Source organism: Notolabrus celidotus, chromosome 14, assembly GCF_009762535.1.
Source record: "Notolabrus celidotus isolate fNotCel1 chromosome 14, fNotCel1.pri, whole genome shotgun sequence".
Classification (NCBI taxonomy): domain Eukaryota; kingdom Metazoa; phylum Chordata; class Actinopteri; order Labriformes; family Labridae; genus Notolabrus; species Notolabrus celidotus.
This window is the reverse complement of record NC_048285.1, coordinates 30976036-31264393: the sequence shown is the minus strand read 5'-3', so window position 1 is coordinate 31264393 and position 288358 is coordinate 30976036. Positions and strand designations below refer to the sequence as shown.

The following is a 288358-nucleotide window of genomic DNA, read 5'->3' as shown; positions in this document are numbered from 1 at the left end:
CACAGCATCTGAAGAAACCTGAGCAGCTTCCTGAGTCTACGACCAGAAACACATCAACCCTCTGTTACTGCAGCCAGCAGCTGAACCTGCAACAACAGAGCCAACATCCCTTCAGCATTCAGGTCCAAGAAACTGCTCCCTCTAGTGGTTGATTCTGTGTCTCGTGTCTCACAGCCTGAGCTCTTTTACTTAAATACTAGTCATGAAACTTGCCAACAAAATAAGGGCTCATACATTCTTAATAAAATACCTCTAAGCCATTTACTAAAGCAGAACTATGACTCCTGATGATGTTACAAAACTATAAAAAGAGTGTGTGCATAGATAAATGTACACACATTCTCAAAAGTGACACACACACAAGCAAGCTGTAGAGTGAGCATGCATCTGTGAGTGTGTGTGTGTTATTCCTCCTGACCTCACAGACAAAGAGTTTCTCTTTATAAAACAATATGAATTCAGAGATGTGGAAAAGGCTGCAGCTCTGTTTCTTTGTTAAAATGACAAATCTTTACTCATCAGGTTGAGACAGATTTAGACTTGGACTTCCTTTGCAACCACACCTGTCCAGTGCTTACTTATAAACCAACAAATCTCTTAGCAATGAGAAAGATGTTGCAGGAAAGCTGCTCTGAAAGAAAGAGATATCACTTCACACACTGTCAGTTTGTATTTGTGTTCCTCTAAATGTGATCTAGTTTTTCTCATAACCTAAACATCTGCTCCATCTCAGTAACTATCTGAAAGCTAACTCCAGCCTCAGTCCCTCTCCTGCAGAATCAACCCATGGCCCTCTTTCTAAATGCAAAGATCTTTCCAATGCAACATGAAGGACAAAACTTCCTTCTTATGTTATCCTAAACTCTTTGGTTTCAGTCCTCAACTCTGTGTTCAAACACTCTCCAAAACTCTCTCCAATCTCTCTTTCAATCTTTCCCTCCTGGTGTCTTATCACGGCCTATTCATCAATCCATCTCACAGTTCTAGGTCTCAACTCCCAGCTCCATTTGCATCCAGAGTCCCTGAACCTCAGACGGGGTCCTCAGCTCTTGTTCCTGCCCTGGTTTGTAATCTCAGCCTCGCCCTTACAAAATTCACAGACTCTGCGCTGACGCAGCTGGACTCTTCCTCCGCCACCACCACCACAGGGACTATCTGTTAACAGGAAGTGGGCTGACTTTACGCTTCAGGGCTTATTTTATTATTTCCTCTTCAGGACCGACCAATCAGAGCAGGATTCACACCCGGGGACAGACCACCAGCTCAGCGGACGGTCGGGAAACATCTGCTTGGGTTAGCCAGGGTGTCGGACACTTTTTAAGTAAACCAAAGATAAGTGGAGCAGCTGGGACAAGAGTGCTAATAATCTGACCTGCCAACAGGAGAGGGACACAGGAGAGGGACACAGGAGAGGGACACTTATACTATACAACCCTTAAAGACAGAAAACACCAAACTAAGAACTTTTGAATACTCCAGAAAGTCTGTTAGTTTTTAATGTGTTTCTATAGATCACTATGCTGAATCAAAATCAGACAATCTTTGTCTCTGAGAGTCGATGCTTTATAGTGAATCAGAAGAGCCGGCTCACATCCAGAGAGAGCCGGCTCCCAGTTTTTTCCTTTCTCTGCTTAGCTCTCTCAGTGCTCAGCCCCAGCTCTGCTCACAGCAGAACTTTGTTTTGATTGGTCAGCATGGCGGCCATGCGGCCAATCACATGTGAGGATATAGGATACAGGTGATGGAGGGAAGGTGCGTATCGTGGCTTCATCTGTTCCTTCTGAGAGAATCTTCTCAAAGACAAATACTCACTGAGAGGAGAAATCAGATCAGCCCATCCAACCTGAGATATCTGATTTTTCTCAATGCCAACCTGAGGACATTAATAATGTTTGCTCCAGTTTGGTTCTGGTTCTGTTTGCTTGAGTTTGGTTCTGGTTCTGTTTGCTTGAGTTCGGTTCTGGTTCGGTTCTGGTTCGGTTCTGGTTCGTTCTAGTTCGGTTCTGGTTTAGTTCTGGTTCGGTTCTGGTTCGGTTCTAGTTCGGTTCCGGTTCGGTTCTAGTTCGGTTCTGGTTCGGTTCTGGTTTGGATCTGGTTCGGTTTGCTTGAGAAAAGTTCTGGTTCTGGTTCGGTTCTGGTTCGGTTCTGGTTCGGTTCTGGTTCGGTTTGCTTGAGAAAAGTTCTGGTTCTGGTTCGGTTCTGGTTCGGTTCTGGTTCGGTTCTGGTTCGGTTCTTATTCGGTTCTGGTTGGGTTTGCTTGAGTTCAGTTCTGGTTCTGGTTTGGTTCTGGTTCGGTTCTGGTTTGGTTCTAGTTCGGTTCTGGTTTGGTTCTGGTTCGGTTCTGGTTAAGTTCTAGTTGGTTCTGTTTGCATGAGTTTCGTTCTGGTTCTGTTTGCTTAAGTTTAGTTCTGGTTCTGACCCTAATCCTAATCCTAACCCTAATCCAAACCCTAACCCTAATCCTAATCCAAACCCAAACCCAAACCCAAACCCTAACCCTAACCCTAATCCAAACCCTAATCCAAACCCTAACCCTTATCCTAACCCTAATCCTAATCCAAACCCTAATCCAAACCCTAACCCTAATCCTAACCCTAATCCTAATCCAAACCCTAATCCAAACCCTAATCCAAACCCTAATCCAAACCTAACCCTAATCCTAACCCAAACCCAAACCCTAATCCAAACCCTAATCCAAACCCTAACCCTAATCCTAACCCTAATCCTAACCCTAACCCTAACCCTAATCCTAACCCTAACCCTGACCCTAACCCTAGTCCTAACCCTAACCCTAACCCTAACCCTAATCCTAGTCCTAACCCTAACCCTAACCCGACCCTAATCCTAACCCTAACCCTAACCCTAACCCTAATCCTAACCCTAACCCTAACCCTAGTCCTAACCCTAACCCTAATCCTAACCCTAACTCTAACCCTAACCCTAATCCTAGTCCTAACCCTAACCCTAACCCTAACCCTAACCCTAACCCTAACCCTAATCCTAGTCCTAACCCTAACCCTAACCCCGACCCTAATCCTAACCCTAACCCTAACCCTAACCCTAATCCTAACCCTAACCCTAACCCTAGTCCTAACCCTAACCCTAATCCTAACCCTAACTCTAACCCTAACCCTAATCCTAGTCCTAACCCTAACCCTAACCCTAACCCCGACCCTAATCCTAACCCTAATCCTAACCCTAACCCTAACCCTAATCCTAACCCTAACCCTAACCCTAGTCCTAACCCTAACCCTAACCCTAAACCTAGTCCTAACCCTAACCCTAACCCTAATCCTAATCCTAGTCCTAACCCTAACCCTAACCCTAATCCTAACCCTAACCCTAATCTTAACCATAACCCTAACCCTAGTCCTAACCCTAACCCTAACCCTAACCCTAATCCTAGTCCTAACCCTAACCCTAATCCTAACCCTAACCCTAACCCTAATCCTAACCCTAACCCTAATCCTAACCCTAACCCTAACCCTAATCCTAACCCTAACCCTAATCCTAATCCTAACCCTAACCGTAAACCTAACCCTAACCCTAATCCTAACCCTAACCCTAACCCTAATCCTAACCCTAACTCTAATCCTAACCCTAACCCTAATCCTAACCATAACCCTAATCCTGACCCTAACCCTAACCCTAATCCTAACCCTAACCCTAACCCTAATCCTAGTCCTAACCCTAACCCTAACCCTAACCCTAATCCTAACCCTAACCCTAATCCTAGTCCTAACCCTAACCCTAATCCTAACCCTAACCCTAATCCTAATCCTAACCCTAACCCTAACCCTAATCCAAACCTTAACCCTGATCCTAACCCTAACCCTAGTGTTAGGGTAAGAATGGTTTTGTAACAGAATAAGGCTTCTCATAAAAACACTGTTAAAGGGTTTCAGCACACAAACCATTATTTTTTTCAAAGTTAAGGTGAGCCGAGTTTAAAGAGCCGGCTCTTCTTTGGGAGCCGAGTTTAAAGAGCCGGCTCTCTGAGTAGAGCCGGACTTCCCATCCCTCAAGCACATGCTTACTACCCTTTGCTCTCTTAGTTGCCCTTGGAACTATTTGTATTGTAAAACATATCAATGTAAATCCTTCATACCTGTACCATAGTGATAAACAGAGAACACTTCAATTTGAATCAAGTAAATACCACTTGTCTACTGTAAAACAGAGGATCATTTCATTCCTTGTGGACTCAACATGACAGCCTTTAGACTTTTCAAGTAATTGATCTTAAACGCTTTCAGAAAATTAACAGTAGCAACACTCACATATCCCTTCAGCCACCAAATGGAATCCTAACAATGGTGTATATGCTGTTTTGAGAACAACTGGTTTAAATAAATCATGATAAAAGTTAATAACCAGTGAAGCAAGATGAGAAACCCCAGCACTAAACAACCAGCAAAAAAACACGAGGGAAAACAGATGCATATATTTTCCCTTTGCAAGTTTAAAACAAAAACTTAACTGAGCTTGCAAGGCAAGGCAAGGCAAGGAAGCTTTATTTGTATAGCGCATTTCATACACGAGGGCAACTCAATGTGCTTTACATTAACACATTAAAAGCATTGGAGACATTCAGACAAGCATAAAAGAACATAATTAAAATGACAAATATGATAAAACAGAAAAGAAAAGGAAAATTAGAAATATATTAAAAATTACAAACAACTAAAACCTGTCAGCACAAAACCCAGAATCTGAAGAACTGTCAGAGAAATAAGAAAGGAATCAGTTTAGCAAGTTGCTCAGTTTACAGAAGACAGCAGAGAGTAAAGCCTCTTCTCCTCAACAAACCAGCTTTGACTGATTCTGATTCTGACACACAGGTGGAACGAGGGCACCGATTCAGGACCACATTTCCGGTTGCGCAATTCTAGGCAGGCCCATTTTTAGTGCGTAGCCTAATGGACCCAAGTTAGTGCGTCATTATGACTTTTTGGTGTCTCACCATAACTCTGACCCTTCCCCTAACATTAACCCAACAACACAAGGGTCCCAGAGATGCAGTCCTGAACCTGCAGCCTTTGACTCTGCAGACACTTTATATTCAGCTTACCTGTTTGCTGTTCTTCACGAGTTTATCCGTGAGTTGGATTAATCCGAGACTTTGGGTGGCTTCTTTGTAAAATGTTGCTGGTAATGAAGGCCACTGAATGAATGACTTGAAGGATACATGCAAGCTAAAAGGACAAGGTTGCAGGATAGGTCAACTTCCACAGCCTGTCAGGACTTCCTCAGGTGAGCAGCACGTGCGAATGTGATTGACTAATTAGCGGTAACACGAAGTGGGCGGAGCTAAATCGTTTGCATGCTTCAATCAATCAATCAATCAATCAATCAATCAATCAATCAAGCTTTATTTATACAGCACATTTCATACAAATCAAATGCAAGAGAAGCAGATGTAAAACAATGGCAAGACATATTAAGGGAAAATAATGATTATAATAAAAATAGTAATAATAAAATACAAATAAAAATAGAATAAATAGAGACTAAAATAGAGACCAATGCACACCAACAATAAAATATGTGTTATTAAAATAAGTTAAAGCATCAAAAAATGCTTAAAGTGGTTTATTTTCTGTTTAATACATGTTTGAAATAAAGTTAGGATGCTTGTTTCAGTCATATCTAAACAACACCTACTTTTGTGCAATCAATTATACAATTTTATATATTTTATCATCAGCATTTTACATTTTTTAAAGATTCAAATAAAGAGGCTGCCTCACCTGAAGCCATTTGTAATAAAGAACATATGTTATGTAATTTGCATTTTAGCTTAATAAATAAGATTAAATAAAAAGTAGTAGGAATTCACCTCTTCTGGACCAACAGGCCCTTTTCCTCACAGTTATTGCATTCCTCTCTCTCCCACATTGAATAGTGGTTGTGGACTCCTCCATCATGTGATGTTAAATATGTTTTCAGGTCATGGTGTTTTCTGATAATGTTATAAAGGGTGTCACGAGAAACCCCTAACATTAAGAAACAATGTGTTCATTCATTTTCACATAAAGACAGGTTTGTTTTTCAGCCACACTCTTTCACCAGAAACATGGGGAATAATTTGAAACATGAAATACTTGGAAAGCTCAAAAATGTGAGCAGGTAGAGAAAGAAAACACTACACTGGGAGGCTTTCATTGAATGGTAAATTATTTGTATAACATGTTTTGCTGTCAGGATTTTAAAAACAAGGTCAACTCCCATTTCAGACTGCATAAAAACTGTAAATATATTAATAAACAGACAGAAAAATGTACCTTTTACTCAAACTGGGTAAGAAAAGGTACAGATGTCATCGAGAGATCAGAAGAATGTATTTCTAATTTTCTTGATTTTCTCTAATGAGGATGAAAGATATTTAAAATTTGAAGGTATAAAGGAATTGATACACCCTGGCTCTAGCAGAGTGCTTCCTTGTTTGTATTAGTTTCATTTAAATCATGTTTTGGCCTTATATAAGCTGAAAATATGTCCCTAATTAATCCTCAAAAACAGCTTTATGTATCACAGTGTGTACTGAATTTTCCAGGGTAGGACTCTGCAGCGGTTCATATCTTGATTTCAGTCTTTCTCTCTTTCAGGATCATTGTTTCAGAAGCAATGAGGCGACGCGGACGACGATGACTGAGGATTAACTCCAGACGTGAGTCAGACTTGAGAACATTATGACTTCATGAACCTAAAGCAGAAACAGCCATTGTTTCACTTTCCTTCACCTCTTATCTTATCAAATAACAACATGTTGCACACAAGAAGCTGCACACGTAAGCTTTATGTAAACCTGTCGGCTGGCTCTTAAAGAAATATGCACGTCAGGATGTGTATGCATACTTTATGAACTCACCTACAGTGCAGCACACTCAGAGTAAGGCTCAGTTACTCTTGTTTGCAAATTCGCATTACCCTAATCTCAAAAGTCTAACCTCAACTAAGTTTAAACAGCCCTGAGGAAGTGAAGTCTGGTCCAAATGTCCACACCAGGTCCTCACTAAGATCTGCACACAGACACACAAACAGGACATAACACCACCGCCTGTGAGTCTTGAAGATTGCAGCTTCTCGGTGACTCAGTGCTCAATACTGTGAAGGAAAACTGTTATTCACTGAAGCAATATGAACCAGACACAGACAGCAGTCTGCTTATAGCTGAGACCTATGGAGTGAAGTTTTGATTCTGTGATTTGATGGGCAGGGTTCATCAGGTTTGAAACTGAGACACAGGCGTTTATTTTGAAGTCCTCACTCTGCAAGACGTATTTAATGTAATTCATCTCTAATTTAATGTCTTTTCTCTGACTTTTAAAAGCAGCAGATTGTTGATGCACATGCATTTCAATAAGGAGAGACGAGATTTGAAGAATTAAATGTTCTTTATTACAACTTTATGAATAATCTAACTTGACAGAAGATCTTTGGCATAAGGACTCTTTGGGATATTTTGTGAGCGTAGGAAGTCTGATCTTGGCAGCAGAAGAAATCTCCCATGGAGTCCAGACACTGATGACTTTCTTGGACTAGATGAAAACTGAAGACTTTGCAGAGACCAGGTGGAGATGGGGAGGTGGAGGGGCACGCAGAAATCAACAGTGAGAAAGAACTAGCTGGAGAGAGAGAATCATGTTTAAAAAGACAGGACAAAAGTGATAGACTGACCATAAGGGCATGCTACTATGCTATTGCATGAGAAACTAAAGCCGGATTCATACTTCTGTTTCGAATCCGCTGACGCCGGAGGTCTGCGTAGCTGCTGTACCTACACAGAGGCCTACGCACATAGCTGACATGCACCTCCTCCAAAATGTAACTACCCATAGAATCGACGCGGACTGCTACCCCTGTGATTGGTCCTCTTGGCTGAATTGTATTTCCTGCATTTTCAGCACTTCCTGGATCCCTCACATCGGCCTCACCTTCTCTATTCTTCATGTAATCATGTCTGTATGATAAACAGCAACATGTATCAGCTGTAGATTAACATAACACGCTCTGAATCTGAATCTCTGAGTAAGTGCAAAGCGGGAGTATAAATCAGCCATCGCTGATTAACCAATGACAGCCCTGGAGCATGTATGGAAGAGGGTGAGCTAATGAACGAGGGAGAGGAGGGTTAAGCTTCTGCTGTGAATGCAGGTATAGTCTTCCTGTCTGAACTTTCACTAGAGAGAAAAATCTGCAATACTTTTTCTTCCATAAACAAATATGAACATCTGTTTACATTAAGTGGGGGGTCAGGCAGTCACATCCTCTATATCTTTAAGTATGCATGAACTCTGGGTCAGTCCCTCATGGACGTCTGCAGGAAGATGGACGCACGTAATGTGTGTATCTTGGTGTTGTAAAGTCCTGACTAATCCACTGCTGCTGCTGCTTCTCATGCACAGTCATGGTTGTTGTATGTCGAGTTACTACCAGATGGATGGGATGAAAAAGCATCCATCAACACTGAACAAAGTCTGACTTCATTAGACAATATTACTAGAAACATATCAGTTATTGAAGGCACTGATGTATCCATTTACAGCTGTTTAAAGAGCACATGTCCCCTTTTTTAGTCAACTGTTTGAATAACTGCATGAAAATATGAAACGTTTCTGTAACTCTCATTCTGTCACTTAACTGAGAGCTGAAATGCTCCAGTTCTCCCTCTCCTGACGCTCTGCCTTCAGGCCAGGAATAAATCACAATCTGAATATCTCATGAAAATAATCGCACCTCCTTACTTTATGTCCCGGAGGTCTCTCTGTATCCTTACCTGATGATAAATCAGTGTAATAATCAGGTGAGTCGTTGGTAATGACAGCCAAGGCCTCTGTTGAGCTGCTATATATAGACCTACAGCAGAGGTGACCAATGAAGCTTAGAGGGCGAGAGACAATGTTCCCTCAGAGAGAGAGAGTGAGAGAGAGTTATGTCCTTTCTTATCTCAAGAACATAAAAGCCTGTGTGTGCACCTTTCCCTCTTTCTTCACACGCAAGCAGCTAAACAGGAATAAAAGCACATGTGTGTGAACTGTGAAGTGCATGAGCTCATTCCTGTACGTTATTCTCTCCAGCTCCATCTCACGCCTCTCCCCTCACACGCCCACACACTGTCCTGTTTATGTATCTGTATGAGTGTGTCCACCCTCATGAGGACAGGTTGTAAATACAGGATTCCCTCTTAAGCACGGGGTAACAATGGAGAGGATGCACACACTTAGGGATAGCACACAAACACACACACGGCACCGTCATTACATTACACACACTCATCCTACAGCATGTCCTCCGTGTTGTTCATTAGCCGTACAGCTCTGGGAGTGTAGAACAGGACGGCGTGGAGAAGGTGACTTTGTGTTGGCAGCAGCCCAGATCTGCTCTCTCATCAGGTCTGAACAAGGCTGCACGGTTAATCCCAGTTTCATGGTTATCACGAAGTGACCTGTTGGTTGGAGGCCTGTGTGTAACGTTCATCCTAAACTCAAGCTGTCAGATACCCCCAGATTAATTGATGCCAGTTTGATGCTGGAAACACGTTGCTAACAGGTATCATGCTGAACACAAAGGCGGATAGACACCTTGTAAATTGTGTTTATTTATTACACCTTCTGCACAATATTGAACAATGCAGTCACATACTCATACTCTGCAGGACTAGACTGTACAATGATCTGTTTCAACACAAGATGGGCAGTGATGCAGTGAAAGTTGTGGATTTAATGACAGCAAATTGGAGCACTTAGAGCAGGGGTTCCCAAACTTCTCAGCCCGCAACCCCCAAAATATAGATCCCAAAGACTCTGGACCCCCACTGTCCCTCAAAGTGATTTAATGTGGCTTCATTCAGCTGGTCTGCAGAAAATTAGCCTACCTAGATGAGCATGTGTCTGTGTTTCCTGTGCCGTTATGAATTAACCTGCTGCTCCTGATGCTTTTGATAATTAACTGTTCACTAACCTTAAACTTAGGAGTCACCTGACAGAAAGAAAGGCAGAAAACTCATTAAACTTTCTATTTTCAAGGTTTTATTTCAACTTTAGCGTCTATTTTTGTCCATATTTCTTACTAAAATGGACAAAATTTACTATTTTTAGTTAAACTAAAAACAAAAACATTCTGGAAGACATCTCACGACCCCCCAGGGGGTCCCAACCCACACTTTGGGAACCCCTGACTTAGAGCATGCAAACCCGACCTGGATTTATAAACTCTTTGGTAGGATCTGTAGACTTATATAACTATATGTAAGGGTTTTCCTGATCCACCATCTCTCTGATATCTCAGTTTGATTCAAACCAACCAGGTTGAGCTCTGAAGAGAAGTTCAGACTCTTAAAATTACAAACACTATAAACAAGACTCATTTTCTGTAATTTAGCAAATACATATTAACTCTATTTGAAGCCAGAACTCAAAGTTAGCTCATCTACAACGGTTAGCTGTCTCTTTGTGAGCTGGACTAGATAAGTGCAGTGGCTCAAAGTTGGACCAGGACATTGGTAGAGTCTGTAACTGGACTGTTTGTCTTTTTACTCTCTTCTAAAGATTCCTGCGATTGTGCGATCATCTGATTACCCTCACCGTCTTTGTTAAGTTGCAGCATTCTCAGATCTTACTAATTGCAGCCTCAGCACAGTGTTGAAGGAAAAGATGCCAAGAACCCTACAAAACAAATTCAATAGATAAAGAATAACAAAGATGCTAAACAGTCCTCCCTCTGCAGCTCATTTCCATTTAAAAAGGTACCACCCATCCTGTTTCTGCATGCAGGTGCCAAACAAACAAACACAAGTGGAGGCAAAGTTCTGAATGCATAATTTATTTCTCACTGACATTTGAACAAACACACATTATGAAGCCTGGTACCTCCTCTCTCACACTGACGCACTGATGCACAACAGAAGCAAAGATACACAGAGCAGCGTGTCGAGGAGCGCTGAGGATCTGAAAGTCCAAAAACAACCTGCCGGACATTGTTTCACAGAACAGAGGAGTATTTACATGCAAAGATGTGACACCACCTGGACCTTCTTCTGCAGATTTCTCAGCGTGGACTCCAGCTGTTTGTCACCGTGAAGTCAGCGCACAGAATGAAGTCCCTTAAGCCTCCACACAAGGAATGTTTGCATGTTTTTACAGTAAGTCAGGACAAAAAACAGGAAGTCCTGCATGAAATGTTATCACCACTGATTCACAAAACAACAGGGACGCTTTCCCCAGGTTTGAATGCACATGACAACTGTGAGTAGGCGTCAAGGTCATGCTTAGAGCTGCAGACATGATGTAGAAGTTGAAGATGTCTCAGCGGAGTTCAGTCTGCATGAAGTGAACTTTATGTACAGTACTCAAACATCTGTTTTAGAGTTTTGGGACCCAAAGATTTTGTAAGAATTCTTATTTTTTAACCTCAGGCCTCACTTGATATCACGGCTGCAGAGAGAAGTGGACTTATGACCAGAGGAACTTTACCCCTGAACTATGTGCGTTTCGACCGGTGGACCCAGGGTCTAAATTGACTTCAGGGTAGTTAATCTCCCCCTAAAAAGCCCCTGCTAGGGGGGTAGTACTTTTCAAAGGTCCCGGAGCTTTCGGGGGGCAGGGCCTGCAATGCTGAACGTGTCTGATTGGTAGATTAACCTGCAGTGTTTTTATTCTGCCCGCCGTCCACAATAACATCACACACATCTGTGATTCACTTGATTTCTCTTTCTTTCATTAGTTTTTATTTGTTCTATCTTTTTTGTATGTGTGTGTACTTTTCAAAAGAAGAAGCTGTGATTCTCTTGATTTAGCAGCTTGTAACAGAAGTCTTCTCTCAGCCCACCGTGAATGGGTCTCTCCTCTCGGTGTTACGGTTTTAAAAGTGACCCTGTAAACTGGAGACGTTCAGCTGAACGTGTCAGTGTTTGTGGAGTTTACACAGCTGCTGAAACACAGAGGGAGTTCCTGGGAATGCAAACTAGTTTAGTTTTTATTAAGATTTCAAAATATCCTCATCAGATATTTAATGATCGTCTAAAGACGTTTATGAGGGATGCATCCGGCTGAGAGTCTCCAGTTAACAGGGTTGCGGTTTAAACCAGAACACCGGCCGATCTCTGCCACAGCTTTTTGAGTCAACGTTTTCAAAGCTGTGTTGAAACGTCTTTGCTACTCGCGCTTATCTCCTCTCACGTGTTGATTCAGTGAATCCATCTGTGATGAAATATAGCACCATCTAAAACAGCGCCAGCTGAGTCTCCATACGTCACTGGCTTGATTTGCACAATCTACCCGGGACTTCAGCCCACGGTCGAAACGCAGACAACAATAGGGGCACAGGAACCTTTTAGTTCAGGGTAAAGTAGTAGACCCCGGAACTCTTGGTCAAAACGCACCTTTTAGCCGCTTATCCCCTGAATCTCTGCTTCAGGTACCAAAGGGTGGACTTGTCTGCTGTCAGTTTAAACAGTGAGGTTGTATGTAAATCATTTAAACTGTCATTGCATGTTCGGACCTCTGGGTATGGCTTTCTATGGAAATCCAAGACAGCGTTTAGTCTGATCTGAAGTTTTGGCTTTGTGGAATTTCTTTAGGTGTTTAATTGGGTCCTGAATTTTATAGAAGATGTCAGCAGACAGCAGTTTCACCAGAATCAAGAGGGACGAAGGTTACATCTGACATCCGTACAGTGTTTAGGACTCTTCACCGCGTCACATCTAGAGCTGAGACTGTTAAAGCTGAAAGGCATCCGTCTGAATAGGAATGTAAACAGTATCAGGTCAGCTGTGCAGCATTTCTCAAAGCTCAAGCATGAAGTTAGGATTCAGTAAAGAGATGTTTTTTCTGCTCACAGAGTTCTGTTAAAGGCCGTCAGATTATAAAGCACTACAAGTCTAATCGTCCAGCATGTAAATATCCTCACAGCACTACTGCATGCACTCACATTTAAAGTGGCTTCACTGTTCTATCACACTACTGCTTCTGCTGCTGCACGGAGCTCACACTCTAATAACTGATACATCAGACCTTCAGAGCATGCAGTGCTGCAGTGCTGCAGTGAAAGGCTTTGGTTCTTTCAGTCAGCTCAGTTCAATCATCATTTTGCATCTGCTGTAAAAAATGAAAGCAAAAAATAACAAACACACGAGACTCTTCCTCCAGACCGTTCCATCGCAGTTAATGAGCTGAGGTACTTCATAAGGCTTCATCGTTTCCATCAAAAACAGAACAGTAAAGACATCTCTGAGCATCACAAGCAATAAAAAATGTGTTGACCTGTAATCTACAATCACATTTATTACACTTACACTGTTCTTCTACATCGTTTCAGCGTCACACTCCCGCCTCCTTCATCCTTCATCCTTCCTCGGTCCAGTTGAGTGTTCATGCAGTCTGAATGCAAAGGTGTCTCCTCTCAGACCACTCAGCCATGCAGAGCGGGTTCCACTTAAATATTCAAAAAACGACTAACTAGTAACGTGTGGCACTGTTGGAAATCATCCAGATATCAAAGTTGTCACGTTGTGTTTTAAAAGGTTAACCAGACGTTCAGGATGTGATCTCAACATCATCTGGACGGGTTGGCGTTAAATCTGGAACATGGACTCAGGGTGTGCTGATGCTACATCCTGAGGTTTCTGGTGATCCACTGATCCTTCATGTGTTGACAGTGATGGGAGCTAATGAGCAGATGATTGCACTATGAATTCAATGATAACACAGCGCAGCTTTGCAAACTACAGTTTGAAACATGGTCAACTTAAAACAGGACAACCCTTCTTCTTATACTCAGGACCTGTCTGCAGCTGCTCCCCTCAGGTGCAGCTTTTTATTCAGCTCATGTAGTGGTAAGCTTTCTCTCTACCCAACAATACTGTATGTCTTCTGTATTGGATCCACCTCATTCCCACTCTGGCTTCTTTATTGCCGTTATTACAGACCCCACGCAAATCATCTGACATGCCACATTACCCAGAAGCCACCAGGAGCCTCCACCGCCCGCCTCACTGAGCTGTTTGAACCTCTTAAACTGAAGAAGTCACTTCTTAACACTGAGGATGGTCATCTGGAGACACTCCTCTTTCAGAGCCACCAGTTCAGTCTTGTAGCTGCTCGTCTTTCCTCCCTCGGCGTACACGCAAGGCTGCTTTTTAGCCGACAGCGGCGTCTCCATCGTGACTGAGCCAGCGTTCAGTATGTCAGCATGTGACGGCGAGGCAGAGGAGCGTCTGTGACAGGCTGCAGACATTAAAGCAGAGAGAGCTCGGCCGACGTCGTGCCGAGCTCCCTCGTTGACAAAGCAGTACAAAATAGGGTCCGCGACGCAGTTGAGGCTGGTCAGCGCCAAAGAAACATGGTACGCTGCGAACAAGCTCTCCTCTGAGCCGCAGTCACACGGTTTCCTCAGAAACATGACGCTCCGCACCAGGAGGAGGATGTGGTACGGTCCAAAACAGAGCAAGACGATCAGGATCAGGCTCAAAGCCAGACGCTGAATTTTGGCCTTTTCCTGACGCTCTGTGGAGACGTTGCAGCGCACCGCTGCCAAGATCCCGCGGTACGCCACGAGCATGGCTGTCCATGGAGCCAGGAAGCCCAGAAAAGTCCTGTAGAGGTTCATCCCCGCCACCCAGTCCTGCATGGGGTACTTCTCGAAGCAGAAGGTGTGATTGAACCGATCCTGGAAGAGCTCGTCGTGGAAGAGGGGAGCGGAGTTGGCTACAATCTCGATGATCCACACCATGGCACTGACAAGGACGGCTGCAGGAGGGAGGGAGAGAAATATTGATTTATACTTTGATTTATTCCTTTTGATATAGAGTAGTTTTATAAACAGACAGAGAGCAGCTAATAGAGACTAATACTATTAATCTCCTCAGACGTACGCCTGAATGTTTTTTGTTTTGGGCAGGATGTCACCCATGAGGAGTGTTTTGATTTATTACACTGTGCCTGCTTCTACTTGTTTAATGACCCGGGTAGATTAAATGCATCATTATATTATAATAGAAGTGATGTTTTTCCTTGACATCCTCTTTTTATTAATGATTTATAAAAACTTCTGCAGTCACTGAAGAGAAGTATCTTTGCAGCTCAGTTTCCCGTGACGTGAGAACAGAAACTGACAGATGTGAAGACATTTGTTCCCTCAGGGGTAGAGACAAATCATCAAATGCAAAATGTTTAAAAAACAGAATTTGTAAACGAATGCCAGATGTCAGACTGAGAGGAACTGTCTTTTTATTTAGAGCATCACTGACTCTTCCTCACATTACAAGTCTTATTTGAGAATCATTCATCAGACGTGTTAAAGACACAGTAACATGTGTCTTAACAGGTTTATCTGATGTGTGTTGGCGTCTCTTTTAGAGAGACCTTCAAATGTTTGAAGCACAAATCTGAAGGATTCTTAAGTATGAATCCAAGAGTGATTTTAGGAAGGTTAGAGTGGTTAAAGAGTGCTTCCAAACTTTTGATTTGACGTTCACAGGTAGTAGGTTTACTCACTCAGAACTCCACAGTGTTTGTTTTGCACAACTCCTAAACAATACATCCATGATGCACATACAATAGTGTACATGCATGCAATGTTTATGTAACACGGGTCTAAAAAACATAAGGGCTGCACGGTGGTGCAGTGGGTAGCGCTGTTGCCTCACAGCTAGAAGGTTTCTGATTCGAATCCCCAGCCGGTCAGGTGCCTTTCTGTGTGGAGTTGGCATGTTCTCCCTGTGCATGCGTGGATCCTCTCCGGGTACTCCGGCTTCCTCCCACAGTCCAAAAACATGCTCACCAGGTGGATTAATCACTCTAAATTGCCAGTAGGTGTGCGTGTGTGCATGAATGGTTGTCTGTGTTAGCCCTGTGATTGGCTGGCGACCTGTCCAGAGTGTACCCTGCCTTCCGCCCGAAGCCAGCTGGGAGCCCCAGCTCCAGCCCCCCGTGACCCCTAACGGGATAAGCGGTCAAGATAATGGATGGATGGATAAAAAACACTAGTTCATTGGGCATCGAACATCAAATCAGATTTTAAGGATGCAGACATTTGACAATCGATGCATCTTAAAGTTATATTTTTGGGGGCTTTTTTGCCTTTATTGATAGGACAGCTGAAGAGAGACAGGAAATGTGGGGAGCAGAGATTGGGGAAGACCTGCAGTAAATGGTCATGGCTGGGATTCGAGCCGGCGACCTCTGCGACGAGGACCATAGCCTCTGTATGTGAGGCGCTTAGACTGCTGGGCCACCATTGCCCCAATCGATGCATCTTAAAGCATCTATAAATTAGATTCCTGATATTGCGATCATCAAGCTCTAAGTATTCCATCCATCCATCCATCTTCTTCCGCTTATCCGGGTCTGGGTCGTGGGGGCAGCAGCCTCAGCAGGGAAGCCCAGACACTCCTCTCCCCGGCCACTTCCACCAGCTCTTCTGGGAGGATACCGAGGCGCTCCCAGACCAGCTGAGAGATATAATCTCGCCAGCGTGTCCTGGGTCTTCCCCGTGGCCTCCTCCCAGACGGACACGCCCGAAACACCTCCCCAGGGAGACGTCCGGGAAGCATCCTGACCAGATGCCCGAACCACCTCATCTGGCTCCTCTCGATCCGGAGGAGCAGCGGCTCTACTTTGAGTCTGAGCTCCTGAACCCTCTCTCTAAGGCTGAGCCCAGACACCCTGCAGAGAAAGCTCATTTCGGCCGCTTGTATTCACGATCTCATTCTTCCGGTCACTACCCACAGCTTGTGAGCACAGGTGAGGGTAGGAACGTAGATTGACCGGTAAATTGAGAGCTTTGCCTTCTGGCTCTAAGTATTATAATGTTTATTTGTCACAGTGTGGATCCATTAATGCAAAAACCTAGCCCTTCTGTAACCCTGCATACCTGTCTTGATCCGTCGAACCTTGGCGAAGCGGAGAGGATAAGCCACAGCCAGGTATCGGTCCAGTGATATACAGCAGAGGAAGGCGATGCTGACGTAGATGTTAGTGTAGAAGATGAAGCCGAAGAGTTTGCAGCTCTCTTGACCGTGGATCCAGTCATCATGCTGCAGGAAGTAGTCGATCCACAGAGGAAGAGTGCTGATGTAGAGGAGGTCAGCCACTGACAGGTTGATCAGGTAGATGCCGAGCTCGTTGCGTTGGCGTACCTGCAGGGAGGGACGTGAGAGACGAGAGTTAGAGACTCTGGTGGCAATACATCAACCCGTTCTTCACTCAGCTTCTCTAATTTGATGAGTCAGCAGCTGCAGCCGCTCACACAGCTCTGTTTCCCATCATGCAGTATTGATATTATAATGTTTATATTTAGATCTGCCCTGTAAACAAACAGCACGCTAACTATGTTCATGTTTTGGATTCAGCTCAGTTGATGGCATTTATTAATGAAAGGAGCTCTCAGGGCTGCAGAGAACAACGGCGGGCGTGCACCAGGGCTAAAAGTGACTGCAGGAAGTTTGAGTTGTTGCCTCGATGGAAGACAACAACAACAACAACCTCATGTTGAACTGTCACTCACTTTCTAATGATGTCTTGTGGTTCAAAGAAGTTGTGATCTTACTTGAATGAAAAGTCAATAACAATTCCTTCTGCAGCTGCCAAAGCAAACGGAGAGTCTGTGGGAAACAGTGAAGATGTTTGACGCTGTCTGGGAACAGATCCTCTCTGCTCAGCTGACTGTGTGCAGGAGGAAGAGTCAGACACTTTACATGGGAAATCCTTTATTACACACTCTGAGGTCTCAGAGAGGAGGAGGTAAAGACAGACTCAGAGTTGGCAGTCGGTCTCGGTGTCCTTCTTAACATCTGTTTGCTGAAATCACCTGACAGGATTGTTGTGAAACCCTTAAACTGTAAAAACCATGAATGTAGTCACAGTGACGTTCCTGAAGAGGCACAGTAAAGACTGATTTATACAGCTGACATGCACCTCTTCCAAAATGTAACTATGTGAAGAATCGATGAGGACCGCAAGCCCTGCGATTGGACGCTCGGCAGCATTCACAGCACTTCTGGGATCGTCCGTGTATTTCATCTCCTCCTCTCTATTCTTCATGTAATCATGTCTGTATGATAAACAGCAACATGTATCAGCTGTAGATTAACAGAACACGCTCTGAATCGCTGTGGAAAAGTAAACAGAGATCGCAGCGGGGCCGGAAGAAGGCGAGACCAGACTGCCCTCAAGCGTTTCGGCAGAGAATTGCTGCGCGACACTGACACATCGACGCACAAGTACTGTATGTGGTGCTCGTGTCCGCGTCAACCACTGCTGCTGCGTAGGGGAGACTCAGAACTATTAATTGGCCTTAAAGCTCAAAGATAGTGGTTGCCAGATTGACATTGCTGCAACTAACTTTATGGTTAATCTAGAAACCAGCAAAGAGGCGTAGTTAAAGTTATCTTTTTCATCAATATATATTGGTCTAAGAGGTCCCCAAAACATGTCTTTAAAGTTTATTGCTCATAAAAACACTTTGAAATCAGATTTTGGTCTGCCTGTAAACCCCTCTTTTTCAGCCCTGCTCAGAACAGGCTGTTTTCTGTGTCTGTGCCTTTAAATGAGAATGAGCTCTCTGACCACGCCCCCTCCGGAAGTGGGTGTGGCCTCGGCTGTCCAGCACGCTGATCTAATGTTTACATGTTGGCTGAATATACACGGCTGCTCACAGACCCGCGTTACTTCAACCCTCTGAATCTGATCCAGAATCTGATCCTGATGGAGAGGCGCCTGCAGCAGGACCTTTCTGAAGGATTGGTCACAGATTTAGTGTTTCTTGTTGTTTTATTTATCAGTATGTCGACGTGTGTCTTGGTACACAGCGACGAACATGTAGCTATGTAGCTATGCTAACTAGCGCTAGCACTTTTCCATGAAAACTAAAAATCATCCACTAGATCTTCAAATCTGCAGACGTGGGGAGTAAAACCGACCTTTGTGTTTATTAAGACAGCCTACAACTAGCATGCCTCCCTCCTAAGCTCCTTGTTAGCACACGTGTGCAGGGAATGAAAAACGGAGGAGGGGTTGAGTTGTATTTTATACAGTCTATGGGCTGAACAAGCTCCGAGCTCTGACTTCCTGTTACAGACCGGATGGCGTTGTGACGTATGAAAAACACTGAAAACTGAAACGGCTGGTTTCAGCACACATTTACAGAAAGGTGGAGAAATCAGAACAGGGGCAGAATGGATTCTTTTCATTTTCAGGGGGTTTGTAGACAGGGACACATATTTCAGGTACAGAACCATTAAAAAGTCCATGTCACCTTTAAGTCCCAGCTGCCTGGTACCCGGCTACAACATGCCCACATGTCAGTTAAAATCAGCCACACCTCTAATTACTCATCACTTTCAGCATTGACATAATCAAAAAACATGTGTTATGAAAAGTTATCCTCTGTACAGCTATAAAATAAAGAGGTACAAGGAAGATTTTTTGTTCCAGGCTGCAAACATCTTTAATTCTGCTCTCATTCTGCTGGTGTGTTAATTCTGCACTCTAACAAAGTTTCCTTGACTCTTGGAGCTTTCCTCCAGGAGCTGCACTTCCTCTTTTTTGCAACACTTCATTCTTTGACACCTGAGGTTACGGCTTTGTTTAACCCAGAAAAGATCAAAAGCAGGAGTCTCTGCAGTGCTTCACTTTACTTCTCCAGTTCATCCGGCCAAATAACAGGATGTGTCAGGATGCCGGAGCTTTCCCTTCACAGATCATCCACTTCTTTTTGTTTGCAGCACTTTGAGGCTGCTTGTAAAACCTTCCCGCTGGGTTCTTCACCTTATTGGAGCATCTTTTAGTTTTTGATGAACATGGAAAGGGTTTTGAAGAAGAAGCATCTTTACATTAAAAAAGGTCAGCCATGATTAATTTCTAATATTCACCCTTCAATGTGCAGGACATCGTTGAGCCCAGTCTTTACTGGGTCATTAAATCAAAGGTGGTTCTTGCTGATATCATGGCGTCATGTGTCCTGATGACATTTACAAGAACTCTCTCCATGACCCCTTTTTATGATCCTGTGATTTATAAGCTTTATCAATCAGAGTATTCCTCCCAGAACAAAAATAGAAACAGGTAACCAGAAGCCACTCCAGCAAGGTGAGAGATCACTGTGTTAGAGTTACACATGAAAGGCTGGTGTGTGTGTGTGAGTGTGTTAGTGTGTTCCTCACCTGCATGTAGGCAGCCCACAGGGCCATGCAGTTAGTGGGCAGCCCCAGAACAATGACGATGATGTAGAGCGTGGGCTGGAAGAACTGGTCCACCTTACTGTCCACATCACAGAACGAGATGTTGCACATTGTCCTGCGTGAAGCGCTCTGAGTGTGTGCAGGTGTCTGATACGCGTCCAGCTACCCTCAGCTCTGAGTGTCCCTCAGCAGCTTCACTACGTCCCAGCTCCAGCAGTTTGACCGGGACATGCCGTCTCTGGCGTCCTGCTCGGCTACCTTGCAGCCGTCCAACACGGAGCAACGGGAGAACACGGGGTGGCTGTCATTTCCACGGCATTTCATGGCTCCTGTTCAAAACAGCGTCCTCCACACCCCTTGTTGTGTCATAATCCTCTCCCATGCTTTAAAGGCAGCCCCCGCATCCCTCAGCATGGAGGAAAAGAGGAGAAGAAAGGAGGAGAGGGGGATAAAATGTGGTGAAATGAAAGCTGCCTTATCGACACTGTGCCAGGCCTCCTGTGCCCGGACTGAACCTCATCAATCTTTTAGAGATTAGAGGTCTGCCAGGTTTACAGTGAGAAGGAGAGGCTGAGCATCAGTGTGTCTGTGTGTGTGTGTGTGCGTGGGTGTGTCTCAAGGTCCTGATGACACACAAAACTCCTCCGGGATGCACGCACTAAACACAGGAATGACTTTACAGAGCTTCAGCACTTTGGAGCCGACGGGCCGTCCATCTCCTCCAGACTCCAAAACATCTGTTCAAGAAAAGGAGACAGAGAGAGAGAGAGACTGATCAGGCTTATCACTCAGGGATAAAACATCCAAAATAACCAACGAAAGATATGTTGTTTGTCTCAGTGGCATTCTGCATTCATGTTTATAATCCACATGAACTAATGAAACAGATATTATCTCTTATTGCAGCACAGTGTTGAAATGCTTTAATAAACAAAAGGCTGAACATCTTTGAGAACTAGAATCTTAAATAAAATCCCCTCAGTGTTATTAATGTTTACACAGGATGAGTTTGTTAACAGTGCAGTAAAAACTTTAACTAATACAAGCAGCTTTCTCACAAACACTCGGCAGCGTTAAATACTTGATTCTGATTGGTCAGAAGCCGAACGGTTGGTAACTCTGAATAGCAAGAGTGACGCCAGGCACAACAAGATCACATCAAATCAAACTGTGGAAAGGAGCCAGGCACATTTATAGAGTTTATGAGTTCCCTTCTTCCTGTTGACAATGTGGTAAAAACGATAGCATCTCTGAACAACATTGAAGATATTCGTATTATCAATCTGTATATGTTGGGAGCACAAAACATAAGATTAGTAGTTTATGACTGAGAAAAGAAGAAGAGAGGAGGAAAAGAGTGCAGAAAAATATAGCATGAGATGTTAAAACACGAGCAGAGTGAAAGAGACGTCTACCAAACTGAAGAAAACATACAGAGCAAACAAAACACAACACTTTTTGTGCTTTGACAGAGTCACAGGACTAGTTGAGGGAGAGGACAGACTTTGAAAGTCACAAGAAAGAATATGTGATACAGGTGCTGCTGTTAGATTCAGCATGTGTTCACAATGCAAACTGAAAAAGCTAAGGTTTGACTTTAACGTGACTGAAAATGTTCAGTTTGATGTTAATTTGACCCCTAAGTAGGCTGATTATATGGAAGTGATGCCATCCGCAAACTCCTTCTGCTTCAAACTTCTACTGTTACTGTACCAAAGCATCATCCAACCCATTCTCCTCTACTGTTCCCCCTGCTACTACAACATGCTAACTGTCTCCAACAAAAACAAACTCATACGCACCACAAACACTGCCACCAAAATCATCCGCCTCCCCACACCCAACCTGTCTGACCTCAACAACAGAGCCATCATACGCAGAGCACGGACTATAACACTGGACTCCCAACACCCCCTCTACTCGGTCTTCACACTACTCCCCTCCGGTCGCAGGTACAGATCCCCTTACTGTAGGCGAGCCCGGTTTGGCAGAAGCTTCGTCCCATCGGCCATAGCACTGCTAAACAGAATGCCACTGTAATGTGTCCGGTGTGTTTATATGTGTCCGGTGTGCATATATGTGTCCGGTGTGCATATATGTGTCCGGTGTGCATATATGTGTCCGGTGTGTTATATGTGTCCGGTGTGCATATATGTGTCCGGTGTGCATATATGTGTCCGGTGTGTTTATATGTGTCCGGTGTGCTTATATGTGTCCGGTGTGCATATATGTGTCCGGTGTGCATATATGTGTCCGGTGTGTTTATATGTGTCCGGTGTGCATATATGTGTCCGGTGTGCATATATGTGCATATATGTGTCCGGTGTGCATATATGTGTCCGGTGTGCATATATGTGTCCGGTGTGTTTATATGTGTCCGGTGTGCATATATGTGTCCGGTGTGCATGTGCATATATGTGTCCGGTGTGCATATATGTGTCCGGTGTGTTTTATATGTGCCCAGTGTGTGCATATGTGTCTGGTGTGTATATTTGTGGGATGCGGGGCACCATTGCTGTGAGGCTGGGTGGATGTTTATGGTTATTGTGTTCATACATGTATTCCTGTACAGACGGTGGCAACAAATCTCCTTATTAAGGACAAATAAAGATCTATCTATCTATCTATCTATCTATCTATCTATCTATCTATCTATCTATCTATCTATCTATCTATCTATCTATCTATCTATCTATCTATCTATCTATCTATCTATCTATCTATCTATCTATCTATCTAACTGTTGAATCTGAGGGTTTATATTTTGAATAAGAAACCTTTAAATGAATGAAATCATCTTTATATGAATACTTACTGTCAGTTTGTTTTTATCTTTAGTTGGTGGCTGCGTATTAAAGGGATATTTCAGTTTTTTTTAAAGTGGGGTCATATGAGTTACATTACACTAGTGCTCCTGCAAGCCACAATGAGTGCTGGTGAGCTCTTCCCCTTTAATGAGAAAATTCCCAGAGGATCGGCAGACAAGCTAGGCTATTTCCTCTGTGGATGGGGTCACCTATTTTGCCTAATTTCGCCTAATTTCTCCAAAGTTAAGAAAATATGGTCCAGGCACTCATCATGATGCAAATGCATGAACCAGTAGAAAAAAATTGGAGCTATTCAGTTTGCTGTCAGAAACCCCCTTTCTTTCTTTTGGCACTATTTCCGGACGCACCTCGCAGACCTGTGTTCTTCTGCTGCATAAGCAGGGTAATGTATAGTGAGCAGGTGACGAGACGCCTCAACTTGTCTCACACTGTCTGGATTTTATTTCACATAATGCTCTTCATACATTCTTCATTACAAGTTGGACTTTAAGGATTCATTTCCATCCTTTGCCTGCTCTAGTCAGAGATATGTAAATGGACACTGAAATATGTCAGACTGCTGCTTGTCTTCGCTTCATTCTGCCTGCCTGCCTGTCTCATCAGACGTCAGGCTGTCCTTACGCTGCTCCTTAAACTCTGCCAGGCTCATTTCCTGAATCCTGAAGTGCTCTACATTTGTTTACATATGTTTGTAATGCACTGCGGTTCCAATCAGCAGCCTGGGATCTGCACTTTGAGAGCGTTTGGGTTCGGTTATGTGAAGTGAATGTAATCCACTCTGGACAATTTAAACAAACCACTCAGGACTGTCTGGAATGAACACTCCCTCAACACCTACAATCAAGCCCCGTTTCTCCTGATGTATTGAATTCTGCTGCTCCGGAGGACTTGGGTTAAGAGGAAAGGGAAGTGAGGGGCACAGATGGGAAGGGTTTCTTTCTGCAGGAGGTGCAGTGAAGCAGCAGAAGATTATCAGGGTGACATTCGAAGGCAGACTTTCAAACATCTGGTGATAACGCAGGAGATAAACGCAGCAGGCAGGAAGGGTCCTCAGAGTCGAGGTCAGGGTATATGATAAGCTTTATGTTAGACTTCATAGAAACCTGAGCTGAATATATATGCACAGAAGAGAGAGACAGAGTAGGATGGGTGCTCCATTTCTGTTCCACTCTCTGACTTCTCACCGTCTCCACCCTGAGCTCTGCTGTTTGTACATCTTGGACTGATTTGATATTTTTGCATATGGCTTATATGAATCCACATGTGCTTTCAATCCCTTCACTCAAATACCTTCTTAAGAACTGTGAGCCGCCTGCCTCCAGAGTTTGTGTGAGTTTCAGCTTCTTTTCATGCCTCTCAGATCGATAGATTTCACAAATGACTGCGAGGGGTTTTTCAGCCGGCAGCTTTTACACCATGAAGTGAAACACTGCTCACTTAAAAGCTTGAAATATAATCATAACTCAGCCGTGTAAACACACTCTGGAGGCTTTGTTTTTCATTATCTCAAGCAGTGCACAAAAGTTCAAGGAATGAGGATTCCTCTTATGGTTTTTCCTCTTTGGAGTTTATCCTCACTGAACTATGAGAATCCAGAGCAAATGTCAGGGCAGAGTGAAGACTTGTTTGTGTATAATTTGACCTGAGTGTGGCCTCAGCAGAAGGTCAAGTCGACACAAACTGGTCCTAAATCCTCAGGATGAATGAGTGTGCTCGGTAATTCATTGTCACACAGCCGCAGGAGGTTTTCTGAAGACCACGAATAGACACCATGAATATCTTCACAATCCAGCAACATGATGCCTTGAGCACAATCACAACATTTCATGTGAGACAGGGCATACGAATAGTTCATGCAGTGTCATGATAGGAAAAGGGTTCATCCTCTCAGGACAATGAACAGACAAAGCTTGTCCTAGAGTCAGCATCATAGACATTATAGTAAGACGAATGATGTGACAGTTCCCTAAAAGTGAAGCCAAAACATTCAGAGCTCCCCCTACTGGCTGGTTGCAGTATAGGTTATAAAGCCCGCCTCCTCCATGTAAACAGATGGAACATGGGTCAAACTGGAAAATTAAACAACAAGTCAAATTTATCTCTGCGTCATGCACATGCTTCATTTTCAGGAGAAGTTTAGTTTGATATGGTTATTGATACCATAAAATAGCTCTGTTGACAGATACGGCTCCTGCTGTGCTGTGTGCTCTGAATTAGCAGACCAGAGGAGGTGATGAACACTGACACAAGAGTCTTGAACTTTACGTGACCTCGATCTCTGCTGAACTAGGGAGTTTTATTAAGCAACGCCTGTGAGCTAGTTCAGGCAACTCGAGCTGCACATTTGCAATGCGTCACTCTCAGAATCACTTAAGAAACACACCCCAATTAGACAGTCTAACTTTCGCTCAAACCACCTCCCCAGCATCTATCTGCAGACCTACTATAGGGGATTTAAGATATGTCATCACTCCTTCATTTCTGCATGTAAGGTTAATCTGCGAGGAGTGATGAGGTTCGGATCCTAGACGCCAAACACAATGTTCTGCTGCTGAAGTAAACTAAATGAAGTGCATGTTTTGGTTAGCATAAGTGGCTGAACGTCAATACCACGACTCCAGCAGCCGATCCTCTCTGGCTCGTAGAAACATCACAAGTACTAGATGCCAGAACCCGTTCAGAGAGGTGTTGTTGTTTCTTTTTTGTCTTCAGGAGTCAACACACTATTACATGATATCAGTCCAATGATGGCTGGAATCAGCAGGGTTTAGGGGACAAAACAGAGCCTATATATCTACATCTTTCAGGACAGTTGGTGTCACACCCTGCCTTCTGTATCTCCTACCTGCTGTAAATTAATTCAGCCATGGCACATCCATACTCATCCGTATCCAGACCTAATCTTGTGTAAAATTTAACATCAGATTTCTCCACTTCTATGATTAAGGGTCTCACAGGCCTTTAAAGATGTCTGTCAGCACACACGGGAACAGCTTACAGGTGTGTGAAGGAAACAGCTTCAGCCTGTGATAATGAGACCGTCACTGGTGTGGAACAGTGACTGTGGACCGAGCTGACACGCTGCCACAGTCACTGTTCAGTGAGCACACACGTTAAGGGGGCGGTGAGGTCATTCCTACGGTGACCTTGTCAAATAAGTCTTTGTTGGGAAAACACACATGTAGTTCAGCTGAACTGGGTCACACCTCTGCTGTAATCTCGTATTACACAGATTACAAGCAGGACGTCTTAAAAGAAAGTTAAAGTGACTTCAATAATTTACACTGAAAGTCTTCCAGGGAACGATGAATATGATCTTTGCTGTTGGAATTGTTCTGATTTTGTTGTAGTCCAACTCCCATGACTTTGTTTGCACTGAAAAGCATGCAGTCCCTCTGCCATTTGCTGAAATCTGACAATGTTTTTGCAGCTAACGGCCTGCTCTTACAGGACCAAGTGACCAAGTCCAGCTGCCCACCTGCAGCGGTCACTGTTTGTCTTGATTTAAAGAGTCTTTTCACTTAAAGCAACACCCTATAAGGATTATTTTCTTAACATTATGTCACCGTCTTCTCTGTGGGGATGATTCTGACATAAGGAGGGACAATTAATGTTAAAAAGTGGTGTTTAAAGCTCGGTCTGCACCTCCAGCATGCTTTGCACAGTCGCTTCCTAAACAGTGTGCCTGTACCCTAAGATACTGACTCTTCACTCAATCATCACTCCTGCTTTTCAACTTGCTTGTCTGATGAGACCGAATGCAACACATAAAACTGAAGTCTTTGGCTGCAGGTCTTTTACTGACTGTTTACACCAGAAGCTACAAAAAGTAATCCTCTGGCATCAAAAGGCTGCATCTTTGTTCGATGGCCGATAGCCAACGGTTTATAAGATTTATAATACTCTAATGTAAAGAAAGTCTTTTATCTTCAATTTAATGAACAAAACACCTTCCCCCTGGCCGCCTCCACAGTTATATTTCTTCCCTCAGACAGAAGCAGCACAGAGCGACATCCCTTCCTCATAACATCTCAGCGTGGCGGCATGCCAGAGACAAAACACTGCCAGTCAATTTTATCACTGCCTCAGATCTGAGTGTGTGTGGAGGGCAGGGCGTGATGCTGTCTTTAGACTCTCATCAAACTATGATTAAATACAAACATTAAAATGATCAGGCTGCACTCTGTGTGTCAGCTTCAGAGGAGTGTGAGAGTCGTGTTTTGATAAAGGGCAGGTTGTAACTCTGCCCTGACCTTATCAAGGTGACAACCACAGAGTGACATGGGATTGTTTTTCCAGCGTGAAGCTAACATCTCTGCTGTTATCTTTTCTCCACCCTGTCACCAGAAATGTGGTTTGTTCTGTCAATTACAGATGTTTATCGTGCAGCGTTTGCATGCAACCACTCCACACGCAACTCTCTGTAGGTTCTGTGAGCATGTGTGTCAGCATAGGAGGACGTGTGTTTATGTCTGTGCTCTCGGGAGGTTCCTTCATGCTGTCGAATCACTTAGCAGAAACTCTCAGGCTCCTCGGCGGTCAGAAAAAGCTGATGTCATGATGCTCAGAGGACTGCCATGTTACATAACCTTTACTGACCTAACCCATAAACCTGCAGAGGGCGGAGCCTGCAGGGAGTCCCACTGCTCCGTCCTCTAGAGCTGAAATCTCTTTCTACATGAGAACTATTCACAGTCATTTTTCCTAATGTAGGTCTATAAATGAATCTGTCATATGTAATGTCAAACAACGACTGTAAAAGTCGCCCCTTCAGTTATGGAGAAGAAGAGCAAACTAGTGGACCGGCGCCTTTTGGCACATGAGAGTACAGGTGAGCTTAATTAAATCTAAGGACATCACAGCTCTGATGTCTAACCTCTCTGTAAAGTAAGGAAGGTTTTTACATGAGGGACCGTAAACCATTGACCCAAAAGTCTGGTTCATTTGATCAGTGTGAACATAGAGGTGGTCTCAAGCATGATTCATGCATACTCAAACACAGTCTGCAGGATGATGTGATCGCAACCGTGCTCAAACAAAGAAGCAGACGTCCTCACTGTGATCTCCAAGCAGCACGGTCTCATTTCATCCTCTGAGCTGCATGGTGGATGTTGAAGGAGGAAGGCTGGTGAGAGGAGTGTTGTAACAGAAACATCCACAGCAGCAGGATGGACCTTGTTGTCTGTACTGAACATGAACAAATGTCACACAGTTGCCTCTTCTTCTTTCTGCTTCTTGGTAGATTTGCAAACCAACTACATGCATATCGCCACCTACTGTCTCAGACTGTGCACATATGCTAATGTGCAAAAAATGCACTTCATCTGGTATTCCTGGATTTGCCTAAGATGCAGGTATAAGATGCAGAAATGAAGGCCGCCCTTTCTACCCCACATCATCTGACAGGCTGAGGGGTGCTTGCCAGAGAAAACCAAGTCCAGGACCGCATGTGGGGTCAATTAAATAGATCATTAAATAAATAAATGAAGAATCTTTAAAGAACAAATCTAGCAGAGCCAATGGAGAGAAGCCAGGAGCGCCCCCTCCCTCTCCATGGGACATCATCGCCTTCAGTGCCAACATACATTTCCTCTTTAGGTGCTTGATCATTAACAGTTTTTTATTTACTTGTTTATTTTCCCACAGTTGTGTTTGCACCTGTGTGTGGGCAGCAAAGTTCAAATCCTGCAAATGGTTTCACAATATTTCACAGATGGACAGTTGTGTAAACGCCTGTCCATCATCAGCTGCAGCAACACACAAACAAAAGCAGAATTACCAAGAGGCAAACATGAAGGGAAGAAGCTCTTAGAATTAACAGTAAAGAGAACTTAATGGTGCTGTACAGACAAACTCTAAAGCTGGCACACATGGTGTCATAACTGCTTCATCGTCTCTTTGAGTAATCGCCCGTCTCACCACCTCACAGTTTCAAACCACACTGAACGCACGGATCACCATCACACCTGTCACACTACCTGCATCAACTCCTCACAGCAGGACTGTTATCTCTGCAGCTCTTCATGCTTCAGTCAACTAAAACCTATCAGTGTCTTTCATACGGCTGCTTCTTCACTTCTTTAAAAGTCTGTATCTGTGCTCTGATATGTTTAGAAAACTCTGCAGTTCTATCTTGAGTTATTGGCTGCATACCAGAGTTCTAATGTTTTAAAGAACTTCTGAACCATAGCGTTATTTCAGAGGAATAACTGTGATTGTTTTCGTGTTACATAAGGAGCCGTCCCGCTGCGATGAACTGTAACTGAAGCTTTGAGGCCACAATTCACTGCTGGACAGGAGGTCAAAAGGCTAACAAGTAATAAAGAATTACGAGTGTGTGTGAGTATGTGTGTGTGAGTGTGTGTGTGTCCGGTGCTCCACAGCCACGTTTGATCTGCTGCCAGGGGAGATTAGGTCAAGGCAGCCGTGTAGATGTCATGCTGGCTGTCAACACACACCCAGATACACACAGTGCATACACACTTTCTCTCTTTCACATACCACACACATACTTGCAGCACAAACATGTACAAAGTATGCAGCAGGACACACGTCAACACACACGTCTCTGTCGTGTACTTTCTCTGGTGGCTCTTGTAACTTAACTCATACTGCATGAACTAACACTCCCAGATGAGCTGGTTTAGATAAATCAGGTGTGTTTGACATGCACAAAGTCAGAGCATTTCACTGCAGAATACAGGCCTGCAGAAGACCCAGACGCACCATGTCTCTCTAAACACTGATTATCAGTCTGCTCACAGAGAGCTTTATTAATGTGACATGCAAGCTGAACAGATAGTCAAACTCAAAACCAGTGTAGGGGAATTTATTGAAGTAGAAGTTTCAAGTAAGTTGTCATCAAGACCGAACCTTTCACAGACCTTGAAGAAGACAGATTTGTCTTTGTGACGGATGGTTTTCGCAGCAAGTGAAAACAGTTGTCACTTTAAAGTTATGCAACACTTTTATTCCAGTTTAATAATATGTTTAATCTAACTGTTCAGTTGTTTTTGGTAACAGTAAAGTCATGAAGCTGTGAAATCACCAGATCCTCTTCACATCACATTTACTGAACTGCTACCTGAGAGTCATTTCCTCTGAGGCCGTCCTTCAGAGAGCTCTTTTACCCAGAAGACCGCTGTCGGTGTTCTGGGTGAAACCAAAAGTTAGCATTAACAAATTGTTAACACCCAAACCATGATCTCTCTCCCTGAACTTGACCGAGTAGTTTGGGTTTACAAACCAAGCCGGATGGTTGAGCTCCTGGTTTGGGTCAAAATATTGAGTCAACGTTTGGTTGACTTTTGGTTTCACACAGGACACAAATCCAAGTCTCCTCCTGGGTCAACCTCTTGTAGGAGGACTTGACTGTCCTACATGGACTTTGTCTCTCTTTAACAATATCACCTGGCTTTCTTTTTTTTTCCTAAGTTATATTTTTGGCATTTTTGCATTTATTTTTATAGGACAGCTGAAGAGAGACAGGAAATGTGGGGAGTAGAGAGCGGGGGAAGACATGCAGGAAATGGTCGACCGGCCGGGAATCGAACCGGCGACCCCTGCGGCTAGGACTGTAGCCTCTGTATGTGGGGCGCTTAAACCGCAAGGCCACCAGCGCCCCTCACCTGGCTTTCTGTAGTCTTTTGAGGCACAGATAACAAGGACTCCAGGCCAAAGACAGTCACTGTGTTGGTCATATATGAAGCACAGTTTTAATGTTTTGATGCTCTGTTCAACCTGGTGTGATGTTGCCACTTAAAGAGGTGTCACTAGTGGAGTTGTAAGGTTAGGGTTGAGTTCAGGGTTAGCAGCGCAGGAATGTTTAAGTGTAATGAGGGTCTTGAGTGTGGATGTACCAACCTGTGTGTGTCCCTGTGTGTGTGTGTGTGTGTGTGTGTGTGTGTGTGTGTGTGTGTGTGTGTGTGTGTGTGTGTGTGTGTGTGTGTGTTTTTGTGTTTTGCAGTAACTTTCTGGCTGTTTGCCAAACATTCCTGTTGACAGTCAAACAGAGGAAGCAGGAAGACAGTAATGCTACACTATCAAACATGTCAACACACCTCTTACACTTCACAATTGGGTCATATCCAAGACGAACACACACACACACATGCACACACACACACACAAGCCAAGTGACCTCAGTGCCCTCAGTCAAATCTCCAATGTGGTGAAACCGATTGAAACCAAAACAATGATTATCTCCGGCTGCAGAAATCTGTTCGGCCTCAGACAGCGCAGTCACAGACTTTAAAGGAGCATTACACTCATTTTAACTCATCTGTTTTCCTATTTAAAGTGCAGCAATCAGTGACAACCCTGAGTTCAAGCGACCTTTGATATTTCAAAGCCGGTGGCCGAATGAGTTTTGTTTTTTGTTTTCGGCCTTCCGACCGAGCCTCAATTATGGCATCATTGACATCTAAAGAGCCGACCCCCTGGGTGTCATTACGCCTACTCTGAATTGTCTTTGGCACAAACCACAGTGGAAACATTTCCTTCACTGTGTATTTGTACTTGATTTGTTTAGATCTATGATGTGAGAATTTAAATAAATCACACTCGAGCCTCATGGGGTCAACACTCACTTTTTTATCTTGGGTGAACTGGTAGTTAGAGTTTTGGCAGCAAAGATTTCATTCCAGTGAGTGCAAAGTGACTAAACATCCTGGACATGCGTGCCGGTTTTTGACGTCTTTTTTTAGAGTCAGTCTGATGTGAACCCCTGTAACCAAACTCAAACTGACTAGTCTCTGTCGTCATTTCAAAGTCCCTCTCACACTGTGGTGAGAACTTAAACTGCAGCCAAGCAGTGAGTTGACAAAGAGACAGCTGGTATCACCAGGGTCCCTCTTAAAGGTTGAAGACCCGCAATGAACAGGTTAGCCCACTATCCTAACCCCAACTCCATGTTTGACACTTAAAGGTGACATATCATGTAAAATGGACTTTTTAATGGTTCTCTACCTGAAATATGTGTCCCTGTCTACAAACCCCCCGAGAATGAAAAAAATCCATTCTGCCCCTGTTCTGATTTCTCCACCTTTCTGTAAATGTGTGTGAAACGAGCCGTTTCAGACTTCCGTGTTTTTGTTACGTAACAACAATATCCGGTCTGTCACGGAGTCAGAGCTCGGAGCTTGTTCAGCCCATAGACTGTATAAAATACAACTCAACCCCTCCTCCGTTTTTCATTCCCTGCACACATGTGTGCTAACAAGGAGCTTAGGAGGGAGGCATGCTAGTTGTAGGCTGTCTTAATAAACACAAAGTTCGGTTTTACTCCCCACGTCTGCAGATTTGAAGATCTAGTGGATGATTTTTATTTATCATGGATAAGTGCTAGCGCTAGTTAGCATAGCTACATAGCTACATGTCGTAGCTGTGGCTGTGTACCAAGACACACGTCTACATACTGACAAATAAAACAACAAGAAACACAGAATCTGTGACCAATCCTTCAGAAAAGGTCCTGCTGCCTTTCTGGTAGAGGTCGGTTTTACTCCCCACGTCTGCAGATTTGAAGATCTAGTGGATGATTTTTATTTATCATGGATAAGTGCTAGCGCTAGTTAGCATAGCCACATAGCTACATGTTCGTAGCTGTGTCCCAAGACACACGTCGACATACTGATAAATAAAACAACAAGAAACACTAAATCTATGACCAATCCTTCAGAAAGGTCCTGCTACAGGCGCCTCTCGGTCAGGATCAGATTCTGGATCAGATTCAGAGGGTTGAAGTAACGCGATCTCTGAGCAGCCGTGTATATTCAGCCAACATGTAAACATTAGATCAACGTGCTGGAGAGCCGAGGCACATCCACTTCTGGAGGGGGCGTGGTCAGAGAGAAAACAGAGTGTTCTGAGGAGGACTGAAGAAGAGGGCTTTTCAGGCAGACCAAAATCTGATTTCAAAGTGTTTTTTTGAGCATAAACTTTAAAGACATGTTTTGGGGACCTCTTAGACCAATATATATTGATGAAAGAAGCGTGATATGTCACCTTGAAGATATTCTCACTATCTTCTTCAGGAGTCTTGTTTGTGCTGAACTTCTTGAAGAGCGTCATCATACTTTCATGCACATCTGAGGATTTCAGGGGAGTCATACACTGTCAGACTTTCTGTATGAACACAGTCTAAGCTGATCCCCAATCAGAGTTTGTGGAAAACCCAAAAAGCTGTACTCACCACATAATCCATCCTCAGTTTCAACACCACCAACCCAGAACTTGTTCGCCTTTGTTCAGCTCTGACCTCTTTGATCACTCCATGTTTCTCAGCAAAGTCTTCAAACCGGGTCTGACTCTGTGTTATATCTGTCTGATCGATCAAAGATCTTTCTAAGTCGTCTTTGCAACATTTGAGAAAGAGGAAAGCCTCCCGCTCACAGCGCTCCACTCTTTATCCGCTGGGTGACACATGCTGTAATTGCCCACTAATGACCAGATAATGATTTTGAGTGCTCTGTAATCGTGCGCTGATGAATGCATGATAATGCACAACCAAATGAAAACCGCCGCAAAGTGTTCTGGGGACAAATTAAATACCAATTTAAAGTGGTAGTTTTTATTAGTTTCTCAGTTAATCAGATTTTGAGGAAAATCCACTTCCTGATTTAAATGAATTTAAGGACGCTGACCCCGACCTCGGCACCAGCTAGTAAAACATATAGTGTACACCAGAGACCCAGACCCGGCTACATTCCCACCACTGATGGATGCAGTTTTTAGTCTGCTACATCAACAACTAAGCTCCTCCCCTCCAGCAGTTTACAGAGATATATGAATGCTGATGGTTCTGTTTGGTAGAAACACGTCCACACCGCTCAAAGTCTCACAGTGAGACCTGTTAACCTATGAGGCACCAAGACACCAAGTGGACCAGTTACCATTCCCCCTTGTCTTTAGTCATGTGATCCATTTGTCCTTAATCTTGAAATAGAGGAAAAAAAACAGATGGCCTTTTATTTTAGTGGTTCGATATGATTGATGTCATTGAATCTGCCAGTCTAGATACAAGCAAGATAAAAGCATGCAAACTTCTCAGTGGTAGGGACAAGTCTTCAGGGTGGTTTGTTCCAATGCAAACCGGCTTCATATTCTACTTTGGATTCAATAAATCAGTCAATCTTTATTTATAAAGCGCCAAATAACAACAGATGTTATCCTCAGACTCTTTCCAAACAGAGCAGGTCTAGACCGTACTCTATGTTCTATTACTAACAAAGACCCAACATCAAGACAGGATCAGATCCAGTCCCATCTTACAGACAGGACTCAGTCTGATCTCATCTTAATCCACCATGAGCAGAGCACTTTGCAGCATTTAGCAAGTTACAGTGGCAAGGACAAACTTCCTTTAACAGGCAGAAACCTCCAGCAGGACCAGATATTTTAATATAATGTCTCTTTGGCCTTAATTCTTAGACTTCACTTCACACTGGGATCCTAGCTCACCCCCTTCCCCCCAACCCCCTCATCACTTACTTTAACTCTGCCTGTCCCATTAAAGTTACTAACCATAGACCTTTCTGGAGTCCCTGAGCTCCCTTGTCTCGTAGATTCCTCTGAGCTGCCGTAGACGTCCTCCTGCTGCGGACGATCTGGACTCCAGCTGATACGGACTTGCTGGACTCCAGCGGCAACAGCTTCTACGACTCGTCTCATCACTATCACTTTTCTCTCTTACTCCCCTCTATCCCTCTTTCCAGACCCAACTTGGTCGAGGCATGATGGCTGTCTAACATGAGTCTGGTTCTGCTTGAGGTTTCTGCTTGTTAAAAGGAAGTTTTTCCTCGCCACTGTAACTAGCTAAATACTGCGATGTGCAATGCTCATGATGGATTAAGGTGGGGTCAGACTGAGTCTTACCCTGTCTTGAAGTTGGGTCTCTGTTCATAATTTGACATAGAGTGGTCTAGACCCCCTATGTTTGTAAAAGCGTCTTGAGATAACGTTTGTTGTGATTTGGCGCTATACAAATAAAGATTGATTAATTGATTGATTGATTGATTGACTTCAGGTGAACGTTAGCCCCCTTGGTAAAAAGCCTGTTTCCCATGAGACTCCTTTTTATTGAAAGCAGTATAAAAACACCTACAGAAATGATACTTGTGGAGGACTTTGACAGTCAGGATTCAGAAGACATTGAGATAAAGACCAAGAAACCTTAAGTCATGCAGGCAGTGTTAATACTGTGACATGAAAGAGCTTTAAAGCAAGCTTCTTCAGGTAGATCATCATCTCCTTCTGGCTCTGTGTCATTGATTATTACTTATTGGGCACCCCTGGGTGCATATTTTACATCAGGCTCACATCCTCCAGACACAGCAGACACAGCTCTCTGTAAAGTTGACATATTTAGTGGTGCACACTGACAGGAAGGATTAATACAGCCTGAACTGCTCTCAGCCTCATCAGTGATGTGTTCATGGGGTGATTGATTATAACATCTTAAAAGAAAGGAGCTTTTTTAAACATTCAAAATAAGTCATCCTAAGCTGCAGCTGTTGTATTTTCCTATCAGTGGATATGACATAGCATCTCTCATTTGCTTCCTGGTTGTACTGAGAGTTGTTCTCATGTCCAGATCAGTCACCAGTTGAAGGATCAGCTGTTCAGGTTTGCACGAAACTCCTGAAAACTTCCCCCAAATTACCGGGCTGGGCTTCATGTCTGAACACAAACATCCACCAACTTTCTCTGAAACTTTCCTCGACAGCTACCTCAAAGAATGTCTGCAAGAAGTGATATTCAAAGAATCTGCAATGCTCAGGTTTGATGGTCTTAAATCAAAGGAGACAACATGTTACCTGATAATCTGCTTACAAAACAAGAAATGATCAACCTGACGCAGTTTGACTATAAAAGCTTCTCAGAGAAGGAAACCAGAACCACGAGGACGGCACAGCACGGATATTAAATTACCGTTTTAGGAGATGATGTGTCGTCTACTCTTCATCATGAACAAGAGTTCGGGAAGCTGGATGATAATCACTTCCGTATCAGACGTATTATCAGTGCTGCAGACATCGAATGAAAGATATTGTTGTTTATTCTTACAAAGTTAAATCAGATTATGTGACCGACATGTCACCTGAGTGATGAAGTGCAGCCTCTGAGAAGTCTTACTTGCTGTCACAGTCAGGTCAGAGGATTTTAAATTAAGTAATTAACCCTCAGAATGAAGACATGATTCAGATATCTCTACCTTTCGTTACACCTGAAGCTCTCGTCTCTTTTTTCTCTGACACCTTTTTTTAAACGCGTCAGACTGAGAAGATATCAAATGTTCACAAAGATAGAAATAGAAAGTGAGAGTTTACTTTTGCTTTCAATCATCATAGAAAAGGAAGCATCAGTTTAAGAGCTTCACAGCAGATGATCCCAGGTGGCTACATCTAAGATAACAGATACAATGAGATTAGATATGTCAGCGATCCCTGTGGGACTACTGAGCTGATACAGCAACATATCCTGTTAGAGAAGCGGTTCTTCAACACGTCTGTTTCATTGAGGACTTCATGTTGGGCCTTTGTTTGTGTTGATTTACAGGAAATCAGAGACCTTGTGATGTAAGTTATGAAGCATCAGAGTCGATATCTCCGTCCCCACCGCCGCTCTGAATATGAGACAGGCGTCCCCGAAGGCCCCGACTGTCATAACGAGCTGTAAACAGGAGGGAGGACACAGCGGTGTCAGCTAAGTGTGATGGGAAAAGCCCGGCATCATCCTGTGGAAGCTTCGCATCAATAAATAAAGAAGGAGGGGAGACTGAGGGTAGGAAACAAGGAGACAGGAGGAGAGGAGAGGAGAGAGGAAATGAGAGGAGGTTTGTTGGGAGAAAGTTGACCTATCAGCTCCATGACAGAGAGTGCAGACAGAGTGACTGGGTCAGGCTGAACTGAGCATGTGCCCCATGTGTTTGTGTGTGCATTCTTATTTATCTGTCTTTGTGGGGACCACGCTTTGGACGTCAGAGAGGACATTTTGTCCCGCTGTAAGTTTGACATTTTGAAGAACTTGCTGAATTTCTTGTGTTGTCATTGCAGGGAGGAATCTCTTTTAATCCAGTCATTAAGGGTGTTTGGTTTTGGCTGCAACTGGGAATATTCCAATGGAGACCCTCTCCAGTCTCTAGTTTAAAAAAGAAAAAAAACCTGGATGCAAGGTGATACGAAACTTCACGTTTCTGCAATGTTTCCAAGAAAAGTGAACTGAGACTTCTGGACAAGCAGCTGCAGAGTCAGACACCTACAACTTTCCAGCATCAGTTCAGATTCCGATACGTACAACCACAAGAGAGGAAGAAATACTCTGCTCTGAAGTACGAACAAAAGGGTCCAAAACTTACTGGCTCACCCCCGTTAACAGCTCTATCATGACACAGCAACACTTCAGTTTCTCAGCCTTCAGATACTGTCCTGTTTCACAAGGAAAACTAGAAATCACAAAGCCTTAGGGCTGATTTATACTTCTGCGTCTCCCCTACGCAGCAGTGGCTGACGCGGACATGAGCTCCACATACTTGTGCGTCGACGTGCAGCAATTCTCCTCCTAAACGCTTGAGGGCAGTGTGGTCTCTCTGAGAGACGGTCACCTCCTTCAGGCCCCGCTACGATCTCTGTTTACTTTTCCTCAGAGATTCAGAGCGTGTTATGTTAATCTACAGCTGATACATGTTGCTGTTTATCATACAGACATGATTACATGAAGGATAGAGAGGAGGAGATGAAACACACGGACGATGTGCGGACGATGTCCAGGATCCCGGAAGTGATATAAAACAGGGATGCACCGATCCGATCCTGGTATCAGATATCGGTTAGATCGGACTCAAAAAGCTGGATCGGATATCGGTGACAAAGGGCTGATATATAGAACCGATCCATATGGCAGATCTATTCATCTTTTATTAGAGCTGGATCAGGCTTGGACCAGCTTTTGTCATGCTGCTATAGGCCTAGACTGCCGGGGGAACTGGCACACTGACACACTGGGATCCTAGCTCACCCCCTTCCCCCCAAACCCCTCATCACTTACTTTAACTCTGCCTGTCCCATTAAAGTTACTAACCATAGACCTTTCTGGAGTCCCTGAGCTCCATTGGCTCGTAGATTCCTCTGAACTGCCGTAGACGTCCACCTGCTGTGGACGATCTGGACTCCAGCTGATATGGACGTGCTGGACTCCAGCTGATCCGGACGTGCTGGACTCCAGCGGCAACAGCTTCTACGACTCGTCTCATCACTATCACTTCTCTCTTACTCCCCTCTATCTGTCTTTCCAGACCCAACTCAGTCGAGGCATGATGGCTGTCTAACATGAGTCTGGTTCTGCCTGAGGTTTCTGCCTGTTAAAAGGAAGTTTTTCCTCACCACTGTAACTAGCTAAATACTGCGATGTGCAATGCTCATGATGGATTAAGGTGGGGTCAGACTGAGTCTTACCCTGTCTTGGTGTTGGGTCTCTGTTCATAATTTGACATAGAGTGGTCTAGACCTGCTCTGTTTGTAAAAGCGTCTTGAGATAACGTTTGTTGTGATTTGGCGCTATACAAATAAAGATTGATTGATTGATTGATTGATCTCAGTTCTATGCTTTTCTGTGTTTACAGCCATGTGCGTCTCCTACGTCATCAGCGCCGGCCGGTCTGTGCATTTTAGCCCAGCAGAGCATGATGGAGGAGAACTACAGAGGCTCTGCAGTTTAGCTGCATTTCACGCTTCTTTTGCTAACAACTCTGCTGGAAACCTGCAACATGTGCAGCGGTAATGTTTCAATGGATGGCAGTCGCACTGAAAAATATAATGGAAGCCCAAAGGAGGAAGTTTACGTGAGCTGTAGCCGACTGCAAAGAAGCAAGAAACCTTCATTTAAGGGATTCCAGCCTCTGGTTTAGCACTTGGAACCCAGGTACAGTTCACCATCAAGTCAGAAAAGCCTGAAGTTACCAAAACATGATTCTATCCTCACATTAAGGAATGGAGATTGTTAAATCAATGCCGGGATTGGATCGGCTAACATCGGTATCGGCAGATACCAAAGCCCAGGTATCGATATCGGTATCAGGACCTAAAAAGTAGGATTGTTGCATCCCTTATATAAATGCGGGAAACACAATGCCGCCAAGTGGACCAATCACAGGGCTTGCAGTCCGTGGCGATTCTATGCGTAGTTACAAGGTCAAGGTCAAGGTCAAGGTTTCTTTATTATCCCGGGGGGCAATTTGTCTTTCAGTCAGCGGTGACACAATCAGAACAGTACAACACCAACATCAAAACATTCAAGACGGTAACAACAACAACAGTAACGACTGGAAACAACAGTTATGCGGCAGTATTAAGCAGACTAGCTGCTGTCGGTACAAAAGAGTTCCTCTTCCTATTCGTCCTGCTATTCGGCATCGCAAATCTTCGGCCTGAGGGAAGCCGGCGAAATTCAAGAAAAAGAGGATGGTATGGGTCAGCCACAATGGACCAGGCCTTGCTGAGGGTCCTGGCTCGGTGGAGGCTTGACATGTCAGACAGGGGTGTGCCCGCAACCCTGCTGCATATCTTGACTATGGCCTGCAGTCTATTTTTGTTTTTTAGACTTGTTGACCTGTACCAAGACACCATTGAAAAGGTTAAAAGCGATTCAATAAAACAGGAATAAAACATCTTCATAAAAGTCGTGTCGACATTAAAACCCCTGAGCTTCCGATAAAAGTACATTCTTTGGTGGGCTTTTTTACAGACAGCATCGACCTGATGCTCAAATGTGAGTTTGTCGTCAATAAAAGTGCCAAGATATTTGTGCTTGTTCACAATGTCCACTTCCACATCATCAATAAAAACAGGGGAAAAGGCAGTGGGGGTCTTCTTAAAATCAATGACGAGCTCCTTTGTTTTCCCAGAATTTATCCTCAGAAAAGAATTATTGCACCAATTTGTAAATTCTGCCACACCAGGGCCATGATCCGGGTTGCCATTGTTGAGCAGGGATACAATCACAGAATCATCGGCAAACTTGACAATGTGGTGTCCGGCATGTTTACTCTGACAATTGTTTGTGTATAAAACAAATAAAAGCGGAGGTAAAACACAACCCTGAGGTGAACCGGTGGTTACATTTTGGAGGAGGTGCACGTCAGCTACATGCGTAGGCCTCTGCGTAGGTACAGGAGCTACGCGGACCCCCGGCGTAGGCTACGCCGTCGATTCGGTGCAGAAGTATAAATCAGCCTTTAGGTTTAACAGAATAGCTTTCAGAATGAAGAATTCTGAATAAGACACACAAACTTGTAGAAAGAGGAAAATGAAATGGAAATGAGAAAAAAGTTGGTGTAGAGAGGAAGTGAAGTTTTCTCTGTTTGCGTCAGAAAGGTCATCTGATGTATGTTTACAATGCACAAGATACAAACAGAGCAGTAATATAAAGGAACCTGAAGAAGAACCAAACAGCAGAGATACCGGGTATATGTCATACTGATGTTTTCACATAAACTGCTTTGAAATGAAAGTTTACAGGCTGAGAAGTCAAAAGAAACTTGTCCCATCCTGCAGATTTGCATTGAGTCAAAGTTGTTCCCAAGTTTAATCTGACCAATCAGAGCAGAGAGTCATGAAATGCCTCAGAAGTCTGAGTTTCTTTCACATTCTGGCGATGATGAAATGAACATTTTGTATCGTGGTCATATTTCTCCCTGGTGTCCATGAAGCAGACTTTTATGGAGTGTTAACACTTGTAATTAAAACAACATTCCCTCGATATCCCTCTTTGGCTGAGTGACTCTTCAGTAGTGTGTGTCCGTGTGTGCAGCAGCTTCCAGATGGCTGCTGCTTGTTGTTTGTTTTTTATTTTCCTCCTGAGGGGCTCGTGGGAGTCTGCACCGCTTTAACAGTTCTGACTGTAATTCTCCTGAGCGATGCTGCTGCTGCTGCAAACTAAACACACCACTGAGCACTCACAGCTGAGCTCTGAGCGACGCTCCCCCACTGCAACTTATAATGAAACCACTGAAATGTGAAACTTTAACTTTATGTTGTGGTTAAACTCAATTTGTAAGTAAAAAGAGACGCAGTAAAGGAAATGCAATCTGTCTGTATTTCAGTGATGCTTCTGCAGACCGGCTGCAAGTTCCGGCTCTCTTTAGAAATGTTATTTCAGTGAAGAATCCAGCCAAACCAGTTACATTACACTGACATGCATCCCTTTGAGAAGTCAGTTTAAGAAGAGATGGTAATCAGTTTAAATGAGGTATTAAATCACTCAAGCAAACTGATCCGCCTGATAGTGAGAGTTCAAAACAAAACCATGCTTTCACCAAACAGAGCTCTAAAAGTAACGCTGAAGTCAGCCTCCGGTGGCTGAAATAAACCACATTAATGTGCTTCTTGAATAGGTGTTGGATAATAAAGCTTAATGCATGATATATTTCCACTGAAAAACATCATCAGCACCAGGCTGCATCCTCTCTCTGTTCAAACAAGATTTCCTGCATCATAGTTTCACAAACAGATCCGCCGTGAGCGTCTGTCGGCTCTGTTTGTTGCCAGCAGTTTGCCCGAGGCGTTATACTCCAGTGACGGTCCCTCTGTTAGCCTGTTTAGCAGGTGTGAACACAACATCTGTGGTGAGCTCAGGCATATCTGCTGTTTTACATGGCAGCGCGCCAACACCTGTAACACCAGCTCTCATGTTACACACAGACAGAGCAGGAGTTTTAAAGGGACTGCAGATAACAGAGGGGGGGAGAAAGATGACACTGACTGCAGTCAAAAACCACGCAGCTGCAAAACATTCACAAATCTGATGAAGATGTCAGACCTCTGAGGAAGTTCATCTTATCTCAGTGCTTGTGGTTTGCATTGAACGCCTTCTATTCGGACTGATGCGGTCATTATTTATTATTTATATCCATTATGCAAGGTGACGATCGGAGCAGTTGCTTCATTATGTCATGTCCATGCTGCCTACCCGTGCTTGTGCTCATGCAGGAGCAACCATACCATGCCAAAGCCAACTGTGCCAAGGCCAAGGAAGTGTGCCTTACCTGAGCACAGAAACAAACTGGACTTGGCATCCTGCTCCAGCCTCACAGAACAGGAAAACCACACACAGTGATCTCCCCTGGCTCGGTTCAATCTCTAGCTGGTGCCTGATTTAAAGTCAAGAGATCATGGCGGTCACAAAAATTCATCATTCTGGGACCACACAGGGCTCCAATGATTCTATATCACCTCCATCCTTGTGTGGCTGTGAACTTGACTGAGTTCATTTATCACGATGTTGTGCTGCTTTGCAGACATAATATTTCTGAGGTTTCAGCTTTGTGCTCTGCTGACAAAGTGCACGTTTAAAAATAACCAAGTGTATGTAAGCTCTTCGTTCACACGGTCATGTCTTGACTTGCATGTCATTTCACAGTCAGTGAAAGTTCCACACGGTCATCAGCTCCAGTTTTCATCTGTCACTGTGAGTGTTGTTCCTCTGGAGGTTCCTGATTACAGCAGCAGTGAATACATCAGAATTTAAAATGTGGTTATCAGTTAGAGAGGATTGAGACTCTCTGTTGTGTCAAATTATTTCACAGTTTGCGCCTCAGACGGCGTGCTGATGATATAATTTGCTGGAGTTTCCAGCGCCGGGTTTAAAGTCTCTGCTGCAGGAAGTGCTGACAGACAGTTGTCACCAGCAGTGCAGCAGCCGCCCAGGGTCACAGTTATTGCTACGATCCATCAAAGGCCTGATCCTGTTACAGGTGAGTCACAACAGACGGTGACTTCAGATTAGATTACAGAGAAGATGATTGGGTATATCTGGACCAAACAACCAGACCGTATCATTAGAACGGCTCAGTCTCCAGCAGCGTAATCACTTTTTGTAATATCTTTGGAGTAAAGTGCACTACTATGGCATCTGACTGCAATGTCCCAGCAGAGTGTGAGTCAGCACGCTGCAGCAGTCGCTGTAAGTCGTCAGCTCAGACCAGAACATGTTTGTCACGCGGTCTCACCTGTGTCACATTTTTTAAGGCTCAGCAGGGAAAGGTTGCTCACTTTGTGTTGACTGTACTGTTCTCTGCAAGGTGACTGGAACATGCTACAAGCCCTGCTTTGTGTCTCTGTTGTTGATCACTGTGTGGATGTGTCTCTCTTAAATTTATCATGTTAGTCCTCAACACTTTAATTTATAACATAAACTGAAACGAAATGCATTCAGCACTTGTGTTTTTATGAATTTAGGAGATTAGACTCTGGTTTCCAGAAGTGCACGTTCTACTCATGCATAATTTTCTTGAGTTCTTTGACATGCAAGTGTCTAACCCTGCAAATGTTTGAATCAATTGCATGAATTCCCAACATGCTTTGCAAAGTTGGGATGCACACACTTTGTTTCATTGGATTGGTGCAGCGTCGGCAGTTAGGCGTCGTTGTACCGGACCGTTGGACCAGTCGGTCTACGTCCCAACCCTCACCTATGGTCATGAGCTGTGCGTCTTGACCGAAAGAATAAGATTGCGGATACAAGCAGCTGAATTGAGTTTCCTCTGAAGGGTGTCTGGGCTCAGTCTTAGAGAGAGGGTCAGGAGCTCAGGCATCCGGAAGGAGCTCGGAGTAGAGCCGCTGCTCCTTCGCGTCGAAAGGAGTCAGCTGAGGTGGTTCGGGCATCTGATAAGGATGCCTCCAGGACGCAGACGGTTCTGGGCACGTCCAACTGGGAGAAGGACCCGGGGAAGACCCAGAACTCGGTGGAGGGATTATATCTCCCGCCTGGTCTTGGATCTCCACAGGATTCCCCAGGAGGGGCTTGAAAGTGTTGCTGGGGAGAGGGATGTCTGGGTGCATTTGCTTGGACTGCTACCTCCGCGACCCGACCCCGGATAAGCGGACGAAAATGGATGGATGGATGGACTCTGTTTGTTTGTGGAGTCTTACTTTATAGTTTGTCAGTCGAGTCGAAAAAAATTTGAACTCCAACTAACTAACTAGCCTAAAGGTAAAACAACAGTCACAATTGTGCATGATTTATTTAATCAACTAAGCACTGGATCACAGAGTCTGCAAGGAACATCAAATTGGTTTGCAGAGTGTGGCTAACCTTTGCAGAGCTAGCACCACCAGCCTTTGGTCTACTGGGTAAACTGCAGGTAAACGTCAACATTTATCTCCATTTCCTCTTTGAAGATACTGCCAAACCCCACCAAACTGTGCATGTTTACATCTGGATAGTATAGCATTTAAAAAGTAGCCATTAACTGGAGCCAGCTAGTGGCAGGAGGCTGCAATACATCCACATGACACACAACATGTGACCAGCATTTCAGGTTGAGTGTAAAGATCAGGTTTGTGGAATAAACAGAAAATAAATGAACGGCTAAGTCTTACTTAACTGCTCCTATTTGCACAATGCTTCACAAATACGCTCATCTACACTTGACAGCATGTACACAGCATAACCAAACCCAAAGTCCTGGTTTGCATCTCTGACCTAGAACAAGTAAAACTGCAGACCATGTTTGAGAGCATCTACCGGTGCACCTGAGATTTTAACCACAGCTAAAATCTCTGCAGGCTTTCATCGTCAGTGAAGTGCAGCACAGTGAATCTAATATTCCTGACAAGCTGCATGTTAATGTAAAGGAGGCTTCACACCCAGAGCCAGGCATCAGCTTGATAACTCTGATGTCAGATACGCCAACTGCTTCCCATCTGTCATCCCGTCCTCCAGTCCAGTAAAACACTAATTAGGACAGTAAATGTTTGGTCTGCTGACCCGACAGACGAGCTGAGAGGAGGCAGTCTCTGCACACACTCAGGCAGTTTCTTCCTGGATGCAGAGATTGACATGGACACAGAATCAATTACTGCTTTCTAATGTCTCTCTGTGGTTTCTTAATCGTATCATAAAAACTCATATCTGAAGGAATAGAAACAGGAGTAAGAACTGTAAACAAGAGAGGATTAAAGCTTCATTAGAGGACTTATCTCAGCTAGAGGGGAAAACACAACGCAGCAGAAAAAGAGGGTGAGTTGTGAGAAACTACAGGTTACAATCAGGAAAATGTTCCAATGAATTCAAGGATTTTCCCACAATGAAACTCAGAGAACTGACTGGATAATATCGCTGATGAAAACACGTCTGCCCCAAGCCAAAGATGGAGAATGAAAACTAAGAACTCCTGTGGAAGAGTGAAAAAGAAAAGAGACTTTCTCAGCGTGTCTTTTTTTCTCTGCCACAGGTCACCAGCGACACACTAATGACTACATGTGAGCTCCACCAGTGACAATAATAATCAGGACAGGATGTGTTGCTGTTACGGTGCAGCCTGAACACGACGTCCGTCACCACAGAACATGTTAGGAAGACGACGCTGCTGCCGAGAGCTGCGAGGAACAACAGGAGAGAGAAAGCTCATGATAACAGCTTCCAGCCGGTCATCAGCTGCTGAGCTGAGTCATGAGACTGAAGCCTGAGGACCCACGCTGTCATCATGTGGCTGTCTCACCTGAGTGTGTGTGCAGTGTGCGTGTGTGTGGAAAGAGAGAGAGGAAAGAAGCCAAGGTTTTTTTGCACTGATTACTTTCACCATCCACTTTAGACTTAATCTGTCAAACCTGATGAAACTGAAACTACAAACACATGCAGTCAAATCTTCACACCCGTTAGAAGAAAGGAGCAGAGATTAACAGATTAACTACAAGAGAGGAAAACCAAAACAATAAGAAGCAGCTGGACAGGAGGAATGGTTTCCAAACACTGCAAACAAAGCTCAGTTTGTGTCTCACTGATTTTTAACAAGTTGTGAAAGCTGAGAAGAAACATTTCAAAACAGGAGAGTTTGTGAGACATGCACCGAGCAAGCAGAAACCTCCAACCACGAGAATTGAAGCCAATGTGGAAACTGCAGTTCATTGAGGATCCGCTTGAGGCTTGCTCCAGAATTACTGGAAACCACATACACACAAAGCTGATCTTTACAGCAGAAATAAACATGTTTACAGCCTGGTTCAAAAAACAAGTGTAGTCTGGATAGCTTATTTCTCGATCGGCACACACTGTACGGGGGGCAAATTTTTTCATAACACTGCAATTTTGAAGATATTGAAATTACGAGTCTTCCAATTAGAGGCACAGCTGACTTGATTGGCAGGTGGGAACACTGTAGCTGTTGGCTAGGAGGCTCAAAGCCCGCCTCTTTATGTCACACTCGCTCAACAGCAGTTATCTTCAGTTCAGCATTTCCAATATGGCTGCCGCCGCCAACTGGCCACAAGATAGTGCTTCAGAAACAGATGGGTGACGTCACGGATACTATGTTCATTATTTATACAGTCTATGGCACCAAGTCATGTTGGGACTGTGAACCGATCGTACATCCAGTGTGAGGAGGATTGTAGCTGCTGTACATGAGGCACCTGCACCTTAATTCTGCAACACATGATGCTTCCTACCTCTTCTTGTCTCTTAAAGCTCCTCTGAGGAGTTTTTAAGAGGATATAAAACAGACTGAAATTCACACAGATGACTGTATATGACTTATCAAAGCAAATAAGACTATCAGTGAAAAGTCTTTTAAGAAGTTATTTTCTATTTCCTGAAACTTCTGGTGCAGCGAAGGTGTCAGAGAAACTAAAGCTGCACAAACAGCCTCTTTTAAAAAAAAAATTGACATGCCATCAATTCTTGAGGAGATGCATTTGACTGTCAAATAAAGCAGAATGTCTTTGTACACATGGACAGGACAAATCCAGCAAAGAATAAGAGATGACACTTCTCCCACAGGGGAACACCAACTAGACGTCCCTCACAGGAGCTTTAATTATCACATATTTCAAACACAACGCTGCTTCTTTCTCTAAATCTCACAGACCGGATTTTGTTCAAACATTTTATTTATGTTTCCTAAAACAAACTTCCATCCCTCCATTTCATACAGATGCATTGTAGTCTATTAATTTAAAATGTCTTTGTGAAGTTCCTCAGGGACTTGAAGTCAACACCGGGACCGGAGGACCAGTTTGGAGGTTTACTTTAAGAGGAAAGCACCAGCACTGTTATGTAATGTTATGTTATGTCTCTCATCCCTCTCTGCTATGAACTGAAAAGGTAGATCTGACTGTAAAGTGGAGGGCAGAGAGAAAGGATGGACACAGACTCTCTTTGTATTCATTCTAAAGCGACCTGACTTCATCGTTCTGTAAGAAGTCGAGGACAGAAACCAGCGGCTGAGTTTGAACAAAGTCGTGGTTGCAGCTGAAATGAATGCAGAGCAGCTGACTTTGAACTCTCCTCTTGCACAACATGTAGCCGAGAAGAAAGACAGGAATGAAAACAGAACTTCAGGTTCCTTCCTCCACTTTCTCTGTCCTGAGCTGAATTCATAAACTGTCCCATGACTTTGCAGATTTTACCTGCCCTCTGTTCACAAGCTAAAAATATTCTCCGGACTTCTTTCTTCGTCACGTGAACCCCTCCAAGAAATATGTCAGGAATTTTAGGTGCAGTGCCAGACTGGTACTGCAGAGTTCACGTCTCCCTACATCTCTCACATGAAGCCCCCTCTTTCATGTGTCTCCCTTCCTCTTTCTATATCAGGCTGCAGGAAGTCTAAACTCAATCAACCATTTACTGTACACCCACAGCCCTGCGCTGACCGGCAGCCTGTTTACAGCCACACAAAGACATGAAGTGAAACAAAGAGATGCTGATAAGAAATCACATATTCATAGAAAGGTTGCTGCACATTTTCAGAGGAGCTTTGATCCTTTGTGAGACTGTTTTGTTAATGAATCAGCAAACGGGAAACATAAGAAAAGGTTTCCTCTCCATGTTTGCTCTTATTGGTGTCCCCTTTTTTTTTTTTCCAACGGTGTGACCTTTAAAGAAAAACTTCATCTGAACTCACGGGTCCAAATCTGCTCCTGTGGTGTTCTGTCTTTAAGCGCTCAGTGAGGACTCATGCAGGAGCTTTCATCCTTCTCATAAGCCAGCCAACAAACCCGGCCCTCAGAGTCCACCACAACCCCAAACAGCACCGCCTCCTTCAGCAGACCCAGGCTCAGTATATGTGAGCTCCAGGTGCTGACAGACCTGACACTACTTACCATACCACATGGCCACTAATGCCCCCACACACGCACACACACACACACCAGACCTTATATAAGTGGGCAGTGAGACCAAGTGGGATCCGTCCTTCATCAGTGTTTAGTCAAGATGGGCCCACAACACCTCGGGGAGGATAACAGTAAGCCCCTCCCCTCCATGTTTGCTCTCATCGCCCATCAAACCCACATGTGAAGAAAAGAGAGAAAGAGAGAGATGAGTCTGTTGAGAGATACTAGAAAGAGGACGGGGGAGGCTGAGCCTGTTCGGGCTAAAGGCCCACCTACGCAGCGTTGGGCTGTTCTCTCTACCTCCCCCCACTCCCCCACTTTCATAAGAGAAGTAGAGACCGTCTGCTATAAATACAGACTTCTGACGACTGATCCTCTGCAGTTTGATGTCAGACCACAGCAGGGCTCCCCCTCACTCTCTACCTTTGTTGTGGGAAACATAGCTTGGATGTTCCAGCGTTGGTTGATCGATGAGCTTCTGAAAAGCTGTTTGATTTAGTAGAGAATCAGCTACCTCCAAGCGACTGAGCCATGTAAAGTACTGCTGCAGCTGCAGCCCTGTTACTGCCCAGCGATGCTTCTATAACCACTGCAGCACTTAAACAGAGAGCTGAAGAGCTGAGGAGTAAAGTGCTTGAAGTTTTCGATCCACTGTTGTTCCTCCTTCACAAACTTTTACCTCGTCTGCTGCATTAAAACCACAAATGCTGCACAAGTATCTGCACAAACCGCTCTGTTCCTTAAACAACAAATAAATAAATGAACAATCAAAACAGCTCATCTGGCTTCAGCACACGTTTGTATTTTCATCCTAAGCTCTCACAGTTAAGTAAAGATAGATATTCATCAGCATGAAGGAGAAGAAGAAAGGACAACGAGCCTGAAGAGGAGGGAAAGTACCGAGTCAAAGACAAATGCAGCCTCAGGCCTGAGCCAGAGAGCCGGGCAGAGTGGAAGCTGCAGGTAGTTAATCCTGACTGTTCATTTCATGCTCGGGTGGCGGTGCAGCCGTCCATGTTTCAAAGCCCTCGTAGGCTCGACCTGACACCCTGCAGGGAAAATTAATGACTTCAATAAAAGAGCCACATTTTCCTGTGACGTTTCCCGCATGGAGCTTTATTGAACAAATCTTAATTTGGCTCTGATCAGATCAGCAGAGCTTGTTACTGTACGTCCGGAAAGAAATGAATGAGCCACTTTGTGTGTGTGTGTGTGCGTGTGTGTGAATGCAACATTTGGATGACTAAGTTCTTTCTTTATGCAGCAGCCAATACACAGGACGAAGTGATGTATTATAGTTGGCCTTTTTAGCTGAGCACCTGTGTTGTTGAAGTCCACCTGAGAGGCTGGAGGATGACAGAGCAAGTTTTGTTGTTGTTTATTTATTTATTTCCAGAGGGTACGTTTTGTCTGCATGTTCAGATTTTAAGTGTCAGTGTTTTCACCCTGACCTACTGCTTGAAAAAAGGACTTTCATTGCACATTGGTGAATGCAAACCCAGTTCAAACCCTGAAGTCTGACCATGATGTTCAGAGTGTGCTGTGTGCAAAGTTTACATTCTCTTTACTTCTTTTTAATCTTGATCACTCATTAAACTTTTAAAGTTATGACTGGATACAACAGAAAGTAGGGTTTGTTAAATCCTGTCGAAGAAGCCGATCCATCCCAGACTTCTTCTGCCTCTACCTCCTCTAGAATATAACTTTCCATCTGCCTTCCATCTTACTCATGCAGTGTGTCTGAACTGCCGTGCACCAAATCAGCAGAACATGGCAGCTCGTTCTCTGAGTCCGGGGCAGCTCACTGCACCTCAGACGAATGATATTCCAGCCGAGGTTTGGATGTGAAGGTGTCAGCAGTTTTAATAACCGGCTGCAGAAAACCTCCACTCATTTCTGAAGCACTGCCTGCCAGACTAATCCCACCAGAGCTCTGTGTGTGTGAGTGTGTGAGAGTGTGTGTGTGTGTGAGAGGCACAGAGAGGTGTGTATGACTGTGTGAAGTTCTGTTGAGTTGGGGGTAGGTGTGGGTGTGTGACTCTGTGTGCTGACAGATGGGAGTTATCTTGAACATCCACCCAGTGCACACACTTAGCCTACAAACACACCCACACATACACACACACACACACACACACACACACACACACACACACACACACACACACACACACACACATACGACCTGAACAGCAGAGACCAAACTTCCTCTAAAAGAATACATGTCTGACTGATGATTATCTGCAGCAAGTGTCGGAGAGATTATGTGCAGTAAATGATATCTGATCATTTCTCTGGTCGTCACATCTTCCCCTCTGAGTGAGGGTCACTCCAGTGTTCAGAGGTGAAGGTTAGTTTGAGGCGATGATAATGTTTAAAAGCAGTTATTGTCGTCATTAGTGACAACGATGCGGGCTTTCCATCACCGGTCTGCTGCCAGGATGTGGCTGCTTCCTGTTCCACTTCCTGTTTTGTCTCTTCTCGTCTGATTGGTCCGTTCTATTCTTGTGTGTTGTGGTGAGTGACACCAGGGCACCGGGGGTCAGAGTCTTATCAAATCTCTTTCCGGGCTTCACCTCCAGCTGAAAAAGATCCAACACAAATCAAAAACCCAACCGGCTGACATTGACACCTGACACATGGGTAAGAAAAACACATGTTGGGTGTGTGTTGACACTGATGAGTCACACGTTTCTAAAGTGCACTATCAATCAAAAGTGTCTATAAATACATTATAGAAAAATGTATTACAGCTCTACAAACTGGATCAATCTGACAAGAGGACATACTGTATGTGTTGGCCATAGACACCAAACTGGCTACGTTTGCAGTGGTGTTTTTGCTATGTTTGTTCCTGTGTGTGTCCGGAGATCCTGCATGTAACTATGGTAACATTGTTTACATACGAGATCAGCTGTTATCAGCCTGTAGCATGCTGATGCTAAACAATGCTAGGTCTGATGTTCCCTGCGAGCTGAGGAGAAGGAGGCGAGGACGACGTGCCTGTATTGAGGTGCAAGCTAAGAAAAGACGACATGGACCTGTCCTTCCACCCACTGTTATGGGGAATGTAAGATCTACCTACGATAAGGTGGACGAGCTAACCCAGCACCACAGTAGCATCATGCTAACAGAGCTAACACCGGACAGGAACGCCACATTGGAAGGATTTCACTTGCTGTGGGCGGACAGGATACAGGAGAGCAAGACTGAACTAGCTGGGGAAGAAGGCTAGCTCAGTCCTGGACCCTGTGGAGGTGGTGGCTGACAGGAGAATTATGGCCAAGCTGTCGTCTCTGATGGACATTTCTTTTCTATATATATTCTTGTTCTGTACACCTTCTTGTTTGCTGCTGTAACTCCATGAATTTCCACATTGTGGGACGAATAAAGGAGTATCTTATCTTATCTTATCTTATGTCATATATGACTCTGGCAATGGAAGCCAACTTTTTAGTAATTGCAGCGTAGCTTAAGGTTGGCGTTTAATGATTTCCAGCCAGGACCTCCCTGTCCCTGTGGTGTTTACATCTGCAAAGTAAACACCGTCATTCCTCAGTTCATTATATCCCCACGAGGAGCGCCCGCTCGTCTGTCACAAGTAGGTCTTGGTTCATCTCGAGGCAGTAAGCTACACAGAGGCTTCACTAGAAACATATTACCTGATGAGTTACTTACAACTAACAGGTCAAGTGCAAACTTTGTCAGGTCTTTCCTCAAGAGGGGAAGAATACAACTCTTGAAATGTTTATCTGAGGTGTGATCACAGTCCAGGAAGTTGGGAAATCTAACAGCTGTTGGGATTTTTCAAAATCACTTCGAGCAGGTTTGATGCTCATGTTCAAAAGGTTTATTGTAAGTTGCACTTGCATGCAGAAATCTGCTTATAAAGAAAATGATTTGCTGATGCAACTCGGGATGTCAGTGCAGCGTTGTGTTCTGCCTGAGTTCACCAAAGCCTGCTGATAACTGATTGGTCAATTCTACTCCAAACAGAAACATGAAGCCATCCAATGCTCCAGAGTACAGATTCTACGTTTGCAGAGTCTGTAAATAGAGATTATTACAGGAGACCTAAGAAAAGATTGTTAAATTATATTTATAATAACTTGTTTATTTAAAGTTTTATCATAATATTCCTAGTATTTACCCCTCAAATGTTTGTGTGATTTAAATCAGCAGACTAAGAGCGGTTAATTGTTTATTTGAGAGAAATACAGTCGTATCGTCAGCATATAAAGAAAATAAAACAGATGAAGATACGCTGAATGAGTCAGTGACGGAGATAAGAGGCATGAGAGCGAGGTCCAAGCAAGTCAAGATGTGCACCAGAGAGAGGAAAAACTGAACTGTGTTCTGTTCAGTGCAGAAAAAGTTTCTGTAAACCAAAATGTTTCTCAGAACGATGAAGTATATTTTGAATTTCATTAAAAACAAACAGAGCTCTCTGTCAGCCTCGGTGAGGCAACGGTTGGCGGTCAGGCAAGTTCAGAGCAGAGAAGTGAAATCATGAACACTCACAAGTCTGCCAGCTGTCCTCATGGAGAATAAAAGTTACAGCAAAGGAGAGAGACGTGAAGAATTAAACAACGTGGATTGTGTTTCAGACGGCACGTTAAGAGAGGACGGGCGCGCCAGCTTTCATACTGTTCAGGGAGAAGCATCACCAAGACTAACCTCAACACTTAAACCCTGAAGACTTCAGTGATGCTGGATCTATCCCAGCCTGTGGTTAGGTAAGGTTAATGACAAATGTAGTCACAACATATTGACAATCACATCGAACTTTCTGTGGATACTTCAAAATAAAAGCCTTCCCTTGTTTCTGACATTGACTGCTTTTAATTTAAAGAAGTAGTACTCTGTGTTTTTCATGGTCAGTCATAAGCGGGGCTTTTATTTCAGACACACATGAAAGTAGCTGTCAGTGAACAAGCTCAACAAATTGAGAACCTAGAATTAAATAAATCGATGTATCACTGTGGTTATGTTTTATGTAGCTTAACACGGGACTTCCATCAGATCCGTGGCCGGTCCATCTCCAGTCTGGCTCTGTAATCTCACGTCTGTCAACACCCACCGGTTGCGTTTTCGGAGCGCAGCACGGAGCAGGACCACCAGACAGCTAGAGTCATGTGACCGAGGTTTTCTCACTGTAATCACTGAATCAAGGATTCTCCTCCTCCTCTCCTCATCCATGTTGTCTTTATATCATCCTCTGAAAACCTCTGACCTGTTGACTCCAGGCCTGGCTCCGCTCATCATGACTTTGGTTTGTTGTTGTAGTGAAGTGAAATACGATCTGGTGATAACACAGAGTGTTTTATTTTGAAAATCAACCAGATGTTTTCATTTTGTTTTGGTGAAACCTGACTTCCTGTCCCGCTCCATCTGCTCTGTTGAGATTGATGCGTCGTGCTCCGGCATCTGGCAAAAATAGAAGTCTTGTGTATCTGATCCGGAGGACTCCGACCTGCCGGATCAGAGACGCGGCCTGAACGCAATGGAGCGGATCCAGTGGAAGTTAACACATTGACTAGAATAGAAACCTATGAGAGATCCGGTGCCATGACAGATCGGAGACGGATCTGGTGGAATTTGGCCGTTAGAGTAAAACACAGATGTTTGTGGAGAGGAAATAAAAAACAGAACTAACATTTTGTCTCTCGTGTGAAGGGAAACAAGCCTTTGCCTACATCTAGAATAAACCCTGTTGAGAGCAATAACACTTCTCTTATTTGGACCACAGACTGTTTACAACATGGGCGTAGTTGTATTCCTAAATAAGAGTTGCTGAAACAATTAACTTGCAATCAAACCAGAAACACTCCCACCTGTCAACCCTTAAATATGCAAAACTATTTATAACTCTCAGCCTGATAAATTCACTCTGAATACAGTGTGAACGAGTAAAAAATGAGCTTTGCAAAACGTTTTTAGAACCACTCTGTAAACAAAGCATTGATGTTTATGGGGATTCGAGGAACTGCAGTTTTTAGCACTTCCACATTGGCTTCATTTCTGCTGCATGATGCAATCAATACCTCTGCACACCATCCATCTATACTCTGATCTATATATCTGACACTCCAACAAATGCATACACCTCGACTTGTATTTTTTGCATCATTGGCACTCACATTTTCTCCATCATGGATCATTAAAGCTTCATCTCATCATCTCCAATGCACATTACTGAACAGTCAATATCTGCAGACCAGAGAGAGAGAGAGAGAGAGGAATCTGTCCTCTCCTTCCACCTACAAACCAGCTGACAGTCCATCTCAAATGTCATGTAGATTCATTGGCAGCATCTTCACCCTCCTCCTCCCCCTCATTCTGTTTTAAGTCATAAACAGCAACAGCAGCGCGGATGAATAAACTTCATCTTTCTTCTTTAAGTGTTTTCTGTTCTTTCACATCAGCAACCCGGAGAGAGAGAAGCATCAAAGACCAAAGTCATGACTTTCAAAGGAAGTCCTTCTGACACTGAGCCAGCTCCATCAGCTCAGCCTACATGAAGTCTGGACCGGTCTACAGCCAAAGAGAGACAAGTAAACATCAAGTCATCACGACCTCTTCTGCAAAGACGGGAAGTAAACTTTTCAATGATTTAACTTTCTGAAAAACAAGCTCTTAGTGTCAGATAATTACTGCACAATGAAGAGTGAAAGATAGAAGAGAGGAATGAGACGGAGCTAAAGGAGAAACATATCGATCAAGGAGCTTAAAGGGAGGAAGGGTGAAAGAGATGGAAAATGAAAAACAAGGAGGTGGGCCAAATGGCAAGAGAGGAATAGTTATTTTGGGTGTGAGAGAGAGAGAGAGAAAAAGAGAGAGGGGAAGAAAAAAGGGGAAACTGAAAAAGAAGAAGAGCAGGTTAAAAAAAGACCGAGTGTGAGAAGAGCAGACGGCAAAAGAAGACACTGGAGGAAATTGATCCTCATAAAAACAAAGAAAGGGGAAAGAAATGGATGGAAAATGAAAGAGGAGGAGAGGAAAGTGGATGGAGGGATGGAGGTTAATGGGAAAGAAAGAAAGAAGACAAACAAAGGGAGAGTGAGATGGTTATCGACCACCTGAAACGGCTCTAATGCTGGCCACAGGTGCTGCTGTCTCCACACTGCAGACATCTGTGTGTGTGTGCATGTGTGAGAGAGAGAGTGTGTGTGTGCATGTGTGAGAGAGAGAGAGAGAGTGTGTGTGTGTGTGTGTGTGTGTGTGTGTGTGTGTGTGTGTGTGTGTGTGTGTGTGTGTGAGAGAGAGAAAGTGAAACAGAGAGAGTGAGAGAGTGTAACAAGGCTAACAGTGTTTACAGACTGACGGCAGTGTCATCATCCAAACCTTTTTAGCGGGACATTTAGACGCAGTGTCAGATTGTCAGCAGTTACACACACACACACACACACCACACACACCGCACACACACACACACACTTTCTTTTCATCACTTCGGTCTGAACTCCTCTCAGTCTGAGATTTCATTTCATCATGGAGATGAAAACCTGCTTCAAGTTTGAATCTGAGAAGACGTCTGCGTGAAGCTCACCTTCCTTTAATTCCACGTCTGAACCTGAAAATCTGGATAATGATGCTAATGAAATACTTACGAGTACCTGAGCCTTTAACTGTGATGAATTAGAAGCAGCTGATTATTTTCATTTCATGGGTCAATTAATAAAAGGATGGATCTGTAAAATGTCAGCTCACTAACATCAGGCCAGGTAACAACTCTTTTAAAGAACAGAGAGGAGAGAGAAACGACAGACTTTGAACGTGAAGCTAAAAAAGAGTTTCCAGCGTTTCTGCTGCACCGTAAATAAACTGGGAAACAAACTATTGCCTTCTCGCTGAGCTGAAACAAAGCAGAGTTTGGCAGGAGACGTTGTTACTGATGCAAATGAGCTCTCACTCTGTCAAAACAAACGCAGAGTCGCCCACGAAGAAAACACAGCAGCACAAAAACACCTCTCTGCCTCCAATTAAACACAGAGCTACACTCACCACCAGACTCCTCTGGAAGTGTGTGAATAAGTGTGTGTGTGAATGTGTTTGTGTGTGTGTGTGTGGTCAGGTGGTTGGATGAGCATGTGTGACTGAAACCACTGTCACCTTCTCCAGCTCATGACTCATCCCTCTCATTAGAAGACCAGAATCGTGACACCTCTCTCAGAGTCTTCTGGGACAATTATCCAATTAGGTGAGGCGTGAGCCGGCAGGCTGACATTTCTCACTCCGGACTGGACAAAAACAATCTACTCTCCATCCATCGGACCAACGTGTGTGTGTGTGTGTGTGTGTGTGTGTGCATTGAGTTTAGGGAGAAGGACCTGTTGGTCAACTTGCCTGCTAAGCATAAATCATGCAAACTCTTTCACATGTTCAAACCATAGACTGTAGAAGTAGTATCTGTGACGTCACCCATCTGTTTCTGTAACGCTGTTTTGAGGCCAGTCGGCGGCGGCGGCCATATTGGAAATGCTGAACTCAAGATAACTGCTGTTGAGCGAGTGTGATGTAAAGAGGCGGGCTTTGAGCCTCCTAGCCAACAGCTACAGTGTTCCCGCCTGTCAATCAAGTCAGCTGGGCCTCTCATCGGAAGACTCGTAATCTCAATATCTTAGAAATTGCAGTGTTATGAAAAAATTCGCCCCCCGTACAGTGTGTGCCGATCCAGAAATGAGCTATCCAGACTACACTTGTCTTTTGTACCAGGCTGTAAACATGTTTATTTCTGCTGTAAAGATCAGCTTCTTTGAATGGGTGTGTATGTGGTTTCCTGTACTTCCGGAGCCAGCCTCAAGCTGATCTGCGATGAACTGCAGTTTCACATTGGCCTCAATTCTCGCAGCTGGAGGTTGCTGCTTGGTTCAAACGTATGGTGAAAGTAGACATTGTGTTTACTAAGACTTGTTTTGAGTGTTTTCACACCTGGGTCACTTGGAGAGCCCTCCTTGGCTCTGCTCATTTGGACACATGAACAAAGCAGCCGTCTTTTGAAGAACAAACCAACCAAGATCAACTCCAAGAGCCTAGCTTCTAATCTAACCCTGGTTTGTTTGCAGTGAGAAGAAAATCAACCCTTGAACAAACAGCTGTTTGACTCATCAAACTCCAGTGGTGGTTAGCATGAAAGTAGTGATCCAACATCCCATCCAACATCATGAGGAGAGCTGGTGCTAGGCGCAGCAACATCACAGGACTCCACCACACCTACAGGATCAACAGCTGGTTTAGTCCAGTTTGTTGAACCAGGGCAATTTATCAATGAGGCATTTGACCTCCTTGCTGCTAGCATTCTGGGGCCTGATTCCCACAATGCAGTGTGACCAGATCACACATGACATATGTTTACCTGTGCAGTGGGAAAAGGAGGATGTACTGACATACCTGTGATGGTCTGTGCTTTGCATCATTACAGCGTGAACACAAAAAGACCAGAGGGATAAATGCAACAATCTTTCTTCTATCTTTTCATCACCTGAATCTGAGCAGAGAAACAAACTGCAGGTATAATATCACCCTGAGTGTCTGATTCAGTCTTCTAGCAACAACAAACACTGACACTGTCTCCTGCTCACGCTGCAGATGTCTCGGTTAAGAAGCTGTGCTTGACCAAACAACAAACAGACAACAGAAAATCGCTCATATTCAGCTTCTGCATGAGTTGGAATAACTCTCACTCCCAGCAGGGGGCAGGTATACAACCTTTTCACTAACAGGAAAACAGGAAGACCTCTGACTGCAGATACTCAAACTGTTTTTGTGATTGAGGAGAATCTTCCTGTAGCTGTCACCTCAGCGGAGCTCAACTCTCAGAGGCTTTGTAGTGGAAACATTTCCAGTTGGCAATGTTTCTGAAAAATGGATGCAAACAGCACAGGCGCTGTTGAGTTGTTGGCTTTCACTCCTCAGTTTCATTTCTTATTTGGATGACCAACCAATCAGAGGGATTGTCTCAATAACACTCTCTCAGCAAACTCAGATGAGGGCCAAGGAGATGGACAATGCATCGCCAATGCTTGCACACCATGTGGAGGAGATCCACTGGTAGAGCCACATCCCTCCACTTCAGCTCCCCAACACACTCATGTAACTTATATGAATAAAACAGCAAACATCTCTGAGGTCAGTACGGTCTAACGGCCAAATTTCACCAGATCCGTCTCTGATCCATTATGGCACCGGATCTGATAGGTTTCTATACTAGTCAATGTGTTAACTTCCACTGGATCCGCTCCGTTGCGTTCCGGCTGATACGCAAGACTTCTATTTTTGCCGGATGCCGGTGCATCAATCTCAACAGAGCAGATGGAGCGGGACAGGAAGTCAGGTTTCACCAAAACAAATGAAAATGAAAACATCCGGTTAATTTTCAGAATAAAACACTCTGTGTTATCACCAGATCGTATTTCACTTAACTACAACAACAAACCGTCATGATGAGTGGAGCCAGACCTGGAGTCAACAGGTCAGAGGTTTTCAGAGGACCAGAAAGACAACATGGATGAGGAAGAGGAGGAGGAGGAGAATCCTTGATTCAGTGATTACCGCGGGTAAACCTCGGTCACACTTCAGCTGCCCGGCGGTCCTGCTGGAGCTGGACCGCAGCGGATTGGAGACGGACTGGACACAGATCTGGTGGAAGTCCCGTGTAAGAGTGGGGTACAGTCCACAGCAGAACAGATTCTTGTGTTGGATTGTAGCCTAAAGGAGGCAGAGTTTATGAGTCGTTCTGCTTCCTGTCAGCAGGGGGAGCTCTAAATCTTTTGGCTTCACAGTCAGTGAACACACACAGCGACAGTCGATCTGTCTCACTCCTAACTTCTCCTCTGTTAAGTTATGTTTTGACATGTTATGCTATCTCACAGTGTAATTAGATAAAGCAGGGCAGTGGGTGTTGATGCTCCAGTCAGGCTAGCTGTTAGCATCCCTCTCTAACACTGTGGCCATTCTGGGCCTTAATCACAGTGATTACTTAACCGCACAGGCTCTTAAGTGCTGCTTATCAGAACTCCTCTGGAGAGCAATTACACCATCACTGCTCTCTCTTTCACATTCCCCCGCCTCTCAAGCTCCTTTTTTTATCCTCTTGTCCTCTCCCATCCACCCATTATCCCGCTTTCATGTCCAGCCTGTCTGCTATCGCCCTCCTCTTCATCTCTCCTCCTCCTCCTTCTCTCCTTTCTTGCTCTATCCTCTGCTTTCTTTTTTGCTTCTGTATTTGAAAACTATCGTCTCCTCTTTTCTGTCAGACGTTCTTTTTCCTCCATCTTCTGGTCTCATCTCCCCATCCGTCAATTTCCTCCCTTAATCCAATTTTTCTAAAGCATCTATTAGATTTTGAGATATTCCCCAGGATAACTGACATCTCTGACCTGCTGGAAGCGCCTGATGAAAAGTGTTGTGATGTGATTTACCCTCGGAGCTCTGTGGATATTTGTGCTTTACTTAGTTTCACTCCGTCTTATTCTGGGTGAAATATTTCAGTATGAGACGTACTCGCAGCTTGTTTTTCTGAAATGTCTTGCTGCATCTTTCCTCATATTGCATGAATACCATCCTCTTCTGTTCTAATGCACGGATCAGAAACTGACACTTCAGTGTGCAGAGTGAGAAGTGAGCTGAACATCGTCAAAGGATGGACACATTCTTTTCAAGTTCACACCACGGACTGATCTCTGAAGGAGACGGCTAACGGAGGAGAGATCTACATATATGGGTCAGGGGTGGAGAAGTGTGTGTGTGTGTTTAAGTGTGTGTGTGATTGGTTGGGGAGTGGTAAAAGGGAGCATTAGATAAGTACAGCTGGGGCTCTTTGCTAACCGCAGTCATCCTCCTGCCTCCAAGGTTGGAGCTCAAACGGCTCAGATTATCTTACCTCAGAGGTCAGAAATAGTTCAACACACAAGGTGGAGGAGGAGGAGGAGGAGGTGGAGGGGCGAGGAAGAGGAAGAGGAAAGAATGGTTTACTTTGGATGCTGTTATACATTGTAATAAAGGATGAAACAGACAGAAAGTGTGTGTTGTATATTCTCCTTATAGATGTTGGAATGTTGGGCCATACGTAAGATAATCTCAGAGCTCCTGTGAGGAGTTTTTATCTGGTTATGAAACACTCAAGTTACCGTAAAGTCTGGAATAGAAGCGACACCAGTCTGTTTTTTGGAGGCTCACAGATGCTGAGAGTTTAAACTGTGTTCCTGCGTGATGTCTTGTAATGTGCAGTTTCTATGCAGCTGTGCAGCTCTCTGTGGTATCATCTGTTTTCACCACCCTGCCACCCTGACAGACTCCCAGCCTGCAACCAGCTCCTAAATTATTCATTGTGCTTCACCAACTCGCATCTGCCTCCCTTTTCTGGCACAATCTATGAGCCGGGTTGTGACACTACAGACTCGTGCCACACCCCTTCACTGGTCTCTTAATAGTGTTCATTTACTGTTTTCTTTAAAGGCCCTGGGAACCCAAATCAACAAAACATTCAACCTCTGATATTTCAGACTATATGTAAATACTAAGAACTATGTCAAAATATTAGAACTCAACTTCAATCCATTTTCATTTACGTTTTTTAACAAATATTCACACTGGGTTTTAAGGGGGTTGGTTTAACCTGACATTTAATGACATAATAAATATCCAACCAATCAGCAATGAAACACTGAGTCACGTGTACACATGTTCAACAAAACGACTCCACTCCTGCTCAGACCGTCTCCTGATGTCTCAGCCAGCTCCCCTCAGTGCTGCCTTAGCTGTTAGCTTGTTTGCTAATCACGTACTGTCTGTAATCTGTCTGTATAGCTGTCTCTCCACTCTTTGCACCGCTGTGGTGCATTTGGGGAAATCTTGCAGGCCGAGCAGTCCTGCATATGCTCCGCTCATTTCCCCAGGATCGGTCCACTAACTGTTCCACTAACCCGTCTGACACCCAGAGCCGAGCTCCTCTGCGTGCACATACTACACTTCGGCCTCTGCTCTTCCGGGCGTCCCATGGTCCTGATCCCCCTGAGACTACGAAGTGATAAAACTAATAAATGATATAAGTTTCTGAAGTATTCTGAAGCTGTTTATCCAACATGCTTTGTGCATGTCGCAGTCGCTCACAACTTTGAGCCACAACTTCTGGATTTAGTACTGGTGCATTGGTTGCACCTGCGTGTCGGATGCACCTTGCTTCTTAGACGACATAAAGGTATCAAAATCGTATCTTTGATGGTAACACTGATGCCTCTTTATGACCTACAAAAGCAAACAAGACCGATCATTTCTACTCTTTATTTTTACTGCTGGCAGGGAGGCGTCAGACAGAGGGAGTGATACATTGAACTATTAAAAGACAGCATGAGATTTGTATAAGAAAACAGTACTTGTGTGGGTGCAGTACAAGATCAGAAGAGAGATCAGAGACGCTGTTTTGTCCACAGGGGTCGCCAAAGTTGATCCAAACCACAAGTTCCTCACAGGAGCTTTAAAGTTCAACATGTACGTCACACAGTCCGAAAACAAACAAACAGGAAAATACAGAAAGAGAAGGAGGAATGGTGGAATAAAAGACGTTTTCCCACAGAGCTGAATGAAGGCAGAAATAAAGAAGAAGAATGAGATTCCACTGATTTTAATATTACATGAGTAGGAGTTGAAAGCAGGAATCCTGTAGGAGGAACAGAGGAGTCATTGTGCAGACTGTTTACTAAGAAGAGCATTAAGGTCTGCTGAAACATTTCCCTGCAGCTCAATGAAGCACGATCCTTCCCGGAGATCTCAACCTCTAAGACTCTCTTCCTGCCCGAGGACGCTCATCTGCTCCACCTTTCAAGGACCAGATTTCATACGGACCCAGTTCAGGAGTACGTTCACCGATAATAAAACCATCAAGGCTTCTCTTTAACCGGGGAACTAATATTTAATTAAAAGACGATGATGTTATCTCACAAACTGCTTCATGTCTTTGATTCGTCCATGACAGTAAACATGACTCCTCATTACACCGTGCTGCACTTTGTTTCTCTCTGTGTCTTCCTGACATCCGCATTAAGAACCAGAAGACTCCGCCAAGAACTGATCCTTCAAAGTCATGTCTCTTTATCTACATTGTTCACATCAGTGTCCTTCAAATCAGAGTTTCAGATGAGTCCTCTACTGCTTACTCTTCTTACGTGAAGACCTTATTGATGCTGTCATTGCGTCCTTTTAGGATACACCTGCAGAACATGCCATTAATCATAAGAAACACAGGTTTATGTGCAGAAACTTCATGGTTAGCTTTAGAAATGTGTCAGGTGTTATCTTCTAATCTAGTCAGTGTTATTCTGGTTAGTTAAAATACATACGTGGATCTTGTGACGTTTGTGACATTGCGCTCCTATCACATATGTAAAGCAGTCAGATTTCCAGTGAAGACCGTCCCTGATTAAACCTTTATCAGCTTGCAAACCTTGAGCCTGTTTATCGTCTGAACACGGCACAGCAAGTGAACTAAACACGCCTGATACAGCTAAATACACCCTGAACATACGGCAACATTCGGATTACTTTGAGCTATGTTCATAGTCTTTTTCAGAATGATAGATTGACAACATTTGGACTGTATGTGGGCAGCACATCCAAAGAAGAACCCTGCAGCTTGTCTCAGAACACAATGAGCTATTTCTGAAGGGTTCTTCTTCGCAGCACCACAGAGGGTTCTGCTCCACAGCTGATCTAACAGAACAATGTTCTGCTCCCTGCACAGAGCCACAGAAAGAGAAAGAGAGGTTCAGTGTCACGAGCAGCTGATTTATTTGTCCACTCTCATGATTTATTAATTGTCTGCAGTCAAAACCCCCCCTTCAGCTGTGCAGAGGCACAAGTGCCTTCTGTCCTGTAACATTTCCCTGTACTAATGCAATTTCACTTTATTTTACAACGAGCTAATGGGAGCAGAGAGCAGCCGGCTGTGTGTGGAGTGGAAGTGATGTCAGACGTGGAGTAAAGAGAGAGTTCAGAGTCAGAGGAGATGCATAAAGACAGCAGGTTGTGTCTTCATCTTATCGCTGTCTTTAAAAAGAACACTACAGTGTGTGACAGTTTGTTACACAACTAGAGCAACACTCTCACTCAGTGTGGAGGGTTTCCTACAGAGCATGGAGATAAAGCAAGGTGGGGATGTGAATGCAATTTGATATACTAACTTAAGAAGTACCAGGCATTATAATCCAAGATTGAAAGTTTTAGACAGCCTTACATTTGCATTTTGATATCTTATTATATAAGACCTGAGGTTTATAATGTATAACCCTTCATGCTATCAGTCACACAGTCCTGTGGTGTTCTCAGTGTTGTGTAACAGTAAAATGAAAGCATGAGCTTGATGCATAAATCAGCATAATTCAGTAGTTCCCCCAAAAAGCAGCTGAGGTGCTTCACTCACTCCCCTGTAGGTGTTTTTCTGCACGGTATAGGTACATTATAAGTACATGATGTGTCCTTGCAGTATAAATACATGTTATGTATGTTATAATGCCTGAGCTCAGTCATGCAGCTAAACGCAGCTGAATCATAGCTTTCTATAGCAGGTGACAGTTTCACAGTTTCACTTACTGAACACTTCTGCTTCTCTGAGTGAAGAGAGGGAAAACACAGAGGAGTCAGAGAACAGAACGGTACTCACATTCAGGGTCCTGATGTCCTGATGTCCTCCTGTCATGTCCCAAAAAAACAACAAGAGAGCACACAATGAAACAACACAACGAGTATCCTCCAGAGGAAAAGTTCAATTCATTCAACCTCCGCGTAAAGCGTTCAGGAACACTGCTGCGGGTCTGCGCGCAGAGCTGCAGAGAGTCAGAGACAGACTGAGAGCAGAGAGCGACAACAACCGGCAGACTGAGAGAGAGAGAGAGATAGAGAGAGAGAGAGAGAGAGAGAGAGAGAGAGAGTGTGCGCGTAATAGTATCATGCGTAATGCTTACCCTCTTTTTCTCTCGTTCCACAGAAAGTTAAAAGTCAGTATGGAGATTATTTAGAATACACAATCAGCCTGTGATTGTTTCTGAAAGTTTCTGCAATAACAGTGAAAGTTACATAAAATATTTCTGATTATTCATGATCAATGTAATAAATTCACATTTAACAACTCTCATCTTTATTAAAAAACAGATTCCTTTCTTCCTTTAGGATCAGAAAAACAGCAAAAAGAGGTGCAAACAAAAAGAAGTAACAACCCTAATGAAAAGTGAAAATGAACTGATGAACATTTGCATACCTCTGTTTCACTCCAGGCTTTTTATTTACTTCTCTTTTCTGTCTGATAAGTGCCAGTGACAGCAGAAAGTGATCAGTGTTTGTGTGTGTGTGTGTGTGTTTGTGTTTGTGTCAGTGTGTAAAGGTCAGCAGGAGCTCGGTGACAGAAACATCAGTCCTCCAGCAGCAGGGTGGTTTCAGAGCGGGCACTGCACAGTGTTGTTCATTAGATGTTATTAAAGTCAATCTTGAATTTAATTTAACAAAAAGTCCTTTTAAAGTCATTTAGATATCACCCCTTGTTAAATATCCAACCCTTCTTAATTCATCAAGTGTTTAAAGTATCAAGACATTGAAATATTTACATTTATCTTTTATAAAAAATAAAGATTTGTTTGCTGCTAGTTTATCTTTAAGTGATGCTTTAAAGTAAAGTTTCAGGAGCAGAGCCACACCTCAACAACGTCTCTTCTATCACTCTATCAGCCTATCCCTCTCCTCCCTGTTTGTTTTCACATTCCTTATCCCTTCCTCCCTCTCAACCTTTTTTTCCTCTCAGGTCCTAAATGGGAGTTCATCGTGCCTTGGAGCTGCAGATAAGCCCCAATAAATTTCCCCAAATCAACTACAGCAAGAAGTTCAATGAGTTAAAGTTCAGAATCACTGTTTCAATTAAATCCAATTAAATAAACAATTGTCATCCTGTTGATGTTGTGGTCCTTGCAGGTGAAACACTACGGTGGCCCTGAAGTTCAAAACACAACGACAACAAAGAAAACGCAACAAGAGAGAGACACATTCATTTACCCCAAAACCACCCCAACCACTTGGCCAAAGCGCCCCAGGGCGGACTCATTAATGATCATTTGAGCTTGCATGTAAAGCAGTGGTGTGCCAGCTGAGCTAAAACTATAGGGTCCTTATCATATGTTCATGCTCTGATGTGTGGGTGTATTAAATGGTTTATATATCTGAAGCAGTGTATCTGTTCTCACTGCTCCAGGAAAGTTTGATCAGAGCAGCCTCTGGTGACAGACGTCCTCCTGCTCGTCTGGAATCCGGAGGTGGGAGATGAAGATGTTGTTGCTATGGAGAATCAGAAACTGTCGCCCATGTGTCTCAGAGTTTCTCAGACTGGTCTCATGTTCTTTGTGTTTGATGATCACCTTTAGAGACACCTGGAGGAGGCTGCCTGTGAGCGGCTTCACTCTCTCAGGTGGGTGGTAAAGCGGTTTCACACTTTCAGCCTGTTAAACTTTAAATAAGAGACATTTGCTTCATCTGTCCTCCACTCAGGAGTGTTTTCTGAGTGTTTATGAGCTGCAGTGTGTAATATGTATGTGCCGTCCTGTGGGAGCACACTGTTGATCTGATATCTGACTGCGTCCCTGCAGAAGTTTCCGTGTTAGTGAGCGTTGTTTACAGGGCGAGCAGCTGATTTTAGGTTTTTAAGGAAGCCAGGCGTGTTGGTGTAAAACGCCTCCCAGCAGTGAACTCATTATGTCCCATTAAAACACATTAAGACACCTTCCAGCTCATTTACTCTGTGGTTTTAAGGAGATTGAGCAGCTTAGAGCCGCTGAGTGATTCTGACTTGCAGCAGAGACTCCTGCTCCGAAGCCTTTCTTTAAATTCTGTTTATTTAGCTGAGCCTACTGTTTCTCCTACGCTTGATCTCTCCCCATGCTGTAAATGTTTCAAGATGCTCTGGAAACCTTCATGGCAGAGCGACTGAGTGGGTATTTCCCACCAGGGCATAATTACACTCTGAGTTCTCCACAAAAATCTGAGACATCAGAGGAGTGTTGTCGGGACTGAACGAAAGGGATTGAGGATTTTACGGTAATGTTTCAAAGAACAACAGACACAAATATGTAGAAGGGTTTCTTTAAATACAACTCACAATGCAGTCCACAAGTAAATAACAAAAAAAACACATTCTGCAACTTTAAGTGAAAGAATAAAGAAAATACATCAGCTTAAAATGAAGAAATACTTTATGGTAAGATCAACGGAGATCAACCGGCAACCTCCGGTCTAAAAATATGAGTCCAATTCAGAAGTGCTAAAAACTGCAGTTCATAGAGTGTCCACTAGAGGCTGGCTCCGGAAGTACAGGAAACCACATACACACTAATTCAAAGAAGCCGATCTTTACAGCAGAAATAAACATGTTTACAGCCTGGTTCAAAAGACGAGTGGAGTCTGGATAGCTCATTTCTCGATCGGCACACACTGGTCGGGGGGTGAATTTTTTTTTTAACGCCGCAATTTCTAAGATATTAAGAAAGATTTCTCCAGTGCTAGCTTCTCTTCACTGGCTCCCAATAAAATGTAGAATAGAATTTAAAATCCTTCTTTTAACCTACAAAGCCCTTAAAAATCAGGCACCCTCGTATCTTAAAGAGCTCATAGTGCCCTATTACCCCTCTAGAACTCTACGCTCCCAACATGCAGGCTTGCTAGTTGTACCTAAAATCTCTAAAAGTAGTATGGGAGGTAGAACCTTCAGTTATCAGGCCCCTCTCCTTTGGAATCATCTACCAGTCAGGGTTCGGGAGGCAGACACCCTCTCTACTTTTAAGAGTAGGCTTCAAACTTTCCTTTTTGATAAAGCTTATAGTTAGAGCTGGATCAGGCTTGGACCAGCTTTTGTTATGCTGCTATAGGCCTAGACTGCCGGGGGAACTGGCACACTGACACACTGGGATCCTAGCTCACCCCCTTCCCCCCAACCCCCTCATCACTTACTTTAACTCTGCCTGTCCCATTAAAGTTGCTAACCATAGACCTTTCTGGGGTCCCTGAGCTCCATTGTCTCGTAGATTCCTCTGAGCTGCCGTAGACGTCCTCCTGCTGCGGACGATCTGGACTCCAGCTGATACGGACGTGCTGGACTCCAGCGGCAACAGCTTCTACGACTCGTCTCATCACTATCACTTCTCTCTCTTACTCCCCTCTATCTGTCTTTCCAGACCCAACTCGGTCGAGGCATGATGGCTGTCTAACATGAGTCTGGTCCTGCTGGAGGTTTCTGCCTGTTAAAAGGAAGTTTTTCCTCACCACTGTAACTAGCTAAATACTGCGATGTGCAATGCTCATGATGGATTAAGGTGGGGTCAGACTGAGTCTTACCCTGTCTTGAAGTTGGGTCTCTGTTCATAATTTGACATAGAGTGGTCTAGACCTGCTCTGTTTGTAAAAGCGTCTTGAAATAACGTTTGTTGTGATTTGGCGCTATACAAATAAAGATTGATTGATTGAAAGAAAGAAGAAAGGTACTTTATTCAATTTTTTCACTCATGCTATTTTTGGACATGCTACACATACAGTTTTTGTTTTGTGTATACATACAATGCACACACATGCAGTGCACATGCTTAGGGAGAGATGTCAGAGTGAGGATGCTGCCGTCAACCAGCGCACCCAGGGGTTCGGTGCCTTGTTCAGGCAAGTGAACCAGCACCTCTCCACCACCAGTCCACTTGCCAAACTTCATCCATACTGAGACTCGAACCGGCGACCCTTCGGTTCCCAAGCCAAGTCCCTATGGACTGAGCTACTGCCGCCCTAGATTATGAGTCTTCCAATGAGAGGCACAGCTGACTTGATTGACAAATGTAGCTCTACTGAAAGTTCAGACAGGAAGACTATAAAGCAATCACAGCAGTTGTTTAACTCTCCTCTCCCTCGTTCAATAGCTTACCCGCTTCCAGCTGCACGCTCCGGAGCTGTCATTGGTTAATCAGCAGCTGCGTCATCCAATAGCTCAGTGGCATGCCCTTATCGTCAGCCTATCAACTCTCTGCTGTCTTTTTAAATGTGTCTCTCTCTCCTGCTAGTTCCTTCTTGCATTGATGGTGCGCACCCCTCCACCTCCCCATCTCCACCTGGTCTCTGCAAGTCTTCAATTCCTTGGATCATCAACCACCACCACCAGAGTCTGGACTCTAGGGGGATTTCTTCAGCTGCCAAATTCATGCATCCTACGCTCACAACATTATCCCCATAGAGTCCTTACGCCAAAGATTTCTGTCAAGTTACATCATTCATTCAGTTGTAATAAATAACCTTTAATATTCAAAATGTGTCTCTCCTGATTGAAATGTAAACACTGTAGCTGTTGGCTAGGAGGCTCAAAGCCCGCCTCTTTACGTCACAATCGCTCCACAGCGGCAATATGGCTGCCGCCGCCGATTGGCCTCAAAACAGCGCTTCAGAAACAGATGGGTGACGTCACGGATACTACGTCCATATTTATACAGTCTACTGTGGAGACATATATATTGATATGGACAAATTAATATAAGTATGGTCTCCTGTGTTTACACTTACACAGACTGTTTATCCACCAGGTCATTAAAGACGTCACACAGTCATCGTGCTCCTTCTGATTCTGCCTCCTGCACTTTGGTTCTGTGTGCAGCCATGTTGGTTTTCTTACTGCACCTTACCAGCATCATGGAACTGCTCTCATCAAATGCTCTGTTAGTGGACTAAAGACATGTTTGCAGGTTGCTTTTGGTAGTCCTGTGGTTAAAGGGATGCATGTATAGTGAATGGGTGATAATGTGAATCACAATCCATGCAGGTGCTGCACACAGCTCACTCCTACAGGCCAAAGGAAGGATAGTTGGGTTGATTGTTGACTCTAAATTGCCTGGAGATGTGAGTGTGAGCCCAAACGGGATAAGTGATGTGATAATGGATGGATGGAGAATCCCAGCAGGGAGAGCAAGACCCTGACATCCATCTGTTGATTGATGCAACGTGTGTGTGATCAGGTTGTCTCTGTTGCTTTTGTTGTTGAGGATGAATCACTGTTGTCATGGGTTTGGAAGAACTAGAGTCAAGTATTTAACAGGCTGGTAATAAGTGAGTCAGCTGGCCTGCATAATAAAAAGAGATAAAACATCATCACTGAGATTTTGCATCGGCTCGACTTGGAGACAAATCTTCAAACCAAGAGAAGAACAACACACGACACGTTGAAACAGGAAGTTTGATCAGCAGAAACATGGCAACCAGAAAAGCTGCAACTTTGTCCACAATCACAAACAAGAACCTTGATGCAACTCATATTTCTGTGCACTGTTCTCTCTGAGAAGTGAAAGAGACATTGTATTAAACAGTGTGCAGACTTCACTATGTTTCTATCCACATGTATCCACCCCCACCCCCTGCAGCAGCTCTGTTGAGACAGGTGGAGTCTGCAGAACATTCAGATCCCACAGACAGAGTCAGCACCACACAGAGATGAAAGGAGGGAAAGCTTCTCTGCTGCGCCACACACAGCACTTCTTTTAATTACAGCACATATCCCAACATCGCCTCAAAGAATCCCACTCCTCTCCAGCTCCACCCTCTCCCTCCAAAAGACACAACTGCCTCCGTAAAAACAGAGAGGCTGATGAACTCGAGGCTTTAAAACATCAGGCCAACACGAATAGGAGACGTCACAGTGGCTTCATTCTAACGCTCTGAACTGAGAGGGTGAAAATGAAGCACTAGCATTGAAGTTCAGCAAGGTCTGACCTCCTGGGAATCATTAGAGACAAACTGCTGACATCACATCATTTTAAAACTCGTCCTGCAGCTGATATCCTTACAATAAAGAAGGCCCTTGTGGTTAGCTGTTTGATTTTGTGCGTACCATAAGTTAATTCTAACGTCCTGAATGTTTATTTGCTGTAAATGTGATCTGTACCTGCAGTTAGGAAGACAAGTTCTCTGTGCCTCTGCTGAGCTTTTGTAACAGCAGCTGATGGAAACATACATCTATGAAATGATTCTTCTTCTGCTCTGCAGGACGACCAGCAGACAAACCGCCCTTCTCCAGTAACGCCCCATACATCAACACGCCGCTCAACAGGCCGTCTGCAGCAGCTCGGACACCCTGCAGGTACGGAGAATAGACCGTTAGACACAATCTGCATTCCTGACCTTCTCCCTGAGCTCTTCCTCTCCTCCTCCTCCTCCTTCTCCTCCTCTCCCTCTCTCTGGCTCTCTTTTCTTTTCTCAGTCTGTTTAATTGTCTGATTAGTTCTCACCAGTCATACTTAACACTCACAATGCAGAGTCTACAGTATCATAAAGGCCTTTATACTCAAAGACAGGAGGATAGGAAGAGGCTTACAACCTCTTTAATCCACTGAGCTGTCACAACTGTTGGAGCTGGTTCATTTATTGTGTCATTATAATGAGGGGAAGCTGCTGTAAATGCTGCAGAGAGGAGTGTGAAGTGTTTTCTCTGCAGTTTTTATTCATTATCTTATTCCACATGATGCATAAGAAGTCTTATAGTGGCAAATCCGCCTTTTAAAGCCAGAAGAACGTTAAAAACATGGGATTAAATATCAGGAGGCGTCTGATTTACCTGTTGAAAATGAAATAAGATTTTAGATGAAGAGGAAAATCCTCAGAACAAACTGTGCATCATGTTACAGTGCAGAAACTCTCTCAGTCTGCTGCTGGTCTTGTTATTAAACTGTGTCTGGAATATTAATTGGTGTTTGAATAATTCCTAACAAAGCGTCCTGCAACTTGATAAACTGTGCGTGATTCAAAGGTTCAGTGTGAGAGCTGCTGATGAACCATCGACAGTGCAGAATGCAGGATTACTTTTTGCTGCTTCAGTAGAAAGATGAATCATAAGAGTGGAATGATTTACAAAATCACGTGGTTGTACAATTTACTTGATTCTCCTCCCTTAAATCAAACAGACGTCTTCCATCTTTGTTATTCTCATTGTTAGCTGGCCTTAGAGCTCATTTTGTTTGCGCTGTATGACATTTTAGACGTTCTCATATCTCTTGACTGTATATAGAACAGACAACGTCACTTCATTTGGCTTTGAAGCCAAAAGGCCGCCTCCCTGAGCGCTGACATTTTGTGCTGGTACACCAAAGCATGTGCAGAAGTGTCCTGGTAGCGTTGCAGGACTGTCACACCTGGGACTAGTGTTGTAGTCGAGACTACATTAACTGAGACCAAGACATGTCCGAGAACCAGAGTGCACCGAGACCAAGACAAGACCAAGACATTTAGGGGTCGAGACCGAGTCAAGACCAAGACCAAGGTGGGGCAAGACCGAGACAAGACCAAGACCATATACAGTCATGGAAAAAATTATAAGACAACACTTTTTTCTTCAGTTTCTTGTTCATTTTAATGCCTGGTACAACTAAAGGTACATTTGTTTGGACCAATATAATGATAACAACAAAAAAAAGCTCATAAGAGTTTAATTTAAGATCCCAGGCTGGGACGCTAACCATACATGCATTAAATGTAAGGCAAGGCAAGGCAAGGCAGCTTTATTTGTATAGCGCATTTCATACACGAGGGCAACTCAATGTGCTTTACACTGAAACATTAAAAGCATTGGAAACATTCAGACAGGCATAAAAGAACACAGTTAAAATGACAAATATGATAAAACAGAAAAGAAAAGGAAACTTAGAAATATATTAAAAATTACATTAAAATTTTAATTTAAAGTGAGTTAAAATGAGCTAAGATAGGAAGGCAGTGGCAAATAAAAAAGTCTTAGTCTTTGATTTAAAAGAGGTGAGAGTTGGAGCAGATATGTGGTGCATAATGACTAAACGCTGCTTCACCATGTTTCGTTCTGACTCTTGGGACTGAAAGCAGACCAGTACCTGATGACCTCAGAGGTACATCAGGACGTATCGATAAAACACAGAAGATCCCTCAGGGTTGGTAGAGTCCACAGCAGAACAGATTGGAAAGGTAAATTAATCTTGCAGCATTGTTTGTTACGTTTTGTCTCAATGTTCCTCCTCTACTCTGTGATTTATGGTTAAGTTTCTTGCACAAGGAGACTTTGGCATGTGACTGCAGGAGCTGGGATTGAATCACCAACCTTTAGATTGACAGGCAAGCAACTCCCAGAGAAATATGCCAAAGTAGGGGCACAGTTGGCCTAGCGGTCTAAGCATGCACCCCATGTACAGAGGCTATGTCTCTCTTTGCAGTGGTTGCAGGCTCGACTCCCGGCCTCTACCTTTGGGTGCATGTCTTCCCCCGCTCTCTACTCCCCATATTTCCTGTCTCTCTCCAGTTTTCCTATCCAATAACTTCAAAAAAAATATATAGATATATGCCAAGGTAATCTGTTTTTGTACATGCATTGAAAGGATGTTTCACTGACTCAAAGATGACATCATTTCCACAAAATCTCCCGGTAACATCAGTGAGAAGAGTTTTCTGCAGAAGTTACGTTCTCACAAAGTGGACAGTGTGTATCACGGCTGTTATCACTTACATAGATGTGTCGTACCGTTGACCTGCATGAAAAAAAAAAAACCCAACTTGATTGTTCAGCATCACAGGAATGAAACAAAAGAGGCACTATTTTTAAAGTTGATCTTTGAAACAAAAACACTCATGTTGTGTTTGTACAAAAAGGAATTAATGGAATCAGTTTTGTTGATATAAGATCTGACTCCTCATTTTGGCATTTTAAAGAATACACACACTTCAGATGAACAGTGATTAGGCTGAGTCATGTATCATGTTAACAGGAGATGTTACAAATGTACAAAATGTTCATGTCAAGGAGTTTATCTAAAGAGAGGAGGAGGAGGAAGAGGAGGAGGAGGAGGAGGCTGGGAGATTATCAGAGGGAGTTAACGTGTGTTCGGATATGTTCTCTGCATTAAAGGTGATTTCATATCTTTGTGTCCTGAAGTACATCATTATCTGGTGTGTATCACGTCGTTATCTGGTGTGTATCACGTCGTTATCTGGTGTGTATCACGTCGTTATCTGGTGTGTATCACGTCATTATACAGAAGAAAGCCTCCTCACACAGTCCAAGGCAGAATCTCAGTTTTTAAAGACAGTGTCATCATCTTCATTCACATCTGAAACAACGATGAGTTTATCAAACAGACTCTTCTTCTCCTTTACTCGCTCGTTATGGTCTCCTTTCTCTCGTCCAATCAGTGTTGATTAAGTTAATTGATGTATAACACACACAGCTGCATTGATCTCATGTGGTTGCTGTCATTTCTTGGAAAATTTGTTGCTTCAAATTATTATCTTTTTACTCTGTGCTTTACTTTTGTTTTTCTTTTGGTGGACATTCGAGGAGAGAGGAGGGGAGTGGGGATGATATGCACCAAGAGGTGAAGGGTCAAATGGCCTTTACTGGAACTAGTGACTTAAATGTGCATCCTCTTCCTGTGCTTGTTGAAGGAAACTAGATACTGCCAGTAAAGGGATGTCATAAGTGATCAAAATGTCATGTTTTGACCTGTGGAAAAATCTCTCAAGAGCCTGTCGATGAGCATGTTTTTGGTCTGACTCTTTCTGGCACCTAAAGGGTTAACTTAGTAAAAGAGTAGCAGGTAAATGCGCAGGAGCATCATCTGCATACTTCACTGTTAGTAAGTGTGTGGACGTGGAATGGTGAAGAGCCAATCTTCATTTTCATTCGATTTAATCGTGAAAATGTTTTATTGTTTCAATCCCAGAATAATAAAGCGAGTGTGTGTGTGTGTGTGTGTGTGTGAGAGAGAGGGAGTGTGTGTGTGTCAGCCTCAGGGTTGTACATTTTGTGGTTGAGACCTCAGACAGTCAGAATATTCCATCCTGTGTTATTTGATTAAGTGTCTCTGAGAACATCTCTCACTGTTTTCTGTTCTCACGACTCGTCTCCCTGCAGAAAACAACAAATCTTATTCCAACGCTTCCATATTTCCTCGAGGCGAAATGAGAAAGAACATTTTAAAGGCTTTACCAGCTGATAAAACTCCTGAGAGGCTTTCTGTCAGGAGCATTCATCATTCTAAAGAAGCCGGTCTGACGTTCATGCGGCTCAAAGTTGTCTGGATCGATAGTTTGTAAATGATTGAACGATCTTTCGCTTTGCCTCTGCATCAGTCCACTCCTCCTCCTCCTCCTCCTCCTCCTCCTCCTCCTCCTCCTCCTCCTCCTCCTCCTCCTCCTCACTGAGCTGATTTATGTCAGATACACAGTTCCTCTGTTGTTCTGAGCAGAGAGAGTCTGCAGCCTGCATTCATCTTCTCTGATATGCAGCCTTCTCCATCATGCTGTCGTCTCCGTGAAGAAAACGCCAGGCAGAGCAGACTCTCTCTCTCTCTCTCTCTCTCTCTCTCTCTCTCTCTCAGTGGAATCAATAAATTACAGCCCACGTCTGACTCATTTGCATCGAATCCACTTCACTGTTGAAGCCCAGCTTAAGTTCCCTTCATCAGTGTTTGGTGTTACATACACTGAACCCACAACACAACACCACCACTGTGTTCAGTAGGACACCATACAGTACGATACAGAGTCACCTTAATGTGACCTCAGACTGTAACTGTCTGTAACGGCTGCTGAGTGAAAACTACAGCTCTGCTCATTAATTCAACTTAACAATACATCCCATAATAGTTTCTGCCTCTGTTTTTAAAACCAGCATGTTATCACTCATTAGGTAACTTAAAACTAAAGTCTGCAGTCTTGGTTTCAAACTGTGTGAGGGGGTCTTTCCTAGTTTTCCTGAACTGTCTTCTTGGAAAAACCAACCGTGTCCTCTGTCTCAGGACTTCTGATAAGCTTTCCTCCTCAGTGTTTTATTTACGTGTGTGAGAGATCATGATCACATCTTTTAGAAGATGTGTTTGTCTCCAGCTTTTTAGCACTTTGGCATTTGAGGAGACAATACATGAACATTTGTTTCCCATAAATCTTCCCTCTGATGATAAAGCGGGAGAAAGTGCGGCTGCCCTAACCGGTCGTTAACTCTTTAAAGAAAACAAAGATGACATTTGAAGACACAAACCAAACCAAAGTGACCTTCAGAGAGACCTGGAAGCTGGACCTGACATGCTGCAGCCAGGCTTCTGACTGGTTCCAGGAAGAGGGGTCACATCAGCCCCGTGTTGGCTTCCCTCCACTGGCTTCCACTGATTCACTTCAGACTTGATTTTAAGGTTTTGCTTTCTGAATGGTCTGGCCCCTCCCTATATAACTGACCTCCTGAGCCCCTTACGAAACCTCCAGGCCTCTGAGGTCTGGGTCTCCTGGCAGTTCCCTGGTCAATATATAAACTGAAGGGCGACCGTGCTTTTAGTGTAAAGGCCCCGCGTCTTTGGAACAGCCTCCCCTCCTCAATCAGGGCCGCCCCCCTCTGTTGACTCTAAACTTGACTTGACCTAAGACACAGAGAGACCAGGAGACAGCAGCTGCTTCCTCCTGACTGTAAATGACGACCTGGCTGTGTTAAATACTTGATCCTGATTTCTTGTTACTACTCTTTATTCTGATGCCTCATCCCTCGTGTTCGGCCTTCCCCACGTTGAGATTCTTGTTTGTGACACGACCCGCTGGTCAGCGTGTCTGAGTCAAAGTGTAAGGACGCCACTTTTCTCTGGAAGTGTCCTCCTCTTTACATTTGGCTGAACTTCCCTTTTCCTCTGAACAGAATGATATCAGAATATTACTTTTTTTTTTTAAGTTATATTTTTGGCCTTTTTTTTGCCAGGACAGCTGAAGAGAGACAAGAAATGTGGGGAGTAGAGAGCGGGGGAAGACATGCAAGAAATGGTCGACCAGCCAGGAATCGTGCCGGCGACCCCTGCGATGAGGACCGTAGCCTCTGTATGTGGGGTGCTTAGACCACTATGCCACCTGCGCCCCTACAGGAACATTTCTGTTGCAGATGAAAATCGAAAAACTGCAGCAAAGAGGAAACCACGTCTGAATGAGCTCCGGACATGTGGCAGTCCTCACTCACACAAACGTCATTCCCTGTTGGTTTGAGGAACTGTGAGTGAGCTTTAAATGAAGTTAACTTTCTCCCTGCTCTACTCGTCTGTCATATTTACGTCTAGAACGCACGGCTGCTCAGTTTGTCATCAACATGTCTACAAACACAGCAGTCGTGTTGTCATCATGCTAAATCTGGATGACTTACAAATAGCATACATCAGATTTAATTACTGCTGATGATAAAAGATCAGTTCAATAATTAACACGAAGTCAGTTTATTAAGAGGAAAGCATGTGGCCACTAAATGCTTCCATCAACTGTGCAGATCTTCAAATTCTCCATCTTTTGGGGGCGGCAGTAGCTCAGTCCATAGGGACTTGACTTGGGAACTGAAGGGTCGCCGGTTCAAGTCCCAGTATGGATGAAGTATTGGCAAGTGGACTGGTGGCTGGAGAGGTGCTGGTTCACTTGCCTTGGCACTGCTGAGGTGCGCTTGAGCAAGGCACCAAACCCCCAACTGCTCTGGGTGCGCTGGTTGACGGCAGTATCCTCACTCTGACATCTTTCCCTAAGCATGTTCACTGCATGTGTGTGCATGATTGTATGTATATACCAAAAACGGTGTGTAGCATGTCCAAAAATAGCATCAGTGAAAATATGTAATTTCAATGAAGTACCTTTCTTTCTTCTTTCTTTATTAAGAGGAAAGCATGTGGCCACTAAATGCTTCCATCAACTGTGCAGATCTTCAAATTCTCCATCTTTTGGGGGCGGCAGTAGCTCAGTCCATAGGGACTTGACTTGGGAACTGAAGGGTCGCCGGTTTGAGTCCCAGTATGGATGAAGTATTGGCGAAGTGTACTGGTGGCTGGAGAGGTGCTGGTTCACTTGCCTGGGCACTGCCAATGTGCCCTTGAGCAAGGCACCGAACCCCCAACTGCTCTGGGTGCACTGGTTAATGGCAGCATCCTCACTCTGACATCTCTCCCTAAGCATGTCCACTGCATTGTATGTATATACCAAAAACTGTGTGTGTAGCATGACTGAAAAATAACACGAGTGAAAAATTGAATTTCCCCCTGGGGATTAATGAAGTACGTTCTTACATTCTTAGTTGATTTCAGGTCAGTCTTTCAGATATTGAACTCTCACCCGGTTCTCCAGGTTAGCACAACAATGTCCTCCACCTCTGTTTGCCCTCACTCGCTCCAACTTGCTTCAGACTTTGTAAGAAACTGGATAAATTAAAGGATCAATGCACAGCTGAAGACACAAGATCCTGTCCCTGTCTTCTCTTTTAACATACAGTTCAGCCTAATGATTGCACATACAGGATAAGTACAGTGCAGATGAGATACCAGCTCCTGACCTCATCACTCTCCGTTAACTCTGTGCACCCTGAGTGACCTCGTCCATTAGGAGACATACACAAACTAAGATTATCCTCTGAATGCCGTAATTACCTCCCTGTGTTTTAAAGAAGTGTTTGTGTCTCTTAGCGACCCTCAGAGTGCCTCCTCTCTCTCTCCTCGTCCTCTGTGTCACCCTCGTTCCTAAAGGTCGATGTTTATTATGTTAAAGTTCATAGTATCGCATGTCTCGTGCTCTTCCTCTCACTGTATGGGAAGTCCTTTTGTCCTTGTGATGTTCATGTTTGACCAGTAAAGCTCTGAACTGTGACAAATTAGAGTTTGTTTTTTGCCACACAGTTTCAAGTGAAGAAAAAAGAAAGCAGAAAGAACAGAGAAGCTGTGAAACATGGACGTCTGAGTGAGACATTTATGAGGCGCTGAATTTTGTAACTCATACCTGGCTGCAGAAATCAGATTTGATCCATCTGATGTCTTTGTGAGATTTGTTTCTGCACACCTCTGTGGATCTACAGAAGCCTTATCATGCAGGGCGTTATTTATCAGCTTGCCATTTTGTTAATGCTCCAAAGCCTCTGAAGAGACGTGGGTTAAAAGAAGAATCTGGATGATCTTTGGAAACATCTGTGCAAAACTTTGTCAGGATAAACCTTCATTTTTCTCCTCTTTGCCTTGTACTGAAATATTTTGTCATCAGATTATAATTCTAACTCTTGAGATATCATCAAAATGTGTCACAAACACCTCAACCTGATGAATCTGGACTATCTCAGATGATCCGTCTCAAACCTCCTGATGACCTTTGACCTTCATGTTTGCATCTCGTGAGAAGCTTTATGGTTTCAAGCCCCTCATCCCGACCTGAGAGCTGTTGACAGAAAACAGGACGTCAACATGACCTGACCTTGCTGTTGGTTTTATAAACACTGGAATCCTCCTCCATCCCTCTGACCTCAGAGTCCCTAGCTCCTTCACCTTCTGGAGGAAAACACACCTTAGAAGGGTAATGAGAGCAGTGAACCTTGACTTTGAATAATGTTCAAGCATTCCTCCATCAGTGTGATTTCTGCTTCAGCTCAACATAGATTTCCTGCTTGGCTGCTGCATGATTCTGAAGTCTTTTCGATGGATGCAGAGTCACACCTGCACATGCACGATCCTCAATACCCACGGGTATTTGAACTAGAAACCTTCAGACAAAGATAGTCCTCTGATCGTCATGCATATTAACTGTCCATCGATCCTTGAACTGTCATCATTACATCCTTTACCTCAGCATCATACTCCGCCAATTCTTTAACTTTCAATTCACCATCAAAATATTTCATCAAGTTTATTTTAAGCTGGATTAGAAACTTGAGAAGCAAAAGAGCATTCAGGATGGTGCTATATTTCATCCCAGATGGATTCACTGAATCAACACGTGAGAGGAGATAAGCGCGAGTAGCAAAGACACTTCAACACGGCTTTAAAATCCTTTTGAACTCAAAAAGCCGTGGCAGAGATCGCCCGGTGTTCTGGTTTAAACAGCGACCCTGTTAACTGGAGACTCTCAGCCGGATGCATCCCTCATAAACGTCTTTAGACGATCATTAAATATCTGATGAGGATATTTTGAAATCTTAATAAAAACTAAACTAGTTTGCATTCCCAAGAACTCCCTCTGTGTTCCAACAGCTGTGTAAACTCCACAAACACTGACACGTTCAGCTGAAGGTCTCCAGTTTACAGGGTCACTTTTAAAACCGGAACACCGGGAGGAGAGACGCATTCACGGTGGTCTGAGAGAAGACTACTGTTACAAGCTGCTAAATCAAGAGAATCACAGATGGAAAAAAACAATGACTGTGAATGGTTTTTGGAAGAAATTGGAAAAAAAAGAAACATTTCGAAAAAAATTAATTTGAAAAAAAAAATTTGGGGGGGAAAAAATTGAAAACAAAATTTGATAAAAAAAAATTTGACAAAATTTTTTTTGTTTTTTTTTATTTGAAAAAAAAAAAAAGACAAAAAAAAATTGACAAAAACATTTTGACAAAAAAGGTGACCTGGAAGCCTGTGTTTCAACAGCTGTGTAAACTCCACAAACACTGACACGTTCAGCTGAAGGTCTCCAGTTTACAGGGTCACTTTTAAAACCGGAACACCGGGAGGAGAGACGAATTCACGGTGGGCTGAGAGAAGACTACTGTTACAAGCTGCTAAATCAAGAGAATCACAGCTTCTTCTTTTGAAAAGAACACACACATACAAAAAAGATAGAACAAATAAAAACTAATGAAAGAAAGAGAAATCAAGTGAATCACAGATGTGTGTGATGTTATTGTGGACGGAGGGAGGAATAAAAACACTGCAGTTAATCTACCAATCAGACAGGTTCAGCATTGCAGGCCCCGTCCCCCAAAAGTCCCGGAGCCTTTGGAAAGTACTACCTCCATAGCAGGGTCTTTTTACAGGGGAGATTAACTACCCCTGAACTGAATTTAGACCCTGGGTCCACCGGTCGAAATGCACGTAGTTCTGTGGTAAAGTTCCTCCGGTCGAAAAACGCCTATTGATGCTTTAAAACTTTAGAGATCTGCTTGTAGTGGATGCTTGTTCAACTCCTGGAGCATGACCCTTTGCTGCACGTCATCCTCCTCTCTCCCCACATTTTGTCTCTCTTCAGCTGTTCTGTCTAAAGGCCCAGAAAACAAATGAAAACAAGGAAGATAAAAGAGCCTGTAGTGAGTAGTACTTGGGTAAAAACTTTATTAACAAAACAGAAGAAGGCAAAGCTTAAGCTCACAGCACAGCAGCCTACAGTACTCTTCTGTCAATCACTAAAAGTGCCACAAGAATAATAACATCCATCGTTGTTACAGTTAAATATTAAAATAACACAGCCACTTGGATATACTGCATATCACATATATTAACTCTATAGACCTTTGCAACATTAACAGCATCTACAGAAGGAGGGCAGCCTCAGTCATGCTCATTCTCTTGAAATGCAGCGCCATCTAGTGCCGAGCCGGCGCCGTTACAGCAGTAGTACCACAGGGCGACAGTACCGTCACAATCTCCTACAGCATTCTGCAATACTCATAAACAATCTGCAAACATGTGGGGGTCATGTTAGGGGGGGAGGGAAAGGTTCAGATAACAAGGCAGTTAGGTTATGATAAGAACTTTTAAAGGGGGATTCCACCCATTTCAGGAATTCTAATACAATCTGTCTTTGCCTCAGGTCAGTTCCTCTAAACATGCACCTCACTTTCTTAAGAGACAACAATCAAAAAAACACTTATCAGAATAAAGCACCGTGATGAGATAATGTTGTGTCTCTACTGCTGCAGGAGAGGAGGGTGCATGTTCACTGAGAAACCTGGGGTGCAGACTTTACATGAATTCCTCAAAGAAAATGCGAGTTAACCCTGTTACTGCAAATTGAGTTCACTTTAAATCACAGCTCAACATTCTGCAGATTAAGCTGCTTTCTATTTATTAATTGAAGTTCATTAGAAAACATTTGTATTAATGACTATAGTGTCTTTACTTTCTGTCAGTCTTGGCTTCTTTTTTTTGTGCAGACGCAAAGGCTTTGGAATATTTCAGATTCATATAGAATATCAAAATTAAATGTGTAATCAAGCTTCAACAAAACATCCATAACTATGAAAAAAACTCTGTTCAAAAACAGCTTCTTTTCTAGTTTAGAGCATTTCTCAGGACTGTGAGGGTGTGGCTGCAAACTCTTTGATTGACTGGTCAAGAGAGAGTTCACAGCCTGCATGTTTGAGTCGTCTGACTCTGAATCTAAAGACATAAAAACTCCAGAATCTGAAAATTATTCATTTCAAATGGTCTCTGAGTGCTGAGTTACAAAATACTTCAGAACCAGAACTTATATAATTTATTAGTTTCATCACTCCCTAGTCTCCGGGGCTTTAGGACCATAGGATGCTCGGAGCAGCGGAGGCTGAAGTGTAGTATGTGCACGCAGAGGAGCTCGGCTCTGGGTGTCAGACTTGTTAGATATTTATGTCTTAATAAATATCCAAGTTAACCCTGCCTTCTTTATCCTAGCGTTAGAACGGGATCAAAAACTTCACTGATAATACTTCAAAAATGGATTAAAGTTCAGTTCTAATATTTTAAATATACATAATAGCATGTAAATGTGACATTTTTGTTGATTTGGGTAACAAGAGGCTTTAAACGTCTGCAAAATAGTTCTCATATTTATGGTAAACAGTGAAAAAATGACTGTTAAATTCATGTTAGGGGAACTACTTCATAAGTATACACACACTCCTTACACTGACTGTGTAAGCTGCATTTAAAAAGGTCAACTAAACCATAAAGATTTCACAATAAGAGCTGAAACGTCTTCAGAATGGGTGGGATTCCCGTTAAAGGGGGTTAAGATAAATATAGTTCAGGCACAGTTAGTACTAATGCTAAAGCCACAGGTTCACTGTGTGGTCTCCACCAGCTGGGCCGGTGTTACAGTAGTTATATTTTTGGGAACAGTTAAGATTCACTTCCTGCATTGCAACAAGTCATTTCTCTACATTCTATCACAAACAGCAGGACATCAAGGAGTATTTCTTTTGTTACAATGATCAGCTCATCCGGGGTGACGTCTGCGGGGCGGTCTGGTCGGGGTTGTTGTGTTGGTGTGTGTTATTCATATTTTCCTGTAGGCACAGAGGAGTGACTGCCCCCTGGTGGCAGGAGGATATAACAGTGAGAGGTGTCGTCGGAGAGAGAGGAGGCTGGTCCCGGTCTGTGAGGACTGAAGATGGAGATGGTGGGTGACGCCTAAGCGGCCACCCACTGCAGGATGCTGGTGTCTTTCCCACCGGTGGAGATCAGGTGACTGTCGTCGTGCAGGAAGGCAACGTTGGTCACGTGACTGCTGTGGCCACCGTACTCGTGGCTGGGAGCCTGAGAACGAGAGCGAGGTGGAGAGAGGAAGACAAAAACATAACGCTTTGTTTAGGTGTTTTCTTTCAATCAGAACAAATCAATATTAACATCTTGTCACACTTTGAATTAAACCTATGAATCGACAATCTCTGCTCCTGCGTCAGTTTTCCACAGAGCAGAACTTGAACCTGCTTTTGATTTAAGTCTTCAAATGTGTGTAAAAGGAGTCACATTTCATCAGACTTTAAAACATTAACAACTTGTAAGTTTTTTAAAAGCTGCTGAATTTCTCTGCTAATCGTCAGCAGCTTGTCTGAGCGGATAATTAAGTTCACAGCTCCGGGTTAACGTTTTAATGCTTCAACCTGAAACAACATCCTAACAGCCTGAATGTTTGTGAGCAGGGACCAAACACCTGGAAGACATTTGGGAGCATTAAAGGCACCACAGTGAAAGAACGCCTTGTGGGTGAGCTTTCAGAGCGGTACTGCAGCTTTAGCAGAGAAACACTGCTGCTGCCCTCTCTGGGTGCTTCAGGTCAGAGCAGAGCAAAATGCAAAAACAGTCAAGGGATGATCTGTTTGGCAGCTTCAGGCCATAGAGAACAAATAAAGAGAGAGACATGTTATGACTGACCCTTGGTAGAGAGCAGGGGAAGGAGAACAAGTGCACTTTGCCAAAGTCGTCGGCAGAGGCCATGAGGGATCCGTCATGTGACCTGCACACGGCATTGATGTCTGTGCCGTCTGCTCCGTCCGGCCAAATTCCTGAGAGAGACACACAAAAGACAAAGAGGCAGAGAGAGAGGGAGAGAGAGAGAGAGAGGAGAGAGGAGGAGGGATAGAGATTAAGATTCACATCATGTTTGAGCTGCAGCAGAATGCTGTGCAGGGATTTGAGACCGAAAGTGTTTCCAAACAGCCGCAGTGTGATGCTTTATCAGAGGCAGGAGGACTTTTGTGGATTTTTGAACATCAGAAAATATGAGATCAGCAGAAGTCCAGTGCTTGTGGACATTTAGAGGTGCAAGTGAGCATGTTTGGAGGGTTCAGCCTTTTGCTTTTTGTTCCTAACTTCTGTGAGCATCAACTTATCATGCAATAGACTGCATCAATAACTAAATGAGCTTTATAATATACTTGCTGACGCTAAAGTGATCTCACAGGCTGGAGGTGATGACATAAGAAAACATGAGGTGAGTTTGAAGGACCCACCGAAGGCGTTGAAGCCCAGAGTGCAGGTGGAGGTGGCCCACTCCAGGTTCCTCACTGTGTCCATGTTGGTCACATGTTTACCACTGGATGCCTCCCCTGAAGAACACAAACACAGGGAGCTCATTTCTGAGGAGACACATTTCAGGACAAGTTATTCTACTGATAATAAAATAAAGGCTTAGAGAGAAGAGAGAGGACTCACAGAAGAGGATCTCGTAGTCTCCTGAGTTGGTGACGAGGAACTGGCTGTTTGAAGACCAGTCCAGATGAGTGACGAAGCTGGAGTGACCCTAAAAGGAAGAGTTTTTGTTGTGTCATGAGATCACAAATTAATCATGTATTCTGGGATAAGAGTTATAAGAGTTGTAAACACAGGTGGCTGTTTCAGTCATGCACACTCACAGTGCATTTCCCCGCTCGGCTGTATTTCCGACCGCTCTCGGTCACAGCGTAGATGTAAACAAAGTTGTCGTGGGAAGCAACGGCCAGGAAGTTTCCGTCTGAGAGAAGAGAAGAAGTCCAGAGTTAACAAAGCTGATGTCAGACTCACATGACGGGACTGAACAGGTCTCTGTTCAGTGATGTGAACAGGTGCTGTCTTACCTGGAGAGTACTTGACATTGGAAATTATCTCATTTCCATCAGTGTGCATAGAAACAAGATCCCGAGTGTCAGTGTCCAGCACCAACCACCTGCAGCACACGCATCAGAGCATTAGAGTTGTGTTTCTCAAGAGTCTAATTTGTTGACATCTTCTCTAATACTTGTAGAAATTCTTTAAAATTATGAGATTCACCTTCCGGTCATGGTCCCCACAGCCAGAACGGCCCCGCTGGGATGGAAACCTGCAGACCTCCCTGGATCCTTGAGTCCAGAGGGTGAAGAGAAACAGATTAATGAGTGTGTTTAATCTGTTATTGATAATGAGGCGGTGCATCAGTCAGCACACAACCCCACACTCTGACGTTAAAGCCTTCATCACCTCGATGGTCTTGCTCCAGAGGGGCTGATGGGAGTTGGTGTCCCAGAGGTGGACCTGTCTGTCCTGGGAGCAGGTGACAAACTGCTCCATGGAGGGATGAATGTCCAGACCCCAGAGCTCATCAGTGTGACCCTGAAACAGAAAACACTATCATGTCACACATCTGAGAGCATCACATGCACAGAAATGAAATGTTTCTGTGTGCTCTTGGGAGACAGAAACGTGTGTGTGCGTACCTGTACAATAGGGGTCATGGTATCAGGGAAAGCAGCTCTGATGATGGCGTTCTTGGTGGTTCCTACAAAGAGTTCTCCAGCTTTACCTTCAGCCAGAGCTCGGACGGGACCGAACGACTCGCCCACCTGAGGAACAAGACGCAGAACAGACTCAGAGTGAGATGCAGGCCTTTGTTTAATCTACTTTACATGCATTGGATTTCCTGCGTCTGTATCTGTGCAGCTGAATCAGACTCTATTTACATGCTACAGAAGTAACACCTCCATCTAAAGATGGCCTCCATGAGATGAATAATGAAGCTCAAAGTGGTTTGCATTAAATAAATAATAATTTAAAGCCTTGACTTGGAGAGAAAACCTTCGATTACACACACTCCTTGTTTCTGTGGGGACACTTCATCTCTCTCACCTCCATCTCTGCCTGTTTTCTGTAGTCGTGGTTCCACAGCACCACCTTCCGGTCCTTTCCTCCTCCGGACACAAGGGTGCCGTCCTTCAGCACGCAAACAGAGAAGATCCCACCCTCGTGCGCCCCGGACACCTGATGAGTGATGCGATAACCACCTGTCGATCAAAACACAGGAAATCAGACCCCAAAGACAAGACCTGAACCTGTAGAGGATGCTAGCCAACCAGTCTTTTTATGTCTTTGATATCTAGATTAAAATGTGAGATCATCGGGAGTCACTGAGGGTCTACCTTTGGCCCAGACGTAGAGGTTTCCACTGGAGTCTCCTGTGATGGCGTCTCCGTTCTCAGCAAACGCCACGCACAACACATACTTTGGTTTCTCATGTTTCTGCAGAGAGAGAGAGAGAGAGAGAGAGAGAGAGAGAGAGAGAGAGAGAGAGAGAGAGAGAGAGAGAGGGTCAGGAGTCATTTGTCTCTATTGATAGGACAGAGAGAGACAGGAAATGTAGGGAGCAGGGAGTGATGGAAGACTTGCAGCAAAACGTCATGGCTGGGAGTTAAACCAGCGACCACTGCGACGAGGACTATAGCCTCTGTTTAAGGGGTCTACACTGAAACCGTCAACCAGCACCTCGAAGCTGCACAAACTCAAACAAAGTACCGTACCTCGAACAGGCCCTGTCTCTTGGTGAGCGTGTTTCCCTCCATGGTCCAGAAGTTGATGTGAGATTTCCCACAGGTGACGATCAGGTTGGCATCCATGGGATGAAACACAGCACCCAGCACAGAGTCGTTGGAGCACTGAGGAGACCAGAGGCAGGAGGAAGTCAGCGTGTTTCTCTACCATGTTCATTCATTTATTTATCAGAGAATGAGGAGATCAAGAGGTCAAGAGGTCGAGGGTACCTTGACGTCAGCCACTTGTTTTTCCTTCTGCCAGTTCCAGACTGACAGGATGTGATCGTTGGCATCGTCCACAGCGCAGAGGAAGGTGCCGCCGTTCTGTGAGAAAACAAGATGTTAGTTCTTCGTGAAGCAAACAGACGCTCACATTTATTTATCCAGACTGGTAACTGTTTGTAAACCATGACGTGATGATTGATTAAACCCTCTGTGAACCCTGCAGGAGGCGGATCCTGCTTACCGACTTGGAGAAAGCCACACAGGTGACGGCTCGGTCAAACACTCCCATCCCGAGCACGTGGAGCGTGTTGAGGCTGACAGAGTCCCAGACACGAACATGAGGAGCCAGCAGCTGATTGGACAAGGACACAGGATCAGGATTAGATTAACAGCCTTTTGTTTCATGCAACATTTAGTCTCCTTACTGCATGTGTTAAAAACATTTAACATATAAAGCTGTGACGGAGGATGCAAGCTTGTTTCTCTGGTTACCTTTCCATCTTTGGAGTTTCCAGCCACTTGCCCAGTTGCGATGGTAACCATGTCAGGATGCACACTCAGGCTGGGGAGAGAGAAAATAAACTCCTACTTCATTTGAATCCTTTCACTCCGCTTCCAGCCTTTGAGGAGGATGTGTTGAATCACGGATTCACATTCATACGTGATGAGTTTTAACATTTTGTGATGACTCAAATGGAGAAGTTTCCCATCACGTGCTCGTCTCCACAAGGAAGTTACACAACTCACGGTGTAGAAAAGAGAGAGCTGAATGTACTTTTAGAAACAAGATTTCCTTCAATAAATGATGTATGTGTATGCAGAAGAGGCTTGATCCTGTTATTCACTGTTATACCAGCCATGGTTTAAGACATAAAAACGACAGCTGTTCACACAAAGTCCTCTCCTCTGTAAACTAAGACAAGTCGTTCCACCGCTGTGGGAGAGAGGAGCGTTATGTTTCCCTGTAGGGATAAAGAGCTTTCCCAGCATGCCCCAGGGGACTCAGTTTATTTACATCCAAGAGCAGAATGAGAACCAGTGCTCATCATTAAAGTTAGCTCACATCAGCACTAAACTCAGTCAGCAGCATGAATCTGATGGCCCAATCTCAATGTCCTCCCTGAGCCCTGAGCCCTTCTAGACTTATTGACGTCACCTGGAAAGTGAGCGAGGGCAGGAGGCTGTAAGAGCTCAAACTGTAGAACTGGGACTGGGACAGCACTTTGAGACTTCTCATGTAACCTGCATGACTTCACCAGCTCACCTTAGAGATATTAGGAATTTTTATTGCACAATTTTTACTTTCCTCAAATTCAAGGCGCTTAAAGCTGGGGTTGGTAATCAGATTTAGATCCACTTTTTGTCATACTGGTTAAAATGATCTTTATGTCCTGATGGTAATCAATACATAATGTGTTCTTAAAAAATAGGGAAGAAAAGCTGCTATCTACAGCCGGAGTAAACCTGGGAAAACAACAACCAATCACCGTTATTGGGTGCCAAAATTTTAAACCAATCAAATCCCGTCCTGCCGTTCTGCCCGCCTCCTGCGCGTACATTTCCCCGGTGTGTACTCCTCGCCCCCGTCTCCTGCCTCTGCTTCCCCTGACTCTACTGACTGCCCCTCTCGCTCGTCCTCGGGCCTGTCCCCTTTGACCCGATGAGGTGCTTTGCTCAGGACTGTAGTCCGGATCAGAGTCTAAAAAGCTCTCACCACGGGGGCTCTGACAAGCAGAAGAATGAATGACATTTAGTAAGTCCTACAGAAATATATATGTACTGTAGCGTCTGTCCGGACGCTGTAGGGATGACGAGCCGATTGGTGAACACGTTGAGTTTTAATAACCGGTCACTGTCGGCCGTGATCACGCCAACCAACAAAACAACAATCAATGTTTGAATGAATGAAAAACTTCTCCTCTTGTCTCTCCTCTCTCCAGCTCACACACTCTACACCTCTCCTGATGCCTTCACTGACTGTCAACACTGTAGGAATTAAGAACATCTACACTGAACACGTTTAACAAACAGTAGAGTTGTTACAGTATTATATATGTGTTATAACTTTTCTCCTGATATCGTGTCACTGGTACAACTGGATAATGCTAGCATGACAGTTGTGAGTGCTAACAGCAGCCATGTTTGTTTGTGTTTTTAACTTTCACTATGAGAATGTTTTGGTGGGGACCGGTTTTGAATCAGTCACCATCATATGGTCGCAAGTCAGCGGCGCTCGTGCATGTGAGCGGGGGGGCGTCGTTTTGGAGGAGCTCTGAGGGAGGAGGGGAGGGGTTAGACGGAGTCATGAGGAAATGCTACATTCAAATTCATGCTAGTTTTCCGAGACTACCAACCCCAGCTTTAAAGGACTGGCTGCCATAGTCATGTGATCCAGGCTCTTACCGTACAGACTGCTTAACCACAACATTTAAAATATCTAAATAGGCTATATAACTATAAATATAAAGATTATACTGTATACACATTTGTGTGAAGATAAATAGATTAAGGCTGTTTTCTATATTTAAACTTACAGGCAGACTTTTTTGTCTGTAAATTTCATTTCAACTTTCATGCTTCTTTTTTACAGGCGCACTAACCCTTCCAAGCTTGCAGGCTTCCCCTGGGTATCCCGTGTTTCACATCACAATGCTGTGAACTCTGGGTAATTCCCTCACGCTAAGTCTGCAAAGATGCCCACTTACGGAAAGGGGGCATAAAGGGCTCAAAAAGTCTGAGAGGGATCCCTCACAGACTTAAAGATTTGACAGTGGGACAGCCCTAAGCCCTCAGGGACTTAGCAGGAACACGCCTCAAAGTCAGTGAGTGTGTGAGTGTGGACATTGACATTGAGATTGGGCCTACAGTATGTGTGACACAGAAACAAGATGAAGGAAGATTCTGATGAGGAGCTCAGGTGGGAAACACTGAGGTGTCAGGTGTCACCGGAGAACAGAGGAGTTGTTTCAGGAATCATTTCAGGTACAGAGGACGGCATTAAGAATTTACAGCTTTCAGCAGTGTTAAATATCACACTGAAAAGCTGTGTCACAAGAGATCTGAGTCCCTCCTCTGTTCAAACACGCTTCTTAATCCTGCTGTTGACCCGGCTCTAACAGACGGGTCTGTGGGAAATGTCACTCAGGACCGGGATGACAGCTTCTATCAAGCTGCACTTTTCTCACCATTTGACGTCGTCGTTGTGACCCAGGTAGTGCCTCTGCTGCTGCTCCTCGGTGTTGTACAGAACCACCACGGAGGCGTTGAAGTAGACGATCTCTCCTGTGGGCAGCAGGTAGAGGTTGGAGCGGCAGTCACGTCCACGGTAGCCGTACCTGATCCACGCTGAAGTTAAAGAACAATATGTGAAGCTGGACCGAGCCAGCGAGAGAGGACGTATATTTCTAACATTAGAACATGCCCTTTAACTCAAAGTTCAGAGCTCACAGGGGATTAAATTTGCAGCTTTTACAATATCTACACTGACAACTAAGAGTTAAGACTCAAGGTTCAGGGCTTCTTCTTCTCTGTGTTTCGAGATTATAAAGGGTGCACAGTTTTGCACAAGTGACAGCCGGAGCTTTGTGCAAAACAGGAGGATGCAGCATGCTATTGAAGCCAAATGTTAAGCTTTTATTTACTCACATTTTAACAAACTAGCATCATGAAAAGTATCCCAGATGGATGACTCTGAGACTTAAGTATTGAGTTACATGGTGAGTCATTTCTCTGAGATTCTGAGGTGTGAATCATGCTGATTGTGAAAGAAGATTAGCTTTTTCTTCCAGGACAGAAACAAACAATAAATCATTAATTTTAAGACTTATTATAAAGTAAATATCTGTCATTCCTCAGGTCCTCTGTCCCAGTCTGAAGGATACACCCACTGCAGCTTGAGCTTGCGGTCTGGCAGCGCCGCCTTCTGGTCAAGGCTGTAGCTCTCCCTCTGCTGGTCAGGGATGTGCATGGTGACAGGGCGACCTCTGAGAAACATCCTCACGTAGCCGTCCTCTGAAAGGGCAGAGAGAGAGAGGAAAAGAAAGAGAGTGGTGAGAAGGGGAATACAAGCATCTTTTCCAAATGTGAGAGTCATGATTTTTACTTTAAATAATCAACACAACAACAGGGATTAAGATGTTTAAACCTCATCATGACTTTGTTTAAACTTGTTCTGCTGAGTACAGTCAGAACTGCTGTGGCCTTAAACACTGGAGGGTTTGTTTCCTTCAATTTTTGACATCTGCTCTTAGTTTCAGTAAAATTGTTGGTTAGCAACCCGCTGCAACAAAACAAGCTGGAGGAGGAAATGCAGAGGGAGTCTTTTGTTCTCAGATATTCATTATGAGCTGAACATCCAAACACAGAAAGTCATCCCAGAGACCTTTTCTCAATGTGGACGCCTCTTTATTTGTGTCCTCTGTTTCTCCTTCAGAACTCTTTCCAGAAATAACAAAAAATGTCATTAACTTCCTCTTTAGGAGCTTCAGAGGTTGATGCTTTTGACTTTGAGACATTTCAAGGCTTTGATTGATGTTTAACTTCTCAAAATAACACTTACACAAAAATTAAACCTTCAGGAACAACTAAAGGCCAAATGAGCCTCACATATCAGCATTCACATATCCTCTTCACAGCTGATTACAGTGCTACAGTAATGGAAACATGAGAGAGACAACAACCAGTGCAGTCTTTAAGTACAGACAAACAACCACAAAAATCCAAAGCATGCTGCTCTTGTCAGAAGTGTTCAAATACCACTGCTTAGTCCTGACCCAGCTTTGTCGTCTTTAACACCTGAACACAGTCACTGCTGCAGGACGCTCTTTGCATTGTTCTCATTCTTTTTGTTTGCTTTGGATTCAACACAAACACTGCTTGTTTGAGTTTAAGAAGTGTGTCATTATAAGAGCACAGACTGTGACACAGCTTCTCTGTGTGAGAAGCAGAGGGGCCTGACTATGCGCTGGTATTTGACAGCTTGAAACCTCTTAGGGAAGTGAAAGAAACTTACCTGCATTGAGGGTGCATTCTTTGGATTTGCTGAAACAGAAGAAAAAACATGATTAAATCATTAACTCCTGTGAGGATTCTGACGCAACATGACATGACTGTCGTCCGTAATGGAACAGTGGACGGTGTAAGGTGTCGTTTTGCACCAGCAGGCCCATCAAACAATACAGATGGTGTATTTTCTGAGGCCCCCAAGACTTTGTTCCATGACATCAGGCTCTCTCCTATAAGACTCTGCATTATTTATCCTTCTCTTTACAAGCTCTGCACCCTCATCACTCAGCTCCAGAAGCATCGTCTGAGGGAGAGCTGCAGAGCTCGGTCAGCACAAACACACACATCATGCATCATATAATCAAGAAAGCTTTAAGCCTCCTGCAGCTCTTGTTGGAGAGTAAGGACTCTTGAGAGCGTTGAATGTCTCCGTTGCTTGGAAACATTGTTTTTATAGAAATCTTACAAATAAACTGGAAAGTATAGCGTGCACTTAACCCGTGAAATCAAAGAGAAAGAGCTTTTCATCAGTGGATTTTTTTTAAACTAGCTTACATGATCGACTTTCCAGTGAGGAAAACACGTCATCGAATGCTGCAGCACATCCTGCAGTCCCATGAGGCTCAGTGCTCTGATGGCTGCAGGGTCTCAGAGCAGTTTGTGGTCATTTAATTCATCATCATCAATACTGTTAATTAATTCTACCTTTGGGGAAATTAAAGCAGATTTACTGTGAGATTAGTTCACATCACTCACGCAGTCAAATGACTGCAGAATGAGTGTATCACTATGAAGTGGTTAAAATCTGAACCTGAGGTTTCTGAAATCTATTTGATGGAAAAGATGACATACTCTCTGAGACTGCAGAGGGATTTTCTCTTTCTTAATTTTTCTATTATTTCTATATATATTTTTTACTCTTACTTTTTTAACTCATTGATTTAAAGGGTATTTCTTTGTGTTTTGTTTATTGTTATATTATATTTTATGAAACCTTAAAGCAACAGATACAGTAAAGGTGTATAAGTGACTGTTTAAGTTGCCTAAACCAAAATAAAAACTAAGTTTAAAAAAAAAATGTCTGCAGAATTTTCCTCAGATTGTTCAAACATGGTGCTCATTTCTTAAAGTATGCATCCTTCAGGCAGAAACTTCAACTACAATGTGCAGCCTCACCCAGGGCTCACTCAATACGTTTACAAGGATATTGCAGCCATTTCTGCACTATATAGGAAGAACCCCTGCCAATCTTGTAATGTCACGCATTGACTACTGCAACTCTCTACTGGCAGGCCTCCCTGCATTCACAGTCAAACCTCTGCAAATGATCCAGAACGCAGCAGCACATCTGGTCTTCAACCAGCCTAAGACAGCTCATGTCACTCCCCTGCTCTTCTCACTACACTGGCTTCCAGTTGCAGCTCGCATCAGATACAAAACTCTAATCATGACTTACAAAGCAGGAACCAAAACCGCTCCAGTTTACCTGGAACCCCTCATCCAGGTCTACTGCCCTTCTCGCCCGCTACGCTCAGCCTCTGAAAAGCGCCTAGTGCTTCCAGCACACAAGGCCTCAAAATCACTAGCTGGACTCTTCTCTTCTGTTGCCCCTAAATGGTGGAATGAATTGGCCAACTCCATTCGATCTGCAGAGTCCCTCTCTACTTTCAAAAGACAGCTAAAGACCCAGCTCTTTAGGAAGCACTATGCACTTAGCTAGACTGTTTTCCACCGTTGTCCCCAGTGGCAGATCATGTCTTCCAGCCACGATTGACTCACACTGTCCTGCTCTACTCTGGGAATCTGTGTTCAGGTCTGGAGTGACCCAGCACTTGGTACTTTGGTCATTATTGTGGTGATGTTAATTGTTGATGATGATAATGGAAGGTCTTAAATTGTTTGGTTGCTTCATTGTAGATGTTCCTTATTTACTTTGTGCATTGCCTTTACACTGCTTGGCAGTACCTGCACCCAAATGGACTTGAAGCACTTTGATACTCTTACTGATCTTGTTTCCTCTTGTCTAGATCTTTGCTTGTGTTGTTCTTGTTCTCATATGTACGTCGCTTTGGATAAAAGCATCTGCTAAATGACATTGTAACATTGTAACATTGTAATTGACTTCCACTTATTTATTTCAAATTTGTGTATGATTTCAGTTTAACCCAAATATCACCCTCTCCATTATTACGATTTCTATTCTTTCTCTGCCCCCCTCTCAGTGATGTATTTCAAGCTACTCAGGTGTATGCAAGTGTGTAAGGCCATTATGTATTGTGTTCAGTATGTTTAATATTGTATGTCTTATGTGTTGAAAATTGTAATAAAAATATTCAAATATACAATGTGCAGCCTGCAGTGTGCAGTATAAGATTGTTAGCTTAGATATTAAACTACAGGGGCGCTGGTGGCCTAGCAGTCTAAGCGCCCCATGTATAGAGGCTATAGGTCGCCGGTTCGAGTCCCAGCTAGTCGGCCATTCGCTGCATATCTTCCCCCACTCTCTACTCCCCACATATCCCGTCTCTCTTCAGCTGTCCTATCAAATAAAGGCCAAAAAAGCCCAAAAATACACCTTAAAAATGTACATATATTAAATTACTGTCCTCTGCAAACATTCTTTCTCAGGAAATTTAGAATTAAAACTCTTTAATCTGTGCACACAGGCAGACAAAGAGGACAGGTGTTTGAGAGAGTCAGCAGCCACAAAGTAAACAGAGATGTGTTATTTTCTGTGTCCACATACAGTATGTAAAGTGACACTGACAGCTTGTTAAACAGTTCATGCTGAGCTCTAACTCATGACAAAGACGGGATGGAGGTGAAAGTCCGGATCTGTGTTCACATGAAAATGCTGGATAACCACTTTATATTTAAAACAACAAATAAAGAGTCAGCCCCTCTGCCGAAAAACATCCTCAGACCCGTCAATCAAACCTGCAGCTGCCTCATCAGCTGAGCTACAAACACAGCTGCTCCTGAATCAGCCGCCTGTCAACCGATCAGGACCGCCTGCCGAGCATTTCGCTGCATGCTGACCACCCGAGCTCTCCTGACAGGATGCTGTCAACCAATCAGATCGTCAAACCGCAAACGGCTGCCTCAGCTGACAGGTAGATATCACCATGGAAACAGAAAGTAGGGCTTGATAAAATAAGGGAAACTAATTGTGCTTCTGTTCTGCTCAGCAGCAGTCAGGGTTTGATTCTCCTGAGTGTCCGTGGAAGCACGAGCAGGAAACGCAGCAGTGGGAGGAAGATATGGGGCTTTAATGGATGGGCTCTTAGACCATGAGTACACAACAGCAAGGTGCATAACAAACATTCATTTACTGATGACATAGAGGGAAAGTAAATATTAAAAGAGGAAGCAAAATGTTACATGTTAAAACTGTAACAGGTCGACAACCTGCAGGCAGGTGACAAAACACTGCCTGAAAATATGAAACAGAGCATGTTTTCTGAGTTCATTTTGACCTCCACTAATGCTGCCCACCACTTCTTTTTTTAAAGATCCACTGAGTAATTTTTTTCATATTATTATATGAAGCACACGCCTCTGTGCAAGACACTGATTGGCATGATTTACACTCTTACTACCCAATTCATGTATTTCATTCATGCACAGTTGGAGCTCATGACAAAGAGAAAGAAGATTTCTAGCAAAGCTTCACATTATAGTTTGATGATCGCAACTGCAATGTGTGCAACTGTGCATGTGCAACAGACACATCTGTGCCAGTCATGTGATCAGAAACACATCATGCTTTCACCAGTTTCTAGCTTTGCATGATTAATCTATGCTCTCTTTAATGCAGCTCCTCACTCAAACACAGAGAACTGACGGCTGTGCATGCAGAGTCTATGTGTCACATGTCTTTACAATGTAATGCATGCAACACTGCTGCAGTCAGATACACTAAGAAATGCTTGACGGATTTGAAAGAGTCTTCCTGCTCATCCTGGAGCTCGCTGATGTTGAGAGCATGCACACAGTCTGCTAACGGCACCACAGAGTGAAGCAGAAATCCAAATAAAAGATCCAAATGGTTAAAAGTATGAATGTTATATTAAACATTTGCAATTGTTTATAAGTTCATTGAAACACACTGCATTGATCTGATATGAATTAATGTATTTTTTAATGTTGCAGAAAAGACATTTCCTAATATCATGCATCTTTAATTTCTAGCAGTAAAAAGGGGTGGAGTCATATCATATCTAAATATGTGTGATTTATGGTCCCGTGTGTTTGATGAGGAGGGTGCATACATTTATGACTTACATTAACCTCAACGCATGATCCGCTAGATGCTGAATGTAGACACACAGTTGTGTTTGTTTAGAAAAATCAACACCTTCAGGATGAAGCCTGAGTGTCCCTGACATTTGTTTAACAGGGAGTTACCTGAGAGAAGACTCACAGTGAGTGTTCTTTATCAGGAAGCAGCTCATGAATCAAACGAACCAACAGAAAGCTACAATCGATGGTAAAAGATCAGAGCTTTTTGTGTCTGAATGCAACACAAAGCAGAAAAAGAGGACAAAAAGACAGACGTCAGAGTAAACAGGGGTCTGATCTGAGGACCGGACTCTGTCTGCTGTGTGTCTGTGCAGCTGGAGGCGACCAGGCTGAGTGTCGGCTCTTTAAAACAGCCACATAAAGGCCCGTTTGTCTCTTGAACTGTGTGTCTGTGTGTAGTCTGCTAGGGGAGATGAAGGTGTGGTCGTTTTTTAGCCAATGAGCCAACAGGATTGTTTCAGGCTCAGTAATTACTGCACCAGGCCGCCAAACAGGCCACATAACTGTGCATCTAAGACCCACGCGGCAGCAGCCTGGGTCACCAGGGAGAGGAGCGCACAAACACACCGCTCATTAACGTCCAGCTCTCACTGTATTGTTGACATTTTGGCGGTCTAAACTCTGAAACACAACGGCCTCTCATAAGAACAGAAAGAGGACTAATGAGCAGAAAAGACGCTTCAGGGTTCCGCGGCTTCATGTGAGAGTTCTCTGGTTTCATCAAGATCCAAGAGTTTAATCTGAGTCTTCACAGAAGTTTCTGACCTTTTTAAGCTGAATAAAAAAAAGCTCCACCCTGTGTGGGTCTGTGAAGGCTCAACAGACTTTTCCTTAAGCCATGGTAATGGGCACGGAGATAGTTGGCAGCTGATTAGATGGAGCAGCTTTCAACCTGCAGACACTAATGTGCAGCTCAGCAGGGTGCAGGATCTGCTTCAGGTATTAGAAACAGCTGATCTGCAGATGTCAAGTTTTACCAAGATGGAATTAGTATTGATTTGGTGCATAAATCAAAATTTTCTTTTCACTGCTGGGATGGAAAAAGTGCTTTATTGGAAACTAACATGGCCTCTGAAAGATGTTTACAACTCTCCTTCTTCCAGTGTGGAAAACAGAAACACACAGATGTATGGACACCAGTGTGAGTAAGCTGTGAAGGTCTTATGTAATCTGGACTCCATGCTTTGAATAGCAAACATGTTGCAACATGCTTATTTGATTGTTTTACAGTTCCTCCTCCGTGCACTTCATCCTGGAAACATCTTCATTAAGCTCGCTGCTTTGAGATGTCTGACTTTACTCCAGGCTCAAATGCAATCAATGAAACTTTGTTAAAGTTGAGTGTTTGCACTTTTATTTTCCTGCAGCTGACAACTTGTTCCCAAACATTCACGCAGTTAGAGCGATGCAGGCGGAGGGAAGATGGATGGATTATGTGAACAGTGGGAATTATGGTGGGTCCATTTCCTGTCCATTATGACTGCAGCACTGCGGCGGTTCAGTTAATGGACACGAAACGTCTGATCGTCTTCACTTAACTCCCACAGAAAAAAACACAAGAGACTTCTTTCCACATGAAATCAGACTAATATGAGGTTACTGTGGCATCATGAAATACCAGGGAGAGGAGGGAGGAGAGGGGGATGCAAATCTTTTCATCTTTTCCTTTGTCGTCATTTGCATGGTTTCAATCTGACTTCAGTTAAGTAGGCGTTTTATTATTGTTACATTTATTAAGCTATTAAAGAACATGTTCAGGACACAGATATTTACACAGCAGGAACCTGATTCTTAAGACTTTCTTCAAACATCATCTCATTCCCATGAAACAGGGTCAAACAGAAGGAGACGGTTAGATTGATCATGATACAAATCGTTTCCTTATTCTCTTCATTTTCATAAATTTAGATCTGTCTGACCAAACTCACTTTAATCTTCTGCAATATCTCTACACTGGATGAAAAGAAAGGCAGGTTCTTGTTCTACATGTTTGCAGTGCAACCTGATGTTACAGGTACAAAATGTGCTTTCATGGCCATTATGTTCTATGCATGTAAAGCGGGAGCGATCAATGTTATCAGAGATTCTGCAAGCTGAGCAGAATCTGTAATCGTTACATGAGAACCCACGACTGCACCAGTCTCCTGTCTGTGGTCACAATGCTGCATGACGGTCTGCAGACTCCTTTTATAAGAAGCTCTCTCTCTGCAGGTTAAAGCAATTAATGGATTAATTAGGATCTTTAGAAAACTAGGTAAGGTAAAAGGCACTCGGGAACAGCTTGTTCATGTGAGCGTTTGTGTTGTACTCATTTTATTATTGATATGAAGTCAGATCAGATCAGATCAGATTCCTGACAGATCCACTGAGTGCAGTGACTCCTGTCCAGATGCTTTACTCATCTCAAACGTGTGTTTCATAACACGCAGAGAAGCAACATGTTTGTTTGCTTCCATCAGTAGAAAGAGGCACAAAAAAAGGCCCGTTAATTATTTATGTAACAGAATGAGAGACCTCCACTTCAGAAAATGCACCGCGCTCTAAAAACCCTTCATCACAGTTTCCATAAAAGTCAGTCTGAATAAAAAATAAACAAAAACAGCTTTTTGAATGGAAACCAGGTGTGATGCAATAAAGTACAACACGCTCTTTTCTCCCTCGGTCACACAAACTTTGATCAAAACTGCAGAAAGAAGACTTTCATTTGATCCTCTGACATGTCTCCGGTCTCTGATGTATTCATGTAACCATGCAGCAGCCCATCCTCACCACAGTCGACAGGGGAAACACACACACATACACACACATACACAAACACACACTTCAAAGAGGTAGCGTGACAACAGAGTTTCATAATACAGAAAGACTTCCTCAGGCTGTCTGCAGCAGGACTTCATTATGGATCCACTCTTTTTAAACTGAGATGAATTCATGACAGATGGTGAGGGTGGGAGAGACAGTGACGCCTGCATGCATTTAACACCAAACCACTGAGTTTCATTTTGCAACCTATAATCTATTCATATAAATGACTTATTACAAATGAAGAAGCTGGGTGTGACACATGAAAGTTTAAACTCTTCTAGTTGAATTTTAAAGCAGCAGAAATATATTTTAAAACAGCTTCAACAAACGAGTCAACAAAGACTGAGGCAAACTGTAAAGACAAAAACAAACAAGATTTTTGTTTTAATCCGTTCAAGCAGAAGACTTCTCTTCCTCAGAGTTGAATCAGCAGCTCTTCTCTATCATGTCTTTCCTGCTCTGTCAGTAATTACATGTTAATATAATGAAGCTGTTTACCTGGAGGATCTCTTCATGGCTGCAGGTTTCCGTTAGAGTAACAGTGAACAGAGGAGAGGAGTGTTTCTGACCCGTCTAACAGCAACAGCAACAAACCACTTCCTCCTTCACTCTGCAAACTTTTAGCTCAGCCTGAGGAGGCCATCGGCCAATCACAGCGCACTTCCTTGCTGTGCAGACCCGTCCCCTCTGCCTGGCAACCACACCCCCTTTGACCAAGTACCACAAGTGAGCCGTCAGCAGAAAGGTAGGGAAGAGGAGAGGAGGGAAGGAGGGAACACATGGAAGGAAAGGATAGGAAACAAAAAAAAATTGTGGATAGAAAAATTAATAAAATGAAAATTGAAGGAAGAAAAGAAAAGAAAGGAAGGGGAAAAAGAGGGAAGGGAAGGACAGGGGAGAAGAGCTAAGGAAAAGAAAGGATAGAAGAGGAAAGGAAAGGAAATGAATGGAGAGAGGGAGAAAGAAAAGGAAAGGGCAGAAAATGAAGGAAAGGAAAGGAGACAAGAGGAAAGGAGAGAGAGAGAAGGAGAAAGGAAAGGAGAGAAAAATAAAGGAAAGGAGAAAAGAGAAGAGGAAAGGAAAGGAGAGAAGAGGAAAGGAAAGGAGAAAAGAGAAGAGGAAAGGAAAGGAGAGAAGAGGAAAGGAATGGAGAGAAGAGGAAAGGAAAGGACAGGAGAAAAGAAAAGGAAAGAAAAGGAGAGGAGCGAAAAGGAAAGGAAAGGAGAAAGAAGAAAGGTTAGGATAGAAGGCGAAAGGAGAGAGAGAGAGAAGAAGAAAGGAAAGGAAAAGAAAAGAAAAGAAAGGAATGAAGAGGAAAGAAACGGAAAGGAAAAGAAAGAAGACAAAAGAAAAGGAATAAAAGAAAAATGGAGAGAAGTCAAGAACAAGAAACTAAAAGAAAGAAAGTAGAGGAAAGGGAGTAAGAGTAAAGGAAAGGAAATAAGAAAATAGGAAAAGAAAGGAAGGGGAAAAAGAGCAGAAAAAATGAATAAGATGAATTGAAGTGTGGATGTTGACAGAGGAGAGGAAAAATCAGAAGGATAAAGGAGAAAAGAGAAAGGTGGAAAGACGTCTAATTCTCCATGAAAGAGGAAAAGAAACAAAAACATGACATAAGAATAAAAGACAGAGAGAAGTGGAACTGAACTATGAAGGTTTCTGAGAATAAAACTTAAAGTTCCCTCTCCTCAGGGTCTGTTCACTGATGATTACTGACCGCCGTGCTGCGTTCACTTGTCTGTGACACGTGGATACTTCACTGACTGTCAGACTCACAGCCGACGCTCTGCACTGACCAGCAGCCTGTTAACTGTACGACATAATCCAGGCTGACGTCTGAGGCTCACTGCAGGAGAACAGGAAGTGCTGACTTTGTGAGGATGATGATGAGGATGATGTGCAGACTCCTTCTTTCACTCGTTAGAAAAAAAACATGTAAATAATTGAAGTCTCTCCTGAGTGCACGTCAAACTTTAGAAACTCTGAACCATCAGTTTGTAAAGTTAAAGAAAGAAAGAGACCAGTCGACACACACCTGGTGATTCTTGGAAATGCATCCTTAACAGATTTGAGGAAAGCAAATGTGTGTTCTCAGAGCGCTTGTGTTGACACTGAAAGCACATAAAGTGATTACAATTAACCGCCTTAAACGTCATCCGCCTCCCTCACAACAAAGGATCCAGAGACTTAAGGCTGTGACCTGTCTGATAGTATAAACCAGGGGTGTGCAAACTTCTTTCAAAGAGGGCCACATATGATGTTGTCAGAATACCTCAGGGCCAGTGGCTCCTACTGAGACTTAGGAATCCCAAAAGTTGTATATGAAATATTTATTTAATAACAATCATTTTAAATTTTGTCTCAATAAATCAGTAACTAGGTAGTCCTCAGTTCTCCACAAGCCATGTACACATGAGCAAACTTTATCTTCTTCTGGAGGAAAATGTTTCTCATTAGGGTCGGGCAATGTGGGAAAAGTATTGTATCATTATTTTCCTATGTCAGGATCATGATCTAGATTTCATCACACTTCTTTTTTATGTGGTTTTTAAGACTTTTCTGACAAGCAGGAAACATTTTAAGAACAAAATAATTATTGTCCTGAGTTCTGAACATTTTTGATGCACCAAATTTTGCCTTTTCTGCACAATTTCATAATTTTGATCTTGTCTTGTGTCCTCTTTTGTGTCCTCTGAACTTTTAGTGTTCATAAAGAACATTTTCACATCATGATAAAAACATTCATTTGAAAACTTTAAGAGTTCTTGTGTTTCTTCTTTATTGCCGTCTTGCAGAATTCACACTGCTTTGGCTTTAGACAGGAAGTCCATATGAAGCTTTTTGAGACGTTTCTGGATCCACTTTAGTTTTGTTTGTAGAAAGAAACTGTGATTAATTTCTTTGCTATAAATAACACACAATTTAAGATGGAAGCTTGGGGCCATAAATAAATGGACCTTGGGCCGCAATTGGCCCCCGGGCCGTACTTTGGACACCCCTGGTATAAACCCAAGACTGGCAGACTTTTATTTTGAAAGATGGTCACATGTGAACTGATTTTAAAAACTCAACTAGATCAATTAAGGTAAGTGTGAAAGTGTATAAAACATGCTGCATACTTTTGTATATTTGTGTGAGGCTTCATGTCAGGGAACTTGTTTTAATAAATGCTTCAAGAATAAAAGAGAAACAGGAGCTTTAAAGAAGACGTGTTCTATGTAGTGGCACCTAGAGGTGAAGCTGCAGATAGCAACTAACTGCTCACTTCATTCTGCAGTGGACACAAAACACAAGCGACCCCTCTACAGCCGGCGTCTGATTTATCCTCTATGTGCGACTGTATAAACACCCCATAGGAAAATAAATTTAGAGAGGAGATCTCAAAAGTGTTTCATTTATGTCTCCTAGACAACAATGAGATCTGTTTGAAAGCATAATGAGACTACAGCTTATGTCTCCTGTTTCTCATTCTTGCCTTCAGAAAAAAAGTTTCAAAAAGTCTCAGCTTAGTCTCCCTTTCAGTTCAAAATGAGATGTCGTCAAAATCTGAAATGATTCTCAGGTATTTCTCAAGTTTTGTGACTCCTTTTGAGCTCAGGTGGAGAAATCAGGGAGCTCTCTCAATTGTCTGGTGGCCTAGCAGTCTAAGCGCCCCACATACAGAGGCTACAGTCCTCGTCGTAGGGGTCACCAGTTTGATTCCCGAACGGTCGACCATTTCCTGCATGCCTTCCCCCCGCTCACTACTCCCCACATTTCCTGACTCTCTTCAGCTGTCCTGTCAAATAAAGGCAAAAAGGCCAAAAATATATTTTAAAAAAAGAGAAGAAAATGAGCCATTAATGAGATCTCTCATTTAAGTCTCAAATAAGACTCATGTTATGGTCTCAACTATTTCTCCTAGTGAATTTTAGGAGAAACAAATGAGAACAATTTGAAACTTGAATGAGGCTGAAGTGAGAATCTCAATTTTGTCTCCAGAGACTTAGAAGAGAAAGCCTTGAGCAGTAAAATTTTCCTCTGGGACAGCAGCACAACAAGCTCCTGTTCAAAGACCTGCTGTAGATTACAAACACATGATTACACATGAATCTTATGTGGAGTCTGTAAACTTTGAGCTCTGACTGTCACACAGATCATATTCAGACTGACAGAGTGTATTCAGACAGTGTGACTGTCTCATCTGTCACACAGAGAGACAGCAGAGAGCAGAGAGGTACGACTGCTCATTATAACCGTCTGCACTGACCCACTGAACTCGCCTCCACCCTGCTGACCTCCACACTCAAACATGCTCACTGAGCCAAAGTCAGAATGAGGAGTCTGTGTTTTGTTATGGAGACATCTTGTGCAGTGTTAATGAAACGTCACAGATACTCAGAGACGTTAATGAAACAAACAGCGTGTAATCAAGTTCATTTAAAGTTTACATGACATGACTGTTACCTTTTTCCTCCAGTGGAGCTGCTGGAGGAGGTCGTTCGGCTCCGACTCTCCGCTCCCATCTCTCTCCTCACCAGGGTGAGACGCTCCGTGGACATGCTCTTCCTGAGGAGGACGAGAGGACAGCTGAAGTTTTGTTCCAGATAAGTCAGAGTGTTCTGGTAGATTTCATCAGCTCTCCTCCCTGAGGCCTCAAATAAAGACACTCACCTACCTAATTTAAAATATGACTTTGCTTAAAAGACACAACAAAGTGAATCTAAAAGAAAGAGTATGATGATGCTTCAAATCCTGTGTGAGTAAAATCACTGACGTCAGAGATCAGATTTCACCTCTGCACCTCCTTTTTGAGGTTTAAAGGTAAGAGGAATACAAGCTCTAAGAATCTGTTGTCATGTGTACCTCTTGATGGACTGCAGCACCTCCTTCTTAGGAGAGGACGGGGAGGAGAGGAGGCGCTTCTGTTGGACGTAGCCGTTACTCAGAGGTCGGGAGGGCAGAGCCTGCAGGAGCTGACGCACTGAGAGGTAAAAAAAAAATCATCATTAGCTCCAGAACAAGAGATTACAGATGGTGACAACAGAGCTGTATGTGAGCTAATGATGTCCCTGTGCTCTTTAAAAGTGGGCGCAGTGAAGTCAAGATGTTAAACTTTATGTTGAAGTTTCCAGCATAACCTCACAGCTGATAACTCCTAAGGATCTTGATGCAGGATGGATGCAAACAGACCCCAGATAGAGTTGGGTGCAGGATTCTCCTCTTCCTGTTTCCTGACTTACCTTTAGTGGGAGGAGCTGAAGCCGTGGAGGCCAGAGATCTCCTCCCTGCAGCGTGAACGCCTCCTGGTTGCACCGCCAGGCTCTGCTCCTCACAGTATCCCAGTCTGCGCAGGGCGTCGGCCAGGGCGGCCTTCAGCAGCTGGATCTCGTCCTCCTGCAGCTGCAGCCTCTGCTCCAGGTGGGACACCCGGTCCTCCATGTCCATGTTGCTGCTGGCCGACACCGTGTCATCTGGACAGGAGAGACGGAGAGATGGGGAGAAGGAAACAGGTTGGATTTAGGTTACAGAGTGGCGTGGGGACACTAATGGTGCAATTAGCTGAATGAAAACATGCATAAAAGCTGGATAATGGCGACTCAATGATGACAAACAACATGACTACATGTGTGAGAGATAACATGATGAGTCTGTGGATGTCTAACAGAGGCTGTAAGAGCGTTTAAAGAGACAGGAGAGTAACAGTTGAATCGTTCGTGCTCATTTATTTGGAAGTAAACACAAACAGCTGCTTCAGGCGTGTGTTACTGACACCTCCGCCTCCTGCAGCTGCTCTGTGAGGAGCTGGTTTTGAGTTTCTCGGGGGGCCTTCAGGAAACTTAACTGAATTTAATAATTCAGACTCTGGGTGTGAGTTTGAGTCTGAGCACAAGAGAAGGAGAACAACACAAGCTACAATGCTTTCTGTAGAGTGGGCATCCAGAGACTCCTGAGCACGTGCAAAGAGTCTTAACCAGTAAGAGATGAATGCACTCTGACTTTTTGTTTCACACATTAACTTTTGGATCTCTTGTAAAACTCTTCCTCACATTCATCTGAAAAAGTAAATTCAGCTTCATATATTTTGATTCTAATGTGTTTAATCTCAGCCCCCTCACATCCCTCCATCGTCACCATCATCCCTCTCATCTTGAACTCTCTGCAACATAACCAACCACCGTCCTCCCACGCAAGCTCACTGCATCATTGTAGGCAAACTGCCCAGAGCGGATTATTAATCTGTGTCACATATTCAAGATTACGACCTGATTATATCAAACACAAGTCCATGGATCGACAGTTATCTCATGCCCTCTATTTCATGCGCTCTGCCTCAGTCTTCTGTCTTTAACACAGGTACAGATGAGACACCTTTACTTCCTGCAGCGCCTTCTCATCAATAACTCTCTCTTCTCCTCTGTCTAAATGAAGGAAAGAAAGCTCCCTCTTTCCATCACCCTTCGATCTCATCTTTAATTAGTTATCTTTTACATGCATGTAAACCAGGGGTGTCAAACATGTGGCCCGCGGGCCAAAACCGGCCCGCCAAAGGTTCAAATCCGGCCCGCGGAACCACTTTGCAAAGTGAAGAAATTACAGAGAACACATTAAATGGAATTTTTTCAATGAAAGTAACTACTATTTCAGATTTGTCCTCTGGGGGGTCACATCAAATCATAGGAGTAAACCAAAACCTGAACAATGCTTTTTTTCTTAAAGTGAGAAAACATTCCACTATTCGTCGACTATGGGCAAAATCTGATGAATCAGATTCGACTAAGCAAATCCTTAGTCGGGCTCACCCCTAATAAACAGTGAGCATTATATCTGGGTTGCCTGAACCTCTACCCCAAACCTCAGAGTGTCTGCAGCCCCCTTTTTTTCCTGTTAATTTTATCTTCACCTGCCTTATTTTGTTTTGCTTTCCCTAAAATACACATGTAATTGTACTCTGTATATCAAGGCTTGGATTACCTTGTTAAGTTGGCAAAACCTCACACACTAAAATAACTCAGCACCTGTCCTTATTTGTCGATACAAAGCTCAACCTCACGGTGTGATTATCAGTCCAAACTATCAGTTAAAGAGAACCGTGTTTCAAATGGGTCACTAACAGCTTCAGCAGGAGCCGATCCAGCTCTCCCAGCATGCATCTGTGCAGTCCTGTAAGCTGAGCCGGATACACAGGGGAGACTGTTACTGTTACTGTATCACATCTCTCAGTCAAATGAGACAGGAAGCTGCTGCAGGCAAAACCCGCTCCAGATTTACATAGAGAAATCCAGCTCAGGGAGATTTACATGAAAGATGTGTCAGAGAGAGCAGCAGGGTCACTTCAGATTACATCCAGCACATGTCACTCTCTCTCTATCCTCCTCATCAGTGTCTCCAACTGTCAGGTGATTAACTCTGATTTCTCTAAATGACAACCTTTCACTGAACATCACAAATAATAATAATAATAATAATAACTTTATTTATATAGCACCTTTAAAACACATGTTTACAAAGTGCTTGGACAAACAAAGCATGGTTTGAATGACAAAGTAAACCTTCTGACAGACAGGGAGGAGGAATTTTAACAATGCAACACAGAATACAGCGCAAGGTTAAAAAGAATAAATTAAAACAGAATGAAGTGGTGGGACAATAGACCAATAAATCATTGTTTTGAGGTTTTTCAAGGATAAATAATTAAACAGATAAATAAAAATAGATTAAAATAAAAGCATTAAAAGGACAATAAAAGAGGTTTTCAGAATAAGAGGATGACATCACATCAGGAAAATTAGAAAAAGTGAAAAGGATAAATTAGGAACATTAAAATAATAAATAAAAAAATAAAAAAAACTGAAATAATAAATAATAAAATAAAATAATAAAATAAAATGTAAAACAATTAATTAGTTGAATAAAAGCTAAAAAATAACAATAAAATAGAAGTGAAAGCGGTCAGAAGGATGAAGTCACATAAAAGCAAGTCTGTAAAAATGGGTTTTAAAAATCAACTTATTAAAGCTCCTGTGAGGAGTTTTTGAGTGGTCATGAAACGGACTGAAATGAACAGTGATGCCTCTTTATGAACTAGAAAAGCAAACAAGATTATTAGAAAAGGTATTGATCATTTCTGTTTTGTTATTTTAAAGCCTGAAATCGCTGTGAGAGGGTCGGTGTCAGACGGGGTGATTGACAGCACGTCAAGAAAACCCCTTTTTCTGAAGTAAATTATTCTTAATGAGTGAAATAGTTGACTGTTAGTTGAAAGCAGAAGGAGATAACATAATTTACACATGTACAGGATAAAATAAGCGAGATCACTTAGTCCACAGGGGGGCGCCAAAATCAACACAAACAGAAAGTTCCTCACAGGAGCTTTAAACAAAACATGGCCGTGTGTGCTTCAACCAGAGGGTTCAGTATGAGCAGCATTTATAATGTAACTGGTAAACATTCCTGTTCTCTACAGTCACTGATCATTCACTAAAACCTGAATCCAAGAGCTTCCTCCACATAAGGGTTGTGTCTTCTTCTCTGAAGCAGCTAAAGATTTCTTTAATCATATTTTAGTGTGAGTAATAAATCACCTCAAATTAAAACCCTGATCATGACATGTATGAGAGCTTATTTCCACTAAATGGACGTTTTCTTTGTGTTAAATAAAGATTATTTACTCATGTATCCAGTAAGAATCAGTCACAGTCTGCAGTAAGAATCAGGGGACATTTTAACTCACTGTGGATAAAAACCTCTTTATAATAAAAGCACACGGGCGAGGTCAAACAGCAGAGGTAATTAAAATAAAAGAATTAAGACTGGAGCTGAACGAGCCAGAGAAAGACCTGAGAAGGAAGGAGTGAGAGAGAGAGGAGGGAGAGGACAGATTGTAGGTGGGAGGAGATGGAGGGAGAGGGAAACAGAGAGAGAGAAGAGTGATTAATGTTTAACTAAATACAGCAATAATGTTGTTTATCTAAACTGCTGTGAGCAGGAGGAACACTGCAGCGATACACGGAGAGACGAGTAATAAGGAAGGGAGTGTTTTATTATCCAGAGACCGTGATGTCGGTTTATTCTACTCTACAAACACAGCGCTGTGTTTATACACTTTAAGGGTTCACAGGGAGGCAGTTTAGTCTACTACTAGAGCTTTTAATTGAAGTGTGAGATCATTTAAGTCTGAATACAGCAGAACAATGTCACCAGATACACAAGAAGCTACTCTGCAGTATGAGATACACATGGAGAGAACTGTGAGCCAGCTTCAGGTCTGCACAGGTCACAAAACGGCAAGTTCATCAGCTCAAAAAGAAGAGGAAGTCTTTGGTAATAAAGTCCTGAGGGAGCACCAAAGCGTGATCCACATCTTCAGAGGTGGACTGGCTGTCATCGGTCTAAACTAGATGGGTCCCTGTCCCTGTCCACTTCCCCAGACTGAGATGTGAGATGCAGGATTAAACCTGGGCTAAAGTCTGATCTGATCTTTGAACTCTACAGGGATGCTCTCATGAAGCAGTCAAACATCTGTATAGGTCAATAGAGGCCCTCCTGACAGACACAGACACATTGCCAAATGTTGTGCTGTGTTCATCTGTATCTTACAGCATCTTTATGCATCAATGTCATGTATTGATGGAAAGCTAGTGCACCTCACTGCTGATTCAGAGAGGAGGGTTTCTTTTGAGCAGAAGAAGTCACCTACTAGACAAACTCTGATTTGTTTTCATGGACGAATGTGAAGGAAAATGTCAGCAGTGTGGAAGTATCACATCGTCTCTGAGAGAGATCAGCAGCATGCAGTTTGTAGGACGTGTCACTGTGACATTTCAAGAGGACAGACTGCTCACATCAATTCAGATAAATCTCATGGCTCATTTTAAAAGCAGAGGAGAAGGATTACAAAGAAGTAATGCAAAAATCCTCAGCTAAATCCTAACCTCATATTAGTGGACTACAGTGCTATGCTGACGTGCATACACAGGTTCAGTTGAAATACACCAACTCTCAAAAGCTAGTTAATGAAACAAACATGTTTAAATGCATTAAAGCTACTATGAGGAGTTTTTTGATGGTTATGAAACAGACTTAAATGAATGCTGAGGCCTCTTTATCTCCTAAACAAGAAAACAAGATCTTTGGCAACAGGATAAGATTTTTCTAGATGACTATTTTGTATCACTGATGCATGTAACTGGTGCTGGGAGATAGGTGCAATCAACAGCAGCTGAAAGAAACAGCCTTTTTGCACTTTTGAGAGGACAATTTCACATTGAGTGAAAAGTTTGACTGTTGAAAGATGGAAGGAAGAGGAAGACATTACTTAGATATGTGCAGGACAAGATCAGTGAAGAAACATGATGTACCACTTTGTCCACGAGGGACACCAAAATCCCAAAGTGCCTCACATGAGCTGTAGCTTTTAAAGTCTAGACCCTCTGATGTTTCAGGTGTTCATCTATTGAGTGATAGGTTGAAGTGATAAACATTCTACTAATCTGTTCATCTGATCGTTGAGGTAATGTTACTGCTCTTACTTCCACAATACTGCGTGTTAAAGGCTGAAGTTTAAAGTCACTGAAGAGACATTTGCAGCCCAAGAATGACAAAAATCTCTGGTCCCTGTATTCAGAGAGATTCACAGGAACAGCCCGGGTCCATTCACAACCGTTAGCTGTGTTTAATCCGGTTTGATGAGATACAGAGGAGCACTTTCATAAACAACCAAGATGGCCGCTGCCAAATAGAAACAGCGTGACAGCGTGACACTTCACATGTTCTATTTCTTTGTTTTGGGTCCATCCATCCATTTGCATGCAGAGAAATTTAGGTCTGTGCCTGTTCATCATAAAGTTTGAACATTAACACAGGCCAGTCTAGACTCTATAGGATACTGGTCTGCAGGCCTGGTGTGACACAGAAGTCACACAGACTGCAACACGATGCATTAAACACAACAAAGGCACATTGAATATGTAATAATTAAAGCATGCATGTGAGAGTACTCTACATGTAAGCTAATTATTAATGTTGCTTGAAGACATGAGAGTAAGAAAGGAGAGAACAGAGAGAGATGAGATCAACAAGGTTCACCTTCATCTCCTCTGCTGACAGGTACACACCTGTTCAAAAACACTGCAGAGCCGGCTACTTTTCAATTTGCCCTTGAATTATCATACTCTCACACACACACATTCACACACACACTCCACCTCAGCAAGGTTTCATTACTGTCAAATAAAGCAGGGGCCACATCTGTTTGGTATTCAGCGGGCGACACACACAAACACACATTTTCTTTACAAGCTAACTTCCCTCTTCTTCCATCCCCTGCAGAGAAAGACGATACTGTGAGGTGAACCAGCTGACGTGAGGCTGAGACGAGCACATGGCTGATAGGACACAGAGAAAAGAACCACAGACAGGAAGAGGGTGAATGTAGAGGAGGAAGAAACAAAAGAGGAGAAGGGAAGATATGGATGATGAAATACAGGGGGAGGGGGAAGATGGAGAGATGGATGATGGGAGGTCGGTGCAGGGCAATTAGAAATTGAAGGCTGCTGAAATATTCATGGAGCAGTGAAGTGATGATGATGATGATGATGATGATGGTGGTGGAGCTTGTCTCGCCTACCTGCCATCATGGACCCTCAAGAGCCTGGTCCCTCCTCCTGTCAATCAACCTGTGAGTCAGTCCACAGACGGGTCGTCCACTCACTCTCACTCTTCCTCCCCACAACACTCTACAGACTCAGACTCCCTCCCCTCCCTGTCCAGCACCACTCTCTCTCTCGCTCATGGACACACACACACTTACACACTCACACACACACATCTCCCATCCTCTCCTGCTGAGCCACTCCCTCTCTATCCTCCTCTCTCCTCCTCTCGCCTCCTGGTCCACTCCCTCTTCCTCCAATCCTCCCCTCCCCCTTTTTACCACCCTTCTCCCTCTCCTCCCTCCCTCCCTCTCCTCCTCCTCCTGTCTTGTTAGCTGGAGGCAGAGAGGAAGAGGGTAGAAGGGGTGGAGCATGGCTCAGGTCCAAACACACACATGCACACACACTGCACCAACATCAGCATCTGAACAGCCAGGCACTACCAGGAAGAGATGCTGTAGAGCCTGACTCCAGGATCAATGACACACACACACACACACACTCACACACACACACACACACAGACACACACACACACACACACACACACACACACACACACACACACACACACACACACACACACACACACAGAAAAACACACACACACAGACAGACATGCGCACACATACACACAAAGGTGACACAGCCCACATGACCCTGTTGACCTCACTCTACATGAACAGACAGTAACAGTTTGGTTGATGGATTGCACCATAGACTAGATAAAACATGGCCCACATGACATGTCGTGAAACTAAAACATCTCAAGCTCCCCCTGGTGGCTGGTTGCAGTATGTCCACCTCCTCCATGTTAACAGAAGGAACAAGGGTCAAACTAGAACATCAAAACTATTCTTCATCCTGCCTCCTGTCGTCATCACAGTTAGGTTTTATTCTGATTTGTTCCTTTTTCTTAAGATTTAAGTTTCAATGATTTGATGTTAGAAAGTTGTGGGATCACCTGGTCTGGGATCGCCTCAGGATTACCAAGGAGGAGCTGGAAAGTGTTGCTGGGGAGAGGGATGTCTGGGTCAATTTGATTGGACTGCTACCTCCACAACCTGACCCCGGATAAGCAGAAGAAAATGGATGGATGGATGGAAGATGTTGGATGATGTGAGGTCATGATTGACGGCTCTGCTGACAAATGCGGCCTCCAGCAGTGTTCTTTAGCAGATTGTCAGATACCCCTTTTCGACCGAGCAGTTTCAGGGCCGGTTCGGAGCCGGCACTCAATTGAGAACCTCTTTGCTGGTCTAGAACCGCAAATCGCTTACGTCAGGGGCGAGGGGCGGGGTTGCCGTGATCAAAAACACAAACCAAACATGTTTCCGCCATTGTCCTGCAGCGAAAAAATAAAAGAGACCAATGGATTCTCAATCAACCTGATGAGGGTGGAAGGAAGCTGAAGGAACCCACGCAGGCATGGGGAGAACATGAATACTCCACACAGAGAGGCACCGGCCCGGCTGGGGAATTCAATCCAATAACCTTCTGCTGACTCCTGCAGCACGGTGCAGCCAAGAAAACATGTCAACAATAATACAAGAGTCATTAAATTTCCTGTTACCATGGGGCGCTGGATTAGCTTGGTGGTTAAATCCCGTGCCCCATGTTTGGAGGCTGTAGCGATGGAAGCCGACGGCCATGGGTTGGTTCCAGACTTAGAGCACCACTGTCTCTTCCAAGTCTCCAACTCTACCCAAAAACAAACCGACCTGAGGGGTCCTTGGCTTTTTAATGGTAAGTTGAATGTGTGTTTAAGTTAGTGGAAAGGGGTGTGGTGTAAATCCACGCCCCGTGTTTTTTTAACCAGGCTGTAAACATGTTTATTTCTGCTGCAAAGATCGTCTTCTTTGAATTGGTGTGCACGTGGTTTACGGTGTTTCTGCAGCCAGCCCCAAGTGGATGCTCGATGAACTGCAGTTTGTAACACTTGTGTGCACCAGGTGACATGTTCCATCATTACCACAAACCCCAGCTAGCTTATACTGACTTTATCTCACATGCACCATCATCCTGCTGCAGGAAGTCCTCACCACAAGACCAGTTTTTATCAAACCACCTAAAAAGTCCCCAACAGCATGCAGAGTTTCCTCTAGTCTGAGTGATGATTGATAGAAAATCATGCAGAAATGACTGAGTTTGATTTGAAACAGTGAAACTAAACATGTGAGCCTTCTCATCATTTTCAGAGGAAGTTAATCACTTCAGCGGACATGGTGCTAATAGACGGACTAACATTGATTAAAGGGAACAAATCCTGTGCAGTGTGCAGTGTGCAGTGACTCTGCAACAAGAGCTGCCATGACTGAGCCCTTCACTGCCTCGGTCATTTTAATCTCAATGCACAGCTAAAAGAACAAAGTGTACTTTGCTCTACCGACAGGCACCCAGAGCACATCTACCAAACCATTTACACCACCAATATTCCATTATGCCCAGAGTTAATGTGTTCTCAGAGCACACAGTGTTAGAATGCAGATCACAAACACAGTCATAAAACGTGGCTTTAACAGTGAGGAGTGGCCCATCCAGAGGACTCTCATCCTCTTCACCCAAATTTAATTCTGGGTGTGAGCACTAGTGGGAGAGCTCGTCCTCGCCCTGCTGCTGCAGATCACATTAAATCTGAGGGTGAAATATAAAACTGCAGAGAGAGAGAGAGAGAGGCAGAAACAACAGCTGAGACCTGCAGACACTGAAGACAGCAGGTCTGAGAGCTGCAGGCAGTTCCCCAAGTCTGCCGTTTGGGGCTGCTGGTGTTAAAGTATGCATGGAACAGATTTAAGTCATTTAAGTGATTACAGGAGCATTAGCTTAATCTGTGTTTCCGCTGCACAAACTTTCCCCGGGGACCAGGGGCTTTTAGAGGAGCTCAACGTGGTTTACAGAGGGGAACTTAGTTTTATCCCATTTACAGTCCCCTCCTGAGGTTCTGAAAGGTACAGGGACTTTAAGGGGGGGCAGAGCTGAACATGTAAAGGAGGAGACCAGGTGTCACTTTGATTAAAAAGCCTCCTTTCTTCAGTCAAACTTCTCCTCTTGTGCTGATAAAGAAATCATTCAAGGGAGGAGACTACTTCCTTGATGCTTGTTGATCACTCAGACAAAACAAGTCCTGAGCCGGTTCGTTGCTCCTCACAGTCACAGATGGTTGTGGTGTACCTCAGCAGGATCATTCAGATAAAGCCATTAAGGTTGTTGGCATCAGTGAGGCTGAACGGAGCGATTATCTAACTGTACACTACACAGACAATCTCCATCTACATCACGTCTGATAAAGCTGTTAACGCTATACGACGCAAGGTGTGTTTGGCTGGAGTCGAGAGCAGGTGTCCGAGGAGAACAGATCTGATGACCTCAGTGTGGAGGAGATCTGGTTACAGACCGAGGGCAGATGGTAGACGAGGGGAGAAGGAAAGGAAAGGAAGGAAAGGAATAGACAGAATGATACATCGACTCAAAATAGAAAAAAGATGTCTCACAGATAAGAGTCAAAGCTGGGTTATTCTCTTTCCTCTATTGTATTTAAGAAAGTCATTTTAAATCACTAGAAAGCATATCCTCAACTGAGAATCAGAAATATGGCACAATGTATGTCAATGGAGAGAATAACATATACCTTGAAGAACAAATTAACAGTTTATGAGGGAATCTGGAAACCATTTAATGATTATATTAAGAGTGGAGATATAGGAGGGCTTTTACAGGCTGAAAACTAAGACTGAGATACTTAGATGGACTTGTGGTAGATCCCAGAAAAAAAGACAAAGACACTGAGAACCGGTGTAACTTTCATTTTGGTATATGTGGATGTATTTTTGACTTTATTCAAGGTACCTTTAAGTGTAATAGAGATTCTGTCTTGTGTGTTTAACAGACTTTGAGAGAGAGATGAATGAATTTTTAAGATCGATGTGATCTTAAAAAATACAAAAATCCTCCCTCACTGAAACACTAGAGCAGGGGTGTGCAAACTTCTTTCAAAGAGGGCCACATATGATGTTGTCAGAATACCTCAGGGCCAGTGGCTCCTACTGAGACTTAGGAATCCCAAAAGTTGTATATGAAATATATATTTAATAACAATCATTTTAAATTTTGTCTCAATAAATCAGTAACTAGGTAGTCCTCAGTTCTCCACAAGCCATGTACACATGAGCAAACTTTATCTTCTTCTGGAGGAAAATGTTTTTCATTCAGGTCGGGCAATGTGGGAAAAGTATTGTATCATTATTTTCCTATGTCAGGATCATGATCTAGATTTCACCACTTCTTTTTTATGTGGTTTTTAAGACTTTTCTGACAAGCAGGAAACATTTTAAGAACTAAATAATTATTTTCCTGAGTTCTGAACATTTTTGATGCATCAAATTTTGCCTTTTCTGTACAATTTCATAATTTTGATCTTGTCTTGTGTCCTCTTTTGTGTCTTCTGAACTTTTAGTGTTCATAAAGAACATTTTCACATCATGATAAAAACATTCATTTGAAAACTTGTCAACTTTAAGAGTTCTTGTGTTTCTTCTTTATTGCCGTCTTGCAGAATTCCCAGAGCTTTGGCTTTAGACAGGTAGTCCATATGAAGCTTTTTGAGACGTTTCTGGATCCACTTTAGTTTTGTTTGTAGAAAGAACCTGTGATTAATTTCTTTGCTATAAATAACACAATTTAAGATGGAAGCTTGGGGCCATAAATAAATGGACCTGGGGCCGCAATTGGCCCCCGGGCCGTACTTTGGACACCCCTGCACTAGAGTAACAAACTATGATATGTTTTTAAAATTGGAAAATCATTAGCCTTTGAAAAAACAGAATATTTCATTTTGAAAACATACAGGGTAAAGTATTACACACACTTAGTTCATACGTTTCAATGAGAGTAGTGCAACATTTGGTTTGCGATCAAAGGTTCTATGTTATTTCAATTGTATTTTTTTTGCAGCTAACATTTATTTAAAGGCACTATGAGGAGTTTTTAATTGGTTGAGAAACAGACTGAAACTGATACCGATGCCTCTTCATGACCTTCAAAAGCAAACAAGAACATCCACAACAACACTGATACCTTCTCTGTTGTCATTTTTAATGCCTGACACAACACAACAGGATGAGGTTATTGTCTGAAGATACAAATTTTGCATGAACAGTACAAGAGATAAGAGGTATCATGTTGTCCACAAGGGGGCGCCAGAATCGATACAAACCAAAAGTTCCTCACAGCAGCTTTAAAGCAGGAAAAAAATGAAATGATAGAGGTGGAGCTTGTCGGTGCGAGGAGAGAGTTGATGTCTGTATAAGTCTTTTTTTTTGTTCTGTTTGCTGATCCTGTTTGTTGTTTTTGGTTACTGTTAATTAAATTGTCACCTGTGTTTTATTGTTTTATTGTTTGTTTGTTTTGGTGTTCATGTATATAATGTTAAATGTGAATTAAAAAGATTATACAAAAAATTCAGTGAAAAGAAAGAGAAAAAACATGATTTGGTTGAAGCTTGTTGGCAGACTCTGCAGCTCTGTGATCAACAGCTCGTTCAGACTCAAACTCAACATGGCCGACAGGATGTTTCCTCCCAAACACTCTGATGTGTTACACTGTCTGATTATTCCACAGTCTGCTCTCTTCATTGTGTATCCACTGCAAACTGGAACATCTCAGTGCTGCTTCCCTCTCATGACATCATGCTCTTCTCACACTTGTTTCACACTTTGCACAGGTGTGTTTTTTTTTTTCAGCACCTGCTTCAGAACCTGTTATTTTGCATGTGCTCAATATCAGAACATAATTCAGTCAGGTCTTCATGTGACCACCTTTACAGATCTCCATCGTCTTCCACAGTTATTAGCACTATTTGCAGCTTTGCAGGGTTTTCTCTCCTACAGGTCATGGCTCAAATGTGCTAAAAAGCATACATTGAATTGAGTCCCTGCATTACAATTGATGCAAAATGTTGAAACACAGTGTTTTAATTTAATTACATGAAACTCCTTTGAAGGTACAGAGAAAGGGCCGACAAGAGCGTCCATCACTTGACAAAAAGAAATGACACCCAGGTCCAGCAGCTGGTCCCTCCCTGCAGGACCATCTGTCACCCTGTGAGCACCTACTCTAACCTGCAGCTGATGTTTTCCTGTTTCTGACCTTATTTTGTATCATCACCTTCACTAATCTCAGACAGCAGAAGCTGTTTAATCCTCCGACACTTTGTCTCAAATCCTTGTGACTAAAGGCGCTGCAGGAGGTTTTTGGACCACAACACTCCCCAAATGGGCTTAAGAGGCACATGTTACATCTTGGAAAACAAACACCAACGCTCCGATCAGACTCCCATGACCCCTTGCTGTCTCTGCACCTGCTGCTCAATATGGCCGTCTGAAGTTCAGTCGACTGTATGTGGACAGTGAGCCAATCCGCACACAGTGACAGCATTCACTTTACATGTATTTAACTGGTTAAGATAACTGTGAGTGAGTCGTTTAAACATCAACACTGTATTCAGAGGTCAGAGACACATTTTACTAATCAGCCACAATCCTCCATTGTCACCACAGATATGATCTTATACCTGCATGCCTCATAGGCAGAGATATTTGCATTATATTTGTAAAGCAGGGTGTGAGAGGTACAGAAACATAAAGCTGCACAGAGAACACACCGTGTATTCAAATACAAGAAATATTAAAATTGCATGATGTGATCGTGTAACAAGAAGCGTCCTTCCAGCCAGACAGTGTTCTCCAGACTGTGGTTTACAGGTCTGGACTGAGAAGGACTTCAGTGATATGAGAGGAGAAGCACCAGGTCCAGTTGTATAGCACCTTATTTCTACAATATCATCCATGTGATCTTAAAAAATACAAAATAAGAACTATAATGCAATCTAAAATTCAATTAATACATGATTTAATCTATTTCTCTGTTAGACATCTGTCCTAGGAAAGAAAACAAGTCGTCTAAAACAGATGCATCATGTTCAGATCCATCTACAGCATCTGCATTTACAGTTATTCACTGAAAATTTGCCATAAATTGACTCAATAAATGAATTAATTGGAAGAAGGTAAAAAGGCAAAACAAGGAATATAAAATTAAACCAAGAAAAAACAGTTCTGGACTGAGAGGGACTAATGAGACATGGAGGAACATGAAGGAGAATCATCAGGTCCACTTGTATGGCACCTTATTTCTACATGTGATGATAAAAACTACAAAATATTAACTATGAGCATTCTGTAATTCAATTAATACATGATTTAATCTATTTCTCTGTTAGACATCTGTCCCAGGAAAGAAAACAAGTCGTCTAAAACAGATGCATCATGTTCAGATCCATCTACAGCATCTGCATTTACAGATACACTGAAAATTTGCCATAAATTGACTCAATAAATGAATTAATTGAAAGAAGGTAAAAAGGCAATTCCAGGGATATAAAATTAAATCAAGAAAAAACAGGTCTGGACTGAGAGGGACTTCAGTGGTATGAGTGGAGAAGCATCAGATCCACTTGTATGGCACCTTATTTCTACATGTGATGATAAAAACTACCAAATAATAAAAATAAAGCAATCTGTAATTCAATTAATACATGATATAATCTAGTTCTCTGTTAGACATCTGTCCCAGGAAAGAAAATAAGTCGCATCATGTTCAGATCCATCTACAGCATCTGCGTTTACAGTTATTCCCTGATAATTTGCCATAAATTGGTTCAAGAAATGCAGCTGCAATGAGGTGAAAAGGCAATTCCAGGAATATAAAATTAAATCAATTAAAACAAAAAAAAAAAGGAATCCCTGGAGAAATATCTAAGATGCTGAAATAAACATTTAACTGTCATTCATGCAAAACACGCACAATCAGGCTCCTGTGCGCAGTCACGAAACATGAGCAGCTGGGAATGTTCCTTTCTAATTAATAATTGAGATTGAAAATGCATCTCATTTTGTGCATATTTAATTTTGCACCCATCATTATGTAGTCCTATGTGTTTTTTGTCTAGAGTCAGATGAGGTGAATGAAGCTCCTCACCGTTGTTGCAGTACTGTAGCAGCAGGTTGGTGCTGTCATACAGGCTCCCACACGAAGCGATCCTCTCAGACATCATCCCCTCTCTTCTCTTCCCTTCTTTCCTTCCTCCTCTTCTTCCTCTCATTCGCGTCTTCGTCCTCCTTTCAGCCCTCTCCGTGTCTTCTTCACGCCGTCACCCTCCCTGTCTCCCCTCTCATTCATAAACAAACACACACCTTTACCTTCACCAGCTGCCCCTCAGCTCTCTCCCTCTACAGCTCCCTGCTGCCGGCTTCAAGTCTCACTCTGTGGATTACACTCACTTCCGCTTTCAAAATAAAATGCATGTATTAGGGTTTTTTATTTATTTGTTTGTTTGTTTGTCTGTTTGTATTTTCTTAATGTATAATCATTTATTTTTCTCTTTCTTCTCATGGTTATACATTAAGAAAATTATTTTATTTTTGTATGTGCAAAATATATATATATTTTTTATTTCCCCCTTGTTTCTGTTTTTTTAGTTTCTATCTATTTAGTTATTTTTTCTGTTTTTTCAGTTGTTACATTTACAAAACTATTTAAGTGTGCTCATCTATTTAGTACTCTATCATAATTGTAAAAAATCAATAAATACACTGTTAAAAAAAAATAATAATATAAGACAAATCCTGACCGGGCGTGCACCACTTTACCAGGATTTTGATGAGAATTCATCAACAGATTGCATGGACTTTAACATTTGACCTCTAATTATTTAAAGTTTCCTCATTGCATTTTTGTTTTGTATCTTCCTCTCATGTCTCAGTGGTAATTTGATCGTACTTAAATATTTCCATCTAGGGCACTCCCTAATTATTAACAATAGGCTATCTGACATAAAAATATTTTTAAAGAATTTTATTCCTTAAAGTTATTTTAAGGGAATTTTTTTTGTCTTTTTAAATGTTTTATTTCTTTATCTTGACTGGTGTGTTTTTTATTAACTGCCTGTTTTATTTTGCTGCCCATGTGAAGCACTTTGTAACTTGTTTTTGAAAAGTGCTCTACAAATAAAGTTATTATTATTATTATTATTATCATTATTATTATTATTATTATTATTATTATTATCATTATAAATGTAGCTGCATCTTCCATTTATCATAATAAAGGCAAATAATGTCATACATTTGAAGCCCCTTTGTGCTTTTCAAGTTTTGTGTTGCCTATTTAAACTAAATAAAAAGTCACCTTTAGCCTACCTTTGAAGAGAGGTAAAGTTTCTGTCCAACGTGGTAATTATTTCGAGTTTGTATGAATGTGTTTATCCAGTAAATATCCAGGATATGCTGCAAACATTGTGATTTTATTTTGAAAAGAGTCCAGTTTGATTTCCGGTATTACTCTGTTCCATTTCCGCTAACTTGACGAAAGATCCTCCACTGTGTCGTTCTACCGCTGTTTCTATAGCAACAGCCTCTCCGCCTGCTCCGGCTCGTGATCATTGGAGGCGGAATAAACACAGAACCAACAGAACTCTTCAGACTGAACTTTACATGAGAATTAAATCAGAAATACTACTGAGTGTAAAAACACGTCTAATGTTCCACAGAGGCTTCAGATCCTGAAGACAGAGAAATGTGATCCTGGTGTTGTGTTCCTGAATTATTGATCGGGGAACTGGACTGCACGTGTTCTTCACTCTTTCAAAGTCTGATCAGAAAGCTTTAAACCCTCTTAAGAGGAGATATACATCACATGGAGCAAACAGGAAAACCTTAGATATTAGTATGAAAACAACAGATAGACATCGAGACTTCCTTCAGATCCAGATATATGAATAAAAAAACACATTTTAAATCAGCTTTAAAAATAAAAGATATTTCACCGATACATAACTTTGTTTATTGGAGGCAGTTGTAACAAAGGAAAAGTACAATGTGGTACAGAGGACTTCCATTCTTCCCATTGTTTCACTCTTTTTTCCCTCCCACAAACCCATCCCACTTGTACTTCAAAAAATAATATGTCAACAATACAGAATACATACAACAATTACACAAATAAGGAAAATAATTAAATCCAACCCAAATGTAAAAATTAATAAATACAAATTAATAAATACAAATAAATAAATAAAATACACCGATACATTTTTGTATAATTATCATTGTTATTTTCTTTTATAACCTTTTGTGCTTGTTTATTTTTTGACTATTAACATATGTACTTTGTAGTATTTCCATATCCATTTTCTTCTTTATCTTATTTTATTAACTTTTTTATTTTAAATTATTATCATTTATTACTCTTATTCTTCTTATTCTTATTGTTTTTATTATTATAATTATTATTACTATTATCATTATCATTATTATAATAATAATGATGATAGTAATAATAATAATAATAATATTATTATTATTATTATTATTATTATTATTATTATTATTATTATCATTTATTTTAACATTTATTGTCTTATCTATTTATTTTGTTTTCTTAAACCAGAAAAACATCACGTACTCCTGAACAGTAGGTGGTGATGTTCACTCTTTACCGCCGGGGATGCAACCCACGAAGAAGAACTTCTATTATGATCACGTGACTGTTTTTCTCCACCAGCTGTTGCTGTGCAGGACCCTGTGGGCGGACCATGGACTGAGTTTGGGTAGGAAATGCATCTATACATAGGGAAATCACACATTAGGATAAAACACAAGTTATAACATTAAAATCCCGAGAGTTAAAGATCATTTGTTGAGTTAAAGAGGATCAGGAAGAAGTCTGTTGCTTGCTGAATCCCGGAAGTGGATACTGTAGAGTGGAAATAACGCGGGAGAGAAGTTTCTCGCAATTACTGGAAATGATGAAACACGAAGAAAGAACCTCTCCTGACCCTTTATACAGTCTATGCTCCTGACGTGTGCTTAAGAAGTATATAAGATCAGTCTGCAGGAGTAACTTCATTTATTATCACTGGGGAGGTTAAAGTACCAAACTTAAAGCAGCATATAGATCCATGCTCTCTGAGAATCCTAAGACAGTAAGTTTGAAGATGGTAACATGTGTGATGGGATGCATTTGTCTTTGAGGAGGATTTTACTGGTTATTGTTAAAATGTACACCTACTTAAGAAAAAATTAAGTCTACTATTTACTGTCATAGTTAACTTCCTGCTTTTTCAAGGATTCTGCACATTTCTGGAAACTTGAGCTTTTCTGCCTCTGGATGAAATATACACCTGAAAAAAATGTTGTTCTACAAGGAACAGCCTCATGAAATGTCACCTGGTGACATACATTTCACATGTTTTGGTACTCAGACTGGAGAACTGGAGATTTGATGTTCAGACTGACTGAAACATTCATCTCACTTAACCTCACTTCACTCATAGAGCTCTTAAAAACTGATTTTGCTAATATTTCTGCAAGAAAAAAAACAAGGAAGATGAAAATGATGCCTAATGTGTATACTTATCTGAAAAATGTCTCTAATATGTTTTCTTTTAGATCTAAGAAGTGTTGGTTTCAGACTGCAGGAGCAGCACCTCCACCTTCAGTCATCAGAACATCGATAACACTCTGTTTCTAAAAGTAAGTTTCCTAAGTTTAATAAGTTTCCAGAGAGAACAGCTTCAAATGAAAAACACTGCTAACTCTTGCCTGGCTGTTTTCAGCATGAGGAACCGCCAGAGGGGATCCCATCTGGGCCTGCTGCTCCTGGCCTCCCAGCTGTACCAGGTGGGTCTGGACAACATCCCTCCGGTCACCCTGGCTGTCCTGGGACTCAACGTGTACCTCTTCCTGTTCCCTGCAGCTCCTCTGATGAAGGTAATGCACCGATACAGCACTCATAACAGAGGTAGAGGCTGGATCTTTTTAAAGTGTTACTCAAATGTGTTACCTCCTACCTGTACCCCCATCTAGACCTGCGTGAGTGTCCAGCAGGCGTACTGGTATGGCGACTGGCGCCGTCTCCTGCTGTCCCCGCTGCACCACGCAGATGACTGGCACCTTTACTTCAACATGGCGTCCTTCCTCTGGAAAGGGAAGAAGCTGGAGCAGCGGCTGGGTGGACCCTGGTTCCTCTACATGCTGTCAGTCTTCTCTCTGCTCACAGGGTTGGTCTACCTGGGGTTGGAGGCGGCGCTTACAGAGCTGACTGACGATCAGTCCTACAGCATGACCTGTGCTGTCGGCTTTTCAGGTACGGATCAAATCTGACAAAGTCCTCTGAGAGGTTCAGAGTAGAGAAAACACTTTTTGTAACTTGTACAAGATAAAGTAACATTAATATTATATCTATCTATTTTATCTATTAGTAAATATGTTGGTTAAGAAATGTTCTGGGGGTTCAGGTTCGTAAAAGAGAACCCCTCCACTCTATCTTCCCTGTTCGTCCTGATAAAGACTAAAACATCCAAAAGAAATCATTTCTCAGAGCTGCCTTTCTGTGTCATCTTTGTTCATCCATTTTTTATAAGATTCACTTCCTTGTGATGGAGTTTTTATCCCCTCACACCACACAGCTCTCTGTCTGACTTCTGAAACTCTCAAACCACCAAAACAACATTTTCTATCCCCTCTCCTTCATTGTCATTTTTCAACACCACTGTGTCTGTAGGTGTCCTGTTTGCTCTGAAGGTGATCAATAACCATTACCACCCTGGAGGAGTGACCTATGCGATGGGAATCCCTGTATCCAATCGCTACGCCAGCTGGGTGGAGCTTGTGCTGATCCACATAACTTCACCCGGGTGAGTTTCATGTCTGAAATCTCTTTATCGATTCCTCTGAGATTCAGGATCCACCTGCGAGGTGTCGACACTCTGCAGGATGAATGCTGATGAATTCATGCTTTTGTTTCTTGGTAGAAAGCCCAGATAGTGTGGGAAGATTTTAGAGACTAGGGCGAAAGTTTTACTCTGAAACTGGATTTTTAAAACCCCTTGAACATTTTTTAACTTTCTAAGTATGAAACAACTAGAGTCATTTGAGAGCATCCAAGAGAAGCACAGAACCTCTATGGAACGAAATCTAAAGTTCAACATGGAACCAGAGAAGCTGAGCTCCAGGCAGCAGCACAAGTTCATCCAGAAGAAGCTGATCTGTCTTTAAGTCGTGACATCACGTCAGCTTTCGTCCCCGATCTTCATGTGAGGATCGTGTTTAATGTTTTCTGTGCATCTTCCAAGGTGATAGGACTCCCTCTGACTTCTCAGGCCTCCTCATACAACCAACAAATACTGTAGAGAGCTGGCTTAATCCTCCTTGACCCTGCCCACATCGCTGAGCCCACATCTGACTCATCTCTAAGAGCAGAACAAACGTCATACATGGCGCTGTTAATAAAGTGTCCACTAGATGGCAGTGTTTCCTGAGTTAAGGATCATTCGTTCTCTGCTTTTTCAGGACCTCTTTTGTGGGTCACCTGGCAGGTATCCTGGTGGGTCTGCTCTACACAGTTGGACCGTTAAAGACCATCATGAAGAAATGTGCAGGTCTGACTCTGGTGTAAACATTGAGTCCACGGTCAGATCTGTCTGCCTCAGGTTTGATTTAGATATGACTTTTTAAAAAAACATGAAGAATACTTTGTTTGTTTGCTTTTATTAAAACAGGGATTGTGACATCAAGCGGATTCACCTCTCAGCCCGGTGTGTACTACAACTCCTCAGGCTCCTCAGGTACTGAGCATCCACACAAAGTTACTTTTACACAGAGAGAGAGAGAGAGCTTACCTTTCTGTAGTTTGACAAACATTAAAGTGCAGCACAGGACTTTAATCATACATAACCAGAGTTTGATCACTGAGTTAATCAAATCTTTACAGCAGTGGAAGCTTCAAAGGGGTTTAGTGAACTAATGGTTGACTTCACAGTAGTTATGTACACTTCCTGTTTATTGTCATAGTCGACATTCAGAACACTAAATGTGTCTGAAAGCCTGGTAGCAGGTGCAGGAAGATGTCACACGTGACAGGTTTTTAAAGATTCACACCTTAAATCAAACATTATGAGAGCAGAGAATAAATACCTTCAAGTTTTCTCTTAAAAACTAACTTCTGATATGTTCTGTGTGTTCGTGTGTGTGTTTCCTGCCTCCCTGTCTTGTCCTGCAGGCTACAGTGGCACTAATGGAGGATACTCGGGACACCAGCGGTATGCACCAAATCCTGCACCATACCCTTCCTCATCCTACTCAGGTGGGCTGACGGAGGAGGAGCAGCTGGAAGCCGCCATCAGAAACAGTCTGAATGAAGGAGGTGAGGGCAGAGACGGGGTCAAAGTGACGCTGAACTCTTCACCAGTCAGCTCATATTTACAGCTTTGAATCTGATATCTTGTTTCAGGGCGAACCGACCAGAGGAGAGCTTCCCCTCCTCCTCCTGTTCCTTCTGCTCCTCCTGCGTATGGTTTCCACGTCCCTCAGGAGGGCAGCGCTGAGGACATCAGGATGAGGAGACTGAGGAGGTTTGACAGCTGATGTGGAGAGATGGTTCAGGTGACTAAACAGAAAAGGATGAAATCTCTCCTGAAGCTTCAAACTCTGCATCCCCACATGCTGAGGAAGAGCGGCCTGAGCGAGAAGGTCAATCCACACAGCCCGACACTCTGTACAGTGTTTTTACTGTAACCTCACTCTGAGTGCTACCAAAGAGCTCATGTTGCTGTAATGTATCATACAGTGACTATGAAGCTGAGAGGCTTAATGTGCAGGTTGATGGAGTTTCTTCTGATTTGAGAATGACTTAAAGTCTCATGGAGTACATTATTATTCAATATTAGTCTGTTGTAACGTCATGTACCTGGCATTACATTAAATGCCTTTAAGTTCTTCACAACTTTTTTTCATTTTTTACTCAATGCATTACTTTATAAAGCCTTTCTTTTTTTTTTAAGCAGAGTTTTATTGTTTTTTGTTTTTCCACAAACAGAGGAGAATGAAATCAAACATTTATCTTGCTTTGCATCACATTACACATTTAAAATAGTACAAAAAGAGTGGATTATATAAAGAAATTTACATTAGAAAGAGAAAAGAAGAAAGAAAAATAAATAAAATACATGAATCAATAAATAAGAAAAGTATTGCCACAGTGCCACAGCGTATATTCCAAACAAGGAAAACCCAGCCGCCAGACCACTCCCCCTCCACAGGTTGATGTCATGCATATTGCCATTATAATAAGTTCTCTCATACCAAGTACAAGCAAACATAATACCTGATAACAAAAGGAAGAGCTAGCAAAGCTGTACTGATAATAGAGACACAATACTAAAAAGAAGGAGGAGGATGCTCATTAAATGATTAGGTTTGTCCCCTCATCACAAGTTGAGTCAGTTCTTGAGGTGAATAACTGAGCACAGGAGACCACGTCAGTAAAGTACCTCTCATTACCCCTCAGAACCACACTGAACCTTTCTATGTAATCCAAACCACATCAGACCGGGTCAGTATCTAATTATTCTTTTTGTCAAACTGGGACTAAGTTACTGCCAAAAAGTGGTTTTCAACATTTGATGTTTTATCTTAATGGGACATATTATTATTTGAGTGATGCATTATAGCCTCAGTGAAGCTCTGACTCTCTTCATAGTGTTCTTCAAGTTCTGACTGAATCCTTCTTTACTATCAGGTCAGTTCTCCTCACATTACATGACACTGTATGTCATATATCATATATAAACACAAGCCTTCTGTTTAACTGCTCAGTGCTGTCTTTGTGTTTATCAAAGGGGACATTGCTAGTTTCATAGAGGTAGAGTTTCCTGATGCACGTGTGAATAAATGTTATTTCAACACAAAAGCTTTTGAGTTGGATCAACTATTATTTTTTTTTACTTCAAAGTTTGATTTTTGGGCTTTTTTGCCTTTATTGACCGGACAGCTGAAGAGAGACAGGAAATGTGGGGAGTAGAGAGAGGGGGAAGACATGCAGCAAAGCCGGTGACCTCTGCAACAAGGACTATAGCCTCTATACATGGGGGGCCTAGACTGCTAGGCCACCAGCGTTCCTGGATCAACTACTCTAACCCGTCCTAAACATCCACTCACAGATTCGGGCCTTAATGTCATCATGTGTTTTTCGATCATTCATTTAAAGTTACTCACAACTGTTAGGACAAACAGTTATGTGTTACCTCCTGCATTGTCATCCTTAACTTAAGACTCCAGACGTTCTATGCGAGAGACTCAAACGCAGCATTAACAAAGTACATCACTGGCTCTGATTTCACTAAAGCCCCGAGGCATCATGGGAAGTAGGGCATCTTAAATTAGAGCCAAGAAAGCCAGCGAGCGATCACTCCACCCGGTCTGAACTCATGCTGTATCAGACATGAGTCCACAGCCCAGTCCCTGTTTCAGCACCTCCAGCACCATGACAAAGACAGTGTTAATTATCTGGACTCAAAGTGACAGGATGGATGTGGAGCTGCTCTGACATCACATGGATGAGACAGTGTGCATGGTTTGATTTAGCATTACTACCAGGGGGAGCATGGGAGCTGAGTGGAGCACGGGACCCCTGCAGAACATGAATGAGGGAGTCTGAGGAGTGACAGCGGGTATGACAGGACGGGGACAGGGATGACACTCACCAGACAGCAGATACTGCTGCTGCAGAGTGTGTGTGTGTGTGTCGTTTGCACATTAATGGCTGTTCTTGGCATTCTGTTGTTTGTCATGTCCTTGTCGGGGAAGTTGTATCTGAGTTTGTCGTCTTACATTTAATCTCAGATCCTGCTGATCGACTTTGTAAAGAGCTCCTCCTGCTGTGACTGTCACTCCGTGTTAAAGACAGAAATGAAAGGTGCAGAGGAGGAATCCCTGCGTAAGCTCATGTCGACTGATTGGCTGAATAAACTGAACCAAAATCAGAAGCCAGAACAAAACACAAGTGTGACATGAGAAAATGTTTGCAAATTTTTAGATTCCTTGTTTGTTTTTATACATTTATTTTGATTAAATGATCCAAACCAAATATTAAAGGCTCCAGTGTTTTCTTTGAAGTTTTTCAGTGAAGTAGTTCATGAAATTAGGTTGAGCAGACTCTGCAGATGTTCAGTAGCTGCAGGAAACTGGGCTAACCCTCGAGGAAGGTTCTCAGTAAGTTTCAACCCAAATATAACAGAAATATGTTAAATTTAATTAACATTTATATGATTTAAAAATACTTTCTTATAATAAGATAATGTAAATGTGAATGCATGAAATTATTTCTTGTTCCTTTTTGTTTCTCTGGCAGAGAAGTGTGAGATGAGGTCATTTATTTCCACATAAAATAAGAAATAACCATCCATCCATTGTTAGGGGTCACAGGGAGCTGGAGCCTATCCCAGGTGACTTCAGGTGGAGGGCAGGGTACACCCCTAGGTCGCCAACCTATCACAGGGCGAACACTGAAAGACAGACAACCATTCACGCGCACACTCACACCTATGGGGAATGTAGTGTAACCAATTAACCTGCAGAGCATGTTTTTGGACTGTGGGAGGAAGCTGGAGAACCCATGCTTGCATGCAGTTTGCAAGAAATTACAAGAGGACAGACTACTAGACATCAAAACTATGAAATAATCTGGTTTGGCCGTAATCTGGATTACAACAGTAGTCAAACAGGACTATCCATTGTGTGCTAACCCTACCTCTGAACAACACAACTGATGGTCTCAAACACATTAAGAAGGCAAGTCATTCTACAAATGAACTCTTCACAAGGCTCATGTTCATTAGAAACCATTCCAGGAGACCACTTCATGAAGCAGACTGAGAGAATACCAAGAGTGTGCAAAGCTGTCATGAAGGAAAAAGGGGGCTACTTTACAGAATCTAAAATATAAAACAGATTCTGCTTTGTTTAACACTTTTTAAAAATTTAATAATTCCATATATGTTCTTTCATAGTTTTGATGTCTTCAGTATTAATCTACAGTGTTTACAATTATTAAAATAAATACAAACCCTTGAATGAGGAGGTGTGTCCAAACTTTTGACTGGTAGTGTAGGTGGGCTGATAACTTGGAAATACCCCCAAATGTGATAGCAGTCCCGTCCCTCCGCTCTGTGCTCCACACCCACTCTGACTCTCTGGAAAGAAAACACCCTTCCACCCGATCCACAGTGATGCTACATTGAGCTCACAATGACTCCTCAAGGACCGAGTGAACAAGCTTCTGGCAAAAGACCGAATCAGAGTTTGGATCACATTTCTGGGCTCCCTGCAGTGCAGTGATTAACTTCATTAAACCCTGCTCAGCAGCCCCTGAAGTCTGGAGGAGAATGGTATTAACTTGTGCTGCTGTGTAAGCCTGGGCTCATTTTTACCTCATTTTTATCACTGGTGTGACAGAGTTACCTCCGCTCATGACTCAAGAAACTTGACACACTATTTATAGGATAATCTCATGAAATCCCCACATCCCTCCCTAACCACCCTCACCCTCCCTCTTCTAATTATCCTGTTGACTTTGTTCTCTGCGCTCCGTGTTCTTCCCTGCCACACAGTGGAACTTAATGGAACTTCCTGCTTCACCATCAAAGGCCCTGTGCTCCCACCCAATGTCTTCATGTTGATTAGAGCTTTAATCAGCCTAAAGAACAGGACTCACTAAACAACAAACAGATATAGAAGAGGAAGCTGTTCTTTAAAGACAGAGCAGGGAGGGGATCTTTGATCGTATAGACGAGGTCTTTGTGTAAAGCCAAAGGTTTGTGAAAGGGTTCACATGGTTTGATCCAGAGACGGGGGATGTAGACTGAGATTTTTATTTATGTCCTGAGGTGATTGATCATGTAAATGCTAATTTAATATTCAGTTAAAAGTTGTCAAAAATATCTGGGTAGTTCAAGAGGAAACTTATGAGCTATATTTGGCGTGACTGGCTGAAGGAATCACTGTAGGAATGAATTAACAATCGTATCATGGTTCACAGGGAGTAATGTAATTAACATGTAATTATTAAAGGCTAGGTTTAATGGCTTTTTTTCCCTGTTTATTTGAATTTTAACACATTACATATAAAAGATCAATTAAAATATTTAAAGGAAGAGATGTTTTGTATAAGAGACAATAAATGAATGAATGAAAAAGCAACCAATGATAATAAATGATAATAATTTAGAATAAAAGATAAATAAATAAAAAAGGAAATAAATAACTGAAACTACAATTAGATAAATAGGTTAATATTTAAAATATAAATAAGTGGAAAGGGTAAAAAAAAAAAAAAAAAGCAATAAGAATAATCATAAATAAAATAAAATAAATATATATTAAAGCTGCTGTGAGGAACTTTTGTTTTGTATCGATTCCTGCGCCCCCTTGTGGACAAAGTGATACCTCTTATCTCTTGTCCTTTACATGCAAAAGTAGTGTTTTCAACAAAAACCTCATCCTGTTGTCTTTTAACAGTCAACTTTATCAGGCAATGTGATTATTTTCCATGAAAACAGTCAAATAAAGACTGTTTCTGAAGCAAGATGTCCATCATCTGGTCTGACACCTAACCCCTCAGGGCGGTTTCAGGCATTAAAAATGACAACAGAGAAGGTGTCAGTGTTGTCACTGATGGTCTCGTTTGCTATTGAAGGTCATAAAGAGGCATCAGTATCATTTTCAGTCTGTTTCTCAGCTGGTTCAAAACTCCTCACAGGGCCTTTAAACAAATTAATGAAAAAAAAAATAAAAAAACAACATTACAGAACATGTTTCAAATGGCTTTTAAATTAGGGATGTGCACGTTCAGTGATACAAAGATCCCCCCTCCCTGGTTTGCACCAGAATTACTTATTGCAAATCAGTCATATTTTTACCCTAAAGGTCGACTACAAAGGTACCATTTATTTATTTAAGAATTTACCTTTCAGTTCAGATAAACAATGCGGCTCTACAAGAAATGCTACATGAGTAAATGTGATATCACCAAGAGTAAAAACAAACTTTATCAGTGTATAGTGATGTACAGAGTCATGCATGCACACCGTTACCCCTCTGTGCGTTACACATTGCAGACGAGATGTAACAGGGGGTAATATTGTGCCTTATAATGGCAGTATGTAAGCTTCTAATGATGGCACAGGTCAACATTACCTGACAGAATTGAGTCCTGATACAGTGACATCCACTCCATCAACAAATATCTGAAAACTGCTGTCCTGTTTTCAGTTGAGCTCCTGACATGCAGCCTCCTCCTCTTAACCTCCACCCCTTCTTTTCCACATCTCAGTGTCTCCTCTCTCCTGCTTTAGATTTTTGTAGCTCTTTGTGTTTTGATTCCTCCCCAGTGTCTGCTCTCCACCTTTTCTGAATCTCTCTCTCTCTCTCTCTCTCTCTCTCTCTCTCTCTCTCTCTCTCTCTCTCTCTCTCTCTCTCTCTCTCTCCTGCTCCACCATGTTTCCATGTGATGCTCTCTCCCCCCTTCACCCTTTATGTTTCTCTGTCTCTTCATTTTCACAATCCAGTTATAGTTTTGATCCTGCCACACCTCTCTTCCCTTAGTCTTCCTCCCTCTGTCTCTCACACACACTCAGACTGTCTCCTTCCTCCTTGCCTGCAGATCAGAGTTGGCATGTCTTTCAGAGAGCTGTAGAATTACCAAGCTCCTTGATTCAACCGAGCTATCTGGGTGACCCATTTCTGCTCAAACTCACACATTGCATGGTGTGAAATGATGTACTGTAAAGTGTTTTTGCGCATCAGTTCAACAATATATCCTCGCTATACCAGCATGATTTTATTTCTCCTCCACAGATTCAGAAAGCTCGTCATAGAAATGTCATAAATGGGAAACCACAGGGGGCTCTTGGTTCACAATCCCAGCCTCTGGTGGAAAGAACAGCTTCACACATATTAAAGGTGCAGTGTGTATAACAAGCATTTATCAGAGCAGACTTGGTATATATTTTTAAATTAGTGAATAATCACCTGAGTATAAAAATCATTTTGTTTTTGTGAACTTTAATGAGTCTTTATATCTACATAAGGAGGAGATCCCCTTCCACGGAGGCTGCCATCTTGCACCGCCATGTTTCTGCAGCAGCACAGAACGGACAAACTAGAGAGGGCCACATGCATTTTTCTTTTCAGTGATGTAATACACTTTGAATATATTGTCATTGGATTTTCATGGATATATATTCATTATTATCAGAGACACAATTGTGAATATAGACACAAATATCCATATAGTCAAATTAGACTAGAGAGGAACACTTAGGGTGCTGGTAGAACTTACAAACACACCACTAGACCCTCAACAGAAACCTCCTAAAAAACAAAAGTAGGCAAAAAGAGTAAGCACAATAAAAATAATCTAATCATAATTAAATAATAATAATATAATTTAATAAATAAGACATTGAGGAGTTAATTAAAATGTTACGAAAAATAACCAAAGCAATAAAATAGAATAAAATAATAAATAATTTTAAAAAATGTAATGCACTTTGAAGATTTGTTTGTTGTTTGCAAAATGTGTCCTGATTGATGTTTTTGATGGTAAAAACTCGACACATGGAGGATCATACTTATCATGCGTCCCAGGAGATGCCATTTTTTTTAGGTTTCTGACTATCATAGCCACATATTTCTGCATTAAATTATACAATCTTTACCTTACTATGTTTCAAAATGCCTTCTTTTGCTCTCTTGTAGGACTGAAGGGAAGAAGAGACTTAGTGCATGGGGCCACTGGCATGTCCACCCCTTGAAATCCAATTAGCCACTCCAGAGGCCACCCCAGAATCCTAAACTATGATTGGCTGTTTGCCTTGTCAGAGGTGGGGTTTCTGTTAAAATCTATAATTTGGGATGAGTTCAAAGGCTGAGAGTAGATTTCTTTATTAGTGCCTTCAGATGTGACTTTAAAGGCACTATTAGGAGTTTTTAACTGGCTGAGAAACAGACTGAAACTGATGCTGATGCCTCTTTATGACCCTCAAAAGCAAACAAGACCATCTACAACAACACTGATATCTTCTCTGTTGTCATTTTAATGTCTAAAACTGCTCTGCGGGGGTAGGTGTCAGAACAGATGATTGACATCTCAGTTTTCATTGCAAATAATCACATTGTAAGATAAGTCTAAATGTTAAAAGACAACAGGATGAGGTTATTGTCTTAAGACAATTATTTTGCATGTACAGGACAAGAGATAAGAGGTATCACTTTGTACACAAGGGGGCGCCAGAATCAATACAAGCTAAAAGTTCCTCACAGCAGCTTTAAAAAAACGTCTTTTGTAAGTCCTTAAAGAATTAAGCTTAGAAGATTTATGCCACTTTGTCATGTTTGGTTTTTTTTTTAAGTCAAAATGAATATAACTGTGTAATACTTTAATGAATGTAGGTTGTGAAGAAGGGTAAATGTTATTTATTTGTAAATGCACTTGCCACCCCTGCCTATGTGAGAGCCTTAATTGGGCCACCTCGGTCAAAAAGTTCTGGACACGCCCCTGCAATGAAGGGCCATGAGTGCATAGGGGTCCACAGAGAGTGCCTGTGTGCAGGGCCACTAATTATCAATCCTTGCATGATTATTCAAATTAAAATGTCTTATTCAATAAAATATGAAAAGGTGCTTTCACTTGCTGATTATGTTTGTTGTATATAATTTTATATGTGGTGTACCTATATCACTTTTATATTAGTTTTGGTATAATTCCATAAATTCATTCATTCCTCTGAAAACAAATCTCCCCTCTGGGTGCAGCACACCGCAGGGGGTCTGTGCAGGTTTTCTCTGCAGATGCATTCATGTGATTTCTCCCTTTGAGGAGGAGAAGAGAAGAGATGGAATTATATAAATGAACTGTATGTTTTAGGGGTGATGGCATTTTATTTGAAGGGTATTTAATGTTTCTCATCACCCCACTGTGATCCCCTCCAACACATTCATTACACATCCTTTCAGTTTAATAGAGACAAGAAATAAAGACAGTACAGCTGAGGATGATGAACCAATGTGAAATTTAGGAGTCTGTCGACACTCCACCCACCTCCCCATCCGACCCCCCCATATCTGCTGTATAGTCGCGGGATCCAGTCCACGTTTTTCCCTGCACCCTCTCCAAGGGTTGTGTGGGTTATAAGAAGAAATAGAGGAAATAACAAGCCAACAAACAAGAGGGGTGTGCTGCCAAACAGGAAAGCGTTGGTATGTGGTGTATGAGGGGAGAACATGTGAGGGGAATCCGAGAGATCAGGAAGCATTTCTTTGTTGCTGCTGCTGCTGCTGCGATCCCGGAGCATCTGCACCTTCACTGGAGTCTGCAGCATCTCTCCCTCCGTGCAGCCTCCTCATCCCAGGGTGAATTATTCAACGACTAATGGCTGGAGGAAGATGTGGGATCAGGCTTTCGAAGAACAGAAAGGTAAACCGGACGCACAGGAGGTGAATCCTGAGTATGTGCATTGATTCTTTTTATTATTAATTTGTTTTGCACGCATTCCTCTTCAGTGTGAGACGCAAGGGAGGGATGAGGAGACAGATGTCCTCACAGTTTAAAGCTCCTGTGAGGACTTCTGAGTTAATTATGAAAAACACTGAAATCAGTACAAATGCTTAAGAGCCTTAAAAGAGAGAACCAGAGAGGGGATTGATTATTTTAAAGTTTTGTAAGGTTAGGAAATGTTCCCACAGGAGCACCCGGCTCATTTCTACTTGACTTTAACCTCTGCAAAGATTCATGGATGGTGATGTGTTAGACTCATTGTTGCACATTAAAGGGATATTTCAGTTTTTTTGAAGTGGGGTTGTATGTGTTTTAAATCACTAGAAATTGTAGGGGCCACAAATAGTGCAAAGTGAAGTGCACTAAAGTGTTCACCTAAACCGAAGTGAGTGCTCGAGTCTGAGTCTTTCAAAATGAGCTAAATTATGTGGCAGAAATGACCTGGTCTGCAGAAACTAGTGATTTAAAGGTGACATATTACGCTTTTTTCATCAATATATATTGGTCTAAGAGGTCCCCAAAACATGTCTTTATAGTTTATTGCTCAAAAAAACACTTTGAAATCAGATTTTGGTCTGCCTGTAAACCCCTCTTTTTCAGCCCTGCTCAGAACAGGCTGTTTTCTGTGTCTGTGCCTTTAAATGAGAATGAGCTCTCTGACCACGCCCCCTCAGGAAGTGGATGTGGCCTCTGTTGTCCAGCACGTTGATCTAATGTTTACATGTCGGCTGCTCACAGACCCGCATTACTTCAACCCTCTGAATCTGATCCAGAATCTGATCCTGATGGAGAGGCGCCTGCAGCAGGACCTTTCTGAACCATTGGTCACAGATTTAGTGTTTCTTGTTGTTTTATTTATCAGTATGTCGACGTGTGTCTTGGTACACAGCTAAGAACATGTAGCTATGTGGCTATGCTAACTAGCGCTAGCACTTATCCATGATAAATAAAAATCATCCACTAGATCTTCAAATCTGCAGACGTGGGGAGTCAAACCGACCTTTGTGTTTATTAAGACAGCCTACAACTAGCATGCCTCCCTCCTAAGCTCCTTGTTAGCACACATGTGTGCAGGGAATGAAAAACAGAGGAGGGGTTGAGTTGTATTTTATACAGTCTATGGGCTGAACAAGCTCTGAGCTCTGACTTCCTGTTACAGACCGGATGGCGTTGTGACGTATGAAAAACACTGAAAACTGAAACGGCTGGTTTCACACACATTTACAGAAAGGTGGAGAAATCAGAACAGGGGCAGAATGGATTCTTTTCATTTTCGTGAGGATTGTAGACAGGGACACATATTTCAGGTAGAGAACCATTAAAAAGTCCATTTTGCATGATATGTCACCTTTAAAACTCATACAACCCCACTTCAACAAAACTGAAATATCCCTTTAACTCAGCTGACAGATTAGAGGTAGTCTACTGCTTGTCTACAGGGGGCGCCAAAATCAACACAAAGCAGAAGTTCCTGACAGGAGCTTTAATTATTATGGAGGATGTGATCCTCAAGCTCAAAACATGTTCAGCCTGAGGAAGGATGAGACAGATGTTGGCGTTTGTCTGCGTTAAGAGAGGCACACTTTAGTTTTAGTTTCTACACTTCACTACACCCTCTTTATTTACTTTTCTGTCAGGTGGTGAGAGTGCTGTCCGGTCTGGCCTTGTTGCCTCAGCCTTCCTAACGGACATCAAACAGTGTCCCATGTTTGCTCAGGAGGAATGTCTCTAAATAAGCTGTAGTGTAATCTGCAGTGACATTTTGGTTGTCCTCTCTTCTACCAAACTTGACCAGGTTGCTTAAACATCCTTGCAGGTTTCAGAGCATCGCAGACAAAGGGAGCCCTGAATCTGTGACACATCCCCATCCTCCAGGCTCCCCCTCCCCTCCTCCTCATTCTCCCTCCTGACCTGCCACCACCTGGAGCCCGGACTCTTAATGGCTTTTCTGCTGAGAAGATGGAGGGTCTCACTGGTGCTGAATGTGATTGCGGTTGCTGGGTTCATTACGTTCTGGGCCAGGTGCAACACACACAGTCACCAAGCCGCCGGTCGCGAGGCCCCGGCTGACGAGAGGAGGCCCCGGGGCAACAGGATGGCACAGGGGCCCAACATCAGCCATGAGGTGCTGCTGAAGAGGCTCAGCTCACTGGAGGACGTGGTGTACAGGCAGCTAAACGGTAAAGAGCAGTGTAACATTCAAACTGTTGCAACATGTTTGCCTAATTTCCCCCCAAAGGAATCTGAAGATGGAAAAGTGAGTGCTGTTTGACTTTTTGGCGCTCAGTGCCTTTGATAAGAACAAGTGCCTTTTTAGCAAATTAGCTCTAAACAGAACAATTGCTTTATGGAGAGAAAAATCAGTATTTGTTGAAGTGGCTTTGTGGTTTATTCCTCTACAGCTGGAAGTTTGCTGACATAAATGTGCACTTGTCCTACTTCAGGATACTTGAGCAGGATACTAGACTAGGATACTAGAGCAGGATGCTTGCAGAGGTTTGCCACTCTGCAGTCTACAAACAAACCGACTCACGCTCAAAGAAGCTTTTTGTATCCTTAAAACCTCAAAGCTTTAATAGCAGCTTGCAGAAATATGCACAAGAAGTACTGACCCCCAGTGAGTGCAGGCAACCCTGATATCAGCCTTTTTCACAGTGACTCAGCCAGATTAAAGGATCCTGACATGTAGTCTGGTGTCTCATCTTTCCCTCCAGGTCTGTCCAAATCTCTGGGCCTGATCGAGGGCTTCGGGGGTCGAGGTGAAGGCGGCTTGCCCGCCACATTGTCTCCATCCGAGGAGAGCATCGCTAATAACTTGATCGAGAAGTACGGCTACAACGCGTACCTCAGCGACAAAGTCTCTCTGGATCGCACCACACCAGACTTCAGGCCCAGCAAGTGAGTTCATGTCTGGAGGATTACATTTGTTTTTACTTTTAGAGTTGGTTTACAAGAATGACTCACCTTTTCATCACCACGAGTATGTAGCTTTAACTTCTGGTTTGTGATCAGACATGCCTCAGCCCAATACAACAGAGATGGATGAACTTTGGTGTGTAGTTCTCAAAGCTTTCCATAACATTTAGTGCTGTCTGTGTGTTGTCCTGATGAACCTGAGAGGAGCTGATTAGTTGTTGTTATTTAACATTTTTATTAGACTCAGCCAACACAAAACAAAGCCCATCTTCTGACAGTAATACATAAATAAATAAATAAATAAATAGAAAAAAATGAATGAATAAATACAAATACTAATAAATAAATAAAAATGAATGAATAAATAAAATAATAATAAGTAAATAAAAATGAATAAATAAATACAAATACTAATAAATAAAAATAGATGATTAAATCCAAAAATAAAAGTAAATAAATAAAGATGAATGAATAAATATAAATAGTAATAAATAAATAAAAATACACAATTAAATACAAATACTAATAAATTAAAAAAATGAATAAATAAATACAAATTCTAATAAATAAAAATACATGATTAAATACAAATGCTAATAAATCAATGAAAATAAATAAAGAAGTAAATAAATGCATTTTTGTTATAATAATAATAGAAGTACATCCAACAAACTTTGAAGAAAAATCTATAAATTAAATAATAATAATGTATCTCACAAATGATGAGTTATTTCAATAGAGCATCCTGGTACTTTAGGCAGAAAATTGAAATCCCACTTGCATTAGCTGCTTGTCATCAGCTGTTTTATTCAGTCAGCACAAATCGTCCGTCATTCAAAACTGATCGTAAATCAGAGAATGGTCACACCAGATCATATGAAAACAGGAGTACAACATTTGTTTTAGTTGAGGATAATTTCCCACAGACTTTATGTATTCACGGTTGTGTTTTTTATGGGTGCTTTCCTTTCCCTGGGAATTTATTTTAAAGTGTGTAAACTCTGCGGTCCTGGACTGCGTAGCTTCTGCACCCCATCAATCTGAGTAAATAGGTGTTTTAGTCTAATACACAAAGCAACGCCCAAAGAGAAACTGCACTGCAGAACAAACAATATAAGGGTGCACCTGGTGCTGTTTGCATGGATTTAAATGATTCATTCTTTATGGGGAAAGTGTCCCTTTTCTCTGTGAATGAGAAACTGTAATAGCTACAACTGAACACAGTGCAAATACATATTTAAGGGACATTTCCTTCAAGATGATATATCTGTGCATAAAGGATTTTCCTATTACTTAAACATAACTATTAATTTTTAAACAGGAGTTAAAACAGTCTGGGGCTGTAAGAGTGTAAACCTCTGCACATTTAGCGGCATATATGTTCCACATGTGTTCGCAGTGAGTGTAAGGGCAAGGATTTTGTGATGTTACAAATCAGGACACAGGGATACTGATTTGGTGTCATGCTTTATTTTGAATATGACAATTCTTTTAATTTTTTGTTGTTGTTGTTGTTATTTAAAAAGTAGCACACCCACATAAAAGACCCCTGAGTGAGAAACGAGAGTGCTAGTTTCTGATTCCCCCCACCCACACACACACACACACACATGCACACACACACACGCACACACACGCATAAAAACAATCAGAGGCGGTCTTTGGACTACCATTAGGTTTGCAAGTACTTGTGTATGCACATGTGTGTGTGTGTGGTGAAGGCTGAGGAGACGTCAGCACACAGCGCTCTTATTTGTCACTGGGGGGTCTTTTATGTTGGCGGGATCAAAGTGGCGTGTGAAGCGTGTTGGGGTGTGATATTTTCAGGCTTAGCAGTAGCAGTGTGCAAGCTGGAGTCAGAGGAGTCTGCTATGTTTGACTTCAGGTCTCTTAAAGCTGCAGAGCTGCAGGCAGGAGCAGGAAAGAGCGAGAGGGGACAGGAATAAAGATTAAATGTCAGCCAGGAGAAGTGCACCACAGGAACATGGTAGTTTGGGGGATGAAGTGTTAATCTGCTTACTGTCTTTCCAGGGATGTGACTTTTCTGTGTCCAAACCGAACTTCCACACAGTGCAACTTCAAAGTCTTTGGTTTTTGGCTCTTTGCAATTTGTTATTATTGAAACATATATTAGTAAAGAGAAAAGTACTTTAGAGAAATGCCAAAAGAGGAACCAGCAGCTGACTCTCTTACAGTCACATTTAGATGAGTGAATGAAGCTGTACTTGTAATGTGACAGCTTCCCACTTCACACCTCCGATCATTCACAGTGCTCTATGCTATCTGCTTTGCACTCCTGTTACCGGTTATGCTCATGTGCACCATCCCTGCCTCCGGCTGTTCTTCCCTCTTCCTGTCACCACTGCAGTACTACCTCTCACCTCATGCATAATGTTCATGAAGTATATTCTGTATGTCACTGGGATCATTTTCAGCAAGGGTTTCTGTGCATACCCCTTGAATAAGATTGCACTTTTACATATACTGCACATGCATACAGTACCTCACAAAAATGAGTACACCACTCACATTTCTGCACATATTTAATTATATCTTTTCATGGGACAACACTGAGGAAATGACACTTTGATACAATGTAAAGTAGTCAGTGTACAGCTTGTATAACAGTGTAAATTTACTGTCCCCTCAAAATAACTCAACACAGCCATTAATGTCTAAACCACCGACAACAAAAGTGAGTACACCCCTAAGTGAAAATGTCCAAATTGGACCCAAAGTGTCAATATTTTGTGTGGCCACCATTATTTTCCAGCACTGCCTTAACCCTCTTGGGCATGGAGTTCACCAGAGCTTCACAGGTTCCCACTGGAATCCTCTTCCACTCCTCCATGACGACATCATGGAGCTGGTGGATGTAAGAGATCTTGCGCTCCTCCACCTTCCATCTAAGGATGCCCCACAGATGCTCAATAGGGTTTAGGTCTGGAGACATGCTTGGCCACTCCATCACCTTCACCCTCAGCTTCTTGAGCAAGGCAGTGGCCGTCTTGGAGGTGTGTTTGGGGTCGTTATCATGTTGGAGTACTGCCCTGCGGCCCAGTTTTTGAAGGGAGGGGATCATGCTCTGCTTCAGTATGTCACAGTACATGTTGGCATTCATGAACTGTAGCTCCCCAGTGCCGGCAGGACCCATGCAGACCCAGACCATGACACTCCCACCACCATGCTTGACTGTAGGCAAGACACACTTGTCTTTGTGGTCCTCACCTGGGCGCTGCCACATACGCTTGACACCATCTGAACCAAATAAGTTTATCTTGGTCTCATCAGACCTCAAGACATGGTTCCAGTAATCCATGTCCTTAGTCTGCTGTCTTTAGCAGATTGTTTGCAGCTTTTCTTGTGCATCATCTTTAGAAGAAATGTGAGGGGTGTACTCACTTTTGTAAGATACTGTATCTGTTAATTTGACAGTCTTTGTTGCTGTGGTATCAAAACAGGTATCAGAATAGTTTGATTTTTACACATAGAAGTTCACCCTTCTTTAAAAGATGCCCCTCAGACTGATCACTGCTGCTTGGTCTCAGTCAGAGAGCCTTTCCAACAGCTCAAAGTCCCTTTATTCAAAGTAATCATGTCTCTGTATCACTGAATAAAACATCGCTTTAATTAACACATCCAAAGAATATTCCATCATTGTGTTTTAAGTATAAAATATGAAAGAGGGGAAATTAAAAATAACAACCTTATTGACAATCGTCTAACAACCACAGCTGCTTAAAAAAGCATCAATCTTTTTAAAATGTTCATTTACAAACAAACCTTTTCATACTCAGCCTTTCAGCCTCATCAAACAAGATATCAGCAGCTCCACGGAGGCACTTTGGTCTTGTTATAGAATGAGTGAAAGCATGCAAGCTCTGAAGGCTTCACAGGCGAGTTTCATTTTACAGATGGTGTGCCGTGTTTTCGTGTCTCTGTGTGTAGATGCACAAAGGTCAGCTACCCGAGAGACCTCCCCCAGATCTCCCTCATCTTCATCTTCGTGAACGAGGCCCTGTCAGTGCTCCTACGCTCGGTCCACTCAGCTGTCAATCACACGCCGGCTCACTTGCTCAAGGAAATCATCCTGGTGGACGACAAAAGTGATGACGGTGAGTAGAGATGACAGATTTCTATTTCCCAGTTCTAAATTAGTTTGATTTGAAGTTTTTGGATCTAAAGTTAAAAGTGATATCCTAAAGAAAGCTCCCAGCAGGCCTCTGGGCTTTATTAATAGTCCAACAATGATGAGATGGAGAATAAACCGATGTTGAAGCATTTATTCAGTATCTGTATCTCTTAATGTTGGTGATGTTTTAAAAGAGACATGCAGTCTGAAGTTTGTAGATGCACTATAAAGGTGTTCTGTTATTCCTTCGTTCAGTCAGACATCTTTTGTTTGTTATGCTTTGAAATGTTTTGTTTTGCAGCAGAATGTGTTTGTGTGTTTGTTGTCTGCATGCTGAAATTCAAGGAGTGATGAGTTGATATTTTAAACCCCCCTCAGAAGCTGGAAGCTGCAGGTGGATGCTGGGAGGTGGTGGGGCTGAGACTATGAGTGCAGTGTTGGGAATAACAGAGCAGAGGGAGAGGCCGGTATTGCTGCTCAAATATTTGCCACATTGAAGGGACATGTTTGCTAGATCCTCGTGAAGAATGGCACGCGTTAAGTGTGTGAGTTGTGAAGCCGGAGGTGCCTGACTGCAAGCTCATGGGCGTCACTCCATTTGTACTAAAGGGTCGCTTTATTGTTTTAAAACAAAAAGGAATTTTATTTATTTTAACATATGCTTTATTTGTTTATCTTGGCATGTGTGATTGTTTTATTTTGCTGCCAATGTAAAACACTTTGGAAACCCGTTTCTTGAAAAGTGCTCTATTAACCCTCCTATTATCCTTGGGGTCAATTGGACCCCATTCAATGTTTATCATCTCTAAATGAATGACTAACATCCTTTTTTTGGCTTCATATTTCATGACTTTTCCTAATTTAATGGGGACAACTGGGAAAACATAAAATTAAAATGTTGATATGTTCCAATTTCCTGTAAAAAAAAAATTATACACCGGTGTTCCTTGGGGTCAATTTGACCCCAGGCTGTTTTAGCTGTGTGTAAAATAAGAAATATCAACATTTTACACACATTGTTTTGGTTGTTTTGGATGATATTGAAGTCACTATAACCAAGGACACTTCCCTATGTGACTGCAGGAGCTTGGATCAAACCGCCAACCTTTAGATTGAGATATAATATTTCCAGCCTCCATGTCTCTAAAGATATTAAATGTCCTGTGTCATACGTGTTCATAACATAGAAACAAGGCAGGACCGATGAGAGCATGACAAACTTGCAGCAGTTTGATGTTCTGTTTTACAAAAAAAGTCCTTCTAAATGCCTTAAATTGTGTTTATGCTTAAAATATATTTAAGTTAAAGGACTATTTAGGTAGTCAACAAAGAATCATAAAGTACCTGACACATAAACCTGGGTAACAATCAGTTTCTGGAGGTTTAAATTGCTGGGGTCCAATTGACCCCAAGGATAAGAGATGTTAGTAACTTTGAGGGTAACAGGAGGGTTAATACAATCATTATTATGATTATTTTTATTGTAATTCAATCATATTATAAACAAAATTAAATTATAACACCCCAAAGTTAAATCACATCAACTACATAATACATCAATCTGCCACTACACAGGCCCTGATTAATCAAATATTCTAAATATAATAATTAGTATTATTAAGCACACATAGCCTACTACCTTGAAGCTGCTCAGAGTTTGAAATGTTTCTAAAGTCTCCTTGAGTTTTATTTTGATTGTTATATTTTTCTACAAGGTTGTTCTGTCAGAATAATGTGAAAAATGAAGCAATCACAAAATAATCTTTACGGTGGGATACTTCAAGGTGGGAGATGAATGCATTTGATGTCTTGTCTGTATGGTCAATATGACGCTTCAGCCAGCTGCTGCTTTCTTAGTTAGCCAATGGACTGGAAGAGAAGGCGGTTAGATTGAATATGTGCAACATTTAAAGAGATGTTTAGGAGTAGGAAGTTTTTTTATGAGACAAAGGCATCAAACTTCTTAAATGTCTTTGATGGTCTCACTGTGTGATCAGCCTCTCTCTGAAAAAGCCTTTTCAGAGGTGACTGATGGTGTAGCAAGAAAAGCTGGATCGCCACAATTGGATGTTACAGGAAGAGATGTCTCTGTCTTATGTATTAGGCACGCCTACGAAACTGGACTTAGTGGGATAAAGAGAAAGAGAGAAATGAGGGGATGAGGGGGCAGAGCGAAGAGGATGGTAAAGCTGCAGAGAGATGAAGGATGGGGTGATGGTGAGGGAGGAAAACTGTGTAAAAGGGGATGAAACTAAATGAAGAGGCCTGAAGGGTTTTGGAATAGAAAGACAAAGCGAGAACGAAGGGAGAGGTAGAAACAGCTTACAAGGCTATGAAGGAAAAGAGAGCGAGGGGAAGGATGAGAGACATAGAGGCTTTAAGAGAAATGAGATCCGACAGAGGAGAGAGAGAGAGTAGTCCGACAGAAGGGAGGAACAGACAAATGAGGAGGATATGGGAAGAGAGATTTGAGATAAAGGATTTAAGGGATAAGGCTGACCTTATTCTGTTCCCCTTATTTCCTGTAAATCTTATAAAAAGACCAAAAACAATAAAGCATTTGTCTGTTGCACTGCTCCATGCCCACTCACTGAGGCTTAAGTACTTGTTTTCATTATTAGAAAAACTCTTTCTGAAAGCAGAGTGCACTGAAGAGTTCAACAAATGTCACTGAAGCAGGAAGTATTGCATTCGTCTGGGGCTTGTTGTGACTCAGGACTCAGGCTACGAGGATCTGGGGCCTTAAAACAGTCCCTAAGGAGTGCCTTGAAACCGATCAGAAGGGCACATTGGTTTCTAAACAGTCTTTGTTATGGGGTCAGTCTCTTAAAACGTCCATGAAGGCTGTTCTCAAGCATCCTTGGTTTTCACTCCTACGATTTCCCTCCTCTCTCCTCGATCCTCTCTCCTCGATCCTCTCTCCTCACTCCTCTCTCCTCTCTCCTCTCTCCTCCATCCTCACTCCTCAATCCTCTCTCCTCGATCCTCTCTCCTCGATCCTCTCTCCTCTCTCCTCTCTCCTCACTCCTCTCTCCTCTATCCTCTCTCCTCTATCCTCTCTCCTCTATCCTCACTCCTCTCTCCTCACTCCTCCATCCTCACTCCTCTCTCCTCCATCCTCTTTCCTCGATCCTCACTCCTCTATCCTCTCTCCTCGATCCTCTCTCCTCGATCCTCTCTCCTCGATCCTCTCTCCTCGATCCTCAGTCCTCGATCCTCACTCCTCGATCCTCTCTCCTCGATCCTCTCTCCTCGATCCTCAGTCCTCGATCCTCTCTCCTGGATCCTCGATCCTTGATCCTCACTCCTCGATCCTCTCTCCTCGATCCTCTCTCCTCAGTCCTCACTCCTCGATCCTCTCTCCTTTCCTCACTCCTCGATCCTCTCTCCTTGATCCTCTCTCCTCAATCCTCTCTCCTCAGTCCTCAGTCCTCTCTCCTCGATCCTCTCTCCTCGATCCTCTCTCCTCGATCCTCTCTCCTCGATCCTCACTCCTCGATCCTCTCTCCTCTCTCCTTGATCCTCTCTCCTTGATCCTCTCTCCTTGATCCTCTCTCCTCGATCCTCTCTCCTCGATCCTCTCCTCGATCCTCACTCCTCGATCCTCTCTCCTCTCTCCTTGATCCTCTCTCCTTGATCCTCTCTCCTCGATCCTCATTCCTCGATCCTCTCTCCTCGATCCTCTCTCCTCGATCCTCACTCCTCGATCCTCTCTCCTCGATCCTCACTCTTCTATCCTCTCTCCTCGATCCTCACTCCTCGATCCTCTCTCCTCACTCCTCTCTCCTCACTCCTCGATCCTCACTCCTCGATCCTCTCTCCTCAGTCCTCACTCCTCGACCCTCTCTCCTCAGTCCTCAGTCCTCGATCCTCACTCCTCGATCCTCTCTCCTCGATCCTCACTCCTCGATCCTCACTCCTCTATCCTCACTCCTCGATCCTCACTCCTCGATCCTCACTCCTCTATCCTTTTCTCCTCGATCCTCTCTCCTCGATCCTCTCTCCTCTATCCTCACTCCTCTATCCTCACTCCTCGATCCTCACTCCTCGATCCTCTCTCCTCGATCCCCTCTCCTCGATCCTCTCTCCTCGACCCTCTCTCCTCGATCCTCTCTCCTCGATCCTCGATCCTCTCTCCTCGATCATCTCTCCTCGATCCTCACCCCTCGACCCTCGATCCTCTCTCCTTGATCCCCTCTTCTGATCAGCATGTTAGTTGTTTAACTACTTACGGTCCAGCCGAGGACTGAAGATTGAGGAAATATCATATTAGAGCTTTGAGATCCGACCCTGATGTTAGTCAGTGCCAATTAGACACACACACACCGGAGATCATTTCCTCACGAAACTCAATCTTCCAATCTCAAATTCACTTACAGACCCAAATTAACTTCCTCACTTACTGTTACTGATGCGTGTTGCTCTTTAAAGATCCGGGCGATGGATGCAGTCCCTCTGACATCACCTGTTCTTACATCACACAGAGCAGCTGAAGGGACCGCTGGAGGAGTATGTGAACAAGCGTTATCCCGGCCTGGTGAAGATCGTCAGAAACCAGAAGAGAGAGGGACTCATCCGAGCCAGGATCGAGGGCTGGAAGGTCGCTTCTGCAGAGATGACGGGGTTTTTTGACGCCCATGTGGAGTTCACCCCGTTCTGGTGAGTTAGTCATGTGGATGGAATGAGTTCTGACACCTGCTCTTACTAACCGAGTGTTGTTAGAGGCATTAAAATACAAATCCTGATAACAGTTTTAACACTAACAGGCTGTGAGTACTCCTCTTATAGGACGCTAACAGCAGAGCTTTACAGAGTCATTGCAAGGAGAGGACAAAGGTAGCACAGAATGAACACACACAAAGCAATTTCACACCTGAGAAGTTTTCAGATAAGCAGAGAGGGAGAAGGAAAGAGCCGGTGGAATTAGGATTAAAGATACCATAAGACATAAAGCTCAAATACAAACAAACAATACAACAAGCACAAACAGGAGATGCACAGAAGTCTTTCATATCTACGTTTGAAGGATTCCTTTTGAGTGATGAAACATAAACAACATTTTTATGTTATCCCACTCCTGCCTTTTGTAGGTCTCCATTCTCTTTTCCAGCTCAGTGTGTACTTTAGAGAACGATCACACCCCAGCTTACTCTGCATAAACAGACATGCCCTCCAGAGCTGCACTGAGCTCAATCAAACGGAATGAGCAACAAAGTGGGAACAACTTGAGGGGGGCTCTGTCACTGACAGAAGTGGGCGAGAGAGTAGAAATCTGTGCCGTGTGTTCATGCCTCTGTGTTCACGCTCCCGGTCAGGGCCGAGCCGGTTCTTGCCCGGATAAAAGAGGACCACAAGAGGATAGTTCTGCCCTCCATCGACAACATCAAATATGACACGCTGGAGCTGGAGCCCTTCAGGAACTCTGGACACGGCTACAACTGGGAGCTGTGGTGCATGTACATCCCCCCGCCCAAAGAGTGGCACGAGGAGGGGGACGAGTCAGCCCCCATCAGGTGAGAGAACGTCACTCACACAAATACCTGCTTAAAGAAGCTGTTCAGAAACAACACCAGAATGCATATACAAGCACACATACTCATCTGTGTTATTCTGTTTGGATCTATTGCTGTGTTTTTGCATGCACTAAAACAAAAAAAGCTTTATTTCAGAAAGCCACTATGCCTTGCACTCCTGCGGCACTTTACAAATGTGTGTTGGGACAGAGTTTGGTAAGAGAGTGTTCAGTTTTGCTAGTCCTACTGCTTGGAATAAACTCCAGAAGGACTTGAATCTGTCAGAACTTATCTCACTTGACGCCTTTGGGTCCATCTTAAATGAAAGACAGACCCCAGAACAGTGCCTGTGTTTTTAAATGCTCTTTTGTAATCACAAATTGCACTTTACTTAAAAATTAGTTGCACTTTTAAAGTATTATTGATTTCTTCTACATACTGTCTGTATATATGCTCCATGTTGTTGAGTTGTGTTATTTATTTTGACGTGTGCTGCTGACCTCTTGGCCAGGTCGCCCTTGTAAAGGAGGTCTTGATCTCAATGGGACTCATCTGGTTAAATAAATAAAAATAAATGTATCTAAAGTCTTTGAGGAAAAACTCCTGGAAGGAGTGAGAAAATATTAGAGCAGATAAGAGAGTGTGCTGATTCAGCGCCACATTTCATCACAGAAATAGAAGAGTACAGAGCTTTTCAATCCAATTTTCATCATCATAATTATTTTGTTTTTATTATGAGGGGTGATTAAAATTAAAACTTGTGAAATAAATGTTTAAGAATAGAAAAAGAAGGGGCGCTGGTGGCCTAGCAGTCCAAGCGTCCCACGTATAGAGGCTATAGTCCTCATCCTAGAGGTCACCGGTTCGACTCTCAGACGGTGAACCATCTACTGCATGTCTTCCCCCACACTTCCTTTCTCTCAGCTATCCTATCCAATAAAGGCGAAAAAAGCCCAAAAATATATCTTTAAAATAGAAAAAGAAGAAATATAAAACAAATTTGAACTCACAGACTGACTCACTGAGGACCTGCATGAATACAGTTTAAGCTGTGTAACAAAATATGCATGCAGATAGACTCACACTAAACGTACAGATGATCAGTGAGAGGCCAAACTCACACGCATAACCACCACAGCTTCTAAAATAATCCGTCTCCCCACACCAAACCTCACAGACTTGAACCACAGGGCCATCACACGCATCGCAACCTCAAAACAGGACATCACACATCCACTTAACATCTACTTCATCCCACTCCCCTCAGGACGCAGGTACAGAGCTCTGAGGTGCAGAAGGGCTCGCCTCGGCAAGAGCCTGATCCCTGCTGTTATAGCAAGCCTGAACAAAAGGCCTCGCTGAATCACACAACTCTGTCTGAGTGTTGATGTCTTGGTGGACAGTTTGTTTGTTGAGCCTACAGTGGATGTTATATGTTTGTCTACAGTATGTCTGTTGAAATGCAGGAAGGTGCTGTGGAAAATAATTTCACCAAGGGGACAATAAAGTTACAATGTTACAATGTTACAATGTCATTTAGCAGACGCTTTTATCCAAAGCGACGTACATATGAGAACAAGAACAACACAAGCAAAGATCTAGACAAGAGGAAACAAGATCAGTAAGAGTAACAAAGTGCTTCAAGTCAATTTGGGTGCAGGTACTGCCAAGCAGTGTAAAGGCAATGCACAAAGTAAATAAGGAACATCTACAATGAAGCAACCAAACCATTTAAGACCTTCCATTATCATCATCAACAATTACCATGCCCACAATAATGACCAAAGTACCAAGTGCTGGGTCACTCAAGACCTGAACACAGATTCCCAGAGTAGAGCAGGACAGTGCGAGTCAATCGTAGCTGGAAGACATGATCTGCCACTGGGGACAACAGTGGAGAACAGTCCAGCTAAGTGCATAGTGCTTCCTAAAGAGCTGGGTCTTTAGCTGTCTTTTGAAAGTAGAGAGGGACTCTGCAGATTGAATGGAGTTGGCCAATTCATTCCACCATTTAGGGGCAACAGAAGAGAAGAGTCCAGCTAGTGATTTTGAGGCCTTGTGTGCTGGAAGCACTAGGTGCTTTTCAGAGGCTGAGCGTAGCGGGCGAGAAGGGCAGTAAACCTGGATGAGGGGTTCCAGGTAAACTGGAGCAGTTTTGGTTACTGCTTTGTAAGTCATGATTAGAGTTTTGTATCTGATGCGAGCTGCAACTGGAAGCCAGTGTAGTGAGATGAGCAGGGGAGTGACATGAGCTGTCTTAGGCTGGTTGAAGACCAGATGTGCTGCTGCGTTCTGGATCATTTGCAGAGGTTTGACTGTGCATGCAGGGAGGCCTGCCAGTAGAGAGTTGCAGTAGTCAATGCGTGACATTACAAGAGCTTGAACCAGGAGCTGTGTTGCTAGTCTAAAGCCTAAAGTCTAAAGTCTTTATACTGTGGTGTTCTTTTCTCTGCAGGTCCCCGGCCATGATCGGCTGCTCCTTCGTAGTGAACCACGAGTACTTCGGTGAGCTCGGCCTGCTGGACTCAGGCATGGAGGTCTACGGAGGGGAGAACATCGAGCTGGGCATCAAGGTTTGAGTTTCACCCAGTTTCCACTCCAACATGCTCCCTCTTTACCTCCGTAGGTTAAAGTGGAGCACTGCCCACAGCTCCACAGTGTCACCGCTGATAAATGAGGCCCCATTAAGAGTCCAGGAGGACAGATCCTGTGCAGCTCACTGCAGGGCAGCGGAGATAAACAGGTCACACAGAGCGGGGAGGTGGAAGAGTAATGTTGCTGCACGCTTTGAATGCATGTTTGAACAACCGGAGTATGGCAAACATGTTATTTAGGTTCCTGCAAAGTGATACAGAGTGTGGAATCAGTGCTTACGGACAGTCACCCTCATTCTATTTAAGCATCCTCATACTTAAACCTTTTAAAAGCTTGTATTCATATTTATAAGTTATACTGTGAAGTAGTAATTTTAAAAAGCAAGCAGGCTACTCTTTCTTTATGGTGTCTTTCCTCAGTGTTTCCATGAACACAGTGAATAAACAAAACAACTAAATTAAGATTTAAAAAAAAATGTTCACAGATTTATTGACATTTTGCTAAATGTGAACACAAAATCAAGACAGCACACAGACAGAGTGACACAACAACAACAACAACAACAACAATAATAGTACAGATTATATTAAAATTGAAATGATATAGAGAAGTGTATACAAATTAATATATGTATGAATATATAGCAATATTAAAGAAGTAAATAAATAATGAAGTAAGTAAATAAATACAAAAATGAAATTAAATAATTAAAAATAAAAATAAAAATAATTACAATTCAATATATAAATTGTTATTGGCAGTCAGCCGCCGTCAACATCACTTTTGAAAATTTCTTAAATAGGTAATCACCTAATGAGGGATCACAGAGAGGTCCAGGTCCTGCAGATACTTAAAGAACGAGTCCCACATCCTGTGAAACTCCCTCAGGGAGCCTCTCACTTAGTGTCTGATTCTCAGTGAAGGATGTCCTTTATCCACAACATATGGGAAGGAGGTGTGAGGGATTTCCATTTAAGCAATATTAAGCATCTTGCTAAAAGAGTGACAAAGGCCATGAAGGTGGTTTCTCGTGGAGAGAGTGGTGCTGTGGGTGGAGTTACACTGAACAGTGCCTTCATAGCATTTGGTTGAACTGATTTTCCGGCTACTTTCAACAGTACATTAAAAATATTCTCCCAGTAGGAATCTAAAGCAGAGCAAGACCATGAATTAAGATGATTATTTAATGGAAGATGAGTATTAACCTTTTTTATTAATGTTACATCAATAAAGTTATGAGAAGGAGGTTTGTTTTGAGTGCCACCATCACTGGTGCTGATGCAAATAAACTGCAAGGTTCGGTCTTTCCACTCATCAAACACCATTCAGTTTTGATGAAACCCTTTGTACACTACAGTACCTTCCATGCACCAAACTGAGGCAGAAGGAGGCATCCACTTAGCTAAGGAAGTGAAAGAGTGTGTGTCTGTATTCTGCTTTTTAACATTTGCATCATTAAACTACCTTCTGTGTCCCCATCTCCCGCCCCCCCCCCCCCTGCAGACCTGGCTGTGTGGAGGCAGTATGGAGGTGCTGCCTTGCTCCAGAGTGGCTCACATGGCTCGGAGGAAGAAACCCTACTTCTACGACATCATCGCCCAAATGCGGCGCAACGCTCTACGAGTGGCCGAGGTCTGGTTGGACGAGTACAAGTCCAACGTCTACCAGGCCTGGAACATCCCCATGGAGGTGAGAGAGGGATGTTACTGTTGCAAAAAGTCCTGCAGCCCATTTTCCCCAGTAATGTTTGTATAAATGTCTCTCATGCAGAACCACGGTATTGATTTCGGGGACATCTCTGAGAGGGTCGCACTGAGGAAGAGTCTGAAGTGTAAAAAGTTTGAGTGGTACCTTGACAATGTTTACCCAGAGATGAGGAGGTACACAAACACGCTGTTCTATGGACAGGTGAGTCCGCTTCTTTACTAACTGTAAATAATAAGACAAACTTGTTCGGGTTAAGGTGTGGAGCTTTTGCACAAATGGATGAAACCAGAAAAAACAGATGAGTGAAAGATGCATTGTAAGGACAGATATTTAGAGCATACCTGAGTAGTGTTTGTTATTATTAAAGCTTGAACTGTGCCAGTCTGGATGTTTTTCAAAGGTCCTTTTTCATTTCAGATCCGCAGCAGTAAAGCCAGCCACCTGTGTGTAGACCAGGGTGAGAAGACGAACCACACGGCCATCCTTCACCCCTGCCACGAGTGGAATCCTCAGGTACAATAAGGACACCTCTCTCTCAAAGGGATGTCCACAGAGAGCCTCCCTCACACTGTCTCTCTCCTCTCTCTTAAACACACTCGACTCATTAGTGTCGCTCTGATCTACAGCTGTGTTTCCCACACGGGCTCAGCTGTAATCCTCTTAGCAGAGACTTTCGCTGTCGGGCTCAAAATGTTTCTGTGTTGCAATTTTTTCTGCTGAGGTCCCGAGTCAGCCGGGGACAGTTCCTGAACCTCTCAGCCCACGGGGCATCTCTCTTAATCTCACCGAGGTAAACAGGTGCTCCAGGGAGCAAGGGGCAGGACTCCTGTGGTTCAATCCTAAAAGAACTAGCAGGGCTGAAAACAACTTTAGTTCTTGGTACTTTCTGAACATGAATGTTTTTACAAGAGACAACCTTCAGATGCATGAGTTAGCTGTCTAAGGGGATTCATTTTTTTGTTGCATGCAACTGCTTCAAAGTGTTGCAAGTGACGGCTCCCTCCACAGTTCAAAATGATGTGAGCCACTTTCCCAATGTGAAGACAGTTCAGCCCTGTTTTTAATAATGATGTGCAGGTTTTGAGTGAACTTTTGCAATTGTGAAGAGCTGCTTTGCATCAAAGAGTGGCTTTATGTTTCTCCTCTCATGTCATGGCAAAGTGTGAACACATGAACGTGAGTAAACACTGCACTTTAAAGCTGCTGTGAGGAACTTGCAGTTTGGTTGACTTTGGCGCCCCCCTGTGGACAGGGATGTGCATCTCATCACCTTACAGATCTTGAAGTATTGAAGGATGAAGTATTTTGTGACAAGAACCTCATATTGTTTTGTTTTGAAAATCAAAGATGTCTCTCATTGTGAGTATTCACTGTTGAAAATGTTAAAGTGAGGCTGTTAATCGTCCAGTCTTACACCTACCCCCTCACAGTGGTTTCAGGCATTGATAATTATGATATAGAATGTGTTGATCATGTAGCTGATGGTCTTGTTCACTGTTGTAGGTCATTAAGAGGCATTGATATTAGCTTCAGTCTATTTCACAGCCTGTTAAAACCTCCTCACAGGAGCTTTAAGAGGCATTATTTAAAGCTGGCCGTGTCGTCCTGCTGTCAGAACAGTGTGGGAAACTGCAGCTCATGTTATGGTGCCACAATTTAAGCTGGTGCATTCATGAAGGAGCTTATTACAGTCATAAAATGGGACTGTTAAACTTAAAAGTTATTTTTTAACTGTGTTGAAATTATGAAGTGCTTGGATATTTAAGAATATGGACAGAAATTAAAAATGCTTCAGGTTTTGGAGAGTCAGACGTAAGAGCATTTCTAGCTGAACAAGGAAATAGAGACGATTCACTGTCTTAGAGTTTTCCTTTGCATGTGATGTGTCGTCATTCAACACAGACATCTGATTTTGGGTACCTTATCTTCAGGATCTCAGTTGGTCTGGGGACAGTTGAAGAATCAGTCAATAAGACTGACGAGTCAGGGGAGCTTTTACAGGAATATTTAAGTGCAGTTACAGTGAAGCACCTCTGGATTAGAGGTAGGACTCACTCAGGTTGTTGTTCTGTTTTAATACAAGGCCCGGTTCTCAAAAAACTTCATTGGCTCCCCGTTCAATACAGAATCACTTTCAAAATCATATTACTAGTCCATAAAGCACTCAATGGTTCAGCTCCCTAGTACGTGTCTGACTTGCTCACAGTGTATAACCCGACCCGGATCCTTAGGTCAGCAGGTGGAAGACTTTCAACCATGCCCAGAGTAAAATCAAAGTCTGGTGAAGAGGCCGTCAGCTACTGTGGTCCTTATCTTTGGAACAAACTGCCTGCTGACCTCAGGACCATCACAACTGTCTCTACTTTAAAAAAAAAAAACGTCAAAACTAATTTATTTTCCAAAGTGTAATGTAATGACTGTGAGGACTGGATGCATGGGCAGCAACACTTGTCTTCATCTTCTGTCTTTCATCTCAGCTGGGACGTTACACCAGAGAGGGTCAGCTGTTTCTGGGCGCTCTGGGCAGCACGGGGGACGACACTCTATGTGTGGTCGACGATCAGATGAGCCCCTATCCTCGGCTTTTCAACTGTGAAGAGTTGACCGACGAGAAGCAGAAGACGTGGAATTTCAGTCAGGTGAGAAGTAGAAAGAAAGAAAGGTGTTAAGTGTTTAATAACAGGGACATACAGCACAGGAGAAGAATCATGCAGCTCAGGGACATTACTGTTGCATGTTTTGTTAATTTGGTTAATTTTTAACGCCTAACATGAGTCCACCTCTGTCCTGCATCATGTCACATCCTGTCACATTCACACATGGTGCACAGAGAGTCCTGATAACACAATAACCAGCCCCCCTCCCTGTGTGTCCTGCAGAACAAATCTTTCGTGAACCGAGCCTCAGGACGCTGCCTGGAGGTGGTGCCAGCTAATAAAGAATTCGGCTATCAGCTGGTTCTGCAGCCCTGCTCCGGTCAGACGTGGACCATCAAGAACACCATCAAGCAATAGTCAATGGATTGACTTCACTGGGACCAAGGACAGCAGAGGCCAGCTTCCAGAGATGTTGCCTAATCTCAGCCTGGCCAACTTAAGAAGCAGAGGCTCCTCACATTCACGAGAAGAGGTGGAGAAGGTTCCTGAGAGATCTGAGGTGGGAACTTCTCAGTGAGACAGGTTTTGTGGGAAACTCTTGTTTTTAAGGGATTCAAAATAATGCAAGTTCCAGCATGAGGACTGTTTGTCTTTCACAAAAGGACTAACTGTTGATGTGCCGTTGCCATGATTCATGTGTGTGCCACTTCTCCATGTTTTAGGTTTTAAAACTGGAGCTTTGATAAGTCAAAACTGTGTTGTGTCTAATGTGGTACAAATTAAGGTTTCTGTCCTCATCTTCAGAATGTTTCAGCGTTACAGTTCAGGTTTTATGTTTCAGTGAAAGAATCAAATACAACCCCGACTCACAGAACGTTGGGACGCTGTGCAAAAATGTTCCTGAAAACAGAAAGTGAGGATTTGAAAATCATTGAAATTGTGCAAAGACAACAAAAAGTATAGCTAAAATAAATCACCTGGAAGATTATCTCCAAGTAATACTGTCAATACTGTTATTACCATAATACCTTCAATAGGCTGGGTATGAAAAGGACATTCTAGAGAGACTGAATCCTTAAGAAGCAGAGATGAGAAGATGATCACCTTTCTGTGAGAGACTGGGTGAGCATATAATCAATACAATTTTAAAATAATGATCCCATCTAAATCTACAGTACATATCATTCAAAGATTCAGAGAATCCAGAGACATCTCTGTACAAAAGAGACAATGTCAAAAAACTAAAATTGACAAATTAAACTCTGACATTCTTTTTGGAAATCTTGGACGCCTCTGCTCTTAAGAGGAAAAGGAACACTCAGGTTGTTGTCAGCACACAGTTCATAGGAGAGCATCCCTGATGGTATTAGGACGCACAAGTGACCATGACATAGGTCGCTTACACATCTGGGACGGCTCCATTAACACTGAACAATATATTCAGGTTTAGGAGCAACACATGCTGCCATCCAGACAATGGCTGTTTTCGAAATGGCCTGATACATACTACCTACGAATGCAGTATGCAGTAGGTACTGCATACTGCATACTGCATTTGAATTTAGTATATAGTATGACTGTTAGGTTTGATCTTGTCTGCAGGATCCTGGGCCAGACGTCACTGGATTTCTGTTTTTTTTATGGAAGACCTTGGAGGAAGACAATGCCAAACCGCATTCTACATGTGCTACAACAGCATGGCTCTGTAGAAGAAGAGTCCAGGTGCTAAACTGGCCTCCTGTAGTCCTGACAAACATTTGGAGCATCATGGAATGAAAAATTAGAGAGAGGAGACTCTAAACTGTTACCCATCTGAAATCTTATATTTCACTTTCAAAACTCCAGAATTTGTAAACGTTTAGGAACCCAGGAGACAGGAGTGTTAAAGAAGAGGTGATGCAACACGATGGTAAACATGCCCCTGCCCCAACTGTTGTAAAGGTGACATATCATGCAAAATTGACTTTTAAATGGTTCTCTACCTGAAATATGTGTCCCTGTCTACAAACCCCCCGAGAATGAAAAGAATCCATTCTGCCCCTGTTCTGATTTCTCCACCTTTCTGTAAATGTGTGCTGAAACGAGACGTTTCAGTTTTCAGTGTTTTTCATACGTCACAACGCCATCCGGTCTGTAACAGGAAGTCAGAGATCGGAGTTTGTTCAGCCCATAGACTGTATAAAATACAACTCAACCCCTCCTCCGTTTTTCATTACCTGCACACATGTGTGCTAACAAGGAGCTTAGGAGGGAGGCATGCTAGTTGTAGGCTGTCTTAATAAACACAAAGGTCGGTTTTACTCCCCACGTCTGCAGATTTGAAGATCTAGTGGATGATTTTTATTTATCATGGAAAAGTGCTAGCGCTAGTTAGCATAGCCACATAGCTACATGTTCGTAGCTGTGTACCAAGACACACGTTGACATGCTGACAAATAAAACAACAAGAAACACTAAATCTGTGACCAATCCTTCAGAAAGGTCCTGCTACAGGTGCCTCTCCATCAGGATCAGATTCTGGATCAGATTCAGAGGGTTGAAGTAACGTGATCTCTGAGCAGCCGTGTATATTCAGCCAACATGTAAACATTAGATCAACGTGCCGGAGAGCCGAGGCCACACCCACTTCCTGAGGGGGCGTGGTCAGAGAGAAAACAGACTGTTCTGAGGAGGGCTGAAGAAGAGTGTTTTTCAGGCAGACCAAAATCTGATTTCAAAGTGTTTTTTTGAGCATAAACTTTAAAGACATGTTTTGGGGACCTCTTAGACCAATATATGTTGATGAAAAAAGCGTGATATGTCACCTTTAAAACATTTTCAGATTCAACATTTGATGTAATTTCTTTGTCCTTTTTTAAAATATATACTTTTAATGATTTGCAAACCATCTAAACATGTATTCATGGGGCACCGTTGGCCTTGCAGTCTAAGCGCACCCCTTGTTGCAGCGGTTGCAGGTTTGATTCCCGACCTCTACCATTTCCTGCAAGTCTTCCCCCGAATCTCTACTCTCCACATTTCTTGTCTCTCTCCAGCTTTTCTATCCAATAACTTTAAAATATGGTTTTATGAACATTTCACACAGCGTCCCAACTGTTTTTGAATCGGGGTTGTACAATTTTAGAATATGCACTGATCAGGAAATGTTGTGTTTCTTTATGCTGAAGAGAAAATCATTAACAATTGATACTTAGAGACGCTCTTATTTTGCTGCACCTCCACAGTCCCTCTGTGGAGGTCTACCTGACCGACTCGTGGTTTTGTATGTGACGGACACGTTTGTCCCTTTCCTGTTTTATTGTTTTTTACTCAGAGCATTAAAAACAACAGTTGCTGTACATCTTTAGCTTTACATCTTGTAGCATGATTATAAGTACTGTAGTCACATGGGAACAAAGTTGAGTTAAGCTGAGCTCATTTGTTCTGTTTCATGCTGAGTGCCATAACGCTTGCAGAAAGCCACAACGTAGAGTCTGGAGCCTGGAGCACTTTAATGAACACAGAGATAGAACCTTCAAGCTCTGAGAGGAGGAGGGGATCAGGGACAGAGAAGTGCACAAGTGTATGGGTTGTGAATGTGCTGGTGGCCCACAGAGCCAGTACTGTTTGTGTAATAAGATGTATATGATGTCAAATAATCAATAATTCAGTGTTATCAGTTTGATTTTTTCCTTCCAAGATTGTCTTCCAATAAACAGCTGGTTTTCTGGTTCTTCTTGGTCGGTGCAGAGATGCAATTCTTAATTCTTGATTCATAATGAACAGTATTGATTTGTTGGTCACTGCCTTGTTTATTTTGGTTGATGAATTAGTGAATGAAAGTAATTACTGACTTTAAATAAGCTTTACAAAGAAGGGCCCACAACGCTGCTCCACTTTCTTTTTTTCCATTACTTTGTCCATTTGCACGGCTGTCGTCCAAATAAATCCTCATCCTGTGAGATTCGCTCTTTTTATCATCTCCAAAAATAAACCTCTTCAAAACAGATTTCACCCTCTGCTCCCAGCTGCATGGCATCTGGTGTAACTGTGAACAACAGCTTGGCTTATGAATAGTTTAATCGCTGATCTTTCATAAAAGTCTTACACTAAGATTTAACACCACATGAAGCAGGCAGGTGGACACACATTAAAGAGACCGCCCTGTAAATGGAAAGTTATGATTCGATCCTGCAACCTTGTAAGGTGTCCTTGAACTGCTCACACCAAGCTGAAGCATCGGCTAAACGCTCAAGAAGTAAATGAAACAGGAGGAGTCTGCAGCAGGGAGCACAGGGGTCTGTGTCTAGCAGAGGGCTGGAGTGGGTGGTGTCGCTCTGAGGACGCAGCCTGCATGATAACACACAACACTGAATGCTAGTGAGACTCAGGCTGCTCGTCTGCACCTGGCGTGAAACAGGATTCATACATGTTGGTTTAAAATCAACAATACATATAAATCAACAGTTGTGAGATTAAAAAACTGAAAGCTTGACCCTATGGGGACACGATAAAACAAAACAGTTAATCTGAATTCCTTAAAAAACATGTAGACCTTCTTTAAAGCTTGAAATCCTGTGACTCAAACACAAAAAATCAGTGCAGTTGTTAGTTGATTACCTGTAGCTGATAGGCTGATTGGATGTGCATTGTCACTGGACTTGTGCCCTTGCAGCCTCACCATCTGTGGGCTTAATACTGCCCTCTTGTGGACTTTGGGACGATCAGATTCAGTGCAATGCAACAGTAAAGCTCTGAAATGTATCCTGATGATGCTCAAAATGTAGTTTCTAGTGACGTGGTTAGAAATGAAAGAAAAGTGTTCACATATTGTCTTAAAGCAGCTCTTAACTTGTTCATATAAAAGTAACATCATGCAAATACGTGTGCACAATCTGATCTGTTCTGCGTCTCACGTTCATGATGGAGGGTTTACTTAATGAGGGAAGTGAGATTAATGAAAGACACTACTAGTCAAAAGTTTGGAAACACCTTCTCATTCAAGGGTTTGTATTTATTGTAATTATTGTAAACACTGTAGATTAATACTGAAGACATCAAAACTATGAAAGAACATATATGGAATTATTCAATTCACAAAAAAGTGTTAAACAAAGCAGAATATGTTTTATATTTTAGATTCTGTAAAGTAGCCCCCTTTTTCCCTCATGACAGCTTTGCACACTCTTGGTATTCTCTCAGTCTGCTTCATGAAGTGGTCTCCTGGAATGGTTTCTAATGAACATGAGCCTTGTCAAGAGTTCATTTGTAGAATGACTTGCCTTCTTAATGTGTTTGAGACCATCAGTTGTGTTGTTCAGAGGTAGGGTTAGCACACAATGGATAGTCCTATTTGACTACTGTTGTAATCCAGATTATGGTAAAACCAGATTATTTCATAGTTTTGATGTCTTCAGTATTAATCTACAATGTTGGAAATAATTAAAATAAATACAAATGAGAAGGTGTCCAAACTTTTGACTGGTAGTGTATGTGTGTAATTATTGTAAATATACAGTTCATGCTTGGCTTGGCTCGGCTCTAAGTGTCCCCAGTGGTTCATTTGACTCCCTGCATGGTTGCAAAGGATCTTTAATATCCATGAAACATCAATAGGTATTATTCCTCTACATGTCCTGTATGAACACAACATTTATGCAGATTTTTTTTATTTATACTGTATATTTTATCCAGAGAAATCAAAGACATAAAATGATGGTGTTATGGAAACAAAACGCTCAGAGTGCAGAGCGTACAGTACGCTGCTCATGTGTCCCTCATCTTTACACCTGTCGTTGGCATCCTGCTGATTTGTTCTGCTTCAACAAGCTTCACACAATCCTTGAGCAACTCTTTTTTTCATGACTGTGCTGCTTCCAAAGACTGGAACAGTCAAAGAGAAGCAGAAAACACAGGTTTTTTTTAATGTGTTTGAGACCATCAGTTGTGTTGTTCAGAGGTAGGGTTAGTACACAATGGATAGTCCTATTTGACTACTGTTGTAATCCAGATTATGGCAAAACCAGATTATTTCATAGTTTTGATGTCTTCAGTATTAATCTACAATGTTGAAATAATTAAAATAAACAAAAACCATTGAATGAGAAGGTGTCCAAACTTTTGACTGGTAGTGTAGGTCATCAAACCTCACACAGCAGTTACATCCATCCATCCATCCATTATCTTGACCGCTTATCCCGTTGGGGGTCACTGGGGGCTGGAGCCTATCCCAGCTGGCTTCGGGCAGAAGGCAGGGTACACCCTGGACAGGTTGCCAACCCATCACAGGGCTAACACAGAGAGACAGACAACCATTCATGCACACACTCACACAATTTAGAGCGATCAATCAACCTGAGCATGTTTTTGGATTGTGGGAGGAAGCCAGAGGACCCGGAGAGAACCCACGGGGTTCATGCACGGGGAGAACATGCAAACTCCACACAGAAAGGCACCCGCCCGGCCGGGGATTTGGGGACCTTCTAGCTGTGAGGCAACAGCGCTACCCACTGCACCACTGTGCAGCCCACAGCAGTTACAATAAAGTCTAAATTAATTTGAAGGAATGTCTTTAACCCTCAAAGATCTAGAAGCAACTTGTTCTTAAATGTTTGATAACTTTTGAACCACTAATCCTATCAACAAGCTATAAACAACAAAGTTACAGCGGACATTCTCAGCTTTCCATTGATATCACATTTGTCCCATTCAGCATATTGGAAATAAATTGAGGACAGTGTGGCGCCACCACAGATAGTCTAGGGCTGTTTCCGAAATCGCCTACTATACTAGCAGTACGTACTGATATGTCCAAAATTCAGTATGTAGTAAGTAGTATGTGAACAAGAGCAAAATCTGCAGTATGCCAAAACTCCCTGGATGTCTACTGATTCAGGAAAATATCTCAGTGTGCATCGGACCAGTCTGCCTTGCGTACTGTTTCCCAAAATGCACAGCACTCGTTCTGTTTTTTCTTTTCCCTCATTTTTTGACGGTAGGAAATCCGTTTTTGGGTGCTGTGAAAGTTATCAAATTACATATAAACCACTTCCTAACTTTTTAAATCATAAATGGATGCTTAATAAGCATTTTATTTATCGGCTTCGCCGTTGTTTACTTCCGCTTTCAGAAACCGGAAATCCAGCGAAGTCTGGCTCAGCATGCTGCATGACAGATCGAACAGAACAGTCATACTACAGACTAAATTCAAACGCAGTATGTAGTAGGCAATACCTACTGCCTACTACATTAGTAAGTAGTATGTAGCAGGCTGTTTCGGAAACAGCCTAGATCTATAAGGACTGAAGACACAGCAGGTGGCTTCACGTAGATGTTCTCCAATCAACAAACCCCTGGTGTTGAAGTGTGAGTGTAAAGCTGTTTTTATATTGAACATGAGTCCAGTGTGAAATAAAACAAAAAGCAGCATTTAAAAAAAAACACAGTTTTATTGCCTCAATGCTTAATCCTTTCACCATTGTACAAGTTTCCATATTTACAACTTCATAATTATTACTCCTCTAATAAATATTACAACTTAAAATCTGTCTCTAATCTACATGTTTAAATATCGCACATGCAAACAATGTTTAGTGTGTGCTTGTCTAGTAGATATGCTATCTTATTAGCTATGTACAAAGTTACATAACAAAAAAAACAAACATGTGGGATCCAATCACCATGCTACTGACACACTGTGCACTTCACCTCCAAAATAAAAGTCTATTTCTGGGATGGAGACATGCAACCATTCTGCAGGGCCCAGGCGGTTTAAGTTCAGTTCAAGAGTAACGATAGAAACTTTAACTTAAACGCAAGAAACCCAAAGACAGAGAAACTAAATCATAAGCTCTTTTCCAGTCGACCACCACATGACAGCAGTGACTAGCTTTTAATTTGGTGGTGCGTTTTCACAAATACTGAGAGACTGATGAATCAAAATAGAACAAAATGTCAATCAGTGTGTCTTTTAAAAATTAAAACAAATTCAGTGTGACCTACAAGGTGAAGCAGACTGCTCTTTGCTCAGTCTGAACCTTTTACAGACAAGAAATCTGTCCCTATAAATACACTGTGTCTTTAATTATGTGTTTACATACAAGTGCTGCTCTACCTGCTGATGGCCGATCAAAGTCAACCTTTACAGCAGACATAAAATCCTCACATTAAGACCAATGTTGTCAAACATCTCACCCTGTCTGCGGTCACATTCTGTGGTGATTACAGAGGAACAAACACACAAACACTGTGACGGAGACCAGCATGGAGGATGTGATCTCTCTTCACCTCTAGGGGGCACTCTTGCACACTCCTTCAGCCCTCCCTTGTTATTTTTATGGACAGGGGGACAGATTCAGTGCAAAACATCGACAGGAACAAACCGAATCATTCATGAGCGACACAGTTCTGCCCAGAAATGCAGCTTTGATCTCGTGTTTTCATGAGGACAGAGAAAAAGCATCAGTATTGTGTCGTCTGGTTCACCTCTGCAGAGTTTTATGGCTTTGGCAGGAGGGTTTAGGAGGGAGCAGAAAGGGTCTCCACTGCCTGCTTCTTTTTGTGATGTAGCAGTCGCCTCTCTCCAGCTGCTGATCTCCCTCCCTGCATCCCTGCAACCCGAGTGAGCAGAGAGCACCAACAAACATGCACATATAGAGGGGATCGTGTACACCCCTGACAGACGTGAGACACTTATTTAGACATGGGTTACATTATTTACAGCAGACACTGACTTGATCGCATGCTCTTGATAATATGTGTGTGTGTAGGTGTGTGTGTGTGTGTGTGTGGCCCCTGGCTGGGGTTATATGTGGAGATGAGAGAGCAGGAGTTCAGAGCTGACTTCAGCAGGAATCAAAATGTTAAGATGCATCTTTGAACCACTGCATGAAAGTTTTTAATGAACGTGTCGTCTAATGATTCAAACTAAATGTATTTAACTGTTGTAAACATGAATCATGTCAGCCAACACACAAGACAAGCTCAAATTTAACCAAATGTAATGATAACAGCTAAAATATCACATAACCGACACTTTGATGTTAGCAGTTTTGCTTCAGAGTGACTAAATTTAAATATGAATTGTTAATTTAATGACCAAACGTGTTAGCTTTTTCATTAAAAAGACCTTACAGAGTGGTGTGAGTGAAATGTTTGCAGACGTGAAGCAAAATTGTGCAACAGGAGTGACATATGTGAGAGTAGAAAACCCTCAAGTTAGGACTTTGAACCTGAAATCTTCTTGCAGTTTTGCTATTTTCCTCACTACTCCCTTTTTTAATCCTCCATGCATTAATAAACAGGTGAATGTGGTGGGTTCACACTTCCTCTGAGGTTGTCTGCAGCCATTTTTGAAAATGCATGAGAGCAATAATGACTTCAATCTGACTCCAGAATAACTCTTGGTGTGAATGTTCCTTTAAATTAAGATGAGAGTGTATTGAAAAAGTGAATTTTCATCCACAGGACGTGGAAACCTCATCCCTGCACTTTGAACAGTGTTCCCCCAGCAGTGTCCAGATCATCCAAGATTCATTAATGAATATCACCCAGCCAAAGCTCAAGTCTGGAGTAACCCTTTCATGTTTTCTTCACTTTCCTGCATGGATTGTAGGACTGATGAACTGATGCCAGCACCTCATACCAGCCCACAGACACAGACACTAACAGAGATAATTGGAGAAGTATCGTAGCACCATGAGAGCTCCAGGAGCTGTGGCCCGACACGTACAGATCCTTCTGCTCGAGTGGCGCTGAGCTCAGCCTTCGTCCTTCCAGGAAACATAATAAGAGGGTGATTGTTCCCGTCCTTTCATTGCCTCCCAGGCTGCAGCTCATCAGACTCATAGTGGGTGACCGATCTGCAGAAACACACCTCACATCTCTCCAGTAGCTCTGAACTCCTGCACTGAGCGTAGTTCTTTTTCTAACATTTTTTATTGCATCAGGGAAACAGACAGGACAAATTGTTATGCGTAATGTCAGCCCTTGGTTGTCCCTGTCAGAGTAAAGGGGGAGGAGTGCTGCATGACTCCTCATGCTGGCTTCACTGTTTCATTGAACGTCAGGTGGAGAGGTGCAAGTCGTTCAAAAAACTAAGAGTAATTTCAAAAAATGGATATGTCTCTGATTCTTTTGGGTGTTATTCCATGTAGTCCAATCAGCAGGGATATGACCTCACCCACTGGCATGCACATGCAGGCTGGCTGGTTTCCCGCTTGCAGTGGGAGCAGCTACTCCATGCCGTTCCTCAGCATCTGATTGGCTGCGATGAGCATGACGCTGATGATAAATGCCATGGCGAAGGCGCAGATGAGGCTCTTCCTCACACACGTCTGACGGTTCTTCTTTGAAGGGTGAACTGAAAGAGACAGAAAGAGGAACAACATCAGGAAGAAGGACTTCCTCAGTGCTGGATAAACGATGGTAACACTTGTGTGTCTGACATGACTTTGAGTCTTTCTGTGAAAAGAGAAAGTAATGAAGACAAACAGAGGATGCTCTGACATCAAGAACAGGCGAGGTGATTTATTCTTACTGCTTCTGGATTGAATCATCCGTCTTCTCCTCAGGGAAAGAAACCCTCATAATCAACACACAATGATACTCCGTCAAATCCTCTGATTCCTGGTTTGTTGGTGGAATTTAATTTACTTAAGTAAACTTTACTGAAATGTTCAAACCAAGCCAGAAACCTTGGTGTAGTCTTAGACTCAGCAGCCACATTAAGACAATTACAAAGTCAGCCTACTATCACCTTAAGAATATATCAAGGATTAAAGGACTCATGTCTCAGCAGGATGCAGAAAAACTGGTCCATGCATTTATCTTTAGCAGACTAGACTACTGTAACAGGGTCTTTACAGGACTCCCTAAAAAGTCCATCAGACGGCTGCAGCTCATACAGAATGCTGCTGCTCGAGTCCTAACAAGGACCAAGAAAGTAGACCACATCACTCCAGTTCTTAGATCCCTACACTGGCTTCCTGTCTGTCAGAGAATAGACTTTAAAATCCTGCTGATGGTTTATAAAGACCTGAATGGTTTAGGCTGATCTGCTACTACTTTATGAACCATCTGGACCTCTGAGGTCATCAGGTACTGGTCTGCTTTCAGTCCCTAGAGTAAGAAGGAAACATGGTGAAGCAGCGTTTAGTCATTATGCACCACATATCTGGAACACACTCCCTGAAAGCTGCAGGTCTGCTCCAACTCTCACCTCTTTTAAATCCAAAATTAAGACTTTTTTATTTGCCACTGCCTTCCTATCTTAGATTATTTTAACCCTTTTTAAATTAAAATTTTAATGTAATTTTTAATATATTTCTAATTTTCTGTTTTATCATATTTGTCACTTTAATTGTGTTCTTTTATGCTTATCTGAATGTCTCCAATGCTTTTAATGTTTTAATGTAAAGCACATTGAGTTGCCCTCATGTATGAAATGCACTATACAAATAAAGCTGCCTTGCCTTGCCCTGCCTTAAGTCAAGTGCAGAAGAGGGAGCTGATTTTTAAAGAGTTTGATGTTCATATAAAGCAGTCAAACCTCCACACAGTAAACAAGCTTTAAACAGACTCCGTTGAGTTTGCTTCTAAAACAACAACAACATGAAGACAAACTAAAACATGATTCTTGTGGGACTAAGTGTAATAGATCTGAGGCGTGATTTCACATGAGTGCTGCTTGGCAGACTTACAGCTTTGCTCTGATGTTATTAGCTCGGAGTGACGCTGAGATGTCTCAGTTCACTGGACCGTCTGACTTTTCAGAAACAAACAACGATTACTTTTAAAAGGCCTGAGGTGGTTTTACAGAACACTGGGGTCTGGGGATGTTTGCATGAAATAAAAAGACTACAGAGAAACAGCTTCAGTGCGTTTGTTGCATCCTAATGCTTCCTTGAAAAGAACAACCCACCAACTTTACTCAGTTTATTTCTTCTGAGCCAAACAGTTTTAAACTGTTTGCTTTGTCTCCTTTACTCTATGAATGTATTACAGTCTAGTGAGTCACATTTGCAATGTTTGCAGCAGCAGCAGAACATTGTGTTTGGCATCCAACCTCCTTACTCCAGACGGATTTATTTGAAGAAATTTGAGGGAATGAGATAAAATCTTAAACCTCCACCTAGAGTCTGCAGGTGGAGGCTGGGGAGATGTTTGGGCTTAAAGCATCAGTTCAACACTGGTGCAGGATAGTGACAAAGAAGAGGGAGAGACCAGAAATCTTGCAGCTTAAATCGATCACAGGGAGAAAACGTCATCAGGTGATTGAAACAATGATGCACATCCAGAGTGAAATCAGTGCAGCAGTAGTTGCATACCTGAACTGCAGCTTGTAGGTGTTGCTCCATGACTATTATAGAGTTTAGTTTAGTTTACTATTTGTTATGTCATTCACTGGAAAGGTGCTCAGCCCATATGGACTGACAAGACACTATAAAAACCAAACTTTCTTTATTTATTTATTTATTTAACCAGGTGAGAGACTCATTGAGATTTAAAGGTGACATATCACGCTTTTTTCATCAATATATATTGGTCTAAGAGGTCCCCAAAACATGTCTTTAAAGTTTATGCTCAAAAAAACACTTTGAAATCAGATTTTGGTCTGCCTGAAAACCCTCTTCTTCAGTCCTCCTCAGAACACTCTGTTTTCTCTCTGACCACGCCCCCTCAGGAAGTGGGTGTGGCCTCGGCTGTCCAGCACGTTGATCTAATGTTTACATGTTGGCTGAATATACACGGCTGCTCAGAGATCACGTTACTTCAACCCTCTGAATCTGATCCAGAATCTGATCCTGACGGAGAGGCGCCTGTAGCAGGACCTTTCTGAAGGATTGGTCACAGATTTAGTGTTTCTTGTCGTTTTATTTATCAGTATGTCGACGTGTGTCTTGGTACACAGCTACAACATGTAGCTATGTAGCTATGCTAACTAGCGCTAGCACTTATCCATGATAAATAAAAATCATCCACTAGATCTTCACATCTGCAGACGTGGGGAGTAAAACCGACCTTTGTGTTTATTAAGACAGCCTACAACTAGCATGCCTCCCTCCTAAGCTCCTTGTTAGCACACATGTGTGCAGGGAATGAAAAACGGAGGAGGAGTTGAGTTGTATTTTATACAGTCAATGGGCTGAACAAACTCCGAGCTCTGACCTCCGTGACAGACCGGATATTGTTGTGACGTAACAAAAACACGGAAGTCCGAAACGGCTCGTTTCACACACATTTACAGAAAGGTGGAGAAATCAGAACAGGGGCAGAATGGACTCTTTTCATTCTCGGGGGGTTTGTAGACAGGGACACATATTTCAGGTAGAGAACCATTAAAAAGTCAATTTTGCATGATATGTCACCTTTAAACCCTCTTTTCAAGAGTGACCCGGCCAAGACGCCAGCACAAAATAGCACACAAAACAACACAAATAGAATACGGTCACAGTTTCACATGGTTACATGGTTACACAGTGCAATCACAAGATCCAATGGAGCATGTTTCTCTGTCTCAGTCAAACAAAATCAGAGCAACAACATAAGAAGAAAAAGAAGAGAGCAGTTACAATACTGCACATGTCCAACAATGACCTAAAGTAATTAAAAAAGCACAGAGGTACACTTCAGACATTTGACAGTGACAACAACTAAATCAGATATAGAGTGTGCTCCTATGCTGCTGAACAGCATTTAACACAAACTGAGCAAACTGGAACACTTTGTGTGTAAACAGGAACTGAAGTCTTTCTTCATCAGACATGCAAAACAAATCAGGACAGTTTTCTGATATTTTGTTGAAAAGGAGGCACCTGAGATCATGATATGATGGACAGTAGAACAGAAGGTGCATTTCATTTTCAACTTCCTCCAGATCACACAGAGAACACTTTCTCTCCTCCTCTGGAACAGAGTGGAAGCGACCTGTTTCTGACGCCAGAGGAAGGATACCTCGTCTCAGCTGAGCACATACGGACGTCTGAGCTCTGGTTAGGTTAAGAGTGATACATATTTTTGAACAGACAATATGTTCTTAGTTTGGACTTACACCGGACTTCTTCTAACCTTTATAGAATGAAGGACTCTGGTTGGCATGACTCAAACAAGCAGCCATCAATGTCTTCAAACCTGAAGACAAACTGAAGGTGAATTTATTTTACATGCAAACAGAAACTCTTTGGCTTTGACCCAAAAACACTTTTTGAGATGTCTCAGTGGCCTCGACATTTAAACCTCAAACGAAGGTTTCCACATCTGTTCATCAGTACGCCTCAGAGGACTTAGGTGTCACTTTCAGGCCTTCTTGAAACACTAAGTTGATAAGTTGGAGAAGAGTACTGTGGAATCTTGATTAATATCCTCTATTATAATCATTCGTTTTTCTTAATTATAATCATGTTTTTCTTATTATGCTCATGTATTCTTCTTTTAACAATTACATTCATATGTTTTCCATTTTGTATGTTTTATTGAAGAAACCAGCAAATAGTAAGGCATAAGGCCAGAGATCTGTGCAGATCTCTAAATAAAGGTGAGACTGAGGTCAGAGCCCCAGCTTCTGCAAGATTCAATGTAGGTTCAGCTCGGAGGTGGTAAATTCATCTATTTATAAGATGTTTTGCAAAGATCAAAGAACCAATCCTAGCTTTATATTGCATTTGAATGTAAGCAAAGGGGATTTTTTGGTAACTATGCCAAACGCTTTGTGTTAGATAAAAGAGCCGACGTACGCTTTTAAGAATTGTTGATATGTGCTTTTGATAACCACAAACGTCGTAAGATGAATAGGAATATGTGCAGACGTGTGCTTTTTGAAAATCACTAGACTGAGGTAATGTCTCTGTTGCTTCCCGAGTACTATATTCACCTGACATGACCTTTTGCTCACCCTTGATTGCAACTCACCCACACCTGTCTCCCCCGCTTTTTCCCCCTTTCCTTTGTTCTTCCTTACATATGAACAACTGTATTAAGGTCACACATACACATGTTTCCCCACTCCCTTTTTCCTCCCTTATGTTTGAAGAACTATAAAGTATTGAGCATCTCTGTCATTTAGCAGAGAACTTCAGATGCTCTTGAGTATGCTGTAACTTCTCTCTCATGCTGCATGAATAAACTTGGTGTGTAAACTTTGATACTGAGTTCGAAGCCTCATTTCTGGTCACTGCTCCGCTGGACGATCGCCTCACGGCTGGGTCACCCCACCACAGTACATAAAACATAGATTCATATTTTGATAGGTGATCTAAAATACAACGCCTCAGTCTCGGCTGTTTCAGGCTCCAAGGTATAAAAAAGAAGCTTTCATTTCTTTCATGTAAGTACTCCGACTTTATAAGTACAACACTAAATCACCGGACACCCCCTCTAACTCAACCTGCACACAAAAAAAGGAGTTATGCTAATCAGATGCCTGTAACTTTAATAAATGTGCACAGCGACTCTGTGCCGGGATTATGAAAGAGACATGAAGCTACAGTTTAAGCTGCAGCTTAATACAACTTCACTGCAATAAATCTGATCCTCATAAAAACTTTAATGTTCAGTTTTTATTAAACTTGTTTCAGGGAGGCTTTGACTCATTCTAACAGCCTTCTCTAGGAGTTCAGTTTGAGGTGCTGTTGAATTATATTGTGTTATTCTACGTCTGAGTTTAGACTTAAATTTATAAAGCTCTGTTTGTCTCTTAAAGTATGAGAGGTGCTGGCGTCATGCTTCCTGCACAACACTTACACACTTGACAGCTAAATCCACCTTAAGACTGCCAGTCCTCTCTCCTCTTAATGCTCCTTTTAAAGGTTAAAGAAATGGGGGTGCAGGTAACGACAGCATGTTGAAGTGAAGGGCGTTTCATAGAAATCCAAGCTGACACACACACACTCTCACACAGCAGCAGGAACAGCAGCAGCAGCAGCAGCAGCCCCTCTATGAGATAATTTTCTGGTTCAATCAACCTCTGGCGCTCGCAGGTATTCAGCAGCGTTTCCTCCCTGCAGCGGGGCGTCGGACTGCGAGCCGCTGAGATGATTTCACAGAGCTGTGGTAATTAGGGGAGCCGGGCCAATGACCCACAGCCGCACAGCTCACACTCTCACTCTCCGGCTCTATTTTTAACTCTCAATACAAGAAGCACTGAAGTCATCAAAAACGCCTCTCGACTGCTGTTAAAAAAAAATGAATCCACAGCGGAAAGTAGGGCAGAAATCGAAACTTTTTGGCTTCAGCATCGAGTCGGAGTTGTTAGTTTCAAAGTGCTTCTCCAGACTTTCACTTCATATCAACATGAAGTGATTTCAGTGATGGAATATCTGAGAAAGAGCTTTTGGACAAACACAGAGGTTATGTAACTCAACAGTGGACTAACAAGGAGCTTTTATCCAGTGAGACAATACACCTTTAATAAGAACTAGACCTGCATCAGCATGAACACATTCACACTCAGAAGATGCCAGGCCAAACCAGTCCCAACCGTTGGAAGTTTGGGAATTGAATCTGAAAAATAACCCTTCACAGGTCACTTCTTGTAATTTCAGGTCCACACTGCTGTGACAGAACAGCAAGATCTTCCCTTTTCTCCAGCAGATGTATTTGTTGATTTTGATGCTCTCAAAAGAAGACCTACAAAAAGCACAGTTCCAACAGAGAGGAGAAAAGCAACAAACGGCGAAGCATCTTTATCCCATACCTATCTGAGGATCTTCAATAAACACAACATCCCGGTTCATTTCAAGCCCTCCAACACACTGAGACAGAAACTGGTTCATCCCAAGGACAAAACACCTCAGCACAAAAGGAGTAACATAGTTTATACCATACAGTGTAACATACAGACTGCAGGGAACTCTACATTGGTGAAACAAAACAACCCCTCCACAGTTGCATGGCCCAACACAGAAAAGCCAGCTCCTCAGGCCAGGACTCAGCCCTACATCTGCACCTCAAGGACAAGGGACACTCCTTTGAGGAGAGCAAGGTTCAGATCCTGGACAGAGAAGAGCGTTGGTATGAAAGAGGGGTCAAGGAAGCCAACTATGTTAAGATAGAACACTCTTCTCTTCACAGAGGTGGTGGACGAAGACACCACTTGTCTCCAATTCTTTGTCAAAACAAGTAAGACCACAGTCACACCAGAGATCATGTGACTCTAATGACTCACAGCTGACCCATCACCCTAATGACTGTCAGGAACTAGACTATAGACTGCCACGAGGTAGCCTACTGCACGACTGTCAGGAGGTAGGTAAACAACTACCAGGACTAGGCAAACGACCCTACATAGGACCCTTTGTGACTACCTGGACTCACCCCCGACTGTTAGAGGCTTATATTTTCTTTCTTGTGTGTTTTAAAGAAGTACAGCAGGGTGGCCACACATCCATATTTCTTCTTAGCTTTATTCTTTAAGCATTTAAAAAGATGTTTGCACAAAGCCATGACTGAAGGCATGGTGTGTCTAACATGAGTCTGGTCCTGCTGGAGGTTTCTGCCTGTTAAAGGAAGTTTGTCCTTGCCACTGTAACTTGCTAAATGCTGCAAAGTGCTCTGCTCATGGTGGATTAAGATGAGATCAGACTGAGTTCTGTCTGTAAGATGGGACTGGATCTGATCCGGTCTTGATGTTGGGTCTTTGTTAATAATAGAACATAGAGGACGGTCTAGACCTGCTCTGTTTGGAAAGAGTCTTGAGATTATGTTTGTTGTGATTTGGCGCTTTATAAATAAAGATTGATTAATTGACAAGCAGTTCAATTAAGAATAAGTCCCGCCTTCTGACAAGGTAAATAGCCAAAGAGTTTTGGGCAGCACCTGGGGTGGCCAATCAGATTTCTAGGAGGCCAGTGCCACCCCTAGACTCCCCTCTGGACACACACCATATAACAGATTATTCAGTATTAAAACATTTTTCAAGGAATTTAAAAGAAATTTGAGTCTTTTCTTTGATACTAATGCAGCAGCATGCCTAATAATGAGATCTTAGACTCTGTCCATGAGGAAGAAAGCTGCTCTCAACAAATGAAAGCTCAATGTTTTGGGGGAAGAGACATATTGTGTACTTCTGAAGTTTCACAGAGAATTCAAGTATCTACTGTATCTACATTGTCACAGCTTAGCATTCTTTAAAAGAGGTGTTGATGGAAAGTCCATGTGTTGGACTCCTGGCTGGACATTTCAGATGGGAGGAGGGGTTGTGGTCTAGACATGAGCTCTCGGCCCAGTCGCCCGGACCTGCTGTCAGCCTCATAAAACACCTCCTCAGCGCCAAAAGTTACGACGCCAGAGCCAAATATCTACGCTGGACTTTCTCCACTGTGGTCATGAAGGTAATGAGGTGTGTGCTGGTCTCCAGGCTGCTGAAATGAAGCCGTATATATTCTCCACTTTGCTTCATTTGAGCTTTAAAATCAGTCGAATTTATGAACAATTGATTAAAGGCATTAATCTTACACTCTATTACCAAAAGTATTCGCTCACCCATCCAAATGATCAGAATCAGGTGTCCTAATCACTTGGCCTGGCCACAGGTGTATAAAATCAAGCACCTAGGCATGCAGACTGTTTTTACAAACATTTGTGAAAGAATGGGCCGCTCTCAGGAGCTCAGTGAATTCCAGCGTGGAGCTGTCATAGGATGCCACCTGTGCAACAAATCCAGTCGTGAAATTTCCTCGCTCCTAAATATTCCACAGTCAACTGTCAGCTTTATTATAAGAAAATGGAAGAGTTTGGGAACAACAGCAACTCAGCCACGAAGTGGTAGGCCATGTAAACTGACGGAGAGGGGTCAGCGGATGCTGAGGCGCATAGTGCAAAGAGGTCGCCGACTTTCTGCGCAGTCAATTGCTACAGAGCTCCAAACTTCATGTGGCCTTCAGATTAACCCAAGTACAGTACGCAGAGAGCTTCATGGAATGGGTTTCCATGGCCGAGCAGCTGCATCCAAGCCATACATCACCAAGTGCAATGCAAAGCATCGGATGCAGTGTTGTAAAGCACGCCGCCACTGGACCATAGAGCAGTGGAGACGCGTTCTCTGGAGTGATGAATCACGCTTTTCCATCTGGCAATCTGATGGACGAGTCTGGGTTTGGAGGTTGCCAGGAGAACGGTACATTTCGGACTGCATTGTGCCAAGTGTGAAATTTGGTGGAGGAGGAATTATGGTGTGGGGTTGTTTTTCAGGAGCTGGGCTTGGCCCCTTAGTTCCAGTGAAAGGAACTTTGAATGCCTCAAGATACCAAACCATTTTGGACAATTCCATTCTCCCAACCTTGTGGGAACAGTTTGGAGCGGGCCCCTTCCTCTTCCAACATGACTGTGCACCAGTGCACACAGCAAGGTCCATAAAGACATGGATGACAGAGTCTGGTGTGGATGAACTTGACTGGCCTGCACAGAGTCCTGACCTGAAGCTGATAGAACACCTTTGGGATGAATTAGAGCGGAGACTGAGAGCCAGGCCTTCTCGACCAACATCAGTGTGTGACCTCACCAATTCGCTTTTGGAAGAATGGTCAAAAATTCCTATAAACACACTCCTCAACCTTGTGGACAGCCTTCCCAGAAGAGTTGAAGCTGTAATAGCTGCAAAAGGTGGACCGACATCATATTGAACCCTATGGGTTAGGAATGGGATGGCACTTAAGTTCATATGTGAGTCAAGGCAGGTGAGCGAATACCTTTGGTTTTGGAAGGTGAGCTTTTGGAACTTTGTTTTTAAAAAATGACCATAAAAGAAGAGATATTGACTTTCAAAACACCAGCTGTGAAGTTGTAATTAGTTTGGAAAAAGATGTGAGGATTAAAAAGTTTCAACTAAGCTCAAAACAGCCAGAGAGATATTCAGATTCTGGTTAATGAGTTAGTTTTTAGTTTAAAGCCTCAAATTAAAGCTGCTTTCTTCTCACAAACACGCATCCAAATAAACAAGGATGGGGACCTTTAAATCCACACACCTGCACAGCAGCTGTGACATTCATGGATCACAGCTGATTTCCACACTTAGCATCAGGCTGCTCGTCACACCCCATGACAGCTGCTACTACAGCGTGTTTCTCCGCGCTGTCATGCCATTGGTGCAATTTGTTCAGTGATGAATCAGCGTCTGGTGAACTCGTAGGAATCCGTGGTCAGATTCTTTATTCTGTTGTTTTCCAGCTCCACACCGTATTGATTCCAGTGCACGGTGATACCGGGGGGAAATCAGGAGTCTTATATGCTACCTCATAAATCAGAAAAGCTGGAGCAAGGAGCACCAGAGGAGCATGTTGAATTGTACTCAGAATGAAACTCACTGTGACACAATATATTGATTTCACCATGACTGAGCACATTTTGGTGTCCCGGTGTGGCAGCTGTTATTCAGGGACCTTCAAGGAAACAGATGCCATTGATCGGTTTGACACCGGGGTGGTCGGTCTTCGTCATAAAGCCAGCAGGTACATCATGTTGGCATCACTTTACAACAGTTTGAAGACTTTCTTAACGAGGTGGAGCAACCTGTAACAAACCTCAAGGATGGGCCGAACTCACAGGGTGGAAATGTTTGGTTCAGAGGGACTTAAAGTCATGGACGGGGAATTTGATGCATCTGTCAGGGAACACTGAAAACCATGACTGCCAGATAATAACTCAACATACAGGTTTATATAATTAGACTCAGCAGATGGCTGTTACCTAATAAGTCCAGTTCTTCTCGAGGTTTCTGCCTGTCCAGAGGAACTTTTTGGTGCCACAGTGTTTGCTCATCGTGGATTAATGTGGTGATAATGGAACAAAGAGAAGAGTCTGAAACTTGCTCTCTCTGTAAATGTCCTAAGATGACTTCTGTTATGATATGGCCCTGCAGAAATAACAATGGATGATTCTGTCTTTTTCACATTTCTACCTACACATTTGTTCGCTCCTGTACCCACGCAGAGGCCTACACACGTAGCTGACATGCACCTCCTCCAAAATGTAACTACCCTTAGAATTGATGCGGGCCACAAGCCCCGTGATTGGTCCGCATTTACAGCACTTCCTGGATCCCCGCTCATCGGCCACACATTGGCCGTATATTTCATCTCCTCCTCTCTATTCTTCATGTAATCATGTCTGTATGATAAACAGCAACATGTATCAGCTGTAGATTAACATAACACGCTCTGAATCTCTGTGGAAAAGGAAACAGAGATCGTAGCGGGGCCGGAAACACGCGACCGGCTATCAGAGAGACCACACTGCCCTCAAGTGTTTCAAGGCAGAAGTATAAATCAGCCTTAAGAAGTGTGGTTACACCCAGGACAAGTCGCCAATCAACCACAGGGCTGACCATTCACATCAGATTCACGTCTGTCTTCTCTAAAGAGAGGTAAACAATACAAGATAAACAGGCTGATTGTTGGCCTGGTTTCCCTCTTCTGAAAAAAAGTAAGCAAAGCTACATTTTTAGAGGATTCAAGGTCATCTTCATCAGATCTTCCTGAGGTGTGAGGGATGTTAAGAGTGATTTTACTCCTCCAATCTGCACAGAAGAAAATCACGGCCATCTGAGACTGTAAATATCAAACATGCTCAATATTTCTGATCAAATATCCTGATGTGTGCCGACAACCGAGCACGCACTCTGTGTTTGTCTTGTAGAACAAAGCGATAGCCAATCAGGAAGCAAGATGATTGAGGATGGAAGCACAACAAACACAAGCATGAATTAGAAGGACGTCAGAAATGGAGAGCAGTGAGATTTTGAGATATGTCCTGTTTTGAGAGTCAGGATTCTCCTCGTCAGGAGAGTGTGTGCTTTGCTGGTGATATCGCTGCACTCCATACAAGAACAAAACAGTTAAATCTGTCGTCATGAGGTCTCTTACTTTATCAACACTGCTAAGATTTAAACAATCCTTTAGCGTGGGTCAGGCGTGAATCAATGAAGCGTCTCTCCTGGTTAATCTATACAATCATCACTCTCTCTCCTCCGACAGACACAACATAAACAAACAGGTCTGAGAGTGAGCAGAGGGACGTGCCTGCACATGGAGAGGAGGTATTCAGAGGTGGATTAATTAAATCAAAAGGCTTTATTTGAATGCATAACTGATTCCTAACAGCAACCAGCGTCTGCTCGGTCTCACACACACACAGCTGCTTGTCATCACAGTGACCTTCACCTGATCTGCATACCGAGCACCCCGAGGCTGCCTGAAAGTTTAATTTCCCCTAAACTGTAAATGTTTTATGTAAATTCAGATGAAAGTTCAGCGTGAGTTCAAGCAGGGAGATTATCTTACCGCCTCATTTAGTCACATCACTTTCTCTCTCTCTCTCTCTGCGTCTCTAATCAGCTGATCACAGGAGTGTGTCGTTTAAGTTTAACCAACCAGAGTTCGTCCAACTTTTAATGTGTCCTCCTCCTCCCTACTGCTGCTGCTGCTGTCTGCTGCTGGCATCTCACCGCGGAACATTTAGACTCCACTCTTCCTCTCACTCACCTCATCACATCCAGTGTCAGAGCTGAGCTCTCAGGAGTCTTCTCCTCTTTACATCCTGCAGCCTTAGCTACAACTACCAGTGTTCAGACTCCAACCAGGGCTATCTTTAACTTCTCTCTGCTTCAGTACCCTCTTAGAGATACATGACAACACCAGGATGGAGTCTAATGAGTAAAATATCTAAACATTTATCTTCTTTATCATGCAAATTTAAATTAAATACCTAGTCACAATCAATCTTTATTTATATAGCGCCAAATCACAACAAATGTTCTCCTCAGACTCTTTCCAAACAGAGCAGGTCTAGACCGTACTCCATGTTCTATTAATAACAAAGACCCAACATCAAGACAGGATCAGATCCAGTCCCACCTTACAGACAGGACTCAGTCTGATCTCATCTTAATCCACCATGAGCAGAGCACTTTGCAGCATTTAGCAAGTTACAGTGGCAAGGACAAACTTCCTTTAACAGGCAGAAACCTCCAGCAGGACCAGACTCATGCTCACTGCTGCTGTCTACTTCTTTATTGTACTCCTGTGTTCCTTCTCTGCACCAAAACATCAAGACATATTCCTTGTATGCAGACTAACCTGGCATTCAACCTGACTCTACTCTACGGAGCCCTGAGGTTCCTCAAAGGTAATTATTTTTATCTTATGCACACAAGATATTTATCTTGTGCAGACAGCTTGAGCAAACAAAACAACAAGTCCTTTGGGAAGCTGTTGTGTTTGCTTTCTCCTGCCATGTTTGATGACCTCAGCAGAAACATTCACATTCAGCTGAAATGTGCTGTTTATTCTGATAACAACAGAAGCATGTCAGGTCTCTCACAGCCGCCTTTGTAGGGCTGGGCGATATTGAAAATTATGTTTATTTTACATGTAAAGGCAGATTTTTGGTCCTGAGTGAAAGTTGAAGAAACCAGGTAGTTTGTTAGTTTGTGTCTGGATTTAGTTTTCTGATAAGCTTCTTGGATCCATCATTTCTGACGGCGCTAACAGGAAGCAGGTCTTTTGTGGAGAGCTGGTAGGTTTTGAGTTTTTCTTCTTCCGTGCCGCTGTCGCTCGTTTCAGCTGTGTTTACATTCTGCTCCGAATGCCCCGCCTACCTCTAACCATGCGACATGATTGGCTGTTCAATGCAGTCTTCTTCTTCTGTCTAATGTTGGGTGGCACCTTGCATTTAAAGCACATTAGCGCCCACTCCGTTTCCAGTGGTTGGGAGGTCTAATTACAGGTTTAAATACATCAACGTTTATTACATGTTTGTTATATTTATATTTAAAAAAAATTATATCACGTAATTATTGCTATGGAATTATCGCCCAGCCCTACTTTTTTTTTGCCTTTATTGACAGGAAAGCTGGAGAGAGACAGGAAATGTGGGGAGTAGAGAGCAGGGGAAGACATGTAGGAAGTGGTCGTGGCTGGGAATCGAACTGGCGACCTCTACAACAAGGACTGTAGCCTCTGTATGTGGGACGCTTAGACCGCTAGGCCACCAGCGCCCCTCCCAGCCCTACTAAAGAAAATGCTTGAACTCAGAAAGCAAATATTTAGCTAACTGAAGGACATCATTGCTCCTTAGAGATCCATTTCAACTTAGCATAACGTGGTGAGTCAAACACACCACATGGACAAATATCTCTTTCACTAGAAAAACAGGCTTCATTTAAAGTATTTTAGTGGAGCTTGTTGCAAATCAACACAACATGGGGCGCATCCCTCCACTCTGCCAGCAGGGGGCGCTAATGTGATGAACAAAACACCATTCCAAATGCAACAGTCCAGAAAATACATTATAATCAGCATTCACAGAATCAAAGCAGCAAATTACTGTGAAATAATGACATTCAATGAATAATGGTAGCAAGTAATAGGCAAACAGAGTCATTACCACTGCTGCATTCACACAGATTAATAACTCGTGCCCACACATTAATAGCTTGTGCGTGCTAGATAATAACTTACACGCTCCAGGTAATTTATTTGAATACACAACTTAATTATCTACAATGAAACCTTCTGATCCTGGAAACACAAACAGTCTGATCTGTTGGAGGGGGAACAATCTCTATTTTCACTTCAGCAGAAGAGCCGCAGAATCCCCTCAGCGGCTCTCCATAAATCTTGGATGCTAGTTTAATATTTCATCCACATCACTTCTGAACTGGCGACCAGCTGACTCCGGTCCTCACCAACGCAGAGAATCAATAAACCAGCAGGTGTGCTGCAACTCTGATGCACGTAGATCATGATGGAGGAAGTTTAAATTCCTCCTGACAGCATGGATGTCTTCTCTCTTACTACACACACACACACACAACACACGGTTTTTTGATGACACACAAAACGCACACCTGCCTCAGCGTGTGTTTGTGAGGTAAGCTCGCTCACCTCCTTCAAACTCTGTCTGACAGTTCCCAGAGTTTTCCTTCAGGCTCTCTTCCTCGTTGATGATGATGTTCTCAATGTCCTTCATGGTCAGGTGATCGCGGAAGGCATAAAACAGGACCTGTTTGAGCTCCTCTAGCGTGATCCTCTGCATGTCGAACTGCAGGAGGAGAGAGAAGAGAGGGAGACATATATGATGGAGAGATAAATAAACTTTGTGTATTTCTGGAGCATATGTAGTGTTCATTAATCTGACAAAACTTGTGCACACTTTTGAAACATAAATACATCACGCTGTCACCTAAAGCTCTGCAGCACAAGAATTAGGTGCCAAAAAGCGAACCATAAATAATGTGCATTGTAAGTACACAGAAAAAGCTCCAGTGTATAAATCATGATGCATGTTCCTGTAAATCTTTACAACACACGTCCCACTCCTTCTCCCAGATGTCACTTTAATGCATTCACTTGAATCGCAGTGTTGCACGGTGTTGATGCATTGATTAAATTGGATGTGTTGGAGTTACAGCCTGAAGGTGTTGATTTATTGGCATTTACACATTTCAATTCAAAAAGAAGGCATCCTCCTCACACGTACCAGGACACACACACACAGCAGGACTTGTAGAGGAGCTTTGAAGGTCTTACTGAGAGCAAAGTTTCTGTTTCAGAAGTTCACAGAAACTTAAGATTCCAGCCTGAATTGGTAAGTAAGGCATGTCCTGCTCTGCTTGAAAACAGCACTTTATCTCACACTTGAGAGCCGTAATGAAAGAAGTGATTTCATTTCCTCTGTATGAGGCAGACTTTAAAGCAGCGATACAACTAAAGCAAAGAGAAGTGAGAGGAAATGAGTGAATGTGGCACAAACCTGACTGAAAGTAAATTTAACACAGCAAAACTATAAAATCTGAGTCACCCTGAATGTTGGCATCAACATACTGACTCATTAAAAACATTCGTTTTATCAGGCTGTTGATAAACTGGACTGATTGTAAATGCTAAATGTGTGTTATTTATCCTCTGAGGACGGCTGCAAGGGATGCAACAGAATGAGGAAATGTATCTCTGACGCTCAGAAACCTTCTTGAAAAACAAAGAGGTTAATACAGAGCAAGGTGTCAGACCTAATGGGGATGATTGACCCTGATTGGTGTGATGGGATCTGGAGAGACGAGGAAGTGCTGACTAATTTGGATCTTTGCATATAAACCTGAACTCACGTCAGGAGCACCGGGACATTTCTCTGTGCTCCTGATGGCCTGAGGGTTTATTTAACCTGCCGTGAGCGGTAATAATTAGTGAGTGGGTCTCTCTGAATACATGCACGCACTCACACTCACTTATAATAAGTGAGTGTGACACTTTCGGTTGGTTTATTGAGCTCGGCCAGTTGACCTAGTGTCTCTGCTTCCGTCTGCAGAATACAACGTCAAAGCATCCCTCTTGATGCACATAGCATTGCTGTGGGTGGGCCTAGATGGGCCTGGGCCGACCCATTTGGCACTCTGGCCCACCCAATCAGAAGGCTTGAAATTATTATTATTTTTGCTGGATCATCCAGTGTAAGGCTCTCTTGTGATGTTGATGCGTCTGCCGTGTGTGTGTGCGTGCACATCTCCATGCACGTGCATGGCTGTGGCCGCTGTGCCAGGTTGTGTTCAACTGTTTTAATGTTACTGAGGAGCACGTTGGTGCCGTTGCGTTTCGAACCATTAAGAGCTTTAATAAATCTAAGTTTGGTAGTCACGGAAAACTAGCATGAATTTGAATGTAGCATTTCCTCAGGACTCCATCTAGACCCTCCCCCCGTCCCCTCGGAGCTCCTCCAAAACGACGCTCACATGCACAACGCCGCTGATTTGTGACCATATGATGGTGACTGATTTCAAACCGGTCCTCAGCACATGGTTTGTGTTTTGCACTACGTCAACTCATGTCTCACTCAGTGGTTAGAAAACACCAAAACATTCTCATAGTGAAAGTTAAAAACACAAACAGGAAATGTACGTTTTGCAGGAGGCGGGCAGAACGGCAGGACGGGGTCTGATTGGTTTCATCATTTGGCTCCTGATGGCAGGGATTGGTTGGTGTTTTCCCAGGTTTACTCCGGCTGTAGATAGCAGCTTTTTTTCACTCTTTTTAAAGAACACATTATGTATTGATTACCATCAGGACATAAAGATCATTTTAACCATGAAACAAAAAGTGGATCTGAATCTGATTACCAACCCCAGCTTTAATGAAGCTGTTGTGTCTGTCAGCTGTGTTTGTGTGAATATGTGGCCTCTGTGACGGACTATGCGATGCGACGAGCAAAACAAATGTTTGTCTTGGTGCCTGCAACATTACTTGTCGTGTTTAAGGCTTGTATGACTTCAGTGTCATGCTTTCAGGCAAGTATAGTTGTAATTGCATTCTTCTGGAAACATATGCAATTCAGGACCTATTCAGTAGCGTATGATTGGCCTTGGATGGCCCCACCTGATTTTTTCTGTGCCCTCTCACACTGAGATTTCTGCCTACGCTACTTGCCTAACTGGCTGCTCCTCAATCCCCATAAGACAGCAATATCAGCAGGTGACATGGAAAGGAAGAAAAGGAAAGGTGGAGTAGAGAGAGGGGAGAGTTAGAAAGAGGAAAGCCTATAAGCAAAATGCAATAAAACATGAGACGTGTTCACCAGTGAGGGTCCAGGTTAGTGTACGCATACCCAGCATGGCTATCTAAGTAGCCGTGCTAACAACAGTGTGACAAAACATCCTGCTGGCTTCACAGCGAGCACGTCTCTCTGTGGAGGAATTAAATCAGAGCAATAATGAGTGCAACAGAGCGACCAGTCAAAAATAGCAAAAGCTAATGAAAGTGCACACATACTGCAGAAGTAGACACGCAGTGAGAATACACAATCAGGGGTTCAGGGGGGCCTGAGATCGAGTCAAACGAGCCAAACGAGTCAAACCCCCGGCCTGAGTTAACGTCCTGGTCCGCCCCGGACTGAACTTCTCTGAACAAAGGAGCAGAGTGACACAGAGGCTAAACACTCTGACCATGGTGGCATGCTCCTCTCTGTGCAAAGCCCCTGTAACAAACTGAATGAGCTCTGCAGAGGACGGACGGATATGCACAACAATACGAGTAGGAACAATGGAGCCTGTAAAGCCACACTGCAGAGAGGTGAGCTGGGGACTCTGATGTTACAGGACATATTTTTCAAATGAAATCAAACAATGTGTAACTTTTTGTTCTGTGTGCCTCTGGTCCTTGGATTTACGGTGCTGAAACTGACATTAAAAACTGAAAACGGCCGCTGATTTGATTTCATATCAGATGCACAGCACAGATATACCTTTGTCAACATATCTTTACACAAAGTTACCATTACCAGTGATTTGAAATACAAGGAACAGATATGACCTTTGCAAAATGTTCCTTACAGCTACCTGAACACTGGAGCACGCTGACCTTAAGACTAATATTTCAATCTCTCTGAGCACCTGATACCAATTTGAAGGACACTCTGGGGCACGATGACAGCCAAGCAATCCTCTTAGATGGAAGTGTTCTTTGCCGTGACCTTGGAGAAGGTTTCTGTCAGGTAATGACCTTCAAATAAAGTTTTAAAACACAGTCTGGGAAGTGAGGACACATCTTTCCATGCAGCTTTAAAAACAGTGATAAAAACTGACACGGCTCATTTTACAGCTCCTTAAAGGTAGTGTATATGTCTGGAATAGGTTTGTCTGAGCTGTAGAAAGATTTCCCCTCTGATTCTGTTTTTATGCTTTTGAGATAAAACTGTGATCATTTTGATGCTCTTGCCTCGACAGATCCACAAGGACACGTAGAAGAGAAGCTAAAAAAAAACACCTCAGCTCCACAAGGTCAAAGTCTGCTTTCAACAAACGTTGATGTTGTCTGCAAATCCCAGCATGCATTCACAGAAGACGACTCAGCGATACTGCAAAGAAAGGTACACATCATCAGCGTGAGACGGGAAACAGTCTGCAGACTTCCTGGCTGGAACGAGTCGATCATTTCATAAATCACACTTTGAGATAAATCACAGCTTCCATCAGTTTCTCCCCGCCTCACAGTGAGCTAATGTACACTCACACCATAAACACCCAATATGCTAATCAGCCTCCACACAGATTCATTACCACAGCTCATTAAAAGATGAGGGGTCAATGTTTCATTCGCTAAACGCTGGGTTATTAATTAATGAAAGAAGAGAGTAAATGTTGACATGACGAATAGGGACGTTAAAATTATAGATGTAATCAGATGAGCTGTGGTGGAGTTCAAAATAAGAGCAGGAGAAATTATAACTTGTCTTAAAGTCCTACTACTACTGGTACTAAAGGTGATAGTGTGATAAAAACTACTGCAACACTTCAACCTACTCATACTGACATTATTACAACCTTTAATGAACAAGCAGCAACAAACAGTCTTAAAAAATGAAGCTAAAACTGCAGTACCTCAAGTGTCCACTAGAGGCTGGCTGCAAAAGCCAAGGAAACCCACTTTGGTCCTGTGTTAAAATCACTGTTACAACCAAGGTAGAGGTTCCGGTGGCTGGTGGTGAGGCTTTCAGCAGTGTGACTGCCCCCTGGTGGCTGGCTGCAGTATAGGTCAAAAAATCCGTCTCCCCCATTCAAACTTTAAAAAATAAATACACATCGTACGAATGTTTCTCTCATCCGTATGCTGTGGTGATATGTAGTTAGTATTTGACTGTTTTGTGTCCATGGCCTCTTTTTCCTGAAAAGTTTCTTTGTCTTTAGTTATTAGAGTTAAAAAAAACGGGGTTTTACTTCCTGTTTCCTTTGATTCACAGCCGCCGTGGAGTGAAACTTCGAAGGACACACAGCGACTTGTGACGTTACGCTGTAGGGCGGAGCTTATTACAGTGGCTTCACAGGCTCTGGCTGCACAATGGCGGCGCCCAGGAGAGGGATTTTTTGGCTTCATAACCGTACAACGGGAAGAGGCGGAGCAACGCTGTCCATTTTTACTTACAGTCTATGGTTACAACAAATTTAACATGTTTACAGCCTGGTACAAAAACTGTTTCATTATGTATCTAATTTATTCACACACACTGAAGGGGTGATATTTTTTTATATTGCATGCATTTACTTTATATTAGTGGGCGGCAGTAGTAGCAGTAGTAGTCTAGAGGGACTTGGCTTGGGAATCGGTGGGCTGCCGGTTCAAGTCCCAGAGTGGACAAAGCTTGGCAAGTTGACTGGTGTCTGGAGAGGTGCTGGTCCATCTGCCTGGGCACTGTCAAGGGGCCCTTGAGCAAGGCACCGAATCCCCAACTGCTCGAATGGGAGGCTGGTTGATAGCAGACTTCACACTCTGACATCTCTCCTAAGTGCATGTCCATAGCATGCTTGTGCATGATAGCATGTATATCAAACTATGTGTGTATGTAGCATGATCAAAAAAAGATCAAATAATTTGTATTAATAAAGTGTGTTTACCTTATTAAGGTCCTAAGAGTTCTAGATACCGTGCATCATTTTGGGTGCTGCTGGGCTTGTTGTATCTGACTCATTCACCTCAGCTCTGCTTCCTTTTCCATGTCTCAAGCCTGATCTCTCCCCTGTAGGTTCCTGTAGCCCTTTTCCTACTCAGCTTGCATGCACCTCCTCAAAAATGTAACTACACATTGAAACAAAGAAGACCACAAGCTTGGTCCACTGGTAGCATTGTATCAAACATGCACAACCAGATCTCAAAAGGGGGGTTACAGAGTTCAAGTGTCCGTGCATTGATGCTGATGAACTGCAACAAACTTTTCAGATAACAGTCACGGTGACCTCTGACCTCAAACTCCATCTCATCTGTATCATCCAGGTATTTTTGCACCAGTGAAAAGTTTCCTTTTTGATACAGGAACACAAAGGGAGTCCTTCTGACAACAGAGCTGTGTTTATTTCCGTCTCGTCTCCCTCTGGGGAACAGAAACAGATTGAAACACTGAGCGATCCTAAACAGACAGATCCACCTCGAGCCTCCCTGCAGCATCTGCCACTTAAAGTAACAGCTAACTCTTCTGTCACTTCCTCCCCGCGGGGCAGGGAGGTCGCCCGCCTAATTGTGTTTTCTCGACCTTCCCGCCACCTTGGCTGCTTCTAACAACGCCATCGCTGGCGGACATCAGCAGACTGACGGAGCTTCATCTGTCAGGGAAAAGAGGGAGGAGCCCGAGGAAACATTCATTCAGCGAGCACAACAGAGTCAGATAAGAAAAATCCATTTGATTTCCTTTTCTACATCCCACTGACTGCTCAGACTGTATTCACTCAAAAGGCATGAGGTGACCTTTATGGAAGAATATGGAGAAAGAAAGGGAAGCAGAGAAGAATGATGCCTGCAGACCTGAAGTGACTCCTGTGGAAAAGGTTCTGCAGGAAAGCCAGCGCTGTGTGACCCTCAGTTTTAAACCTAACCCCGTGCTTAGTGAGGAGACCTTCAGCTGTCTTTTTTTTTTTGTCGCACAATCTTCACAGAAGTTCACTCTGAAGTGTAATCACATGCTTCTGGCAAAAAGGGCTCCTAATGGAGACTTTGGGAAACTTGGAAATGTCACACAGCGTTCAAACCTGCAGAGGTTCAAACTCTACCTCTGCAGAGGAATGACGCAGAGCCGCGACAAAGTGAACCGAGACTTCAACTCAAGACCTGACAACGTTAATGAGACACAAGGACATGGAGCTACAATTATTTAAATGCTAATCTTGTTTTTCACTAGATTTTTCTGGAACTGGATTCTTAAAAGCTGCTCTGAATAAGAGTCACAGAAACATGACACAAATGTTTGACAGAGGGAGAATTTATTGGACTTAAAATGAGCAATCAGTGCCAGCAGAGGACTTCTGATCCTAAAAGTCTTTGTCTGATTCAGTGCCATCAAAGATCATCTAAGAAAGACGATGCATTACAAGCTACGCCAACGGTAAAACATGGTACTGGACGTGTCTCCTTTTTCTCTCTATGAACGGTTCAATAATGACATTTAACCTGAAATACATGGTTTCACATCGACCCACAGCAAAGTGAAATCAAGGATCAGATCTTATATCACACAAAAATCTGCATTAATCAAAATCAAAAGGGGATTTTGTGCATTTTCTTACTCCTGAGAAATAAACGTGATGTGAGCCTGGTGTCAGTTCTCTCGTTTGTCTTAATATGAAAAGTTAGTGTCACAGTCTAAGTTCTTGAAACTGTCTTACAGATGCTCAGCTAAGAAAATAATGAGCTCTCAAATTTGTCTGATGGTGAAGGTTCGGTCTCAGCCTGAGCTTCAAATTGTCTCAAAGATCTCAGCAGGAAAGATGAGAGTCGTTCAAACACTCTCGTATGTTCAATCTGATCTCCACAATATGAAACACCAAAGTTATCTCATACAAGTCTGATACCACAAGAATCTCAACACCATGTTGCCATAAATAAATTAGAAATGTTCATTCATGAGATGCAAAAGAAAAATGTTTTATGAAATCTGTGAAACTCACAGAAACATTCATTTTAAATACTAAGAATTAAATTCACATTAAGCCAAAAATATCAGCTGAGCTGCTTGAAACCCAGAGAGGCAACTTTTTAAAATCCAAAAATGAATTAATGTTTTATTTATTTAATAATAAGCAGAATCACAAACAACATGATGGATCTAGCTCCTCGTCAGTATGAGAACTTGCTGTTTTTTCTGTTTACACACTTGTAAAACAAATATTTGGAGTTTGTGAGAGTTGAGTAAATCATCTTGATAGATTTCCTGAGAAAGAATTTGTTGGAGCGTTCAAACCTTTTTGTCTATTTCTTTAAATGTTGGGACTTAACATACGTTTTGGATCCTGGAGGATAGTGGTTCAGATCCTGGTCGTACTAGACAAAACTTCTGAGATGAATCTGAGACAAAGAGGAGACTTCAGTAAGACAACAAGAAGATTGAGTAGAGGCTCAAAGTGAGACAACAACAAGGCAAACATGAGAGCTCTCATTACAGCTTCTCTCTCAATCCAATCTCCTTCCTCCCCTCTTCTTTAGTGTTCTTTATTGCTCCTGAGGGTCGCTTAGCAGTAATGAAAAGATATTTTTCCATCTTGTCTCTTAAGATCAAAACAAGCAACAAATAAGAAAGAGATTTTTTGCTCTGTTTTTTAAAATGCTGATTCCGTTTGATAGAAAGCCTGATCTAAAGTTTCCGCTCCAGCAGAGAGGAGAGATCTTGAGATTGAGACAGGTTTCAGACAGAGTTAATTTTCTCCTGACTTGTCCGTCTGAAAAATGGGATTTCAAAGTCAGGGTGCTCTCGAGGGTTGTGAAAATTGGGTCTGAAATGAACTTTGGTATGCAGGGTGTGAGAGCTGGTATAAATATATGCTGAAGTGATGTTCTTTTGAATGAATGGACTCCTTAAAGCTAGGGTTGGTAGTCTCGGAAAACCAGCATGAATTTGAATGTAGCTTTTCCTCATGACTCCGTCTAACCCCTCCCCTCCTCCCTCAGAGCTCCTCCAAAACGACGCCCCCCCGCTCACATGCACGAGCGCCGCTGATTCTCGACCATATGATCGTGACTGATTCAAAACCGGTCCTCACCAAAACATTATCATAGTGAAAGTTAAAAACACAAACAAACATGGCTGCTGTTAGTACTCACAACTGTCATGCTAGCATTATCCAGTTGTACCAGTGACACGATATCAGGAGAAAAGTTATAACACATATATAATACTGTAACAACTCTACTGTTTGTTAAACGTGGAGAGGAGAAGTTTTTCATTCATTCAAACATTGATTGTTGTTTTGTTGGTTGGCGTGATCACGGCCGACAGTGACCGGTTATTAAAACTCAACGTGTTCACGGATCGGCTCGTCATCACTACAGCGTCCGGACGGATGCTACAATAAATATATATTTTCTGTAGGACTTACTGAACGTCATTAATTATTCTGCTTGTTGGTGAGAGCTTTTTAGACTCTGATCCGGACTACAGTCCTGAGCAAAGTACCTCATCAGGTCAGAGGGGACAGGCCCGAGGACGAGCGAGAGGGGCAGTAAATAGAGTCAGGGGAAGTAGAGGCAGGAGACGGGGACTCAGAGGAGTGCACGCCGGGGAAATGTACGCGCAGGAGGAGGGTAGAACAGCAGGACGGGATTTGATTGGTTTAAAATTTGGGGAGCCAAAAAACGGTGATTGGTTGGTGTTTTCCCAGGTTTACTCCGGCTGTAGATAGCAGCTTTTTTTCACTCTTTTTTAGGAACACATTATGTAATGATTACCATCAGGACATAAAGATCATTTTAACCAGTATGACAAAAAGTGGATCTAAATCTGATTACCAACCCCAGCTTTAAGGGATGAAACCTACGTGATAGAGACGGATACTTCCTGAATGATTTCTCTCATCATGAGTCAGACGTTTGAGGTTTATCAGGAGGAACCAGGGTCTAAATTTAGTTCAGGGTAGTTAATCTTCCCCCCTAACAAGCCCCTGCTTGGGGGGTAGTACTTTTCAAAGGTCCTGGGACTTTGGGGGGCGGGGCCTGTCTGATTGGTACATTAACCTCAGTGTTTTTATTCCGCCCGCCATCCACAATAACATCACACACATCTGTGATTCACTTGATTTCTCTTTCTTTCTTTAGTTTTTATTTGTTCTATCTTTTTTGTATGTGTGTGTACTTTTCAAAAGAAGAAGCTGTGATTCTCTTGATTTAGCAGCTTGTAACAGTAGTCTTCTCTCAGCCCACCGTGAATGCATCTCTCCTCCCGGTGTTCCGGTTTTAAAAGTGACCCTGTAAACTGGAGACCTTCAGCTGAACGTGTCAGTGTTTGTGGAGTTTACACAGCTGTTGAAACACAGAGGGAGTTCCTGGGAATGCAAACTAGTTTAGTTTTTATTAAGATTTCAAAATATCCTCATCAGATATTTAATGATCGTCTAAAGACGTTTATGAGGGATGCATCCGGCTGAGAGTCTCCAGTTAACAGGGTCACTGATTAAACCAAAACACCGGCCGATCTCTGCCACGGCTTTTTGAGTTCAAAAGGATTTTAAAGCCGTGCTGAAACGTCTTTGCTACTCGCGCTTATCTCCTCTCACGTGTTGATTCAGTGAATCCATCTGTGATGAAATATAGGACCATCTAAAACAGCACCAGCTGAGTCTCTTCATGCTAACAGGCTAACTGTTGTGTTGCTCATAATGATACCTGCCCGTCTGCTTCTATGGTGTCATCTGTAATGAATGGCATTCCTCTTTGTTTTACTGCCCTCTACTGGTCTGGTGGTGTAGTGCATTTACTTCTTTTTTTCTCCATATGTCACTGGCCTGATTGAAATACAGACAACAATGAGGGCACAGTTCAGGGTAAAGTAGTTCTGGGGACTAAAAGACCCTGGGACTCTTGGTCGAAATGCACCTTTACTCTGTCGTCTAATCTCCTGCATTCAGCTCAGTTTGTGCAGCCGTGTGATTCAAGACAAACCTCCATGAGAACTGATAATAGAAATATTAACATCTATATTCCAACCAAATCATCCCTCACCTCGTGTCATAAAAATTCAATAAAGCTATAAAAACCATCACGCTCCATCTCAGGTGAAGCATTTAGGATCAAACATAAACTTTAGTGATTTTGCTCGATGGACTGTGCGCCGGATCTCTGAATATAAGAAACAGGAAGCCTCACTAAAGACGGAGCGCTGTTCTGCTCTTCAGTCATAAATGAGGCATGTTCAGCTGCTCGCACACACAGGCGGTGAGAAGGTGCCAAGAGCCAGCATCCATCCATCTGCTGAGTTCAGCCATTTGCAGCACAGCCAAATTATTCAGTGACAGATAATGCTCCTCACGCTGTAGAATCCAATTATATGCATTTGCTAATCTACATTTCTGTGCAATGGGCTGGCAAGTATTTTGTTTGTAAATGGCATGAATATAAATGCACTCGAACATGTTGCAGCTGGGGAAAAGCTTGTCCTTGAAGGTTGAGATTTGAATGCAGGAGAAAGTGGCGAATCAAACGCACAGCTCTTTTCTTCTCTTCATTCTCTCTGCACTCAAAGTGTCGGCTCTTCATATCTGAGCTTGTGATGATTTGTGAAGAAGTGAAGAGGTGTGTTTGCAGGATTATGATTACACTTGAATCACTGTCAGTGTAAACTTTTTACTGCAAAGCATCCTGACAGGAAACTCGAACAGATAAAACAGCATGTAGATGTTGCTGTGATACGTTTGAGTGGAAAGCTCTGCAGAGGAGGAGAGGACTCAAAAGAAGCAGAGCTACAAGTGTCGGATAGAAACATTGAACAAACGTACGGTATCTCACAAAAGTGAGTACACCCCTCACATTTCTTCTAAAGATGATGCACAAGAAAGCCTGCAAACAGTTTGCTAAAGACAAGCAGACTAAGGACATGGATTACTGGAACCATGTCTTGTGGTCTGATGAGACCAAGATAAACTTATTTGGTTCAGATGATGTCAAACGTGTGTTGGGGCAACCAGGTGAGGAGTACAAAGACAAGTGTGTCTTGCCTACAGTCAAGCATGGTGGTGGGAGTGTCATGGTCTGGGGCTGCATGAGTGCTGCCGGCACTGGGGAGCTACAGTTCACTGAGGGAACCATGAATGCCAACATGTACTGTGACATACTGAAGCAGAGCATGGTCCCCCCCTCTTCAACTGGGCCACAGGCAGTATTCCAACATGATAACGACCCCAAACACACCTTCAAGACGGCCCCTGCCTTGCTAAAGAAGCTGAGGGTGAAGGTGATGGAGTGGCCAAGCATGTCTCCAGACCTAAACCCTATTGAGCATCTGTGGGGCATCCTCAAACAGAAGGTGGAGGAGTACAAGGTCTCTAACATCCACCAGCTCCGTGATGTTGTCATGGAGGAGTGGAAGAGGACTCCAGTGGCAACCTGTGAAGCTCTGGTGAACTCCATGCCCAAGAGGGTTAAGGCAGTGCTGGAAAATAATGGCGGCCACACAAAATATTAACACTTTGGGTCCAATTTGGACATTTTCACTTAGGGGTGTACTCACTTTTGTTGACATTAATGGCTGTGTGTTGAATTATTTTGAGGGGAGAGTAAATTTACACTGTTATACAAGCTGTACACTGACTACTTTGAATTGTATCAAAGTGTCATTTCTTCAGAGTTGTCCCATGAAAAGATATAATTAAATATGTGCAGAAATTTGAGGGGTGTACTCATTTTTGTGAGATACTGTATCTGGAAAGACTGCTTGGCTTGGAGTTTGATGCAGTTTGATCTGTTGGTTTCAAGTCCTAAGCTGACAGAAAATCCAAAAGACAACACTGAGATGAGATAAAAGCAGAGACTCTACCTACAGCTGAAGAACAGAGATAAACCAGGAGAGGATGAAGCTTCTCCTCCCTTCAAACATAACTGCACTCTTGCATTTTTAAGGAGTTGCAGCTGTCACGTTAACCATTCCAGCGTTCCCTTTAGAGTTTGTGCAGGCCTCTCTGTCAGGAGTGAGGGGGGAAGACAAACTGTCCATGAGCTTTAGCAAGGAGGTTTTACCCCTCATCACTGTCAGGAATGATAGAAGCTGTAAGACGAGGGTCTGACAGTTATAAGGAGGTAAGCACTGACCCCATCAGCTGCTGATGTGAGAGAAGTCGTAAAAGAACGACTCATCATCGTCTGAATCATCGAACAATCTCTCTGAGGTATCACTTTTAGAAACATCCCTCTTCCAAACCTTTCTGCTGCTCTCAGCTGGAAACATTTATCGCTGGGACATTTATTATTTACAAAGCAGTTTATACACACTGCTGCATTATTTACTGGACAGTATCTGAATCAGCTTCAATGTGTTCCCATAACAACACCTCTCAGTCTGGAGTAAGAACATGCACTCCCGACTCAAAAAAGAACAAAACCATAGCTTTATATTTGGTCTACAGCTGCTCCTTTAAAAGCTTCTTCACATCTGATCACCTTCAGAGAGGCTTGTTTGTTGACTTGTTCAACACAAGTTCAGACAGTCTGCGGTCTTTTACCCTCTAATGACCGAAGCTAAGCTACAGCACAGTTTTTAAACCACTCAGTTACAGATCTGCTTGAACCCTTTCTGTGTCCTAGGTGAGCTATCATAGGATGAAGCTGAAGTACAGGTAGGTGATGTCTTCTTTTTAAGGCTGAACAAAAGATGGAGAATGATGGAAAGAGTGTTGCCTCAGTCAGAGACACAAAGACCACAGACATCCTCTGTGAACTCTGTGTGAGGAGCGAAATGCTACAGAGGTGGAAATGTGAAATCTGACTTATTGAAGCGTTTGATAGGGAACTGCAGGTCAAGCTTGTAAAAAAAGAAACGCCAGTGCTGAGATGAGGGCTGCATCTACTGACAGGGATTTGTTCGATTCAGCAACGACAGAATTTCAGGCCAGGACACGAAGGTCAAGAACACAAGATCTAAATGTGCTCATCGGTGAAGTCGGGGATCCAGGTAAAGAAACAAAGAAATACATCTATCAGTGTAAATAATTACTTTTGGCAACAAGTAATACATTTCTTAAAATTTTAAAGCACTAATGTATGGAGCAGGCAGTTATCAAAATTTGAATCCAGACAGGGATAAACAAGTCCCCGACATGAAGCAGAGAGTAATCTGATCACTTTACATTATCAGCTACTCACTTGGCAAGTTGACCCAGAATTCAGATTTAAAGATGATTTTATTGATTTGAAGATGATTTACTTACAGAGCTAAAAAAAAATAGACTATCCAATTCCACAGTGTGTAACGCTTCCATGTCAACAGAACCTTATCAGCCTCCTTGTGGGATGAATTAACATTAATGTGACCAATCTTCAGGATGTTCTCACATCTGTGCCCGCTAAGTGTTATTGTTTCCCCAACCTCAAGACCAGCCTGAGACCACACTTCTGTTTTTACCACAGTGTCAACAGGCAGAGGGGGGAATGTGACGGACTCCTTTTCTGTGGACTGATTTGATAGGACCTGTGTCATAGGCTGTCTCAAGCATCAACGCATTCCATTCTATTCTGCTTTGATCTATTCCATTCCATTCCAGTCTATCATTCCATTCTGTTCAGTTCCATTCTGTTCCCTTCCATTCCATTAGATTCCATAGCATTCCATTTCAGTCCAGTCTAAAATTCCATTCCAGTCTAACATTCCATTCCATTCCATTCCATTCCAGTCTAACATTCCATTCCAGTCTAACATTCCATTCCAGTCTGTTCCGTTCCATTCCAGTCTAACATTCCATTCCATTCCATTCCAGTCTAACATTCCATTCCATTCCATTCCAGTCCAGTCTAAAATTCCATTCCATTCCATTCCATTCCAGTCTAACATTCCATTCCATTCTGTTCCGTTCTGTTCCATTCCATTCCAGTCTAACATTCCATTCCATTCCATTCCATTCCATTCCAGTCTAACATTCCATTCCATTATGTTCCGTTCCGTTCCATTCCATTCCAGTCTAACATTCCATTCCATTCCATTCCAGTCCAGCCTAAAATTCCATTCCATTCCATTCCATTCCAGTCTAACATTCCATTCCATTCCATTCCATTCCAGTCTAACATTCCATTCCATTCTGTTCCGTTCCGTTCCATTCCATTCCATTCCATTCCAGTCTAACATTCCATTCCATTCCATTCCAGTCCAGCCTAAAATTCCATTCCATTCCATTCCATTCCAGTCTAAAATTCCATTCCATTCCATTCAACTCTAACATTCCATTCCATTCTGTTCCGTTCTGTTCCATTCCAGTCTAACATTCCATTCCATTCCATTCCAGTCTAAAATTCCATTCCATTCCATTCCAGTCTAACATTCCATTCCAGAGGGGTAATGTGCTGGACTCCACAGATATACTTGATAAAACATGATCAGATCGTCCCTGGCTTCACTTTCATAACTCAGAATTAACCACCGTTGTCATTGGGGTTCTGACCAATCAGAATCGAGTATTAAACAAGGCCGGGTAATAACTTTCAATAATGTATTACTGGCTAATAATCTGTGATGCTCTGTTATTCTTACACCATGTTAATAGAGGTTAAGGGAGTTCATTAGGTTGATAAATGTTTCTGCATGAATGTCAGTAATAAAAAGTCCAACAGGAGCAGCTCACTTGTTGTTCCTTTAAAACGGTTCATTAATTTATAACACCGGTACAAACCTGTGAATGTACCCAACCTGAAAATGAGTTCTAAAAATCAATGGAATCATTAAAGAGTGTGTTAAAGACCATGACATGTCTGCCCATACTTCATTACATGTTTTTAATAGGCTCTTTATAGGGCAGGAGGCCACAGGTAATACAGTATATGTTGCTTATTAACTATGTTCCCCCCTCATCCGTTTAATGCACACATTCTTTCCTTGTTCAAAGTTATACTCAGCATTTTTATTGATCTCTGCCGACACCCTCCTCCCTCCCGCTCTGTGAAAGGCCCTGAGCCATCAGGAGAAATTTATGTCTCCATTACCGCTGCGTTATCCGGCCGTCAAAGGGCAGAAGATTAATCGAGAAACGAAGGAAACATAACACGCGCCACGAGAGTCACAACAGGCAGGAAAATGAATCGGGGCTCATATCTGCAGCCGTCTGTGTTGGAGTGACAGAAACATCGGCCTTGTGGGACACCAATAAAAATAGACTTTTATTTTCAGTCTTATGTGAGAAATCTTCATTGAAGCCACACAGACTCCTCTGTTAGGACTCTGTTGCCATTTGATCCAAGAATGTGAGACAAGAACACAATATTAAGAAATTAAACACAAACTATCAACAGTTTTTTGGCTTCTTCAGAGACAAGCAGACAAAAGGAAGCTGTGTTCAAGGAATCAGAGATAAACACGCTGACAGAGTGCTAAACAGTCCACGAATCCGTCAGGGAAATCTCTCTGAATGTCACTGCAGAAAGCAATACTCTGCCCTCCAGAGCTTCAATCACTTTACATTCACTTTTCATTTGCTGAGAGCACAATGACACGACGACGCCAGGGCCGGCAGCGAGTCAAGAGGACAGCAGAGAGCAGAGTTTGACCCAGAGGGAGAAAGTAAGAGAAGCAGAACAACCTTTTAAACTACAGAGAGAGCTATCAATACTCAATTACTGTTGATGTAATTCATCAAGGACAAATTACTGCCGCTAACACCTGGAGTGGAGCAGGCCAGAGGAGCAGCCTGTGGGTCACATGACCTCATTAAGCAGGATTCAGTGGATCTATGTGTCCTGTCTCACGTTAGTCATTGCCTTAACTAAAGGAAAAACGAGGTACAGAAGAGACAGAAGAAGGCAGAGGAGGGGAGAACGATAATTGGATGAGGGGCGAAGAGACAGAAATTAAGTCTATGCACATTTTTAATCTGAGGTTAAACTTTCGACTAAAGCTCGATCAGAACCTGGAAGTTTACAGCACATCTCCTAATAATGCCTGCAGAGTAGCAGCAGCTTCTGTCGGCAGGATGAATAGTCAAGCCTGGAGGCGATTATATCCCAGGTTTCTCATTTAGAGAGACTGAAACATTCATCAGTAATTCCAAGAAAGTTAGGACGCTGTGGAAAATGTTCAGAGAAACAGAACATGATGGTTTGCAAATCTTTTAAAGTCAAGGTTTGGATGGCAGCAGATAAGCTACTGATGCTATGGTCGCTTTTGCATCCCTCTCCTCTTCAGAGCTGAGGATGCAGCGTCCATGATTTCCAAGAAGAATGCCAAATTCTGGCACACAGGACAGTTTTCCACTTTGCTTCAGTCTATCTGAAATGGGCTCTGAGGCTCAGTAACCTGTTGCAAATTAACATCATTAGTTGGGAGATACTTCTAGGGGATTTTTCCTTTAGCATCTTTGCACTATTTTGGAGAGGGTGCTCCAATTATCAGGGTATCACACTTCTCAGTCTTCTCCAGTCTACTTTACCCTTGCAGGGCTCTTGGAGGGGGCATGGGAGTTTGCCCATCCAGTCTACATGTGTTTTGTGGACTTGGAGAAGGCCTATGATCTTGTTCAATGGGGGCTCTTGTGGGGGGTGCTGCAGGAGTATGGGGTTCAGGGGCCGCTACTGCGAGGTATCTGATCCCTGTGCAACCAAATTGAGAGCTGTGTCCGCATACTTGGTACAAAGTCGAAACACGTTCTCAGTGCGTGTGGTCCTCCACCAGAGTTGCTCCTTGTCACCAATCCTGTTTTTAATTTTCATGGACAGGATCTCAAGGCGCAGCCGGGGGGAGGAGGGTCTCCAGTTCAGGGGGCTGAGAATTTCATCTCCCGCCTGGTCTGGGATCACCTCAGGATTCCCCTGGAGGAGCTGGAAAGTGTTGCTGGGGAGAGGGATGTCTGGGTCAAGTTGCTTGGACTGCTACCTCTGCCAACTGACCCCGGATAAGCAGAAGAAAAGGGATGGATGGATGGATGGATGGATGGATGGATGGATGGATGGATGGATGGATGGATGATTTCCAAACCAACAAAATCTATTTTTTAAAAGCATCGTACACAGCGTCCCAAATGTTTGCGTTTTGGGCTTGTGCTTGATTTTAATTTGACTAAAGCTTGATTGAAGCCAAATCCAATCAAAGCACATTGGATCCATGTGGTTTGCAGAGCAAGTTTGAGGCATGAAACACTCTGAAGTAATCTCTTCAACTTTCAGAAGACATCAAAAAAAGAAGACACCAGTTTTGTCTGTTTTATTTTGTACTTATTTTCCAGTACAAAGTTTCCTAAATAAGAGTCTAACATGAGATACAGGGGAAAGCAGAGGCCTGTGTCACCCCACCTGCGTACCTCACACATCTGAAATTAAAATCATCTTCACTGAAATGTCACATTAGGTGTTCTCTCTTTTAGTTTGTGGGGGGGCTGCATCACCTGGGATTTAAAGCCTGCACTTAAGAGCCGGGGGAAATGTTAATTCATGCAGTAAAGATGGAGTTCAGCTGGTAGAAGAAGAAAAAAAACATCTCAGGAAAGTCTAAAAAATTAAAATGTCAAATGTTACACGAAGAGCCAAAGGCCAAAATCTTTTAAAGTACACCATTCATATTTTATTGTTCCTCTTCACCGGCTGCAGCTCAGATCAGACTTTCAAGAAGAACAACGCTCCTCAGCACGCTGAGCTATATGTAGGAAATGATTAACTACAAGAAACTGGCATCATGTGTTTCCAGATGCATTTAGCTGACAAATCGTCTTCATTCATCTAAATGGGATGTTCCACTGTGATCACTTAGTAGATAAAAATGAAGATGCTCTCAGCAGGAAACCCAGCGTGTCAGAGTAATGTAGTCAGAGGTCTTTGTTTTGATTGGCAGATCATTTAAAAATCTGGGCACTCAGTGATCCTCCAGTGTGTGTGTGTTTTAACTTAAGTGAATTAAGAATGCAGAACACTCATCCGGGCTGGTTTGCATGAATAGAGCTGTGGTGTAGTGAGACACAGAGGTAGTTAAGGCTGACTCAGGTGTAAATAAAGCTAAAGAAAGAGGTGTGGGGTGGAAGATGTTTCATATTGTATTAAATGTCAGTCTGTAAGATTTAGAAAGATGCAACATATTTCTCTGAGAGGCAGAAGAGAGATAAAAGTCAGTGCATGCTTCCTCTGGGCTGAGCGGACATAACTAATGTCACTGAGCACAGTCTGCCTGCATTCATATCCACACTGTGTTCTGGGTAATGGCTCAAATGACTCAGGTGTTAATCTGGATAAGCTTCTTAACATACACTTTATCCTTTTTTATTTGTGTCTATTTATGCTAAACACAGAGTAAACACAGAGTGCTGTACCCACAGTACAGTGTGAGTGGAGTGGCAGAGCGGGGTGATGGTTTCCTGTTATTAAAAACAGTGCACTCCAACTATCACACTACTCATCCTCCCAGGAAAGTTTATTCTGGGGTGCTGGGAAGGAAGCTTCAGCTGATCAGCGAACCTCAGCTGGAATAATGTGTATCTGTCCTACAGCCAGGGGACAGTGGACCAACTTTTAACCCTTGCAGGGCCAATTAGGATGAAACCCAGAGCCAGCGGGAGGGATTATATCCTATCTTGTGCTGTAATGCTAAAGAATCCTCCATGTGGAGGTTGAAAACGTTACTGGGGAGATGGATGTTTGGGTCGACCTGCTTAGCCTGTTGCTTCTGATATTTCCATCGAAGTAACAACATGTTCACACCCTGGTCACTTCACGCATCGATTATTGTAATTCCCTCCTCTTTGGTCTCCCTCTCAAATCCATCCATAAACTCCAACTGGTACAGAACTCTGCTGCTTGTATCATCACCAGAACCCCGTCCGTCAATCACATCACTCCCTTCCTTCAGCAGCTTCACTGGTTACCGGTCAAAACTTCAAGATTCTGCTCCTCACCTTTAAGGCCCTCCATCACCTCGCTCCTCCATACCTCTCTGAACTCCTCCACATCAACACACCCAGCTGCACTCTCAGGTCTTCTTCTTCCATTCACCTCACTACACCACCCGCCAGCTTAACCACCATGGGGTCCAGAGCCTTCAGCCGGTCTGCCCCCCTGCCTCTGGAACTCCCTCCCACCAGACATCCATAACATAGACTCTCTTTCCATTTTCATATCACATCTCAAAACACATCTTTTTAAACTGTCATATTTATTCTGATTACTCCTCTTCACTGCACTCTATGGTATCCTATTCATTTTTATTTATTAATTACAGTGTGTCATGCCTTGTTGATTTTATATGCCTAATTTTTCATATTGTTCTTTTTTAAACTCTTCCCTGTACGGTGACCTTGAGTGCTAAGAAATGCACCTTTAAATAAAAGGTATTTTTACTATTAATATATATATATGTGTGTGTGTGTGTGTGTGTGTGTGTGTGTGTGTGTGATTTTAAGATATGGTTATCTTTTATCTCTTTGATGTTAATTTCAATTGCTAATAACTTTTTAATAATTGTTAATTTATAGGCTCTTGTTTGCTTTATATATTTCTTTTGCACTTTGTCTACTCTGTTACTGTAACACTTGAATTTCCCCGTTGTGGGACGAGTAAAGGAATCTCTTATCTTATCTTATCTTATTATTAACACAACCTTGAATTAGTGGAAGAAAAATAGATGCATGATGTACCCAAAGGTGGCTTTCCTTCTGCAGTAACCTGCTGCTTTTCAATCATCACTATCCTGCAGTGATTTGATCTGGGATGAGAATCAATGTGTGAAGAAACTAGCTTATGTCAATGCAATGCAAATATTGGCACACTACATGTTGCTTCATGTTAATAGCAGCTGCACCATTCCAAAGCCTAACAGCACTGGTTGGCTAAAAAGAAGGGCACTGGCTCTAAAAAATTTAATCATCAAAGAAAATCATGTGAACATAAAAAGGGAGAGTTTTAGTTTCATATGAGACATTAGGTTGAGATCAGGATGCTAAAAAGAACAGCAACTATCACTCCATGATTTTTTAATGAACCCTAAACCCCCTCAGGTCTGTTCTAATGTCTGTATGTGCCCAGTCAATAACCTAACTATTGCAGGTTTGTCGGGTTTGGGCCTTTTATATGAGCAAGGACACAAGTGGTGAAAAGTTGAATGTAAATGTGTATTTCTGCCCCATTTCTAAACGGATAAATCTTTAATCCAAGTACAAAGCGAAATGCCTCGGCGCCACGAGAAGAAAGAAATAAATAAAACACAAACTGCTGCCAGAAATGCTTATGATGATGCAAATAAAACTGAAGCTAGATCTGAAGCAGAATCTTAAGGCGCCCGACTTTTAAAAACTTTCATCCACAACTAAATTAAAATGACAATGAAGAGATTTAAGGAACTGTACTTTGTGTGCACTCCGGTCTGGATCGAAGTTAGCTCTGTAAACTCGTCTGGAGGTCATCTCGACACACAGCTCCGTCTCACAGCAACCATGAAGACCTCAGAGGAGAAAACTCTGGCCGGGGATCAAAATGAAGCTTTTTTATGGCGTGATAGCGCTTTAAGGCTGACCGTGATGGAGACAAATAGACTCATTTCACTCTGATAATCCTCCATTATTCACCCCCCAACCTCTGGGCTGGAATCTGAGGACATTACAGAGCTGATATCAAAGTATATCACACTGTGTGAAGGAGGTGGGTTATGGCGGGGAGGGGACTGCGTGTTCATGTTGATTAAGAGTCCTTAATGCTGCGTCTCTGTGCAAACTTCATTGCTATTCAAGGCCAGATCCAGCAAAGGGAATATGTTTTTTCTCTCAGGCATATGAACGCTGGCACCGTGTGTTTGCCTCCCTAATGGCCGCCTCAAATCCATCAGACACCCAGCAGCCGCCCGTCAGAGAAGCACTGACGCTCCTCGTATAACAGGGCGACAGACGGTCAGCAAGTTCTTCAGGGGACGTTTCAGCGATTTACTGTTTCAGGTTTGGAGATTTGAATTATGAATTCATCCGTGTGACCAATGAGGCTGTAATAAAATAATAATGGTGGCGTTTTAAATCAAAAGCATCATTGAGTGTCAAACAGGCAAAACTAAAGTCTGTCCCAGTTTTAATCCAAAGAGAGAGAAGTGATGCTGCTGTGAAACTGAGACTACACATCTGCAGAGACATATGGAGGAAATGAAGCTGTATAATAAATCACTTCTTACTACAAGTTTTAATCACTGTGAGGTTTACTGCAGTGACTACAGACCAAGAGATGAAGCAGCTAACACCTCTAGGGAGAGATTCTGAGGTCTAAACAACCCAAATCACTGGAGGCTGTTAACCCTCCTGTTACCCTCACATTTAATAACATCTGTTATCCTTGGGGTCAATTTGACCCCAGCAATTTAAACCTCCAGAAACTGATTGTTACCCAGGTTTATGTTTCAGGTACTTTATGTTTCTTTTAGGTTATAAAAAATGTATTATAGTGACCTCAATATCATCCAAACAACTAAAACAAATGTGTGAGAAATGTTGATATTTCTTATGTTATATACAGCTAAAACAGCCTGGGGTCAAACTGACCCCAAGGAACACATGCGTAATTTTTTTACAGGAAAATGGAACATATCAACATTTTAATTTTATGTTTTCGAAGTTGTCCCAATTAAATGAGCAAAATTCATGAAACATGAATCCAAAAAAATGATGTTAATCCTTCATTTAGAGACGTTAAACATTGAATGGGGTCCAATTGACCCCAGGGATAATAGGAGGGTTACATTTAAAAAAGGATTAAAAGATGCATATTTAACTTTTTTGTTTGTAGTCTTGAACATCTATTGGAAATCAAGTTATGATAATTAGAAGCAATGTCTTCTACCCCTGGATGCTTAGATGTGTCCTTAATTTGACGTATTGCTACAGATCAATGCATTACATCATGACTCTGCATCCTGCTAAATGTCGCCTTGAACAAAGAAAAGTAGAATTAAAAATAAGATCTGTATTCATGATTTGCTTCCACCACAAATGCACAATTTAGCAAGAGCCACATGTTTACTACAGTGGGTGAAGGTGCTCATGGGAAATGCAGTCTTCATCCTGAAAAAAACACCAATCTCGTCCAAAGGCGTCACCAGAATAAACACAGCATGAAAACTCCTCACAGTGCCTTTAATGCAGGGGTGTCAAACATGCGGCCCGCGGGCCAAAACTGGCCCGCCAGAGGTTCCAATCCAGCCTGCGGAATAACTTTGCAAAATGAAAGGGTTACATAGAAGACATTAAGACTGCAATTTTTCAATAAAAGTAACTGCGATTTCAGATTTGTCCTCTAGGGGTCGCATTAAATTATATTGTTGATGGAGCGCACCTGAAAGGCGCTTTTTTTCCTGGGACTTTTTTCTTAAAGTGAGGAAATAGATTAGGCTACTTGCTGTTTGCATAATCCGGGAGCACTATAAGATGATCCACTAAATAGTCAACTTTACCTTCATTATTATAATCTATCTGTTCTTTTGCAGTAAACATTACATTCGGTGTCAGGTGAATGGGTAACCTGTGTGTTTGGTGTGTTCGCAGCAGGTTTCAGGGCTTAAAGAGTAAAATATTCGGCCCCTCTATGAGACTCATCATGGCAAAAAATACAAGAGTTTTTGTAGAAAGATTTTCAGAATGTGCTTGTACTTTTTTGCACTAAAACAAAGGGAAAATTTAAAGATGTCATTATTTATAGGTTGTTATGTTGTGATTTTACTGGTCCGGCCCACTTTAGATCAACTTGGGCTGTATGTGGCCCCTGAACTGAAATGAGTTTGACACCCCTGCTTTAATGAGTCCAATGAGGAAGTGCTAAAAACTGCAGTTCATAGAGTGTCCACTTGAGGCTGGCTCTGGAAGAACCGGAAGTCACATACACATGAATGGGAAAAAGCCGATCTTTACAGCAGAAATAATCATGTTTACAGCCTGGTTCAGAAGAGGAGTGTAGTCTGGATAGCTCATTGCTGGATCGGCACACACTGTACGGGGGTGAATTTTTTTCTAAGGCGGCAATTTTGAAGGAATTGAGATTACAAGTCTTCCAATGAGAGGCACAGCTGACTTGATTGACAGGCGGGAACACTGTACCCCGCCTCTTTATGTCACAATCGCTTGACGGCAGCAATATGGCCGCCCCCGCCGATTGGCCTCAAAACTTCAGAAACAGATGGGTGACATCACGGATACTACGTCCATTATCTATACACTCTATGGGTATTACTAACAGAGTTTGACATGTTCTTTAAAATGAGCTGCCACCTCCTTTGTTTCTATGATTGAGTGCATGGAATCACGATGCATATACTTGATCTGCATGCCACAAAGATCCAAAGCACAGACACCATCACAGAACACACAGCTTCCCTTCATTTCCTACAGTTATCAGGCAAACGCAGCAGGGGCCAACACAAATATTAGCTTACGCTCACCTCTCTCCAGGAAAATCATTCTGGTCCATGTATTATTCATCATGGATGACTTATTCAAACTCATTATGAATCTAAAACTGTGTCCTGGCACAAAGGACGGAGGGGAGGAAGATGAATGGATGTGATTTGGGGGGGGAAAGTCTATCAAGCATGAAGCCTCTATGAAGTCAGACAGTTCAGTTATGAGTCTGAATGCCAGGAGTTTTAAAATCTTTAGGAAGAGCTTCAAAGCAGATTACAGGTAAAGATTGTTTTCCACAAGAGCTGCAAGTGTGTTTGATTTAAAGAAAGCCACCTCTAAGTAAAAGCAAAGGATGAAAGTCTGCTGTGTCCCAGACCGTCTGAACCAGAACAGTAAAAGTACCTCTTAAAAAAAGGGCATCCAACTTTAAAACTTCTTGATTCAGGGATTACCAGCAAGTCTAAACCTGACGCAAGAAATCTGGGATCATTTATTCCAACATGCTTCCATAAACAGACGCAGTTGTAACACATGTTCTGTGCGTTCAGAGGACTCATTGTGAGGAGATTATTTGCTCATTAAACACCACCTTCCCGTGTCCTTCCTCCTGAAATCTGCTCTCTGAAAACACACTCCACCGCAGAGGAATCAACTGCAGACCCCTTGACCCGTCTCTATTCTCCTCATTAGCTCCAAAATAAGTTGTGTTTTTTTTTTTGAGAATTTGTGACATTTTTGAGAACTGAATTATTTTAATTGCAGCCTGTTAACACATCCAGGAACCTTAAGACACAAATTTAAGTTTTAAATGTCAAACCAGACTCCGGTTTCTGTCGTATTTAAGAGCAGATAACGACTTCAGAAGTTGGCAAACTTATCCTCCCGACACAAATCCCAAAATAGAAAATGGCCAATTTATAACTTGTTTTGCTGAAGCCAGAAAATAACTGAGGACTCGAGTGTTTCACACGGCGCTGATGGCTGAAGTCTGTCTCATGCATGGTTATGATAAATGCTGAATCTTATTAAATGCAAAGAAGCTTCAAATTCAGGGGAAAGTTGAATTAGATTGCAAGTCAGTGCTTCTTTAGGTATGCAGCATTCAAGATCTGAAAAAGGGATTTTCTTTGAGATCATGTTTTGGGCATTATTTGATTGGACAGCTTGAGAGAGAGAGGAAACGTGGGAAGCAGTGGGAGGGAGGTCATGCACCAAATCATGTCAGGACTGGGAATCCATCCCATGACCAGTGTGTCGAGGACTCTAGCCTCTGTACATGAGGTGGCCTGCTCTTTCTGAGCTAAACCTGCACCCTGTCTTTCTCTTTCACCTCACACCACAAATAAACAAAGCTCTGATCAGCACAACAATTCATCTTCAGGGGTTGTAAACTTTGTGCAGAGTGCCAAAGCTTTTAAAAAACAGAAGTCTGATCTTCCAGAAAGTCGGACATTAAGAATTCCACTCTGTTGCTGCACGAGGGAATTTATTTTCCATAAATATTCCTCCTGAGGGCTGCAATAACACGTCCCATTCTGAGTGGGCGTTCAGAAGGAGAGCACACAGAGTGATTGCAGTGCAAACGGCTCTAAAATAATCTCACTCATGCTGTTGTGTCAAAAGGTGTACGTGACCTGTAATCAGTCATTTCTCCTGCTGCAACAACAACAAGCAAATACAGCTTTGATCACATTGCTCTGGAAAATAAGGACAAAGAAGAAGTGGAGGTGCGTTTGAGACGTTTCAAGTGACGCTTCCCATTCTCATGAAGCCTACAAGCTTGTCAACTCTAAAATCTTTAGTTATGGAGCTGCAGGGTGCATTAGTAATACCCTGATGTTGCCTGCATGTTGGGAGCGTAGAACTCTATGCTCCCAACATGCAGGCTTGCTAGTTGTACCTAAAATCTCTAAAAGTAGTATGGGAGGTAGAACCTTCAGTTATCAGGCCCCTCTCCTTTGGAATCATCTACCAGTCAGGGTCCGGGAGGCAGACACCCTCTCCACTTTTAAGAGTAGGCTTCAAACTTTCCTTTTGGATAAAGCTTATAGTTAGAGCTGGATCAGGCTTGGACCAGCTTTTGTCATGCTGCTATAGGCCTAGACTGCCGGGGGAACTGGCACACTGACACACTGGGATCCTAGCTCACCCCCTTCCCCCCAACCCCTTCATCACTTACTTTAACTCTGCCTGTCCCATTAAAGTTACTAACCATAGACCTTTCTGGAGTCCCTGAGCTCCATTGTCTCGTAGATTCCTCTGAGCTGCCGTAAACGTCCTCCTGCTGCGGACGATCTGGACTCCAGCTGATACGGACGTGCTGGACTCCAGCGGCAACAGCTTCTACGACTCGTCTCACCACTATCACTTCTCTCTCTTACTCCCCTCTATCTGTCTTTCCAGACCCAACTCGGTCGAGGCATGATGGCTGTCTAACATGAGTCTGGTTCTGCTGGAGGTTTCTGCCTGTTAAAGGAAGTTTTTCCTCACCACTGTAACTAGTTAAATACTGTGATGTGCAATGCTCATGGTGGATTAAGGTGGGGTCAGACTGAGTCTTACCCTGTCTTGAAGTTGGGTCTCTGTTCATAATTTGACATAGTGTGGTCTAGACCTCCTATGTTTGTAAAAGCGTCTTGAGATAATGTTTGTTGTGATTTGGCGCTATACAAATAAAGATTGATTAATTGATTGATTGATTGATTGATTGATTGATTGATTGATTGATTGATTGATTGATTGATTGATTGATTGATTGATTGATTGTCCAATACTCCAAAACTATCAGGTTGAGTTGCATCGTGGGGGATGCAGGAGCAGGATTGTGATGAGGAAGATGACTTGATTAAATAAAGATGGCCCTGCAGCATCGTGAATAAAGCAGTGGTGTAAGGCTGCAATGCTGAATTGATGGAGTACTGTAGGGTGGGGTATCTGTAAACACGATCTGATGTCAGTAACATCTTTATCTCCTGTGGATCAGGAGAATCTGAAACAGCCAGAAGTGTAGATAAAAGGAAGAAACACATCTATTTAGTGTTGTTTACTGAAATTGGAAGCATTGATTAGTGTGAAGATTTCATGCATTGATTGCTCTTTGTAAGTTAGTTTGCAGAAATATAAGGAATAGTTGAAGCACACCGCAGAGACTTAGGGAGGCTGAGATGGGAGAGTATAGATTTGTGACTGAATTAGGGTCAGCATATTGTCATCCCTCACAAAATAAGAACAAAACTAGAGAAAGGGCACATCCCCCACAACAACAACACCCTCTCTCTCATCTGAAACAAATAAACCTTGTTGTCACTGAACGTCACTCAGTGGCTCCTGCAATCTCACAAACAATCACACAGCAAGGAGGAACAAATCAGGATCCATTATCTCAGATCTCTTTCACCACGCCGGCTGGATTGAATCCGTACATTGTGTTTAAAGAATCACCGACACTGTGAATCATGCAGCTGTGAGAGGTACTTCAGCGTTCAGACATAAAACTCTCTCAAACATATTTCTAGTATGCGAGAACATCTCTGGACGGGCAGACATAAACACTTGGATTTACACACACAGTACTAAACACATAATCCCCTCCAGAATTACGCCTGGCAGTGGGAGTCATTTCAGATTTGGAGTCTTTGAAGTCGGTTCTATGATAAGACATGAGTGTGCTGGGATTCTAGGAAAGGATACCAAACATTAAAGGGATAGTTTGTTGTTTTTTGCATGGGGTTGTATGAGGTACTTGTGAATAGTAAGTGTGTCATGTGCAGGGGATGCTGATCAGGAACACGTATGAGTTGCTTACACACTTAAACCAACATTAGTGTTTCTCAAAGGTTTAATCAAAAAGCAGAATGTCTCTCTGCAGTGTTGGATTGTGCTCCAGTGTTTCGCTCCTCTGTGATAGATAGATAATGGACGTAGTATCCGAGATGTCACCCTTCTGTTTCTGAAACGCTGCCTCAAGCAGATCCTCTATGAACTGCAGTTTTTAACACTTCTGCGTTGGCTTCAATTCTCACGGGTGGAGGTTGCTGCTTGGTTAAACTTCAGTGTGTGATGTGATAGTTGGAGACAGAGGCCCTTTAGTCTTCATGCACAGATACCAATATGTAAGTGTGATCCTCTCACAGACAAAATGAAGATATTTGCAGAAACTCTTCCAATCTCTTGACCCTGCAGCCAACTACCAGCCTGTCGCACTCTTCCTCCTTAAAAAGCTGCAGAGAGAAGTCTCCTGCATCTTTAATTACGACGAGCTGCAGTCCTCGAGTTGATCACAAACTCTTTCCAAACCCCTTCCCCTCGAGTGCTCCGTCTTCCACACAAACACTGACATAAACTGATCATCCAACTTTCAAAACCACCAGTCAATAAAAAAACAAGACTCTGCTGAGAGAGAACCAACCGCTCCAGTGAGCCTCACAAATCCAGATACACAAGCCTCTGCAGAACAATGCTTCTTTTAGAGCTCATTTTTCAAACCAGAGCAAACAAGACCTGCAAACTGAAGACAAGTGTTCCTCCACGTGATGCCAAAGATATAACAAACTAAAAGCATGCTTTTGGTTTCTGGTATTAAATAAAGAAATGTCTGGTTTGAGTTGGGATTAATATTTCAGGAGCTGTAAACATTCAGTAAACTCTAAACTTTATGAATAAGTTATGAGCATCAATTTGTGTTTCAGGACGAAAGTGTAATCCTGCACTCAAGATATTATTCTGTAAACTGCTGGCAGCTAAGAGCAGGTAGTGTTAACTCAGTCACAGAGAGTTCACTGCAAACAGGTTTCACATCAAAGCACACCTGCATGAAGATGACACAGTATGAGGAGCAGCACAGATATCATTAAAAACTGAAGGCTGGAAGAGCTGAGTCACACGGAAGGATTCAGGTGGGATGAAGCAAACAGTGGTATGACAGAGCTGGAGCAATATAACTAACGACAAATGTATTTTTAAATGAAATGAATAAGGATAGTGTGCAAAATATAAGCATACAGAAATACCATGTCATTAAGTGGCTCAGAATCGGGGGCAGTAGTGGTTCTTTCAGCTGGCTGCCACCGGTCATAAAACAGAGGGAAGGGGAAGAAGACGCAGCAGAAGAAGACTCGGTAACCAGCTAGCTAGCAAGCCTTTACTGAAGTGTGTGGCTATGACTGTAGCTCAAATCAAATCAGAGGAGATGACAGATGAAAAGTTAAGTACTCTACCTTAAAGGGGACATATCACGCTTTTTTCATCAATATATATTGGTCTAAGAGGTCCCCAAAACATGTCTTTAAAGTTTATGCTCAAAAAAACACTTTGAAATCAGATTTTGGCATGCCTGAAAAGTCCTCTTCTTCATTCCTCATCAGAACACTCTGTTTTCCCTCTGACCACGCCCCCTCCGGAAAAGGATGTGCCTCGGCTCTCCAGCACGTTGATCTAATGTTTACATGTTGGCTGAATATACACGGCTGCTCAGAGATCGCGTTACTTCAACCCTCTGAATCTGATCCAGAATCTGATCCTGACGGAGAGGCGCCTGTAGCAGGACCTTTCTGAACGATTGGTCATAGATTTAGTGTTTCTTGTTGTTTTATTTATCAGTATGTAGACGTTTGTCTTGGTACACAGCTACGAACATGTAGCTATGTGGCTATGCTAACTAGCGCTAGCACTTATCCATGATAAATAAAAATCATCCACTAGATCTTCAAATCTGCAGACATGGGGAGTAAAACCGACCTTTGTGTTTATTAAGACAGCCTACAACTAGCATGCCTCCCTCCTAAGCTCCTTGTTAGCACACATTTGTGCAGGTAATGAAAAACGGAGGAGGGATTCAGTATTATTTTATACAGTCTATGGGCTGAACAAGCTCCGAGCTCTGACTCCGTGACAGACCGGATATTGTTGTTACGTAACAAAAACACGGAAGTCTGAAACGGCTCGTTTCACACACATTTACAGAAAGGTGGAGAAATCAGAACAGGGACAGAATGGATTTTTTTCATTCTCGGGGGGTTTGTAGACAGGGACACATATTTCAGGTAAAGAACCATTAGAAAGTCAATTTTGCATGATATGTCACCTTTAATGTGAAATTTGTTTCCACGCCAAATTGGGAGTTTTTGTGGATTTTGTAAAAAAAGGATGGTGTGTTTGCTGATGAGTGACGAAAAATCACATGAAGAGGAAAATGGTGAGTTTCCGTTTACAAATTTTAATCATCTATATCCCACGAGTTAGAGCAAGTTTTAAGATTAAGCATTAATGTTTTATATGATTATGTTTTTACACTGACAGAGCATTTTTTAAGACATAAACTGAGTAGGGACGGGCAATCATTTTCACATATATTCGAATATTCGTTCACTTATTAAAAATTGAAGAGTTACTTTGAATATTTTCTCATTTTAAAAAAACAATTTTGGGGCGCAGGTGGCCTAGCGGTCTAAGCGCCCCACATACAGAGGCTACAGTCCTCGTTGCAGGGGTCGCCGGTTCGATTCCCGACCGGTCGACCATTTCCTGCATGTCTTCCCCAGCTCTCTACTCCCCATATTTCCTGTCTCTCTTCAGCTGTCCCATCAAATAAAGGCAAAAATAGGGATGGGTACCTTTCACATTTGAACCGATACGGTACCGATTTTCTGTACTTTTGCGTGTTTATGTGGTAATAAATGTTAATTTGTTTAATAATAAAATCTCAAACATTTTTTGATTCAACATATTTTTTTCATTTAACATGAAATGAACAGAAACAGGATTATATAGGTGATTAGATATATTAGCTGACACGTGCTCGTGGCGTCTAATTGCTCTTTCGGGAGTTTATCAATGAACACATATGAACGCCTGCGGACGGGAAAAAGTCAGTTCTCCGTCTCTTTATAATAACAGGACACACAACTTACTTGTTGGGCATTCACGCACACAGGAACGGTTATAAACAGGGCAGGTAGTCGGAGAAAGAGAGTCCGTCTCAACCATAGACTGTAAACAGGGCCGGCTCTTCCAATAGGCAATATAGGCAAATGCTAAGGGCGCCGTGGCCTCTAGGGGGCGCCACAAAAGAGGGAAAAAATACCTTAAATATAATTGTATTAAAACTAGTTATTACTATTAACTCTTCAAATGGAAAAGCTCACATTGATTCAAATGTAAAGCAATGGGGCGGCAGAAAAAAAGAGCAGGAAAAACGTGAGAAAGAAAGAGGTAAAGTAAAGATACAGTCATAACATGAAGCAAGCATCAGTTGTACGCAGTTATTACAGTGGAATAGCAAGTTGTTAATTGCTTCTGAGCGATTAGCCTCAACATTGTATGCTAATCAGTAAATAACCAGTTTTATATTTCTGTAGCTGAGCGGCATGGAGAGGTCTTTACTGTTATGGATCATTTGTATAGATTAAACCTACTCAGTAGGGGTCTACATTGGCCTAATCTATGGTTGTTTTATTTACATCTGGCATTCTGGCGAGCTAACGTTTTTCCTGCTTTTAATAGTCAGTCAAAATACTATTCCATCTTCAACACTTCATATATCTGATTTTTAAGGCTAGTTGTTGGTTATGTTAAAGTTCATATTATCTAAAGCATGTTAATTGTTTTAAACTTTACATTTCACTGTAATGACAATAAAGTTGTATCTAGCAGAAACAATGCATGGTGTATTATACATGCATAGTAGACAGGTATCAGGTTTTTCATTTTTTTTCAAGGAATCATCATTTTTATATAAAAGCTGTAACATTTCCCTTCTCTCTTCAGACATACTTTTGAGATATTTAAGTCCAGCCTCTGCAAATGTTGGGTGCCTGCAAATGTACCGGTGCCTGGTTGTAATACAGTATTCCCGCCAGGCGGTGACTATAGAGCGTCTTAAAGCTGTTTGCTTACCGCATTAAACAACAGAAGAAGAAGAATGCTAACTGCATTAGATAGCAAAAGAAGTCGCTAGGATTTTCTCCCTTTCTGAGTCTCAGACTGTAAACACACACGCCACACTGTGTCACAGAAACACCGACGTAAAGATCGAGACAGAAGCTGACGACTACTAGCAGCACCTCTTCCTGCTGCTGGTTAACAAGACTGCCACACAAAGGGGCTGTTAATGGGACAGGTGTGTGGGGGTTATTATTCGAATAATCGTGGAATAGATGCCAATGGTTATCGAATAGTATTTTGGCTTGAAATACCCATCCCTAAAACTGAGACACCCTAAAATGTCTTCAACGCAACCATCCAGCTACTATCCACGTCAAATCTGACAGTAAATCTATAAAATGATGTCTAACCTCAGACTCAAAGCTTGAAAATTCCTCCAAGAAAGCTTCAAATTGTTTTTAAAAATCTAGCTTACAGAAAAGGTTCTTTCCCAAACGCTTCTCTGCAAGTAATCCATCCTCTACAGTCCAACACAAATACAAAATCACTTTATAATACACTGTATTTCCTCACACTCCATTTTTCTTAAACCCTCTCACGGCTACAATCCGCACCCTTACTGATATTCTTTATAGATTTTCACCTCTTTCATAACGCAGACCTTTCAAACTGTCTGCCTCAGGAGACTCTGCTGCTAAAGTTTCATGAGTTTGGGGATGAGGAGAGATATGAGAGAGAATATCACAATGAAAGCAGAGATACAAGACAAAAAAAGAGTCACCTCGTGCCCCAACAACTCCCCGTACACCTCAGACATGTTCTCAGACTGGTAAAGAATGTGGAGCCAGCTTTGATTTATTTCAGATCTTTACTGCTTGTAAGAAAAAAGGAACGTACAGCCTGACAGGAAAAGCTCTGTTCAGCAAATCAAAAGAGTTCAACATGAACAACGGGTATCTTAAGGCTCCTGGATTCAGTAGTTTTACATCTAACAGACCTTGTGTTGCTCTGTATAGAATAATACCATTAAAATTCAACACATGTTGTGAATAGTTACTGAGAAACATTTGGGGAACACAGAAATGATCAATGAGTATATGAGGGTTGTTTACAATCACTCAGAATTAAGCACTATAGAAAATTATGAGTAGGGAACAGAGCAAGGAATAAGTTGCATCATTACCCAGCTGTGTTAAATACTGGATCCTGATTGGTCAAAACTCCACAACAACAGTAGTAATTCTCAATGCAAAAGTTATACCAGGGACAACCTGATAAAAAGGACTCTGTACCTTCTTCCAGACGGTAAAAGTTCATACTCAGAGTAAAGGATGTGCAATGGATCTAAAAGTTCTCTCTGAGCCTGCCCAAGAGCAGACTGCTCATAAATGGCCTGTAGGGAAGGGTTGCCAGTCTTTCCTCTGACCGTCATGGCAGTCTGCACCAGGCCAGAGAGTTTGGTTTACCATACCATGCTGTCATCCCGCACCTGATAATACTCTCCAGTACAGCCTGATCACACATGTCATATCCAATCAATCCACTGAAAGTAGTTTGTCACATTTCCCCCCTCTGCCTGTTGACACTGTGGTAAAGACGTTAGTGTCCATCTCAGGCTGGTCTTGAGAGTGGGGAGATAATGACAGTTAGCGGGCACAGATGTGAGAGCAGCCTGAGGAGCTACTGGACCCCAACTATCTCTGAGAGGGAAAAGTGGAGCAACATCCTGTCCTGCAATCCAGACGACTGCAGAGCTGGAGAGAGCATCTCTTAGCTGCTGATCTCTACAAAGGCACTTCAGCAACAATGTTCAAAGTTGAGACATTTGCCTTATTTATGTTTAAAGTTTTTTTTTTTATCTGCACCATTAAATGTTTTTTATATATATATATATTTTGGGGGCTTTTACACCTTTATTTTATAGAAGAGTGGACAGTGTAGGAAACTGGGAGAGTGGGGGAATGAAGAGGCTGCAGGCTGGATTCAAACCTTGGCCATCCACTACATGGGCATGCAACTTAGCCATAAGGCCAAGTCTGCGCCCCATTAAATCATTTTAAAACAATTAAAATTATCTTTCAATCAATATTTAGTGTCAGCTTGTTCATACCTTTATCAATCAATCAATCAATCAATCAATCAATCAATCAATCAATCTTTATTTTTATAGCGCCAAATCACAACAAACATTATCTCAAGACGCTTTTACAAACATAGGAGGTCTAGACCACTCTGTCAAATTATGAACAGAGACCCAACTTCAAGACAGGGTAAGACTCAGTCTGACCCCACCTTAATCCACCATGAGCATTGCACATCGCAGTATTTAGCTAGTTACAGTGGAGAGGAAAAACTTCCTTTTAACAGGCAGAAACCTCAGGCAGGACCAGACTCATGTTAGACAGCCATCATGCCTTGACCGAGTTGGGTCTGGAAAGACAGATAGAGGGGAGTAAGAGAGAGAAGTGATAGTGATGAGACGATGATGTTGCCGCTGGAGTCCAGCACGTCCGTATCAGCTGGAGTCCAGATCGTCCGCAGCAGGAGGACGTCTACGGCAGCTCAGAGGAATCTACGAGACAATGGAGCTCAGGGACTCCAGAAAGGTCTATGGTTAGTAACTTTAATGGGACAGGCAGAGTTAAGTAAGTGATGAAGGAGTTGGGGGGAAGGGGGTGAGCTAGGATCCCAGTGTGTCAGTGTGCCAGTTCCCCCGGCAGTCTAGGCCTATAGCAGCATGACAAAAGCTGATCCAAGCCTGATCCAGCTCTAACTATAAGCCTTATCAAAAAGGAAAGTTTGAAGCCTACTCTTAAAAGTGGAGAGGGTGTCTGCCTCCCAGACCCTGACTGGTAGATGATTCCAAAGGAGAGGGGCCTGATAACTGAAGGTTCTACCTCCCATACTACTTTTAGAGATTTTAGGTACAACTAGCAAGCCTGCATGTTGGGAGCGTAGAGTTCTAGAGGGGTAATAGGGCACTATGAGCTCTTTAAGATACGAGGGTGCCTGATTTTTAAGGGCTTTGTAGGTTAAAAGAATGATTTTAAATTCTATTCTACATTTTATTGGGAGTCAGTGAAGAGAAGCTAGCACTGGAGAGATGTGCTCCCTCTTCCTAGTTTTAGTCAATACTCGAGCTGCGGTGTTTTGAACCAGCTGAAGAATCTTTAGAGACTTATTGGGGCAGCCTGATAAGAGGGAGTTACAGTAATCTAACCTGGAGGTAACAAATGCATGGACTAGTTTTTCTGCGTCGCTCTGAGATAGGAAGTGTCTAATTTTAGAAATATTGTGCAAGTGAAAATAGGCTGACCTTGAGATTTGCTGAATTTGGGAGTTGAAGGATAAATCTTGATCAAATAGGACTCCTAGATTCCTAGCCGAGGTGCTGGATGCCAGACTAATGCCGTCTAAGGTACTTATATTATTAGAAAAAGTCTCTCTGAGGTGTTTGGGGCCAGTAACAGTTGGTAGCTGGGTAATAAGCAGATGTTGTACAATGGCGGTAATGCAAATTGGAATCTAGACAGGGTGAGCAAGACCAGGACGCTTCCTGCAGAGACTATAAATAACCCCTTACTTCATCTATCATGGTGAACTGATAGTTTAGAAATATTTGTAGCTTGAAGTATCCTTTGGTTTATTTTCTCCACATTGTTGAGTTTATTACTCGAGTGCATGAGGACATTTTTCAGGGACAACTGCTTCCATTGCTCATACAAACTCAGGAGTATTGACATCCTCTTCTTTTTGGGTTTATTATCTGAGAAAAACTTGATGAGCTGATGGCTGGAGTATCAGGACATTGTGGTGAAATACAATCAGTGAGCTCTCTGTATGGATCCTGGAACAAAATGTTCCAGACAACCTCCTCAAGTTGTTTTTGTTTTTGGACACAATCCCATTTAGTTTGAGCTGCACAGAAGAAAGATAAAACAGATCAAACTAATATGAGACTATATTTAAGTTTCTAAAAAAAGAGAGAAGGTTTGAGTGTACCTAGAATAAGTGGAGTGCCAGCTCAGTCTGTTCTTCATGTGAGGAGAGATGATACTCTGCGTTCAACATCTTATGAGTTTGCAGAAGTTATGAATGACTGACAGCACGTTAATCTGTGTTTCCCCCGGTCTCATTCGGAGCTTTCTGTGTTCTGCTTTGTGCTCAGGTCAGTTCGGATGAATCACCATCTGCTGGATGAGTCATAATCCTGCTCAGGGATTAATTAGTACAACCCAAGTGGCATTGACCTGTAATTAAAAGCACAGAGGAGTCCTGATCTTACTAAGTGTGTCCTCCTGTCCTGAGTAACGATGTTCTGGAGGTGTGTGATGATAAGTATATACATGCAAATAAAGCTAATACTCATGGTTAGTGCTAATTCTGGAGATAATCATCACAGAAGGTATAAACATATCTTTCAGACTTTAACAGCGTGTTGGAAATGTGTGAATCATTCTCCCTGCTAATTATACCGCTAATAGCAACACAGAGGAAAATAAAATGTTTGCAGTTGTTCAATTACGAGCTCATAATATTCCAGACGGGATAATTAGACACATTAGCAAAGTGTTCATGAGCAGAGACGAGTGAGTAGGAAGGTGAGCGTGTGACAGCGGGTGAATCATCCTCCCATCACTCCAGTTGGTAAGGATGTGACACTTTGAGCCTGACATTAGTCGAATGTGAAAATCTCTCAGCCGAGGAAGAAAGCGAACTGCTCTCAAGAAGCCTGAAAACCAGAAACACAATACGAGGATCAGACCGGTTCGTCTGCTCTGATGTAGACGCACTCCGACAGCCTCAGCAGAGGAAAAATAAATGCTTTACTGTAAAATCCCACAAAATGCCAGATGGAGGGGAATGTAATCAGCGAAACACTGTCAAATGCTTTGATAACAGTGGATTTTAATCAGGGTTACACAAACCCTCCAGCTAAATGCTTTCAGCGTCGCCTCGTTGTTGTCTGCTCGTCGTGATTCATGTTTTTAAAGCCAAACACTGAAACTGATGCAGACTTTAGTAAAGAGGGATGATCAGAGGAGGTTAGAAGATTTACTAAACAGCTTAAAAATATTGTGTTATGACTCTTCACTGACTGCTTGACTTTCTGATATCATTATGAAGGTTACAGCCTGATTTAAAACAACAATTATAACCTGCTTTGAATCTTGTAATAGTTCTACAATGTGCTGCGAGCTGCTGAGTCATGCTTTAATAAGAGCTTTCATTCTTCAAAGATCATTCAAATGAGACATGCAAAATGAACGTCAAATGTTAGACAAGTGTTTTAGGCTGATATTGACTTTTCCTTTGTATAAAGTTATGAAAGGAATTTGGAGCAAAGATCCTGGGGAGTACAGAGACTAATTCATCACATCCTACAGACGGCAAACCCTGCAGTATTTCTTCTTCAGATCAGAGGAGTCCCACAGGGCTCTGTCCTCGATCATCACCATTTCCTTCCATCAGGATATTTTTTGCTGCCTTTTTTTAAATTAGTTTTTCTAATTAGCCCGTATATGGATCTACACAAGATGATAGCTAGCTAACAACACAGTTTGGTCTTGAGTAGGGATGACCACAATTAATCGAGTATCGATTAATTGATTGTTAAGAAATGACTCGAAACGCGAACAATTTTTCGTCACGTGGAACAAACATCATGTGGTCTCATATTACACTCATCTATCAGGGAGGTGTTCTAAAGGTGACATATCACGCTTTTTTCATCAACATATATTGGTCTAAGAGGTCCCCAAAACATGTCTTTAAAGTTTATGCTCAAAAAAACACTTTGAAATCAGATTTTGGTCTGCCTGAAAAACCCTTTTCTTCAGTCCTCCTCAGAACAGTCTGTTTTCTCTCTGACCACGCCCCCTCAGGAAGTGGATGTGTCCTCAGCTGTCAGGCACGTTGATCTAATGTTTACATGTTGGCTGAATATACACGGCTGCTCAGAGATCACGTTACTTCAACCCTCTGAATCTGATCCTGGCAGAGAGGCGCCTGTAGCAGGACCTAGGAGGCATCAGTATCATTTTCAGTCTGTTTCTCAGCCAGTTCAAAACTCCTCACAGGGCCTTTAAGGACGCTTGAGCACTCCATGTTTGTGTTTAGCCAACGAGGCCAACGAGGCATCCAAAAGTTCATGTGTGTGATTCGTTACTCTTCATTAACTGTAGTGTTAAATTTAAAGCCTTTTAAGTTCTGATTTTAGAATTGAAAGGGGAAAAGCATTAAATCCTCCTAAATGTGAAACCAAGACATTTAGAGCTCCTCTTCCTGACGGCTCTGCAGTGCATGTTGGTAATTAAGCCTGCCCCCTCCATGTTAAAGGCCCCGTGAGGAGTTTTGAACTGGCTGAGAAACAGACTGAAAATGATACCGATGCCTCTTTATGACCTTCAATAGGAAACAAGACCATCAGCAACAACACTGACACCTTCTCTGTAGTCATAAACCACCCTGGGGGGGTAGGTTTTAGACCAGATGATGGACATCTCGCTTCAGAAACAGTCTTTATTTGACTGTTTTCATGGAAAATAATCACATTACCTGATAAAGTTGACTGTTAAAAGACAACAGGATGAGGTTTCTGTTGAAAAGACTACTTTTGCATGTATAGGACAAGAGATAAGAGGTATCACTTTGTCCACAAGGGGGCGCCAGAATCAATACAAAACAAAAGTTCCTCACAGCAGCTTTAACAGATGGGATATGAGTCAAACTAAGATATCAAAATACAAATCAAAGAACTTTATCTCAAAGATGGTTCATGCCATTAAAGTTAGTATTCATATTTGGGTATTTTGGCTTCACTTTTCGACAATGGGAGGAGGTAGAGACACTTTTAATTTGGAGCAAGAAAACAGATATATTGTCTTACTTCTGTTAACCATCACAAAGGGAAATTTGTTTCTATGATGGTAGAAGCGTTAGAGTCTTTTTGAAATGTCCATGATTTTAGGACTTAATGAGGCAGCAGTGTGAGCTGTCAGGGTTGATGGTTTATTCAGTGTTTGCTGAACTGTTGGGTGGGCTTTTGAGCAGACAGTGTTATTTTCCCTCATGTTTACTTGAGCAGCTAAAACCATTTCCATTCTTCTGTTGTCACACAACCGTTTCACTGCATGCATGTTCTGTCCTGCTGCACACACATCAGGTTTATCAGCCTTCTTTCCAGACATTTGCACCTATAGGTTTAAAAGTCAAAATGCTCCTTGTACTTCCTAAGTCTAAATCTTAGAAGCGTACAAAACAGTTCCAGCAAAGTGACAACAACAAATAAAACACAGAAAGACACTGAGTCACACATTTCACAAGCTATTACAAAATAAACTGAGCAAAAAAAAAAACTCCAAGAAGGGAATCATCTGTGCAGCATGAGGAGGAGAAATCATGATAAATCAAGGACTGGGTGCATTTTCTCCTGTGAATGTGCTCCACACATCAAGACGAGGTGTTCAATGATTCAAGCTCTGAGGCATGAAGTCATCAGACAAGAAATGTGGGTTTGTGAGTGTCGAGTAACAAACCCCAACCCACAACCACAAACCCAAGGGTAAGAGAAGCTTTTTCAGGCCCAAAGCCTCGCGCACACCAAGGTCAACGCAGCAGCCAAACGGAGCTGGCAGCAGATCTGCTCAGACTGCACTCAGACCTCCAAAGACTTGTGTCCTCACGATAGAAACCACAAGCTCCTGACCTGCAGAAAGAGCCCGGGTCAGACCATGATTACATCAAGGAGGACGGGCTCGCCAAGTGTTACTATCACAGCCAAATGTCCCCTTCTTTCCCTCGCACCTGCTTCATTTGTCATCCTTCCATGTTCTCTCACTCTTCCTACTGTCTCCACATTCATCACTCACAGTCGCACACGCTCCGAGTCACTCCAGTTCACTCCCGCTTTGACATTTCCTCATGTGTTTCTGTTCCACGGCTTTCTTTTGACACCGAGTCTCTGCAGGTTCTCAGGGCCCTTCAGGCTGTCCAAAGACACATCTGTCAGAGTCACATATTACCATCATCAGTCACAATATTACTCTACGGCGAGTATAAATCACTTCTGTGGCACTGCCCTTCAAGAGAGAACAGAAGCAGTGCCAGGATTGAAAAGACGACTCTCTGGTTTGTCCTTAAATACACCGGTCTGAACCCAAAGATCCTGCATGGGAACTTTCAATCTTACAAACTCTGAGGTTTATTGGGCAAAACCTCAGCTCACGAACAGATATTGAATTTAAAAAGAAGAAGAGGATATGAAGTATTTCTTTTGACTGTTAAATGCATCACTGCACAACGATGGAAACCAACTGGATGAGACCTTACTAGACTAACGGCCGAATTCCACCAGATCCGTGTCCGGTCCGTCTCTGATCCATCACGGCACCGGATCTGATAGGTTTCTTATCTAGTGTGGAATCTCGCTTAATTTCCTTATTATACTCATGTATTTTTCTTGTTATATTCATGTATTCTCTCTTAATAGTTATATTCATATGTTTTCTTTTTGTATGACTTATCAAGTAACAAGCTAATAGAAGGGTATAAGACCAGCGATCTGTGCAGTTCCTAGAAAACATGTTTGACCGAGGTCAGATCTATTCGCCTCAGTATCACAAGGTCAGTCAGCCAGGATGTGGTAGTTCATCTTTGCTGATTTGCTTTGCAAGCACAGGAAATGTTAGCTCGTGCTTTTAATTACGGTTGTATGTAAGCTTTGGGGATTTCTGGCTACCAATGCCACGCGTTTTATGCTAAATGAATAACCATATGTGTGCACATTTATAGTCTTCTATGCATGGTGGCTTATAGGTCACAAGACTGATGTATGTCTCTATTGTTTCCGTGTGCTATTGCTCTAATCGACACCCTTTACCCTTAATTGCAAACCACACGCTTCCCTCCTCCCCGGTGCACGAAGAGATGTATAAATAACTGAATGTTTCTCTAATCGAACAGAGAACTTCGGATGCTCCATGAGTACGCTGTAACTTCTCTCTCACGCTGCGTGAATAAACTTTGTGTGTAAACTTTTATACTAAGTTTGAAGCCTCATTTCTGGTCACTGCTCCGCTGGACGATCGCCTCACGCCGGGCCACGCCACCACACTAGTCAATGTGTTAACTTCCACTGGATCCGCGTCTCTGATCCGGCAGATCGGAACGCAATGGATCAGATACACAAGACTTCTATTTTTGCCTGATGCCGGAGCACGACGCATCAATCTCAACAGAGCAGATGGAGCAGGACAGGAAGTCAGGCACCAAAACAAAATGAAAACATCCTGTTAATTTTCAGAATAAAACACTCTGTGTTATCACCAGATCGTATTTCACTTAACTACAACAACAAACCAAAGTCATGATGAGCGGAGCCAGGCCTGGAGTCAACAGGTCAGAGGTTTTCAGAGGACCAGATAGACAACATGGATGAGGAGAGGAGGAGGAGAATCCTGGATTCAGTGATTGCCTTGGGAAAACCTTGGTCACATGACTCCAGCTGTCCGGCAGTCCTGCGCAGTGCTGTGTTCCAAAACAACAACCTGTGGGTGTTGACGGGTGAGAGAGCACGGAGCCGGACTGCAGCGGATCTGGGACAGACCGGACACGGGTCTGGTGGAAGTCCCGTGTAAGAGCCATATTGTTGAGTAATGCTTTTAGTGAGGGGCTCGTCAATGAGGTCAGAAACTTGAACATTTTGAAGTCTGTGGATGGTTTTCAGTTAAATTTGAGGAGTAATGTCTTTAAGGCTAGACAGCAAGTCCTGCTTCTTTAATATTTAATTTATCATGTCATTACTTTGAGTTAAAAAACATCCAAAGCCCTGAGGTCATTTTGCAAACTCAGAAAAACCACACCTTTATATAACAACAGCTTTGAATGCTGGAAATGTTCCAGGAAATAACTCTGAAGCTGAAGTCTGAAAATCATCATAATGGTTCGTAGCTTGTTCTACTCTGCAGTGACAATTTTCCAATCGAGACACACAGCCTCAGCCTCTCCATATCCGCTCCACGTCATCGCTTATGACTCAGCAAAGTGTTTCTGAGAGGACAAAGTTTTACCTGCCAGAAGATGGTATCTATTGTGCTGCCCAGGAAGCCCTCTCTGGTTTCAGACGACAGCAGTTTGGGTCCGAGGATCGTCATGAACTCGTTGAAATCAACCTGTCCATCACCTGAAACAATGAAAGACAGACAGGTGAGTGGAAGCAGATTAGACATACAGTATCTGTCACTTTCAAATCCCAAATCAATCCTCCATCTGTAAAAAAGCACAATCCAAGCTGCAGCAGAAAGGTAACCTCTGTCTTATTCCCTGTTTGTCAGTCAGTCCAGCTTTCATGCTGTTGAGTCTCAACACCGTCCAGCACAGAAGAAATGACTCAGACACTACGATCACAGTCCTGCTGGTAGCTCTTCATTGGTTTTGGAGTAACAGGAGAAGCAGAGAGAATGACAATGATGTTTTGGTTGTCAGCAGCTCCAGCTGATGTTCAGTCTGCAGGTTAATGTTTGTGACTGCTTCAGAGTAAAGGCGAGGGGAAAGGAGGACATGAGAATGAACTTTGAGGATTAAACAGGTGTTCAGCGTGGACGTGATTGCAGCCTGCAGGGTTGGGAAGGTTTCTCTCTACAGTGTTTGTTGAATCAAGTTATTAAACCCTGTGTTTGAGCTAAAAGAGAAATATGGTTCCTTTGTATGTCTTTGTTGTTCTAGTAAAATACCAGCACGCTTCAAATCCCACAACTCAGTCTCCTCATTTACTACAGAGACAAAGATAGTTAATACAATGAGCTCTGACAAGCTCTATTATGCTGGATATGAAGCAGATCAAAGTTTACAGCAACTGAATCACTCACAACATTGACTCCCTGCTGTTTGAATCCAACACTGATCCGGGGAGCCTGCTGATAGTTGTTGAAGTTGCTGCCAAAACAAATCATCAAAACTCTGCAGACGACAACCGATCCAAACCAACAGCTCATGACTGCACATTGAATCTTTTCTTTCTGAGATGAAAGTTTTCATAAGCCTCGTGAGGTTTCCGTCTCTCCCCCTGCAGAGTTCGTCTGGTTTTATAGACTGTAAGTCTGGATGAATCAAACCGGCGCCGACAGCTCTTGCTGTTTGGTACAGAACGAGGCAGTTGTGTAAAAGAGATGTGTTGAATGTGTAAATTTAGTGTTGCAGGACGGACCACACCAATCTGCCCTTCCTACTGTCCCTCTCCTGGTACGTGGAGACCATTCCAAACCGTGCTGCCACTGTAACGGTTAATGCCACTGACAGCACTCGTGTCCATGCATATTCAGCAGGGCAGATGCGTAGCTCCAGGCCAGATGGAGAGCGTTGAGATCAGAGGATGCCAGGACAGCTGGACGGATGGTTGATCGGGGAGATAAAGGTGGTGGGGTCTATCAGGTTCAAGGTAAAACAGCATGAGGGACACTGTGAGCACCGACAACAGGCCGGTAAAGTAAGAGTTATTTAAAGCTCAACCAAGTGCATGCATGTGCCAATTGTAGTGTGAAAGAGGTTTTAAAGCTAATTTTCTGCATGGTTCAGCCCGGGTTCTCTCATCATACATAGTTTGAGCAGCAGGCAGCGGGTTGGAGCAAAGATCTGACAAAACTACTGAATATGACCCTCTTACATCAAACAGCACGGAGACACTGTATAAGACTAGATGCTGAAATCTGAAGAGTTCACTAAGACAAAAACAGAGCTTCAGAAAACAGGGTAATGATGAAATTCAGGTGACCAGGAGGATAACAGCAGCTCTGTGCTCCTGTTGCTCTCTGTCTGCTGGATGCGTAGGCGGTGATTTTATGAACAGGCCAAAAACAAACCGGAGTATCTGAAGACAGAGGAGGAGAAGAGCTGCTGAGTTTTTGGATTAATCACATACATGTGCTCTTTGGAAACCTCAGGGCTTGCTGTGTTGAATTCTTATTGTCAAGTAGTGGATGCATGTGTAAAAGAGTGATTTTAGATATTAAACCAGATTGTATCCAGTAAAAATATCTTAAAAATTGCAGATGTGTTGTAGCCTTCTCAGGTCTTCATCAGGCAATTGTCAGCAGTGGCTTGCACACCTTTGCTAGGTCCTAATTTAAGTTCTGTTTAAAGACAAGGAAGTGATGCTTCATCAGTATAAAGGCAGTTAAAGTGGGATATTATAGTATCTTTGGGTAAGCATAAAGAGGCGGTATTATGCTCAGGCTTTATATCATCTCTCTGATTCCTCTGTAAACTCTTGACTCATCTCTGGCTGGTGTCTTTCTAAACCCTCATTTCAGCTTCAAGTTTGAAGTCATGTTACTGTCTCTTTAAGGTCCCTCCTTCCCCCTTAGAGCTCACTTTCTTCTATTTGGCCAGCTCTCAAGAAGTCTCCTCCACTGTTACCAAGCTACAAAGTCACCGTCTTTGAGTTTAACAGAGTTTTTTTTATATGAAATGACAAATTATGAAATATCTATCCTATTAGTAGGATGAGTTTCTAACTCAAGACCTTACCTTTTTAATCTTGCTTTTATTAACTGAGTTTTATTCTTATGACACTTTTATTTCACTTTTGCCACTTTTTATTTTATTATTTTTTAGGTATAGCATCTTATTTTCTTATATGGTTTAATATTTGTGCTTTATTGTCTTAGAAATGTATTGAATTTTGGTGAGTTTAATTTCCTGTGTTGAGTTTTAACACCTTATTTTACCTCAGTAAGATATCATGTGAGCGTTTCCTCAGTTCGTTCAGCAACTTCTTTTTCTTTTTATTTATTTATTTATTTTATTATTATTATTGTTGCATATATTGGGATCTTAACCTTAGGATTGTGGGGTGGGTTTGGGGTCGGGGCTGGGGTTGGGATGAGGGGTCTTTTTATTTTTATATATATATATTTTATTTTTAAAATGTTTTCTTTTTGAAGTTGTTTTTATGTACAGCACTTTGTGTTACAATGTCATTGTATGAAAAGCGCTTTATAAATAAAGTCTGATTGATTGATTGATTATGGACCCATGCAGGGTCATTTAAACCCACTAACCCACCAGGTATGTTCCTATAAAGAACCACTGAAGTCTGATGTATAATATTTTGGATATTAAAGGTGACATATCACGCTTTTTTCATCAACATATATTGGTCTAAGAGGTCCCCAAAACATGTCTTTAAAGTTTATGCTCAAAAAAACACTGAAATCAGATTTTGGTCTGCCTGAAAAACCCTCTTCTTCAGTCCTCCTCAGAACACTCTGTTTTCTCTCTGACCACGCCCCCTCAGGAAGTGGGTGTGCCTCGGCTGTCCAGCACGTTGATCTAATGTTTACATGTTGGCTGAATATACACGGCTGCTCAGAGATCACATTACTTCAACTCTCTGAATCTGATCCAGAATCTGATCCTGACGGAGAGGCGCCTGTAGCAGGACCTTTCTGAACCATTGGTCACAGATTTAGTGTTTCTTGTTGTTTTATTTGTCAGTATGTCGACGTGTGTCTTGGTTCCCAGCTACTAACATGTAGCTATGTAGCTATGCTAACTAGCGCTAGCACTTATCCATGATAAATAAAAATCATCCACTAGATCTTCAAATCTGCAGACGTGGGGAGTAAGACCGACCTAGCACGCCTCCCTCCTAAGCTCCTTGTTAGCACACATTTGTGCAGGTAATGAAAAACGGAGGAGGGATTCAGTATTATTTTATACAGTCTATGGGCTGAACAAGCTCCGAGCTCTGACTCCGTGACAGACCGGATATTGTTGTTACGTAACAAAAACACAGAAGTCTGAAAAAGCTCGTTTCACACACATTTACAGAAAGGTGGAGAAATCAGAACAGGGGCAGAATGGATTCTTTTCATTCTCAGGGGGTTTGTAGACAGGGACACATATTTCAGGTAGAGAACCATTAAAAAGTCCATTTTGCATGATATGTCACCTTTAAGGATAGAAGTTCCACAGGGTGAAATATTGAACTGCACTAATTAGTCTCATAAAAAGCCGTACTGTAAAAAAAATAACTCACACTGCAACTCCTTCACTCCACTGTGTTTGTTGTTACTGAATAAACACAAACAACCCTCAGCCCTGAGTAACAGAGTCTTTTCATAGCTTCACCTTAAAAACCCTGTTCCCCTCTCCTAACTCATCACGATCGCATGCCAGCTCTGGTTTTGATGTATCTGCAGTTTGTGACAGCTCAACTCTACGCACAACTCTCTGAGTCACTTTGTGTCTGTCAGAGTCCAAACCACCTGCGCTTCTTCCCCGCTCTCTTCCTGCGTTATGTCACAACCAGGCCTCCTGTCTCAGCTTGAAACAGCATCATGAATTATTGAAGACGGATGCCGAACCCTGCTGCCCATATAGTAAACACAACAGGACACATCAAACTAAATGTCTCTGTTGGTGTTTAGATGGGACATGTAAACATCCAAACTTAAAGATGGAGTCAGATAAGAACACGACATCAAGGACAAAAGCACCAAGAGAGTGAAGATGTGTGCTCTGAACAACAGGATGGTGCAGTGCTGTGATCTAGAACAAAGAAGTGTAGTCACACCTCCCCATGAAGGACACGCAGAGCTCAATAACAATCTCCAGGATTGGCAGAGATGAGCGCAGCAGATAACCTGTCAGTATCTTCTGGATATCAGGTGGACTTGGCTGCTGGACTCTGAATCGATGGCTGTGACAGAGGATCCAATCCTCACAGCTGCCCACTTGGCTGAGATACAATCATTACCATCCGTTCTTATACGCCTTAATGCTCGTCCTCTCCTCTGTGCAGCGTCCCCGTGATCACCGGCTCGCTGTCACCGTGTCAACGTGCACGCATATGAAGAGATCATTTCACAAGCGGCTCTGAAGACAATGAAATAAACGGCAGGCTGGATTCTTCACACTTCTCTCTGTCACTTTAACAGCACGTTGTGAAGACTGATCTCATCTTGTTTTAAGAAGTGTGAGCTGAAAGTGAACATACCGGCCATGTTTCCATGAGGACAGAGGTGAGAATGAAATAAGGAATCAATGATTGATTGTGGCTACACCTTAGATCATTAATCTTAAAAATACTTCTTGATGAGTTTGATTTAGAATCTAAGACATGATAGGATTGATTTTAAGATTCTTTTATTGACTTTTAAAGCACAACATGGACTCGCCCCTCTCTGTATCTCTGAGCTTTTATCCCCCCACAAACCTGGTCGCAGTCTGAGATCCTCTGGCAGTGCTCTGTTAGCTGTTCCAAGGAATCGACAGAAAACTAAAGGGGACAGGTCTTTCTCAGTCAGAGCTCCATCACTCTGGATCAGCCTGCCAGAGGAGATCAGACCTGCAGTCAGTCCCGTGTTTTATGTCGTTACTCAAGACATATTTTTACAGGAAAGCTTTTATTGTGTGATTTTATTTAATTTTAGCTCTGATTTTAAAGGTCTGTTTTATAAGTTTGTATGTTTCTAAGTTTAATTAAATTTTGCTTTGCACTTCTTTTTGTTTTAATTGCCCACTGTGAAGCACTTTGTTACCTGTATTGAAAAGTGCTATAGAAATAAAGTATTCTTCTTCTTCTTCTTCTTCTTCTTCTTCTTCTTCTTCTTCTTCTTCTTCTTCTTCTTCGTAGTAGTAGTAGTAGTAGTAGTAGTAGTAGTAGTAGTAGTAGTAGTAGTAGTAGTAGTAGTAGTAGTAGTAGTAGTAGTAGTAGTAGTAGTAGTAGTAGTAGAAGTAGTAGTAGTGGTAGTGGTAGGGGTATTGATATTATTATTATTATTATTATTATCATTATTATTATTATTGTTTCTGGTGCTTTATTTCATATTGAAGCATCATTAAAGCTGGGGTTGGTAATCAGATTTAGATACACTTTTTGTCATACTGGTTAAAATGATCTTTATGTCCTGATGGCAATCATTACATGATTTGTTCCTAAAAAAGAGTGAAAAAAAACTGCTATCTACAGCCGGAGTAAACCTGGGAAAACACCAACCAATCACCGTTTTTTGGCTCCCCAAATTTTAAACCAATCAAATCCCGTCCAGCCGTTCTGCCCTCCTCCTGCTCGTACATTTCCCCGGCGTGCACTCCTCCGAGTCCCCGTCTCCTGCCTCTACTTCCCCTGACTCTATTTACTGCCCCTCTCGCTCGTCCTCGGGCCTGTCCCCTCTGACCTGATGAGGTGCTTTGCTCAGGACTGTAGTCCGGATCAGAGTCTAAAAAGCTCTCACCAACAAGCAGAATAATTAATGACGTTCAGTAAGTCCTACAGAAAATATACATGTACTGTAGCGTCCGTCCGGACGCTGTAGTGATGACGAGCCGATTCGTGAACACGTTGAGTTTTAATAACCGGTCACTGTCGGCCGTGATCACGCCAACCAACAAAACAACAATCAAAGTTTGAATGAATGAAGAACTTCTCTTCTCTCTCCCACTCGCACACTCTACACCTCTCCTGATGCCTTCACTGACCGTCAACACTGTAGGAATTAAGAGCATCTACACTGAACATGTTTAACAAACAGTAGATCTGTTACAGTATTATATATGTGTTATAACTTAACTCCTGATGTCGTGTCACTGGTACAACTGGATAATGCTAGCATGATAGTTGTGAGTACTAACAGCAGCCATGTTTGTTTGTGTTTTTAACTTTCACTATGATAATGTTTTGGTGAGGACCGGTTTTGAATCAGTCACCATCATATGGTCGAGAATCAGCGGCGCTCGTGCATGTGAGCGGGGGGGCGTCGTTTTGGAGGAGCTCCAAGGGAGGAGGGGAGGGGTTAGACGGAGTCATGAGGAAAAGCTACATCCAAATTCATGCTAGTTTTCCGAGACTACCAACCCTAGCTTTAAAGAAAACGTTTGCATCCTTTATTTGACAGGAAGAAGTTTTGTGTGCACACCGTGTCATGCACACATGTCTGTGTCAGCTTTTCAAGAAAGATGGAGGTGTGTACCAACATTTTTAAATTCTACATACATTTATATGAGAAAAAAATGTGCTCTGTTTTTCTGAATTAACGACATACCTCTATAGTAAAATCCCAATAGCACATCAAGGCCACACAAGGAAGTAAACATGCCCCTGGTTGTTCAGTTTAATCCAGTTTTATTTTGCTCTGGGTTTAAGACATTGGGAGATACTAGTGTCTCTAAGTAACATAGATGGTAATGTGATTAGCTTGTCAACTTTGCGCAGGCACCTGAGGACTCTGCAGCTGTTTAGACGTAAGGCCCATTCTCAGAAAAACAGAACACTTTTCTCATAATTCTGAGATAATAACTCCTTAATTCAGAAAAACAGAGCAGAATTTTTTTTCTCATGTGATGGCAATACGCTTCAGTACATTTAAAGGACTGTGTTTGACAATATCTAAAGCTTATGTCAGCTTAACACTGCGTATGAGCCGTCTGCGGTCCAACCAGACTGTAACTTAACTTCTGAAGAGAACCAGATGTTCAACTAATATCAAGATCATTATATATCATTACCAGGAATACGACCCCAGTACTTATGTCACTGTTAGGTCTCTGTCTTGTTTAACTTGAGACATGTAGAGACGCCTGCAGCTTAGTTCAGGCAGGCAACTCAAGCCGCAGTAACGCCACATATACCGTGAGTCACAATCACCTGACAGACGTATCCTCACAACTTATTTAAGCTGCAAGATTCCCAGTCTCTGTGCTTGAACATTCAGCCCCAACACCTCTGAGCATCCACCTGCAGGCCCCCCGACTATAAGGGGTTAAACACGTTATCTCATCACTCCTCCTTTAACCACGCAAAGTTAATCAGCGAGGAGTGATGAGGTTTGGAGCCTCGACGCCAAAGACAAACAATGATCTGCTGCTGCAAAGTTTTGACCAACAGGACGTGAGTCGACTGAAAGAAAGAGTGTTTGTTTTCTTTGTGGAGACGTGCTGGATCATATCTGAGTGAGCCGTCGTTATTGAAAAGGAGTTTGGCACATTAATAAACACAAAGACACAGCTCTTTGTGTTTGTTAATGTGCCAAACTCAGTTTCAGTCACTGCTGAATCTGAGCCAGTTCTCAGATTCAATAATGTCCAAACTGAGTAAATCCCCAGCATTTCACTAATGACATCAATCAATACAAACAAGTCGACCTGGGAAGAGATTTTCCAAACAACAACACCAACAAATTTAGATCCAATGTGCAGAGGCAGACAGAACAATACGACGCCAGAGGATAAATAAATAAGCAGCTGAGCACTTTGCAGACTTCCTGAGACAAAAGCTGCAGTGACCTTCATCAGCCTCGCCCGCGTCTTCAAGTGGCAGCAGACGATGCAACGAGATCCGGCCCTGAGGCACAAAGCAGCGACGCTCTCCTGAGATTGTGAAGCAGATGAGTCAGAAGAGAAATAAAGGCGGTCTAACTTCTTAAACTTTAATATTCAGCCTTGAACATTTACAGTGTTTCTCTCTCTCCACAGTGGAGCTGAAAAGCACTTATCAAAGGCTGAGATAGCAGCATGACGAATTTGAATTTTTTTCTCCCCGTGATGTGACATTTGCATATTGCATTTTCCAATCCCCGCCTTATACAATTTTTAAGCATCTTTCCGTTACAGAATGTCAATCACAGTTAATGCAGACGGCAGTGACTCTGCACAAACAATGTCCACAAGAAGAGGGGGACTCTTTAAAGACGAGTAGTTAAAGGTCACAGGTGAGGGTGATGCTGCAGACATAAACATCAAGATTTAAAGGTGACATATTACACTCTTTTTCATCAAAATATATTGGTCTAAGAGGTCCCAAAACATGTCTTTAAAGTTTATGGCTCATAAAAACACTTAGAACAGGCTGTTTTCTGTGTTTGTGCCTTTAAATGAGAATGAGCTCTCTGACCACGCCCCCTCAGGGAGTGGATGTGGCCTCGGCTCTCCAGCACGTTGATCTAATGTTTACATGTTGGCTGAATATACACGGCTGCTCACAGACCCGCGTTACTTCAACCCTCTGAATCTGATCCAGAATCTGATCCTGATGGAGAGGCGCCTGCAGCAGGACCTTTCTGAACCATTGGTCACAGATTTAGTGTTTCTTGTTGTTTTATTTGTCAGTATGTCGACGTGTGTCTTGGTACCAAGCGGCAACCTCCGGTCTAAAAATATGAGTCAATGCGGAAGTGTTAAAAGCTGCAGTTCATCGAGGATCCGCTTGAGGCTGGCTCCGGAAGTACCGGAAGTCACATACACATGAATGGGAAAAAGACGATCTTTGCAGCATTAATAAACATGTTTACAGCCTGGTACAAAATATGAGTGTAGTCTGAATAGCTAATTTCTCGATGTCCTCTCACTGTGAGGGGGGTGAATTTTTATCTAATTCGGCAATTTTTAAGATATTGAGATTACTAGTCTTCCAATGAGAGGCACAGCTGCCTGTGGGAACACTGCAGCTATTGGCTAGGAGGCTCAAAGCCCGCCTCTTTACGTCACACTGGCTCGACAGCAGCAATATGGCTGCTGCTGCCGATTGGCTTCAAAACAGCGTTCAGAAACAGATGGGTGACGTCACGGATACTACGTCCATATTTTTTACAGTCTATGCTTGGTACACAGCGACGAACATGTAGCTATGTGGCTATGCTAACTAGCGCTAGCACTTATCCATGATAAATAAAAATCATCCACTAGATCTTCAAATCTGCAGACGTGGGGAGTAAAACCGACCTTTGTGTTTATTAAGACAGCCTACAACTAGCATGCCTCCCTCCTAAGCTCCTTGTTAGCACACATGTGTGCAGGGAATGAAAAACGGAGGAGGGGTTGAGTTGTATTTTATACAGTCTATGGGCTGAACAAGCTCCGAGCTCTGACTTCAGTTACAGACCGGATGTCATTGCGACGTATGAAACACGCTGAGAACTGAAACGGCTGGTTTCAGCACACATTTACAGAAAGGTGGAGAAATCAGAACAGGGGCAGAATGGATTCTTTTCATTCTCGGGTGGTTTGTAGACAGGGACACATATTTCAGGTAGAGAACCATTAAAAAGTCCATCTTGCATGATATGTCACCTTTAAGAATTTCAAGAATGACATTTTTGATGCACAAGATTGAGCTCTTGCAGAACAGCACTGACACAGTTTCTTCTATTTTGAGAACCATTATCAAGACAAGGTAAGACGTAAAGTACAGAGAAACCTAATTAATGTGACATATTTCACTTCTTATGTTCTCCCTCAGCACCAGTTTCACTCTGGTGCTGTCACATCTTGAGTACAAACCGTCTGTGTTTCAGTTTGAAGAGATCCTCTGAGGCATGCAGCGATAAATATTTATGGAGGGAGGACGCAGAGAAACATGTAATCTGTGCTTCAAGGGAAGCAAGGCTGCACAGAAAGAGAGTTTCATGTAAATCCCTGCAAAGTTATATGTTAATGAGACCATAAAACCACATGGTGTTTACATTTTTATGATGTGGGAAATGTGTTTCTGTGAAGAGATGTTACATATGAGGCGAGAAAACCAATCTGTACAACACATGGAGCATTTTTACACCTGTGTGTGTGTCTTTATTTATGTGTGTGTGTACGTGTGTGACTCACCATCCATGTCTAGTCTCTGCATGATGATGGCCAGCTCCACCTCACTAGGCATGTAACCCAGAGAGCGCATGGCCATGCCCAGCTCCTGTTTGGAAATGAACCCATTTCCGTCTCGATCCAGGACCTTAAACGCCTCCCGGATTTCTGCCAACACAAACAGGAAACACATTCAGCTCCTAGAGACACGCTGCTGCCCTCCCGGCCTTCTCGTTGCACAAACAGAAACTTTTCATTTACAGCACTGTGTTTGTCTTGCTGCTAGTTTTCGATTACCTCACACTGACGTGATGCGCCTATAACAGCCCCCCATCCCCACCCCCACCCTGCTCATCATCTCTACACCTCTCTGTTTCACTGCCACACTCCCCTGTTGTTATTCCTGCACACTCTCCTGTCCTGTATATTTGTTGGGATTCCTAAAAACGTCCATTTGATAAAGCCAGTTTGCATTAACCCCCCTCCTCTTCCCTTCATCATGTCTACACCTCTCTCCACCTCCCTCCCTCCCTCCTTCCATGTGACCCAGCTTCAGCCTGTGTGTTAGGAAATTGGTCTCGCCCCACTTCCATAATTGTAACACAGATTAAGCAGATTAGTGATGTGTCATGATCCAAAGCTGCGGCTCTGAGAGTCGATGATTTATAGTGAATCAGAAGAGCCGGCTCGCATCCAGAGAGAGCCGGCTCCCAGTTTTTTCCTTTCTCTTCTTAGCTCTCTCAGTGCTCAGCCCCAGCTCTGCTCACAGCAGAACTTTGTTTTGATTGGTCAGCATGGCGGCCATGCGGCCAATCACACGTGAGGATATAGGATACAGGTGATGGAGGGGAAGGCTGTGAATCGTGGCTTCATCTGTTCCTTCTGAGAGAGTCTTCTCAAAGACCGGGCAAAAACTCACTGAGAGGATATATCGGATCAGACCATCCAAGCTGAGGCATCTGATTTTTCTCAATGCCAACCTGAGGACATTAATAATGTTTGCTCCAGTTTGGTTCTGGTTCTGTTTACTTGAGTTGGTTATGTTTGCTTGAGTCTGGTTCTGGTTCAGTTTGCTTGAGTTCGGTTCTGATTCGGTTCTGGTTTGGTTCTGGTTTGGTTCTGGTTTGGTTCTGGTTCGGTTCTGGTTCAGTTTGCTTGACTTTGGTTCTGGTTCGGTTCGGTTTCTGGTTCGGTTCTGGTTCAGTCCTGGTTCGGTTCCGGTTCGGTTCTGGTTCAGTTTGCTTGACTTTGGTTCTGGTTCGGTTTCGGTTCGGTTCTGGTTCTGTTTGCGTGAGTTTGGTTCTGTTTCTGTTTACTTGAGTTGGTTCTGGTTCAGTTTGCTTGAGTTCGGTTCTGGTTCGGTTCTGGTTCGGTTCTGGTTCGGTTCTGGTTCAGTTTGCTTGAGTTTGGTTCTGGTTCTGGTTGGGTTCAGTTCTGGTTCGGTTCTGGTTCGGTTCGGTTCTGGTTCGGTTCTGGTTCGGTTTTGGTTCCGGTTCGGTTCTGGTTCGGTTCTGGTTCAGTTTGCTTCAGTTTGGTTCTGGTTCGGTTCGGTTCTGGTTCGGTTCTGGTTCGGTTCTGGTTCGGTTTACTTGAGTTTGGTTCTGGTACTGGTTCTGTTTACTTGAGTTGGTACTGGTTCAGTTTGCTTGAGTGCAGTTCTGGTTCGGTTCTGGTTGGCTCTGGTTCAGTTTCGGTTCTGGTTCAATTTGCTTGCGTTTGGTTCCGGTTGGGTTCTGGTTCTGTTTGCATGAGTTTGGTTCTGGTTTGGTGACCCTAACCCTAACCCTAATCCTAACCCTAACCCTAACCCTAACCCTAACCCTAACCCTAATCTTAACCCTAACCCTAACCCTAACCCTAATCCTAACCCTAACCCTAACCCTAACCCTAATCCTAACCCTAACCCTAACCCTAATCCTAACCCTAACCCTAATCCTAACCCTAACCCTAACCCTAACCCTAATCTTAACCCTAACCCTAACCATAACCCTAACCCTAACCCTAACCCTAATCCTAACCCTAACCCTAACCCTAATCCTAACCCTAACCCTAATCCTAACCCTAACCCTAACCCTAACCCTAATCTTAACCCTAACCCTAACCATAACCCTAATCCTAACCCTAACCCTAACCCTAACCCTAACCCTAATCTTAACCCTAACCCTAACCCTAATCTTAACCCTAACCCTAACCATAACCCTAATCCTAACCCTAACCCTAACCCTAACCCTAACCCTAATCTTAACCCTAACCCTAACCATAACCCTAATCCTAACCCTAACCCTAACCCTAATCTTAACCCTAACCCTAACCATAACCCTAATCCTAACCCTAACCCTAACCCTAACCCTAACCCTAACCCTAACCATAACCGTAATCCTAACCCTAACCCTAATCTTAACCCTAACCCTAACCCTAACCCTAACCCTAATCCTAACCCTAACCCTAACCCTAACCCTTACCCTAATCTTAACCCTAACCCTAACCCTAACCCTAACCCTAATCCTAACCCTAACCCTAACCCTAATCCTAACCCTAACCCTAACCCTAACCCTAATCCTAACCCTAACCCTAATCCTAACCCTAACCCTAACCCTAATCTTAACCCTAACCCTAACCATAACCCTAACCCTAACCCTAACCCTAACCCTAACCCTAATCCTAACCCTAACCCTAATCCTAACCCTAACCCTAACCCTAACCCTAATCTTAACCCTAATCCTAACCCTAACCCTAACCCTAATCCTAACCCTAACCCTAATCCTAATCCTAACCCTAACCCTAACCCTAACCCTAATCTTAACCCTAACCCTAACCATAACCCTAATCCTAACCCTAACCCTAACCCTAACCCTAACCCTAATCTTAACCCTAACCCTAACCATAACCCTAATCCTAACCCTAACCCTAATCTTAACCCTAACCCTAACCATAACCCTAATCCTAACCCTAACCCTAACCCTAACCCTAACCCTAATCTTAACCCTAATCCTAACCCTAATCTTAACCCTAACCCTAACCCTAACCCTAACCCTAACCCTAATCTTAACCCTAACCCTAACCATAACCCTAATCTTAACCCTAACCCTAACCCTAACCCTAATCTTAACCCTAACCCTAACCCTAACCCTAACCCTAATCTTAACCCTAACCCTAACCCTAACCCTAACCCTAATCTTAACCCTAACCATAACCCTAATCCTAACCCTAACCCTAACCCTAACCCTAACCATAACCCTAATCCTAACCCTAACCCTAACCCTAACCCTAATCTTAACCCTAACCCTAACCATAACCCTAATCCTAACCCTAACCCTAATCTTAACCCTAACCCTAACCCTAATCCTAACCCTAACCCTAACCCTAACCCTAATCTTAACCCTAACCCTAACCCTAACCCTAACCCTAATCCTAACCCTAACCCTAATCCTAACCCTAACCCTAACCCTAACCCTAATCCTAACCCTAACCCTAATCCTAACCCTAACCCTAACCCTAATCCTAACCCTAACCCTCATTGTGGGTCTGACTTTAACAGCAGTTCCACCTTTATTTGATTGTCTTTGGCCGCAGTGTGAAGAAGAAGAAAACCCCTCAGTGGTTTTATTTCTCTTCACTTGTCTTTTGAGCAGCACCCATGACGCATTCTGCAAGTGAATAAAAGCTAAAATGCAGAACTGATCGTAATAAAAACACTTCATAGAGCAACGAGTTTCACTTCCTGTCCGCTGCATGGACTTAACTCAGTGAGTATTACTGCTGCTGTTATCTAAAGCGTTAAATAGCAGGGTTTCAGCTTGTTGTAGCTGCTCCTCTTTACACATTCTCCATTTATGTTCACGGTTCTTGAGCGACGCCCAAGCATTCAAGACCACAACACTCAGGTATATTTACAAAAAGCCAGAAATACATTATTAGATTAATTTAGATTTAACAACCAAAAATATGTGGAGAAGAAAACTCAACATGAAAAACTGTCAGGAGAGGAACTCAAAGGTTATTTTTAGACAGTAAAATTGTTTCCATGATCAGCTCTATTTTTGTTATACTTAGGGATGCACGTGGACAGATGTGCATGGTGCAGGGCAAAGCATGCTGCAACATGACAGCACCTAAGACAAAGACTGCAAGCTAGTGGAGGACCCAAACTGAGCAAAAGTCTCCTTTGTGAGTGTTGCATGAGGACAGTGATGCATTCAAAACTGCTTTTAGACATTAAGGAAACAAACCACCAGGACGGGCAACACTCAAGAAACCATCAGGGCACAAGAGGGCTTCAGCCTCAGTGAAAACTTTACAGTAATGCAAATCAACACTGAAATCAGTCCATCACTTAGTGCTGATTGCAGCATTTTTCTTTCATTTCAGAGAAATCTACATGGCTGTAATGGATTTGTACACACAGCTTGATGTTTACATGTTGCTCCAGTGCAGCTACACTCACTCTCTCAGTAGAGACAAACACACCTGACTCGTGTACAGTTGAGTCAGCAGCAGCAGCAGTTTGTTGGCCGCTCGACAGGCCATCAAGTTGTCAGTGAAAGGAATCAGGAGGCTTCACTGTGCTTTAATAAATTCATATTTCAAATATATGCCTGCAGACAGGAGAGTGTGTGTGACTGGACAAGAGACTGACAGGCATCTGAGGCCTTTAAATAGAGGTGGGATGTCACTTCTCTGAAGAACACCGTGACTGTATGACATGGATTAGCACATTGAACACTGAATAAATTGAGCCAGAGAAGAAGATGGGTTAACTCTGTGCGTCCTGCAGCACATGAAGAGGATGTTCTGCTCTGCATCTTTCTGCAAGTTGTGGATCTGACAGCAACTTCATATGCAAGAATCAGAAATTCAATACCTAATATAACTCAGCCTCAGCTGCTAAGAGTGTTGTTGAGCTCCCACGAGTGCATGAAAGCGATGCAGCAGCACAAGGTTAAACGGGACAGAATCAGATCATTTAGGAAGAAAAAGGAAAAGTAATCAATCCTAACCACGTGGAAATTTATTGCTATTGATCATTTCAATTCAATATTTTCCAGGGAACAAACTCTCTAACAGCATTTCTTACTGATTGAACCAGGTAATTGTCAAACTGAAGTAAAAACCAGTCGTTAAGAAATGAGCCCATCAATCATCTCATTATCGTCTGCACCGCTGCCATTGTGAAGCAATCTGCCGGCAAATGATTCGGAACAACAAAACACAAACGGAGCGTAAATTATGAATCACCTCGTAAATTTGTTTTGACTGTGTTGAGTATCTACAGTAGATAACAAGAGGACGCAGTCTCTGACCTGCGTCCAAACAACATGATGACAGCTGGTCCTCTGCAAATATAGCACCATCATTATTTCTCACAATGCTGCACACAGAATATTTTCCAGGCATGCAGGTTATTATTTCTCTGCATTAACATGAGCGTGTCATGAATTCATCCATCAGTGACTCAGGCTCTGGGGGACTTTATTGGGTCCAGAGTTTGTTGTAACAGAAGAGAGAGAGCAGGTTCAGACATTCAAATGACTGTTTCATGCAAATGCTCAGGAGTGGCACAGAAGCCCAAATTTTGAAAGACTGGAAACTCTGATTGTGATGGGATATAATTTGAATGCAAGGTATTTCTGCAGTGTTTTATTACAGATATTTAGAGCGACTGTGATCATGACTGTTAGCCTAATAGGGTCCATTTACATGCAGCACGTGTGCTCATATTCTGCAAGTATACAAATGCAGTCCAGCTCTGTAATGTGAACCAAAAATACCAGTAGACAATCTGTAATCACGGCAGTCATAATGAGATATTCCTAAAACCAGTCATGTTCTGCCTTCATATCAAACTTCACAACAATGTGTGAAGTATTGAATCAGATCCTTGGAGCTATTATGACTATAATGAATCATTTGCAGCAGGTGAAGGAGGGTTGATAATAAGACAGATGGACAAATTAAACAAACACATCATACAACTTATAAAATGAGTTTCTATCACAGAAACTTATTCATCAAATGCATCATGTCACAACAATCTCCAGGCTTGTAACCGTGCAGACATTTCTCTTTGTTGCATGTCTGACAAGAAACTCTTCAACCAAACAAATAAGAGATAGGCTCGACTTCAGGGCTGTAAAGTACTTTCAGAAATGATTATCTGACAAGATCTGAGTCTTATTCTCTGAGGAGTGTTTACAAGTTTTCAAATTACTTGTCTGCAAGCAGCAAAAAATATGAACCATGATCAATCCTTTTTCATCTAGGCTGCAGAATAAAATCCAAAAATATGAGATCTCACAATCTTTGAAAAATTAAACCAAATATTTGATAAGATGTAAACTGATTCCCAAATAGAAAAGCTTCATAAAAGGTTTTAAAGGAAGCAGAACATTTTGGATTATAAAAAGTTTACTGTGTGCATTTATATTGTATCCCTAGAAAGAGTGTTTTTTCTTCCTGTTTGATTCATGCAACATAAAAATATGTATTTTATGTTTGTAAACTTTAGATCTGACAACAGATTTGTTCCACATTTGGCTCCTGGCACCAGTTTATCAGTGAGTTCAGGAGCTGTGGCGTCCCAGTGGGATTCAGGAGAGGGGAATCACATTCAGCACCACGGACAGCTCCACAAACTCCTGCAAAGACACGTCGTCTGTTGACTGATTCAGTCTGAGACCTGCAGACAGTCAGTTCAGCACATACAGAAAAATTGGTTCTGACTCTGCATCCCCTAACTTCACTTCCAGGTCTATAGTCCAGGAAGTAAAGCCTCTCTGACACCTGCTAGTTTTGAAGACGGGGGTCCAAAAGCAGGAGCACAAACTTGCCGAGGTGAGCACTACTTTTCATACATCCAGTGAGTTAGAGAGAAGTTTCCTGATTCAGCCGCCTGTCATTCTCCCTGCTCCTGCTCCTCCTCATCCTCCCTGCTCCTCCTCCTCCTCTCGGTTTATTAAAGGAGATCTCGGTGCTGGTGGGCTGAGCAGGCACAAACCTCCCGCAGGCTTACTGACGTCTGCTCCAGCTCAGCTAGCTTAGTGAAAGAAGAGCCTGAGAGTCGACTCTGAGGATCTCTGCGGCTGCCCTCTCACTAAACCTTAAATAAAAAAGCCTATTTTAGTTTAAGCAGGAAAAGCCTGTCTGCAGGACTTCTTCTATTCTTCTTCATTGTTAGTTTGATGGAAAATCATCCAGGACTACCACTGTGGATAGAGATGTGGTTCTGTGAAATCAATGCTGCTACACTCTGTTGAATATTACTCGGACTGCTGCCGTCAGCTCTCAGACTGAGACTGACATTATCCAGTCAGATGATGTTTAAGTCCATGATCAGAAAATGTTACAATTTTTCAATAAAGCTTTCTGAAAAAATGCATTCATGTCCTTCTGTACTCATCATTAAATTAATTTAAATTCTGTCTGTGTGCTGATGCCGGCCTGAGGTCACAGAAACTGTAATTTACATTTTTATTGCATAAAAGTCAAATAAAGTCTGCGTCCCTTAATGCAACAATAAAACCAAAGGTCAACGGCCTTGTGCAGCTGTTGGCTTGTGGCTCCACCTCTCTCAGGACGATCATGACAGCATTTCTATCTCTCTATCTTCTGGCTTTCTCATGCAGACAGTTATCTGCTGAGTTAAACCAAACCTCCATTCAGCTGGTGCAGCAGATATAAAAAGTTCCATGACATTTAGTTTTAAGGTGAGCGTCAAACCTTTATTTTATACTCTCACTCATTCAGGAGCAGCTTCACTCCCACTGCTCTCTTTTCCACACCTTGCCTGCTCCCCACACTGCACGTCTATTTGCATAAATATGGTAATGAAGAGGACAGAAAGTGTGTGCTCTGAAATTAACATTTGAACTGCAAGAAATGTTCAAATTGTTCTCAGAGGGCACAAAGCATGCAGCAGTCATGTCATGACACAAATGCAGGGCACCATTGTAAGACACAGGTGATGGGGCTGTGTGAAGTTGCATTGAGCGTGTTGCACCTTTAGATGAATAAATGACGGATGTGACGACACAAATGTGAGCCGTTAAATGCTCAAACGTCCCAATACAGTCCAGCTGCAGACCTCCACTCTCAGCCGACTCTCTTGCAGGGTCCACTCTGAGATCCCCTCCACCGTCAGAAGGAAGTGACGTCAGGATTAAGCCGGCTGAGAGTGGAGGTCTGCAGCTGGACCCCTCTCGGTTTTTCTGCATTTTGATTACCTTGGTTAACCTGATTCCTCAATAGTGTTACATTGAAAAAACAAAGTATAAAATGCAATGAGGAGGGGGAGGAGCCTATCAGACAGCTGAGACCGCGAAGGAGGATTAGATTTACGTCACTTCCGTCCTACGATGGAGGGGAGCTTCTGGTTCACGTTGGAGAGTGGAGTTCTGCAGCTGGACCCCTCTCAAACATCCTCACAGTCCTCAGCTGATTGACAGCAGAGCTCCTGGGTTGGACCCCTGACAGGAGCAGAGATCAGAGGATCTGATCCGCCACCAGACCCAGGGGGGGAAATGTGTTCATGTTCACACATTGGCTGAAGTCTCAACAATCAATGCAACATCTTGCTTTGTGTGTTTCAGAGAATTAAAAATCAACTCTGCAGCCTTTAGGTGACATTTAAAAAACCCTGCACTGGTTTCAAAGTGTTATGTACAATCCTCATTCCCCTTCACGTGGAACAACACAGGTCAGAAAACAGACATTGTTCATGTTAAGTGTTGTGGAGAATTGTTGCGTCGGTGGCTGGAGCAGCGGGGATGTAAAGGAGCCCTCAATCTTGTTACCTTGACCACGATTTCAACATGAAAGAGAAAATCAGAGGCACAATTTAGCCCTGCGGTAGCTGCAGAATAACAGCCTGACGTCACTGACATTAAAACAGCAAGCTACCTCTGAATGACCGACTTTGTTATTGTCACATCTTTAAGGTTACAGCTTTACAGTAAGATGAGGGAGGGTTGTCTTTATCGTCCCTACAAGCAGCTTCTCCTGAGAGATGAGGCATTTACCAAAAAAAATAAAACCCTTCAGAGTGATTCCACACCTCCAGCCGTGTAAAAGATTCTCCAGCTGCTACAAGCTTTTTAGTGGAGCTGGACAGACGCAGAAAATTGCTCCTGTAATTTATGTGAAGCAGAAGTGTTGAATGAAAATGTCGAGGAAGCTGAGAACAGGAGGAGTCGACAGGAGCTGCAGATGACGGTTAAATAAAGACAACGACAGGTTGAGCTGTTTGTAATGATGTCTGAGGGGGAAAAAAACCCTCCTGTGTCCTTGAAAGTCCACATTGTCTGCTTCAAAATAATGATGATGAGTGGTACAGTCATACACCATGAAGAACTGCTGTTAATGTCACACTGGTAGTAATCTCCTCTGCTCGCTCTCTGTGATGTTCTGCATGTTTTTGGCCCGTACAGTCACAGGTGTCTTTATTAGTGACTACACACAGATGGTAAGAATTAATAACCAAGATGCTGAGAGAAACCTTTCATAAAATATATTTGAAAATGTTTCTTTGGACTGTTTATTTCAAGATTTGCAAACACATTACGATATCTGTCTGTAGGTAAATAAGGATGATGGAGTCACATTGTGTGAAAACAATATGAAACAAAAACCTGAGCCTGCACGGTCTGAGCCTGTGGACTGATATGAATGACTCTTCTGTATATTGTCTTAATTTGAAGAATTTCTAGTCTTGGTGCAATGATTGCACTGATTTGTGTAAGTTATAGTGTAATGATGCCATGGACTCAGTCATTTTCTATTGCTGAAAGATGTTGACTTTCTTTCCTGTCAGATTACTGTACTTTCTGGTCCCTGAGGTGGAATTTGCTTTGGGAAATAATGCAAACAAACACACCGGCTCGTGCTACTTGGGTGCAACCAAGCGGCAACGTACGCCTGCGAGAATTAAAGCCAATGCATATGTGTTAAAAACTGCAGTTCATCCAGAATCCGCTTGAGGCTGGCTCCAGAAGTACCGGAAACCACATACACACCAATTCAAAAAAGCTGATCTTTACAGCAGAAATAAACATGTTTACAGCCTGGTACAAGTGTAGTCTGGATAGCTCATTTCTAGATTGGCACACACTGTACGGGGGTTGAATTTTTAATGGAGCGCCGCCTGCAAGCTAGTTCAGGCAGACAACTCAAGCTGCGCTCATTCATACTGACACGTCATCATCCTCTCCATCAGCTGATTTCAACATCCTCTCATTTGGCCCTCTATTTAACCTGCAAGTCTCCCTGTCTCTGCCTCTGCTTTGCAAGTGCTCCTGCTGTCCTGCTCAAGTGCTGTGTGCAAACTTAGTACCCACCTACTCCACCGGCATCCACCTGCGTGCTCCGAGGGGGGTCAGTAGTCCTATCTCATTACTCCTAATGTCTGCATTTAAATAATCTACGAGGAGTAATGAGGTTCAGAGCCCATACGCCAAACACAATACTGTATGCTGCAATAAACTTTATCTTAAGTAAACGTGAGTTGTCTGACTGAATTGAGATTCCGAGTCTTCCAATGAGAGGCACAGCTGACTTGATTGACAGGCGGGAACACTGCAGCTGTTGGCTAGGAGGCTCAAAGCCCGCCTCTTTACATCTCAATCGCTCCACAGCAGCAATATGGCTCCCGCCGACAAAAACAGCGCTTCAGAAACAGATGGGTGACGTCACGGATACTACGTCCATTATTTATACAGTCTATGAAACAAACACAGCGGTTCGTGCAACATAAAACAAATATGGCACACAAGACAGCAACCATAACAACAATCAGGTACAGATGATAAAATAAATGAAGTCATTTAAATATGCACAATAATGTGAAACTTAAAGAAACAGGAGAAAAGACTAAAAGGAAGTAAATAAAACAAAAGTGAAGCACTGTGCATCATTCTGTGGATCATCAGGAGTCAGGTGGAGCTGGTTGTTCCTTCAGCAGTGAGACTGAGGTCGGAGAACAGACGGCTGACATCCGTCACTCTAACGTCTGATGTCTGAGTGTGGTTTGAAGGATTTCTGACTCTGAGATAATTAAGATCTGAAGAGTGAAGCACTTTGTTGACACTGAGAAGCTTTGTCACTGCTGTGATATGAACGACATTATCTCCCGCGTAACTTCCAGACAGCTAGACTCTGCACGTCCTCTGTGAGGCTGCCTCTCCTCTGACAGGTAGTGAAGCAGTCACAGTCCTGATAGGCTTCAGTTCCACAGTGTTTAGTTGACCTCATATTGACCCTCTAAACACAATTTGTTTCTTATTCACAAACTAAAATGAGCTCTCAATAAATATCTCCATGCATATTAAAAACTGCGACCTGATAGAGTATCAGGCTATTAACCGGGCTGTGCAATTTTCCAGGCGGCAGCTTAATGTAGCATGGATTAATATTTTGGAGGTCTGGAGGAGTCTTGTTTGTTTGCTGTGTGTGTGAGGCTTCGGCTGCAGACTGTAATTGATCAGGTTTGTGTTCTACAGGCTCAGGTGATTACTCTCAGACAGACAGCACAACAAAGGGTTCATAGACACAGCCTCAGTTACTCCAGGGGCATGATGCCGGAGAGAGAGGCCAGCAGACCTGAGATAAGCAAGGTGGTGAAGAACGCATTACCGTGCAGTGTTCGCTTAAATGAGGAGGGTGGTTCTGGACTGTCTGTCAAAGCTTTTAAACGGACTGTGGTGGCTCTGATTAGCACCTGTCCTTAAAAATAAACCTGTCACAGAGTCCACCATGCATCAGTCCTCTGCTGTGGATCTGTTCGGTGAGTGTTTATGATATCAAGCTCCATATGTGTTCGGGAATCCGCAGTGTGTTCAGTCCTGTTTCCCAAAATAGTGTATGTACGCAGTGGCTCCCACTGTGTGACCGTCTGATCCGCCTTACAGTCACGTGACCGAGCTGAGCTCCTCTGGCTCTATACCTTTGTTTACACTCTATTCCGCTGCATAATACACAGAAAACACACACACTCTGAAATGCCAATTTTCTTTGTTGCTTTTCAATTACAGCAGTGTTGTTTATTAACTTAAGGTAACTGCTTCCCTTAGTGTTGGCTCTGCTTCCCCCTCAAGCTGGCATGAAGCAGAACTAAACAGAGCTGCAGAGAGTTTTAATCATTTGTATGCAGCACTATATTTCAAATGCAAAGTATTTTCCTCTTTGTTGTCCTCTTTGGACGATAAATCTGCCACTTGGAAATAATTTATCTGAAAACTGCTCAAAACAGACAACAGATAGCTGCTGCTGCTGGAAACTGAGAATGCATGTATTTACATATTTGCAGAGGATGAATGTTTAAAGGGATATTTCAGGTTTTTTTGAAGTGGGGTCGTATGAGTTACAGTACATTAGTGCTCCTGCTAGGACCATATTTTCTTAACTTTGGCGAAATTAGGCAAAATAGGAGGCCCAGTCCACAGAGAAAATAGCCTAGCTTGCCTGCCGGTCCTCTGGGAATTTTCTCATTAAAGGGGAAGAGCTCACCGGCACGCATTGTGGCAAACAGGAGCACTAATGTACTGTAATGTACTGTACCGACCCCACTTCAAAAAAACTGAAATATCCCTTTAAGGATTACGCAGCCAAATGACTTTACATACACATTAAGCACATGGCAGGACGCAGAAGAATGTTTGCAGCCTTACCGTCGAGCTCCTCCACAGAGATGCTGGCGAGCACGTCGCTGTCACTGTCCGACAGCGAGCGGCTCAGGTAGTTCCCCTTGTAGAGCAGACCTGCCGTCACATGGTGGAACGGCATCTTCTCCCTGAGAGACAGAACAAGGAAACTTTTAATCCACAGCAAAGGAAGGAGAAGAAAGATCCTCCAAAATGACTGTGTCTGACATTGTACTACGCCTCTGGGACTTTCTTCATCCTCCTCATAAGCTTCCCTGCTGTATCTGCTCATCCACCTCAATGAGATCTACCTCCTCCATGTCATCAGTGATCATCACATCGTCCCTGAGAGGGAGCAGTCTTTCCAGCTGGAGCATGAGATGTTCTGGGAGCCAATGTTTCTCTGGGAACTCTGAACTCTGGAACTTGATGATCAGCTGTCCCTTTTCATAAGGCTCCTTGTAAACTGGCATGCCCTCACTCTGAACACATTTGATGTCACCATGCATGATGATGAGCGCTCTGTCGTCTAATGTTAAAACAGTCTTCTTGAAACCACACAGAGCAGGAGGAGGGAATCCTGTGAGTGATTTCACGTTCTTGAAACCTGCAGGAATTCAAGCTTCTGAGAACAGAGCTGCAGCTTCAGTGAATTCTGCTAAACTAACATGAGACTCTCACTTATTCATTATCTATTCATATCATCTGAAGCAGAAGAGGCTGGTTTTCCTGATTGTGCTCCTGCTGAAGCTGAAACAAATTACAAAGTGCAGCAGCGTAAACCGGACCCATAAATGAAGCAGAACTCATCGGCTAAATGGAAACTCTCACACTGATGAAGTCTCATATAAGTAGAGGTGAACGTAGTGAGTGTGTGTGTTAGCGGAGAGCACGAGTGTGTGTGTGAATGTGTGTGCATGTGTGCAGTATTGTATGTGCAAGTGTGAGAGAGGCAATTAATTATTCAATAAATGGAAGCCCAAGGGCACAGGAGGAAAATACGAACACGCAGAGCAGAGAGATTTGGACGACGACTTCTTCCTGGTCTCTAATTGGATTTGGTCTCAATGAGCAATCTGAGGTGACACTCAGGAGACAGAGTCAGAGTTCAGAATGCCAGACTCTTACTGCTTTGAATCGATCTGCTTTTTCTCTCTTGTCTGTTAAACTTCAGATGATACTTCTGCAGAGTCGTGAAAGCCTCACGATTACAAACCCGTCTCCTGTTAAATCATGATAGACCATCAAAGTGAATCATCATTGCTGCGCTGTAATAATGATGAGTACTTAGAGCAATAAAGGGTTGTCAATGATTTATTCATGTTAGTAATGCCTCGTCATTAAGACGCCTGTCCTAACATCACCCTTAGCTTTTCTCTCATCCTGCAGGACTGATGGAAGTCAGTTTCTAACCGTTCCACTATAAGAAAAATCTTTTGCACAGTATGATAAAAGTGCTTTTTCCTCCAACCACGAAGCTGGTTAATTGTCACAGCGTGGTGTTAGGACAGAGGCCACACCTCAACGCATTTCTGTGTCAAGCCCTTGAGTCAGGCAGCTCCTTATTCCAATCTACTGGAACATTATAAAGGAAAAGACTTCCTACTGGAGTCATCTTGAGATTATTTGGTCTGCATGTGTAACTATCCATAAGCAGTACCTCCAAATCACGGTCACATACAGTTGAAACCAGAAGTTTACATACACTGTATAAAAAGAGACATAACCTTTTTTTTCTCACCATCTGACATCAAATCAGACTAATCTTTTTTTGTTGTAGGTCAGTTAGGATTGCCAAAATTATTTCTATTTGCTAAATGTCAGAATAATGACAGAGAGAATTTATTAGAGATTTTAGTATTACTTTCTTCAAAGTCAAAAGTTTACATACACTAAGATTACTATGCCTTTAAACAATTTGGGAAAGCCCAGATGATGATGTCATGGCTTTGGAAGCATTTGATAGGTGTATTGACAGCTATTGAGTTAATTGGAGGCACACCTGTGGATGTATTTTAACGGCACAACTCAAAACACACTGCTTCCTTGTGAGACATCATGGGAAAAATCAAAAGAAATCAGCCAAGATATCAGGAAGAGAATTGTCGACCTCCACAACTCTAAGTTTATCCTTGGGTACAATTTCCAGATGCCTGAAGGTTCCACGTTCATCTTTACAAACAATCATATGCAAGTATAAACACCATGGGAATGTCCAGGCATCATACCGCTCACTAAGGACACAGCTTCTGTGTTCCAAAGATGAACATCTATTGGTGCGAAATGTGTTTATCAACCCCAGAACAAAAGCAGAAGACCATGGGAAGATACAGAGCAAATATATAATAAAATAAGATGGAATGAAATAAATTAAAATGTAATCAAAATTAATGCCAGATTTCCACTCAACCATGATTAAAAGCCAGGGAGAAGAGATGAGTCTTTAGAGAAGATTTGAAAACCTCAAATGATCCCTCAATCACTCCCTTCTGGTCCAGGAATCACTCCTATACTGACTTCTTTTAGAACAGTGGTTCTCAGCTGGTCTGGTTTCGGGACCCACCATCACTCCTTAGCGATAAGCCACGACCCAAATTTTTATGGCATCATACTTTAACTTGCCAACACCTCAGTGCACACAACACACTGAGGTTTTTGTCATCCTTTATTATCAATATTGTCGTGGAATTTTCATAGTCTTATATATATGTATCTAAGAATGTTTAACTATTGTATTCTTTCAGTCTAAATGTCATGTTTAGAGTAACTTGTTTCCTATGTCGTCTGTGACGGGCAAGATCGTGTCAGGGTAGTAGTCAAGGTCTCTCCCCCTGCTCCTGTCTTTATCTGTGTGTTATGGCCGACTTACTGTCTCCAGAACTAGAGCACAGGTCTTCTTCCCACTTGTTGTGTTCCTATTGTTCAAACATGGTTATCTAACTTTAGTGTCGTCTTCAGAGGGAATAAATACCATGCCAAGGGTTTTGTCTGGCAGAACTGACTTGGCATTGCACTGCACTCTCCTGCCTGTGTACTGTTATGTTATTTCTCCTTGATCAAGTTCTACATAAACTATTTCAACGTAAGCCGTCCGAGTCTCCTGAGTCTTCTGTGTCCAGTGTCCAGTTTGTTGCTGAATTCCATCACAAATATGATAAAGCCCATATTTAATGTAGTCACTGTATTATTTGCATTTAGCCATGCTTATTTCCCATGAGCAACATACATACTTTGATTGTCTTCTTCTATTCTGTAAAATGCACGGTGTCACTGAGCATTACAGGGCATTATCACCACCTGCTGTCCTGGAGTGTGAATAGACGGTACTCAGCTAGAAAAATGCCCTTCAAAATAAAAGCACAGGATTTTTTATCTACTTTTTTTTTTCCCAGCCAAAGGCCCACGACCCACTCAAAATGAGTCCTTAGAAGATAAACATTAAAGCGATACATGCAAACATCTGCACACCTTTTCAAAGGACAGCAGGACTTCAACCCTGTGAATCTGATCCAGAATCTGATCCTGACGGAGAGGCGCCTGCAGCAGGACCTTTCTGAAGGATTGGTCACAGATTTAGTGTTTCTTGTTGTTTTATTTATCAGTATGTCGACGTGTGTCTTGGTACACAGCTACGAACATGTAGCTATGTGGCTATGCTAATTAGCGCTAGCACTTATCCATGACAAATAAATATCATCCACTAGATCTTCAAATCTGCAGACATGGGGAGTAAAACCGACCTCTGCCAGAAAGGCAGAGGGACCTTTTCTGAAGGATTGGTCACAGATTTAGTGTTTCTTGTTGTTTTATTTGTCAGTATGTCGACGTGTGTCTTGGTACACAGCTACAGCTACGACATGTAGCTATGTAGCTATGCTAACTAGCGCTAGCACTTATCCATAATAAATAAAAATCATCCACCAGATCTTCAAATCTGACAGTCTGGCCACTTGAAAAGCTGAAAACTACATTTCCACTTGCACATTGAGGCTTTTTCTGACTGCTACATGACAAGTTGTTAACTTATTTGCAAAGGGCTAGACGCTTCTCACAGCCTTGTGTTTGCAAGACAGACACCATCGGACTATACACCCAAACAACGCTCCTTTAATCAGCTTAAAAGAAAACATTAGAAGCATCAGAGAATCATTCGTCAAAGGCTAAAGTCAAAGTCAGAGTGTTATCTGGAGTATTATTAAAAAGGGAAACAGAGTGTACTTTGAAAAAACTTATTTCAGAGAGAGATAAAGTGGAAAAGCAAATAAGAACCTACGTAGAGACAGAATTGCACTTCAGAAATGTGATACACTTTCTATCTGAGTTCAGAAAATAACTCCAACTTCATTTTCTCAGCTGTGAAAGAACATGAAGACGTAATCTCTGTGCCATATAGCTGATAATAAAATATGTCTTGAATTTTACTCTTTGAAACTCTTCCTCCTGTTTAGAGGTATTCTATCTTAGTCCAGAACCTAAAAACACCTCATGTTTCACTGTTTGGAGCAGCCAGCCATCCATTACCTCACAAATTGAAAACTGGGCCCTGCATCTTTCTTGTTTGTCAGCTTAATAAGCATGCAAAGAGAAAAACGACTGCAACTGTGCCCACAGCTTCCTTATGACCGGCTTCCACGGCAGCTAATGTGGGGATTTTCATTTCCTAATTCATCAATTATTCAGCCATCTCTGCGCTGTCATTATGAATATTAAAATCATCACTCCCCTCCTTTCTTTCATGTTATCATCAGGAGTCAACCTGATGTGGTCAGCAGTTTGATGCAGGTGTAAGCTGTCCTGATCTTTTTTGCAGTGTACATGAGGAGCATTGATCAAATGATTCACCTCACAGGCTCAGAATTTACATTCCTTTCATTACATTTTTCAGGAGCAGACTTTCATCCAGGTTTTAATAACTCACTGACTTCATAAACGAAGGAGGGAGGAGGGGTTAAAGGATGTTTGAGCTGTTTTGCTGCTTCGCCTTCACAATGACAGGTCAGTCAGTGAGTGTTTCACATGTTTGCATGCATGCTCTGAGCATGCAGGGAAACTTTGGCTTCCATTGAGAGTGTTCTCACGTTTCGGACACTCTAACTTATCTGCCCATTCAACTGCATGCTCGCACTGATCCGGAGACAGGCAGCAGCTGCAGCAACGAGGAGTTGACTGATGGAGAGACAAGTCAAGGATGCACCAGTGAGAAAGAATGACGCAAGCGGAAACCTCTGGTGTTGAAAAATGAAGCCAATGCAAGAAACTGTAGAAAAACACAAGGGGAAGAAAGAGTGCGTCTACATGGACTACAGAATCCTGGTTTTGATCTGCTTTTTTATGCATCCCATATTTGTGTTTGTGTGTGTAAACAGCATATCCTGATTTCAGAATCCAGGATAAGCCCTCCTCCTGATTTTGAGAAAGCCGATTTAGCTACCTGGAGAACTTCAAAGAAAATACACACTCTGTCATGTTTACTCCTTCCCCCGGTTTCTGACCTGCAGACTCATCTTCAGCTAAGTCACGAATCAGCAAATCAAACATGTTCGCCGTAACGAAGGTGTCCTGCTTCTGGCGTGCTGCCCTATTCATCCAAAAGTCTTCCCTCCACTCAGATTCAGGGGAGCATGCCTATGTTCCCCCAGCCCTATGTTCCCACAGCCCTGTGTTCCCACATTTCGGCATCTATAAGCTCTGCTTCAGCCGAAAACCCTTTTCGATCAGCCTATTTTATTTTTTCTTGTAATGATTGTGATTGTGACGATTTCTGCTGGGAACTTTGGGAACATAGGGACGACCCCAGATTGGGCAAACTCCATGAAGACGACCCTGTCCCATGAGTCACACCTATACATCTTTACCCACTGCTCCCTATAGTCTGATGCTGTGGCAGTGACAGGCTGACAGCAGTCAGAGGTGAAGACATGTTAAGTATTTGCTGTCGCTCTCTTCTCCTGTTAAAGGAAATGAGGTGGGTGCACCGTATCTGCAACGCCATGTTGGCATCTAACAGAGCTACGACTGCATTTAGTCACTGAGGTCTCATTTTCATCCGATTCTAAAATTGCTGCAGTTTGTGTGGTGGAAAAATAATGTTGCAGGTGCCTGCATGAGTACCATGCAGTAATCAGAAAACCAGGATGCAAGTATTAGACTGTATGAATAATGGATGTAGTATCTGTGACACCACCCATCTGTTCCTGAGCGCTGTTTTGAAGCCAATTGTCGGCAGGAGCCATATTGGAAATGCTGAACACATGAGGTAAAGAGGCGGGGTTTGAGCCAACAGCTATGTGTTCCCGCCTGTCAATCAAGTCAGATTCTCGATGAGATGCAGTTTATATCACTTCCCCATGGGCTTCATATTTTAAGACCAGAGGTTGCCGCTTGGTACAGGGAGAGAATAACCAGGTGTGCATGTGAACGCCATATCCTGAATATGATCAAACCAGGATAAGGCTCATAACTGAGATACTCAAGTCCATGTTGACACACTCATAGGTGACTGCAAAGAATGGAACCTCAGAGATGACTGCAAATCTAAAGAAAGCAGACACATCTGACGTTGGGTTGAAGACAAAGAGAGAAAAACACTCCTGCAATGATCACTTAACACCAGAGGTGTAGCCAAAGAAACAGAACTGAGATCTTTGACATGGATACAATAAACCAAGCGACGAATGAAATACTCAGAACAATGCTGAAACAATTAGTGGACAGAATGGTTTAAGAGTCCGTCAAAGGACAGAAAATTAATCTGTGAGATTGTTTCAATCATCTGATTAGTAGAGAAAATAATCTCAAGCTCCATTACGTAGCTTTTTGTTAACCCTGCGTTAGTTTGACTTTAAAGGTGACATATCATGCAAAATTGACTTTTTAATGGTTCTCTACCTGAAATATGTGTCCCTGTCTACAAAGCCCCCGAGAATGAAAAAAATCCATTCTGCCCCTGTTCTGATTTCTCCACCTTTCTGTAAATGTGTGCTGAAACGAGCCGTTTCAGACTTCCGTGTTTTTGTTACGTAACAACAATATCCGGTCTGTCACGGAGTCAGAGCTCAGAGCTTGTTCAGCCCATAGACTGTATAAAATAATACTGAATCCCTCCTCTGTTTTTTTTTACCTGCACAAATGTGTGCTAACAAGGAGCTTAGGAGGGAGGCATGCTAGTTGTAGGCTGTCTTAATAAACACAAAGGTCAGTTTTACTCCCCACGTCTGCAGATTTGAAGATCTAGTGGATGATTTTCATTTATCATGGATAAGTGCTAGCGCTAGTTAGCATAGCTACATAGCTACAAGTCTTAGCTGTAGCTATAGCTGTGTACCAAGACACACGTCTACATACTGACAAATAAAACAACAAGAAACACTAAATCTGTGACCAATCCTTCAGAAAGGTCCTGCTGCCTTTCTGGCAGAGGTTGGTTTTACTCCCCACGTCTGCAGATTTGAAGATCTAGTGGATGATTTTTATTTGTCATGGATAAGTGCTAGCGCTAGTTAGCATAGCCACATAGCTACATGTTCGTAGCTGTGTCCCAAGACACACGTCTACATACTGATAAATAAAACAACAAGAAACACTAAATCTGTGACCAATGGTTCAGAAAGGTCCTGCTACAGGCGCCTCTCCGTCAGGATCAGATTCTGGATCAGATTCAGAGGGTTGAAGTAACGTGATCTCTGAGCAGCCGTGTATATTCAGCCAACATGTAAACATTAGATCAACGTGCTGGACAGCCGAGGCACATCCACTTCCTGAGGGGGCGTGGTCAGAGAGAAAACAGAGTGTTCTGAGGAGGACTGAAGAAGAGGGCTTTTCAGGCAGACCAAAATCTGATTTGAAAGTGTTTTTTTGAGCTTAAACTTTAAAGACATGTTTTGGGGACCTCTTAGACCAATATATATTGATGAAAAAAGCGTGATATGTCACCTTTAATGATCTGTGTCGTTTTAATTGATTTGAGTGTCAGCTGTTAGATGGACAAAAAAAGGCTTTTTCAAAGAGTAAGTGATGAAGTGTTTGTGCAGGGCGCTGAAGTCGCACTTCTATTAGATGAGTGTCATCAGCTGTTTCAAACGTGCTTCAAATCAGAGGCTCACAACTCAGTCAGTGTGGCATCGAGTGGCATTCATGAAGGTGAACTACAGGAACATTTAACCTGACACTCTCAAACACTCTGCAGCGTTTGTAGAAGAGGGTTGGGTCTCTGCAGAAGCATCACTGCTGCCCTGATTCTTCCAGAAAGACAGTTTCAGAGTGTCAGATCTTTTGTTTTTAATATAGAAACCCTTCTGCATCACTGAGTGAAGCCAGTAATATGCACTGACACATCTTTAGTTCCAAATAACAACTATAAAGAGCGAGAGCGGCAGATCTGACATCTTTAGCAAACAAAGATGTCAAAGTGTCTTAAATTCATTGTGCAGGAATATCATGTGCATAAAATCAGAGCAGAGAGTGTATAATGTGCCGGAGAATACTTGATCTCAGCTCTTTAGGAAGACACCGGTTCACAGAGCTGTTCACAGAGCTGTTCACAGCCTTCAGCTTCATTACACTTGATTAAATTGATCAAGGTCTCAGTAGGAACGAGCTAATTTGCCCTTCAGGAGCGGAGCAACATATAGTAATCACTTAAATCAGGAAGTAATCACCGCAGCCTCAACCAAGACCGTGGAGAATGTGTTCTCTATTCCCTGAAAAGTGATATATCAGTTCCATGAAAGAGAGCCCAGGATTGTGGGATTTAATAGTCAGATTGAGCGGCTGATAAAAACGAGCCGCAGAAATGACTTAAGATAAAATCGGCGGATGATACCTCAGAGTGTTGCTGAGCAGGATGCTTTGATGGATTCTGAATTCACATATGCTCTGTGTGTCTTTTAACAGGACTTAAAAACAACTAGATTCACTCACTATGAGTTAAATCTTTACTTTATTGATCCTTTATTCTATAAAATACAACAACATGTGGATTACATGCACTAAAGAATTCCCCATGTCCTCAAAGTGCTGTTTTTTTCTAACCAATGCTCCAAAATCAAATGATTACCTCAGGATTAATTGACTAACTGTTTTAGTATAACCTCTAAATGACCTGTGAGGAATTCATCTTGTGTGAAAGTATTAAATCGGTTTAGTGGAGCTGTTGTGTTTAGTCGAACAAGACCGACACAGAATGTGCAAAATCCACTCACACGTGGACGCGACACTAAAAGCTGCTCTCATTTTATGGGATATTAATTTAGACTTTACATTACATTGAAGCCATTAGCTAATGCTGTTACCTAAAGTAACTTTCAGTGAGAGAGCGAGTCCCAGTTCAGCGGGTCTAGCTCAAGGACATGATGAACCGACACAGGGGGGGGGGGGGGGGTTGTTGATGGCTGCACTCGCTGTGATTGGACCTGTGGCATTTAATCACCAAGACAACCTGATGCTCTGCAGCTGGAGCTCCAAAATTCAAGACTCATTTTACAGAATGATCAACATATTTCCACTCTTTGAAAACTAAATGTTTCATTTAGTGAGTTTTTGAAAGGAAGTAAAATATAAATCCTTAAAGCTGGGGTTGGTAATCAGATTTAGATCCACTTTTTGTTATACTGGTTAAAATGATCTTTATGTCCTGATGGTAATCAATACATGATGTGTTCTTAAAAAAGAGGGAAGAAAAGCTGCTATCTACAGCCGGAGTAAACCTGGGAAAACACCAACCAATCAGCCTTTTTTGGGTGCCAAAATTTTAAACCATTCAAATCCCGTCCAGCCGTTCTGCCCTCCTCCTGCGCGTACATTTCCCCGGCGTGCACTCTGAGTCCCCGTCTCCTGCCTCTACTTCCCCTGACTCTATTTACTGCCCCTCTCGCTCGACCTCGTGCCTGTCCCCTCTGACCTGATGAGGTGCTTTGCTCAGGACTGTAGTCCGGATCAGAGTCTAAAAAGCTCTCACCACGGGGGCTCTGACAAGCAGAAGAATTAATGACATTCAGTAACTCCTACAGAAATGTAGATGTACTGTAGCGTCCGTCCGGACACTGTAGGGATGACGAGCCGATTCGTGAACACGTTTAGTTTTAATAACCGTCTGTCATAGATTAATACGACTTAAGGTGCGTTCAACGAAGCTTTGGTGTTCATATGTTGCTCAAATCAGCTTTTCAGCTCTGAGAAGTTTTGGGATTGCTCCGGTTGTTTGCCTCCTTCTCCTTGCTTCTTCATAGGCTCAGGTTGTTATTCTAAAATGTAGTACTTTAACCTCACAGAGCATGGGAGTAGCCGCTCTACAATTCTAATGCTAATTCTAAAGGGAAGGAAATTGTAGAATACTTCAGAATTCTGCAATTTCCTCTCAAAAGCTCAGTCTGAGTGATCGTTCAGTAACAGGTGTGTGCAGGAGTGATAACAGGCTTTGCATTTCCTCAATTTACTATCAATCATATTCAGGAACACAAGCATCTTTAACATGAAAATAAAGCAAGGGTTTGGAAAAGTTCTGCAGAGAATCATCTTTCTTTTGGTGTTTTGATTCAGTCATTAAAGTCCAAACACTGTTGGCTGCAAACTGTTAGATTTGATGATCAATCAGCAAAAACAGTAGTACAAAGTACAAACTTCTTTTCAAAACATCAGGATTTAAGAGACACCTCCTTTTAGTCAACAGAACCCTGAGAGGATTAAAAACCTTGTCTTCTTTTAAAGTGTCTCTCCTGTAACCTACAATGCGGACAGCAGACAAAATGCATGCATCATTAAAGTCCTTTAAGTCTCTGCTGTGTTGTTAAGTTCGGGTCACAACCCAATCAGCGCGTACATAAATAAAACCACCTCCACTAAAGCTGTGAGCACGCCTGCAGGACGGAGCAGCTCTTGTGTCGACACTCGCAGAGGAAGACAAAGATGACGGGACTCAGTGAGACTCTTTGACCTTGAAGGAGGAGGCGTTTAGCTGCTGAGCTGTTGACGGTGCAAACCTGCACGTCTTTAAAGAACCAGCAGGTAGACGTGAGGGCTAATTTCTCTCTGCACACTTGTAGTGTCCTGAAACTAATGCGACATTAGAGATTAGTGTCATGCCTTTAAATTGAAGAAGAGAGGTTTGAGAACAAAAGAATCAGAAACTTGTCAATTCTGATTTCATGAGTTTCTTTAAGCAGCTGCAGGGAACTCTGATCTGACGTTGATTTCAGTGCACACTTTGGACAGCTCTCTTGTCTTTACTGATCTTGTCCTTCACTTGAGTCTCTGCTTCCTTTTGTCTCATGTCACACTCAATGTCTACGTTTACATGAGACTTTTAATTCCTCTTTAATCCTCTTTAAAAAGATTTAAAATGACTTTGTAAACACCTAACTACGAATGAAAATGACCATTCTGAATTAAACTTAAATCCAAAGTAAGTGTCTGGTTTATTCAGATTTTTTAGATATATTTTGGGGCTTTTACACCTTTATTGATAGAGGAAGAGGACAGTGGATAGTGTAGGAAACTGGGAAAGAGTGGGGGAATGACATGTAGGAGAGGAGCCACAGGCTGGATTTGAACCCGGGCAGCCCGCTACATGGGCGCACAACTTAACCAGAAGGCCAAGTCTGCACCCTGGTTTATTCTGATTTTAAATCTGAATTGAATAATTCCTCGATCATGTATACGTTCATTCTGCTTTAAATTAATTCCTGTCGCTCTGCACATGCTCGTTCCCTTGTCCTGTCGCCATGACGCACATATTCCAGGATGGCCGCCCGAAGCAAGCGTCAGACTCGAGCCGTGACTATTTATTTCATAGAAGCCTGAGAAGAAATGGATATCATGAAAAGAGTTGAAAATAATAATAATTCATAGAATTGATATAGAGCTTTTCTTAATACTCAAAGTCGCTTTACATAAGGTGAAAACTAAAAAATAAAACATATAAATAAAACAAAACAGGGACAGAGGTGGGGCGGGGGGGAGAGGTCATGTGTTGTATGCTTTTTGGAACAGGTAGGTCTTGAGGTGGTTTTTAAATGAGAGGAGAGGGTCAGAGTTGTGGATGTGTGGAGGGAGAGAGTTCCAGAGAGTGGGGGGCAGCGATGGCAAAGGCTCTGTGGTCCCCCCAAGGTGCGGTGCTTGGACTTGGTGATAGGGGACAGGAGGTCGGCATCTGAGGATCTGAGGCGACGAGATGGGGAGTGGCGTTTGAGGAGGTCGGTCAGGTAAGAGGGGGCGAGGTTATTGAGGGCTTTGTAGGTGATGAGCAGGATCTTGAGGTGGATTCGGTGCTGAATGGGGAGCCAGTGGAGGTGCTGAAGGATGGGTGTGATGTGGGCTCTGGAGCGGGAGTGGGTGAGTAACCGGGCAGCTGAATGATGGACAGAAGCATAAAAATGTGGACCTTTTTAAAGCTGTAGCGTCCAAGTTAATCGAGGGAGGTTTCCCTGACAGAGACGCCACACAGGTTAAAAAACAAGTGGAAAGTGTTGAAGCAAGAGTACAACAAGGTTGTTTTTTCTGGTAGACATAAATACGTCACGCCCGCCCCTGTCCAATCAGATAGATAGATAGATAGATAGATAGATAGATAGATAGATCTTTATTTGTCCTTAATAAGGAGATTTGTTGCCACCGTCTGTACAGGAATACATGTAAGAACACAATAACCATAAACATCTACCCAGCCTCACAGCAATGGTGCCCCGCATCCCACAAATATACACACCAGACACATATGAACACACTGGACACAAATATGCATACCGGACACATATAAACACACCGGACACATTACAGTGGCATTCTGTTTAGCAGTTCTATGGCCGATGGGACGAAGCTTCTGCCAAACCGGGCTCGCCTACAGTAAGGGGAACTGTACCTGCGACCGGAGGGGAGTAGTGTGAAGACCGAGTAGAGGGGGTGTTGGGGGTCCAGTGTTATAGTCCGTGCTCTGCGTGTGATGGCTCTGTTGTTGAGGTCAGACAGGTTGGGTGTGGGGAGGCGGATGATTTTGGTGGCAGTGTTTGTGGTGCGTATGAGTTTGTTTTTGTTGGAGACAGTTAGCATGTTGTAGTAGCAGGGGGAACAGTAGAGGAGAATGGGTTGGATGATGCTTTGGTACAGTAACAGTAGAAGGTGGGGGGCGACAGAAAGTGCTTTGAGTTTGCGGATGGCAGAACCCTTCACAACCCCCAGACCTTAACGGAAAATGAATAAAGACGATTAAACGTGTTTTCAATGTAAACCTCAATTCAGAATTACTATTTCCATGTAAACGTGAAGGAGATACTTTAATTCTGAATAATTCATTTAGAATTTAAAAACAGCATATTCACACTGAGCAGACGAGACAAAATAACTCAGCAGAAAAAGTCTATTCATGAGCCGACGGTCCGGGTTACTCTGAAGGTCATACAAAGATATTTGAATCAAATTTAGATCCTTTCATAAATAGTATCTCTTCAGAGTTATTTGAATCATTCATGGTCAAAAGATGTTTGATGAATCATGCTTCACTTCTGCTTATGATATTTAACTCTGTGAAACAAAGGCAGTTAGACAAAAACTAGTCCTCTAAAATACTGGTCCTAAAGATTGGATATTGTGCACCCTGACAGCTGACTAATGAAACTCATTGATCTACTCCTTTGTAATGAAACTCCGTCACATACATGGAAATCCACCCTGCCAGAGTCAAACCTCTCCTTCTATCTTTCTAAGAAATGACAAATCATCCCAGGACCCCACCAGAGCACCGGACCAGCCCTCTGCTCTGAGTCCTGCCTCTTTGGAGAGAGAGAGGGAGCACCCTGATGAAAAGAGCTCAGCATTATTCAAAGCTTTCTGCATGACAAGGAGGCAAGATGGCAATTTCTCACATCGCACCCTGCAGCACAACAGCCAGCAGCACCGGGCCGATACTGGTGTGGGGGGGACACACACACGCAGAACACTGTGTACAGGCAGGAGACCCTTCAGACGCTAAATCTACTCTTTAACAACAACCATTACACACCGACATCTCAAGAGTCTGTCTCAAATGTTGAAGAACACGGTCTTAAGTTTGAGTTACTCAGCTGTATATCATTCTCTTTCAGGGTACAACAAAAACTCACTATTTCCATTCCACTGACAAATTGCCTTTCGCTCCCTTCACCAGTGAAAACTGCTGAGCCATAAAACCAAAAGAAAGGTGAGCTTTGCTTTGAGGATAAATCCACATGAGATCACAAAGGGTAGTTAATGCGTTCTGCACTGCTCTCCGCTGCTTCAGATTCTTGTTTGATCACGTCTTTAAAAAAGAGACGTGACAGAAAGAGAGAAGAACACCTGGTTAGACATCACAGACTGAGGTGTGACCACAGAGATGGAATATTTAAAGGTTTCCACGCAGAGAGAGACAGCAGCAAGTTTCAGTGGGGTTTTCATGGTCTCCATGTAACCTTTATTAAACAAGACGATGTATTAAAATCAGAAAGTCTTAGTGGAGGGACGTCCGGGCAGCACAGCACACTTATAACAGAGCAGATGGGGAAGGAGGCATAACGCAGACGTGTGAGATACTGGATACGTCTCAACCAAATGTAAACACAGCCAACTGGACATGCCCAGTTCAGGATACACCAGCTCCAACACAAGAGGTTTACTGACAGCATCAACATCTTCTCAACTCAGACTTATCACATGATTCTTATGGATAGCCTGGGTGGTGTTTCAGTGAAGGGGGGCAGCTCGGTGACATCTGATGACTCTGTCCACTCATGAACGTGTGTAAACACAGAGAGCTTTAAAAGAGACCATGCACTGCAGCATCAAACTCACACACACGACGGAGATGCAACAACATCAATTTACAAACAGAGCAAGTCATGATTAAGATGGATTTACTACTTCTGACCGCTGGACCGTTCTTATTCATCAGGTGTGTAAAGAGACACAAACGAGTGTCTCTGCATCGTAAACAATAAGGTGGAGGGTGTCGCTGTGGATCAATAAGACACGGCTAAGCCTTGTAAAAAGCCTTAAAGGACTTCCAGAGCTCCGGACTGTGCAGCAGACGCTTTTTTGAAAACGCAGCCAACCAGCTGGAAAAGCAATCCATCAAAGCATCAGTCTGAAGCAAGAGTCCAACAGTCTCCTAACTGAGAAAAGGAGACGGGAGCGTCCCACTGAAGTACCACCTTTCTGCACACATAACCAGCTGTTTCCTGCAGCAACAGACTGTTTCCCCTCCGTCTCTCCCATGCTGATTCTTACCCGTACTGCTGGCTCTGACTGTACTCAGCAGGATACTGCAGCACATCAGGCTCCCTCGCCGGACTCTCTATCACATCCTCCGTCCCGTCCCTCAGGTAAGGGTTCCCTGGCAAGTCTCCATTTACCTCAAAGTGCGTCCCCGGTGGAGGCGAGCCGGTGGGCTCCACCGCCTGGGGATCGGGCTCTGTGACCTCCTCCTCCATCACACTTTTAGATGCAGCCGTGTCTCCAGCAGCAGCAGCAGCGGCAGACTGCCTGTCCACAGACCACTGAGCCCAGCTGCCTCCACAGTTTGGGCTTGTCCCAAAGCAGCGGCATCGGCTCCCACAATCCCGTTGTTAATATTTGAGCAGTGAGAGCAGCAGGTACAACAGCTCCTCTCATGCTCCACTCCTTGCTCCTCACTCCCTCCCTCCCTCCCTCCTTTTCTGTGACTCCCTCTCTCTCTCTCTCTCTCTCTCTCTCTCTCTCTCTCTCTCTCTCTCTCTCTCTCTCTCTCTCTCTCTCTCTCTCTCTCCCCTTTTTACTCTCTCACTCACACTCCAGCCCAAACATTCCTCCACAGGAGGAGACAGAGTGGAGGGCTCATTAGTGAGTCCCAATGACAGACTCCTCAGCCTGCCTGCGGCTGTGCTCACAAAATACACAGGGAGAGGCGACAGAGAGAGAGAGGAAGAGAGACAGAGGCAAAATAAAAGAGGCAGAGACTCAGAGAGAGAGAGAGAGAGAGAGAGAGAGAGAGAGAGAGAGAGAGAGAGGCAAAATAAAAGAGGCAGAGACTCAGACAGAAAGAGAGAGAGAGAGAGAGAGAGAGAGAGAGAGAGAGAGAGAGAGAGAGAGAGAGAGAGAGAGAGAGACAGGACAGAAGAAGGACGCAGGATTGAAAGACAAGGCAAAGGAGCAACAACAGACTGTGTGTAAGAAGAACACAGGTGCAGACTGTCTCTCTACACCCCGGTGTATTACGCTCACAGTGCGCTCTGCAGGTTAACATCGGGATGCTGGATGAAGGCGCATCACATGGAGTGCGCGCGCCGTGCGTAAACAGCATGCGCCACCGTGTGGAGCAAGGGCGCGCGTGGGACGCTGCGCAACCAGAGGACGCGGATGGGAATGGTGTGTGTGGGTGGGGGGGCGGCCGGCTCACCGGCGGGGGGTCCACATGCAGTGGGATCTGTGCTGAGCCCCCTTCACAGTTCGAGTATACAGCACATCGAGTGAAGACACATAGACACTGAGACACACACACAGAGAGACACGCACACACACACACACACTGTGAGCTGCTCGTCATCATCCATGCAACAGCTCCTCCACCATCACCAACAGGCGTTAGTGTCATCCTTCTCATTAAAAGACACTCTGCTCACTTCTTATGATTTCCTAGAATTAACTGATGTTTAAATTAAAATATGTATGAGTGTGTTTCTTTAAGTGCAGTGTGTTAAAGACGCGGGGATCCACAGGAGCGTTATTCTAAGCAGGTCAAGACTCAATGGTTTATTTAAAACTTTATGAAACATGCTTCAGTGTTTCTCTGCTGCAGTCTTTGCAGGATCTCATCACACAACAAGTGAAATATAGGAATGCATCTCTTTCCACAGTCTACCGACACAACAACAGGAACCTGCAGCAGAGATGAGCTCAGACTCCTCAAGAGTGGACATCCAAACAACAACAGGTGTGGGCCTGAGGGGAGGGGGGGGGGAGGGGAGGGGCACTTGTGTGATTCAATGCGCACAGAAAAACATCAATAAGCAGAACACTAAGCTGCAGCCTCTTCATGACCATCCCGAGGTCCTTCAGTGTCTCATTTAACCAACTCACCTCTGAGGGTGTGAAGTCTCTGAAGGTGATCAGTCAAATCCTGCAGTCGATAGGATCCAGTTTAGAGACTTGAGATGCACTCCTCAATCAGCCTCGCGGATCGATCCTCACACTCTGCCTGTTGTCTTATTGATGGTTTATTCCTTCAGTTTATGAATGCAGCGCAGTCATTCCTTCCCATCGTGGACAGATCTCGTGTGTTGTGATGTGAAGTCAGGCAGAGAGGAAGAGGAGCAGCAGCAGCAGCAGCGCCGCGCGTTCAGGCGAGTTGCACTTTTTTTGCAAACTCTCATCAAGGTGCAGGTTCTCCTCTAAATCCACGGATCCGGGTCTCTTTAGGGATCAGTAAAGCCTCCCTCCTTGCACTTGCACAGGTCCGCTGATTCACAGTGGAGTCCCCTGATCTGGAGATCCGCACACACACACACAGGTGCTGCTGAGCGTTGGGGAGATTGATGAGAGCAGCTCGTGGGCTGAAGGAGACGCTCCAACGCGAATCGATACGCAATCGAGCAGCAGAGCGCTGATTGGCTGATTTAAGTCTTGATTGCTTTAATAGGTTAATTACGTCATTTTAACAGAAGAAATGTACCTGTGCTGTTTAGACGGGTTTATAATGAGGAAACATTCCCCACGTGCCAATCACTCTTCTTCTTCAGCTTTATTTATGTTTACTGAGGCAACATGTGTCAAACAAGCAGAAACATGGCTGTGATTTCCGGTTAAAACTTTCAAAATAATACATTAAAATCAGATAAACATCAGACTTTTACTTTCAGTGAGATTGTTTGAATTCATTTTGAGATAAGAGGAAACATTACATGATTATCTCTGTTTTCTTTGTTCTTTATTTTTCCATCAGATCCACTGAAGTGAACATTTCTAAAAATAACATTTTCTGACTTCCGGTCTTCACTGCATCTCTCTGTGGCTTGACTCAAAGTCTTTTTAAATTGCACAGACTGATATTGAAAATAGTTTATGATCCAATAATCTAGTTTTAGGTAACTTTTTATGGTAACCTGAAATCAATGAGGGTGACCTGATAGACTGCTTAAAATAATCTATACTACTTTTAATTTCACACGTGGTGTGGGTGTGGGGGGATCTAATAATAATAATAATAATAATAATAATAATAATAATAATAATAATAATACATTTTATTTATAAAAGCGCTTTAAGAGTTTCTCTAAGTTTCTCTAAGACACTATAAAAATAGGTGGATTTTGAGTCCGGATTTGAATTTGGTGAGTGAGGGAGAGAATCTGAGGTGTTGGGGGAGAGAGGGTGAAGTGGGATGGATGTGGTTGAAATGTAAAGCTGGATGTTGTCGGTATAACAGTGGAAATGGAGGCCATGAATCTAGGTGGTAAACTTGCTTGTAATGAATTTTTAAAAAGTCTGCCAACAGGGTGAGGAATATTTACTTATTGAGTTTCCCAAAATAAGAAACAGAAGAATGTCTTGATTCAATAAACTCAACAAGCAGTTGAGTGGGAGTTTGTATTGATTACAAATAATCCAGCTCTTATTGTTGGCTTGTAATTCCTTGAAATAAAAGATTTATCTGCACAAAAATATATGCTTAGTTTTGCAGAACACAGTGTGATTTTTTTTGTGATCAATTTTGTATTATTCTTATTTTTTTAACAACAAAGACATCCAAACCAAAATTAAGTTTTCACAAACAACAAAAAGAAACGTAAAGGAGAGAGGGATCATGTCCAGATGGGGGATAAGAAAATAGAGACCAGGGGTGCGGCCTAGCGGTCTAAGCGCCCCACATACAGAGGCGCAGGGGACGCCGGTTTGATTCCCGGCTGGTCGACCATTTCCTGCATATCTTCCCCTCTCTCTACTCCCCACATTTCCTGTCTCTCTTCAGCTGTCCTATAAAAAATAAAGGCAAAAAGGCCAAAAATATAACTTTAAAAAAATATATAAGAAAAAAGAAAATAGAGACCAAAAGAAACGAGCAAACAGGAATTAAATTGTCTCTCTCTAGGATTGCCGTAGCACAATGACAAACATAAGGTAGGCAAAAGAAAATTACCCCACCCCATCCCCAGAGCATCTTCCCACCTATCCCAAGGACCCCACGGACAGACTAAAATTTCTTCATAGCAACAACTTCACTATTAATGGTGTCAAGCCAACTTGTCACATTATTGGTTTGAGCATGATGCATTTCTGCTGCCCAACATTCCACGCTGGGAACATCAATAACACCCAGCAGCCAATTCTGCCCTGATAGTGAGTGGGGAGGTTTCCATCCTAAGTACATGCTTAGTTTTGCAGAACACGTTGTGATTTTGACTCAAAATCTGCATTTTCTTGCAAAAACAAACCTGTCGTCTGCCATGACATGACATGTCTGCTGTCTACCAGAGCAAGACACGCCACTAATGAGTTTGACTCCCACCTGCACCGAGATGAATGACTACGAATCCTAAACGTTTTTCTCTGACAGTCTGCAGAAGAGCTTCTTTCTGGAATGAAATGTCATCTTTTGAAACTGGTGACATTACTTTAAGTATTGGGTTCAGTTTGTAACAGAGCTGAGTGGAAAAGGAACTCAAAATGAGAAGTGGTCTGGTGCTTTTTGCAGGTCTGGAGATGACAGGGTCCTTGTACCTGCTGGTCAGTTTCTCAAGTTTGTTGAACATGAAGGTTTTATCTCCTGAACGATCCTATAAATATGGTCAGTATTAAAGGACGTGGATATCTGAGAGGACAGAGTTAACATCTCCAGTCTAAGAGTACCTGTTGATCCCACAAAGGAGAAGCGTGGGAAGGTATTTGTGACGAGTAGAAGCTGTCATTCCGCTCGCTCTCCTCACGCTGACCCGAATAAGAAGCAAAACAAACACATGAACAGGTGGATCTGCTGTGGACAACAAACACTGAACACAGTCCACCTCTATCTCTATCTCTGGGAGAGCATGTGTCTGAAATATTTCACACTCAGAGGAAAATATTGCTTTTCTACTGCTCAGAGCTGGTGTTCAGTTCCTTTAAATGTTTTATACTTTCAATTATGAACTCAAGACGTAATGTTCTTCATGGTCAGACAAAATCAATTATCAATGCAATGTCCCCAAATGTTTCCTTTGTTATGTCAGTCAGTAATATCCACTAAGGTCAGCGGGGTGAAACAAATAGATCTTATTCCTCCAGAGAGATGCAGATATTTAAAGGTGACATATCACGCTCTTTTTCATCAACATATATTGGTCTAAGAGGTCCCCGACACATGTCTTTAAAGTTTATTGCTCATAAAAACACTTTGAAATCAAATTTTGGTCTGCCTGTAAACCCCTCTTTTTCAGCCCTGCTCAGAACAGGCTGTTTTCTGTGTCTGTGCCTTTAAATGTGAATGAGCTCTCTAACCACGCCCCCTCAGGAAGTGGATGTGGCCTCGGCAGTCCAGCACTATGATCTAATGTTTGTCCAACATGTTGGCTGCATAGACCCCTGCTCACAGACCAGCGTTACTTCAACCCTCTGAATCTGATCCAGAATCTGGAGGCGCCTGCAGCAGGACCTTTCTGAACCATTGGTCACAGATTTAGTGTTTCTTGTTGTTTTATTTGTCAGTATGTAGACGTGTGTCTTGGTACACAGCTACCAACATGTAGCTATGTGGCAATGCTAACTAGCGCTAGCACTTTTCCATGATAAATAAAAATCATCCACTAGATCTTCAAATCTGCAGACGTGGGGAGTAAAACCGACCTTTGTGTTTATTAAGACAGCCTACAGCTAGCATGCCTCCCTCCTAAGCTCCTTGTTAGCACACATGTGTACAGAGTTGGGCTGTCAAAATTGCTCCAAAATGACATTCGAATATTCCCTCTAAAAGAAACCCAGAGGATCGAACCATTCCAATATCTATATTTGTGCATTATGTCAATAACAGGTGGACAAACTGATACAAGGAGACATAACTACTTGTATAGGTATTCTTATTTTAGATTTACCATGCCTAAAACATGCCTACACATTACAAAACAAGTGAATGACCTAATGGTCTATACCGTGACACTTTGAAGACCGTAGACCTCTCGCTCGCTCGCCCCCTCCCCTCTCTGTGGGCAATGCGCTGAGTGAGTGCTGAACGAGACTTGTGCGAGCAATTAAAGGTCCTGACTCTTGTCCCTAATATAGGCAGGCTTCATTCAGTGATTGAAGCAAATATTATTAACATTAATTGAAGTTAAAGTTAAAAATGAAAAAGTAGTCCACTTACATTCTTGGCGCTTGTATAAAAAAAAGAGGAAAAACTGCATTTTATCCCAGTGTCACTGATTGTCTGGCTCTTTTAGTCCACTGTCAATGTAGGGTCTTAGGCCTGACAGGTTATTTGCCAAAAACACGAGACAGTCCACATGTGAAGAGGCCAGGGCCGATCTCTTTTTACTCACTATACTCCCAGCGGAGGAAAAGACGCGTTTAGAGCACACTGAGGATCTGGGGATGGAAAGATTTCTCTCTGCCATCTGCTTCACACTGTGCATGTGTGACTCCTGTGACCTGTCCCTGACCAGTCATGCAGTGCGCCCACTCGCAGAGCAGCCGCTGATGTGCTTTTTTTCCACAGTTGAATATTAATTTTCACAATCAAATCTCTGTTTATTTTTAAATATTCGAATATATATTCAAATTTAGAATATTCGTTGACAGCCCTAGTGCAGGGAATGAAAAACGGAGGAGGGGTTGAGTTGTATTTTATACAGTCTATGGGCTGAACAAGCTCCGAGCTCTGACTTCCTGTTACAGACCGGATGTCGTTGTGACCAGGGGCGTTGCTAGGCATAAAGCTCTACTGGGGCACAGGCCTCCTACTATTTCCCCTTCCTCACACACACACACACAAACACACACACACACACACACACACACTTTTTATGGGCAGGTGTTTTCTCGTGTCCTCTAAAGAGATCCAGAGCTTTTTTCCAGTTAGTGAAACCAGTGCTCACAAATGAATCATGTTTCATGTGTTTACCAAACATCCTACATGAGAAACAAAAAGCTGCATCTCTATTTACAGAGTATTATAACCAGGGAAAGCTTTCAAACCATTGAGAATTTAATGATGTTTTTTTTTAACCCAAAGCAGTGCTGGGGATAGTGGGACTTCACTTGTTTAGGAATTAATGAATGTAAGGGAAACACTGCGGTGGATGCAACACATTAACAACTGCGCCTAAAGTCTTTTACTTCACTTCCCATGGCCAGTCCGCCCCTGATACTGGGGCACAGCTCATTTATACTGAGGCACGTGCCCCAGTAAAGGGGGTCTTGCGACACCCCTGGTTGTGACGTATGAAAAACACTGAAAACTGAAACGGCTCGTTTCAGACATGCCAGGGACACATATTTCAGGTAGAGAATAGAGTCGATGTTGCATGATATGTCACCTTTAAGCGAATTCTCTCTGCACCATCAGGACGCCGACATGTTTTACCTGCTTGTAAAACCACACTTCTCAGAATCATTCACCCCCTCTGCAATCAAATCACTAAAATGCTCCTACGCTTTTATATTTCTCTCCTGACTCCATCCTTTCAGCAACACAAATCATCAGCTCCTTCCCCTTGAAGGATGAATAAAGTTGTTTGGATTGAATCTGAGAAAATTGGGTGGGTAGAGAAGTAAAAGTCAAAGATAGGACAGAGTTAGATTTCTTTGTGAAAGATCTTCATCAACAGCTTTATGATGCAGATAATTTAACTCCTCAGTAAATTCATCTGTCACCATAATATCTCCAGTGTTTCAGTCACACATCCCTGACTCTGTGTTTGAGCCTGTGATTACACACACAGAAGAATAACAGCTAAACCCAGGTGTGTAGGTGTGACCAACATTAAGCAAACATAAAAACTGAACACTGAAGTGCAGCTCAGAAGAACCTGTGACTGATTTCAAGTTAATGCCAGAGTCTGATTTCTCCTGAAGGCTACACGGCTGACGGCGGAGCACTTTCAGCACACCTACTCCCCGTCTTTATTCTCCTTCCTGTCAGTATAATCAAATGAATGCGTGTGTCTGAGAGGGTATTGTAAGTTTAACTGCAGCGATTTAGACTGCAGGGTAGGACTGCCAAAGGACAAAAAAGGCCCTGCCAAAAAAAAACGCCACCCACCTTTTTAACCGTCATGGTTGCAACAATTATTTCTCACATTTGAAGGCCTTTCGGAGGGCTCTCACACAGAGTGACAGAGTGAGTCAGCGTGTGGGGATCAGACATCTCGCACACATGTGGTTGTGACCTTTCAGTTATTGTACAGTCTCAGACATGCTGAGTGTACCGCGCATTCAGTGAGAGCGGTTTTCTTCAATAAACACTTCATACCTTTTATTGAGTCAACACAAAGCCCACTGCAGAGCGACACCAGGGCGCAGTATGCCGGCTAATGTTTCAGAAAGAATGTCACTGAAGGTCAGAGTAAAGATATCTCTGACTGAAGAATGTCCCAGTCAATACTTTAGATCATGTTCAGACGGCTTCACTGAGCCTGTTTACATCAAATGAACTCAAGTATCCTTGTTATGAGTATGAGTTATCTTGGTATATTGTGTTTACATGCACGAAGCAGAGAAAGCTGCACACAACGATGAATACTTATATCCTGGATTCTTCCTCGTGCAGGTGCCTGTGGTGTTTATATTTTACTGCAGCAACTTTGAAATCTGAGTAGAATAAATCCACAGCGGCATATTGAGGGCTTAGAAATGTTAAATGCCAACATGGCGTTGCAGATATGGTGTATACGCCTCATTTCCAGGAATGGGAGATGAGAGAGACAGCAAATACTAAAGATGTCCCTGACTATGACCGCTGTCAGCCTGTCGCTGCCTCAGAGTCGCACACATGGGATTGGGTTGTCATCATGGAGTTCACTGAGTCTGAGGGGAGAGAAAACTTTTGGATGGCAAACAGAAGTAAGAAACCCTCGTTGCCACTGTCATGTTGCTCTGCTTGAACATTTGGCTGAGGTTGCCCCTGCACCGGTAGGTAGCAGCTGTCAGGAACTGGGGGAAAGTGTATGCATGCTACAGTATCATCCATCCATCCATCTTCCTCCGCTTATCTGGGGGCAGCAGTCTCAGCAGGGAAGCCCAGACACTCCTCTCCCCGGCCACTTCCACCAGCTCTAGAGATGTAATAGATAAGATATAATCTTGCCAGTGTGACCCGGGTCTTTCCCGTGGCCTCCGCCCAGACGGACTGACCAGATGCCCGAACCACCTCACCTGGCTCCCCTAAATGCAGAGGAGCAGCGGTTCTACTTTGAGCCTCTCCCAGATGTCTGAGCTCCAGACCCCGAGATACTTAAACTCCTCCGCTTTGGTGTAAAGACTCTCCTCCAACCTGGAGTGGGCAAGCCACCCTTTTCTGACTGAGCACCATGGCCTCAGACTTGGAGGTGTTTATCCTCATCCCTGCTGCTTCACACTACAGAATTAGGTTTCTCAAAACCAGGATGAGGGCTTATCTCTGTTTCTGAAATCAGGATATGATGTTTGCATGCACACAAACAACACAAAAACAAGATGCTCCAAACACCTGATCAAAACTGGAATACTAAAGTCCATTTAAATGCACGCGTTAACAAGAGAAACAACAAAGATGCAGTATAGCTATTGCATACTCTGGATTTACACTCAACAAAGTCTGCACACAAAAGTAAAGACGCCTAAATGGCTCCAGCACAAACATGATCATGTCTGGTGCAACAGAAAGCAAAGAAAAGAGAAATACAAGTAGTATTATTTTGCTGCTGTATCACTTCAGTGCAGTCAGCCACAGATCTGCTCCATTATTATGCTGTTCATGCAACAGGTACTTTTGTTCAGTGTAATGTGCACAGCAATCAGAGAGTCAGGTACAAACTCTGACTCATGTGATTGTAGGTTCAAAACACCCTGCTCTGTTATTTACGTGCATGTTGATTTAGTCATGTGACACTCAGTATGTTATGAGTGCATGCATCGTTTATGGAAAAAGTTTGTTCCTCTGTTTTCCAGGGTTACTAAACCGCGATCCTGTTAACTGGAGACTCTCAGCCGGATGTATCCCTCATAAACGTCTTTAGACGATCATTAAATATCTGATGAGGTTATTTTGAAATCTTAATAAAAACTAAACTAGTCTGCATTCCCAGGAACTCCCTCTGTGTTTCAACAGCTGTGTAAACTCCACAAACACTGACACGTTCAGCTGAAGGTCTCCAGTTTACAGGGTCACTTTTAAAACCGGAACACTGGGAGGAGAGACGCATTCACGGTGGGCTGAGAGAAGACTACTGAAGAGAAATCAACTGAATCACAGATGGAAAAAAACGATTACTGTGAATGGTTTTGGAAGAAATTGAAAAAAAGAAACATTTCGAAAGAAAAAAAAAAAGGAAATTTTCTTTTTAATAAAACATTGTCTCAAAAAATTTTGACAAAAAAAAATGGAAATATTTTTTTTTTGAAATTTGAAAAAAAAAATTGAAAAGAAAAAAAAAATTTTGACAAAAAAAAAAAAAAAAATAGAAAAAAAAAATAATAATAATAATTTGAAAATTGAAAAAAAAAAATTTTGACAAAAAAAATTTGACAAAAAAAGTTGACCCGGTAGCCTGTGTTTCAACAGATGTATAAACTCCACAAACACTGACACATTCAGCTGAAGGTCTCCAGTATACAGGGTCACTTTTAAATCCGGAACACCGTGAGGAGAGACGCATTCACGGTGGGCTGAGAGAAGACTACTGAAGAAAGAGAAATCAACTGAATCACAGATGGAAAAAAACGATGACTGTGAATGGTTTTTGGAAGAAAAAAAGAAACATTTCGAAAAAAAAGGAAAAAAAAATTCAATAAAACATTGACAAAAAATAAATTTGACGAAAAGAAATGGAATTTTTTTTTTTTTTGAAATTTGAAAAAAAAAATTGAAAAGAAAAAAAAAAAATTTGACAAATTTTTTTTGGGAAAAAAAAATAAAAAAAATAATAATATGAAAATTGAAAAAAAAAAAAAATTTGACAAAAAAAAAATTGACAAAAAAAGTTGACCCGGAAGCCTGTGTTTTCAACAGATGTATAAACTCCACAAACACTGAAACGTTTAGCTGAAGTCTCCAGTATACAGGGTCACTTTTAAATCCGGAACACCGTGAGGAGAGACGCATTCACGGTGGGCTGAGAGAAGACTACTGAAGAAAGAGAAATCAACTGAATCACAGATGGAAAAAAACGATGACTGTGAATGGTTTTTGGAAGAAATTGAAAAAAAGAAACATTGCGAAAAAAAAAGGAAAAACATTTTTAATAAAACATTGACAAAAAAAAAATTTGACGAAAAAAAAAGGAATTTTTTTTTTTTTGGAACTTGAAAAAAAAAAAAAATTTGACAAAAACATTTTTGGAAAAAAAAAAATAATAATAATTTGAAAATTGACAAAAAAAAATTTTTGACAAAAAAAAAAAATTGACAAAAAAGTTGACCCGGAAGCCTGTGTTTCAACAGATGTATAAACTCCACAAACACTGACACGTTCAGCTGAAGGTCTCCAGTATACAGGGTCACTTTTAAATCCGGAACACCGGGAGAGAAGCATTCACTGTGGGCTGAGAGAAGACTACTGTTACAAGCTGCTAAATCAAGAGAATCACAGCTTCTTCTTTTGAAAAGAACACACACATACAAAAAAGATAGAAGTCTGTGAAGGTTCTCAGTCATCCAGGTCATGGTAATCCAAAGCTTGGTCCGTAAGACAACTGGACTGGTAGACATTCTTGAAGACGTTTCACCTCTCCTCCGAAAGGCTGCTTCAGTTCTGACCAGACTGGGGAAGAGCTTGAAGATATAAGCCACTAACAGTCGTGGGTGTGTCCAGGTAGTCACTAAGGGTCCTAAGGAGGGTCGTTAGTCTAGTTCCTGACAATCGTTAGGGTGATGGGTCAGCTGTGAGTCGTTATGGTCTCTGGTGTGAGTATGGTCTTACTTGTTTTGACAGAGAATTCAAAACAGCATTGTATGTAGGAGACACATGTTTTCTTAGTCCACCAACTCTGTTAAGAGAAGGGTGTTCAAGCTTAACATAGATGGCTTCCTTGATCCCCTCTTTCATACCAACTCTCTGCTACGTATGAAAGAGGGGTCAAGGAAGCCGTCTTCAAGAATTTCTACCAGTCCAGTTGCCTCACGGATCAAGCTTTGGAAAAAAGATAGAACAAATAAAAACTAATGAAAGAAAGAGAAATCAAGTAAATCACAGATGTGCGTGATGTTATAATGGACAGCAGGCGCAATAAAAACACTGCAGGTTAATCTACCAATCAGACACATTCAGCATTGCAGGCCCTGCCCCACGAAAGTCCCAGGACCTTTGAAAGTACTAACCCACAAGCAGGGGCTTTTTAGGGGGGAGATTTACACATTCAAGGCCATCCACAACTTCTCCCCCCCGTATCTGTCTGATCTCCTCCACATCGTCACCCCCTCTCGCTCCCTCAGGTCTTCCTCCTCTCTCCACCTCTCCCTGAACTAAATGTAGACCCTGGTTCCACCGGTCAAAATGCACGTAGTTCCATGGTAAAGTTCCTGCGGTCCAAAAATGCATCAACACTCACACATCAGAGAGCAGAAGCTGGGTTTATCTTACTGTATCTATCTGGTTCATGTGGAAGCACGAGTCAAACAATTCAGGAGCAAATAAACTTCCTGCATAATTTATAAAAATTAAAATGTCTGCTATTGCAGTGTAACCGTGTTTCCCCCAGAAAGTTATAATTAAAAATAAAAGAAGTACACACTGAGAGTTAGTTAAAGAGAGAGCTGAGGAAGAAGCTCACATTAAGTAAACAAGAGAACTTAGAAATTCATTACTCAAGCAATTTAGAGAAAGTTCTCAGAGATGAACTGCAGTCTTTGCAGTTTTGTGAGGTTTGGGTTTAATTTGTGCCTCATGTGAGAAACACTGAGCTGTTCAGATTCTCTCTCTTCATAAGATCTCAACACACATGCAGACACACACACACATACAGTCCACACACCATGTATTACGTATCCAATCTGTGCTCATGTTTCTCCTCTGAGAGCTCATCACCATGCAGCGTGTGCATCTACATGTAAGTGTGACTGTGTGTTGGAGTCAATGCATGTCTGCGGCTGTGTGTGTGTGTGTTTGTGTGTTCTCGAGTGGAATGAGTCACGGTGTCTGTGTTCCTGCAGTGGCTTCATCTAACTCTTTCTAAAGAGAAGCTAATGAGTCAATACGTCTGTTGTGGATTTGCAGAAGTCCTCGCTGATCCTGCTGACAGCTGCCGAGGAGCTCAAAGCTTCAGGCTGCTGGATATCTTTATCAGGGACAAATAGAGGGATCTGCTTCTAAAACCCAACCAACACCACTGTGATACACACACTATGATACACTCACACACACACAGACGAGTTTTGTCAATCTGTGGTACTGGCTGCCCCGATCACAGGAACATTACACTCTGAAATATAATGAAGATGTCATGTCAAAGTCTAACCAGCTGCTAAAGGCTTCAGTTTTTGAACAGTGTTTTTTACATTATTCAATAAGCAGTATCTTCTAATATGTCAACAGTCGCTAGTTTGACTCCCAGCCATGACCATTCATGTTGCTTCTTGAACTTCATCAACAAGAGTTGTGAAGGAGGGAGCTTTTCAACCTTTAACCTGACTGCTAGTCCTGATAAATAATCCTATTTCAGTCAGACAACTCACGTTTACTAAGATAAAGTTTATTCCAGCATACAGTCCTTGTCCTCCTTGTAGATTATTTAAATGCAGACACTGAGGAGTAATGAGATAGGACTAACCCCCAGAGCTGTGGAGGAGGTGGGTACTAAGTTTGCACACAGCACTGAGCAGGACAGCAGGAGCACTTGCAAAGCAGAGGCAAAGACAGGGAGACTTGCAGGTTAAATAGACCGCCAAATGAGAGGATGTCGAGATCAGCTGATAGAGAGGATGATGACGTGTCGGTATGAATCAGCGCAGCTCGAGTTGTCTGCCTGAACTAGCTTGCAGACAACTTGAGACTTTTCTTGCAGCTTCCATTTTTACACACTGACCAGAGAGACTAAAACCAAGCAAAAGAAACATCATCAACAACACGATCAATTTTATGTCAGAGGTAAAATCTGGTCAAACTGATCAACATCATAAAGACACCACACTGAGTATTTTGTACTACAGCTTACTCCCATTTGAGGTCCCTGAAGCTGAAACCTTACCCAGCATGCACTGGTGAAAGGATGACACTCAAACCAAGCATTGAGTATGAAGCACATGCTGTTGTGTTATAAACTGCAATTCATGAAGCGTCCACTAGAGGCTTGCTGCAGAAACACCGGAAACCACATACACACCCATTCAAAAAAGCCGATCTTTGCAGCATTAATAAACATGTTTACAGCCTGGTTCAAAAAACGGCTTGGCTCTACATCGCTAATTTCTCTATCAGGGCACACTGTACGGGGTTGAATTTTTTTCTAACACAACGGTTCAGAAGATATTAAGATAATGAGTTTATGCCCAAATAAGGACATGACTGACTTGATTGACAGGCGGGAACACATAGTTGTTGGCTAGGAGGCTCAAACCCCGCCTCTTTACCTCCCACTCTTCTGGTTGAGTTCAGCATTTCCAATATGGCTGCCGCCAACGATTGGCTTCAAAACAGCGCTAAGGAACAGATGGGTGACGTCACAGATACTACGTCCATTATTTATACAGTCTATGACTCAAACACAACCACAGGTCCATCACACACAGATACATTTACACCACAGTTCACACCTCTGTGCAGTTTGGAGGATCACTGTGAGCCCAGGTAACTCTCACCTGCCCACTTCCTGTGTGGTGACAAAACAAATCTCTAAATATGAACCGGCTACCAAACATCCTAGAGAGGTAAACTGGGGAAAGTTACAGTGACTGAGCTGCACGCTGCATTCAAATCCTACCCTGCAGCTGCTTTGTTACTTACAGGAGCTGGAACCGAAACAAAGCTGACCTTTTCTCCTGGACCAGACGAGACCTGATACCAGAGCCAGCATCTGGACTCAGTCCTGCTGGACTACAGACAGGGACATTCAAATATGTCAGAAAAGTTTCAGAATAGTTCTTCTCTAAGCTGACACCCGGACCAAAGTGAGACCAGAGGTTCATTTAATCACTGAAAGCTGCAGTAACATGTCAGATCTGAACATGTACTCATGTGATGAATCCTCCTGCTGCAGAGGATCATTAATGATGAATGAAAGGGGATCAACATGTGACATGAAGTGAAGAGAATGCAGCGTGTTAATATTTCTATTCTGCCATTGTTTATGATGTAATGAAAATATGCAGAAGAGAGTTCTGGCTTAGCGTATCAGGGAGTGCAGACGCAGCTTTAAAGCACATTTCCCAAAGCAAACACTTTCATGTTATGTAACTTGAATTTTACATTTTGGGGCTGCGTCTATTTTGATCTTTGCATGGCTGCAGGAGGATTTGCTTCTTCTTCTTGAACACTTTGAGTTTGCAGTCATGACTGTTTATGTTTAGCTTACACAATTAAAATGAGGATTCAAACAATAAAGTCAATAAAGCCCCTCCAGAAGAGTTCATTCATGGTAGATGTTTTCATTTTCATGTCATGTAACTGACAGAATCAGTGCATTCATGTAATCAAAGCTGAGTGAAGAATATTGTTTATGAGCTGACAATTTGTGGATATAACCTTCTGCACAAAGGTCACCAAAGTTCAATTAAGCACTTGACATTTTCAGGGAAAGCATGATGATTCAGTTCTTATATATGCATGTCTCTAGACGACAGAATGAGTGAGACGTGATGTCAACAGATTTGAACTATAGCTTAGAAGAAAATCTGCAGAAGGAGGAAAAATGTGTCTTTTTCTTGACATATTGATGATGAGTGTCGGATCAGAAAGTTTGAAGTGGACTAAAGAAACACGGTCTGCACACACAAAGCAAACCTCCTGCCTTGTTTTTCAAAGTCAATCCGGAAGTCAGAGGATGAGAAATTCTTAACTCTGCAGCATCTTCAGAAAAGAAAAGTTCTCCTCAGGCTGTCAGACAGCAGTCTAGCTGCTCCTGCAGGCCTGGTAGCCTGCAGCAACGACATAAAAAGAAAGTTCTTCTCAGCTCCTCAAACTAGTCTAAAACATTTCTGTTTCTCTGTTACAGTATCTTTGGTATTTGACTGTTTCTCTCCCTCTGGGGCGAAATCAAAAGGAAACCATGTAGAAATGCAAAGGTAGCAGAAGTCATTAAATGTCTTGTTTTTCTTTAACTGTATTTAAATCTAACAAACACCTGCAGCAGGAGGACACTCTGAGGCTGAGCTGTGCACACAGAGAGGCACTGTTAGACACATGCATGCTCTGATATCCAACATGGTGCTCTAATAATCTAAAAAAGGTCTCCTGGTCTTGTTGTGGAAGTTTTCAGCTGCTAGTGTAATGGTAATTTTGGTTCCTTTGTGGTCAACTGCCCCAGACGCCCCATCTCCTGTCCCCTCATCAAGATACCTGGTCCCATTGTATTTAAAATTGTGACGTCTAGACCCTGAAACCTCCTTGATGAATACACAATCCCATCTTGATGCAGACACCTGCAACAGACAAAGGGTGTGAAACCCACCTTAGGGGGCGGTCCTCAGGTATAAATGTTCAAGCTTTCCCCATGTTCGAGGTCTTTCTTCATTCCAAACGCTCAGGTGTTGACTGACCTTTTCCTTGCAAAGAAAATAAAACCTTGTGGGCCGGCAGAAGTCTCTATTTCATTATTCACCAGTAACAGGAAGTAACTGAAAAAAACTTCCACAACACTAGTGAAGAATGAAATAGAAACTTCAGCCGGCCAACAAGGTTTTTATTTTCTTTGCAAAGAAAAGGTCAATCAACACACGAGCGGTCAGAATGAAGAAAGACCCCGAACATGGGGAGACCTAAACATTTATACCCTAGGAACGCCCTGAAGTTATGTTTCACACCCTTTGTCTGCTGCAGGTATCTGCACCAGGACAGGGTTGTGCATCCAAGAGGTCTAGACAATCACAATTTAAAACGCAAAAGGAGCTGCGGCCTCATGTACAAAGACTTGCATGGATTTCCTACTGAAACATGGCGTACTCTCAAATCCAGAAAACGTTGTATGCACAAAAAATATCCAGATGTATGAATCTGTGCGCCAAGGATCAACAGCTGTAGAAACGTGTGTACGCCAGCTATGAAGTTGGCGTGAGGCACCGCACATTTCCAAGGTCATTTCACTCTTGATGCATCTGATCTATGCCGTGAGAAAAAGAGCGTACGGGAACATGTACATGAGGCCCCTGGTATCTTGGTGAGAAAGCAGGAGGAACTGAAATCTCCATTACAGTCTGCAGCAGGCTGTCTCATTTGTTCTCAGAGCTGCACCTCAGAACCTTTCCTATCACACTTTTTTGTCTGTCATGTTTCTAAACTAGACTTCATACTTTGTTGAACTCTGACTTGGTATCGTTTAAACTTTCTGTCCTCTGTGTAAACACTCCTCCCTGATATATGGATGTATTTTTTGGTCTGCCTCAGGAACAGCTGTGGATGTGGATCTTAACCACAGTCCACTGAGACATGGCATGATGCATCACCAACTACAGACTCCTCATTTTCATTCAGTTAGACTGAGCTCACAGTGGACTGACTCATATATTACGTTTAGCAAAATGATATTCCTCTCATGCTGCATGCTTTAAAAAACAGAACAGATCTGTCCGGAGTCTGAGACGAGCTCCAGGGATTACTGTCTGAGGGAAACACACAAACACACAAACAGAAAGCAGAACCACTCTTTCATCCAGTTTCATCCTCAACCACTTCCATCATTTCTTTGCTTTTTAATTTCATGATAACATTCATGATAACCTGACCTGCACTGCCTACAGAAGCAGTGTTTTGCATTAACTGCACTTCATGTTTCAAGAGCTCAGAGTTTGAAAAGGAAAAACAGTGACTTCATCCGACTGTATGCTGCAACAATCATGATCCAGGCTGAAATACTTCAGACGACACAGGGACCTCATCGCTCTGCCTGCTGCTGTCAGCATCAGGGAGCCATCACACTGCTGACATGTCCTTTACTTTCGGATTATAATCACACAATCATCCTGCTCCTGTATCAGATCAATTACATTCCTAACAAGCTCACACGTAGAGTCGTATCTGTGCTCTGCTCATGTGTTCAACACGTGCAGAGACTGAGAGCTTCTACAAACTCATGTGATCTCTTTGAAATCCTTTTCCACAAAAGAATCCCTCTCCCTTTCTTTTCTATCTGGAACCATGATATGACGAAAGGTTTAAATGACGTGTTGTCCCCCCCCCCAAAAGAAACAACCAAGAATCCAATCCTCTGCTGCAGCGTCAGTGCCACACGTTCAGGAAACAAAGATGACTCACGCTGTATTGATCCAAAAGAGAACTTAATCTGAGCAGACACAAAGAAAAGGGTGCCGTCAGACTTTTAATCAGCTGAACGAGGATCAAAAAGCTGTCAGATTCATTTTCTCTCACTTTGCTCCAACCAGACTAAAATAAATGTGTTTGTGCAAAGTACTGAAGCTCTCTGCAGATTCCTAAAGCCTCCTGTTGGTGGTGGAAAATAACAATGCACTTACAACTAGTGTCACCTTATGAATGCAACAATAATAAAAGCACTTGATAAAACAGACAATATACAATATGAAAAGAACACAATGAATGGAGGGGTGAAATGCACTAAAAAGGTGCATGTGAGGAGTTTCAGTGTTCTAAAAAGGAGGGTTTTGAGAAGGGATTTGAAATTTGGAAGAAAGCCTGAGTTATGGATGGTTAGTGGTAAGGAGTTCCACAGATTAGGGGCTGCACGGCTGAAAGCTCAAGATCCCATGGTGGTTAGGCGAGCATGGGGTACAGTGAGGAGCATGGAGGAGGAGGATCTGAGAGTGTGGGTAGGTGTGGAGGTTATGGAGAGCTTTGAATGTGAGCAGAAGGATCTTGAAGTCTATGCAGTATTCGACAGGCAGCCAGTGGAGTTGTTGTAGGACAGGGGTGATGTGTGGTGTTCGATGGAAGGGGTTCTGGTTATGATCCAGGCAGCTGAATTCTGGACCAGTTGAAGTTTATGGAGAAGTTTGTGGGGAAGACCAAAGAGGAGGGAGTTGCAATAGTCAATACGGGAGGTAGGGTTGCCAACTGTCCCGTATTATCCAGAACATCCTGTATATTGGGCTAAATCGGTTTGTTTCATACGGGACCTCAATTGTCCTGAATATTGACTATCAACTCTTGTAAATAAAGCAGACCTAGATCCTAGATCAGATAAAATGGCAGAGGCAGATCATGTGCCAATCACACCGCCTGTCATCCAATCACAGAGGATTTTCTCTCTGATGGCAATTAAATGGTCAGACTCAAGATGCACAGATGCAGCACAGAGCTGATCAAAAATGAACTTCAAATATCTGTAAACTGTGACTTGTAGTTTAAGGACTTCTCTCTGGCTGTGCAGAAGGACAAAAGACTGCTTGAGTCAGTCAAGAGCAGCAACGAGTATCCATGGAAAAAGTACATTTGGTGAGTCATACTCCTTTCATTTTTTTTTTGCCTGTTTTTTTGATGTAAAGAGCCAAATTGTGTTTTCTTTGAGGTTACATAATGATACAGTAAGGATTAAAGGGAATATACACACTTTCTGTATTTCCAGGTGAATCAGAATATGAATGCTGAATTCACACATCATGCTCACACCACCATGGCACCGTGCACCTGTCCCTTATTTAGTAGGGAGAAAGTTGGCAACCCTAACGGGAGGTGACCAGAGAATTGAGTAGAATAGAGGTGTTGTTAGGTGTGAGGGAGGGGTGGAGGCGGTTGATACTGCGCAGGTGAAAACAAGCAGACCGGGTGACATTAATGACCCGGTCATATGACATTAATGACCTGGATGACCAGAAATGTCTTACTGCTAAACTCAGGAAAAACTGAAGTGATTGTTATTGGCCCCAAACACCTCAGAGAGACTTTTTCTAATAATATAAGTACCTTAGGCGGCATTAGTCTGGCATCCAGCACCTCGGCTAGGAATCTAGGAGTCCTATTTGATCAAGATTTATCCTTCAACTCCCAAATTCAGCAAATCTCAAGGTCAGCCTATTTTCACTTGCGCAATATTTCTAAAATTAGACACTTCCTATCTCAGAGCGACGCAGAAAAACTAGTCCATGCATTTGTTACCTCCAGGTTAGATTACTGTAACTCCCTCTTATCAGGCTGCCCCAATAATTTAAAATCCTTCTTTTAACCTACAAAGCACTTAAAAATCAGGCACCCTCGTATCTTAAAGAGCTCATAGTGCCCTATTACCCCTCTAGAACTCTACGCTCCCAACATGCAGGCTTGCTAGTTGTACCTAAAATCTCTAAAAGTAGTATGGGAGGTAGAACCTTCAGTTATCAGGCCCCTCTCCTTTGGAATCATCCACCAGTCAGGGTCCGGGAGGCAGACACCCTCTCCACTTTTAAGAGTAGACTTAAAACTTTCCTTTTTGACAAAGCTTATAGTTAGAGCTGGATCAGGCTTGGACCAGCTTTTGTCATGCTGCTATAGACCTAGACTGCCGGGGGAACTGGCACACTGACACACTGGGATCCTAGCTCACCCCCTTCCCCCCAACCCCCTCATCACTTACTTTAACTCTGCCTGTCCCATTAAAGTTACTAACCATAGACCTTTCTGGAGTCCCTGAGCTCCCTTGTCTCGTAGATTCCTCTGAGCTGCCGTAGACGTCCTCCTGCTGCGGACGATCTGGACTCCAGCTGATCCGGACGTGCTGGACTCCAGCGGCAACAGCTTCTACGACTCGTCTCATCACTATCACTTCTCTCTCTTACTCCCCTCTATCTGTCTTTCCAGACCCAACTCGGTCGAGGCATGATGGCTGTCTAACATGAGTCTGGTTCTGCCTGAGGTTTCTGCCTGTTAAAAGGAAGTTTTTCCTCACCACTGTAACTAGCTAAATACTGCAATGTGCAACGCTCATGATGGATTAAGGTGGGGTCAGACTGAGTCTTACCCGGTCTTGAAGTTGGGTCTCTGTTCATAATTTGACATAGAGTGGTCTAGACCTCCTATGTTTGTAAAAGCGTCTTGAGATAACGTTTGTTGTGATTTGGGGCTATACAAATAAAGATTGATTGATTGATTGATTGATAATGACGTGGGCTTTGGAGGAGAGTGTACCGCCAAGGATGACACCCAGACTCTTGACTTTGGGGGAAAGAGAGACTGTGGAGTTGTCAGTAGATCACCTTAAATCAGTCATGTACAGATCCTCCTCTTCAATAAAACCCTGTGGTGTTGCTCAATCATTCAGTTCTCTCTCTTTTATTAATAGACTCGTTAAGAAGACCCGAGTGAGAGCTGAGAGGAGCCTGACAGAAACCCTCGAGGCTGTTGTTGATCTCAGCATGTTTGCGTGGAGTTGAGGAGGAGAAGGTGAGGAAGAGTACAGGTGATTCCCATGTGGAGCTCCTCTCTCTTCACTTTTACATCCATACCATAATGTCCACCAACATGTGCCCTGCAGCGGATGATGCATATTTCACCACGTTGAATTACACAGATGAACTGATGTACTTTTGGTTGTTTGTGGCTTTTAAAGGTGCAGTGTGTAGAATTTAGCAGCATTAGACTCATAAGTATAACTACAGTTTTGTATAATTGCATGTAAGAAAAAGAGAGTGCTTATATCAAAAGGAGGATCCTACTTATTGTGCATCACAGGAGCTTCTTGTCCTCAAAGGCCACCATCACTTCACCAAGGGGAGGGGTGAGCAAGGGAGTGTTCAAGTGTGTAATCTCACAGCTAAATAGTCTCATTTCTACACACTGTGCCTTTAATTAGGTTTTAATTGTAGTGAATAATTATTGAATTGTACACTCCTTCAGTGAAATATGACGGAGAACATGTTCCTGTTTGTTATTTTATGAAACTGATCAGCAGAGTGTGATTCAGCTCAAAGGTCTGGCCCTTTTTTCGTCCGCTTGGCAGTCTGCCTGGAATCTACATATTCAATCATGTACAGCAGAGAGTGTGCCAAACCACAGGAAGGAAGCAGCTAAATAAATAAATGTTGCAGGTTATTAAGCTTAAGCTCAAACGTCTGCCTCTTTCGGAGCTGAAGATCGAGGTATTTTGGGAGCTCAGAGCTGAAAGGGAACTCAAGAGCAGACGCACAGATCACTGAACGGTCTTACACCATGTGACCTGTGTGGGATCCTCAGGAGGAGATGTGCAGGGACAAAGAAAAGGAAGGTTGAAGCTACTTTGATCAGTTAACTGCACTTTAATGTGAATTAAATATGAGGTTAAGAAATGGAAAGATGTCTTAATGCATAAAGGTTCAGGTTTTATAGTTGTGCTATTATTAATAACAGCACCAGTACAATCTAGATTTTAGAATCAAGATAGTTCTACTAAATCTCAGGAGCTGGATGGAGTATAAGAGGCCCGGTTTAGAAGCCAAAAATAAGATTTCAAGAATAAAGTTGTACATTTAAGAGAGAAGAAGTCATAATTTCAGTCTCTAGTTATCCGCCTGCTTTAAAATGAGGAACTTGGAGCATCTTGTGAAGTTATACTCTGGTAAAGGCTTCATAAATAACTGAGTACTCGGTCTTTTAGCACATCAGCACCACACACTGTGATATGATCCTGAATATATTGTGCTGGAGTTTATTCTGAAGAAGAACAGCCTGATAGGCAGCCTGAGCACACTCCTGTTAGGACTCTCTGTCCTCAGCTGCTGGACAGACAGCGGTGATCCTCCTTCCTCGTCTCAGTGCAAACAGCTGGATGCTCCTCTGATATCCCCCCTGTAAGATGTTCTACAGGTAATTTTATTTAGTCTGTAACTGCAACTTCTTCTATCCCAACTTTATTGTAAGATAACAACTTTAATCTCGTAAATATACTACGTCTAAGACAGCTAAAGACCCAGCTCTTTAGGAAGCACTATGCACTTAGCTAGACTGTTCTCCACTGTTGTCCCCAGTGGCAGATCATGTCTTCCAGCTACAGTTGACTCTCACTGTCCTGCTCTACTCTGGGAACTTGTGTTCAGGTCTGGAGTGACCCAGCACTTGGTACTTTGGTCATTATTGTGGTGATGTTAATTGTTGATGATGATAATGGAAGGTCTTAAATGGTTTGGTTGCTTCATTGTAGATGTTCCTTATTTACTTTTGTGCATTGCCTTTACACTGCTTGGCAGTACCTGCACCCAAATTGACCTGAAGCACTTTGTTACTCTTACTGATCTTGTTTCCTCTTGTCTAGATCTTTGCTTGTGTTGTTCTTGTTCTCGTATGTACGTCGCTTTGGATAAAAGCGTCTGCTAAATGACATTGTAACATTGTAACATTGTAACGTCTTTGTTGTAAATTTAAGACTTTCTTTCTCTTACGCCTTTATTCTCGTGGGATTATGACTCTGTTCTCAAAATCTCCAATTATTGTCATCCCTCATCCTCCTTTGAGTCAAACCCAAATACCTACAAATCATTGCCTTTATGTCAACACATCTAAAGGTGTAGTGGCAACTTTTAGCAAAAAAAAACTATGTGGCCACTTCTGCAGGACATGATATTCCTGACTCGTTCGTTGTAAAACAGGTTTACTCAAAAATGAAATGGATGCTATTGAACCCTCCTGTTATGGTGCGGGTCAAATTGACCCTTTTTAAAGTCTATTTTAGGCAATATATGCCTTCCAAACCAGCTAAATACAGCATAGAAAAAAAAAAAAATTAATGGTGGTGCAGTGGGTAGCGCTGTTGCCTCACAGCTAGAAGGTTCCTGGTTCAAATCCCCGGCCGGGCGGGTTCCTTTCTTTGTGGAGTTTTCATGTTCTCCCCGTGCATGCGTGGGTTCTCTCAGGGTTCTCCGGCTTCCTCCCACAATCCAAAAACATGCTCAGGTTGATTGATCACTCTAAATTGCCCGTAGGTGTGAGTGTGTGCATGAATGGTTGTCTGTCTCTCTGTGTTAGCCCTGTGATAGGTTGGCGACCTGTCCAGGGTGTACCCTGCCTTCCGCCCGAAGCCAGCTGGGATAGGCTCCAGCGCCCCGTGACCCCTAACGGGATAAGCGGTCAAGATAATGGATGGATGGAAAAATCTATGTTTTGTAAAACTATTGTATTTATAGTCAGGGCTTTCCAATGTACATTAAAATAAGTTGTAACATTAATTTTAATGAAAAACGAGTGAGTTATCCTCATATAACCATGATCTGTGAGAATTAAAGAACACCAATGGACCATATCTTGATTTAAATGGTCAGTAATTGAGTTAAAAATTTGATTTAAAAAAAGATGTGTATTGGGATTTTTTGGGGTTCTGACCCTTTTGGATAATTGAATATACCCCGGGTCAAATTGACCCAGGAACATTATTGCTGTTCCAGAGAAACAAAAATAACAGGAGGGTTAAAATTAAACAAACTGAGAATTTATTAAAGATATCAACAAACAAAAAATCACTTCTCTGGATGCTATTAATTTATTTTTCCACAAAAGCGACAAACGTATAAAAAAACAACCAAAGCTACGGTTAGAATATACGTTGCTCCTTGTCCTGCTCAGGTGAAAGCACACATTGCAGCGCACATGCTCAGTTTTCTCTCCCCTTTAGCAGCACCAAATGTAGCTATAGCAAAAGCTCGAACAGGAAGACTATAAAAGCAATCACAGTATTGTTTAACTCTCCTCTCCCTCAGCTGCACGCTCCTGAGCTGTCATTGGTTAATAGGCGGTGGCTGTCATCCAATAGCTCAGTGGCACGCCCCTTATCATCAGCCTATCAACTTTCTGCTGTCTTTTTAAATGTGTCTCTCTCTCCAGCTAGTTCCTTCTTGAATTGATGGTGCCCACCACCTCCCCGTCTCCACCTGGTCTCTGCAAAGTCTTCAATTCCTAGAATTCATCAACCACCACCACCAGAGTCTAGACTCTTTGGGGTGCCAAATTCACACATCCTACACTCACAAAAGTATCCCCATAGAGTCCTTACGCCGAGGATTTCTGTCAAGTTTCATTATTCATGAAGTTGTAATAAATAACCTTTAATCTCCAAACTGTGTCTCTCCTGGTTGAATTACCTGCAGCATGACAATTAAAGGCACATACACTCGAATCACTCTGGCTCTTACAAAAGGTGTTAATTTGTCCTAATGATGAATATCTGTTTGTCTCTTGACTTCATTTTGGTCTCCACCATCCTAGAAGTTTGAATCATGGTTTTTAGCTGCAAAATGTTCCACAGTGTTCATCAGTCAGTCTGTTTGATAACAGTTGACTGCTGCTCCTGGAAAGAGAGCAGATAAAAATGTCCAGACACGTTGAACCGTTCAGTTATGATGTTCCCATTTTCACGTTCATGATCGGTGAAGTTAAATCTGATGTAATGATTCCCTCACACTGATTCGATCGCTGATGTGTGAGTAAAAACATGCAGAACAAACTGTTCACTTTCCTGCTGTGTGAGTCGTACACTGTGCACACCCACTCTGTAATAATAGCCGCACTTCACACGAGAGGTTAAGTACAGAAAACTTCACACACATTGTGTGAGAATACACAGACTGTGGAACGCACAAGTGGCATCAACAGCTTTTCAGTTTCAGGGTCAATGAAAAGTCTCTCACTTAGAGCCCATTTAAGTGTCACAGGTCTGTCTCTCTCAGTGTGTCTGTGTGGAGGAGAATAATCAGCTCGGAGTGATTCGGCTCACACAGCGACCTGACTCCTCGCCTGCTAACCTGCTGCCTGTGGTTCATTCATCAATCAAACTCTCAGGGCTAAACAAGCACGGAGCGGACCGCAGAAGAACACAAAGGTTACAGGAAAATACGCTTCACCTGATACCCACAGATGATGTCTGTCACACAGGCGGACTCACGTACTCTCTCTGTGGGACACAACATCCTCAGATTTAAGAAGTGAGGAGAGATGAGGAGGAGGTTTATTTATAATCTTGACCTTTTTAAGCATTATTAGAGTTTGTAATGACATCCTCCTGGCAAATGACTCTGGTGACCATGTCATCCTTGTCCTTTTGGACCTAACTGCGGCTTGGAAACTCTGTTTTATGACTCAGCTCCGCTTCTGTATGGGGTTCCACAGGGGTCCATTATAGGTCCACTGCTGTTCTCCCTGTATCTACTGCCTCTGGGCTCCATCCTGAGAAAGCATGGCATCTCCTTCCACTGCTACGCTGATGACAGTCAAATATATGTGCCGCTGAAAAAGAAAAACGCCCTTTCCCTGTCACCACTTCTTGCGTGCCTTGAAGACATCAAAGTATGGATAGCTTTGAGCTTCCTAAACTTTAATGAAAAAAAGACATAAGTGATGGTGTTTGGTCCCAGTGGCCCCTGTGAACTCCCGCCGGTTGATCTGGGCCCTTTGGCCGTCTATTTTAAGTCGAAAGTCTCAAACTTGGGTTTTAAGATGGACAGTGATTTTAAGATGGATCAGCAGATCAGCTCTGTAGTAAAGTCCAGTTTTGTTTTCACATTAGGCAGCTGGCAAAGGTGAAGCCTTTCCTTGCACGACAGCACTTTAAAACAGTAATCCATGCCATTGTCACATCCCGGCTGGATTACTGCAATGCACTTTATTTAGGAATCAGTCAGTCCTCCCTCGCACGTCTCCAGTTGGTCCAGAATGCAGCCGCTCGCCTCTTAACTGGAGCACATAAGAGGGAGCACATAACGCCCATTTTAGCCTCCCTCCACTGGTACCTGTGCATTTTAGAGTCCAGTTTAAGATTCTTTTATTTGTTTTTAAATCTTTAAATGGTCACGCCCCGCCCTACCTCTCTGAGCTGATCCATCTCTACGCCCCTGCTTGGTGCCTCAGGTCAGCTGATCAGCTGCTCCTGGAGGTACCGAGGTCCAAGCAGAAGCTCAGGGGGGATAGGGCTTTTTCTGTCGCTGCTCCCAAACTGTGGAACGATCTTCCTTTAGCCGCAGACAAGCCCCCTCACCGTCCACTTTTAAAACTCGTCTTAAAACCCATTTTTATTCCCTGGCTTTCGACTCAGCATGAGTTATTCTTATTGATCTTATAATTTTATTGTTTGTTTTTATCCATTATGTTTCTGTACAGCACTTTGTGTCCAGCTGCTGTTGTTCTTAAAGTGCTTTATAAATAAAGTTGAGTTGAATTATATTTCTTTAAAGGTGACATATCATGCAAAATGGACTTTTTGATGGTTCTCTACCTGAAATATGTTTCCCTGGCATGTCTACAAACCCCCCGAGAATGAAAAGAATCCATTCTGCCCCTGTTCTGATTTCTCCACCTTTCTGTTAATGTGTGTGAAACGAGCCGTTTCAGACTTCCGTGTTTTTGTTACGTAACAACAATATCCGGTCTGTCACGGAGTCAGAGCTCAGAGCTTGTTCAGCCCATAGACTGTATAAAATACAACTCAACCCCTCCTCCGTTTTTCATTCCCTGCACACATGTGTGCTAACAAGGAGCTTAGGAGGGAGGCATGCTAGTTGTAGGCTGTCTTAATAAACACAAAGGTCGGTTTTACTCCCCACGTCTGCAGATTTGAAGATCTAGTGGATTTTTATTTATCATGGATAAATGCTAGCGCTAGTTAGCATAGCCACATAGCTACATGTTCGTAGCTGTGTACCAAGACACACGTCTACATACTGACAAATAAAATAACAAGAAACACTAAATCTGTGACCAATCCTTCAGAAAGGTCCTGCTGCAGGTGCCTCTCCGTCAGGATCAGATTCTGGATCAGATTCAGAGGGTTGAAGTAACGCGATCTCTGAGCAGCCGTGTATATTCAGCCAACATGTAAACATTAGATCAACGTGCTGGACAGCCGAGGTCACATCCACTTCCTGAGGGGGCGTGGTCAGAGAGAAAACAGAGTGTTCTGAGGAGGACTGAAGAAGAGGGTTTTTCAGGCAGACCAAAATCTGATTTCAAAGTGTTTTTTTGAGCATAAACTTTAAAGACATGTTTTGGGGACCTCTTAGACCAATATATATTGATGAAAAAAGCGTGATAGTCTGTCCCTGGAAATCCTGCATGCATTGCCACATCCTCTCATTTCATTCCTCCTTCATTGCTTCCAGTCATTAAATGTGGTATGTTAATGTAGTTTGTCAAACATGGTCTTCTGTGCTTCTGTTACTTATTCCAGTAACCAGAAATAAACACAGCTGTTTAAAGTGGATTCCATTTCCAGTGCACATCTTCATCGTGGTGTGTGACGGGCGGACACAAACAGAAGCTGACGAAGGTTTTTCTAATGCGGATTAATGAAGTGTGGAGTGTTTCACTCCGCTGTAACGTCATTACTGAAATGGCAGATTACGGTTTTAAATGAGGTGATTAGTTTCCTTGTTGATTGTACATTCTTTTTTATGCAAATGACGCAGGAATAAATAAAAACAACATCAGCATGTACAGAAGAACTGACGCTTTCATGTTTGTTTCTGCATCTAAACGCCTTCGTGGCAAACTGACTGTAATCCTTAATGATTAACTAACAGGAGAAATCCATGTCAGTGCTTCTTGTTGACGTGGTCTGAATGTTTTAGAAGGACAGACTGGTTCTCTGCCTACAGCTGGTCATCTTTGAAGCTGCTGTTTGATGAGGTTTGTAGAATAAACAGGAACATATTGTCAAAAAGTGTGGGTGCAGGATTTACCGCCTAGAGAAAACACCTCAAAACCAGCGGTGGTGTATTATTTTTTGGGGATACTTATTACTTTTTACTCCACTCCATTTCTATCAGTGCTCTTTTGCTTTGGAGTCAGCTCATGAATTTCCTTCTATTTCTGAAATCTGATCCCTAAGTCAGTAAACTGTGTTTGTGTAGTTCTGTTTGTCTCAGTGGTTTAGTCGTACCTGTATATCGTGCGTCTCCACGGTTGAACGTGGAGCAAACACAGAGCAGATTTCACTCAGATCAGGCAGTTCATTTAGAGGTGGTAATGATGGCTATCATTCTCCACCTGAGCACTCACGGTCATAGAAGTATCTCATGCTTACTCAATATGACCCACAAGAATGAGTTACTGTAGAATGGCCCCAGAAGTTTCTAGGGAGGGCCTAAAAAAGATCACCTTTGATCAAGGCAGTGATATGATTGACAGAGACAGCTGACATCTCTGACATATTCAGAACAAGGTTTTCAGAAATGGATCAGATTCGACTAAGGATTTGCTTAGTCGAATCTGATCCATCAGATTTTGCCCATAGTCGACGAATAGTGGAATGTTTGTTGTTTTTCCTTACTGACCCAAAGTCTGCATGATGGTGACCGCATGACAATATTACGCACAACCCTTTACAATTAAGAGACTCATACCTTAAATTAAAAGGGACAACAGAATATTATGAGCATAAAACTTAGATTTTTTAAATCTATATTGCAAAAACAACGAGGTGATGAAGGAGAGAAAACTCAAATAAGGCCACCATCTGTTAAACATGGAACAACGCTCCACTATAGAGAAAGGAATCAGGAGATATTTAAACAGTGTTCACACAGCAGAGAGCAGCACTGCAGAGGGTAGTTTGTCCAACTTAAGGCTGAACATTTGTTTAATGTTCAAAATCAAACCTGAACCAGCTAAAGGGTTTTTAAATCTCTAAACAGAACCTTTTAAAACAGTCTTTCATCTCGTCTTTGTCCGCTTGAGTCTTTTCAAATTGTACGTGAGGAAAACCATTGTGTGTACGGGCAGAAGTGCGCTCCTGTCTCTGTTGACTGTAAATCCTGTCTTTGAGAATATCCTCTCTGATGGTGTGGAGGTGGATGGGATGCTGTGTATTGTTTTTGAGGCTTCAGACAGCTTTGGGTATCCCTCCTGGTTCTTTTGGCCCCGTACAGTTTTTGTGTGGTCCGGTAATCCTTGATCTCACAGCCCTCTTCATGAAGCTGCTCCTCATCTTCATCACTTGTTTTAGGATCAACTGAAGTTTTATTTCCTGACATTTTGAGCTGCCATGAACGTAGAAAGATTTAAAGACCAGCTGAGGTACGTCTGCTCCACAGGTCCTGCTAAATGGGAGAGTCCACCTTTAATTACCAGGAGAGATTTAATTACCACTTTAAGGAGATTTAACACTTCAAGAGCTGTTCTCAGAATTACATTAAATAAGTCTATATTTATATCAAAATAGGATATGAGACACTATTTTTACAGGAAACAGGAAAATAATGTAAAATTAGACATTGAGCACCCCCATGGTTTGAATGGAATGATCCACGTTTCATATGCAAATATTCGACTATGAGATTGGCAGTCGACTAAGGCTCGTTAGAACGAATCGTTGAATATTCCACTATTTGGGGTCACCCCTAGTGTGCAGTCATGATAGTGCCAGACTCATAACCAGAGGACGTAGTAGGGGCCGCCCCTTAACCAATCAGGACAGAGGATTGGAGATTAGCTATGATTGGTCCGTCATAACGGGAACGAGGGGAATAATAACATTGCTTGATACAAAGGTCATGGAAAACACAGAGATTTTGCAATAGTCTCAAATTACTTCACTTACTGATGAATACCGATGGGTATTATGACCTTTTCTCCAA

General features: G+C 42.8%; 5 protein-coding genes and 1 long non-coding RNA gene across 7 annotated transcripts; 3 read left to right on the top strand and 3 right to left on the bottom strand.

Annotated features, from left to right (window-relative positions):
* The first annotated feature begins 4876 nt into the window (after positions 1 to 4876).
* LOC117825845 lies at positions 4877 to 65004 on the top strand. The gene is made up of 3 exons (XR_004633919.1): positions 4877 to 5253; positions 6609 to 6670; positions 64900 to 65004. It is a non-coding gene; the product is annotated as an uncharacterized LOC117825845 (long non-coding RNA).
* On the bottom strand, positions 10809 to 63980 carry gpr4 (G protein-coupled receptor 4). The gene is made up of 4 exons (XM_034701780.1): positions 63769 to 63980; positions 20162 to 20916; positions 16873 to 17137; positions 10809 to 14747 (listed from the first exon to the last, which is right to left on the bottom strand). Exons 2-4 carry the CDS (start codon positions 20288 to 20290, stop codon positions 14026 to 14028), a joined length of 1116 nt encoding a protein of 371 aa, XP_034557671.1. The 5' UTR covers positions 20291 to 20916; positions 63769 to 63980; the 3' UTR covers positions 10809 to 14025.
* A 15178-nt stretch (positions 65005 to 80182) lies between the features above and the next one.
* On the bottom strand, positions 80183 to 118186 carry eml2 (EMAP like 2). The gene is made up of 22 exons (XM_034701893.1): positions 117894 to 118186; positions 103449 to 103679; positions 103072 to 103189; positions 102673 to 102774; positions 91127 to 91155; positions 89997 to 90126; positions 89301 to 89450; positions 86608 to 86677; positions 86357 to 86467; positions 86119 to 86214; positions 85879 to 86013; positions 85501 to 85600; positions 85211 to 85365; positions 84802 to 84927; positions 84566 to 84697; positions 84380 to 84447; positions 84187 to 84275; positions 83986 to 84083; positions 83786 to 83873; positions 83584 to 83679; positions 83006 to 83136; positions 80183 to 82387 (listed from the first exon to the last, which is right to left on the bottom strand). The coding sequence occupies exons 1-22, from the start codon at positions 118015 to 118017 to the stop codon at positions 82262 to 82264; spliced, it is 2505 nt and encodes an 834-aa protein (XP_034557784.1). The 5' UTR covers positions 118018 to 118186; the 3' UTR covers positions 80183 to 82261.
* Positions 118187 to 120402: 2216 nt separating this feature from the next.
* Positions 120403 to 125663, top strand: rhbdd1 (rhomboid domain containing 1). Of its 2 annotated transcripts, none has more exons than XM_034701486.1 (9): positions 120403 to 120522; positions 121364 to 121447; positions 121531 to 121684; positions 121781 to 122060; positions 122478 to 122610; positions 123266 to 123354; positions 123475 to 123540; positions 123975 to 124118; positions 124206 to 125663. In XM_034701486.1, exons 3-9 carry the CDS (start codon positions 121532 to 121534, stop codon positions 124337 to 124339), a joined length of 999 nt encoding a protein of 332 aa, XP_034557377.1. In that variant the 5' UTR covers positions 120403 to 120522; positions 121364 to 121447; position 121531; the 3' UTR covers positions 124340 to 125663. The 2 variants fall into 2 exon arrangements, with proteins under 2 accessions (XP_034557377.1, XP_034557378.1); XM_034701487.1 differs by having other exon boundaries at positions 120504 to 120897.
* Positions 125664 to 132893: 7230 nt separating this feature from the next.
* On the top strand, positions 132894 to 156708 carry galnt17 (polypeptide N-acetylgalactosaminyltransferase 17). The gene is made up of 12 exons (XM_034701175.1): positions 132894 to 133226; positions 135124 to 135487; positions 136022 to 136205; positions 140172 to 140338; positions 144840 to 145014; positions 145671 to 145868; positions 148324 to 148441; positions 149967 to 150152; positions 150234 to 150371; positions 150588 to 150683; positions 152648 to 152809; positions 153050 to 156708. The coding sequence occupies exons 2-12, from the start codon at positions 135247 to 135249 to the stop codon at positions 153182 to 153184; spliced, it is 1800 nt and encodes a 599-aa protein (XP_034557066.1). The 5' UTR covers positions 132894 to 133226; positions 135124 to 135246; the 3' UTR covers positions 153185 to 156708.
* A 3466-nt stretch (positions 156709 to 160174) lies between these two features.
* LOC117824880 (calcium-binding protein 8) lies at positions 160175 to 258196 on the bottom strand. The gene is made up of 6 exons (XM_034700369.1): positions 257828 to 258196; positions 242624 to 242745; positions 229992 to 230135; positions 219464 to 219576; positions 177622 to 177778; positions 160175 to 163106 (listed from the first exon to the last, which is right to left on the bottom strand). Exons 1-6 carry the CDS (start codon positions 258028 to 258030, stop codon positions 162979 to 162981), a joined length of 867 nt encoding a protein of 288 aa, XP_034556260.1. The 5' UTR covers positions 258031 to 258196; the 3' UTR covers positions 160175 to 162978.
* Positions 258197 to 288358: the final 30162 nt, after the last annotated feature.

What these genes read in the sequence shown, in the direction of transcription:
- rhbdd1 (XM_034701486.1), top strand. Translation starts at nt 121,532, where the DNA reads ATGAGGAACCGCCAGAGGGGATCCCATCTGGGCCTGCTGCTCCTGGCC. An exon ending in CTGTGCTGTCGGCTTTTCAG is followed by an intron (nt 122,061 to 122,477) that starts GTACGGATCAAA and finishes CTGTGTCTGTAG; the next exon opens with GTGTCCTGTTTGCTCTGAAG. An exon ending in CAACTCCTCAGGCTCCTCAG is followed by an intron (nt 123,541 to 123,974) that starts GTACTGAGCATC and finishes CTTGTCCTGCAG; the next exon opens with GCTACAGTGGCACTAATGGA.
- galnt17 (XM_034701175.1), top strand. Translation starts at nt 135,247, where the DNA reads ATGGCTTTTCTGCTGAGAAGATGGAGGGTCTCACTGGTGCTGAATGTG. An exon ending in ACATCGAGCTGGGCATCAAG is followed by an intron (nt 148,442 to 149,966) that starts GTTTGAGTTTCA and finishes CCCCCCCTGCAG; the next exon opens with ACCTGGCTGTGTGGAGGCAG. An exon ending in GCCACGAGTGGAATCCTCAG is followed by an intron (nt 150,684 to 152,647) that starts GTACAATAAGGA and finishes CTTTCATCTCAG; the next exon opens with CTGGGACGTTACACCAGAGA.
- eml2 (XM_034701893.1), bottom strand. Translation starts at nt 118,017, where the DNA reads ATGAGAGGAAGAAGAGGAGGAAGGAAAGAAGGGAAGAGAAGAGAGGGG. An exon ending in AGAGACAGGGCCTGTTCGAG is followed by an intron (nt 85,601 to 85,878) that starts GTACGGTACTTT and finishes CTCTCTCTGCAG; the next exon opens with AAACATGAGAAACCAAAGTA. An exon ending in CCTCTACGTCTGGGCCAAAG is followed by an intron (nt 85,366 to 85,500) that starts GTAGACCCTCAG and finishes TTTGATCGACAG; the next exon opens with GTGGTTATCGCATCACTCAT.
- LOC117824880 (XM_034700369.1), bottom strand. Translation starts at nt 258,030, where the DNA reads ATGGAGGAGGAGGTCACAGAGCCCGATCCCCAGGCGGTGGAGCCCACC. An exon ending in AGTCAGAGCCAGCAGTACGG is followed by an intron (nt 242,746 to 257,827) that starts GTAAGAATCAGC and finishes TCTGTCTCTCAG; the next exon opens with GGAGAAGATGCCGTTCCACC. An exon ending in TCAGACAGAGTTTGAAGGAG is followed by an intron (nt 163,107 to 177,621) that starts GTGAGCGAGCTT and finishes TGTCTCTTTCAG; the next exon opens with TTCACCCTTCAAAGAAGAAC.
- gpr4 (XM_034701780.1), bottom strand. Translation starts at nt 20,290, where the DNA reads ATGTGCAACATCTCGTTCTGTGATGTGGACAGTAAGGTGGACCAGTTC. An exon ending in TGTGGGCTGCCTACATGCAG is followed by an intron (nt 17,138 to 20,161) that starts GTGAGGAACACA and finishes CCCTCCCTGCAG; the next exon opens with GTACGCCAACGCAACGAGCT. An exon ending in GGTTCGACGGATCAAGACAG is followed by an intron (nt 14,748 to 16,872) that starts GTATGCAGGGTT and finishes TCCCTCCTGCAG; the next exon opens with CCGTCCTTGTCAGTGCCATG.